The sequence below is a fragment of the Bubalus kerabau genome, chromosome X (genome assembly GCF_029407905.1).
Source record: "Bubalus kerabau isolate K-KA32 ecotype Philippines breed swamp buffalo chromosome X, PCC_UOA_SB_1v2, whole genome shotgun sequence".
Classification (NCBI taxonomy): Eukaryota; Metazoa; Chordata; class Mammalia; order Artiodactyla; family Bovidae; genus Bubalus; species Bubalus kerabau.
The window spans coordinates 130,342,398-130,630,755 of record NC_073647.1 but is presented as its reverse complement, the minus strand read 5'-3'; the positions used below and the strand labels follow the sequence as shown (position 1 = coordinate 130,630,755).

The following is a 288,358-nucleotide window of genomic DNA, read 5'->3' as shown; positions in this document are numbered from 1 at the left end:
GCAAACTTCCTTTGCCATCAACATTTCCCTCACAAACAGGTCTCAGATAACAATCCTTCCCATGGCCTCAAGCTGTGGCCTATGTGCTCACCCTGGGACATTCTTTGTAAAAATCCTTGAACAAATGCCAGTGGTTACTTTATAGATTATTTTCTGGGCACAACTGCAGAAGGCTTTGTGCTTTCTCATAGTTCTCTGAAGAACAATAAGCACCTTAACGTTCTTTCCAGCCAACTCAACCGAAGAAAGAACAAGTCAGAATCACAAAACCTAACCCTTTCATCCCGGGACCGTGCCTGCGGGATGAGGAGAGGGGGTTGGGGCCATGCCTCCATTTTGTCAGTAATGCCTAATGCGGCTCCCAACACAGGTTACCATGTTTGTTTCTCTCACGGGTCTCTACCTGGGCCCGCTTACTTATGCCATGGATTTCCCATCTCTCCTCACTCCTAGGACAGGGTCTCCTTCTCTGCAACACTTGCAGTAGGGAAACTGCTTGGGGCTTTTCAGGGATGTGACATTTCCCAAGAAGCCATTTATCAAAGGAGCAAGGGCCTATAGGAAGATAGCCATGCATCTGGACTGAGGAAAGCAACACCCCCAGAATATTAGGTATAAGAAGGCTCCAGGCAGAGCTCTCAAGCTGAACATCTCACTCACAGTACAATTGTCAGGGGCTTGAGACCTTTGGTCTAAGGAAGGCGATCTCAGGTCAGAGAAGGAATTGTCAGATATATATGTAAAGCCCCTTCAAAAGAAGTGAAAGAAATAGCCACCCAGAACCACGGGGGTTCTGTAGAGTCCATTTATGATATCAGCCCTGGGAGGTCCTGAATTCCATCATAGGATGAGGAAGAGAGAGGCCTTGAGAGCTGAGAAAGACAGAGCACTACTGCCATGGGCAGGGCACGTTCCAGAACCAAGTCCTCCAGCTCCTCCCACATAGTGACATCCAGGGCAGATCCTTCATCTTGTGATTGAAAACAGGAGTAAGTATTCCAAGTAACTGAGTGCCAAGATGAGCTGAAAGGAACATATTTCATGTCTTCTTTTGTTCTTACTTGACCTCAGTAACTGGGAGATGTATCTTTTTCTGTTTAGGGCTTTCTTTTTCTTTTTTCGTACTCTTAAAATACTTTTCCTTGTAATTGAAAGTTTATTTGACTTCCATATCTGTGTTTATGAACAAAGTATATCCCACTTATTGCTGTATTTCAGTGTAAGTATAAAGGTTTTGGTATTTTGTATAATGAATCAAGTCCTTGAATCTCCCTTTGTGGTTCAGAACAAGATAACATGCCAAGAGAACTGGCATTTGCTTGCCAATGTGAATGAACACAGAAAAATTGTTGGTATCAGGAAATAAAGAAAACGGTCCTGACTGAGTGGCATCTGTAATACAGAGGAATGGGAATTCCCAGCCCCTGTATCCCCTCAGGAGCCCAGATTTTAACATTGTATAAGTAACAAAATACCTTTATAGAAGGTCCAGAATGCAATTAAGAAATTGCATTACCACAGGTAAGAATATAGCTTAGATCAGCTGTACTTGAAATGGGTAAGAACAGCAATTTGACTTTATTGGCATTAGCCCTTGTCTCAGGCTGACACAGTTCAGTACCAAGAGAGATTGTGACCTTTCTTGGTGGGGGAAAGTGAGAGTGGGGTGAATGTTCCGAGTGTCCAGGAAAATGTTAGAACTAAGAAATGAATTCAACGAAGCTGCAGGACACAAAATAACACGCAAAAATCAGTTGTGTTTGTAAACATTTACAACAAACTATCTGGAAAAAAAACCAAGAAAACAGTTCTATTTCAAAAACGTCAAAAAGAATAAAATACTTAGAAATAAATTTAACCAAGGAAGTAAAAGATCTATACACTGAAAACAAGGAAACATTGATTGAAGAAAGTGGAAAAGACACAAATAAAATGATGTCCCAAGTATACGGATTGGAACAATTCACATTGTTAAAATAGTCATACTGTCCAAAGTGATTTACAGATTTAATATAATGTGTGTCATAATTCCAGTGTAATTTTCCAGAGTAATAGGCTAAAATTCATATGACACCTCAAAAGACCTTGAATAGATAAAGTAATCTTGACAAAGAGGAGCAAAGGTGTAAGTACGGTGCTTCTTGATTTTGAACTATAGTACAAGAAGACAGTGTGATACCAGGATAAACATAGACACACAGATCAACGGAACAGAATACAGCCATGTATAAACCCATGCATATATAGGCAAGTAATCCTTAACAACGGCACTAAGAATACAAAAGGAAAAAAAAATGTATCCTCAATCAACAAATAGTGTTGAAAAAACGGAAAATCTGCCTGCAAAGAGTAAAACTAGAGTCTTATCTTACATCATACTCAAAAAAATGGATTCAAGACTTTAAAATGAGGCCAGAAATCATAAAATTCTTAGAAGAAAACATAGGGGAAAGCTCCTTGTCATTGGTCATGGCAGTGTTTTGTGTTTTTTTGTTTTTAATTTGACAACAGAAACACAGACAAGAAAAAGAAAAATCAGTGGGGCCACATCAAATTAAAAAGATTCTGTAAAGCAATGGAAACAATCAACAAAATGAAAAGGTGAAATAGAAAAACTTTGCAAGCCATATATCTGATAAGTTAATATCTAAATTATAAAAGGAACTCATACAACTCAATTACAGACTAATTAATTAAAAATAACTAAAAAACGGGCAAAGAACCTAAATATTTTCTAAGGAAGACATAGAAATGGCCAACAGCTATGTGAACAGGGGCTCAGCATCACTAATCATCAGTGAGATGGTAATCCAGACCACAATAACATGTCACCTCATACCTGTTGGGAGAGCTATTATCAAAAAGCCAAGTGATAAGAAGTGTTGGCAAGGGTGTTGAGAAAAGGGAACCTTTGCACACAGTTGCTGGGAATATAAATTGGCACAGCCACTATGGAAAACAGTGTGGAGGTTCCTCAGAAAATCACAACTGTAACTATTGTATGACTCAGCATTTCTACTTCTGAGTATGCAGTTGACCCTTGAACAACACAAGATTGAACTGTGCAGGTCCACTTATAGATGAATTTTTTTTCAATAAATACATTGGAAAACTATTCCGAGATTTGAGATAACCTGAAAAAACTCACAGGTGGCACGCATAGCCTAGAAATATAAAAAATTAAGGGAAAAGTGTCATGAATGCATAAAATTTATATAGATACTAGTCTATTTTATCACTTACTGCCATAAAATATGCACAAATATGAAAAGGTTAAATTTATCAAAAGTTGTGCACACACAGACACACACACACACACTTATGGACCATGAATAGCACTATTCATCTCTGATGAGCAGTTTCTGTAGTAAACTGTGATCTCAAAAAAAGGGATCACCAGTGGTTCTCAGGTATTTCCCATTGTGTTTAGTACCAGACCGTAACCCTGAATAACACCGTTGAACTCATATGAAGTGCTGCTAGTGGTGCTGGAAGTGCTCTCAAGAAACAGAAGTCATGACATTGTATGAAAAAGTTGAATTACTTGTTGTGTACCACACTTTGGGTCTGCAGTCATAGTTACCACCATTCCAAGATGACATATTTCTTTCCCTATTTGGAACCAGTCTGTTGTTCCATGTCCAGTTCTAACTGTTGCTTCCTGAGCTGCATACAGATTTCTCAAGAGGCAGGTCAGGTGGTCTGGTATTCTCATCTCTTTAAGAATTTTCCACAGTTTGTGGTGATTCACACAGTCAAAGGCTTTGGCATAGTCAATAAAGCAGAAATAGATGTTTTCCTGGAACTCTCTTGCTTTTTTGATAATCCAATGGATGTTGGCAATTTGATCTCTGCTTCCTCTGCCTTTTCTAAAACCAGCTTGAACATCTGGAAGTTCATGGTTCCCGTATTGTTGAAGCCTGGCTTGGAGAATTTTGAGCATTACTTTACTAGCGTGTGAGATGAGTGCAATTGTGCGGTCGTTTGAGCATTCTTTGGCATTGCCTTTCTTTGGGATTTGGAATAAAAACTGACCTCTTCAGTCCTGTGGCTGTCTAGGTTGATCAAAGCTTTTCTTCCAAGGAGCAAGCATCTTTTAATTTCATGGCTGCAGTCACCATCTGCAGTGATTTTGGAGGCCAAAACAAATAAAGTCTCTCACTGTTTCCATCGCTTCCCCATCTATTTGTCATGATGTGATAGTATCATGTCATCTGCAAACAGTGCATTTTATTTCTTTTTCAACTTGGATTCCTTTTATATCTTCTCTACTCTGATTGCCACAGCTAGGGCTTCTAAAATCATGTTGAGTAAAAGTGGAGACAATGGACATCCTTGAGATTTTCATATTAAGTGAAGTCAGACAAAGACAGATATCACTCATATGTGGAATATAATTTTTAAAAATGATACAAAGGAACTTATTTAAAAAGTAGAAACAGACTGAACAGGTATACAAAATGAACTTATGGTTACCAAAGAGCAAATGGGGCAGGGAGCAATAAATCAGAAGCTTGAGATGAACATATATGGGTATATACACATACTGTATATAAGGTAGATGGCCAACAAGTATCTACTCTATAGAGCAGGAAACTCAATATTCTGTGATAACTTATATGACAAAATATTCTTTAAAAGAATGGATATATGTATAGGTATAACTGAATCACTTTGTAGTACACCTGAAACTTATACAACATTGTAAATCAACTGTACTCCAAGAAATTTAAAAAAAAAATCACTGAGGAGAAAACAGATCTGTCCGGACAGGTTTTAATGCAGATGAAAGTGCCCAATTCTGGGGGATTTGCCACAAAGTACATACATTGGTAAAGAAGGGAAGTGAACTCCAGGATTTGTGACAGAAAGAGGCTACTTCTGTGATTTTGTGCAAATGCTGTCAGGTTTTTGTGCAAATGATCAGGACTCCCCTAACCTATAGGGCTGCTAACCCTGAGCCTTCAAGGGAAATGATAAACACCATCTGTCAGTCTTTTGATTGTACAACGAGAAGGCCGGAAAACAGGAACCTTTGTGGGGATTGGTGTCATCAGTGCTTCATCCCTGAATTCAGGAAGTACCTTGGGGGTTATTGACTGCCTTTTAAAATTCTTTTGATATTGAACAATGCCCTTGGCCACCCAGAACCCCATGAGTTCAACACTGAAGGCGTCAAAGTGTCTCCTTTCCCCTAAACACAACATCTCTAAGTCAGCCTATAGATCAGAGGGTCAAAGGGACCTTTAAGGGTCATTACACATGGTACTGTATGAAAATGATTGTCAATACTATGGAAGAGAACCCTGATAGAATATCATGAAGTCTGGAAGGATTACACAACTGAAGATGCAACTGTTGTCAGACACACACACACACATACACACACACAAAGACCATGAAAGCCCAAACAATAAATTCTTGCTAAAGAAAACTCTCCAGGTGTTTAGCATGCCTTCATAGGATTTGTGACAGATTCAGTCAAGGAAATCAAGAAAGAGACTCTGGATAAGACATGAAAGGGTGGGAGGGGGTGCAGAGTCCCAAAATACAGATCTTGGAAAAACCCAAGAGCTAACAGACCCTACAGCAGAGGAATTAACAAAATACGACTGGATGGAGATGAATGGTTCCGAACCAGAGCTGGATGATGAGGAACAAGATGTAGAAGAAGCAGTGCCAAAAACAAATTGACATTAGACAATCTGGCAGAAGCGTTCTGAGGACTCAAGACTGCTTTTGACTCTTGTATGGCATGGACCCTTCTATGATAAAGGCACTGAAAAGAAAGCAAATGGTGGAAGGAGGACTGATAACACACAGAAACGTTTTTAGAGAAATGAAAAAGCAAAATCTTCAGACAGAAATTACAATGTATTTCCATAAAGATACACTGAGTGTGCCTGCTTCCCCTGCCTCCCCTTCCACATCCTCCGCTCTTCCATCTCTGCCACTCATCAAGGTCAACCCTCCTCTTCCTCCTGCTCTTCAGCCTACTACTCAGCAAGAAGGTGTCAGGAATGAAGACCTTCATGATGAGCCACTTCCAGTCAATGAGTAGTAAATAATCATTGTGCCGTATGGGTAATCAACTTATCTGTTGAGTATGTGTGTGAGTGTCTTTGTTCTAAGAGCTAATAACTGTAGGCAAGGATTGTATGAGATGTTTCTGTGTCATCATCTTCATCATCATCACCAGCTAAGTATTCATCATGAAGAATTTGCATGCAAGACTTGTACTGAAATGGATAGCCTACCATTGCATAGGCAGAAGTTGAGTGATATTTAATATAAAATTAATGTTTCATTTTATTATTGTTTTATAACTTTAGTTTCAAAGATTTGTATTATTGCACACTGTCCCAGCTCTCTCTTGTCAATGGATAAACTGCCTATCAGCCTGTCATCACAGGTAAGTGTTTTCTCTTAAAGTAACAATGTTTTCAGTACTGTATTTTAAGTATTGCCAAAATAGTGTATGCTATAAAAAGTTTTAGCTATTCATTCATTACTGTATATGCTCCGCTACCATGAAGCAATCCTATCGATTACACTAGGCTACTATAAAGCAGTCATATTGCTGCTTCATTATCAAAGCTTGAGTCATTATACCTGTAAATAAATATGAATTTCTTTTCATATTATTTTTTCATGTTTGATATGTAGTGTCTCATATGTATAGTCTTTTGTGTCATATAAGACAATATAGATGACTTGGAGCCAATTTTTCTTATAAATGGATGCTGTAAACTTACAATGTTGATAAATACAGTCCTGTGAATATATTTTCTCTTATAATTTTCTTAATAACACTTTTTCTCTAGCTTACTTTATCGTAAGAATACAGTAGAAAATACTTATAGCATACAAAATATGCATTGACTGTTTATCAGTAAGGCTTCCAGTCAACAGTAGGTTATTATTAGTTATGTTTGGGCAGAGTCAAAATTATACAGGGATTTTGACTGCATGGGAGTTGGTACTTCTAAACTCCACATGGTTCAAGGGTCAATTGTACATCCAAAGGAAGTGAAGTCAGTATCTCCAAGAGACATCTTTACTCCTGTGTTCATTGCACCATTATTTACAATAGCCAAGATTTGGTAACACCCCAACATCTACCAACAGATAAATGGATAAAGAACATGTGGTAGATGCAGACGATGGGATATAATTTCACCTTAAAAAGGAAAGAAATGTTGTTATATGGGACAACATGGAGAAACCCACAGGGACATTATTCTAAATGAAATAAGCCAGTCTCAGAAGGACAAATGCTGCATGGTTTCACTTATATGAGGTATCTAAAGTTTTTAAACACATTGAAACACAGAGGGGCCACGGGAGGGAGAAATGGGCAGTTGCTTTTCACTTGATATAATGTTTCAGTTATTCACTGAATAAATTCCAGAAATCTGCTGTGCACCATTGTGCCTGTATTTAACAGTACTGTATTGTGTGCCTAAAATTTTGAGAGTAGATTTGATGTTAAATGTTTTTGCAACAACAATAATTTGACAAGTTGATTGTTTTGCTCTCTCTCTAGTAGAGAGTAAGCTGAGTAAGTGCAAGCATTTAGAAAACAGAACCCTGTTTTCTAAATAATGCTGTTAATGAGAATATAATGGGTGAAACCACTGTGGAAAACAGTATTGAGGTTTCTCAAAAAATTAAAAATCGAATTATGATATGATTCAGCAAATCCACTTCTGGGTATCTATCCAAAGGAGTTAAAATTAGACTCTCCAAGAGATATCAGCATTCCCATATTTGTTGCAACATTATTCACAATAATCAATACAGGGAAACAGCCTAAATGTCCTTTGATGAATGAATGGATAAATATATGCTATATATATATATATGTAAAATGGAGTGTTGTGTGTGTGTGTCCTCAGTCACTCAGTTGTGTCTGACTCTTTTTCGACCCCATGGAAGGTAGCCTGCCAAGTTCCTCTGACCATGGGGTTTTCCAGGCAAGAATACTAGAGCGGGTTGCTATTTCCTCCTCCAGGGGATCATCCCAATCCAGGGATCGAACCTGAGTCTCCTGTGTGTCCTGCAATGGCAGGTGGATTATTTACCACTGACCTAACTGGGAAGCCCATAATGGAGTATTATTCAACCTTAAAAAGAAGGAAACTTTTTCATTTGCAATAACAGAGATGACCTAGAAGACATTGTGCTAAGTGAAATAAGCCAGACACAGAATGACAAATACATGATACCACTTAAATGAGGAATCTAAAACAGGCAAACTGATAGAAGCAGAGTAGGATGGTGATTGCCAGGGCCTGGGAGGAGGCGTAATGTGGAAGTGATTGTCAAAGGACACAGATTTTCAGTTATACACGATGAATAATTTCTAGAAATGTAATGTGTAGCATAGAGCCTATACTTAACAATTCCATATTGGATACTTAAAGTTTTGCTAAAAGGATTGTTAATTGTCCTTGCTCCTCCTCACCTCCACAAAAATAAATGAGTAAATCAATAAAGAGCATAGGAGGAAACTTTTGGAGGTAATGGACATGTTTATGGCATAGATTGTAGCGGTGGTTTGGAAGTGTATCAGATCAGATCAGATCAGATCAGATCAGTCGCTCAGTCGTGTCTGACTCTTTGCAACCCCATGAATTGCAGCACGCCAGGCCTCCCTGTCTATCACCAACTCCCGGAGTTCACTAAGACTCACGTCCATCGAGTCAGTGATGCCATCCAGCCATTTCATCCTCAGAAGTGTATATTTATTTCCAAACATCGAGTTGTATACATTAAATGAGTGCAGTTTTTTTTATTTGATAATCATATCTCAATAAAGTGTTTTTTTTAAAAAAACAGCAGATATTTGGTCTTATTTGGGGTTGTAGTCTGAGCATAATGCAAAGTGTGCTGCTGCTGCTGCTAAGTCGCTTCAGTCGTGTCCGACTCTGTGCCACCCCATGGACGGCGGCCCAGCAGGCTCCCCGTCCCTGGGATTCTCCAGGCAAGAACACTGGAGTGGGTTGCCATTTCCTTCTCCAGTGCATGAAGGTGAAAAGTGAAAGTTAATTTGCTCAGTCCTGTCTGACTCTGTGCGACCCCATGGACTGTAGCCCACTAGGCTCCTCCATCCATGGGATTTTCCAGGCAAGAGTACTGGAGTGGGGTGCCATCTGTAAAGTGTACAGTAGGCACTTTATATTTAATCAATAAAAGCAGAAAGAAAGAGTATAAATAAGGAAAAGACTGTTAATTTTTGGTTTACCTAAATCCTTCTTGTGCTTTTTCTTCTAAAAATTAAAGTTACATGCTTGTATTTGCTTATACTATTTAGGAATATAAGATAAATTCTAATGGATTAGGCTGCATGCTTATTTTCTTGTTTATTTCCCAATTATTATTTGAGAAGGATCTCTTTATTTTTTCTGTTGGCTGTGAAGCATGCTGGACCATCCCCAACCAGGGATCGAACCCACCCATGCCCCCTGCATTGGGAGCAGGGAGTCATAAACAGTGGACCAACAGAGAAGTTCTGAGAATGAACTTTTTGGTAGGCTTACTAGTACTGTGGATGCTTTTTAAAAAACTGGAACAACAGCAACCTCCAAAACAAGATCCTGTGCATTGAATTTTAGAGTCTAGGAGGTACTATTATATGAAAAGATGGTGAGATGCTCTCTATGACCAAAAGCAGGGTTCTCCAAACTTCAGGCCTCCAACCAGCACCTCCTGTGAGATCAGCAGCAGCATTTAGATTAGAAATAAAATTCACAATAAATGTAATGTGCTTGAATTATCCCAAAACCATGCCCCATTCCCAGTCTGTGGAAAAACTGTCTTCTACAAAACCAGTCCCTGGTGCCAAAAAGGTGGGGAATGCTGAAAGACCAAGTCAAAAGCAGGGGTAAGGAGGGCAGGCAGTTGGAGTTGAAAGCAAGTGTAAATGGCCTGCGGTGAGGCAGTTTGGAGCCTTGTTGTTGTTCAGTCATTAAGTCATGTCCCACTCTTTGTGACCCCATGGACTGCAGCTCACCAGGCCTCCCTGCCCTTCACTATCTCCCAGAGTTTTCTGAAACTCAAGTGCATTGTCAGAGATGCCATTGAACCATCTTGTCCTCTGCTGCCCCCTTCTCCTCCTACCCCAAATCTTTCTTTCCTAGCATCAGGGTCTTTTCCAATGAGTTGGCTCTTTGCATCAGGTGGCCAAAGTATTGGAGCTTCGACTTCAGCATCAGTCCTTCCAATGAATATTCAGGGTTGATTCCTTGAGGATGGACTGGCTTGATCTCCTTGCTGTCCAAGGGACTCTCAAGAGTCTTCTCCAAGACCACAGTCAGAAAGCATCAATTCTTCGATGCAGCTTTCTTTATAGGCCAACTCTCACATTTGTACATGACTACTGGAAAAACCATAGATATAGGTACCTTTGTCGGCAAAATGATGTCTCTATTAATTCAATGTCTAGGTTTGGAGCCTTAGGAAAATGCAGAGCCTTCAGTGAGAAGTCATATTAAGTGAAGTTGTCTCGTGGGCTAGAGAGACAGTGGGAGTGGTGGGCATAGCCAGATTCTCAGATGGAGGGCCTCAGAGAGTCCAGAGACTCCTGCACTGGTGACATTCACCCTGGGTTGAGGGAGCCAGAGACGTTTCCATTAAGAAGGTACTCGATTATTTTTATCTTGTGTGTAACTGGGCAAATTCTAGGCAAGTTCTAGATTTTTTGTTGGTACTTAGATACATGGAAATATTGGTAATTTAGATGAAAGGGGAGCTAGGAGGGAAGATACTGGTCAATGACAAAAATTCTAAGAACTTTGAGTTGTTTGCAACTGGGAAAGATTCGACCTCAAGCACATTCTATGTTAGATCCTCTGCTGTGATTATTACATGATTGTCCTTGCTAGGCAACATTTTAATTCACTGTGATGTTCTTTGTCTTGGAGTTTGGTTAATGTGCTGGAGTTCAGAAGGCTAGTGAATCAGCATGTGAAACAATTGACCAGCTTAAACTGCTTTTGCCTCCTCAAAGAGATGGTTGATTAATCACACCTTGAGTCATTTTACAAAGAAAGAACTGCATGTGTCCAAGAAGGAACCCATGACCTCAGGATGACCCTGGAGCCAAGATCCTCAATTTGGGGGAACTCAGAGAATACAAATGTTGCCCCAAGGGCCATTGCAAAATGAGAAGTCCTTCAATAAGGAAAGCCTGGCTTCCTGTATCCTGAGTAGCTGATGGACTAATTTAAAACTAGCCAATTAGCTTCCAAGTTAGAAATTCCCATGACCCCTTAGATTTCACCCAGGCTGCTGGATTGAAGAGAGATTTGATTCCTGCTTTGGTCGGCCTTGCAGTAAAGCTCTTTTCTCAAGAGCTCTTGCCATACGTATTGGCTTCTGTGCACATCTGTCAGTGAGCCCATGTTCAGTGAGTTTGGGCAGCCTAGTTGAAATTTAGGACTTGTGACCATCTGCTTGATGCACTTAGCCCCTGGTGGTTCTCAGCACCAACCCTGAGTGGCCACCTCGACTGAGTTTGTCTAGAAAGTCAGCTCTCAGGTTCCTGTTTCCTAGCCATGGCACTCTGGGCTCCTTGGGCTTCTTTGGCTCCTTTCCTTTTAAGAAAAGGAATAGCTCCTGGATCATATATCTTTGGGGTGAGTAACCTCATTACAATGATCCCATAGCTAAATGTGCTATATGTAGTTAGAATGTGCCTGTAGTCTAATAACAGAGAAGGCAATGGCACCCCACTCCAGTACTCTTGCCTGGAAAACCCCATGGATGGAGGAACCTGATGGGCTACAGTCCATGGGGTCACTAAGAGTCAGACACGACTGAGCGACTTCACTTTCACTTTTCACTTTCATGCACTGGAGAAGGAAATGGCAACCCACTCCAGTGTTCTTGCCTGGAGAATCTCAGGGATGGCAGAGCCTGGTGGGCTGCCATCTATGGGGTCGCACAGAGTCGGACACGACTGAATCGACTTAGCAGCAGCATCAGTAGTCTAATAATCTCATCAGGACTGTGGGTTAGAGAGGACTGGACTGCTGGATGGCATCACCGACTCAATGGAAAGGAGTTTGAGCAAACCCCAGGAGATAGTGAAGGACAGGGAAGCCTGGCATGTTATAGTCCATGGGGTGGCAAAGAGTCAGACACACCTGAGCAACTGAACAATGACAACAACACTGTGGGTTAGGGTCCCGCCTAGTGGAGTTTCTTCCATCTGGATAAAATCCAGAGGCTAGGATGAGGGGTTGGTTAGGGACCCTCCTGAGGGGACAGTGCAAGAAGTTAGAGCTGCTGAGGTATTCAAGGATTGGGTTAGAGCCCCGAACACTACGTTAAGGTCCCAGGTCTTTGGATTTATTTGCCTATGTTTAACTATGTCTGACTGTTATATGTGTTGCGATTGGCTAATAGGAATTTGGCTATTGGATGACTGTGACAAAATTTTATTAAACCTGTTATTAATGAGGGTCCTCTGAATCGGGAGATAAATGCCTTGCTCCTGGACTGGAAACCTTGCTTTATGGAGGTGATGGAGTTTTTTTACTCATGCTTTTGGCCACCTGATGCAAAGAGCTGACTCATTTGAAAAGACCCTGATGCTGGGAAAGATTGAGGGCAAGAGGAGAGGGGACGACAGAGGATGAGATGGTTGGATGGCATCATCGACTCAACGGACATGGGTTTGGGTGGACTCTGGCAGTTGGTGATGGACAGGGAGGCCTGGCGTGCTGTGGTTGATGGGGTCACAAAGAGTCGGACACGACTGAGTGACTGAACTGAACTGAAGGTGATTGCCTGTAGATATTGTTACAGATGGATATCCTTTTTCAAAAAAAAAATACATTTACTGGAGAATTATTGATTTACAATCTTGTGTTTCAGGTGCACAGCAAAGTGATTCAGTTACATATATATTCAATCTTTTCCAGATTCTTTCCCTACAGGTTATTATAGAATATTGAGTAGAGTTGCCTATGCTATGTTGGAGGTCCTTTTCGGCTATCTATTTTATATATTGCTGGTTTGTGTATGTTCATCCCAATTTCTAATGTATCCATCCCCCCCATGTTTCCCCTTTAGTAATCATAAGTCTGTTTTCAGAATGTGAGAGTCTGTTTCTGTATTTTAAATAAGTACATTTGTGTCATTTTTTAAAATTAGGTAGTACCTTTGAGTGATATAATATGGTATTTGTCTTTGTCTGACTTACTTCATTCATTATGAAAATCTCTTAAGTCCATCCGGTGCTGCAAATGACATTATTTCATTCTTTTTTATGGCTGAGTATGATTCCATTGTATTTACGTATCACATTTTTATTCATGGACCTGTAGGTAGTTTCCATGTCTTGGCTATTGTAAACAGTGCTGCAGTGACCATGGGTGTGCTTGTACCTACTCGAATTATGGTTTTCTTCAGATATATGCCCAGGTAGTCTATTTTTTTAAATGTTATTGGAGTACAGTTGATTTACAATATTGTGTTAATTTCAGGTATATGGCAACGTGATTCAGTTATACATATATGTACATTCATTAATTTTCAGTTTCTTTTTTCATATAGGTTATCACAGAATATTGATTAGAGTTTCCTGTGCTACGTAGGAGGTCCTTGTTGGTTATCTATTTCATATATAATGGTGTGTGTATGTTCATCCCAAGCTGCTGATTTCTCCCTCCCTCACTACGTTTCCCCTTTAGTAACCATAAGTTTGTTTTCATCATCTGTCTTTCTGTTTTGTAAATAAGTTCATTTTATCATTTTTTAAAATTAGATTGCACATATAAGGGATATATTTGTCTTTGTCTGACTGATTCGCTTAGTGTTACAATCCCTAGGGACACCCATGTTGCTGCAGATGGCATTCTTTCATTCTTTGTTATGGCTGAGTAATACTCCTTTGTATTTACAGACCACGTCTTTATCTACTCCTCTGTTGATGGACATTTAGGTTGCTTCCATGTCATAGGTATTGTAAATAATGCTGCAATGAACATTGGGTGCTGTACCTGTTTCGAATTATGATTTTCTCTGGATATATTCCCGGGAGTGGGATTGCTGAATATTATGGTGGTATTATTTTTTTGTCTTATTTTCCTGGAGTATAAGTGATTTACAGTGTTGTGTTAGTTTCAGGTGTATAACAAAGTGACTCAGTTATACATACACATGTATTCCTTCATTTTCAGATTCTTTTCTCATACAGTTTATTACAGAATATTGAGTAGAGCTCTCTCTGCTATACAGTAGGTCCTTTTTGGATATCTCTAGTATATATTGTTGTGTATGTGGACTTCCCGGGTGGTGCAATGGTAAAGAATCCACCTGCCAATGGAGGAGACACAAGAGAAGCATGTTCCCTGATCGGGAAGATCCCCTAGAGTAGGAAATGGAAACTCACTCCAGTATTCTGGCCTGGAAATTCCATGGACAGAGGAGCCTGTTGGACTACAGTCCATGGAATCACAAAGAGTCCAACACGACAGTTGTATATGTTTATCTCAAGCTCCTAATGTATCCCTCCCTCAACATTTCTCCAATGGTAACCATAAGCTTGTTTTAGGTATCCAAAAGTCTTTTTCTATGTTGTAAATAAGTTCATTTGTGTCATTTTTAAAAATTGGATTCTACATATGAGTGTTGTCATATGATATTTTTGTTTCTGTGTCTTACTTAGTATGACATTCCCTAGGTCCATCCATGTTGCTGCACATGGAATTATTTCTTTTTTTATGGCTGAGTAATGTTCCATTGTACCACATCTGCATTATTCATTTCTCTGTAGATGGACATTTAAGTTACTTCCATGTCTTGGCTAATGTAAACAGTGTTATAATGAAGATTGGGTACATGTGTATTTATGAATCATAGGTTTCTCTGGATATGTGCCAGGAGTGGGATTGCTGGATCATATGGTAACTCTATTTTTAGTTTTTCATGGAACTTTCATAATGTTCTCCATAGTGACTGTTCTCTACACTCCATCATTTATTGTTTTCAGATTTGGGGATGATGACCATCCTGGCTGGTGTACTTATCATTTGCATTTCTCTGATAATTAGTGATGTTGAGCATCTTTTCATATGTTTTTTGGTCATATGTATGTCTTCTTTGAAGGAATGTTTGTTTATACACTCTGCCTACTTTTTTATGGGATTGTTTATTTGACAAAGAGGTGCATGAGCTATTGGGAAGGCGAGGGCTCTGTTTGGGAGCTGGAAGACTCGGGTTCATAGGAGGGGGCATCCTGGGCTCTGATACCAGACAAGGAGGACCCAAGGAGGAATGAATATTGAGCTACCGGGGTTCCCATGGCACACTGCCCCTGCCGTCATCCCTGGGAGACCCCACGTAGGACGTTACGCAGCTCCCCTCCACTTCCACTTTGAGAACCAGCGGATCCACCGGTAGCTGCGGCGACCATATGGCAGACACTTAGTGTTCAGGACTCGTCCGGAACCAAGGTGAGGCCGTAAATGTAGCTCATGGGTCTTTCCCAACCCTCCCAGTAATAAAAGTGACCCGTCCACATCCCACCCCTGTGATATGGCTCTTATGAGTCCCTCAGAGCTATCGGCTGAAGGTGGTCTAGAGTGTCTCAGGCTAAGGCGTTGGTCTGTGGGGGTAGGCCCGGATTCTACCCCCGGAGGAGGTCTAGGTCCTAGATGAGGGACCTGAGGGCTGATGAGCAGACTTCGACACCGCCCAGGGGACAACACTGAGCGGCCCCCCTGTACTGGGCTGTAGGAGGCCCCGGGTAGAGCTGGCCAACTGTGGTGCCCACTGGTGTCCACTGGAGGTGGTTTGGGGGACGTGAGAGCCTTGCTGTAATGGAATAAACTCAGCTCCACAAAGGGACCTAGTCCGCAACAATATTAATGGCTCTGACGCTGAGTGAGGATGGGGCTCCTCCCATAAGAAATGGAGTCACATAAGGCGCCAGTCCTATTTTGAGGACTGGGAAAATCGGGCGTTTTGACATGACACTTCCTGGGACATCTCAGGGAAGTGAGAGACCAGGTCAGTGGGGGCAGCCTCAGGTTGACAAGGGAAGGTTTCAGGTGTCCTGGTGGATGGTGAGAACCTTGGGGGCTGTGGATGTTCGACACCACGTCATTCAGACCACATCTCCCTGTCGTCATCCCTGGGAGACCTCAAGGATACATGTCGGTCCCCACTGTGGGCTAATGGGGACATAAGGGTCTTGGTCTGAATGGAGTGGTCAGCAGAGGAAGAAACCTTAGACCCTGTCATGAGTCAAATGTAGAGCTTGGTTGCTTCTGTGTCATGGCTATTGTAAATAGTGCTGCAGTGAAGACGAGTACAAGTGTCTTTTTCCGTTACCATTTCCTCAGGATATATGACCACTAGTGGGATTGTTGGCTCATGTGGTAGTTTTATTCCTAGTTTTTGTAAGCAGAGTGTATTAAGTCAGAAAGAGGAAAGCCAATATCATATATTAATGCATATATATGGAATCCAGAAAGATGGTACTGATGAACCTATTTGCAGGGCAGCCGGGAGATGCTGACATAGAGAACACACTTGTGGACCCAGTGGGGGAAGGAGAGGGAGGGGCAGATTGAGAGAGTAACATTGAAAACGTACACAATATCATATGAAAAATAGATAACCAGTAGGAAGTAGTTTTATGACCAGGGAGTTCAAAGCCAGTGCTTTGTGATAACTTACAAGGGGTGTGACGTGGGAGGGAGTTTCAAGATGGAGGAGACCTAAGATATACCTATGGCCGATTCATATTGATGTGTGGCAGAAACTGGTACACTATTATAAATTAATATTGTAAAAAAAAAATTTTATTTTCAAAAAGACATATAGGAGAAACCAGAAGCAAAAAAATATTTTAGACCTTGAATTGGGATCTTGTGTGGGTCCACAGGGACATCAACCTGCCTGCACCAGATTTTGTTCTCAGGAGACCGTGTTTGGTAAAATAAGGTCATCTTCACTTCCTGCTTTTGGGACACGGAGTGATTGGCTTTTACTATCAAGCAGCCATCACTTCAGGAGAAAGTTGAGCTTCTCTACCGGGAGCCCAATTGAGGAACCTGAGTGAGGACTCATTGCATCCATCCCAACCCTCAGATTTCAGCCCAGGAAATCTCAGGGAAGGGCTGTGAGGCTGAGCACCTTCTTTTCTGTTTTATACAAAGTCTACGGGAGGGGAAATGTCTTGTCTGAAGGTGAAGACACCAGTCCGCAAATGGATGATGGTGCCCAACGTTTTAAGGAGCCAAGGTAAGGACCTTGAATGATGATCCCAGTGAACTCAGGATAGAAAAGACCCTAATGAGCTCTCAGAACTGGTTATCTATCTCCTGGCAGGGAGGTGGACTGAGGCATCCCTTCACTTGCCTCTGGATCATGGGGAGGTCTAAAGTGTCTACATCAGAGTAGCAGAGGGAAGGGTGCCAAGGCTCCGCCAGGACTTGACATGATAATACTGAAGTAGAACTTAGAAAACCCCACTGCTGGCACCTGCTGGCACCTGAGTAGATCCAAAGCAGGGCTGAGAGGACGCAGAGGAAAAGTAAGGCCTCTGTTCTTCCTCTGTGGGATTCTGTGGGAACATGGGAGGGAGTTTAAAGATGGAGGAGACATAAGATATACCTATGGCTGATTCATATTGATGTGTGGCAGAAACTGGTACACTATTATAAATTAATATTGTAATATTTCAAAAAATAATTTTATTTTCAAAAAGACATATAGGAGAAACCAGAAGCAAAAAAATATTTTAGACCTTGAATTGGGATCTTGTGAGGGTCCACAGGGACATCAACCTGCCTGCACCAGATTTTGTTCTGAGGAGACCATGTTTGGTCTGAGCAGGAAAACAGGAGCCTTATGGGTTCCTAGAGCAGTGTCCTCAAGGACACCTGCAGAGGCAGCCTTTGATTAAGCCAAGGTGGAGTGTCCCTGTTTTAAGGTGCTCATGTCATCTCATTCTCCATCCTCTAGGTGCCCCAATCTCCTGTGTATTGGCCCAGACTCCTGCCTGCGGTCTCAGACCACAGCCATCATGCCTCGTGGGCAGAAGAGTAAGCACCGTGCTCGTGAGAAACGTCGCCAGGCCCAAACTGAGACCCAGGGTCTTCATGATCAGGCTACCACATCTGGGGGAGAAGAGACCACCTCCTCCTCCCCTCCTGATTCAGAGAGTGCGCCCTCAAGCTCGTCTGCTGCTGGCACCTCCAAGGGGCCTCAGGGAGCCCAAGGCAGCACCAGTGCTGCTGCAGGTGCTATACGCAAAAGATCTGGTGTCGGTGGCGCAGCACGCTCAAGATATGGTATAGGTAGCGCAGCACGCTCAAGATCTGGTGTAGGTGCTGAGGGCCAAGTTCAGGAAGGTGAAAATTCCTCCCAGGCTTCAGCTGCTGCTGCGAGCTCTCACACAGATCTTCTGACCTGGAAGGCAGAGCTATTGGTGCAGTACATGCTATATAAGTATAAGATGAGGGAGCTCATTAAGGGGTCCGAAATGCTGCAGGAAATCAAGAGAAGGTACAAGGAACAATTCCCTGAGATCCTTAGCAGGGCTTCCGAGTGCATAGAAATGTTGTTTGGCCTGGTGCTGAAGGAAGTCAGGCCCAACAGTCACTGCTATACCCTGGTGAGCAACCTAGATCTCAGCGACAGTGAGTCTATGAGAGGTGACTTGGGGCTGCCGAAGAATGGTCTTCTGATGCCTCTGCTGGGTGTCATCTACCTGAATGGCAACCACGCCCCTGAGGAGAAGATCTGGAAGTTCCTGAATATGCTGGGCATCTATGATGGAAGAAGTCACTTCATCTTTGGAGAGCCCAGGAAGCTCATCACAGAAGATCTGGTGCGGGAAGGGTACCTGGAGTACCGGCAGGTGCCCGGCAGCGATCCCCCTCGCTATGAGTTCCTGTGCGGTCCTAAAGCGCTCACAGAAACCAGCAAGACGAAAGTCCTTCAGGTTTTGGCCAAGGTCAAGGATTCGGTCCATCCTGCCTTGCAGCCGCTATATGAAGAGGCTTGGAGAGAGGAAGTAGAGAGCACCGGAGCCAGAGGTGCAGCCAGGGCTGGCACTTCTGCCTCAACCAGGCCTGGCACTGCTGCCTCAGCCGCTGCTGCCCGTTCTGCTTCGGCCAGGCCTGGCATTGCTGCCTCAGCCAGCTCTGGCCTTTCTTCTTCGTCCAGGCCTGGCACTTCTGCCTCAGCCGCTGCTGGCAGTTCTGCCTCAACCAGGCCTGGCATTGCTGCCTCAGCCGCTGCTGGCCGTTCTGCTTCGGCCAGGCCTGGCACTGCTGCCTCAGCCAGCTCTGGCCTTTCTTCTTCGTCCAGGCCTGGCACTTCTGCCTCAGCCGCTGCTGGCAGTTCTGCCTCAACCAGGCCTGGCACTGCTGCCTCAGCCGCTGCTGGCACTTCTGCCTCAACCAGGCTGACACTGCTGCCTCAGCCAGCGCTGGCACTTCTGCCTCAACCAGGCCTGGCACTGCTGCCTCAGCCAGCGCTGGCCCTTCTGCTTCAGCCACTGCACACCCCAGGGCCGAGTCCAGCCGCTCATCTCGGCCCTAGTGTGATCTGAAGCCCGTTGTTCACTTTGTGGCTAGAGAAGCCGGTCAACCTGTGTTCCTGATATGCATCAATAACTTGTTGACTTTATTTCCCCCAATTTTCAATTGTTAAAATTTTTCAACAGAAAGGTCATTTAGAGTCATGATATAAGTATATGAATAACATGGGTCACATACACTTTGCTGTTTGTAAAATTTAGGAGTAAGAATTTTGTTTTCTCCAATAAATATTGGAAATCCTCACATCACTTTTGTGATCCAGGATGAGAATAACATCACTTTAGGATGAGAGTGTCCTTAGAAATGTGAAAGACACCACACTAATAGAGGCTCAGAACATTGATACATTGTTAGGGAGAGAGCTGAAATTTCTTCAGATTTTGGCTGGCTTTACTCTGCTTAGTCTCCTTTTTTGTAAATGTAAAAGACACATACTTGCCTCTGCTTATGGTTTATGGTTTTCAAGAATGTTTGAGTTGAACTTAAATAATAAAAATTAAAATAAATAAAAAATAAAAAAAAGAATGAGAATATAAATTATAGCAAATGATTTATTCATGGCTCTTCTTTTACACAAACATTGAGAATCTGCTCTTAAGAAGTCTTCATGCTTGTACTGGTGATGTTTAGTCAGAAAAAGTTTAGCTCCTGTCCACTCATTACAGTTTCTCAGAGATGATGTCATTCTATGGAAGAGGCTGAGATACTCTGTACTTCAGGAAGAACAAGAAAGAAGCAGGGTAAAGAGGGGTTGGAGAGAACCTATTACTTTGGTTTCATTCCTAAGCGGAATTTTGGCTGATTTGGGAGGTTGGGTCTTTTTTTTCCCCACTTGGAACACTGCATAGTTTCTGACATCTGATAGATTGAAAAAAAAATCCAGCTGATGTAACATCTGAGGTCAAGATAATCATAGTAATAACTGCCGTTGCTCCTAATGTCTCAGTAGAGACAGGCGCCGTGACAGAAGCTTTCCATAAATACTTACATTCCACCAATCTGCCAAGAAAGGGCTTATCAAACTTACTTCACAGGGGAGAGCCCAAGGCTCATAGAGTTAGGGTTTGGTTTTGTGCTGAAATACATGAGGCTGGTAAATGACAGCTGGCAATAGACTCCTGCTCTACACTACTTATCACTCATACTGTTGTTCTCCCCCCAACCTGAGACATACTCTTGTCTTTGTTCTTTAACAAGTCCTTTTAACATTTGGCAATTCCTTGTTTATTTATTATTTATTTTTTTATTTGGCTGTGCTGGATCTTAGTTGCTGCACGTGTGGTCTAGTTCCCTGACCAGGGATCGAACCTGGGCCCCCTGCACCAGGAGCCTGGAGTCCTAGCAATTGGACCACCAGGAAAGTCCCCACCCTGTATCTTTTATTTCAGTGTTTTTCTCAGCACTTCAAAATTTGTCCTAGGTGATAGGGAAAAATGCCCTCATGCTCAAGCTACTGGATTGAAATGTGTAGCCAGAGCAGTAAGAATACCAGATGTACTTAACCAACGATATGTATCCCTTATTCATTACTCATAGATAAGTGAAAGAAACAATATTCAGGGACAGTACAAGCATGTACATTGGCCATGTTAGATAACCTCTGAAGACCAAGGAGTCTCCATATCATCCTTACAGTCTCTTCCCTGTGGAGAGTAAACCTATCAGAACAGAAATGACATGAGAATCTTCACCTGGCTGATGAGATAGATTGATCTACTTTTTTTCTCTCTAAAGGACTGCCACCTGTCCTGGGACTCCCACCTTGGACTATAGCTTCTCCACCTCCGGTCACTCCTGGGACAGGGACCCATTCTCTGTAGCACTGCAGAGCAAACATAGCTCAGGAGTTTGTAGAGACGTGGAATTTCCCCAAAGGCCTTTAATCCAGGACACAGAAAGCAAGATGAGGGCCCCAGGTAGGAGGATTGAGGAGAACAAGACCCAAGAATATGGCGGATGGTGGTCACTAGGACAGCACTCCCTTCTGATCTCAGACGCAGAGAAATTCAGAACGGGTGGGCTTAGCCTATTAGCCTTAGCATAGCCTCACTTATTCTTCAGGCTTCTCAGAGACCTAAGAAACTTGGTCTTGGCGCAGAGTTCTGACGTTGGTAGAGAGAATCAGTCTCACAGAAGTGATGGTGATTAACCTGAATGAGGGTGATGGAAAGACCCATCCAGAACAGAAGGCTCCTGTAAAGACCCGTCCTCATTGGCAAGCCCATGAAGTCCAGAACTCTCTGGGCTGCTGTGGTTAACACTTTGAACTCAGGTCCGTGGGAGGTGGGGACATTGGGAATCTGCAGAGAATAGAGCCCCAGGAAGGGTGCAGAGTCAAAGTGAGGACCCAGAGTGTGGACATGAAGCCCCTCAATCCACAGCCGACAGGGCTACACTAAATGTAGCCTCTCCACTAAGACACTAAGTCCCTCCTCTCCAGTTAGCCCTGGGAGGCATAGGTAAGTGCTGGCAAGCTCAAGAGCCCCGTGACTTCTGCCTGGAGGGTTTCAAGGAGATGACCTTGGTTTATAGGCTGGCTCTTCATCAGAGAGTGGAAATCCCAGGCATGACATGTGTACAGTCCTGTATGAGGAGTGTGTCAGCCAACTACCCCATTACAGATAAATTCTTAGAAAGTCCTGCAACTGTAATGGGCCCTGGGAGGGAACAAGCAGGGCTTTCAGACTAGGTTTATCCCTTATTTTCTGAAGGCGAATGGCTTCAGGACCTTAAAGTCCTTGGGCTAATGGAGGGAGCCTCTATCAGCTGAGGAAGGGTACGCCGTTCCTATCAGGAATCAACTGATGATACTGAACGACAGCGAAGGATCCCTCCCAGAAAGAAGGCGGCTATACAGAAGGCACTGTCCCTGTTGTCAGGCCTGAGAGTGTGCCACTTAGGCCTGGTGACATGGTGAGTCCTACTCACTTCCTCCCAGAGGATCACATGGAGGTAAGGAACCTCATCCTGATCAAAGGGAGCAGCTGAAGCTCAGCAGAAGGATGATTTCCACGTTGTGCCAGAAGTCAAGGTAAGAACCCTGAATTCTTGAAAAGACCACTCACCTCAAAACAGTGGGGGCAGAACATATTCCTTCCACTCCTGTTAGCCTCAGAAGACCATGGCCTGTGGTGGCCCTATGAGGCAAACTCCTCTTCTTCCTCAGGGATCAGGGAACTAGTGGCCTGGGTGGAGAAGCTTTAAGGCAAGTCAGGGAATGTTTCCAGTTGGGGAATATTTCCAGGTTCTTTCCAAGACGGTGAGGACAGCAAAGAACGTGGGAACACAAATACCAGGATGGCCACACAGTATGTTCCCTACTCTCAGCCTAGAAGGCCTCAGGCAGATTTACCAGGCCAAGGGGCCCTTCAGCTCTGACCGAGGAGTATCAGGAAAGTTAGGGTTTGATCTGATGGTGGTGTCAACAGAAGGGGGACTCTTGGGCTTGGATGAGAGTCACATTTGGGACCCCGATTTGGGCCCCTGAGAGGAACCATCTGTCATTCCCAAGGAGCTTGCCACAGCTTTCATTCTTGTGAGACTATGGGTAGGCTTGGCTAGATAAGGCCACCCTTATTTCCTCCTGCAGGCTCACAGTGAGGTATCTGTCTTATTATGAGGAGATAGGCCTCAGGTCAAGAAGGAGGGGATTCCCCAGGCTCCAAAAGAAGTCAAATTGTGAAGCCCGAGTGGAGACTGAGGGGTATACTCATCCCTGAATAGAGGGAGCAAAGGAGAGTCATGCCCTCCCCTTTGATGTCAATTCTAGAAAGCTCAGGGGAAGACTGTCAGGCTAGGCTCTCCCTCACTTCTTTATACCAGGCCTTCTTCTTCATCATCTTCTTCTTCTTCTTCTTGAATTGCTAAGTCATGTCTGACTCTTTTGTGACTCCATGGACTGCAGCCCACCAGGCTCCTTTGTCCATGGGATATTCCAAGGAAGAATTCTAGGCTGGGTTGCCATTTCCTCCTCAAGGGGATCTTCCTACCCAGGGACTGAGTCTGCGTCTCCTGCAGCTCCTGTATCACAGGCAGATCCTTTCCTGCTGAGCCATCAGGGAAGCCCTATATCAGGCCTAAGGGAGGTGAGATCTTCGTTGGAAAGTATAGCCACCAGTCCTGAGAAGGGAGGGGTATGGTAGGTGCCTGCCAGGCACTGTGGCAGATGCTTTACAGTTACCACCACATGCCAGCAGTCCTTCCAGACAGGGCTTGTCAAACTCCCTTCACGGTTAAAGAGCCCGAGGCGCTTTCAGAGAGTTGAATGATGTGACAAACTTCTCCATGGCTGTTTAAGTGACAGGGATGGCCATAGGCCCTTGATCTGAGTTAGTCTAAAGCTCACCCTCTCACTCCTGCAAGCCTGGTCTGACCTTGTGCCCTTAATTCCCTTTTTATTCTCATTACTGTGAAATGTATGAGGCATTAAGAAGAGGGACTCTCGGGTCCAACTATTAGATTGTAATACATAGCCAGAGCAATAATAATAATAATTATGCCAAAATAAATGTGACATATGAAGAGAGGAAAAAAGAGATAGTATTTGCTGACAATAGGGTCATCTGTCCATACATATGAGGATTCAGACATCTTAAAAGATCTGAACGTTTTAACTTGCAGATAAGCTTATAAGATCAGTAAGGGACTCAAAAACATCATCTCACAGCCATTCCTTTGTATAAAAAATATCTATTAGATCTAAAATATAAAGTTTATTTATTAGAACAGAGGTTGCCTGAGAAGTCTGGCTGAAGGAGAGAAGGGACAGGTTACCACGTTTTGTTTCCCTCACAGGTCTCTGCCTGGGCCCCCTTACTTATGCCATGGATTTCCTATCTCTTATCACTCCTAGGACAGGGATTCCTTCTCTGCAAGGTCCGCAGTAGAGAAAGTACTCAGGGCCTTTCAGGAATGTGACATTTCCCAAGAAGGCTTTAATCAGAGGGGCAAGGGCCTTTAGGAAGACACCCATGCAACTGGACTGAGGAATGCAACGCCGCAGAATATTAGGTGTAAGAAGGCTTCAGGCAGAGCTCTCAAGCTGAACATCTCTTTTCTCTGTTGTCTCAGTACAGTTGTCAGGGACGTGAGACCTTTGGTCTAAGGAGGGCAATCTCAGGTCAGAGTAGGAATTGTCAAATATATATGTGAAGCCCCTTAAAAAGAAGGGAAAGAAATAGCCACCCAGAACCACTGGGGTTCTATAGTGTCCACTTGCTGCTGTCAGCCCTCAGAGGTCCTGAATTCCATCATGGGATGAGGTAGAGAGAGGCCTTGAGAGCTGAGAAAGACAGAGCACTGCTGCCATGGGCAGGGCACGTTCCAGAACCAAGTCTGCCAGCTCCTCCCACATAGTGACATCCAGGGAAGATCCTTCATCTTGTGGTTGAAAAGAGAAGTAAGTATTCCAAGTAATTGAGTGCCAAGGTGGATCTGAAGGGAACACATTTTATGTCTTGTTTTGTTCTTGCTTGACCTCAGTAACTGGACGATGTAACTTTTTCTATTTAGGACTTTCTTTGTGGCACTATTGAAATACCCTTCTTGTAATTGAAAGTTAATTTGACTTCCGTATTTGTGTTTATGAACAAAGTATATCCCATTTATTGCTGTATTTCAGTATTAGTTCAAAGGTTTTTATATTTTGTATAATGAGTCAGAAATCCTTGAATCTCCTTTTGTGGTTCAGAACAAGATGACAGGACAAGAGAATTGGGAATTTCTTGCCAATGATAATGGACAGTGAGTGAAATTGTTCATATCAGGAAATAAAAAAAATGGTCTTGTCCGTGTGGCATCTGCAATACAGTGGAACAGGAATTCCCAGCCCCTGTTTCCCCTCAGCAACCCAGATCTTAAAAGTATATAAGTAGCAAAATAACCTTTCTAGAAGGTCCAGAGTCCAATTCAGAAATTGCAGTACCACAGGTAAGCATACAACTTAGATCAGCTGCACTTGAAATGGGTAAGAACAACACACACACACACACACACACACACACACACACACTCTTATGGATCATGAATAGCACTATTCATCTATGATGAACAGTTTGTGGACTAAACTGTTATCTCCAAAAATGTGATCACCGATGGTTCACAGCTATTTCTTACTCGGTTTAGTACGATACTCTCAACTTTGAGAAACACAATAGGACTCATGTTAAGTGCCCCTAATGATGCTGGAAGTGCTCTCATGAAGGAGAGAGAAGTCATGACATTATACAAAAAAGTTGAGTTGCTCCTTGTATACTGGTTTGATTCTGCAGTCATGGTTGCCAACATTTCAAGATGAATGAATCCAGCATAAGAACTACTGTAAGAAAAAGAAAAGGGACTTTATGAAGCCATCACTGCAGCTACACCAGCAGGTGTGAAACTCTTGTGCTTTTTGTGAAGTATGTTTTTATCTTTTTTTTCGAGCTTATTTAAATATTCTTTTTGTTTGTTTTTGTTTTTTAACTTTATTTTTTATTTTTTAACTTTACAATATTCTATTGGTTTTGCCATATATCAACATGAATCCACCACAGGTATTCACGTGTTCCCCATCCTGAACCTTCCTCCCTCCTCCCTCCCCGTACCATAGCTTGTATGTGGGTGCAGGATTGCTATAAGCAAGGCATATCTATAGACTCAAACATGACTGAAGAAAAAGCAAAGTCGTTATGACATCCTAAAGCAAAAGTGGGTGAAGGATCTAAAGCTGGAAAATTTAATGCCAGCAAAGGATGATCTGATAATTTCAGAAAGAGGTTTGACTTCAAAATATCTAAATAATAGGGGAAGCAGCTTTTGCAAACAAGAGGCAACAGGTGGTTTCCCATATGTCATCAAGAAACTCACTGGGTATTAATTTTGTATCCTGCAACTTTACCAATTCATTGATGGGCTCTAGTAGTTTTCTCACAGCAACTTGAGGCTTTTCTATGTCTAGTATCATGTCATCTGCAAACAGTGCCAGTTTCACTTCTTTTCCAACTTGGATTCCTTTTATTTCTTCTGTTCTCTGATTGCCACGGCTAGGACTCTGAAATCATGTTGAGTAAAAGTGGAGAAACTGGACATCTTTGAAATTTTCATATTAAGTGAAGTCTGCTGCTGCTGCTAAGTCGCTTCAGTCATGTCCGACTCTCTGTGACCCCATAGACAGCAGCCCACCAGGCTCCCCCGTCCCTGGGATTCTCCAGGCAAGAACCCTGGAGTGGGTTGCCATTTCCTTCTCCAATGCATGAAAGTGAAAACTGAAAGGGAAGTCGCTTAGTCCTGTCTGACTCTTCCCGACCCCATTGACTGCAGCGTACCAGGCTCCTCCATCCATGGGATTTTCCAGGCAAGAGTACTGGAGTGGGGTGCCATCGCCTTCTCCTTAAGTGAAGTCACACAAAGACAAATATCACATCAGTCAAATGTGGAAATATAATTTGAAAAAATGATAGAAATAAACTTATTTACAAAATAGAAAAAGAGTGAACAGATGTCAAAAATGAACCTATGGTTACCAAGGAGGAAACGTGGCAGGGAGGGTTAAATCAGAAGCTTGGGATGAACATATAAACAGTACTGTATTTAAGATAGACAGCCAACAAGGATCTATTGTATAGAACAGGAAAGTCAATGGTCTGTGATAACTTATATGAGGGAAGATTCTCTAAAAGGATGCATATATATATATATGAATAACTGAATCACTTTGCAGTACACCTGAAACTAACACAACATTGTAAATCAAATATACTCCAATAAAATTTAAAAAAGAAAATCCCTGAGGAGAAAGGAGATCTGTCTGGACAGGTTTTAAGGTAAACAAAAGTGCCCTATTCTGGACGAAATACCACAAAGTACATTCATTGGTAAGGAAGGGAAATGAGCTCCAGGATTTGAGACCGAATGAGATAGGCTAATTCTATGATTTTGTGTAAATGCCGTCAGGTTTTTGTGCAAATGATCAGGACTCCCCTAACCTATAGAGCTGCTCTGCCAGTGTTTCAGTTGTACAGCAAGAAGGCTGGACAGCAGGAACCCTTTGGGGGATTGGTTTCATCAGTGCTTCGTCCCTGGATGCAGAAAGTACCTTGCCAGTAAGGGACTGCCTTTTAAAATTCTTTTGATACTGGACAATGCTTTGGCCACCCAGAACCCTATGAGTTCAACACTGAAGGCGTCAAAGTGTCTCCTTTCCCCTGAACACAGCATCTTTAAGTCAGCCTATAGATCAGAGGGTCAAAGGGACCTTTAAAACTCATTACACAGTGTACTCTATGGAAATGATTGCCAATGCTATGGAAGAGAACTCTGATAGAACATCATGAAGTTTGGAAGGATTACACGACTGAAGATCCGATTCTTGTTACAAAAAAAAAAAAAAAAAAAAAACCCATGGAAGTCCCAAACAATAAATTCCTGCTAAAAAAAACCCAAATAACAAAAAACAACTGTTCAGGTGTTGTGCATGCCTTCACAGGATTTGTGACAGTGTCAGTTAAGAAAATCATGACAGAAACTGTGGATATAGCATGAAAAGGTGGGAGGGGGTGAAGAGTCCCAAAATATGGATCTTGCAAATATCCAAGAGCTAGCATACCCTACAGCAGAGGAATTAACAGAATATGACTTGATGGAGATGAGTGGTGCTGAACCAGAGCTGGATGATGAGGAAGAAGACATAGAAGAAGCAGTGCCAGAAATCAAATTGAGATTAGACAATCTGGCAGAAGCGTTCTGAGGACTCAAGACTGCTTTTGACTCTTGTATGGCATGGATCCTTCTATGATATGGGCACTGAAAAGAAAGCAAATGGTGGAAGGAGGACTGATAACACAGAGAAACATTTTTAGAGAAATGAAAAAGCAAAATCTTCAGACAGAAATTACAATGCATTTCCATACACTGAGTGTGCCTGCTTCCCCCTGCGTCCCCTTCCACCTCCTCTGCTCTTCCACCTCTGCCACTCATCAAGGTCAACCCCTCCTCTTCCTCCTCCTCTTCAGCCTACTCAGCAAGAAGGTGTCGGGAAGAAGACCTACATGATGATCCACTTCCCCTCAATGAGCATTAAATAATCTTTGTGCCATGCCGGTAATAATCTTATCTGTTGAGTATGTATGTGAGTGTCTTTGTGCTAAGAGCTCATAACTGTAGGCAAGGACTGTATGAGATGTTTCTGTGTCATCATCTTCATCATCACCACCAGCTAAGTAAGTATACATCATGTAGAACATAGCGTGCAAGACGTGTATTGAAGTGGATAGCCTACCATTGCATAGGCAGAAGGTGAGTTACATTTAATATAAAATTAATAATGTTTATATTCTCTGTTTTATAATTTTGCTTTCAAAGAATTCTATTACTATACACTGTCCCATCTCTCTCTTGTGAATGGATAAATGGCACATCAGCCTGTCTTCACAGGTAAGTCTTTTCTCTTAAAGTAACAATGTTTTCAGTACTTTATTATAAATATGACTGAAATAGCATAGGATATAAAAATTTTAGTGATCCATTCATTACTATAGATGCTTGGCTACCATGAAGCAATCCTATCAGCTACACTAGTCTACTATAAAGCAATCATATTGCTGCTTCTTCATTATCGATGCTTGAATCATTATACCTGTAACTAACTACGAATTGCTTTTCACATTATTTTTTCATTGTTGATATTTAGTGTTTTGCATCTATAGTCTTTTTGTCATATAAGGCAATATAGATGTATGTACTGACAGACAATTCTTGCAAATGCATGCTGTAAAATTACAATATTGATAAATACAGTCCTGTGAATATATTTTCTCTTAAGATTTTCTTAATAACATTTTGTTTTCTCTAGCTTACATTATTGTAAGAATACAATAGCTAATACTTATAGCTACGTCAACTAGAAAGAAAGGAATACATTAAGGTTGTATATTGTCACCCTGCTGATTTAACTTATATGCAGAGTACGTCTTGCAAAATGCTTGGCTGGATGAAGCACAAGCTGGAATCAAGATTGCAGGGAGAAATATCAATAACCTCGGATTCGCAGATGATACCATCCTTATGGCAGAAAGCAAAGAAGAACTAAAGAGCCTCGATGAAAGTGAAAGAGAAGAGAAAAAGCTGGCTTAAAACTCAACATTCAAAAACCAAAGATCATGGCATCCGGTCCCATCACTTCATGGCGAATAGATGGAAAAACAATGGAAACAGTGAGAGACTTCATTTTGGGGGGCTCCAAGATCACTGCACAAGGTGACTGCATGTGCATGTGGATGTGCAGTTGCTTTTCACTTGGTATAACGTTTCAGTTATGCAAGATGAAGCAATTCCAGAGATCTGCTGGGTAACATTGTGCCTATGTTTAACATTACTGTATTGTGTGCCTAAATATTTAAGTGAGTAGATCTGATGTTAAGTGGTTTTACCACAACAATCATTTGAAAAGTTGATTGTCTTGCTCCCTCTCCAGGACAGAGTAAGATGATTAAGTGCAAGCATTTAGAGAACTCTTTTATAATGTTAATGAAAATGTCAATGGGTGCAACTATTGTGGAAAACAGTATTGAGGTTCCTCAAAAAATTAAAAATTAAATTACCATATGATTCAGCAAGCCCACTTCTCGGTTTTAATCCAAAAAAATTAAAATTAGACTCTCCAAGAGATATTTTCATTCCTGTATTTGTTGTAGCATTATTCGCAATAACCTATACAGGGAAGCAGCCTAAATGTCCGTTGATGTATCAATGGATAGATATATGCTATATACGTATCATGGAGTGTTGTGTGTGTGTGTGTGTGTGCATCCTCAGTCACTCAGTTGTGTCTGATGCTTTGAGACCCCATGGACTGCAGCTCACCAGGCCTCCCTGCCCTTCACTCTCTCCAAGAGTTTTCTCAAACTCATGTCCATTGAATCAGTGATTCCATCCTACCATCTCGCCCTCTGTTGCCCCCTTCTCCTCCTGCCCTCAATCTTTCATTCCTAGTGTTAGGGTCTTTTCCAATGAGCCAGCTCCTCGCATCAGGTGGCCAGGGCATTGGACTCAGATTCAGCATCAGTCCTTCCAATAAATATTCAGGGTTGATTTCCTTTAGGATGGACTGGCTTGATCTCCTTGCTCTCCAAGAGACTCTCACGAGTCTTCTCCAAGACCACAGTTTGAAAGCATCAGTTCTTCAGCACTCAGTCTTCTTTATGGTCCAACTCTCACATCCATACATGACTACTGGGAAAACCATAGCTTTGACTACAGGGACCTTTGTCGGCAAACTGATGTCCCCGTTTTTAATACACTGTCTCGCTTTGGAGCCTTAGGAAAATGCAGAGCCTTCAGCAAGAGGACATTTCAAGGGACGTTGCCTGGTGGGCTACTCCTAGACAGTGGGAGCGGTGAGCACGGCCAGATCCTCAGATGGAGGGCCTGAGAGAATCCACAGTCTCCTGGACTGGTGACCTTTATTTACCCTGGGTTGAGGGAGCCAGAGACCTCTCCTTAAGGACCTACTCGATTATTTTATCTTGTGTGTAATTGGGCAAATTCTAGGCAACTTCTAGATTTTTTGTTGGTACTTAAATGCGTGGAAATATTTGTTAATTAGAAGAAAGGATATCTGGGAGGGAAGATACTGGTCAATGACAAAAATTCTAAGAACTCTGAGTTGTTTCCAACTGGGAAAGATTCTACCTCAAGCACATTCTATGTTACATCCTGTGGTGGGAATGTTACATGATTGTCCTTGCTAGGCAACATTTAGTTCACTGTGATTTTCTTTGTCTTGGAGTTTGGGTAATGTGCTAGAGTTCAGGGGACTCTTGAACAGCATGTGAAACAATTGACCAGCTTAAACTGGTTAGACCTTTTCAAATAGATTTTTGATTAATCACACCTTGAGTCATTTTACAGAGAAAGAACTGCATGTGTCCAAGAAGGAACACATGACCTCAGGATGACCCCGGAGCCAAGCTCTTCAGTCTGCAAAACTCAGAGAAGAGAAATATTGCCCTGGGCCATTTACAAAGTGAGACCTCCTTCAGTGAGGAAAACCTGGCTTCCTGTAACCTGAGTAGCTGAAATGGAGTAATTGAAGACTAGCCAATTAGCTTCCAAGTTAGAAATTCCCCTGATCCCTTAGATTGCACCCAGGCTCCTGGATTGAAGAGAGATTTGATACCTTGCCCCCTTCATTGGTTGGCCTTGCAGTGAAGCTCTTTTCTCTAAAGCTCTTGCCATAAGCGTTGACTTCTCTGAGCATCGGGCAGTGAGCCCATGTTCCTTGAGTTTGGGCAGCCTTGTTGAGATTTAGGACTTGTGACCATCTGCTTGATGCACTGTAGCCCCTGGTGGGCCCTCAACACCAACCCTGAGTGGCCACCTATACTGAGTTTGTCTAGAGAGTTGGCTCTTGGGTTCCTGTTTCCTAGCCATGGCACTCTGGGCTCCTCTGGCTTCTGGGGCTCCTTTCACTTTTAAGGAAGGAAACAGCTCCTGGATCAGACATCTTTGGGGTGAGTAAACTCCTTAATATATGCCTGTAACTAAATGTGCTATATGAAGTTAGAATGTGCCTGTAGTCTAATAATCTCATCAGGACTGCTTGTTAGAGAGGATGAGACGGTTGGGATGGCATCACTGACTCAATGGGCATGAGTTTGAGCAAACCCGAGGAGAAAGTGAAGGACAGGAAAGCCTGGTATGCTGCAGTGCATTGGGTTGCACAGAGTCAGACGTGACGAATTGATTGAAGAACGACAACACCACCCTGGGTTAGAGTCCCACCTAGGAGAGTTTCTTCTGTCTGATTAGAATCCTAAGGCTACAGTCTTGGGTTAAAGACCCACCCTAAGAGGACAATGTCAGAGGTTAGAGCTACTGAGGTGCTCAAATGATTGGGTTAGAGCTCTGAACAGTGGCTTAAGGTTCCAGGCCTTTGGATTTAATTGCCTATGTTTGTCTGTGTCTGACTGTTTTATGTGTTGGGATTGGCTAGTAGGAGTTGGCTATGGGATGAATGTGGTGAGACTTTATTCAACCTGTAATTAATGAGGGTCCTCTGAATCGGGAGATAAAGCACCTTGCTCCTGGACTGGAAACCTTGCTGTATGGAGGTGATGGGGGTTTTCCCCTTTGCCTAAGGTGACAGCACAGAGGTATTGTTACAGATGAATATTCTTTTAAAAAAATTTTATTGGAGGTTTCTTGATTTACAATCTTGTGTTATTTTCAGGTGTACAGCAAAGTGATTCAGTTACACATATATTCAATCTTTTCCAGATTCTTTTCCCATATAGGCTATTACAGAATATTGAGTATAGGAGGTCCTATTCAGTTATCTATTTTCTATATTGGTTGTATGGGTATGTTCATCTCAAGCTTCTAATGTATCCCTGCCCACAAAGTTCTCCTTTGGTAACCATAAATCTGTTTCAAATTGTGCGAGTCTTTTTCTATTTTGTAAATAAGTCCATTTGTGTCATTTTAAAAAATTAGATTGTACCCATGAGCAATACACTATGGTATTTGTCTTTGACTTACTCAATCTCTACGTCCATCCATGTTGCTGAAAATAGCATTCTTTCATTCTTTTTTATGGCTGAGTATTCTTCCATTGTATTTATGTATCACATCTTTTTCATCTGTTGATGGACCTGTAGGTTGTTTCCATGTCTTGGCTCTTGTAAACAGTGCTGCAAGGAACATGGGGGTGCTTGTTCCTATTCAAATTATGGTTTTCTTCAGATATATTCTCAGGTAGTCTATTTTTAAAAATTTATTGGAGTATAGTTGTTTTACAATGTTGTGTTAGTTTTAGACATATAGCAAAGTAATGCTCTTACACACACACACACACACACACACGTATAAATTCATTTTCAGTTTCTATTCTCATATAGGTTATCTCAGAATATTGATTAGAGTTCCCTGTGCTATGCAGGAGGTCCTTATTGGTTATATATTTTATATATAGGGGTGTGTGTACATTGATCCCAAGCTCCTGATTTTTCCCTCCCTCACTACATTTCCCCTTTAGTACCCATAAGTTTGTTTTCAGGATCAGTAAGTTTTCTGTTTTGTATTAAGTTCATTTTATCAGTTTTTAAAATTAGATTCCACATATGAAGGATATATTTGTCTTTGACTTACTTCACTTAGTATGACAATCCCTAGGTCCATCCATGTTGCTGCAAATGGCATTCTTTCCTATGGCTGAGTAATATTCCTTTGTATTTCTGGAACACATGTTTATCTACTCCTCTGTTGATGGACATTTATGTTGCTCCCATGTCTTGGTTATTGTAAATATTGCTGCAATTTACATTGGGGTGATTGTTCCATTTTCGAATTATGATTTTCTCAGGATATATGCTCAGGAGTCAGATTGCTGGATATTATGGTAGTATGATTTTTCTATCGCGTTTTACTGAGTATAATTAATTTAAAATGTTGCGTTAGTTTCAGGTGATTCAGTTATACATTCACATATTCACTCATTTTCAGAGTCTTTTGTCATACAGATTACTACAGATTATTGAGTAGAGTTCCCTGTGTTATACAGTAGGCACTTTGGGGTTATTGCTATTATATATATTAGTTGTAGATGTGGGATTTCCAAGTGGCACAGTGGTAAAGAATCACCTGCCAATGCAGGAGACACAAGAGAAGTGGGTTCAGTCCCTGGGTCAGGAAGATCCCCTAGAGCAGGAAATCGAAACTCACTGCAGTATTCTGACCTGGAAAATTCCATGGATGGAGGGTCCTGGTGGACTACAGTCCATGGAGTCATGAAGAGTCAGACACAACAGTCATGTATGTTTATCTCAGGCTCCTAAAGTATCCCTCCCCTAGCATGTCTCCAGTGGGAATCATAAGCTTGTTTTTGATATCCATAAGTTGGTTTCTATTTTGTAAATGAGTTTATTTGTGAAGTGAAATGAAAGTCGCTGTCTTATCTGACTCTTTGCGACCCCATGGCCTATAGAATTCTCCAGGCCAGGATACTGGAGTGGGTGGCCATTCCCTTCTCCAGGGGGTCTTCCCAACCCCGGGATCAAAGCCAGGTCTCCCACATTGCAGGTAGATTCTTTACTAGCTGAGCCACCAGGGAAGCCAGTTCATTTGTGTCATTTTTTAAAAATTAGATTCCACTTACGAGTGATAACATATGATATTTGTCTTTCTCTGTCTTACTTTACTTAGTATGACATTCCCTATGTCCATCCATGTTGCTGCACATGTCATTAATTAATTCTTTTTATGGCTGAATAATATTCCATTGTATATATTTACGACATTTGCTTTATTCATTCCTCTGTTGATAGACATTTAGGTTACTTCCATATCTTCGCTGATATATATAGCTCTGCAATGAAGATTGGAGTGCATGTATATTTATGAATCATGGTTTTCTCTGGATATGTACCAGGAGTGGGATTGGTAAATCATATGGTAACTCTATTTTTCATTTTTCAAGGAACTTCCATAATATTCCCCATAGTGACTGTGTCAATTTGCGTTCCCAATGAGAGTGCAAGAGTGTTCCCTTTTTTCCACACTCCATCATTTGTTGTTTGCAGATCTGGGGATGATGACCATTCTGGCTGGTGTGAGGTGATACCTCATTGTACTTTTCATTTTCATGTTTCTGATAATTAGTGATGTTGAGCATCTTTGCATATGCTTTTTGGTCATCTGCATGTCTTCTTTGAAGGAATGTTTGTTTATACACTCTGCCTACTTTTTATGGGATTGTTTATTTGACACAGAGGTGCATGAGCTATTTATATATTTTGGAGATTATTGCGCTGTTGTTTGCTTTGTTTGCAAATATTTCCTCTCATTCTGTGAGTTGTCTTTTTGTTTTTGGTTTCTTTTGCTGTGTGGAAGCTTTTGACTTTCATTAAGGGTCACCTGTTTGTTTTTGTTTTTATTTTCATTACTCCAGGAGGTGGTTCAAAAACCATTTTATTAAAACAAAAAAATACTGCTGCAACTTATGTCAAACAGTGTTCTGCCTAGGTTTTCCTCTGAGGGTTTTATAAAATCTGGGTTTACATTTCGGTCTTTGATCCATTTTGAGTTTATTTTTTGTATGGTGTTAGAGAATGTTCTACATTCATTATTTTACATGTAACTGTCCAGTTTTTAAGGCACCACTTATTGAAGAGACTGTCTTTTTTGGTTCGCTAGTATTTTGTTCAGGATTTTTCCATCTGTGTTCTTCAGTGACATTGGCCTGTCATTTTCTTTTTTTTGTTTTCGTGTGTGTGCTTCTGTGTCTGGTTTTGCTCTCAGGGTGATGGTGGCCTCATAGAATGAGCTTGGGAGTGTTCCTCCCTCTGTAATTCTTTGTGGAAGAGGTTGATAGAATCTCTAAGTTTTGGATAGAATTATCCGAGAAGCTACCTGGTCCTGGACATTTTATTGGAAAATTTTAAATCACTGTTTCAGTACTTGTGATCTGTCTACTCACGTTCTCTATTTCTTTCTTGTTTAGTCTTGAAAGGCTGTACCTCTCTAAGAATCTGTGCATTTCTTCTAGATTGTCCATTTTATTTGCATATAGTTGTTTGCAGTAGTCTCTTATGATACTTGGAGTTCGACACGAGTGTATTCTTAATGAAACCAGCCCTGATTACCTTGTTGTGGTGTGAGCATAAATGTAAGATGAGGGAATATAAAGCAGGAAAAGTCTCCCTTCCACACACAGAAGAATACACCCTAATCCAGCTAAGGAATTTTTTTTTTCTCCTTCCAGTTTTATTGCAATATAATGGACTTAGAGCACTGGGTAAGTTTAAGGTGTACAGCACAATGATTTGACTTACACACACAATGAAATGATTGCCACAGTAAGTTTAGGGAACATCCGTCATCTCATATAGATATAAAAGAAAAGAAAAAAAATTTTCCTTGTTTCGATGCACGATATAGGATGCTTGGGGCTGGTGCACTGGGATGACCCAGAGGGATGGTACGGGGAGGAAGGAGGGAGGAGGGTTCAGGAAGGGAAACACGTGTATACCTGTGGCAGATTCATGTTGATATATGGCAAAACCAATACAATATTGTAAAGTTAAAAAATAAAATAAAATAAAAATAAAGAGAAAAAATCAGATGAAGGAAGTAAAAACGTCACACTTCCAGTTATAAGATAAATCAGTACTAGGGATGCAATGTCTTTGGGCTTCCCCCATTGGTTCAGATGGTAAAGAACCTGCCGGCTAAGGAATTTCATACAATAGGGCACATTCTGGTGTTTCCTCACTAAAAAGTCCAGTCCTATTGTATATCAGCCAGAATAGCAGGGAGGTGGTACTGAACTACTTTTATATATTTGTGCATGTGTGATGTTAAAAATGAAATTTTACCAGGAAAAATAGCCATTGGTTATGGTCTTAAAGGCCATGGGCTACGTAGAGGCCTTGGAGTGAATGTATTTCCCCTGGAAATTGCCCAGACATCTAGATTTGCTTGTCGGTGATCTCTGCTGGAGGGGTAAAGTATTTTGGTCATCTACCAGACAGATTAAACCCCAGCATGCTCAGAAAGGAAGTGAGGAAATCGGTGTTTGAATGTGTGCGCTCCTGAATTGCTCTCTGAATTGCTGCCTGAGTCTAAGACAGCTTCCTCTTTCACTTTCTTCAATGTGATGCAATCACTCTCTCAGCCTCCTACTCACTAGGTAACTTTTTCTACATGGAGACTGAGACAGAGCCTGAACTTCTATAGGACCCTCCTCAGTAGACAAGCATGCCCTCAGCACATGGCAGGGCAGAAATATTAGGAGCCTGTGACCAAATGGGCTGCGGTCTTGGAACTGGTGGGACAGATTCCTTGGAAGCTGGGTAGCACGTGTGCCTTTCAAGCTACAGTTTGACAACCACATATAATAATGGAAAACTTTTCAGGGTTCTTTAAGTGAACCCTCAGATCCAAGCTGGTCACCTTGAGACTGTCCATTCTTCTCAGTGGTTTCTCCAGGGAACTCATACAGCCAACACTTTCCAGAAACCAAACTAGGAGATGGAATTAGGTCCTAAATTAAGGGGCGGTGCCTCAATTTTGCCAATTTTCTTCCTAGAGAGGAACAAAGTGCTCTGAGCCACAGATAGAGAAGCCCTGAAGGCTTTCCTACAGCTCCCACGAATGCAAGGGCTTTCCAGGGAGACAGCAAGTTCCTGATAAGAGTGCTGGTTGACATCAACTTCTATCCATGAAGGCTGGGAAGAGGCAGCAAGCATTGGTTAAAGACAGTTGGTCTAGGCTCTGTTTGCTGGGCAAAAGGTAAACTATTTTCAGCACTACAGTGGGAGAAATTGGTCAGTCAACTGCAGAGCTCAGTTTGGGCTGAGGAGTGGCCAGGAAGAGCCAAGACAGATGACCGAATAGTAATAAATTCCATCCAGGCACCAAAACGCCAAACTTCAAGCAGTAGCCTGAAAAGAGACATGTGAAGGAAACAAAGCCTCTGATAATCACCTTTCTTAAATACCAATTAATCCAATCTTGTCAGTGCTTATGTAACACTCCAGTCCTGGTGGTAGAAAACTCTGGGACCTGGGATTATCATTTTCTACAGAATTTGAGACTCATTAACCAAATTGAGGATGATTTCCCACAAGCTTGAAGAATGTACAGAGAGAAATGGTGGGATTGACGCATAAAGCATTGACCAGTTTAAAGTGGTTTTGCCTTCTTAAAACAGGTTGTTGATTAATCAAACCTTGAGTTATTTTTAGAGGCAGCACTATGCATGTGGCAAGAAGGAGCCTATGTTTCCAGGATGACTGCAGAACCAAGAGGGTTCAGTCTGTGGAACTCTCAGAGTGGGAATGTTGCCAGGGGAGAACTGTATGAAGTCCTTCAATATGGAAAATCAGGCTTCTAGCAGCATAAATAGCTTACATGAACTAATTCAAGACTAGCCAATTAGCTTCTAAGTTTGCAGTTCCCCTAAACCCTTTCATTTTACCTCAAACTCTGGATTGAGGAGACAGATATGAGAGCCCCACTTCCTGTCTTCTTGCTAGTCCACCTTGGATTAAAGTTTGTCTCTCAAAAGCCCGTTCCATAGTATTGGCTTCTAGGTGCATCAGGCAGTAAGCCCTTGCTGGGGAACACTAGTGACTGATAGGCCTGGAATTAGATTCCTCTCTGAATTCCTCTAGATCTGACGCTGTTATACTCCTCTTGCCCTAAAGCAGAACTTGTGCTCCTTAACACTCAAATGTATCTTGGGATAAAAGCAAGGACTGTGGATATATTCCAATACACTTCTTCAGGCACAAAGCCTTGAAGGCTACATCAATAAATGACAGGAATAAAGAAGAGAAACAGATGATAGGGACAGTAAGTTCGTCTCTCTGTGCAGTGTCCAATAACCTCAATCAGAATAGCACAAAACCATCTTGGATCGCTTTTTTCCTTTAGAATTATACTCATGTCTCAGATATGGTGACTTGGGTTCTAGATCACTGCAGTAAAGTGAACATGGAAATAGAGTAAATCATTAGGAATTTGGTGGATTCCCAGTGCTTATAAAAGTTGTTAATCCTATTGTACACTTACTAGAAGATGTCTAAAAAATGCACATAGCTTAATTTACAAATGTAAGACAGTTACAATAGTAACAAAGACCACTGATCAGAGCACCATAAGAAATAAAATAAGGAAAGAGTTTAAAATATTTAAAGAATTAACACTATGTGGAACAGGGACCCCAAGTGAATACATGATGTTGGGAAATGATGCCATAGACATGTTCAATGCATGGTTACCATAAACTTTCAGTTTGCAATGAAACACAGTATTTGTGACGCATGATTACATGCAATAGAATGTTTGAAAAGTATGCCTGTCAATCAATTAAAACCAGTCATGAAAAGAGACTGACTCTGGCTTTTGAAAAGGATGGAAGCAGCATTTTTCTCTGGGAGCACAGCCCATTCTACCCCGTGCCTTCTGTGTTATTTTCTCCATCTCAGGTCCAGTCTGGGACATGAAACTGTAAGGTTTGCATTAGGGACACTGCTCAAGAGTTTACTGGGATGTGGTGTTCCCCAGGAATCCTTTAATCCAAGAGATAGAGAAAATTTGGGCCCCCGTAAGTGGGGACTGGAGAGCAACCACCATAAAATACAGGTCATTGAGAGACCTGCCCAAACTTGCTCTCAGGCTTAGAATGCCCAGACAGGACATGCCCTCTTATAAGCCTTGTAGTTCTCTGTGAGGTCAAAGTCTCAGTCTAAGAAGAATGGCCTCAGTTCAGTAGAGGGAGAATCTCAGGTTGGAGGGTCAGGTCCCAGGACTGGCCAGGACCATGGTGAGGTCCCTGAGTGAAGAAAGAAGTATCACTAGACCCACAAATGAGGAGGCTTTACAGACCCCTGCCCCTATTCCTAACCCCAGAGGCTGCAGGCAGAGCTATAGGGATGAGAAGCATCTTCATTTCTGTCTGATCTCAGCGAGGAATGGATGGAAGGAACCCCAGTTCTGAGGAGGGTGGCATCTTGACCCTCACCACTGGGAAGATGAGGACCATCAGTGCTTATGAGAGGGTCTCTCCCACCATGGAGGAAGGCTAATGGAGTGGCACTGCTCCTGTCAAGGAGATGCACAGAGAAGTGCCCTGATTCCCCACTAGGAACTCGGAGAGGTGAGGGCTTCGTTTGGGGGCAGGACTCAAGTTTGTAGTGCAAATGGTTCCGGGCTCTGACAGACGGCATGGTGAGGACCCTAAGGGATGACCCAGGGACCGCTGAACACTGAACGACGGGGTCCCCACACAGCCCCGCCCCTTCCATCATCCCTCAGAGATCATGCACAGGGCAGCCATAGCCAAAAGTGTCTCTGCAAAACTTCCGTGCTATTGGCGAAGAGCTTGGACTGATGTTCAGCACGTTCGTGTGGCTAAGAGTGGATTCCCAGGACTGATCTGAAAGCAAGGTGAGGACCTGAATGTGGACTCAAGGGACCATTCCCCCGTCCTGTAAGAAAGATAACTCCCAAAGTCTCATCTCTGTGATCAGCAGGGGACGGTTCCTACAACTCTCTTAGGCCGATTTCTTCGGTATATCTTGATCTAAGACATTCTGCAAGATAAGCGATTACTTGATTCTGTAAATGAAGGAAACCTAGGCCCTAACTCCAGTCACCGGGAGAGCGCCGAGTGCGAACGAGGCATGGGGCATTAAAGATGGCGACACAAAGCGGCACCCATGCGCTCAATTCCCGGACTTCTCCCCTGCTGAACTCTATGAGGTGAAACTTTGGAGGCTTGTGGACATAGTTCGGGAAAGGGAGGAGTGTCAGACTCTGAGAGATATGAAGATGGGGACTCTGAATGAGGACTGTAGAGAACCCCGCCAGGGTTCTTCCCCCTCCCCCAACCCCACCCCTTCTGTCAGCTATCAGAGAACTTGGGTATCACAGCTTTGAGAGGTGAGGAAGAGAGGGTCCAAGCCAGCAGCTATCCCAGTGGTCCTCCAGCAGTTCATCCCACACCTAATGAAGCTGAGCCAAATTCTGCACTTTGTGGCTGAAGATAGCATTCAGTGTTCTATATGTAGTATAGAACTGGGCATCCCAGAGGGTGCACAGTGTATGATTCCTTGGGGTTTGTGTTCTGTATGAGGAATTTAGAGATAAATCTGTGTTTTTATGTTCTTGCTACTTTTCAAAGGTTGCTCCTCAATGAAAGCTTATATTCTAAGTGTACGAATGACATCAGTCAGACTTATTGTTGTTTATCGGTCTTAAGGATAAGAGTTTTTCTGTTGTGTAAAACAAATGGGAAAGCTTCCATCTTATTTAGTCAGCTGGTGCAAGGTAACAAGGCATTAAAATATGTTATTTCCTTGACAATATGAAAAAACTAAGCAGTGCAATACATGGGGTTCAGAAATAGAGGGAAAGTAAGATGGATGGTATTTTGTTTCCTCATCTTTTGTAGTCTGTGTTTTACAAAATTATAAGTGACCATGTATGCTTCATTAATTCAAAAATGTAAAATTAAATTCTAAGAAATTCATCCTCATGCTCACAGGCTCATTTATTCCCTAAACAGTAATTGAGCCTCTGCTCGTAGAAGACTCCATGCTAGTACTTGGAGAGCTGAGAAAAAGATCTAGGCACTGACCATAAAATTATAGAGTCGAGAAGCAGCTGTCATGTAAAGGAAATGGTGACATGACAGCAGTCAAATGTGAATTCCCTGATGCAAGGTAGCCGTGGGCCTCGGGAAAGTGTAAGTCTTTCGGTGGGAAGTAATTATAACTTGTGTGCATGGTGGGCTGGATGAGGCTGTGGCAATCGTGACCAGGGACCAGGTTCTTCATGGTGGGCCGCATAGTTTAAAGACAAAGCCTGGGATGGGAAACTGCCTTTAACAGTTACAGGCACACTTCACTCTGTTGCACGTTGCTTTATTGTATTTCACAGGTACTACTTTTCTTTTCTTTGTTCTTTTTCTTTACCAAATTAAAAGTGTGTTAGTCAACCTTGCTTCCAGCAAGTCTTTCGGCTCCATGTTTCCATCACCGTTTGCTCACTTCATGTCTGTGTGTCACGTTTTGATACCTCTTGCAATGTTCACACCCTCAGCAGCAAAAATGATGGACTCAGTGAAGGCTCACATAATGGTTGGCATCTTTTTTCTTTTAGCAAAGAGGTATTTCTATTTAAGATATCTATATTGTTCTGAGGCATAATGCTATTGCCCACTTAATAACCTGTAGTACTGTATAAACATAAATTTTATGAAAGCACTGGGAAACCAAAAAATTTGTATGACTCAATTGTGATATGGAATTTCCTTTGGGGGTTGAGACCCAAACCTGCAATATTTTCTGAATCTCCCTGTGCTTTGGGATTGTGAGTAAATCAGAGAGACATCATGTGAAGCTGGCATGGAATGTGTCCTGTGCTCCTATTCCAGTACAGGGAAACCCTGTGCAGATTAGATAGTTTATTCATGTTGTCTTCTGTCTGTGGAGTTTCCCAGAAATCTGGGTGACACTCCCCTGAGGTGAGATGATGCCTTGAAGCCGCTGGACTGGCGCACTCTGCCCTCTGGGTGGGGGTGCCAGAGCCCACGCCACTAAAAATATAAGAATAATTGAAATCAAGTTATCTTGAGTGTAATTTGGCAAACAATAAGGAAGGAATAGATACTTGTGGGTGGTTAAATAAATGAAAGTAAGAGTGGTTTATGAAAAAGGACAAGTTAGAGATAGGTAAGTTTGGGGCCCTTGAAACATTTTGGAGCTTTCTGTTACATTCACTGAGGATGTCTACCTCATGGTGACCTTCAGTGGCATACTCTTAACTGGGATATGCTAGGTTTCCTTGCTAACCAGTATTTTTCTGATTTATTTATTGATGAGTTTGGAGAAAAGTCTACTCCTGTGAAATGACCACCACAGTTTATGCCATAAACATATCCATTACCTCCAAAATTTCCCTCTCATCCTTTTTTAAGTTGATTTTTAATCGGAGTTTAGTTGCTTTACAGTATTGTGTTGGTTTCTGCAATACATGAACATGACTCGGCCATAGGTATACATATGTCCCCTCCCCCTTGAACATCCCCCCACCTCCCACTCCTCCCCACCCATCTAGGTTATCACAGAGCACCATTTTGAGCTCCCTGCATCACACAGCAAATCCCCATTTGCTGTCGATGTTCCATATGGTAATGTGTATGTTTCAGTATTACTCTCGGTTTGTCCCTCCCTCTCGTCCACCCCTGTGTCACCAAGTCTGTTCTCTACGTCTGCATCTCCATCCTGCCCTGCAAATACATTCATCAATGCTGTCTCCTAGATTCCATGTATATGTGTCAGGATACGATGTTTATATTTCTCTTTCTGACTTTCTTCACCCTAGGTTCACCCACTACATTGGAACTCACTCAAATATGGTCTTTTTTATGGCTGAGTAGTATTTCATTGTATACTTGAACCAGAGCTGCTTTATCCATTCGGCGATGGACATCTAGGTTGCTTCTCTGTCCTATCTGTTGTAAATAGTGCTGCATTGAACACTGGAGTACATGTGTCTTATTCAGTTATGGTTTCCTAAGGTTTTATGCCCAGTAGTGGGATGGTTGGGTCACGTGGTAGTTTTAGTCCTAATTTTTAGGTAAACTTCATACTCTTCTCCATAGAGGCTATATCAATTTACATTCCCACCAACAATGCAAGAGAGTTCCCTTTTCTCCACACCCTCTCCATAATTTATTGTTTATAGACTTTTTGATGATGGCCATTTTGACAGATGCCTTCTCACCCTTTATGTTTTATGTCTGGGATAAGAACACTTACCATAAGATTTGACCTCTTAGAGAGTATACAATATAGTATTTTTAGCTATAAGCTCTATATTATGTAGTAGATCCCTAGAACTTATCCATTTTGTATAATTAAACTTTGTAACTTTTGATTAATACTGAAAATTGGAATACTGCCTGCTGTATCAGTGAATAAACACTGTCAGTTATCGACAGTTGCAGCCACCACGGATGGTGAACCCTGAGGGAACACAGGATGTAAAAATACAGGATACGGGCCCCAGATATGTGAAGTTCATATCAAAGGAATGATTTCAGTGAGCCCCGATTCTTGCATCTTTCCATATATGGAAAAGGGCTAAATTCCTTAACCAGGGTTATCTGGTTTTCCTTCATTTATCATAATCTTTTGATATTCAGACTACCTGCCCTTTGTTGCAAAACTTCTATGTAACCTGGCTCCTCCCCTCCCTTCTTTGGAGCAGTTCTCTCAGGGTTACTCGAACGCTGCCTCCTGGGTTGAAGTCCTAAACGTTTGTACCAAAGAGAACATACCTGTCAGCTTTTAGGCCGTGAATGTTTTTTTTTTTTTTTTAATTTATTTAATTGGAGGCTAATTACTTTACAGTATTATAGTGGCTTTTGCCATACATTGACATGAATCAGCCATGGGTGTACATTGTTCCCTTTCCTGACCCCCCCTCCCGCCTCCCTCCCCATCCCATCTCTCAGGGTCATCCCAGTGCACCAGCCATGAGCACCCTGTTTCATGCATAGACTGTGAATGTTTTTTAAGTCTACAATTCCTTCTCATTCACCCTCCCATAGACCATGGCTACCACCACTCTACTCTGTTTTTGTGACTGACCATTTTAGATTCCTCATATAAATGACATGCAGTATTTGTCCTTCTGTGTCTGGCTTATTTCACTGTAGCAGAAGGTCCTCTAGGTTTATGCACACTGTCATAACTGGAGAGGTTAGCTTCTTTTTAAGGGTGAATGGTGTTCCATTATATGTATATTTTGCATCTTCTTTATCCATTCATCTGTCACTGGACACCTAGGCTGCTTCCCTTTCTTGGCCATTGTGAGTAGTGCTGCAATGAACATGGGAGTGCAGAGCTCTCTTCGAGGTCCTGATTTCATTTCCTTTGGATAGTAGTGGCATGTGGAAAGTATTATGAGTTATTTTTGATTTTTTGAGGAACTGCTATACTGTTTTCCCTGCAAATTGGCTGTACCAATTTATATTCCTACCAGCAGTGTTGAATATGTATAGTTTACTAAGAAACTTGCAAACTGTCTTCCAAAGTCGCTCTACCATTTTGCGTCACCACCACCACCGAGGAATGAGAGTTCTTGTCAATTCACATCCTTACCAGCATTTGGTGTTGTCAGTCCTTTGAATGCTGGCCATTCTGAAAGGGATGTCGTGGTATCTGCTTGTTTTTTTTTAATTTGCAGTTCCCTAATGGTATATGATGTGGAGCATCTTTCCATATGCTTGTTTGCCATCTCTGTATCTTCCTGGGTGAGGTATCTATTCCTATCTTTTGTCCATTTTTTTATTACATGTTTTCTTCTTATTAATATTAAGAGTTCTTTGTATATTTTAGATTAGAGCCTTCATCAGATATGTCTTTTGCAAATATTTTCTCCCAGACTATGGCTCATCTTCTTGTTCTCTTGGTGTATTTTTATAGAGCAGAAGTTTAAGGGAATGAAATCTAGCTTATCAATTATTTCTTTCATGGATCCCCATCACTTTTTTCTGTGATGATATTTTGTTGATTGGTTTGCTATGTGGCACATGGGATCTTAATTCCCCAACCAGGGTTTGAACTCACAGCCCTTGCACTGCAGGCACAGTGTTTGTAAAATTTTAGCTTTTTTATTTTGTGTTGGGGTATAGCAAATTAACAATATTGTGACAGTTTTCAGGTGAACAGTGAAGGGACTCAGCCATACATATACACGTATCCACTCTCCCCCAAACCTCCATCAATACTGCCACATAATACTAAGCAGAGTTCCCTGTGTTACACGGTACATCCCTGTTGCTTATCCATTTTAAATATAGCAGTGTGTACCTGTCCATTGGAAATCCCCTATCTCTGTCCCACATCCTTCCCCAGCGGCAACCATAGATTTGTTCTCTGAAACTGTAAGTCTTTCTATTTTGTAGTTCAATTCATTTGTATCATCTCTTCTTAAATTATACATCTAAGATACGTCATATAATATTTCTCCTTCTCTGTCTGAGTCACTTCAGTCAGAATGATGATCTCTAGGTCCATCATGTTGCAGATTGGCGGTTGCCACAAGAAGGGGTTGGAGGATGGATGAAATGGGTGTAAATGACCAAATGGCATAAACATGCACAACTTTCACTTACAAAATAATAAGCCCTAGTGTCCTTTCCTGGAGAATCCCAGGGACGGGGGAGCCTGGTGGGCTGCCGTCTATGGGGTCACACAGAGTCAGACACGACTGAAGCGACGTAGCAGCAGCAACAGCAGCAGGGATATAATGTATAGCATCGTGACTGTAGTTAATCATTGCTGTTTTTAAGTCGCCAGGTGGTTTCCTACTCTCTGCAACCCCATGGATTGTAGCTTGTCAGCCTCCTCTGTCTTTGGAATTTTCCATGCAAGAATACTGGATTGGGTTGCCGTGTCCTCCTCCAAGGCATCTTCCCGACCCAGGAATTGAACCCGCATCTCCTGCATCAACAGGCAGATTCTTTACCACTGAGCCACCAGGGAAGCACATAGTTAATAATATTGTATTGTATATGTGAAAGTTCCTGAGAGAATATATATGTTTTTAAAGCGAGCTATAGTTGTTGTGGGCTTCCCTGGTGGCTCAGATGGCAAAGAATCTGCCTGCAATGTAGGAGACCTGGGTTTGATCACTTAGGCAGGAAGATCCCCTGTCGAAGGGAATGGTTACCCACTCCAGTGGGTAATTCTCACTTGGAGAACTCCATCGATAGAGGAGCCTGGAGGGCTACCCTCCTTAGGGTCAAAAAGAGTTGAACAAGACTGAGCAACTAACACTTTCACTTCATTTTCATAGTTGATGTACAATATTTTATGTTTCAGGGACACAACAAAGTGATTCGTAATTTGTAAATGTTATGTTCCATTTATAGTTGTTATACAATATTGGCTATATCCCCTTTGTTTTGCAATATATCCTTATAGATTATCTATTTTATACATATGAGTTTGCACCTCTTAATCTTCTATCCGTGCCCTTACCCTCCCCCTTGCTGCTTTCCCTTGTAACCACAACTAGCTTGTTCTCTGTATCTGTCAGTCTGCTTCATCTCCCTAGTCTGTTTTATTTTTTAATTCTTCATATAAATGGTATTATACAGCATTTGTCTTCCTCTCTCTCTCACATATTTCAGTTAACGCCTTCCAATCAATCCATGTTCTTGAAAATGGCAAAAGTTCATTCTTTTTTATGACTGAGTAATATTCCATTGTGTTTGTGTGGATCTTTTCAAATTAATGGATTACTTTTTTCATTTTTAGCAGTAATTTAAAGTAAGTTGAGCGCTGAAGAATTGATGCTTTTGAACTGTGGTGTTGGAGAAGACTCTTGAGAGTCCCTTGGACTGCAAGGAGATCCAACCAGTCCATTCTAAAGGAGATCAGCCCTGGGATTTCTTTGGAAGGAGTGATGCTAAAGCTGAAACTCCAATACTTTGGCCACCTCATGCGAAGAGTTGACTCATTAGAAAAAACTCTGATGTTGGGAGGGATTGGGGGCAGGAGGAGAAGCGGAGGACAGAGGATGAGATGGCTGGATGGCATCACCAACTCGATGGATGTGAGTTTGAGTGAACTGCAGGAGTTGGTGATGGACAGGGAGGCCTGGCGTGCTACAATTCATGGGGTCGCAAAGAGTTGGACATAACTTAGCAGCTGAACTGAACTGAAAGTTTATTCAAGCTTTAATGCAGGTTATTCTGACTTTAAGGTAACATCACATGGCATACTTCTGAGTACATTTCTGAAAAATTCTTTTGTACGTATTTCTGTTTTATAGATCTATGCAACCTCTGGCACTGGGGAGGCTATCATCTGGGTTCTGATCACATAGCAGTGAATAAATGGATACGGAAATTTAGAAATCATGAAAGCAAGAGACCACAGTGATCTTAGAGTAGTGAACTGAGTGTTGCCATTAGTGTTCATGTCAGGATGATAAATTCTGTTGCAAAAGCACCCTTAGGTAGCGTGAACTGGTAGTTTTTAGGGAAATGAATTGTAAGAGAGAATACACTGCCTCAACAGGGTCTGCCACTCTTTTTCATACTTGTGGTTTGCCAATGAAATGTATCATCCCCAACTGGACCTGTAGAATATTGTGCTGGAGGGTCCCTGGCCACCTCACTAAGTTCCTTATTAATCCATTTCAGGGCCACAGTCTGTGCATTTTGTCTGACTCCTCACTGTCTCAGTGTGTGCTCAAAGGTCCAGCCAAAACTCCTGATTATCTGGTGGCTGGGAAATACTATCTCTTCATCTCACACTGGCTCTGCCAGTCACAGGTGCCTTCTTAATAAACAGGAAGGTTGGACTGGGGTGGGGTCACTGGCAGAGAGTAGATGAGGCTGGAAGGGAAGGGGAGATGAGTAATGGAAACCCTTAGACTCAGAAAAGCATCAGGTACCTTACGGAGACCATCCAAATTAGTGGGTTATTTTTTTTTTTTTTTTCAGATATACACCCGGGAGTGCGAATGCTGGGTCATGTGTTAGTTCTGGTTTTAGATTTTGAGGACCCTCTTTACTGTTATCCATGGTGGCTGCACCAATTGACATTCCCAACAACAGTGTACAAATCATGTCCACATGCTCACCAACATTTGTTACTTCTGTTCCTTTTGGCTTATAGCCCTTCTGATAGGCATAAGATAATACCTCATTGTGGTTTCAATTTGCATTCATTTGACGATTAACGATGTTGAACATCTTTTCATGTGCCTCTTACCAGCTGTTTGTCTTCTTTAGAAAAATGTGTATTTAAGTCTTCTGCCCATCTTTTTCTTGATTTTTTTTAACCTGTTATATCAACTGTTTATATATTTTGGATATTAACCCCTTATTGGTTATATCTTTGGCAAATATTTTCTCCCATATAGTAGGTTGACTTTTCATATTGTTGATGGTTTTCTTTGCTGTGCAAAAGCTTTTAACTTTAATTTGCTTTTATTTTCCTAGCTTTAGGAGACAGATCCAAAAAACTATTGCTATGATTTATATCAAAGGGTGTTCTGCTCATATTATCTTCAAAAGTTTTATGGTTTCCACTCTTAAAGCTAGGTCTTTAATTCCTTTTCAGTTTACTTTTGTATATAGTGTTAGAGAATATACTGATCTCATTCTTTGAGAGCTACATGTCAAAGAATGAGATTAGAGCATAAATACAGTTTGGTAATGTCAGAAAATTAAATGTGCTTTTACATTTGAGCCAGTAATTCAGTGTTTTCAGAAATTAACTCTGAAGAGACATCTGCAAACACATGAAAATATGTAAATGCCTATGTCCATGTTAATTGAGGGAACATGATATATCCACAGAGTGGAGGACTACGAAGCTATAAAAAGGAATGAGTACAATTTTGTAAAGTAATATGAAGTGCTTCCATGATAGATATAGATATATAAAAGAATGTGGGAGTTTGGGGCTAATGTCGATGATACCAAGTCCAGTGCCTTCCCATTCTGGTATGAGGAGGCTTTGAGAGCTGAAGAAGAGAGAGCCAGAGCCAGAGCTGCAGCCAGGGCTCCTATGGTGCCAGGGCCAGTGCACTTTCTGGAGCATGTCCAAATTTCCTCCTACTCCTAGTGAAGTCTGAGCAGATACTTCACATTGCATTTCAAGAAAGCAGGCAGTCTTCCCGCTAGCGGAGGGCCATGGTGGGGCTCATGGAAATTCAGCATATAAGGTATCTGTGTTCCTATACAATATGCACAAATTGGAGGTTTTTCTTTTCTCTGTTTTTAAATGTTGTTCCCTTTAATTAAAGTTGTGTTTAGCTTCAGAGTCCAAGCGTACTAATGGCACCGCTCCCACATGTACTACAGATTATCAAGTTGAAAAATAAGAAATTTCGTATTACATAGCACAGACTGAAATCCTTGAATCATTTCTTGTCATTTGGAACAAGATAACATGATATTGCAATATGGAATTTTTGGGAAAATGGAAATTTTTCCACAGTGAAGTCTGTGTGATTATCAGATACAGAAAATTTTTAAGAAGTATTCACTTCTTCATTTGTTTTAGTCTTTCTTTGTACTATTGAAGTTTATTTACCTGGATTGGCTTCAGTTATTTCAGAATGTGGGAGAAGTGAAATCCCAGTAAATTGCTTTCTTGCACACTTGCACTGTAATTGTTCAGATATCAATTTAGCATCTGCTCTTTGGAAGGCTTCTGGGTGGTTTGGGGGATGCTAAGAAATATAAACTCAACCCCTTCTTATAGAATTCTAGAGTCTAAGAGCAACATTCATATAAAGTAGCTGGTGAACTGAGATCTAGGGGCCCAATAAAAATGAGGTATAAGGAGGTGAGGGGATTGAGGGCTTCCTCATGAGGAGTCTAGTGTAAATACACTGAGGCAAGGCACTTGGAGACTTTAGGACAATAAAAGTCTGGCAGCGGAAGGTAGTTTTAAGTTAGGCTACAGGGCGAGCCCACCAGGGAGGCTGTGGAAACACTGAATAGGGGTCAGACCCTCAGATGGCGGGTCTCAAAGTTGAGAGGCTTAAGCCTGGAATGGAAAACTACCCTGAACAATTGCTTTGGAATTATGGGGCTTCCCAGGTGGCTCAGTGGTAAAGAACCCGCCCACCAATGCAGGAGACATGGGTTTAATCCCTGGGTCAGGAAGCTGCCCCTGGAGGAGGAAATGGCTACCCAATGCAGTATTTTTGCCTGGAGAATCCCATGGACAGAGCAATCTGTCCAGTCCATGGGGTAGAAAAGGGTCAGACACGACCGAGTGACTAAACAGGAACAGGAGTAGACCAGAGAGAAATCCCCCCTGGGGTGGGGATGGAATGTGCCCTGTGCTCCTGCCCCAGTGCCTGTGAACACAGTGCACAACCTAGATGTTTCATGCACATGATCTCCAAGGAGGTTCTGTGAAATAAAAGTAGTAGTAGAATGAAACCGAAAACTCAGAAGCTAGTGGGCTGACACTGTTTGCTGTGAGTCGTGGAAACAGAGCTCATTTTATTGAAAGGGCATTCCATTCAGCGTTTTTGGCTATGTTGATAATTCCACCAAAGTCTGTGAGGTGAGTCTATTTTAGGTGATGGTGAAATTGATGAAGGTAGGGGTTTATTTTATTTGGTTACTTATTAATTTGGCTATGCTTGGTCTTACCTTTGGCACACAGGATCCTTGATCTTCCTTTCAGCCTGAGAGTTCTTTAGTTGCAGCATGAGGAACCTTTCAGTTGTGGCATATAGGATCTTTAGTTGTGGCATGTGAACTGTTAGTTGTGGCGAAGCTGTGGCATGTGGGACATAGTTCCCTGATCAGCAGTGGAACCCAGGCCTCCTGCATTGGGAGTGCAGAGTTCTAACCCCTGGACCACTAAGGAAGTCTCTAGGAGTCATTCAGATGAAAGAGCAGCCAGGAAGGAAGACAGAATTAGTCTCGGAATCAAATTTAGATTCTTTGAATTTCATTCAGTTAAAAATAGTACCCCCACACTCAAAATACGACCTAGTAGTGGAAATGAAAGTTTCTTTCTAAACAGCATTTTGGACTGATTTGGTGTTCCATGTGCTAGAATGCCACAGATTCTCTGACATCTCCTAGATTTAAAAGATTCCTCACGGTCGGTGGTATCCTCCAGGATGAAACTAATCATACTCATAGTAAAAACAGATATTGTGTAAAGTCTCAGTGTGGTCCAGGCACTGTGCCAGGTGCTTTAGCTACATGCCACTAGCCCTACAACAGCCACTTCACCTGAGGCTCCCCGAGTTTGGGATGGACCCAAGTCAACACAACTGAGAAGAGACAGAGCTGGGACTAGAGCGCTGGTCTGAATTTGTCCACAGCATGTACCCTTCCACTTGTCCCGGCCTGAGGTGCTCATTAGTCAGTTAATTCACTGTCTTCTAGCACTCCAACATGTATCTTGAGTGACAGAAAGAAGGACTCTGTGACCAAAACACTGGAATGGAATACATAGCCAATGCAATACAAACACCAAAATAATTAAGAGGTGTGAATAAAGGAGAGAAGGAGATAATGCTCAGTAAGCATATTAACACCTGCATGTGCAAATTCAGACACCCTCAAGTGATAGAGGGCTTACAAGATTATCTGGCACTATCCTTCTATGTAGAAAGTAATTTTATTTGTTTTAATTAAAAATATTTATTTCTATTTATTTTTTGACTGCTCTGAGTCTTAGTTGTGACACTTGGAATCTTTGTTGCCACATGCAGGGTCTTTAGTTGTGGAATGTGAGATTTAATTGTGGCACAAGAACTCTTAGTTGTTGGATGTGAGATTTTTAGTTGTGGCATGTGGAATCAAGTTACCTGACTAGGGATCAAACCGAGGACCCCTGCATTGGGAGCGCAAAACCACTGGACCAACAGGGAGGTGCCAAGAGTAAATATTTTAGAACTACCCTAAATCTGGTGACTCAGATGGTACAGAATGCGCCTACAATGCGGGAGACCTAGGTTCGATCTCTGGATTGGGCACAATCCTTGGTGGAGGGCACGTAACACACTTCAGTATTCTTGCCTGGAGAATCTGCATGGACAGAGGAGCCTGGCAGGCTATAGTACATGGGGTCACAAAGAGTGGGACATGACTGAGCGATTAAGCACACACCCTAAATCTGGCTGAAGAGCAGGAATATATCACCTCTATCTCTTTGACATCATAACATCTGTCCTGAGTTCCTTAATTTCTGCTGCATTTTCCTAATCTTACATCACCTTTGGGACTGAGACCCATTTTCGCCAAGATTTGCTAGAGGGTAACTGCTCAATGTTTGTAGATATATGCATTCCCCAAGAAGCCTTTAATCGAGGGACAGAAGCTGATATGGGAACCTCCATGAAGGAGGACTGAGGAGACAATCACCCCTGAAAATAGTGGTCACCCAAAGACTAAGAAGAGGAATCTTAGCTCAGTAGAAGGAGTAGTCCCAGGCTGTGGTAGATGTAGTGAAGATGCAAGAGGAATTGGAAGGACTCAAGTTGCATCCCCACTGTCTATTCTCAGAGGCCCTGATGGACTAGGTTCACATGAAGATCATCCTGACTTCCAACTTGGAATTCTCAGGAGACTAGGACCTTGCTGTAAGACAAGAAGCTTCATAAAACAGAGAGTGGAGTTACAGGATTCGTCATGTGTCAATGTGAGGACCTGAAAGTGGACTCACAGTAGCATACCCTATAAAAGGGGGCCCTGGAAAATAACTGATGCTGTGGTCCCCAGGAAGCTCTGGGCACAGATGTCAGGTTGATTTCTCTCTAGAAAGTCTTAGCGAGGTGAGACCTCTGTCTAATATAATCAGCTGCATTTTCACAGAGGGAGGGACCTGAATCCAAGGAGGACCTCACATGCGATGCTGAGTGTTACTGAGGACCACTACAGAGGGAGCCACTCATTCAACCTGTGTGATCTTAGGGAGGGCTGAGTCTCCTCTAGCCAGATCAGAACCCAGATCTGCAGATGGGGGTGTTTTGACTATAACCAGCCTTAAGCTTAGGATCATCAGTGCTAGTGAGAGGATCTCTTCCCCAGCGAAGGAGGCTCACAGAGTGGCAACTCACCTGACAAGCAGAGATACTCAGGGCAGAGCTGGCCTCCCACCACAAGGGACTTGGGAAGGCGAGGGCTCTGTTTGGGAGCTGGAAGACTCGGGTTCATAGGAGGGGGCATCCTGGGCTCCGATACACTGCACAAGGAGGACCCAAGGACGGATGAATATTGAGCTACCTGGGTTCCCGTAGCATGCTGCCCCTGCCGTCATCCCTGGAGGACCCCAAGTAGGACCTTACCCAGCTCCCTCCACTTCCGCTTTGAAAGCCAGCAGAACAACCGGTAGCCGCGGGGACTGTATGGCAGAGACTTAGTGTTCAGGACTTGTCTGGAACCAAGGTGAGGACCTGAATGTAGCTCATGGGACTTTTCCAACCCTCCCAGTAATAAAAGTGACCCATCCACATTCCAGCCCTCTGATATGGCTCTTATGAGTCCCTCAGAGCTATCGGCTGAATGTGTCTAGAGTGTCGCAGGCTATGGCATTGGTCTGTGGGGGTAGGCCTGGATTCTACCCCCGGAGGAGGTCTAGAACCTAGATGAGGGCCCTGAGGGCTGATGTGCAGACTTCGACACCACAAGGGGGCCACACTCAGGGGCTCCCCTATACTGGACTGTAGGAGGCCCTGGGTAGAGCTGGCCAACTGTGGTGCTCCCTGGTGTCCACTGGAGGTGGTTTTGGGAAAGTGAGAGCCTTGCTGTAATGGAATAAACCCAGTTCAACAAAGGCACCTAGTCTGCAACAATATTAATGGCTGTGACGCTGAGTGAGGATGGGGTTCTTCCCATAAGAAATGGAGTCACAGAAAGCGCCAGTCCTATTTTGAGGACTGGGAGAATCGGGCGTTTTGACATGACACTTCCTGGGACATCTCAGGGAAGTAAGAGACCAGGTCAGTGGGGGCAGCCTCAGGTTGGAAAGGGAGGGTTTCAGGTGTCCTGGTGGATGGTGAGAACCTTGGGGGCTGTGGATGTTCCACACCACATTATTCGGACCACATCTCCCTGTCGTCATCCCTGGGAGACCTCAAGGTTACATGTCGGTCCCCACTGTGGGCTAATGGGGACATAAGGGTCTTGGTCTGAATGGAGTGGTCAGCAGAGAGAGAAACCTTAGACCTTATCATGAGTCAAATGTAGAGCTTGGTTGCTTCTGTGTCCTGGATATTGAAAATAGTGCTGCAGTGAAGACGAGTACAAGTGTCTTTTTCCATTACCGTTTCCTTAAGGTATATGCCTAAGTGGGATTGTTGGCTCATGTGGTAGTTTTATTCCTAGTTTTTGTAAGCAGAGTGAATTAAGTCAGAAAGAGGAAAGCCAATATCATATATTAATGCATATATATGGAATCCAGAAAGATGGTACTGATGAACCTATTTGCAGGGTAGCCTGGAGATGCCGGCATAGAGAACAGACTCGTGGACACAGTGGGGGGAGAGGGAGGGGCAGACTGAGAGAGTAACTTTGAAAATGTACACATTATCATATGGAAAATAGATAACTAGTGGGAATTAGTTTTATGACCAGGGAGCTCAAAGCCAGTGCTCTGACAGCTTAAGAGGGGTGTGACGTGGGAGGGAGTTTCAAGATGGAGGAGACATAAGATATACCTATGGCTGATTCATATTGATTTGTGGCAGAAACTGGTATACTATTATAAATTGTAAAAAATAAATTTATTTTCAAAAAGACATATAGGAGAAAACAGAATAAAAAAATATTTTAGACCTTGGGATCTTGTAAGGGTCCACAGGGACATCAACCTGCCTGCACCAGATGTTGTTCTCAGGATACCATGTTTGGCAAGATAAGGTCATCTTCACTTCCTGATTTTGGGACACAGAGTGATTGGCTTTTACTATCAAGCAGTCATTACTTCAGGAGAAAGTTGAGCTTCTCTTCTGGGAGCCCAGTTGATGAACCTGAGTGAGGACTCAGTGCATCCATCCCAACCCCCAGATTTCAGCCCAGGAAATCTCAGGGAAGGGCTGTGAGGCTGAGCACCTTCTTTACTGTTTTATACGAAGTCTACGGGAGGGGAAATGTCTAATCTGAAAGTGCAGACAGCAGTCCGCAAATGGATAATGGTGCCCAACATTTTAAGGAGCCAATGTAAGGACCCTGAATGATGATCCCAGTGCACTCAGGATAGAAAAGACCTAATTAGCTCTCAGCACTGGTTATCTATCTCTTGGCAGGGAGGTGGACTGAGGCATCCCTTCACTTATCTCTGGATCATGGGGTGGTCTAAAGTGTCTACATCAGAGTAGCAGAGGGAAAGGTGTCAAGGCTCCGTCAGAACTTGACATGAGAATATTGAAGTAGAACTTAGAAAACCCCACTGCTGGCACCTGCTGTCATCTGAGTAAATCCAAAGCAGGGCTGAGAGGACTCAGAGGAAAAGTAAGGCCTCTGTTCTTCCTCTGTGGGATTCTGTGGGAACAGGCTGAGCAGGAAAACAGGAGGCTTGTGGGTTCCTAGGGCAGTGTCCTCAAGGACACCTGCAGAGGCGGCCTTTGATTAAGCCAAGGTAGAGTCTCCCTGTTTTAAGGTGCTCATGTCACCTCATTCTCCATCCTCCAGGTGCCCCAATCTCCTGTCTGTTGGCCCAGACTCCCGCCTGCGGTCCCTGTCACTGCCATCATGCCCCGTGGGCAGAAGAGTAAGCACCGTGCTCATGAGAAACGTCGCCAGGCCCAAACTGAGATCCAGGGTCTTCACGATCAGGCTACCACATCTTGGGGAGAAGAGACCACCTCCTCCTCCCCTCCTGATTCAGAGAGCGCTCCCTCAAGCTCGTCTGCTGCTGGCACCTCCAAGGGGCCTCAGGGAGCCCAAGGCACCACCAGTGCTGCTGCAGGTGCTATACCCAAAAGATCTGGTGGTGGTGGCGCAGCACGCTCGAGATCTGGTGTAGGTGGCACAGCATGCTCAATATCTGGTGTAGGTGCCAAGGGCCAAGTTCAGGAAGGTGAAAATTCCTCCCAGGCTTCAGCTGCTGCTGCGAGCTCTCACACAGATCTTCTGACCTGGAAGGCAGAGCTATTGGTGCAGTACATGCTGTTTAAGTATAAGATGAGGGAGCTCATTAAGAGGTCCGAAATGCTGCAGGAAATCAAGAGAAGGTACAAGGAACAATTCCCTGAGATCCTTAGCAGGGCCTCCGAGCGCATGGAGCTGGTGTTTGGCCTGGTGCTGAAGGAAGTCAGGCCCAACAGTCACTGCTATACCCTGGTGAGCAACCTAGATCTCAGCGACAGTGAGTCTATGAGAGGTGGCTGGGGGCTGCCGAAGAATGGTCTTCTGATGCCTCTGCTGGGTGTCATCTACCTGAATGGCAACCACGCCCCTGAGAAGAAGATCTAGAAGTTCCTGAATACGCTGTGCATCTATGATGGAAAAAGTCACTTCATCTTTGGAGAGCCCAGGAAGCTCATCACAGAAGATCTGGTGCAGGAAGAGTACCTGGAGTACCGGCAGGTGCCCGGCAGCGATCCCCCTCACTATGAGTTCCTGTGCGGTCCTAAAGCGCTGACAGAAACCAGCAAGACGAAAGTCCTGCAGTTTTTGGCCAAGGTCAAGGATTCGGTCAATCCTGCCTTACTGCCGCAATATGAGGAGGCTTGGAGAGAGGAAGTAGAGAGCACCGGAGCCAGAGATGCAGCCAGGGCTGGCACTTCTGCCTCAACCAGGCCTGGCACTGCTGCCTCAGCCTCTCTGGCCCTTCTGCTTCAGCCACTGTGCACCCCAGGGCCGCATCCAACAGCTCATCTCGCCCCTAGTGTGGTCTGAAGCCTGTTGTTCACTTTGTGGCTAGAGAAGCCGGTCAACCTTTGTTCCTGATATGCATCAATAACTTTTGATTTTATTTCCCCCAATTTTCAGTTATTAAAACTTTTCAACAGAAAGGTCATTTAGAGTCATGATATAAGTATATGAATAACATGAATCACACATACTTTGCTGTTTGTCAAATTTAGGAGTCAGAATTTTGTTTTCTCAAATAAATATTGGAAATCCTTACATCACTTTTGTGATCGAAGATGAGAATAACATCACTTTAGGATGAGAGTGTCCTTAGAAATGTGAAAGAAACCACACTAATAGACGCTCAGAACATTGATACATTGTTAGGGAGATAGCGGAAATGTCTTCAGATTTTGGCTGGCTTTACTGTCTGCTTAGTTTCTCTTTTTGTAAATGTAAAAGACACATAGTTGCCTCTGCTTATGGTTTATGGTTTTCAAGAATGTTTGAGAATATAAATTATAGCAAATGATTTATTCGTGGCTCTTCTTTTACACAGTCATTGAGAATCTGCTCTTAAGAAGTCTTCATGCTTGTACTGGTGATGTTTAGTCAAAAAAAGTCCTAGCCTCTGTCCACTCATTATAGTTTCTCAGAGATGCTGTCATTCTACGGAAGAGGCTGAGATACTCTCTACTTTAGGAAGAACAAGAAAGAAGCAGGTAAAGAGGGGTTGGAGAGAACATATTACTTTGGTTTCATTCCTAAGCGGAATTTTGGCTGATTTGGGAGGTTGGGTCTCTTTTTTCCCGACTTGGAACACTGCATAGTTGCTGACATCTGATAGATTGAAAAAAAATCCAGCTGATGTAACATCTGAGGTCAAGATAATCATAGTAATAACTGCCGTTGCTCCTAATGTCTCAATAGAGGCAGGCGCCAAGACATAAGCTTTCCATAAATACTTATATACCACCAAACTGACAAGAAAGGGCTTATAACTTACTTCACAGGGGAGAGCCCAAGGCTCATAGAGTTTGGTTTTGTGCTGAAATACATAAGGCTGGTAAATGACAGCTGGCAATAGACTCCTGCTCTACACTACTTTACCCACTCCAGTGTTCTTGGCTGGAGAATCCTAGGCGCAGGGGAGCCTGGTGGGCTGCCATCTATGGGATCGCACAGAGTCGGACACGCCTCAAGGGACTTAGCAGCAGCAGCAGGCTTACCCTATTAGCTTTTTCTTAAGGCTTATTCTTCAGGCTTCTCAGAGACCTAAGAAACTTGGTCTCAGCGCAGAGTTCTGAGGTTGATAGAGTGAATCAATCTCGCAGAAATGATGGTGATTTCCCTGAATGAGGGTGATGGAAAGACCCATCCAGAACAGAAGGATCCTGTAAAGACCCGTCCTCATTGGCAAGCCCATGAAGTCCTGAACTATCTGGGCTGCTGTGGTTAACACTTTCAACTCAGGTCCTGGGGAGGTGGGGACATTGGGAATCTGCAGAGAATAGAGCCCCAGGAAGGGTGCAGAGTCAAAGTGAGGACCCAGAGTGTGGACATGAAGCCCCTCAATCCACAGCCGACAGGGCTACACTAAATGTAGCCTCTCCACTAAGACACTAAGTCCCTCCTCTCCAGTTAGCCCTGGGAGGCATAGGTAAGTGCTGGCCAGCTCAAGGGCCCTGTGACTTCTGCCTGGAGGGTTTCAAGGAGATGACCTTGGTTTATAGGCTGGCTCTTCATCAGAGAGTGGAAATCCCAGGCATGACATGTGTACAGTCCTGTATGAAGAGTGTGTCAGCCATCTACCCCATTACAGATAAATTCTTAGAAAGTCCTGCAAATGTAATGGGCCCTGGGAGGGAACAAGCAGGGCTTTCAGACTAGGTTTATCCCTTATTTTCTGAAGGCGAATGGCTTCAGGACCTTAAAGTCCTTGGGCTAATGGAGGGAGCCTCTATCAGCTGAGGAAGGGTACCCCGTTCCTAACAGGAGTCAACTGATGATACTGACGGACAGTGAAGGATCCCTCCCAGAAGGAAGGGGGCTACAGAGGGCACTGTCCCTGTTGTCAGGCCTGAGACTGTGCCACTTATGCCTGGTGACATGGTGAGTCCTACTCACTTCCTCCCAGAGGATCACATGGAGGTAAGGAACCTCATCCTGATCAAAGGGAGCAGCAGAAGCTCAGCAGAAGGATGATTTCCACGTTGTGCCAGAAGTCAAGGTAAGAACCCTGAATTCTTGAAAAGACCACTCGCCTCAAAACAGTGGGGGCAGAACGTATTCCTTCCACTCCTGTTAACCTCAGAAGACCATGGCCTGTGGTGGGCCTATGAGGCAAACTCCTCTTCTTCCTCAGGGATCAAGGAACTATTGGCCTGGGTGGAGAAGCTTTAAGGCAAGTCAGGGAATGTTTCCAGTTGGGGAATATTTCCAGGTTCTTTCCAAGACAGTGAGGACAGCAAAGAACATGGGAACACAAATGCCAGGATGGCCACACAGTATGTTCCCTACTCTCAGCCTAGAAGGCCTCAGGCAGATTTACCAGGCCGAGGGGCCCTTCAGCTCTGACCGAGGAGTAGCAGGAAAGTTAGGGTTTGGTCTGATGGTGGTGTTCCCATGTCAACAGAAGGGGGAGTCTTGGGCTTGGCTGAGAGTAAAATTTGGTACCCTGATTTGGGACCCTGAGAGGAACCATCTGTCATTCTCAAGGAGCTTGCCACAGCTATTATTCTTGTGAGACTATGGGAAGGGGTGGCTAGATAAGCCACCCTTACTTCCTCCTCTAGGCTCACAGGGAGGTATCGGTCTTATTATGAGGAGATAGGCCTCAGGTCAAGAAGGAGGGGATTCCCCAGGCTCCACCAGACGTCAAATTGTGACACCTGAGTGGAGACTGAGGGGTCTACTCATCCCTGAATAGAGGGGACAAAGGAGAGTCATGCCCTCCCCTTTGATGTCAGTTCTAGAAAGCTCAGGGGAAGACTGTCAGGCAAAGCTCTCCCTCACTTCTTTATACCAGGCCTTCTTCTTCTTCTTCTTGAATTGGTAAGTCATATCTGACTCTTTTGTGACTCCATGGACTGTAGCCCGCCAGGCTCCTTTGTCCATGGGATATTCCAAGGAAGAATTCTAGACTGGGTTGCCATTTCCTCCTGCAGGGGATCTTCCTGACCCAGAGACTGAGTCTGCATCTCCTGCAGCTCCTGTATCACAGGCGGATCCTTTCCTGCTGAGCCATCAGGGAAGCCCTATATCAGGCCCAAGGGAGGTGAGATCTTCGTTGCAAAGTATAGCCACCAGTCCTGAGAAGGGAGGGGTATGGTGCCTGCCAGGCACTGTGGCAGATGGTTTACAGTTACCACCACATGCCAGCAGTCCTTCCAGACAGGGCGTGTCAAACTCCCTTCAAAGTTAACGAGCGCTAGGCACTCTCAGGGAGTTTAATGATGTGACAAACTTTTCCATGGCTGTTTAAGTGACAGGGATGGCCATAGGCCCTTGATTTGAGTTAGTCTAAAGCTGACCGTCTCACTCCTGGAAGCCTCATCCGACCTTGTGCCCTTAATTCTCTTTTTATTCTCATTACTGTGAAATGTATGAAGCATTAAGAGGGACTCTCAGGTCCAAATATTATATTGTAATACATAGCCAGAGCAATAATAATAATGCCAAAATAAGTGTGACATATGAAGAGAGGAAAAAAGAGATATTTAAGTGAGTAGATCTGATGTTAAGTGGTTTTACCACATCATTTGAAAAGTTGATTGTCTTGCTCCCTCTCCAGGACAGAGTAAGATGATTAAGTGCAAGCATTTAGAGTACTCTTTTATAATGTTAGTGAGAATGTCAATGTGTGCAACCATCGTGGAAAACAGTATTGAGGTTCCTCAAAAAATTAAAAATTGAATTACCATATGATTCAGCAAGCCCACTTCTGGGTTTTAATCCAAAGGAATTAAAATTAGACTCTCCAAGAGGTATTTTCATTCCCATATTTGTTGCAGTATTATTCACAATAACTGATACAGGGAAGCAGCCCAAATGTCTGTTGATGTATCAATGGATAGATATATGATATACACATATCATGGAGTGTTTTGTGTGTGTGTGTGTGTGTGTGTGTGTGCGTCCTCAGTCACTCAGTTGTGTCTGATTCTTTGCGACCCCATGGACTGCAGCTCACCAGGCCTCCCTGCCCTTCACTGTCTCCAAGAGTTTTCTCAAACTCATGTCCATTGAGTCAGTGATGCCATCCAACCATCTCACCCTCTGCTGCCCCCTTCTACTCCTGCCCTCAATCTTTCATTCCTAGTGTCAGGGTCTTTTCCAACGAGCCAGCTCTTTGCATCAGGTGGCCAGGGTATTGGAGTCAGATTGAGCATCAGTCCTTCCAATAAATATTCAGGGTTGATTTCCTTTAGGATGGACTGGCTTGATCTCCTTGCTGTCCAAGAGACTCTCAAGAGTCTTCTCCAAGACCACAGTTTGAAAACATCAGTTCTTCAGCACTCAGTCTTCTTTATGGTCCAACTCTCACATCCAAACATGACTACTGGGAAAACCATAGCTTTGACTACAGGGACCTTTGTCGGCAAACAGATGTCTCCGTTTTTTAATACACTGTCTCGCTTTGGAGCCTTAGGAAAATGCAGAGCCTTCAGTGAGAGGTCATTTCAAGGAAAGTTGCCTGGTGGTTAGAGAGACAGTGGGAGTGGTGAGCACAGCCAGATCCTTAGATGGAGGACCTCAGAGAATCCACAGTCTCCTGGACTTGTGATCTTTACCCTGGGTTGAGGGAGCCAGAGACCTCTCCATAAGGACCTACTTGATTATTTTATCTTGTGTGTAATTGGGCAAATTCTAGGCAAGTTCTAGATTTCTTGTTGGTACTTTAACACGTGGAAATATTCGTTATTTAGATGAACGGGTATCTGGGAGGGAAGATACTGGTCAATGACAAAAATTCTAAGAACTCTGAGTTGTTTCCAACTGGGAAAGAATCTACCTCAAGCACATTCTATGTCACATCCTCTGGTGTGAATGTTACATGATTGTCCTTGCTAGGCAACATTTAGTTCACTGTGATTTTCTTTGTCTTGGAGTTTGGGTAATGTGCTGGAGTTCGGGGGGCCTAGTGAAACAGCATGTGAAACAATTGACCAGCTTAAACTGGTTTGACGTCAAATAGATTGTTGATTAATCACACCTTGAGTCATTTTACAAAGAAGGAACTGCATGTATCCAAGAAGGAACACATGAACTCAGGATGACCCTGGAGCCAAGATCTTCAGTTTGCAAAACTGAGAAGAGAAATGATGCCCCGAGGGCCATTTACAAAGTGAGAAATCCTTCAATAAGGAAAACCTGGCTTCCTGTAACCTGAGTAGCTGAAAGGGACTAATTGAAGACTAGCCAATTAGCTTCCAAGTTAGAAATTCCCGTGACCCCTTAAATTGCACCCAGGCTCCTGGATTGAAGAGAGATTTGATACCTTGCCTCCTTCATTGGTTGGCCTTGCAGTAAAGCTCTTTTCTCTAAGGCTCTTGCCATAAGTATTGGCTTCTGTGCGCATCTGTCAGTGAGCCCATGTTCAGTGAGTTACAACAGCCCAGTTGAGATTTAGGACTTGTGACCATCTTTCTGAGGCACTGTAGCCCCTGGCAGAGTGTGGGTTCTCAGCACCCATCCTGAATGGCCACCTCGATTGAGTTTTGTCTAGAGAGTCACCTTCCGGGTTCCTGCTTCCTCACCATGGCACACCAGGATCCTCAGGATACTTTTACTTTTAAGAAACAGCTCCTAGAGCAGACATTGTTGGGGTGAGTAAACTCATTATAATGTCCCGGTAGCTAAATGTAGTTAAAATGTGTCTGTGGTCTAATAATCTCATCAGGACTGTGGGTTAGACAGGATGAGATGGTTGGATCGCATCACCGACTCAGTGGACATGAATTTGAGCAAACCCCAGAAGATAGTGAAGGACAGGGAAGCCTGGCACGCTGCAGTCCATGGGGTGGCACAGAGTCAGACATGAGAGAGCGACTGAGGAACGACAACAACACTGTGGGTTAAAGCCCCACCTAGGGGATTGTCTTCTGTATGGTTAGAATCCAAGGCTACAACTGTGGGTTAGAGACCCACCCCAAGAGGACAATGCAAAAGGTTAAATCTGCTGAGGTACTCAAAGGATTGGTTTAGAGTTCTGAACGCTGGGTTAAGGTCTCAGGCCTTTTGATTTGCTTGCCTATGTTGTCTATGTCTGACTGTTATGTGTTGGGATTGCCTAATAGGCTGTGGCTATTGGATCACTGTGGCAAAACTTTATGAAACCTTGTATTAGTGGGATTTTGATTGTGTCCAGATGATAGGATAATCTTTACTACCAGAACTATACCCCACGAGTATCTCTACCTTGTTGTTGTTGTTGAGTCACTCAGTCATGTCTAACTCTTTGCATCCCCATGGACTGCAACATGCCAGGCTTTCCTGTCCTTCACTGTCTCCCAGAGTTTACTCAGACTCACGTCCATTGAGTTGATAATGCCATCCAACCAACTCATCCTCTGTCACCCCCTTCTTATTTCTGTCTTGCTGAATAATAAATTCAGTCATGCTAATAATAAAATTATGCACTTTTCTTAACTATTTTCTCTACCTTATGTCCAATTTCCAATGAATCACCTAGTCTGTTGACTATACATTGTAAATGTCTTTTTAAATCTTTCTTTTCTCAATATTTACTACCCAGAAGAAACCAACCACTTCTCATGAGTTGACTACTCTTGACCAGATTCAAACTGAGATTAAAATCTCTTCTTGAAAATTTTCTTCGTGTTTGCCTTAGATTGCTCTCCTCTTTTCTTAAGCACCACAGACATTTGTATATAGTTATAATGTATTGCACTGAATGGCAAATATTTACTTATTCATATTCCCCAGTAGATTATAAACTTTGTGAATGACTGAATCTTTCTTGCTAATCATTGAAAAGCTAGCAACTAGCAAAAAAGGCAATATAGTGCACTCAATATAATAGCTCAAGTTAATTAAAGAAAACATCATAGGTGATTTATTAGGTGTTGTCATTTCCAGTGATTATCATAGTCCAAAAGAGACAGAACATATTAGACTTCCTTAAAAATATTCTCCTGGGGAGAAAAACACAAAAGATGATTAGCAGAAATTTTTAATATTATTGGGAAGTCTATTGGCCAATATATCTTTAAATATTATTTCATTATGTGTTTTTTAGTTAAGGAAAATGTAATATCAATGTGATCTTTTTTACCAACTTATTGCTGGGAGTTAAAAGGAGAGCGTACTCACCTTCAGTTTTGACAAACTGAGATACTGAGTTTCCTTATATCTACAATTGGATGGGAAGAAATCCAGATTATTCCACAAGTGCCATCTTTAGGAATAGACAAGTACTGATTGCCTTTACTGAAGATTAAGTGTACCACTTATGTTTATTTTTTATTCATATTTCAGACTATGCATAAGTGATTGATTACATTAATGTCCTGATCCCTCTCATCTGCCTATATCCATGCATTTTGCAGTGTTATTTGTAGCCTCACCTGCTCGTCGCTTGTATTGTCCTAAATGATGTTAGCATACGTGATGTAAGTAGAGATTTGACATGAGCTTGCACATCAGATGATGCATTCTCTTGTGCCTCTGTTATTACCATGAAAACATTCCTGACCTAGTCTGCTGGAGGATGAGAGACATTTGGGTACAGCCAGGTTACCCAGTTCACCCCAGCCAAAGTGAGCCTAGATCAGGTGACCACCAGATCACCTCAAAACATGTAAGAGAGGCCAGTCAAGATAGGCAGAACTGTGTAGCTGACTTCTAGCAGAGTGTGTGTGCATTGAGTGTTTACTGCTGCATGCCACTAAGGTTTTGTAGTTGTTTGCTATGCAGAGAAAGATAACTGGTACATTACAATCCTTTCTGTATTCAAAGTCCATTCAAAGTAGTTTCTGAAGAAGCATTAAAAAGTACTCTCATGTAAGTGGTAAACTTGAAATGAATTTTTTAAAATAATTGAGCAAAGTGATAAAAAATATTCTATCAATAAACCATAAAAAATAGAAATTCAAGGAGTATTTAATAGTGTAGAATCTCTCTTTGAACATACTGAACATCCCTCTTTCACTACTTTGGCTCTAAAAGCAGGAGCCAGGTGGCACAGACAATGTTACCTGTAAAATATTTCTTCTTCCAGATCCAGGTGACTTCATACCTACCTCCTTTGCATTTTGACTAGAGTTGTGTACTTGAGTTTTTACCTATTAGAATATGAGAGAAGTGATGTGTTTTTTATGGTTCAAGGCCGTTAAAGGATGGGCTTCCCTGGTGGCTCAAATGGTAATCCCTGGGTAGGGAAGATCCCCTGGAGAAGGAAATGACAACCCACGCCAGTGTTCCTGCCTGGAGAATTCCATGGGTAGAAGAGCCTGGTGGGCTACAGTCCATCTGGTCACAGTCGGACACAACTGAACGACTAACACATGGATTCTCCATGTTCATTCTTTCCTTCATGTATAGCTGAAAGTGAATTAATTGTAGTAGCTGTTTTGTTTTGTTTTGTTTTTAAAGAAATCCAGATCCACAGTGCACTTTTGAAGGAAAATCACCAGGTAGAATCTATAGGTTTGAATTGGAATGTGACATGAGCCAGGAAATAGACTTTGGTCTATTTGTACGGTGTTCTATTTGGCCACTAACTTTAGTTAGCCTAAATAATACAAAGTTAAATTCTCAGAATCCTTTAAATACTATGCAAGTGAATAATCTAGGTGTAACATTGTACTCATTATCTACTGCTGCTTAACATATTCACCCCAAAACATAGTAACTTGAAGCAGCTGTATGAATCATTTCATAGTTTCTGTGGGTCAGGAATTCAGAAGTGGCCTCAGTAGGTGGTTTTGTCTTAGGCTCTGTCATGAGGTTGCATTCATGAGGTTGTTTGGGGCTACAGTCATTTGAAGCTGAAATATCTGCATCCAGACTCACTCATGTGGTTATTGGCAGACTCCACTTCCTTGCTGTGTGTGTTATTCCATAGGCTTCTATAAGAGTATTCATGACAAAGCAGCTAGATTCTTCCATAGCAAATGATTCAAGAGATAAAATGCCACTGTCCTTTGTAGTCAAATCTCAGAAATGATGTACCATTACTTCTGCTGTATTCTGTTTGTCACACAAAGCAACTCAGATACAGTGTGGGCATGAATACAGAGGGAAGGGGATCCTTGGAGAATATCTGAGCATCCCTCTAGCTACTACAAACACAGTAGAGAATGGGGAGGCCTGAGATGAACTGGTGAGTGCATGCCCTACTCGAGTAATTCTGTTTATCTTTTTAGAACACTGTGTGGGTCAAAAAACCAAGTCTCATTACAACTGGAAGGAAACACTCTTTTAAAAACACTGTATATATCAGTGGAAAAGGTGGGTAGCAGGATGTTTCAGTGAAAGAGAAAATGATATACTATAGGAATATGTGTCATTTTCAAGTTATGTCAAAAGAGAAAATGTCCTTTCTGTATATCTTTGATTTGAAATGGTAAGATCTTCTTTTATTTCAGTCAGTGTTGAGGGGCAGGTGGTATAATTGTCTGATTCAAGCTGGAATAATTAGTAGCTATCATTATATGTACATTAAGGTAATGTAAAAATGTAATTTGCATAAAATGTCATCATAATAATCTTTAAGTCATTTTGCCCACTATAAAGAGGACCCAAAAGAAAGCCATATGGCTAAAATTTTAGTTCTTACTACTTGTTAAAAAAACATAAAAATTGTGGTCATACCTTGATTCTCATAAATGTAGGTCTCCCAATTTTAGCTGTCTATTCAATATTTGCCAAAAAAAAATGTGTTAGAGGATCATAACTATAAAAATAATTCCCATGTAGGTGGCTCCTCAATTGAGAAAAGAAGAGGTGGGTTGAATACTAGGAATATAAAAGGAAAACTGTATATATCATAATTTCTGGAACTTGGATAAAATAGAGGTACATTTCTAACATTAAGTTAATGGTATCAGGTAGTGGCATCTGTAATTGATAGAAGCAGAAAGAAGAATTCAGAATCTGAGGAGAGAAAGGCAAGAAAATTGGATAATAGATTTTGTTCTGTTTTAAATGTCATAATTTTTTCTCATCTTACATACAGGTCTCATATCCTTGTTATTATGGATGCATGGTGTTTGTGTGTATGATTTTTAAACCACACAGTTTAACAGTAAAACATATATATATATATATATATATATATATGTATATATATGCTTATCTTTGTGTTGTGATAGAGTTCATTTTCATGTTATCTAGAGTAGTTACCAAACCTCTGTATTAGGAAAATTCACATGGCAGATGAAGAAAATGAATTATAGTTCATGATTATATTCCCTCAAAGGGAGTTCTCTTAAAATGAAAATGACTGTTGAAGACGTCCAGATTAGGTAAAAATACTGGATGATAAAAAGGGCAGCATCATTTTTTTTTAAATTTGGTATGATGAATAACCGCTTCAAATTTCTGTAATGATATCTTGGCTGTCGATAATGGCAGAAGAGCTATTCAATAAAACAAATTTTAAGATACAGTTTTAAGATACATACCCATTTAGGTGGAAATCAGCACAGATCATTTTAGAAATCAGTATATAGTGTTGATTTTATGCTCTATAAGCATATAACATTGACTCTACTTTTAGTTTTCCATGACAACTTTTGAGTCATCGTTAGGGTATGAGGGGCAGAATACTGGGCTTGGACTTGACCTAGACCTGGATCTCCTATTTTCGATTGTGCGATATCTGGTGATTTGAGGCTCAAATCAACAGTAATGAAATGAAGGTAATGACACTTACCTCAAAGGACACTTGGGATATTATTTGTTTATCTTGGGCTTTGTTTTGTTTTAGATATTTTGTTTATTTATTTGGTTGTGCCCCCAGGTCTTAGTTGTGGCATGCAGGATTTTTTAGTTTCAGCATGAGAACTCTTGCTGTGGCGTGTGGGATCCAGTTCCCTGACCAGGGATCGAACCCGGGCCCCTTGTATTGGGAGTGCAGAGTCTAAGCTACTGGAACACCAGGGGAAGTCCCTCAGTGGGCATTTGTGAGAAGTTAATGAGCAGCACATTTGCAAATAATTTGGAACTTGAAAAGTGCTATGCAAATGTAGATTATGAATAGTTACCTCCAATTTATGCTGGAAAACAGGTGTTTTCTTTTCCTTTTCTCGTTTATTTTCCTTCCTTTCTAACCATTTTATACCTCTGTCACTGCTCCTGCTGTCACAGAACTCGTCTCTAAACAGTTCCTGTCTTATAGCCTCCTTACAGACTGCTGTTTCTGATACGCTGGGCACTAAAAATCAAAATGGAACAAAAAACAAGCTATTTGGATAGCTTATTTGAAGTTTTGCATTAAATAAATATGACTGTAATTTAAAGGCTCTGGTTTAAAACAGGAGGCAATAATTGTTCAGTAAACTGGTAGCCTTGTTTGGAATGATCAGGATCATCTACTATTTATTTACTTCCTGGTTCCTGTTGAGTTCCAGAAAGATGAAATCTGAGAAGTGTGAAACAAAAATAAATGAAATGTTATAGATTGTGGATATGTGGATAGAATATATGAACATATAAATATATTTGGGATATATAAAAGGGCACAGCTCTTCGCTAGATAATAATATGTCCACATGGAGATTACTTCAGTTCAGTTCAGTTCAGTCCCTCAGTCATATCCAACTCTGTGACCCCGTGGACTGCAGCATGCCAGGCTTCCCTGTCCATCGCCAACTCCCGGAGCTTACTCAAACTCATGTCCATTGAGTTGGTGATATCATCCAACCATCTCATCCTCTGTTGTCCCCTTCTCCTCCCACCTTCAATCTTTCCCAGCATCAGGGTCTTTTCCAGTAAGTCAGTTCTTCGTATCAGGTGGCCAAAGTATTGGCACTTCAGCTTCAGCATCAGTCCTTCCATTGAATATTCAGGACTGATTTCCTTGAGGATGGACTGGTTGGATCTCCTTGCTGTCCAAGAGACTCTCAAGAGTCTTCTCCAACACCATAGTTCAAAAGCATCAATTATTCGGCACTCAGCTTTCTTTATAGTCCAACTCTCATATCCTTACATGACTACTGGAAAAATCATAGCTTTGACTAGGTGGACATTTGTTGGCAAAGTAATGTCTCTGCTTTTTAATATGCTGTCTAGGTTGGTCATAGCTTTTCTTCCAAGGAGCTGGTGTTTTTTAATTTCATGTCTGCAGTCACCGTGATCTGCAGTGATTTTGGAGACCCAAAAAATAAAGTCTCTTACTGTTTCCATTATTTCCCCATGTATTTGCCATGAAGTGATAGGACTGGATGCCATGATCTTAGTTTTCTGAATGTTGAGTTTTAAGCCAACATTTACACTCCCCTCTTTGAGTTTTATCAAGAGGCTCTTTAGTTCTTCTTCACTTTCTGCTATAAGGGTGGTGTCATCTGTATATCTGAGGTTATTGGTATTTCTCCTGGGAATCTTGATTCTAGCTTGTGCTTCATCCAGCCTGGCCTTTCTCATGATGTACTCTACATATAAGTTAAATAAACAGGGTGACAATATACGGCCTTGACGTACTTCTTTCCCTATTTGGAACCAATTTGTTGTTCCATGTCCAGTTCTAACTGTTGCTTCTTGACCTGCATACAGATTTCTCAAGAGGCAGGTCAGGTGGTCTGGTATTCCCATCTCTTTCAGAATTTTCCACAGTTTGTTTTGATCTACACAGTCAAAGGCTTTGGCATAGTCAATAAAACATAAGTAGATGTTTTTCTGGAATTCTCATGCTTTTTCCATGTTTACTTACTATTTCTCAAATCTAATGCCTTATCTCATGTCATTCTCATATCTGACTGATCTCAAAAAAAATAAAGCAATTTTATCTCTAAAATAATTCCCATGCACTGCCACACTAAAGTTCCAGTAATATTAGTGTTATCAGTAATAGCCTGTATAAGGTATTAAATAAATAGAAATGTACAAAATTTTTAAGAAATATACAACCAGGTAAATATCATAATAAAGATATTTCTGAAAACCCCTTCACTTGTCTTCCTTAGCTCCTGTGCATAGCAGCGTCAGAGAATTTAACACAGTGCTCTGTACAGGCTGATTTTCTTGAGTGTCTCCCAGACTCGTCTGTAAACGCTGTTAGAGAGCAAATCACATCTTACTCTCCTTGCATTAAAACTACTAAGACTTGGTAAGACTGATATTTAGTAGTTCTCAATAAGTGTTTTTGAATGGATGAGTAAAAGATGAGAGCAAAGAGGAGAGATGACTGATACAAGCAAAGATAGAGAAAAATTCACACATAGTATTAGCATTTTAAAAATTATATATTTATTTATTTTTGGCTGTGCTGGGTCTTTGTTGCTGTGTGGGCTTTTCTCTAGTTGCTGGGAGTGGGGGCTACTCTCTAGTTATGGTGCGGTGGCTTCTCTTATTGTGGAGCACAGGCTCTAGGGCATGCGCAGGCTTCAGTAGTTGTGGCTCCCGGGCTCTAGAGCACAGACTCAGTAGTTGTGGCACATGGCCTTAGTTGCCACATGCTCCATGGCGTGTGGGATCTTCCCAGATCAGGAATCAAACCCATGTCTCCTGCACTAACAGGTGGATTCTTTACCACTGAGCCACCAGGGCAACCCTAGTATTAACATGTAATCTGTCTTTCTGTCTCTCATTTTGATTTTTTGTTTTTTGAGTTTTATTTTCTATTTTTTTAAGTTCATTTATGAGTAATTGCCATATCATTGTCATTTTTGGTAAATCTGTGCAGTTGTGAATCTGTCACTACAATCCACTTTCAAATGTATTCCATTGTATGGATATATCTCGTTTTGTTCATCCATTCATCTTTGTTTTACAGACCTACCCTTTTTTCAGTTTAATCTTTCTTTGGGCTCTGCTAGTTTTATGGGGTAATTTCTGAGCCTGGCTTCCCCCCAGTGGCTGGAAGAAGCCTTTTTAGTTTTCCCAGAGTCTTTCTGGTTTTCACTCTCAACTTTTGTCAGTTAATCACTATATGCCTCTTTTAAAAGCTTTTCCCCAATGTCAATTATTATATTTAACATTATCTGTTTCCACTGTCATTTTTAAAAATTATTTACTTGGCTGTCCCAGGTCTTAGTTGTGACATGCAGGATCTTTTTAGTTGTAGCATGCAAAATCTTTAGGAATGGCATGTGGGATTTAGGTCCCCAACCAGGGATTGAACCTAGGCCCCCTTCCTTGGGAGCTCAGAGTCTTAACTACTGGACGACCAAGGAAGTCCCTGCACTGTCTCTATAGAAACTATTCCCTTCATTTTTCTCAAATGCCTGATTCTCATTCATTTTCTTTCACTAGAATACTATCCCAGTTAACCACAGTAAACAATTATTTTTTTTAATTTTACCGTTGCCTGTTTCAGGGAATACGGGGAATATGTGTGTTCTACCTATGATTAGTGATGGAGTTCTCATTGCCAGCTGAACTTTTGAAGATCCTATTTTAGTGTTTGCTCTTTGACCACTCCTGGCCCAACTATCAGTGGTGGAGTTCTCCAAGAAGCAGACTCTAAGATGAAGATTAGCATGCAAAAATTGTATTATGGAGTGCTCTTGGCATCAGCATCTGTTGGAAAGAAAGAAGGAAGCAGGATTTGTAAAGAGGGAAGGTTGGGCTGTGAGTGCAGCGTCCGTGAAAGCTTCATACAACTGAATGAAGCTCTGAAGCTGGGAAGGATGGCCCTGCAAAGTAGTCCAGAGTTGAGGCAAGGGAAGCATACCTTTGTATTGGTTAGTAAAAGTGACTTTGAGCAAGACAACTCCATCAGTGGAGACAATTCTTAAGGAGGGCTTCTCTTTAAGAGATTAGGGCTGTCTGTCAACACTTCTCATTACAGCTGAGAAAATAAATCCTTCTGTCTTTAAGGGGAATCCAGATTGTATATCTAGCATCATGGAATCAGAAGGATTTTTCTCACTGATGACATGAAAGGCAAAGGGTTAGTCGAGGCATAAAGGATGGATCCAAGGTTTTTAGCCTGTGCAACTAGAAGGATGGGAGTTGCTATTAACTGAGATGGCACAGGCAATAAATGAAGTTCTTTGAGAGGGATTTCAGAAATTATATTTGGGCCATATTGTGTGTGAGATATCGATTAAACATCCAAAAAGGTATGTCAAGTTGACAGTTGAATATATGTCTAAGACCCAAGATGATTTTATTAATAACTGCCAGTATTTTTGCGTTGTTATTTTCTTTTTGTTTTCTGGTAACTTTTAAATATATTTTCAGTCAACTTCCTTAGTACAAATCCCTGGTTGTTCCATTTACTGAAATCTTGGAAGTCTAATAATAATTTTTTTATATATTTCCACACTTGAATGGCAACTTGAGTACATATCTATTCCTGTGGAATTGTCCTTATTACTTTTTTCAAGCATTTCAGGTATTTATGAGTATTTCTAGACTGTTTCTCTTCATCTAGTCTGTAGTGGTAGGCTCAGTGGTAAAGAATCCACCTGCAAGGCAGGAAATACAGGTTCGATCCCTAGGTTGGGAAAATCCCCTGGAGAAGAAAATGGCAGCCCACTCCAGTATTCTTGTGTGAGAAATCCCATGGACAGAGGAGCCTGGCGAGCTATGGTCTATGGGGTTGCAAAAAGAGTTGTGCATGACTTAGTGACTAAAAAGCAACAATATTGTCATAGAACCCATGCTTAAGTTATTGTTTGTAGATATATCCTTGAACATAATCAACAGCAAAAATCTACCTACATCCAGTGTTTTAAGACACTCAAATTTGTTGATTGATTTTGGCTTTTTCTCAATCACTGAGGCCAATGAAGACTTATTATTCATAAGATGGGGCATCTGCTGATATTTAAAAAGCTCAGTATTATTTTTGATTAATATTTTGTCCCAATTATGCAGATTTATTTTGGATGGTTAATATCAAATCATCTGTTAATATTTTTGTCTTATCTCTGTTGTTATAGAAGTCATATAAAATACTTCTGGTCTTAGAATATGTTCATTTCTTATTTTTTGGTTTCAAACCCTCCTCTGGTTGAGCAGTTAGAAATGAGTAATAAATCTTTTAGTCACTCAGATATCTTAATATCAATTTAGAATTTTTGATTTATATATTAAAGATGAATAGAGGTTTATCTCATAGGTAGTGGTATGGAGTACAAGTAACAAAGAAGAGTAAGTCCTAAATAATAATGTCACAGGTTATATACAAGGAAATGTGTAGTCAGAGTGAGTATATGGGCAGAAATAGTGGCCTATTTTTATATTGAATTCCATATATCTGTGTGTGTGTGTGTATGTATATCAGATCAGTTGCTCAGTCGTGTCTGACTCTTTGCGACCCCATGAAATCACAGCATGCCAGGCCTCCCTGTCCATCACTAACTCCCGGAGTTCACACAGACTCATGTCCATCGAGTCAGTGATGCCATCCAGCCATCTCATCCTCTGTCGTCCCCTTCTCCTTCTGCCCCCAATCCCTCCCAGCATCAGAGTCTTTTCCAATGAGTCAACTCTTCGCATGAGGTGGCCAAAGTATTAGAGTTTCAGCTTTAGCATCATTCCTTCCAAAGAAATCCCAGGGCTGATCTCCTTCAGAATGGACTGGTTGGATCTCCTTGCAGTCCAAGGGACTCTCAAGAGTCTTCTCCAACACCACAGTTCAAAAGCATCAATTCTTCGGCGCTCAGCCTTCTTCACAGTCCAACTCTCACATCCAGGCATGACCACAGGAAAAACCATAGCCTTGACTAGACGAACCTTTGTTGGCAAAGTAATGTCTCTGCTTTTGAATATGCTATCTAGGTTGGTCATAACTTTCCTTCCAAGGAGTAAGTGTCTTTTAATTTCATGGCTGCAGTCACCATCTGTAGTGATTTTGGAGCCCAGAAAAATAAAGTCTGACACTGTTTCCACTGTTTCCCCATCTATTTCCCATGAAGTGATGGGGCCAGATGCCATGATCTTAGTTTTCTGAATGTTGAGCTTTAAGCCAACTTTTTCACTCTCCACTTTCACTTTCATCAAGAGGCTTTTTAGTTCCTCTTTACTTTCTGCCATAAGAGTGGTGTCATCTGCATATCTGAGGTTATTGATATTTCTCCCGGCAATCTTGATTCCAGCTTGTGCTTCTTCCAGTCCAGTGTTTCTCATGATGTACTGTGCATATAAGTTAAATAAGCAGGGTGACAATATACAGCCTTGACGAACTCCTTTTCCTATTTGGAACCAGTCTGTTGTTCCATGTCCAGTTCTAACTGTTGCTTCCTGACCTGCATACAGATTTCTCAAGAGGCAGATCAGGTGGTCTGGTATTCCCATCTCTATGTATGTATGTATATACATATTTCATATGTATGTATGTATATACATACATATGAAATATATTATTGAAATATATAGCTGGCTTCAGGTTCACAGAAATTCTTTACTCTTAAACTAGCCAGGTAATAAGGAGTTTTATATGCTGCCTGTGTTTTCATGAATATTTCTATTGTTGAGTTTAGCATCAATAACAAAATCCCACAGCCTAGTAGACAGATCTAGGACTTTGAAAGATTACAGACAATAATTATGGTGAATCTGTTCCTACAGGTTAAATCCTGTGGTCCTCTATTAAAAACATGCTCATTTAGTGACACTTTAGTAAAAATACCATGAATTAAATTAGGAAGAGAAACCAAATCTTTTAAAAAGATGGTACTTTTTCAAAGTCAGTGATAGTGACTCTTTGGAATAGAACCCTAGCATCATTTCCAGTATTCCTCATGACCACAAAATCCAAGGCTTCAATTTGACATTTAGTTTGTATTGTGGATATTGATTTCCTAGGGAAAAACAAAATGTGCTACTGTGGTCCTGTGTGCTTTATTGACCAAATAAATGCTGATTAAGAAGGCTTATGTACTATCCTTTAGTTTGTGTATTACTGCAAATTTATTTCAACGAAGCTTCTTTAATGATGGCTGATTGCAACTACATATATTAATAAACAGTACTACTAATTTACAAACTGATTATAGATTTATTTGTTTTGTAGGCCTGCCTTAGCCCAGATAAAACCTTCAGTGTATTTTACAGTATTTTGTGAGGAGCTTTATAATTAAGTTTATGTTTAAGTGGGAAGAGGCATGACAATACAATGCAGTTCCTCAAATCCTTTGATTTTTGCTGACTGCACTGAAAAGTACAAAAGCCAAAGAAGGCTACCAGATATTTTTATGACTAAGTTATAAATGATGTCTTTTGTTAAATATTTTTTCTAAAAATATAGTATCTTGGTTAAGTTAAAAGTGTTTTGCATCCCACCCAAGATACTGAAGACTCAAAAGCTATGACATTTCTCGTCAATATTTCCTACCCCCACATTCATTTAATATTACCTTAGTTAATTTTTCCTATATATTGATTATTATGAGAAATCTGGGTATAATTCAGCTTTATTAGATATACTAAATTAACCATTCTTCAGTTAAGTCGCTCAGTCATGTCTGATTCTTTGCGACCCCATGGACTGCAGCATGCCAGGCTTCCCTGTCCATCGCCAACTCCTGGAGCTTGCTCAAACTCATGTCCATTGAGTCAGTGATGCCATCCATCCATCTCATCCTCTGTCATCCCCTTATCCTCCTGCCTTCAGTCTTTCCCAGAATCAGGGTCTTTTCCAATGAGTTAGTTCTTCACATCGGGTGCCCACAGTATTGGAGCTTCAGCTTCAGCATCAGTCTTTCCAGTGAATATTTAGAACTGATTTCCTTTGGGATTGACTGGTTCGATCTCCTTGCAGTCCGAGGGACTCTCAAGAGTCTTCTCCAACACCACAGTTCAAAAGCATCACACTAGGGCTCGAACCTGCAACTGATGCAGTGGAGGCACAGTGTCTTAACCACTAGACCACCAGGGAAATCCCCAAATAAACCTTCTTAATGCAGTCATTCTGCATTGCTAGCACTCTTACTGAATGGCATGGTTCAGGTCTATTTCATTGAACACTACCACTAAACAAGAGAATATAATCAATGTTTTTAGAACACCTTCACACACAACAGAATACACATTTTTTCCCCAAGTCCACAGGAACACACTCCAAGACAGGCCATGTGCTAAGCCTCAGTACTAACCTCAAAAAATGTACAGGAATTGAAATATAATGTATACTCTTTGACCATAATGGAATCAAACTAGGAATCAGTAATGGAAAAAAATAGAAGAATCTTCAAACACTTACAAATTAAATAACACATTTCTAAGTGTTTTGTGGGTCAAAGAGGAAAGCTCAAGAGAAGTAAAAAATACATCAAACTGAATCAAAATGAAAATACAAGATATCAAAATTTGTGGGACACAGCTAAAGTAGTTCTGAGAGTGAAGTTTATAACACTATGTGTTTTCATTACAAAAGAGGAAAAGTCTTAAATTGATAATCCATGCACCCATTTCAGCAATTAAAAATAACAAAATATATCCAAAGCAAGCAGAAAGTGATAATAAAGATAAGACCAGAAATCAGTTAAATTGAAAACATAAAACAGTAGAGGAAAATAGCAAAATCAATTGCTGGTTCTTTGGAAAGATCCATAAAATTGATAACAACTGTAAAATAGAAAGGAAAAAACTTCACTAATATCAGCAATCAAACAGTAGCTGTCATTACGTATGCATAAGGGGGTGTTATATACAACTAACAAAATCTTGCAGAATCTGTATGTAGGAAACTACAAAATCCTAATGATATAAATCAAAGAGAATCTGAGTAAATGGAGAAATATCCATGTTTATGAATTGGAAGACTGACCATAGTAAAGATGTCAGTTCTCCTCAGATGGATCTATAGACTGAACACAAATGAGTCTGTTGTTACTGAAAAACAAACTCACAGAAATTGTTTATCATTGCTCTCCATATTGCCAGTTGGTTCCCTGGTGCCTGGTGTCTCAGGCAGTAAAGAATCTCCCTGCAATGCAAAAGACTTGAGTTTAATCCCTCGGTGGGGAAGATCCCCTGGAAAAGGACATGGCAACCCACTCCAGTATTGTTACCTGTAGGATCCCATGGACAGAGAAGCCTGGCAGACTACAGTCATGTCCGACTCTTTGCAACCTCATGGACTGCAGCATGTCAGGCCTCTCTGGCCCTCACCATCTCCTAAAGTTTGCCCAAGTTCATGTCCATTACATTGGTGTTGCCATCCTCTGATGCCCTCTTCTTCTGCCCTCAATCTTTCCCAGCATCAGGGACTTTTCCAATGAGTCCGCTGTTCACATCACATAACCAAAATACTGGAATTTCAGCTTCAGCAACAGTCCTTCCAATGAGTATTCAGGGTTGATTTCCCTTAAGATTGATTGATTTAATCTCCTTGCAGTCCAAAGGACTCGAAGGAGTCTTCTCCAGCACCATAATTCGAAGGCATCAATTCTTTGGTGCTCTGCATTCTTTACGGTTTAGCTCTCACAACTGTACGCAACCATTGGTAAGCCCATAGCCTTCATTATACAGGCCTTTGTTGGCAGAGTAGTGTCTCTGCTTTTCAACATACTCTCTAGGTTTGTCATAGCTTTCCTGCCAAGAAGCAAACGCCTTCTGATTTCATGGCTGCAGTCACCATCCACAGTGATTTTAGAGCCCAAGAAAAGGAAATCTGACACGACTTCCACCTTTCCCCCCCTCTATTTGCTATGAAGTAATGAGACCAGATTGGCTAGTTGTCTGTGAACTTCCAAATTTTCAAGCTGGTTTTATTTTTTTTATTTTTTTTTCTTTCTTTTTTTTTGGTCTTTTTTATTATTTATTTTAATTGGAGGTTAATTACTTTACAATATTGTATTGGTTTTGCCATATATCAACTTGAATCCTCCACGGGTGTACACGTGTTCCCCATCCTGAACCCCCCTCGCATCACCCTCCCCATACCATCCCTCTGGGTCATAGAAAAGGCAGAGGAACCTGAGTTCAAAAAACATTCGCTGGATCATTGAAAAAGTAAGAGAGTTCCAGAAAAGCATCTACTTCTGCTTTATTGACTATGCCAAAGCCTTTGACTGTGTGGATCACAATAAACTGTGGAAAATTCTGAAAGAGAAGGGAATACCAGACCACCTGACCTGCCTCTTGAGAAACCTGTATGCAGGTCAGGAAGCAACAGTTAGAACTGGACATGGAACAACAGACTGGTTCCAAATAGGAAAAGGAGTACATCAAGGCTGTATATTGTCACCCTGCTTATTTAACTTATATGCAGAGCACATCATGAGAAACACTGGGCTGGATGAAGCACAAGCTGGAATCTAGATTGCCAGGAGAGGTATCAATAACCTCAGATATGCAGATGACACCACCCTTATGGCAGAAAATGAAGAAGAACTAAAGAGCCTCTTGATGAAAGTGAAAGAGGAGACTGAAAAAGTTGGCTTAAAGCTCAACATTCAGAAAACGAAGATCATGGCATCTGGCCCCATCACTTCATGGCAAATAGATGGGGAAACTGTGGAGACAGTGGCTGACTTTATTGTTTTAGGCTCCAAAATCACTGCAGATGGCAACTGCAGCCATGAGATTAAAAGACACTTACTCCTTGGAAGGAAAGTTATGACCAACTTAGACAGCATATTAAAAAGCAGAGACATTACTTTGTCAACCAAGGTCCGTCTAGTCAAAGCTATGCTTTTTCCAGTGGTCATGTATGGATGTGAGAGTTGGACTATAAAGAACACTGTGTGCCGAAGAATTGATGCTTTTCAACTTTGATGTTGGAGAAGATTCTTGGGAGTCCCTTGGACCGCAAGGAAATCCAACCAGTCCATCTTAAAGGAGATCAGTCCTGAATGTTCAATGGAAAGACTGATGTTGAAGCTGAAACTCCAATATTTTGGCCACCTGATGCAAAGAGCTGACTCATTTGAAAAGACCCTAATGTTGGGAAAGACTGAAGGCAGAAGGAGGAGGGGATGACAGAGGGTAAGATGGTTAGATGGCATCACCGACTCAATGGACATGAGTTTGGGTAAACTCTGGGAGTTGGTGATGGACAGGAAGGCCTCACATGCTGTGGTTCATGGGGTCGCAAAGAGTTGGACACGACTCAGCAACTGAACTGAACTGAACTGAATGAAGCCAGATGCCATGATCTTAGTTTTTTTTAATATTTAGTCTTAAGCCTTAACCTTAAGTCTTAAGCTTTCATTCTCCTCCTTCACTCTCATCAAGAGGCTGTTTAGTTCATCTTCATTTTGTGCCATTAGAGTGGTATCATATGCATATGTGAGGCTGTTGTTTCTCCTGCTTGTCTTGCTTCCAGCTTGTAACTCATCCAGCCCAGCATTTCTCATGATGTGCTCAGTGTATAGATTAAACAAACATGGTGACAGTATGACACCCTGTCATATTCCTTTCTCAGTCTTGAGCCAATCACTTGTTCCATACAGGGTCCTAGCTGTTGCTTCCTGACCTGCATGCAGGTTTCTCAGGAGACAGGTAAGATGGTCTGGTATTCCCATCTCTTTATGAGCTTTCCACAGTTTATTATGGTCCACACAGTCAAAGGCTTTGGCGTAGCTGTTGAAACCCAGATAGATGTTTTTCTGGAATTCCCTAGTTTTCACATAATCAAGGCCAGTATGATATGAAAGTAATTGACAAATATATGTAACTCAATCCAATGTTCAACAAATATGCATTGAAAAAACACTTATCCATTTTGTGTTCTCATGGAGGTTAAGATATGATACTGACCAGCTTTTCAGGACATTTTTTTTGTCTTTGGTGGGCACAAAAATATTATATGAAGAATTCTTTAAACATTTTTATATCTGGACAAAAATAGTTTTAATAATACAGCTATCTCCCAAGGTCATGTTGTGCCTCAAATGACTTCATTTGTGTAAAAAATTTGAATGAAAAGTATGCTTACATTATTTTATATTATTTTTCATCATCAGTTCAGTTCAGTTCAGTTGCTCAATTGTGTCCAAATCTTTGCAACCCCATGGACTGCAGCACGCCAGGCTTCCCTGTCCATCACCAACTCCCAGAGCTTGCTCAGACTTACGTCCATCTAGTCAGTGATGCCATCCAACCATCTCATCCTCTGTTGTCCCCTTCTCCTGCCTTCAATCTTTCCCAGCATCAAGGTCTTTTCTAATGAGTCAGCTCTTTGTATCAGGTGACCAAAGTATTAGAGCTTCAGCTTCAGCATCAGTCCTTCCAATGAATATTCAGACTGATTTCCTTTAGTGAGAATTGACTGGTTTGATCTCCTTGCAGTCCAAGGGACTCTCAAGTCTTCTCCAACACCACAGTTCAAAAGCATCAATTCTTCAGAGCTCAGCTTTCTTTATGGTCCAACTCACATCCATATATGACTACTGGACAAACCATAGCTTTGACTAGATGGATCTGTGTTGGCAAAGTAATGCATGGTGAATATTTTAAAAATGTGGACTTATGTTTATTATAGAAAATAATTTTGAACCTTATATATTTTGCAGTTCTTTAATGTGATTTCTAAACTTTTGAATTTTAAGATTCTTGAGAATATTTTAATCAATCATAGCAGAGAAGATTGACAAAACCATAAAATGGTTTTATCTATAGCTAGAATTATTCTCTAAAGTGGAAGACTCATCAAAAATATGCTGATGTCTTAGTATTACTTATCATTTTTACTACACAGGGCTATTTGCATTGAGCAGAGAGCAGAATCCTTTTCAAATCAACCTCTTAAATTTACTGCATAGAAATACTTACAGGAGACAAAATACCATAATACTGTCCAACTAGTTCTTTGTATTATTAGATATTAGAAATACATTCCTTTTTTTCCCTTCTGGCCTAGTATCCAAGTTTTGCTGTAATTATATTAGTTTTGTTTTGCATTTTGCCTATCTGCAGTTTACTTAGAACTATATGTTTTAAGGTATAGAGCCAAAATTCATATTTCGTACTTTCTTGGATGTATCGTTTAATTCTTCTTTAAGGTCTCACTCAGTTCTACATCTCACTGGTTTTGTTCATAAGTGGCAAATGCTTACTTTGAACATTTTGTCTGAGGGCACAGATTCCAGTTATTGTTTTTAGCTATAGTTAGATGAAGCTACTTAGCAATATTTTAAGGGCAGATAAGGAGGCACTAGTGGTAAAGAACACTTATATACATTATACTTAGACAATGTTACATGTCAATTATATTTCAGTCAGAAAACCAAGCCTGAATATTATTTATGTGTGATTTTTAATACCACATGGTAATCATACACATAAATTTTTCCTCTGATTTATTTAAAATATATATACACATACATAAATGGCTATTTTGAACCACCTTTGTATTCTTATCCTAATCATTATTCATTCATACTGTCTGTATTTAGTGTGTGCCTAAAATGTGGCAGGCATTTTCCAAGAAGGTGGAGATTCAGAACTAAACAAAACATGTCAGATCCTTGCCCTAAAGGTATATAGTTATTTTGTCCGTGTCTTCTCTTTTCTAATACTTTATTTCTTACCTGGGTATTGATATTAATAAATTATATACTGATTTGAATTTTATTGTCAATGTTATCCTGACATGGGCTTCCCTGATGTCAAAACAATATTTTTAAGCATTACCTTAATTACTTCCCTGGTAGCTCAGTTGGTAAAGAATCCGCCTGCAGTGCAGGAGACCCCTGTTCAATCCCTGAGTCGGGAAGATCCCCTGGAGAAGGGAACGGCTACCCACTCCAATATTCTGGCCTGGAGAATTCCATGGACTATACAGTCCATGGAGTTGAAGAGTCAGACATGACTGAGCAACTTTCACTTTCGCCTTAATTACTGCCCTGGAAATTTTTAAATAGCATTGGGACTAACTTCTTGATTTGAAATCATTACAAAACCATCTGTGCCTCTTAATTTTTAGTGAGATATGTTAGCAATATTTTAAAATTAATTTTCATTCAATAATTGCCTGGTTTAGATTTTCCATCTCTTCTGGAGTTAATTTTGATAATCAATGTTACTTATTTAATTAGATTTTTTAAAAAACTATACAAATGATTCTATGATTTTGATGTATATATGTTTTATTTTCTATCTTTTTTCCTTTCCTCATTTCTCATTTTGCTATCATAGCATTTTATCCTTTTTCATATATTAATCTAGTGTCATTATAGTATTATTAAAATGTATATAACTAGTTTAGGATTTTGAATAATATTATTGATTAATCCTTTAAAATTTTTCTTTTTCAATGGATTATTTTTTAAAGCATAACATGGAAAAATGTAACAACTTAAAAAATATTCATTCTTATTTAGGGATATATGAGTCAAAGAGCATAAATTGTTTCTCAGTTAAAATAGCTTTATAATATCATTATCTATTTTTTATACTTTAATTTTTTTAATTAGAGGATAATACATTACAATATTGTTACGATTTTTGCCATACATCAACATGAATCTGCATTAGGTGTACATATATCCCCTCCCTGTTGAACTCCTTTGCACCTCTCTCCCCATCCCACCCCTCTAGCTTGTCACAGAGCACCGGCTTTGAGTTCCCTGCATCATACATCAAACTCCCACTGGCTGTCTGTTTTATATATGGTGATGTATATGTTTCAGTGCTATTCTCTCATATCTTTTTTTAAAACATGTGTATCCTTACTCATGATTGGTTTAGTCTTTAAGAGCTTTATAGCAGTGCTTTCTTTGTAATTTAAAAATATTTTGAGACTTCAGATTTTCTTTCCTCTTTAATTTTAAATATTAACACCATGGTGGCCAGAAAAATATGGCTCTTTCTTTTTTTACTTTCTTAAATGTATTGTGACTTTCCTTGTGGTCTAATATATGCTCAATTTTAGTAGTTGCCTCATCTTTACATAAAGTTTTGTGTTATCAGGTTATAGAGAATACTATATGGCCATAGCAGATAGTAGTAGTTCCCTGCCCATATCTCTCAGGCTCTATCATTTTCAGGGTGTGCCTTTGAACTTCCAGCTGCCATTTTCTGTATCCCTCTGCCACAAGGCTGTTTTTGAACTCTTGGTAAGCAATTCTGTTCCCATGTAGCAGGTCAGAAGTTCTGGTGAGTTAATACATGCCCTGCAACTCCCAATCCATGATTGCTGTGATATGTTATATAAATAGCCTACTTGCCTCCCCAATTGGGTGTGAAAATGTGGTCATATTTTATGCTGTTTCTCAGAGTTTTCCCCTATGATTATCTGTGGTAGGTAGTTTAATTATGCACCTCTGCTGGCCACTTTTCCTCACCTAAATAGTTTCTCTCTTCCTTACTTGTGTAGGTCTTCCCTAATAAACATATTTCATTGGTATTCTTATCTTACGATCTGCTTCTGGAGGAATTCAAAATAAGGAAATACCAATGCTAATGTTATTGTCCCTGATAGATTACATGGTTAACTGTTCAAAAAGATTATGTGACTTATCCGTTAAGTATTCGTGGTGGTTTAAAGTCAGTTTATCATTCATTGTTTCCCTTAATTTTGTTCTTGCAGTCTGTGTTTTATATTTTTGAACATTTTGTTTTTCAGTATCTAAATATTAATCACAAAGTTTTATTATTGATATGGACCATATTCTTTATTATTGTAACATGCCTTTTTCTTCTTTAATAAGTCTCCCCCATTGTCTATAATTAATATCATGACACAAATTGTTTCATACTTTCACTTTTAAATCATTTTAGATACATCTATTAGACACAGTATATATTTGTTACTGTTATTTTATCTGCTTAGTCTTTTACTTCTAGTGTGTAAACTGATCTTGTTTATAATTATTGATATACAAATATTTGATCTGAGATATTTTATGTTATTTTATATTCAGTGCTTCCTTTGTTTTCTCTCATCTGCTGTGGGAATTGTATGAGTGGGTTTCTTTGTTCTAGTGTTTAGCTTTATAACCTTAGATGACATGATGAATTCTGAAGGATGGAAAGAACCTCTCCTCTTTAGGCTGACAAGGGGTGAAAGACCTTCCGTGAAGAGAGATTAATATGTGCCCTTGCACAGAAGGCGAATGTTGTTCTAGAGAGAATGAGAGTAGGTATAGCCTTAATGAAACACTAATGCTTTCTCTTCTATCATCTCTAAGTGGGGAAAAGAATTACTTAAAAGAAAAACACTGTAATGCGGTCCTTATAGTTCAGGCATTTAAAGTCTTCATGATTTGAAGTACCTTAAGATATCAGATTTCCCAGTTTTCCAACCCTTTAAAACAGCACATTAAATTAGTTCAAATTCAAGTGACTGTCGTCCAGTTTTAATACATCTGTTAAAGCTTTCCTTTTTCATGATTCTTGCTTTCACTTTGGGATAGGGGTGTGGGTGTGGAGCATTAATAATCATTGACATGGTAGTTGTAAAGTTACTTGTCAGCAGTTTTCAAAAAAATTATAATAAAAATTATATAATTATATCTAATGCATAGTATTTGTGTGTGCTTGCATGCTAAGTCGCTTTAGTTGTGTTCGACTCTTTGGGACCCAGTGGACATAGTATTTACTGTGTGACAAACATTGGTCCATATTTTTTATGTAGTAATCATTGATTTCCTCATGAGTTAAATGTGGATTATACTGCATGCAACTATGAGTTGTATATTAATACTACTATAAATGTACATCTGAAAAAATTGGCTAGTAGGAGTTTATATATCCTGTCCAGGGCTTCACATGCTTTGAGTAGTATAGCCATCAGTCGAATTCATAATTCATGATAGTTGGCTTCTGAACTCTTAACCACTCTTAACCATGTTACTACACATTCTCAGATAGGAGTCATCCTTTAAGAATGTATACCTGGAAAGATAAGAAATTTCACTCGTCTTCCCATTTGTTATACCTAAAACCTGGATAAGACAAATGAAAACAAAGAGCAGAAGTTTATGAAAGGTAGCGAAAAGAAGGCAGATCCAGCTAGGAACACTGGGATTCAAGAAAAGACTCAAGAGTTGAGTCTTCTACTGTTATTTTTTTCACCTCTTCATTCATGTCTCGAACTTGAGTACGGGAGAAGTTCTCAACCCTGAAAAGCAAACGTGTGTTGAAAAAGACCTAAAGAACAAGGAAAAGAATCAGATTAAGTCTGCTGTCTTTGACCAGGAGACTGCAAGGGCAATGTTTGTCAACCAGGAATAATATTGTTCCTCAGGGGATGTTTGGGAGTCTGAAGACATTTGTGGTGGTCACTTTCAGAGTGGGAGAATTCTGGGTCAATGGAAAGAATCATTAAGCAGTCTATAATAGAAATAGAAAAGGGTTTTATTCAAGCCAAACTGAGGACCATAGCCCCAGTAGAGCCTCTCAGATAGCTCTGAGTATTCCAGAGAAGCATGATTTTCAGCACAGTTTTATATCTTGTCAGAACAAAGAACATCAAACACGACAGGGGTACATTCTTTCAAGGTTTCAAAAAGACAGATCAACACATACACAGCAAGTCAGTATGGCCTTGGTGCTTGGGAATGAAGCCTTTCTCATTGAAAGAGTACTAACACTGACATCTCAGGAAGGGAGGCATTTAATCTTTATCTTTGAAACTGACGTGTTTTTTCTAAACTTCTGATCAGTGTACCCTTTTCTTTAATGGTTAAAGCAGATAGGCAAAATATGCTTAATAGACCACAAAGCAGGGTGCATAACATTTTAAGTTAAATCATGTATAAGCCACAATGACCTGCCCATACCTCAGTATGTGACTTTTCTCCCATCAACTGGCATCTAGTGTATGGAGGCAGGAATTTTGCTCAGCATTCTACAGTGCACAGAGTAGCTTGCATGACAGTTGTCTGGCCTCAAAAGTGCCAGGGTTGAGAAATCTTGCTAAGCTGTCCAGTCAGTAAACTATGGCCCCTCCCTTGCCAAATGCAGCCCACTCTGTCTTTGTTGATAACACTTCACTGGAACTTTGCTTATGTGTAGTATATATGACCTGCCTCTTGAGAAACCTGTAAGCAGGTCAGGAAGCAACAGTTAGAACTGGACATGGAACAACAGACTGGTTCCAAATAGGAAAAGGAGTACATCAAGGCTGTATACTGTCACCCTGCTTATTTAACTTATATGCAGAGTACATCATGAGAAATGCTGGGCTGGAAGAAGCACAAGCTGGAATCAAGATAGCCAGGAGAAATATCAATAACCTCAGACATGCAGATGATACCACCCTTATGGCAGAAAGTGAAGAGGAACTAAAAAGCCTCTTGATGAAAGTGAAAGTGGAGAGTGAAAACATTGGCTTAAAGCTCAACATTCAGAAAACGAAGATCATGGCATCTGGTCCCATCACTTCATGGGAAATAGATGGGGAAACAGTGGAAACAATGTCAGACTTTCATTTTTTGGGCTCCAAAATCACTGCAGATAGTGACTGTAGCAATGAAATTAAAAGACGCTTACTCCTTGGAAGAAAATTTATGACCAACCTAGATAGCATATTCAAAAGCATAGACATTACTTTGCCAACAAAGGTCCGTCTAGTCAAGGCTATGGTTTTTCCAGTGGTCATGTATGGATGTGAGAGTTGGACTGTGAAGAAAGCTGAACGCAGAAGAATTGATGCTTTTGAACTGCGGTATTGGAGAAGACTCTTGAGAGTCCCTTGGCCTGCAAGGAGATCCAACAAGTCCATTCTAAAGGAGATCAGTTCTGGGATTTCTTTGGAAGGACTGATGCTAAAGCTGAAACTCCAATACTTTGGCCACCTCATGCAAAGAGTTGACTCACTGGAAAAGACTCTGATGCTGGGAGGGATTGGAGGCAGGAGGAGAAGGGGATGACAGAGAATGAGATGGCTGGATGGCATCACTGTCTCGATGGACGTGAGTTTGAGTGAACTTCGGGAGTTGGTGATGGACAGGGAGGCCTGGCGTGCTGTGATTCATGGGGTCGCAAAGCGTCGGACATGACTGAGTGACTGAACTGAATATATAGCATGTGGGAATGGATAGGAGAGGCACATGTTATGGACACTTTTAATAGGGATTGTTTTTGTTCAAAGTAACAAGGAAAAGGATAGCTTTAAAGCAGAATCTTCTTAAAATATACAGAAGTCTGAAAAGAGGGCTATGCCTATACTTTGTTTTTTTGCTGCACTGTTTCCCTGGGATCTGGTGGTGGTGTTTCCCTGAGCAGCATACTCGGGGGGAAAGATATTTTGCTATAGGCCATGTGAGTTCTGTTATACTTCTCTTCTCAGCTTGAATTCTCTTTGAATTTGCAGATGTACTAATAAAGTATGCAAGAAATAGCAACAGACTAAAAGTGAATATTACCAAGGATAATATTCTGTTGGCAGGAAAATGAAATTGTATTTTAAAGTTATTATTTGCAATCGAATTTATTACTTCCTCATCATGCTTTTACTGTAATTTCTACATAAAATAATAATTTCATAATACTTAACATATATATGAACTGGGTAACACACTGTAAAGTAAAAGACATTTGTACAGTTTTATAGCTATTCTCTCTTCAAGATACATATTGATTACCAAGGAGAAAATAGGAAAATAGTAACTCTACAGCAGAGAAACCTGACAGACACCACCTTAACCAAGTGATAAAGGCCAATATCATCAGTAATAAGAAATGTTGACATTATGAATCCCTTCATATGATGCACTGAGAACTCACTGTCACTTCCTTGGTATTCTTGTCAAAAAATGTATAACTGAAATTAATTATGAGGAAACATCACAAAAACCCAAACTGAGGACCATTCAGCAAAATAACTGGCTAGTTCTCTTAAAAAGTGTCAAGGTCATGACACTTCCTCAGGTTGGAAGACATGACAACTAATTGCAGTATGCCATTCTGGATACAAATAGCTGAGACAAGAAGAGAAGCTATAGGCAAAGGAGAAAAGGAGATATATCTATTTGAATGCAATATTCCAAAGAATAGGAAGGAGCGATAAGAAAGACTTCCTCAGTGATCAATGCAAAGAAATAGAGGAAAACAACAGAATGGGAAAGACTAGAGATCTCTTCAAGAAAATTAGAGATACCAAGGGAACATTTCATGCAAAGATGGGCACAATAAGGGGCAGAAATGGTATGGACCTAACAGAAGCAGAAGATATTAAGAGGTGGCAAGAATACACAGAAGAACTATACGAAAAAGATCTTCATGACTCAGATAACCATGATGGTGTGATCACTCACCTAGAGCCAGACATCCTGGAACGTGAAGTCAAGTGGGCCTTAGGAAGCCTCAATACAAAAAGCTAGTGGAGGCAATGGAATGCCAGTTGAGCTATTTCAAATCCTAAAAGATGATGCTGTGAAAGTGCTGCACTCGATATGCCAGCAAATTTGGAAAACTCAAGAGGTGGCCACAGGCCTGAAAAATGTCCATTTTCATTCCAATCCTAAAGAAAGGAAGTGCCAAAGAATGGTCAAAGTATCGCACAGTTGTACTTATCACACACGCTAGCAAAGTAATGGTCAAAATTCTCCAAGGCAGGCTTCAACAGTATTTGAACTATGAACTTCCAGATGTTCGTTCAAGCTGGATTTAGAAAAGGCAGAGGAACCAGAGATCAGATTGCCAGCATCAGTTGGATCATCAAAAAAGCAAGAGAGTTCCAGAAAAACATCTACTTCTGCTTTATTGACTATGACAAAGCCTTTGACTGTGTGGATCACAATAAACTGTGGAAAATTCTTCAAGAGATGGGAATACCAGACTACCTCACCTGCTTCCTGAGAAATCTGTATGCAGGTCAAGTAGTAACAGTTAGAATTGGACATGGAACAGACTGGTTCCAAATCAAGAAAGGAATACATCAAGGCTGTATATCGTCACCCTGCTTATTTAACTTATATGCAGAGTACATCATGCGAAATGCCAGGCTGGATGAAGCACAAGCTGGAATCAAAATTGACGGGAAATATCAATAACCTTAGATATGCAGATGACACCACCCTCATGGCAGAAAGTGAAGAAGAACTAAAGAGCCTCTTAATGAAAGTGAAAGAAGAGAGTGAAAAAGTTGGGTTAAAACTCAACATTCAGAAAACTAAGATCATGGCATCTGGTCCCATCACTTCATGGCAAATAGATGGGGAAACAATGGAAACAGTGAGAGACTATTTTTTGAGGGGAGGGGGGCTCCAAAATCACTGCAGATGGTGACTGCAGCCATGAAATTAAAAGATGCTTGCTCCTTGGAAGAAAAGCTATGGCCAACCTAGATGACGTATTAAAAAGTAGAGACATTAATTGCTGACAAAGGTTCATCTAGTCAAATCTTTGGTTTTTCCAGTAGTCATGTATGGATGTGAGTTGGACTATAAAGAAAGCTGAGTGCCGAAGATTTGATGCTTTTGAACGGTGGTGTTGGAGAAGACTTTTGAGAGTCTTTTGGACTGCAAGGATCTCCAACCAGTCCATTCTAAAGCAAATCAGTCCTGAATATTCATTGGAAGGACTGATGCTGAAGCTGAAACTCCAATGTTTTGGCCACCTAATGCGAAGAACTGACTCATTGGAAAAGACCCTTCTGCTGGGAAAGAGTGAAGGTTGGAGGAGAAGGGGATGACAGAGGATGAGATGGTTGGATGGCATCACCGACTCGATAGACATGAGTTTGAGTAAGCTCCGGGAGTTGGTGATGGACAGGGATGCCTGGTGTGCTGCAGGCCATGGGGTTGCAAAGAGTTGGACACGACTGAGCGACTGAACTGAACTTCTGCATTCAGTTCTGGAACAGTAAAAGGACATTATTGTGATAATTCGTAATATTTGATTAAGTATTAGTATAAGTATTTTGTAGATTAGCTAGTAGTGTTCTATCAGTGATAATTTCCTGGTTCTTATGTACTATGATTTTATAGGGTGATAATTGGGGTGAGGAGTTGTATGAAGGTAAAGGAACTGGATACTATTTTTGCAGTGTCTTTTGGTTATATATATGGATTTTTGCTCCACCAGGCCTAGCACAAATTAGCAGCTCCAGAAAAGCTCAAATTTATAAATATTCATCCATTAGTTTAATATTAAATTTTATTTGTCTATACTTTCTTTTAACTGTTTGTTTCCTGAAACTAGATCTTATGTTCATCTCCAGAGAAGCCAATTATTTTCTCTTTTTATGTAGAAGCCTGCAAAATTCCAGTGCTCAAATGTGTCCACATTTATTTTCAAAGACTAATGAAACCTCACATCTTCTACTGGAAGACATTGCATTAGTAGCCTCTCTAGAACAGTAAGAAAATCACTATTGGTACAGATAACACGAGCAGAATCCTAAGGGCCTGATTTGAAATGTTAGCATATAATTTATATTTAGCATTAAATTTGTGAACCTGTGTTAATAACTTAAATATACATTTATATGTGGTTGGATGGCATCATCAACTCAATGGACATGAATTTGAGCAAACTCCAAGAGATAGTGAAGGACAGGGAAGCCTGGTATACTGCAGTTCATGGGGTCTAAAAGAGTAGGACATGACTCAGCAACTGAACAACAACAATTTTTTTGAAATCTTTTAATTAAAAAATATTGTTGTTGTAATTCATTTGTATTGAAATCTTTTGAATTTAGCACTCAGACAAGCCATTATGAATTCTTTATAGCTGTCAGTGTCTTATCTTTACACATTTCCTCTCACTTAAAAGTTACTTATAGCAGGTGTATAAGATAAAAGTAATTCCACAAGCCTCACATGAAAATCTCTGCTTGTATGCATTCATATGTTTAACAGTTAGAAAGAATAAAATTTATTTTGTTTTTATGATCTTGATAAGTATCATGACTATTCTAAAAATATTTGGTGGCATCATTGTTTGAAGCTTCTGGTTGAAACTAATTGTAACTTGGTCATCCTTTGCATTAAAACAAAATATAAATCTGAAAATCTTGTTCCTTGGAAGCAGCTAAACCTGTTAATATATGAGTATTGATATCTGTGACTCCACATTTACAGAAAAGTTAACTTAAAATTGAAATCTAGTATTTTATTGTCAAGATAAGAACAAAACTTGGCATCAGCTTCCTGGAATCAATAACTCTTATATAGCTAGATTTATTATACAAAAAAGAGGTTAATAAAGCTAAAATATTATAAGTGAATGGGCTTCCACTCCGGAATTGCTTTGAAATGAAAGGAAGCTGCAAAAGTTAATTATATTAGAGTTATAATGAAGAGTGCGCTTGACTATCTCATTGTGGTTATAATAATGGATTTGGTCTGCTGACATATAAAAATTCTTAAGTGAAATAAGTTTACTTGCATCAAGATAAATGGCCTCATAGTCCAGTATTTGCAATATGGTGCATATACAAGAAGTAGGAAACCCACTTTAAAGATTGTCATCCTGTAAATGGTCCTGTAGTGAAAACTGATTTCAGTATTACACTCTTGGGAGCCATCTGTACGGAGAAGGCAATGACAACCCACTCCAGTACTCTTGCCTGGAAAATCCCATGGACGGAGGAGCCTGGTAGGCTGCAGTCCATGGGGTCACTAAGAGTCGGGCACGACTGAGCAACTTCACTTTCACTTTTCACTTTCATGCACTGGAGAAGGAAATGGCAACCCACTCCAGTGTTCTTGCCTGGAGAATCCCAGGGACTGGGGAGCCTGGTGGGCTGCCTTCTATGGGGTTGCACAGAGTCGGACACGACCGAAGCGACTTAGCTGCAGCAGCAGCAGCAGCAGCAGCCATCTGTAATTAATCTGCAAGGAGAATTTTAAATATTTATTTTACTAATTAAAGTAACTTGTGACATAAAATTGAAAAGAAATATTTTTTTTAATTTAAGTATAATTGACTTACAATATTATATTAGCTTCAGGATATTTTTGTAGATAATATGCCATATAGTAAGTATAAAATATTGACTATATTACTTGGGTACATTATACTCTGTATATCACACCCTGTGACTTATTTATTTTATAACTGGTAGATTATAACCTTTATTCCTCTTCACCTATTTTGCCCCTCTCCTTCCGTCCCTTCTCCCTTTTTCTCTGTGTCTGTGAGTTTGTTTCCATTTTGTTACACTTATTTGTTTTGTTTTTAAAATTTCATGTATAAGTGAAAACATACAGTCTTTGTCTTTATCTGTCAGACTTATTTCACTAAGCATAATACTCTCCAGGGACATCCATGCTGTGGCAAATGGCAAGATTTCATTTTTTTATGGCTGAGTAATGTTCCATTGTGTAAGTATGCACACACATAGATACATATCATATCTTCTTCATCCATTCATCTCTTGATAGTAATTTAGGTTGCTGTCATATCTTTGCTATTATATTAACAGACAATGCTGCTGTGAACACTGGGATGCATATGTCTTTTCAAATTAGTGTTATTGTTTTCTTCAGATAAATATCTAAGAATAGGAGTGTTGGATCATATGGTAGTTGTATTTTTAAATTTTTTGAGGAACGTACATACAGCTTTTCATAGTGGCTGTACCAGTTTATATTCCCACCACACAGTGTATTAGGGGGTCCCTTTTTTCACATCCTTGCTAAAACTTGTTATTTTTTGTCTTTTTGATCATAGCCATTCTGACAGGTGTGAAGTGATACCTCATTATGATTTTGATTTGTATTTCCCTAGTAATGATGTTGAGCACCTTTTCATATGACTGTTAGCAGTCTGTCTGTATGTGTTCTTTGGAAAAATGCCTATTCTGGTCCCCTGCCCGTATCTTAATTGGATTATTTGGAGGTTTTGGTGTTGAGTTGTATGAGGTTTTTTAAAATATATTTTGGAAATGAACCCCTTATCTGACATATGATTTGCATATATCTTCTCTCATTCAGTAGGTTGCTTTTCATTTGTTGATGGTTTCCATCCCTGTGCAAAAACTTTTTAGGTGGATTCATTCGTTTACTTTTTTGCTTCTGTTTTCATTGCTTGAAGAGACATATCCAAAAAAATATCACTAAGACCCATGTCAAAGAGTACTACTTATATTTTCTTCTTGAAGTTTTATGGTTTCAGTCTTACATTTAGGTCTTGAATCCATTTTGAATTTATTTTTTATATGGTGTGAGAATATGTTCTAATCTCATGGTTTTACATATAGCTGTCTACTTTTCCCAACACCACTTATTAAGGAGACCATCTTTTCTCTATTGTATATTCTTGCCTGTTACATTTGTCTAATGATTCTTCAGATGATTTCTCAAATTCAAGGATTTTTTCTTACACTTTATGATAGTATGCCAAAGTTTTAAGTTTAATATTAAATTCTGACACAGTTTTATTGTTGTTGTTCTTGTTTCTGTTGTTTTCTACTAAGCATATCTTATATTATTATGCTAAAGAACAAACAGAAGGAATGATAGTATGGAAGATTCAAATCTACACATATCAGATATTAAGTTATATATCAATAGACAAAATACCCCATTTTGCAAGTTAGGAAATGTCAGAAAGCATATATATATATCTATATCTATCTATATATATATATATATAATCTTAATGAATTCTGTGTCCTGAAAAAAAGAACGAGAATAATATATAATGTGACAGTTAACCAAAGAAAGTTGGTGGTTTTACTCTTATATCAGACAAATCAGATTGAAGGATGGAAATTATTACTAAGAAAAAAATAAGCTTATTTTAATATAATAAGAGCCTGAATCCAAGAAGAGGATAGAAACATCCTAACCTTCTATTTAGATAATAATATAGCCAAATTGTACAAAACAAGAGAAGTCCAATTTACAAAAGGAGATACAAGTAATCACGGTCTAAGAGTTTAACTCACCTATCTCTGAAACTAAAAGAAAAACAAGGGGAAAAAAATCACAAGAAAGAATAACATTTAGACAATATTTTCCTAATTGACACACAGAATAGACTCAACAATTGCAGAATACATATTCTCTTCAAGTACACATGAAATTATCTACACAATTTGATCAGATACTGAGTCTGATTATGCAAAATGTGACAAAAGCCATGTATATACTAACACACAGTATATTCCATATCCAGAGTGGATTTAAGCTACAAATTAGTTAGAAATTTAGTTACTCTCAAAATGTTTTCAAATCAGTTTTTCATATTTTGTGTATATGATGTTTTGGTTTTGATTTCCTGTATACATACATGTATATAGCTGTTCAGTCACTAAGTCATATCCGAGTCTTTGAGACCCCATGGACTGCAGCACACCAGGCTTCCATGTCCTTCACCATCTCCTGGAGTTTGCTCACACTCATGTCCATTGAGGCAGTGATGCCATCCAACCACCTCATCCTTGGTCACCCTCTTCTTCTCCTGCCTTCAATCAGGGTCTTTTCTAATGAGTCAACTCTTTCCGTCAGGTGGCCAAAGTATTGGAGCTATATATATATACATATACATATATACATATATATATTTATTTATTTATATATGTAAACTGAATCATTTTGCTATACACCTGAAACTAACACAACTTCATGAGTCAGCTATACTTCAAAAGAAAAAAAAAAAAGAAAACTGAACTAACCAAGGTAAAAGAAGTAATTAGAGAGATTCTGGGTGATTTTGTCTTCTTCCAGGGAATACTTGCTTTTACTTCAAGAGGTGGGGGCAATTCATGTAATAGCTATCAGATATATGCAGTTTAAAATGCCTAATATATACAAAGAATAAAATTCAAAATTAACAATTTAGCAGAGAACTATAAATTTACACAAACAAAACAAGTTTTGTGTATTTGAAGTTCTATTTTTAGGTATCTAAATATTTAAGTTTAGTATATGCCTACTAAGTGAAAGTGAAGTCGCTCAGTCATGTCCGACTCTTTGTGACCCCATGGACTGTAGCTACCACGCTCCTCTGTCCATGTACTGGAGTGGGCTGCCATTTCCTTCTCCAGAGAATCTTCCCGACCCAGGGATTGAACCTGGGTCTCCCGCATTGTAGGCAGACACTTTGCTGTCTGAGCTACCAGGGAAGTCCTTTAATTATAATGACACATCCCTTTTTATCTTAATACTCATTTTCTTAAATTTTGTTTTGTCTAATATTAATATACCCATTCCAGTTTTCTTATGTTTACTTTTTTTGGTATTTTTTTCACACTGTTATTTTATACCTTACTGTATCTTTATATGTTGTGTCATATAACTGGGATTTAGTTGTTGTTGTTTTTATCTCATCTGATAGTCTCTACTTTTAATTGGAATGTTTAGGCCTTTTGAAGTTTAGTTGTTATAAATATAGTTTGTTTTAAAGTTGACCATCTTGCCTTTCATTTTCTGTTTTCCAATCTCTTTATTTCTCTGTTCCTGCTCTTGTGCCTACTTTTGTGTTTATTAAACATTTTATTATGAAAATTAAGTTTTTTATTGCATTTTTATCGGAGGCATTTTAAACACACTTCCATACATTCTAAAAGTAACTAATTCCACACAAAAGTACCAGGAGCAAAGTATAGTAGCACAACTGAACACAGCAAGCTGAGGTTCTGTGATTCTTTATAGGATGATACTTTACCTAGTGTTGTTTTTCCTGGCTTGATGTGGATATGCCCTTTGGTCTTCTTGCTGTGGTACTCCCAGACTGTGTCTTTTGCTCCTTATAGCTTAGTAGGCTCAATAGGTCCTTACCTCTGTTTGCATCAAGTGGGCTTCAGTTTTCTTGAAAGTTAAAACCCTGTATTTATTGAAGTATTTGCTTACTTATTAGAAACTGATACATTTTTAACTGTTAGTATGCTATCACAGTTATTGCTTTGTTCTCTAATCAAATTATATAGGTTTGAGTGGTGTGATATAACCCATTATCCTATAACCCTTCTTGTTTTTAATGCATGCTTTTGGAAACAAGATATTTTCTTCAGGAATGCATATTTTGCATTTTATTTGCAGAGTGTCAGGCTTGCAATGTCTATTCAGCTGTTAGATGTTCACATTTAATGAGGCATATTGGCACTGATGGTGGAGGTGACCCCAAATGTTATGGTTTAGAGGAGGCATTGGAATTGAGTTAGGTGAGGTTAGAGGACCCCAGCCCCACAAAACCCCTCAAACCACACTGTCCCTCAGCTAGTTCTGGTTGGGAAAGCCCTGAGCTTTGGGGAAAGCTCTCATGACTTTTTAATTGACAGATGTCAGCACTTGTGATGCTGCATAAATTCCTAGGCTGATGTTACAGTCAACTGCCACCACCAACTGTCATCAATAGGGGAGGTCATCTTGACCCACCTCCCAATATTCTTTCCTCGTATTTGAGTGGTTCTCAGTTCTCATTACGTGTCACTTCCCTTCCCCTAGTAGAACTTCCCGGTAGCTTGGTGAATTACGAACCATTAAGATAAATTATCTCAGATTCGTTTATGTGGATTATTTTGGTCGCAGTTCGGAAGGATTATCTTGCTGAGTGTAGAATTCCACCTCGAGGGTTTTATATCTTCTTTCACCCTGGCGATAGTTCTCCGTGAATGCTATTGAGAAGACAGCCATCTTTTAAAAGCCCGTGACATCACCCCCACTGAAAGCAGCTTTAGTTTTTAACTGGAGGTTAGTCATTTATATTATTGCTCATTTCGTGGTACTGTGTCCTTATTTCTCTGGCAATTGGTGGAAATACATTTGATCACTTCATATTTCATGTATATGATGAATATAAAATATGGTAAAACATTTGACAAATTTTTAGTTGTTTTTAATCAAAATAATTTCTATTAATTTATATAATTTATAATTTATATTAATTTATATAAATTAACTAATTTGACTGGTAGTAACAATAAACTAAAGCAAAAAAGAAAAAAGTTAGCATAAAAATAACAAAAGCCATAAAATTTAAATTTGCTTTTTTTTCTTGATAAAATGTTTGTTTCAATAATTCATAGACAAAGTAATTTAGACATATTTCTAAGCAAAGTTGCCAAAAATTAAAGCTCTTTCCATTATAACTGGTGATCTGATGCTAATGTTGACCTGGAAAAACTATGTAAGAACAGCTAAAGCTCTTAATAAAGAAAGTGAAGTGACACTTGTATTACCTATGGCAAAACGTTTTATATGTACAGTAATTAAATAACATTCAGTTTTCACAGAACACCTTATATGCATTCATTTATATACAAGTGTTCAAGTCAGAATCAATGCAGTAACAAATGGAACATAAATGAAAGTAAAACAAAAATATGCATTATATGTATGCTTAATAGGTAATAATTTTGGTATTTCAGATAATAATGAAATGATAGCCTATTTAAACAAAGTTTTAAACAAATAGTAATTGTTAAAAAAAAGAAAAAATATGAAAAAATATAGAAGACCAGTAAGTGTACTAAGGGATTTGATTTAGGTCATACCTGAATGGTCTAGTGGTTTTCCCTACTTTCTTCAATTTAAGTCTCAATTTGGCAATAAGGAATTCATGGTCTGAGCCACAGTCAGCCCTTGGTCTTGTTTTTGCTGACTGTATAGAGCTTCTCCATCTTTGGCTGCAAAGAATATAATCAATCTGATTTCGGTGTTGACCATCTGGTGAGGTCCATGTATAGAGTCTTCTCCTGTGTTGTTGGAAGAGGGTGTTTGTTATGACCAGTGCATTTTCTTGGCAAAACTCTATTAGTCTTTGCCCTGCTTCATTCCATATTCCAAGGCCAAATTTGCCTGTTACTCCAGGTGTTTCTTGACTTCCTACTTTTGCATTCCAGTCCCCTATAATGAAAAGGACATCTTTTTTGGGTGTTAGTTCTAAAAGGTCTTGTAGGTCTTCATAGAACTGTTCAACTTCAGCTTCTTCAGCATTACTTTGACTATGTGGATCACAATAAACTGTGGAAAATTCTGAAAGAGATGGGAATACCAGACCACCTGATCTGCCTCTTGAGAAATTTGTATGCAGGTCAGGAAGCAACAGTTAGAACTGGACATGGAACAACAGACTGGTTCCAAATAGGAAAAGGTGTACGTCAGGGCTGTATATTGTCCCCCTGTTTATTTAACCTATATGCAGAGTACATCATGAGAAACGCTGGACTGGAAGAAACACAAGCTGGAATCAAGATTGCCGGGAGAAATATCAATAACCTGAGATATGCAGATGACACCACCCTTATGGCAGAAAGTGAAGAGGAACTAAAAAGCCTCTTGATGAAAGTGAAAGTGGAGAGTGAAAAAGTTGGCTTAAAGCTCAACATTCAGAAAACGAAGATCATGGCATCTGGTCCCATCACTTCATGGGAAATAGATGGGGAAACAGTGGAAACAGTGTCAGACTTTATTGTTTTGGGCTCCAAAATCACTGCAGATGGTGACTGCAGCCATGAAATTAAAAGACGCTTACTCCTTGGAAGGAAAGTTATGACCAACCTAGATAGCATATTGAAAAGCAGAGACATTACTTTGCCAACAAAGGTCCGTCTAGTCAAGGCTATGGTTTTTCCAGTGGTCATGTATGGATGTGCGAGTTGGACTGTGAAGAAGGCTGAGCGCCGAAGAATTGATGCTTTTGAACTGTGGTGTTGTAGAAGACTCTTGAGAGTCCCTTGGACTGCAAGGAGATCCAACCAGTCTATTCTGAAGGAGATCAGCCCTGGGATTTCTTTGGAAGGAATGATGCTAAAGCTGAAACTCCAGTACTTTGGCCACCTCATGCGAAGAGTTGACTCACTGGAAAAGACTCTGATGCTGGGAGGGATTGGGGGCAAGAGGAGAAGGGGACGACAGAGGATGAGATGGCTGGATGGCATCACTGACCCGATGGACGTGAGTCTGTGTGAACTCCGGGAGTTGGTGATGGACAGGGAGGCCTGGCGTGCTGCAATTCATGGGGTCGCAAAGAGTCGGACACGACTGAGCGACTGATCTGATCTGAAGTGTACTAAATATACTTAGTATTTAATATAAATTAAATGATAAGATAACTTTTATATTTCTACCCTAATATTAGATTATGAAGGAGTTTAAAATGTTGCACTTCTTTTGGAAATAAATTTGACACTGTTCTGCAAAATTTTTTTTGCGTTACCTTGCACAGTAATTCCATTTCTAGAACTGTATCGGGTACAGCTACTTAAACTTGCATATGAGTGTCTGGGTGCAGGGTTCTGGGGTTGCTGCTCCCTGTCTCCCCCAGTTGGGGCTGCCCTTGCTAGATTCCCCTTCTGCTTTAAGAATTTACCTCAGTTGGGCAGCCTGGGTGAGGGGAATGGGGATGTTGCCAGTGCAGGGAGGGCAGGGGGATGGTTTCCCAGACCCAGGGAGCGGAGGTGACCTGTCCAAGAGAAGGCCTACTAAGCTGGGACCTCTGAGTTTCCCTCCAGGTTCAGGATGGGGCCAGGAGGGCCTTAATTTGTTTCTGTGTATGCCAGGCTCCTCTATTCATTTGCAAAAGCAAATGCTCCATGTGGGACCCAGGCTGCCTGCTGTGAGGCCATACAGCTGTCATAATCAATCTGGTAAATCTATATACACTTACAGAAAACATCTCCAATACACACTGCCAATAAAAAAGTTAAATTGTGGATTTTCAGAGAAGTTTACAAATATATAAATGTATTATTTATGTAGATGTGTATGTGTGTTTGCATTTGCTAATATACAAGTTTGATGGATAGTCATGATTTCTTTCTACAAATGGGTATGCGTTTGTATTGTTTTGGAAGTTCTACATTGAATGCATGCTATATTTATAATTAATAGTATGAAAGTTAAAGAAATAGTTATATGATGGCATATTACTAAAAGTTACTTTAAAATGTCCGTGATCCTGCTTTTTGGTCTCTATAAAATTGCCTTTTTGGGTAATTTCACATTGATGTGGTTTGATTTATCTCGGTTTCTTCACTTGGCATAATGTTTTTGAGGTTCATCCATGTGCTAACACACATCAGAAAGCAGGTTCTTTTCATTACTGAATCAGAATTCCTTTATCTGGTTATACCACTTATTGTTTACCTGTTTATGAGTTGATGGAGATTGCAGTTCTTTTCATATTTTAGCTATTATGAATAAAGTGGCTATGAGCATTTTTTGTGGAAGTTTTTGGACAGAAGGTTCCAGTTCTCCTGGGCAGATACCTAAGAGTAGCAAGGTTGGATCATATGGTGTTGTATTGTTAAGTCTTAAAGAAACTGCCTACATGGTTTTCAAAGTTGCTGTAGCTTTTTGAGTCCCACTGTCAGTGTAAGAAGTTCCAGTTTTTCCACATCCACATCAACTTTCGGTTTTGTGACACTTTTAAAATTTAGCCATTATAGAAGGTAGGAATTGGTATCTGATTGTGGATTTTATTTTTATTTCCCTGAGGACCAAGGATGTTGCAAATTTATTCATGTGCTTGTTGGATATTCATTTCATTCACATTTAATATTCATTCATTCATGAAGTATTTACTAAAGACAATTGTGCATATATTTAAAGTTGTATACTTAAATTTTATATATTTAATGAAATTGTACATATATTTAAAGTTGAGTTTATATTTTTTATTTATTTTTTTAAATTGGAGTATAATTGCTTTGCAATGTTGTGTTAGTTTCTGCTGTACAACAGCATGAACCAGCTATATGTATACATATATCCTCTCCCTTTTGAGCCTCTCCCCCACCCCCTGTGTATATATTTAAAGTTTATATATTTGATGCATTCGTTTATTTTTGGTGTAGTGTCTAAGAAATTTTTTTCTGTGGCAAGCAAAGATTGAAAGACTTTTTTTTTCTGTATGTTTTACAGTTTGTACTTTTATATTAAGTTCTAAGATCTATTTTAGGTTCATTTGCGTAGTAGTGTGAAATTCACATCCAAATATATTTTCCATGTGATTATTCAGTTGTTACAGTATTTATTGAAACAACTCTTCTTTATTCCATTAGATTAGCTTGGCACCCTTGTCAAAAATTGACTGTTTCTAGACTCTCTAGTTGGTTCCATTTGCTCCTTATACCAATACTATACTTACTCTCTTAAATACTGGAGGTTTGTAGGAAGTCCTGAAATCAGGTATTAAAGATCCTTTAACTCATTGTTGTTGTTTTAAATAGATTCCTCATATTTACATATTAATCTTAAAATAGTTCTGTAAATTTTTACATGAAAAACCTGCTGACATTTTTATTGAGGGTAAATCTGTAGATCAATTTGGAAAGAACTGATAATTTAACACTTGGAGTTTTCCAATCCAAGAAAATTAGGGTATCAGAGTTCTTTATTTCTTTTGTTTTTCTCAGCAGTATGTAATTTTCACTTACAGGTTTTGCATATATTTTGCTAATGTATCTCTAGGTATTTCATGTTTCTTGATGCTACTGTACATGGTAATATTTGAATTTGGTTTTAGATGTTTATTTGCCAATAGATAAGCAATTGATTTTTTCATGTACTGATCTTGTATCCCACAAACTTGATAAATTCACTTACTCATTCTGTTTACTTTTTTGTATATTCTTTAATGTTTTATATATATATATATATATATATATATATGACAATTCCATTTCTGAAAAAAAGGCAATTATAAGTAATATTTTCCAATCTGTGTATATTTTATTTCCTTTTATTTTCTGATTAAGCTAGCTAGGACCTCCATTTCAAGTTTGATTAGAAATGATACAAATCAATACCCTTGTTTCCAAACCTGTGGAAAATCATGTAGGTTTTATTTGTATATGTGCATAAAGGTTTTTATTTTCTTAGGATACATTACCAGAATTACTAGGTTAAAGGGTAAGTTTTTTTTTTTTTTAACTTGAGATATAGTTGACTTATAATATTATGTTTCAGATGTGCCATATGGTGAAGCAGTTTTTATAGATTATATTCCATTTATAGTTGTTATTAAATCTTAGCTACATTCCCTGTGCTGTACAAAGTTATCATTGTAGTACCTCTTAATCTCCTACCCCTATCTTGCTCCGCCCCCCCCATAACCACTGGTTTGTTTCTGTATCTGTGAGTCTGTTTCTTTTTATTATATTTACTAGTTTGCCATATTTTCTTAGATTCCACATGTAACTGATAGCATTCAGTATTTGTCTTTCTCTACCAGACCTATTTCACTAAGCATAACACCCTCCAGGTTCACCCATGTTATTGCAGATGGTAAAATTTCATATTTTTATGGCTGAGTTATCTATCTATCTATCTGTCTATCTATATATATATATTATTCAGATACATTACCAGAATTACTGAGTTAAAGGGTATGCTTTATCTGGCATATCACACACACATATACATAGGACTTTCCTGGTGGCTCAGATGGTAAAGCGTCTGCCTAAAATACGGAAGACCCAGGTTCAGTCCCTGGGTCAGGAAGATCTCCTGGAGAAGGAAATGGCAACCCACTCCAGTATTCTTGCCTGGAAAATCCCATCAACAGAGGAGCCTGGGGGGCTACAGTCCATGGGGTCACAAAGAGTCGGACATGACTGAGCGACTTCACTTTCACTTTTTCACTTTCATACATACATGACACATCCTCTCTTCTTTATCCGTTCTTCTCATGATGGACACTTAGGTTGTTTCTGTATCTTGGATACTGTAAATAATGCTGTTGTGAATGTTGGAATGTATGTGTCTTTTCAAATTAGTGTTTTAATTTTCTTTGGATATATACCCAGGACTGGAGTTTCTGGATCATATGGTAGCTCTATTTTTAGCTTTTTGAGGAACCTCCATACTGTTTTCCACAGTTGCTGCACCAATTTATATCCCCCTAACAGTGTACAGGGGTTTCCTTTTTGCCCACATTTGTTGTTTGTTGCCTTTTGCAGTCATTCTGACAGGTGTGAGTTGTTATCTCATTGTGGTTTTGATATGCATTTCTCTCACGATAAGTAGTGTTGAGCATCTTTTCATGTAAGTGTTGGCCGTCTGTATGTCCTCTTTGGAAGAATGTTGGTTTAGGTCTTCTGCCCACTTGTTGTTAATCAGATTTTTTTTTTTGATGTTGAGTTATATGAGCTGTTTATATATTAAAACCTTGTCAGTCATATTATTTGCAAATATTTTCTCTCATTCAGTTGGTCGTCTTTTCATTTTGTTAATGGTTTCCTTTGCTCTGCAGAAGCTTTTCAGTTTAATTAGGTCCCATTTGTTTATTTTTGCTTTTATCTCTTTAGGAGATGGGTCATATATATATATATATATATATATATATATATCACTGTAATTTATCTCAAAGAGTGTTCCGCCTGTGTTTTCCTCTAGGAGTTTTATAGTATTTGATCTTATATTTAGGCCTTTAATCCATTTTGAGTTTATTTGCATATGGTGTTTGAAAATGTTCTAATTTCATTCTTTTACATATGGTGGTAGTTTAGTCGCTAAGTTGTGACCCCATAGACTATAGCCCAACAGGCTTCTCTGTCCATAGGATTTCCCAGGCAAGAATGCTGGAGTGGGTTGCCAGATCAAGGGGGAAAAATGCCATTATATAGTATCCATCCATAGAATGCCATTATATAGTATCTGAGCTCAGAAACAAAGTATTATTTCCTTCAGAAGCTTCAACAATATGTTTTATTGCCGGGGACCAGCCCCGGCTGATCCAGGGTATTCGAAGGAGAGACGGCTAGGCGAGGGTCAGGGAATAACTGCTTAATTACACTTTAATTAAGGATACAAAGAGTAATAGAACAAGGATAGCTCAGTGAGGAAATTCAGTGGAGAAAAGCAGCTGAAATAAGGATAGCTCAGTAGGAAAATTCAGTGGAGAAAAGAAGCTGAGTGGCTTGGTTTACGCGGAAAATCAATATAACCTGTGACACCAGGTTAGCTCTGACCACGGAGGCCGCAGGCGCCCTCTCGAATAGCGGAAGGTGCCCCACCTTAGACACCTTCTCGAGTGGGTCTTAGAAGCCCAGGCAAATAAATGGTCGCAGAGGACATCCGCGCTCCAGATGGACACTCAGCTGGAATTTGGGAGAGAGAGTGACATGGGGAGACCAAGTTTTGGTGAACAAGGCCCGCACTTTATTTTCCAAAGTAGTTTTTATACCTTAAGTTATGCATAGAGGATAATGGGGGAAGGGGTAGAGTCATGCAGCAAGCCAGGCTTTCTTCCTGCAAACTTATCATATGCAAAAGTTCAGGTGATTGACATCATCTTCTGGCCCGGAGACCTGTTAACATTTTAAGAAACTTATCTTTCTCTAAAGGTGATTATTCCAAAGTCAGGCGCCAGCCTTCCAAAAAGCATTGGACAAAGCTGCATTTTACATTTCTATACACCCATTATATCAATCAATACACTGCCAAGGACACAGTAGGTAAGGAGTATGGAGACTTAGCAGCAAACATTGGCCCAACAAGTGAAAAACCCTTCACCAATACAATTTCTAATCAATCTTTTAACTACTCAAAGGAATCTGTGTTTAGGCAGTTTAGAACATCTCCTGCCTCTCACAGTTGGGAGGCTCTGAACAATCACATGTGGCCGGAAAAACCCATTCAGGCAGGCTAGAGGATTTCCAAAGGAGTTTGTAGGTTGAAACACTGTCACATCCAAGAATTATTAACTGGAGCTGTAAGCTAACTCTTTTTTCAGAGAGAGGTAGTGGGAGACAGCCCCCCGTAAAGTCAGAGGTGTAGGTGAAAGCACAAAGCAGAAAGTAGGCAGACTCTGGTTTTGGGGGTAGATGCTCGAGAATTTCCAGGGGGACTCCTGAGGCTCGATCCCGCCTTTGCGTATGCCGAGCCTCCTTCCTCATGACCTTTGTCATGGGCGGAGTGCCTCACGCTGGCTCCCGGCAGTGATAGAATTCCAGTTGAGCTATTACAGATCCTCACTCAATATGCAATATGCCGGCTCCCGGCATTTTATCCTCTTTAAATTTTACCTGTCTCTACTAGTTAGCAGTTATTTCCTGGACATTCATCCTAGATTGTTGCTAAGCAAAGACTACAACCTTGTGTCTCCTCAGTTTACCATTTGCTACACAGACTGTCTTGAATAGTTCATTGCCAAAATATTGTTTTTGTTCTAAAAATTGATGAAGTATGCTTATCTTGTGTAGAATTTAATGTAATTTTTCTGTATAATACAATCTTTCAGGTGACAGAATTAAATCTATTGAGTCGTTGACTCTTTACATAATTTGTTCAGATTTATGATCACCTTTTCAGCACACATACACTCATACACACACACACACAAAACTGAACAGAGTCTATAAAGAAAAGCAGACCATATCACTACTATGACATATGGTTCCTCTGATTTGATTCAGCTCATTTCCCTGGTAGAGATGCCTACTGGGAACTGAATCTTTTCTATTTGTTTTGAATGCACTAAAAGACCAATTATGAACACTGGTACAGCATTTTATAATCTTATTTGTAGTTTCATTTTCTATTTTATAAGCTTGTTGTAGTTTATTTTTCTGTGAAATCAGATAAACCATCCAGAGTGGTTGGGGTAGTGGTAATGATACCTGCAGTCACAGTCGGTCAGTTCAGTTGCTCAGTCGTGTCCGACTCTTCGCGACCCCATGAATTGCAGCACGCCAGGCCTCCCAGTCCATCACCAAGTCCAGGAGTTCACTCAAACTCATGTCCATTGAGTCGGAGATGCCATCCAGCCATCTCATCCTCTGTCATCCCCTTCTCCTCCTGCCCCCAATCCCTCCTAGCATCAGAGTCTTTTCCAGTGAGTCAACTCTTCACATGAGGTGGCCAAAGTACTGGAGTTTCAGCTTTAGCATCATTCCTTCCAAAGAACACCCAGGACTGATCTCCTTTAGAATGGACTGGCTGGATGTTCTTGCAGTCCAAGGGACTCTCAAGAGTCTTCTCCAACACCACAGTTCAAAAACATCAATTCTTCGGCGCTCAGCTTTCTTCACAGTCCAACTCTCACATCCATACATAACCACTGGAAAAACCATAGCCTTGACTAGATGAACCTTTGTTGGCAAAGTAATGTCTCTGCTTTTGAATATGCTATCTAGGTTGGTCATAACTTTCCTTCCAAGGAGTAAGTGTCTTTTAATTTCATGGCTGCAGTCACCATCTGCAGTGATTTTGGAGCCCAAAAAAATAAAGTCTGACACTGTTTCTACTGTTTCCCCATCTATTTCCCGTGAAGTAAGGGGACCGGATGCCATGATCTTAGTTTTCTGAATGTTGAGCTTTAAGCTAACCTTTTCACTCTCCTCTTAATGAGCCCTTAAGTAAATTATAAAATTTCTGCACACCCAGGCTAACTTTATTGGCAAAGTGAAAATAATGATTATTTCCTCATAAACCAGAAAAAATATAAAAATATAATGCAGTCCTCCAAAACAATTTGTTGTCATATCATCAGCCAAAATAGTATGATCAATTCAAGGTCTCCTTCCTACAGGGGAGAAGACAGCCTTTCACTTTCCCCCTTCTTTAAATGTTTCTAAAAATATTTTTCTGTGCTGCTCTCAAGTCTTATATAGTCATAACTTTCATGATAGGAAAATATTTCACTTCCCTCTGTATTTAACTTTTTTTTTTATTAAGTAAGAACTGAAGTACATATTTTAAAGTTATCCTTCAGTAGATGTTACCATGCTCTCCTTGCATCATACATCCAGTCACTCTGTTTCTATCTTTGTTATTTGCCCAATGAAAGTCTTTTATACCTAAAACAAATTTAGAGTTTTAGGAGTAGAAAATTTATTTTGGTACATTCAGGTGATTATCATTTTCTCCTGTGACCTGTTGCTCAGATACATAAAATATGATAAACTGCCATGTTTAAATTTTTACATTTATCTTTTAAGTTACTCACAGTTATGTTATCTTGCGTTTAGAGTGGATAGTTGTGTTGTTGTTTTTTTTTTTCCTGGTAGTCAGTTCTTTGTCCTAGCACTATTTAATAATTAATATTTTTGAGGACATGCTTTAGTCCATGGAGTCACAAAGAGTTAAACATGACTTAATGACTGAACAAAAAAAAATTTTTAACCAACTAAATATGTGTATCTTAAAACTTTATATATTCTAGAGTTTAGTTCTGGGCTAATTCATTTCATTAATCTATTTACCTGTAATTTTCATACTTTTATGTGTATTAGATAGTAATTTGAGTATCTGTTAGCCAAGGTCCCTTGCAGACTCAGTTTCCAAAGTTCTGTTATGTTTGCTTTGCTCTTTATTCTTCCCCAGTTGTTTTGGATTATTTACGTAAATGAAAAAGTAACCTTTTGGGGACTAAATTGCACACTTTTCTTTTCTTTTTTTTTTTTTTTTAGCTTTGGCTTGATTTTTCTTTTTCTTTTTTTTTTAATTTAATTTTATTTTTTAAACTTTACATAATTGTATTAGTTCTGCCAAATATCAAAATGAATCCGCCACAGGTATACACGTGTTCCCCATCCTGAACCCTCCTCCCTCCTCCCTCCCCATTCCATCCCTCTGGGTCATCCCAGTGCACCAGCCCCAAGCATCCAGTATCGTGCATCGAACCTGGACTGGCAACTCGTTTCATACATGATATTTTACATGTTTCAATGCCATTCTCCCAAATCTTCCCACCCTCTCCCTCTCCCACAGAGTCCGTAAGACTGTTCTATACATCAGTGTCTCTTTTGCTGTCTAGTACACAGGGTTATTGTTACCATCTTTCTAAATGCCATATATATGTGTTAGTATACTGTATTGGTGTTTTTCTTTCTGGCTTACTTCACTCTGTATAATAGGCTCCAGTTTCATCCACCTCACTAGAACTGATTCAAATGTATTCTTTTTAATGGCTGAGTAATACTCCATTGTGTATATGTACCACAGCTTTCTTATCCATTCATCTGCTGATGGACATCTAGGTTGCTTCCATGTCCTGGCTATTATAAACAGTGCTGCGATGAACATTGGGGTACACGTGTCTCTTTCCCTTCTGGTTTCCTCAGTGTGTATGCCCAGCAGTGGGATTGCTGGATCATAAGGCAGTTCTATTTCCAGTTTTTTAAGGAATCTCCACACTGTTCTCCATAGTGGCTGTACTAGTTTGCATTCCCACCCACAGTGTAAGAGGGTTCCCTTTTCTCCACACCCTCTCCAGCATTTATTGCTTGTAGACTTTTGGATCGCAGCCATTCTGACTGGTGTGAAATGGTACCTCATAGTGGTTTTGATTTGCATTTCTCTGATAATGAGTGACGTTGAGCATCTTTTCATGTGTTTGTTAGCCATCTGTATGTCTTCTTTGGAGAAATGTCTATTTAGTTCTTTGGCCCATTTTTTGATTGGGTCATTTATTTTTCTGGAGTTGAGCTGTAGGAGTTGCTTGTATATTCTCGAGATTAGTTGTTCAGGCTCTACTACAAAGCCACAGTTATCAAGACAGTATGGTACTGGCACAAAGACAGAAATATAGATCAATGGAACAAAATAGAAAGCCCAGAGATTAATCCACGCACCTATTGGCACCTTATCTTTGACAAAGGAGGCAAGAATATACAATGGATTAAAGACAATCTCTTTAACAAGTGGTGCTGGGAAAACTGGTCAACCACTTGTGAAAGAATGAAACTAGAACACTTTCTAACACCATACACAAAAATAAACTCAAAATGGATTAAAGATCTAAACGTAAGACCAGAAACTATAAAACTCCTAGAGGAGAACATAGGCAAAACACTCTCTGACATACATCACAGCAGGATCCTCTATGACCCACCTCCCAGAATATTGGAAATAAAAGCAAAAATAAACAAATGGGACCTAATTAACCTTAAAAGCTTCTGCACATCAAAGGAAACTATTAGCAAGGTGAAAAGACAGCCTTCAGAATGGGAGAAGATAATAGCAAATGAAGCAACTGACAAACAACTAATCTCGAGAATATACAAGCACACTTTTCAAAAGAGAGATTTGTAGAGCAAATTGGGGAGCAGGAGTAGGAAAGGAAGAATGGATCACTACTTAAAAATTTTATTCCTCACTTGGTACTGGGCCCTTTTCCATTGGGGGTAAAAATGTACAACTTAAACAATACAGGTTTTTTCCCTCAAAAACATGAATGACTGAAATATAACATTCTAAGCATAATATTGAATACTTTCTTTACTTAGATCATTATAATGTGTTCCTTTAAGTGTTTTTATTTTAAGAATAAGAATAAAGAATTAAACTGTGATCTTATTTTTGAAAATTAAACTGTAGCTCATAACAGCTTAACCATTCTGTGACTGGTGCATAAAGATTTCTGGCTATGTAAGTGTCATATTTTTATATTCAGCCAAGTAACACACTAATTAAAATGAAAAGAAATCAGTCGGTGATAGTTCGCTTCGAGTGTTCACATGAATGTCACCTTTTCTCTCTTTTAGTGAGACAATTATTCACTCAATAAATATTCACTAAGGCAATATTAATCGGAAAGAAAAGAAAAATCAAGAGAGGGTTCTGCTTAAAGAATACATTGTAAGATACCTGCATAAGTACTTTAATACATACTAGAATGTGGTGAGTATGTCCCTGGGTATGATGGAACTTTAGAAAAGGGAGAAATTACTGTCACATATAGCAATCTGGTGTGACTTGATGGTTGACTTGGCATCTGAGCTACACCTTGACAGATGGTTTAGTTTGGGATTGATGAGATGGCGTCACTGCAAGAGTTGAGATAAAGCCACTGAGGTGCAGAGACTGAGTATATATTCAGGGAAAACTAGGTAATTTATTTTGATTAGAACATAAGTGTTTGAGAAAAAAACAATGGGAGATAATTTTGAAAAGACATTATGAAGATGGCATAATATCTTGAATGCTGGCTATTGCATTGTGATTTTATTTTGTTGGTTATTTGTGATTCATGGAGTATTTTTTTTAAAGACATTGTTATGAGCAGTGCTATGCTTTACAAAGTTTACAAAATAGATTATCTAGATAAGCACTAAGGCTGGTTTGCTGGGGGTTTTTGGATTTTTTTTTGGCCATGTGGCATGTGGGATCTTAGTTGCTTGACCAGGGATTGAACCCACATGTCAAGCATTAGAAGCATGGAATCGTAACCACTGGAGCACCAGGAAAGTCCCTAGGCTGAGTATTTCTAGTACCAGTGAGAGTCTAAGATTCTAAAATCTTAGATCGCTGGGCTCAGGAAGATTTAGATAGTCTTACTTAATGACTGATCGAGAAAGTTCATCCACCAAGCTATTTCTACTTTTGTGCTGTAATATTTGATGTGAAATTAATATTTTTTTCTTGTTTTACTTTATTTAAAGAAAGGTTTTAATATGTTTTGTAAGGAGTTAACTGAAATATATAATTATTGCCTTCTAGGTTACTAGAATAAACTGCAGTGTGAAATATTAAAGCTTTCTAGTGCATTACAATAATTATAAAATATATCATTTGAACATAAATTTGTGTTAAATTTGCTTCAGATATAACATTTTTCCTCAGTATAGTTACAAGTCAGTACACCTTCAGGATATCTCTGCTAATCTCAGATTAAGGAATTGGAATCACACTATAGACTAATTTAGTGTTTCATATGAGACTATTGAGACTATTAGTTTTATTTCATTTTTAAACAAAGCCATACTCATAAAGAGCTTCATTTTATTTATCATATGCATTATTTATTGAATTAATTGAGTTATGCAGTTGATACTAATTTAGATAAATACTAAAAATGCAAACTAAGTAAACTTAATAATTTGCCACACGAGTGCTCATGCACTAAAAAATGACTAAAGAAGTAGCAAAATCTGGTTGTAAGTGGTAGTCCATTCAGTTCAGTTCAGTTGCTCAGTCATATCTGACCCTTTGCGATTCATTCATGCTGCATGAATCGCAGCATGCCAGGCCTCCCTGTCCATCACCAACTCCCAAAGTTTACCCAAACTCATGTCGAGTTGGTGTTGCCATCCAGCCATCTCATTAGTGGGAACCAAATCAGTTCTTAGTGACATGTAATCTTGTTATATTGCAATAGCTAGTGGATACTTTTTATTAAAAGCCAAAAGTCGGTAACATCTTAATTATGCATTTTATTTAGGAAATAGCATTAAACCTGTATAAAAACCTGTAGCATAGAAATTTTGGAACCTGAGAGTGATCAGGCTTTGTAATTCTTAGGAAGTGATGAGATTTTCCATTTTAATGGTTAGCAGTTTTGCATCTGTGAAGTTGCAGCTACTATGGTATACTTCACCTTTGGTATCTTTTCAGTTGAGATGTTAATATTTGGGAGCAATACAGGACTGGATAATGGATTTGATACAAGAGGTTAAAAAAATAGAGTTAAACTGACTTTCTCAATTTTGGCTAGTATAACAGAATGGCTTAGCGGCTGATGTCTTAGTCAGCTAAGGCTGTTAATCAAAGTACCATAGACTAGGTGGCTTATAAAAAAATGGAAATTTAGTTCTCACAGTTCTGGAGCCTGAAAGTCTAAGATCAAAGTGCTGGCATGATCAGGTTATGATGAGGGTCCTCATCTAGATTGCAAACTGCTGCTGTCTTCTTGTATCCTCATATGGCAGAAAAAGGACAAAAGAGCTCTCTGGGGTCTCTATTATAATGGCATTAATCCTGTTCATGATCCAGTTATCTGCCAAAGGCCCCACCTCTGTTAAGGTAGGATTTCAGCATATGAGATTGGGGAGGATACCACATTCAGTCCCTAACAGCTGCCATTTACAGAGATAGTGGAGTGTATAAGAAAAAACAGGGCTGAGAGATACAAATCTCAGTTTGGCCTTATACGGTTTTGAAATACCATTTATCCAACTAGGTAGAGATGGCAAGATCTCTCTAAAGGAGATCAGCCCTGGGATTTCTTTGGAAGGAATGATGCTAAAGCTGAAACTCCAGTACTTTGGCCACCTCATGCGAAGAGTTGACTCATTGGAAAAGACTCTGATGCTGGGAGGGATTGGGGGCAAGAGGAGAAGGGGACGACAGAGGATGAGATGGCTGCATGGCATCACTGACTCGATGGACGTGAGTCTCAGTGAACTCCGGGAGTTGGTGATGGACAGGGAGGCCTGGCGTGCTGCGATTCATGGGGTCGCAAAGAGTCGGACACGACTGAGCGACTGATCTGATCTGATCTGAGAGATGGCAAGAGTGCCATTGTATGTTGAGATGTGTAAATCTGTGAAGGGGAAATGTATTTTGGGAGTTATTAGTATACACATTGCCAGTTGAAAACATAGAATTAAACTGGAGTTCTCAAGAAGACTGTGAAAAGAGGGGAAATGGGTGTCCTAGGATTAAGGTATGGGGTATTTAATCACTTATTGGCCTGGTAAGGGAGGTTGATCTTAGAAACAAGATTAAGGAAAGGCATCCAAAAAGTGTAAAAATGTTCAGAAGAGGGACTATCATAGTAACTAAGGGAGCTACTGAGATTAAAAGTGCTACTGAGATTTAGATGAGAATTAGTTAATGATAATAATGTTTAACATTTATTGAATGAATATTGTTTGCCTGGTACTAAGTACTTTACCTGGATTGATTCATTAGTTTTCATTAATACCATGAGATGAATAGTACTGTCTTCATTTACAGATGAGGAAAACGAGGCTGAGAGAAAGTAAGAAACATACTCAAATTAAGACTGTTAGTAAGTGGTGCATATGGGATTAGAACCCAGGTGATGTGAATCCAGAGATTGGATACTTAGCCCGTATGCCCTGTTCTATCCAAAGGGTCTGAAAAAATATCCACTGATTTTTTCTTTATTATGAAGAACAAACCGGGATTTATCAATCCAGAAAAGACTGAAGGCTGTTGAAGATGTGCTTTCTTCTACATACGTGTTTGAGGTTCTTTTGAGTGATAGAATGAAGTAATATTGACTTCACTAGAGCCTACAAGTTTGAGGAGTCATGTAAAGGTCCTGAGTGACAGGAGAGCAAAATAAGTGATAATGTACATGGAATTTTGGTTGGTTTTGACATTGCGGTAAAAAAAAAAAAAAATGACATTCCAGTTTTGCTTTAAGAAGATTAAGTCCAATCTCTAGCTTAGGCTAAAGTTGCATAAGCAAATCATATCAAAGAGTGTCATTTTCAGCTGCCCCATAGATTGATTGATATTGGCTTCTTTGATATAAAACTCAGTTTTTAAAAATTTGGAACTTTAACTCTATGAAAATGGTAGAAAAATCTCTTCTAAATCTGCTGCCTAGCTTTCTTCTGGAAGCTTAATTCTTTTCCACTGCCCTGATCTGTAGAAATTATTGTGTTATTGAAGGGGACCTCTGGCCTTCTTACCTGTTACCCTCTCATTCTTCTGGAATACTATGACATGTTGAAACAGGAGCATGTGCTCAAGTGTACCACGGCAGATTTAGTTGTGGATTCTGCCTGGAGAGTTTTAGTGAGGACTACTCCACACACAGTTAGGAATTTCCCTCTTATTTGAATTAAGCAAAGTGTGTTCACATTTGGACATCATTTATTCCTTCTTGTACTAGATATCTCTAAGACCACCTTCAAGATAGATGATTTCTTAGAAGAATTCCCAGAAACCAGAAAAGCTATTCAACTCACAAATATGGTTTATTGTGGCAAAGCATAGAGATTAAAATCAGGAAAGGGAAAAGGTGCTTAGGGAGAAGTTCAGGAGACACCAGGCATAAACTTCCAGCTATTTCCATTCCTGAGGAGTTCCACAGTCAGTTCTTGATTCTTCAAGCAATGATATGTGACAGCACATACCAAATGTTAACAATCTTGATCTGTTGGCGTGGAGCAACTCATCTCCATCACTGACCTTAGCTACTCAGTCTTTAAGCCTCCATGGAGATCAAACTGAGACAGTACACCTCAGAGCTCCAGGCATACACAGACATACACCACAAACAACCACTGTTGGAGTCAATATCTGGTATGGCCCCATGCATCAAACGTACAAAGACACTCTCACCAGGCAGGATAGTCCAGAGGCTCGGAGGCTACATCCCAGGAGCTGGACAAGGACCAGTCTGAAAGACCATAGGCAAGTGAAGGTTTGGGCAGTCTGGGTCTTGCAGTTAACCATGACTGCACAGTATATGCATATATGTCTAGTATTTTTGTCCTATATAGTTTCTTAGTGTTTTTTTAATATATGAAAATGATTTCCAACTATGTGTTTATTTTTCTATTTTATAAAACACTTGTTTCAATTCTAATAACTTTGTTGTCCCACTTCGCCTATAAATATCTGTAATCATAACTATTTACACATCAATGAAATAATTATCTTGGAGTACTTTCTGATATTGTTAGGCCTTATTTCTTATTTTTGTCTGGTTAAATTGATTTGAACCTCTGGGAAGGCTTTTAGATCACTGGGGTGATAATTTTCTCATTGATTACTAAACATGAGAAAACAGACAACCCTTTAGCATATGCAAAAATTTAACATGAGAGAACACAGAATATACATTTTTATGAGTTAAATAGTTATTGTGATCAGTTATATATAAGAGATTGAAAAATGTGACAAGTTCTTATGTAGTTCTATTTCACTAATTCAGAAAATAAAAAAATAATATATTCTAGGAAAAAATTATAAAGTGCTTCAGAAATGAGAAGAAAAAATAATGCAACATGATAAGTACTGAGTAATATAAGACAGTAGACAATCTAGAAAACACTAACAAAGACATGACAATAAAAATTGAGTGCAAATAATTGATTAATTATGCATTTGTGTTTTGCTTTTCTCACTGTTCAGTCAGCAATTTTTTTGTGCCCCTTTAAGAAACAACCCCAAATATCAGTCCAAGTTAAAACTGACACTTCTCTACACTCCAAGGGAGAAAATACAACTCCATCAATCATTTATCCATCCTCCTGGCCAAAGTGCTTGGTCTAGGGGTGAGTCCATAATCCCCATTAGGTTGTTTTCTTGACATTGATGGAAAGACATGTTTTTTTCCTGTTGCATTTGGTAAAGTTGGACAGTATACGCCAAGAGCAGAGGCTCACAAGCCTACTGCACAATAAATCCCAAGGGGATTATTGTTACCATCTTTCTAAATTCCATATATATGCGTTAGTATACTGTATTGGTGTTTTTCTTTCTGGCTTACTTCACTCTGTATAATAGACTCCAGTTTCATCCACCTCATTAGAACTGATTCAAATGTATTCTTTTTAATGGCTGAATAATACTCCATTGTGTATATGTACCACTGCTTTCTTATCCATTCATCTCTGTGGGAGAGGGAGAGGGTGGGAAGATTTGGGAGAATGGCATTGAAACATGTAAAATATCATGTATGAAATGACTTGCCAGTCCAGGTTCGATGCACGATACTGGATGCTTGGGGCTGGTGCACTGGGAGGACCCAGAGGGATGGAATGGGGAGGGAGGAGGGAGGAGGGTTCAGGATGGGGAACACATGTATACTTGTGGTGGATTCATTTTGATATTTGGCAAATCTAATACAGTTATGTAAAGTTTAAAAATAAAATAAAATTAAAAAAAAAATCCCAAGGGGAATTTTTAATACACCTGTTACCCAGGTCACAACCTATATCAAGTAAATCAGAGTTTCTGGTTTATAAACTCTGTGCTTCAGGTGTGTTTACAGACTCGCTAGAGAATTCTAATTGGCAGTCAGTGTTAGAAAACCTGTGGTCCAGAGAGTAGTGGTTCTCTACCTTTGGTGTGGATCTGAATCCTGGTGTCCTGAATAAAATCCAGATTGTTTGGCCCAAGTACACCATTTGAGTTTCTTTTTCATTAGGTGGGCTGGGTGGGACTGGGAATTTGTAGTTCTCTTAATTGCCTAGGTGATGCTGATTCTAGGACCAGACAGTGAGAATGATGCTTTGCTTCTGAAGAGAGAAAAAAATTGAAAGTTAAAAAAAGGACAGAAATCTCAGGTAATTGAAATGCACAGGTAGATCTGGATGGCGGACCTCATGAGAACTTGCGTTTCTTAGAAGGTTACAGTTTATGTCACTGTGGCTTTTTACTGATCACATTTTGAGACTGACATTTGGTCATTATAACTAGTCATGGTATCTCCTGTGTTGTATACTAAAGCTTAGAAGTTTCATCTCAAGGTATTCAAATATTTCTAGTCTAACAATAAAGAAATAGGATGAGAATTAAACAGTTTACTTGAAGCCCCTGGGAAAGTAAGTGGCAATCACTGCTGCTTTGTGGTACCTTCAGGCATCTCTGCACACCTCTTGGGGAAGATGGAAAAATGCACCAGGTGTGCCAACAATTAAAGTGTGGGGAGTGAAGGTACCGTGAGTCAGATAGCTTGAATACCTGCATGGCTCTGGATGTTGAAAGCCATAACTCCAGATTCCCAAGGCCAAAACCATTCATGCCAGGCAGCCTTCTGTTCTAAAGTGAGGTGCTCCTTTATCTTGCCAGGGACCTGACCAAAAGTGGTCCTACAGTCGTTTGCTTACTTCTCAACCCAGAGACATATAAGAGATGAGGTGGAAAAAGTGGAAAGAGTATTGCTAGGGGCTTGTTCAAGATAGCAATGTTCTCTATCCACATGGTGAAGGGAGAGAGTCTGCTTTCCCCTTGTTTCACACCAAGTGCAAGTGGCTTCAGAAAGTCCACCCCCAGGGAAGCCAGCTTGGTAGTAAACTCTGAAGATACAATGAGTGACCTTTGACTTTTTACAGTAAAGAGACTCCAAGAGAAAATCCACTAATTCAAAGATCCCTCCATGGTGGCTCAGAGGTTAAAGCATCTCTGCCTGCAATGCGGGAGACTCGGGTTTGATCCCTGGGTTGGGAAGATCCTCTGGAGAAGGAAATGGAAACCCAGTCCAGTATTCTTATCTGGAGAATCCCGTGGAGGGAGGAGCCTGGTAGGCTACAATCCACAGGGTCACAAAGAGTTGGACACGACTGAGCGACTTCACTTTACTTGAATTTTAGATTTTTATTTGAATTATTAAACTTTTCTCTGAGTACAAGCAGAAGGTTACCACCCCAAAAACCGCTGAAGGAAGTCATACATGTGCTGTTTTCTGTATGCACACTTAAGGCTCATGGAGTGGTGGGACGAAGTAATATTGGCTGTTCTGCAGTGTTCAAAATGTCAGCAATCAAGACAGGTTTCTCTCAGGTGAAAAGAGCACAGTACTTTTCGATTGGACTTTCGATTTGGACTTTCAATTGGACTTTCGATTGGACTTTCGATTAGTTCTCAAACATCATGATATGATATGTCAGGAGAGTGTGTAATTTCCTTGGTTCTGTCTTGCCACAACAAATATTTGAAATGGTGGACCAGTGTTACAGCTCTGTTACAGCTCAGAGTTTCATTCAACAAACAAAGGATAGTACACCCTTCAGGCATGAGGGTGGGCCAACCATAGAAGAGAAGCCTCAATCTTGGCTTCCTCTTTTTTGTCTCCTCCCCCCGAGCCTGACCTGTGCAAATTGGGCTAGCCAAGAAGGGGGTGTGTTTGTTTCACCTGAAGTTTTTACTCCAATACATGGATTTTCCTTTTGTTCCATTTTTGTGGGCTTTTCACTTTCTTTGTCTTTTAGCCACTGCCATTTTGGACTCCTTTTTCCTATTCTAACTACCTAACAATGATAATCATGATCAAACAAAAGGGTGTTATCACATAGAAGGCTGTTGAAAACCTCAGATAGCTGGACACCCCTCCCCACACCTTCTACCATCCAGTTCAGTTCAGTTACTCAGTCTTGTCCGACTCTTTGTGACCCCATGGACTGCAGCACGCCAGGCCTCCCTGTCCATCACCAACTCCCAGAGTTTACTCAAACTCATGTCCATTGAGTTAGTGATGCCATCCAACATCTCAATCTCTGTCGTCCCCTTCTCCTCCCGCCATCAGTCTTTCCCAGTATCAGGGTCTTTTCAAATGAGTCAGTTCTTCTCATCAGGTGGCCAAAGTATTAGAGTTCCTACTTTCTACGCTTAGAATTTCTGATTGAAAAGATCTGAAGTTGAGGCTGAGGATTTTCACTTCTAAAGACTGCATAGATAATGGTGATGCTGTTGGTCTGGAGCCCACACTCTGAGAACCACTAGCTGAACATTAAGGGCTACTATTTGAAGTGAGATCATCTGAGAATAAAACCAACAGAGATAATACGGGAATTTAGAGAGTCCTGGTGATAGAATCTGAGCACTTAGATCAGGAATGCTAGAATAGCAAGGATTCTCACCATATGTTTACTTTTAATTTAAATTAAATTGCATAATTGAATTTTAAGTGAAAGCATCCAAAGCAAAACAGAATTCTAAATTAAAGCTGCATTAGAGGTTGCATTACTACTGAGTCTCCAGCCCCATACAGAGGTCAAACTGTCACAGCAAGACCCAAAGCCTCAGGCAAACAAAAGCAGACATTCCCATTGTTATCATAAGCTATCTGGTATGACCCAAAGCCTCAGGTGTATGCAGGCACTCTTATTAGGCAGGAGAATCAGAGGACTCCGAGTTTTTCTACAAGGAACTGGACAAAGGCTAGTCCTAAACAGCTTTGGTATGTGGGGACTTTAGGCAAACCAAGCATGCTGGGTTGGGACCTGTTACAGCCCAGTTTATAAATTCTTGTTATTTTATGTATGGTGTCCTTTATCCTGTATACTTTATTCAACAGTTTTGTTATGAATGAAAATGTTTTATAAAACTGTAAAGTATTAATTTGCTTCCTTATAAAATATTTATACTAATTATACTGAAGTTTGGTTGTCTGGTTGTGTTCACAAATAATTAAAATCATAATTATTTACATGTATACAAAAATCTGTCCAGATTACCTTCTAATATTGCTAAGCTTTAATTCTTAGTCTGCTGGAATCCATTTGTATTTGTGAGAAAGCTTTTAAATATTAGGGGTGTTAATATATTTGCATTGTGAACTTAAATGAGAAAATAGGGAAGCCTTCAGCCTGTTCAACAAACTTAACATGAGAGAAAGAGAATAAGCATTTTTATAAATTTAAAAAGTAGAATAGCAGTAATATTCAAGATATTTGAAAGTGTAACTTTTTGCAATTCTGTATCATTAATTAAAAAAATAATATTTTTCTAGAAAAACAGGAACTTAGATTTTGCTTCATGATTCACAACTAAAGGTGAATGTAGCCATGATGAGTCAGGTTTATCCTCTGAAAACACAAACAAAATAAAAACAAGTAGGCAAGCTAGAAAATACTAACAAAAACAGGACAATAAACATTCTTATCAAGTTGTTATTTAATGAGAAACTTACTGTTTATTCCCTTCCCCCACCCTGGTGCAGTTTATATTAATAAATCCACTTTGAGAACCATTCAGCCTGAATTTCAGGACAGGTTGTTTAGGAGTTGACACTACCCCATATGCTATAAATGAGAATGCAGAGGGGTCCATCAAGCAAACTTCTGTCCCCCAAGCCAAAGACCTTTGAGTTTGGCTGAGCAAATAGCCATGTTAGGGCAGTAAGAGGTCTTTTCCTGAGATTCCTAGGAAGATAAAGTCTCTTCCCATGTTACTTAGTCAAGTTTTACAGGATAGGCCTAAGGTTGTGGTTCCCAAACTAACTGCACATGTTAATGTCCAGGTAAAAGATTAAAACACCTGTCAATTAGGGCATACCACACCTCAAATTCATGAGAAATTCCAATTGTAAAAACCATGCATCAGTTGTTCCAAAAGAATCCACAGAGGATTCATGTTTATACATTATATTGAAAACAAGTCGTCAGGGAAATAGGTTTCTCAAAATTTGGCATGCATTGAAATTAATGGAGTGCTTATTATTAATAAAATCCACATTGATTGACCATACTCTCCCCTCAGACTCACTACCTGTATAGGTGTGGTGAGTAGGGTTGAGAATTGAAGTATTTACCACGTGCCCAGATATTACTGCTCTGAGGGCCATATTTTGAGAAGCACTGCTCCACTCTTAAGGGAAAGATTGAATATGCCACTTAAAAAATTGCACTGCTAATGATGAGAGTGTGTAGCATAAGAGGTTTTTTACTTTGATTTCAAAGAATAGAATTTTAGGCTACTGAGGTCTTCCAGACAGGCTTGCACATATGGGCCACCTGGAAATTAGATTCCAAAGACTATGGCAGGTTATGCCAACGCTGATGTTTTGTGGAACACATTTTTTGAACTACTCATGAAAATTAAATACTCTCCTTTGAATATTTTTCTTTATTTAAAATTTATTTTATTTATTTTGGCTGCAACTGATGTTCATTGCTGTGCTCAGACTTGCTCTAGTTGTGACGATTGGGGGACTTTTCCTTGCAGTGCACAGTCTTCTCACTGAGGTGGCTTCTCTTTCTTGCGAAGCACAGTCTCTAGGGCTCACGGGCTATAATAACTGAGGAACAGAGGCTCAGGAGTTCTGGCTCTTGGGCCCTAGAACTGGGGCTGAGTACTTGTGACTCAGAGGTTGAGCTGCTTTCAATCATGTGGTATCTTCCTAGATCAGGGATGGAACTCATGTCTCATGATTGGCAGGCTGATTGTTTCCCACTCAGCCTTTTTGAAACAATATATGAGGGATTACTATTTCCTGATCATAGTAAAAACTTTTGATTCTGGAGAATACTTTAAAAAACCTTGGCACTCAGGGGAGGCCCTGGTGTGCTGATGGAAATGCCTGTGGGTGTACCAGGCCCCCTGAGAATTTCTGAGGCGGTAGTCTGCGTATCATGGGTGAGAATGTGCATGACTATGAGGTGGCCACCTCTTGCTGAGGAGGAGATAATGCAATTTGAGAACACATCCTCAACTCTAGAGTCAGGGTCTACATTTGCCAGAGGAAAAAGTTCCTGGTTTTCTGATCAGAAGGTAATGAAAAATCTTCTTCAAAGAAACAAAAGTGGTCAGCTATTACTGTGCATTTACACATATGTGAGTGTGTGTGTATGTATATGTGGACCCTCTGGAAATTTGTAATGTGAAGGATTTCTGTTAATGTTACTCCTCTTTAGAGAGGATACATTTGAGAGTATCAACAGTGTTTCCTCACCCTCCGTTGAATGTCGCACACTAAGTCTGACATTTGTTTAAAGAAGTCATGAAGAAAACTACCTGTTATTTTCCAGGAGTTATAGTATGGTTGTTGTTGTTTCGTCATATGATTTCAGTTTCGATGCCTGAGGACAGTACGGAGATCACACCCATCGAGCAATAGAGAAGAAGCAGGGATGCCTGGCATGCTGCAGTCCAGGGGTTTCTCACAGAGTCGGACACGACTGGGCGACTGAACTGCAGAAGACGTATAGAAGCTGATGATCAGATGGAGTGACTGTCTCAAGACCCCAGATAAAGACTTTGAAGGCTTTGCATTGCACTCAGACATGCTGGAGCCCAAGCGTGGCTGAGAGTCCTGATGCGGAGAGAGTTTGCCGCTGTTGGGCATCCTGGCCTATGCCCGTCTGGGCAGCTCTATGTCTTCTCTGTGGCCAGCCTGACCCAGGGCAGTACGCAGCCACTACTGCCCAGTGGCCAGTGGAGGTATGCTTCTTTGCCTCTTGGGAAGACGATAACCGCACAGAGCGTGCCAGCCATGATGAGTGTGGCCAGAGCAGTTGCCGAAGGGGTGACATGGCCCGCAATATTTGCAAGGTTTGGAACACTGCAAGCAAGAGCTCCGCTGCCTCATCACAGAGGTGGACTGCAGACTCTCCCTCCTGTTCTAAAGCCAGGTGCTCCTTTCTGTTGCCTAGGACCAGCCTTTGAAGGGTTCTTAGGTTGTGGATACAGCTTGTCGCGGGCAGCCATGTTCTATAGCCGCCTGGGAGGGGGAGACCACCTGCCTTTTCCTGGTTGCGAGTCCAGCACAAGAAGCTTCTGAAAGTTTGCCCGAAAGAGGCCAGCTCAGCCATCCCCTCGCTGCAGACACACTTGAGTGGCCTTGGGAACTTCAGAGGCTGTGAAACTCCCCCAGGTCATTCACTGGTCCCAGGATCCCTGGTTCACCTGTGGGCTCTATTCGCCCTAGGGATAATCCTTCCTTCAGAGTTTCTCTCTGAGAAACTGTGACTTGCAGAATTCAGGGACAGAGATCCTGGCGTACCAGAGCCCTAGGTTATTGCCAGGAGTCAGAGACGACTTGGCAACTAGGCAAGCAGTGCCCACCCTTGCTTGCTTTGGAAACCTAGCTCAGTGATTAGAGCCCCTGAAATCCCCAGGCAGTGTGGGCAATCTTCTTCCAAGTAGACACAGGGAGTATCCTTTCAACCTGTGTGACAAGTTGCTCTTCGAGAAAGAAGACGAGTCCGAAGGCTTCTTTAGAATGGTGGCCTCATCCGTGGCCCTGGCGAGTTAGCTTTTTTCAGTTGCTCAGTCATGTCCGACTCTCTGCATCCCGGCTCCTGTGTCCATGGAATTTTCCTGGCAGGAATCCTGGAGTGGCTTGCCATTTCTTTCTCCAGGGAATCTTACCCAACCCAGGGATGGAACCTGTGTCTCCTGCATTGCTGGAGGATTCTTTACCGTCTGAGTCGCAAGAGTCCTTCGGGAAGGTTTTCTCTGAGAATAAGCAGAGGTGGCAATCCTGGAGGCAGCTGAAGGAGGCCCCAGGCTTGACAGAGTCTGCCCGCCCAGGCGAGGCTCACCGAGTTCTTTGAAGGTGTGCTGTCAGTTGCCCAAGCGTCTGAGAAGACACACCACTGTGAATGACCCTCTGGATTTCCTCACACCCCAGTAAGTGTTCCCTGACGTGGAGTGTGGCTGCCTTTGCCCCGAGAGCATGCTTTGTAAGGGCAGACAGAGGAGTGTGGGACCCGGCTGTCCACCCTGAGTCGGAGAGGCCGTGTGTCCCAGGTGGGGTGTGGTTGTCTGTGTTCCCTCGGGCAGAGGTGATGCTAGAGCTGCTCCTTGGAGGACAAGTGGGGAAAAGCAGGGAGGCAGACTGGAATTCCGCCACCGAAAGGGGCACCTATGAGGAGCATGTCCGCCTAGGTGCATGCTCGGTCAGCTTACTGGGCTGGGCTTGCCTTTTCACAGTATCCCCGTACACTGCAGCGGTATCTTGTACACGTTCGACGTAAACAGTGCTTACCTGATTTCACCTCTGTAAACGTGGATTTGCCAGTGACCCGCTGGGAAACTAGAGAGTCAAGAACCAAGAGTCTGCTGTCTAGTTACCCCAGTCGGACCCATCTCACCCATTTTCAAACACTGAAATGAAATGACTTCCAGTTGCATTCTAGATGTGAGCAATAGTATTTCAGCATCAATTTCCTTCTTACGTACATGTGGATGACAAGGTGTGTCATGTCCATAGTAATCTGAATCATTTGTGGATAGCCCGCCTAACCAACAGCATGGGTGAGATGGGAAGGCTCCGGAAATCGTTCCTCCATCATCCAATCCACTGGGCGTTGAGACAGGCCGAGGACACAGTCAGGTTATTTTTCCCTGATGTCGATTTCTGAGAATCTGGGAAGTCAAGGTTTCCTCATGCCCTCTGCTCAAGATGGTGGGACGATGTTCTTGAGCCGGATCTGCTGCTTTCCCACACGTCATCCCCAGTGGTTTAGAAACCCCCTTGGTCTCCCTGTATCATATTGCCTTGTATGAATCGATTCTCCTGGATTTAACAGGTGTGTTCCTGTGCTATTTGCAAGATGTCCCAAGGTTTCCTGTTTCCTGATAGTATTATAGACAAGGCGTGAAGGCAGTCCTTTCCTCAAACCTTGGCTCTCAGGGTAAGCCCAGGTGTGCTTGTGGCAGTATAGCTTGGGTGCCCCGGGACCTCGTAAGAGTTTCTGAGGAGGAAGTCTACGTATCATGGGTGAGAATGTGCACGACTACGACGTGGCCACCTCTTGCCGAGGAAGAGACCACACGCATTGAAAACACCTCCTCGGCTTAAAGTCAAGGTCTACATTTGCCGGAGGAAGACGTTGCTGTTTTTCTGATCAGAAGGTAATGAAAAAGTTTATTGAAAGAAGCAAAAGTGGTCAGCTTTTACTGTGCCTTTACAGATACGTGTGTGTGCGCGTGTGTGTATGTGAGTGGAGGCGGGGGCGGGGGGGACCCTCTGGGAATTCGTAACATGAAGGATTTCTGTTAATGTGACTCCTTTTTGGAGAGGATATGTTCGAGAGTATCAACAATGTTTCCTCACCCTCCGTTGAATGTTGCACACTGAGTCTGACATTTGTTTAAAGAAGTCATGAAGAAAACTACCTGTTATTTTCAAGAAGTTATAGTATGGCTGTTGTTGTTTCGTCATATGATTTCAGTTTCGATGCCTGAGGACAGTACGGAAATCACACCCATCGAGCAATAGAGAAGAAGCAGGGATGCCTGGCGTGCTGCAGTCCAGGGGTTTCTCACAGAGTCGGACACGACTGAGTGACTGAACGGCAGAAGACGTATAGAAGCTGATGATCAGATGGAAGTGATTGTCTCAAGACCCCAGATAAAGACTTTGAAGGCTTTGCATTGCACTCGGACATGCTGGAGCCCAAGCATGGCTGGGAGTCCCGATGCAGAGAGAGTTTGCCACTGTTGGGCATCCTGGCCTATGCCCGTCTGGGCAGCTCTACATCTTCTCTGTGGCCAGCCTGAGCCAGGGCAGTATGCAGCCACTACTGCTCCATGGCAGGTGGAGGTATACTTCTGTGCCTCTTGGGAAAATGATAACTGCACCGAGCGTGCCAGCCATGAAGAATGAGGTGAGAGCAGTTGCCGAAGGGGCGATACACCCCTCAATATTTGCAGGGTTTGGAACACTAAAAGCAAGAGCTCTGCTGCCTCATCACAGAGGTGGACCCCAGACTCCATCCTGTTCTAAAGCCAGGTGCTCCTTTCTGTTGCCTAGGACCAGCCTGTGAAGGGTTCTTAGGTTTTGGATATGGCTTGTAGCGGACAGCCGTGTTCTTTGGCCGCCTGGGAGGGAGAGACTGCCTGTATTTTCCCAGGTTGCGAGTCTAGCGCAAGAGGCTTCTGAAAGTTTGCCCGAAAGAGGCCAGCTCAGCCATCCTCTCGCTGCAGACACACTTGAGTGGCCTTGGGAACTTTGGAGGCTGCAAAACTCCCCCAGGTCATTCGCTGGTCCCAGGATCCCTGGTTCACCTGTGGGCTCTATTCGCCCTAAGAATAATCCTTCCTTCAGAGTTTCTCTCTGAGAAACTGTGACTTGCAGAATTCAGGGACAGAGGATCCTGGTGCACCAGAGCCGTAGGTTATTGCCAGGAGTCAGAGACGACTTGGCAACTAGGCAAGCAGTGCCCACCCTTGCTTGCTTTGGAAACCTAGCTCAGTGATTAGAGCCCCTGAAATTCCCAGGCAATGTGGGCAATCTTCTTCCAAGTAGACATAGGGAGTGTCCTTTCAACCTGTGCGGACAAGTTGCTCTTCGAGAAAGAACACTAGTCTGAAGGCTTCTTTAGAATGGTGGCCTCATCCGTGGCCCTGGCGAGTTAGCTTTTTTCAGTTGCTCAGTCATGTCCGACTCTCTGCATACCGGCTCCTGTGTCCATGGAATTTTCCTGGCAGGAATCCCGGAGTGGGTTTCCATTTCCTTCTCCAGGGGATCTTTCCCAACCCAGGGATGGAACCTGTGTCTCCTGCATTGCTGGAGGATTCTTTACCGTCTGAGTCGCAAGAGTCCTTTGGGAAGGTTTTCTCTGAGAACAAGCAGAGGTGGAAGCCCCGGAGGCAGCTGAAGGAGGCCCCAGGCTTGGCAGAGTCTGCCCGCCCAGACGAGGCTCACCGAGTTCTTTGAAGGTGTGCTGTCGGTTGCCTGAGCGTCTGAGAAGACACACCACTGTGAATGACCCTCTGGATTTCCTCACACCCTAGTAAGTGTTCTCTGTCATGGCGTGTGACTGTTTTTGATCCAAGAGTGAGCATACTGTCTTTCTGGACACGGATTTTTCGCACTCTGCTGTCCTCTTGAGTCGTAGAGGCCATGTGTCCCAAGTAGGGCTTGGTTTTGTGTATTCCCTCTGGCAGAGGTGATGCTAGAGCTGTTCCTTGGAGGACAAGGGGCAGAAGCAGGGAGGCAGGCTGGAATTCCGCCACCAAAAGGGGCCCCTATTGGAGCATGTCCGCCTTGGCTCATTTTCAGTCAGCTTATTGGGCTGGTCTTGTCTTTTCACAGTATCCCCATAGACCAGTGGTATCTTGTACATGTTCAATGTAGACAGTGCTTAACTGATTTCACCTCTGTAAATGTGGATTTGCCAAAGACCCGTTGGGAAACTAGAGAGTCAGAAACCGTAAGCCTGCTGTGTAGTTACCAGAGTCACACCCACCTCACCCATTTTCAAACAATGAACAGAAATGAATTCCAGTTGCATTATAGAAGTGTAGCATCAATTTCATTCATACGTATGTATCAACGACAAGCTGTGTCACGTCCATAGCCATGTGATTACTTTCGTGGATGTCCCACCTTACAAAACAGCATGGGTGAAATGGAGAGTCTCCCAAAATCATTCCCCCATCATGTAAGCCAACGTCCCTTGAGAAGGACCAAGGACACTGTCTGGTTGCATTTATGTGAGGTCAGTCTCTGAGAATCTCGGAAGCCATGCTTTTGCTCATGCCTTCTGCTAAAGATGGGCTGACGATGTTTGAGTCATGATCCCCTGATTTTCGACATGTCATCTCCAACGTTTAAGAAACCCTGTGGTCACACTGTATCACCTTCAAATGAACCACTTCTCCAGGACTAACAGGCATGTCCCCTTGGTATTTGTAACATGTGTCTCAGTTTATTTTCTGATAGTATTTCAGACAAGGCATCGAGGCAATATTTCCTCAAACCCTGGCACTCAGAAGAAGGCCTGGTGTGCTTGTGAGAAAGCAGGTAGGTGCCCCAGGCTCCCCTCAGAGTTTCTGAGGAAGTGGTCTGCATGGTGTGTGTGAGAATGTGCACAACTACGAGGTGCCCAACTCTTGCTAAGTTGGAGACCACGTACTTTGTGAACAACTGCTCTGCTCTAGGAGTCAGAGTCTGCATTTCCAGTGAAAAGGTTGCTTGTTTTGTAAATGGAGGGAAGAAAGCAATTTTGTTACGTGAAAGTAAAAAACAAAATACCATAAGATGTTTCGCTTACTGTGGCCTTGCAAATAAGCCTGTGTCTTATGCCATGGTCCACAAGGTATCCTGAGACGTTTGTTTCTCATTGTATTTCCGTTGGCTGCCTAAGCAACATGTCAAAGCATGTGCAGTCCTACAGGACAAAAGTTGAGGACTGGACAGAAGTCAGTTGTCTGAGGCCCTTGGTGCAAGGTGGGAGAGCTCCAGTGGCCACCTGGAAATGCAGGAGCCAAGACCTGGGCTGGAGGCCACGATGGGGAGCAGGTTTGCAACTGCTGGAGGTCCTGGCCTGTGCCCCTCTAGGCCTCTCATCATCTTCTCCATACCCAACATGGGCCACAGTAGTATGCAGCAAGAGCTGCTCCATGGCGTTTCTGATGTGTATCCTTACCCTACAGGGGAAGATGGTGAGTGCACCGTGCGTGGCCACAGGAAAAAAATGTATGGCGAGTGAATGTGGGTGAGATGCACCCTAAATATCTGCATGGCATTGAGCACTGAAAGCAGTCGCTCTACTGGCTCATCACAGAGTCTGACCCCAGACTCCTAAGTACCCCCCATTGGAAAACGACCGGCCCCTCTGTCTAACCAAGGACGTGATTGAAACGGTCCTTCGATTTGGGGAATGGCTTCCTCAAGGCAGCTGTATTACCAGCCTCTCGGGAGGGGGAAGAGAGTCTGCTTTTCCTTTGTGTCAAGTCAAGAGCAGGAAACTTGGCTCAGCGGGGCCCTCACTGCAGACCCAGGGGTTTGCCTTTAGCCTTTGCAGACAGGACGCTCTACAGAAGTGTTCAGTAGTCCAAAGACTGCTTTCTGGAAGGTTGGCCTCATCGGTGGCATGAGCAGTAGTCCTTCATGAGTGTTTCCTCTGAGAACAAGCAATAGGTGGCAACCCCGGAGGCAGCTGAAGGAGGCCCCGGGCTTGGCCATGTCTGCCCACCCAGGCGAGGCTCACCAAGTGCTTTGAAGAAGTGCTGTCAGCTGGTCGGGGGTCTGAGAAGACACACCACTGTGAAAGACCCTCTGGATTTCTGCACACCCCAGTAAGTGTTCCCTGGCATGGAGTGTGGCTGCTTTTGTCCCAAGAGTGTACTTTGTGATTGGGGACATGGGATTGTGGGACCCAGCTGTCCTCTGTGAGTCGGAAAGTCCGTGTGTCCCAGGTGGGGCTTGCTTGTGCGTGTTCCCTCGGGCAGAGGTGATGCTAGTGCTGCTCCTTGGAGGAGCACGTGGCGGGAAGCAGGGAGGTGGGCTGGAAAGCCGCCACCAGAAGGGGCATCTATGAGGAACACGTCTGCTTGGGCATGTGGTCGGTCAGCTTACTGGGCTGCCCTTGACTTTTCACAGTATCCTTGTACACCACAGCGGTATCTTGTGCACATTCAGTGTCGACAATGCTTAACCGAAAGCTTCTTTGGGAAACTACAGAGTCAGGAACCATGAGTCTGCTGTCTAGTTACCCCAGTCGGACCCATCTCATCCATTTTCAAACACTGAATGGATAGTATTAAAGTTGAATTCGTGAAGAATAGTATTTTAGCATCAATGTAGTTCATATGTACATAGTGACTACAATGTGTGTCAAGTCCGTAGCTATCTGATTACTTTGTTGACAGCCCAGCCTGCCTTACCATACAGTTTCCGTGAGATGGGAAGGCTCCCAAAATTGTTCCCCCATCATGCAGGTCAGTGTCCAGTGAGAAAGACCTAGGATGCAGTCAGGTTATGTTTCTGTGAATTTTATTTCTGAGAGTCTCAAAAGCAATGTTTCACTCCTGCCTTCTGCTAAAGATAGATGAATAATGTTTTTGAGTCACAATCCCCTGATTTACCACAGATCACCCCCCAAAATTAAGAATCCCCTTTGTTCTGGCTATTTCACCTTGAAATGAATCCGTTCTCCTGCAGTAACCGACATGTTAGCATTTTGTTTATAAATTGTCCCAAGATTTCTTATTTTCTGATAGTATTACAGACAGGGTGTCAATGCAATAATTTCCTCAAACCTTGGCACTCAGGGGAAGCCCTGATGTGCTTGTGGCAATGCAGCATGTGTGCCCCACGCCCCCCGTAGAGTTTCTGAGGAGGTAATCTGTGTCATATGGGTGAGAATGTGCATGACTATGCAGTGCCCAGCTCTTGCTCAGGAGAATAGCATGCACTTTGAGAACAGCTGCTCTGCTGTAGTAGTCAAGGTCTCCATTTCTAGCAAAAGTGTTGCTTTTCTTGTAAATGGAGAAGATAAAGCAATTTTTTATGTAAAATAAAAAATAAAATATGATAGGATGTTTAGTTTACTGTGTCCTTGCAAATTAGCCTGTGTCTTATGCTGTGGTCCACAAGTTATCCTCAGACTTTTGTTTCTCATTGTATTTCAATCTGGCTGCAAGAGGAATGTGTTAAAGCATGCCCTGTCCTACAGGACAGAAGTTGAGAACTGGACAGAAATCAATTGGCTCAGGCTTCTGGTGAAAAGATGGGAGGTTCCTCTGTGTACATGAAAAATGCAGGAGCCAAATCTTGGGCTTAATTTCACGATAGGGAGTAGTTTTCCACCTGTTGGAAGTCCTGGCTTGTGGCCATCGGGGCCGGTCATTGTGTTCGTGGCCAACAAGGGCTGTGGTAGTATACAGGCAGAGCCGCTCCTTGGCATTTCTGGTGTGTCTCCTTGCCTCTTGTGGAAGATGGTGAATACACCGAGTGTGCCCACAGGAAAAAAAATATGGTGAGTGAAGGTGCTGTGTGTGAGACATACCACAAATACCTGCGTGGCTTTGAGCACTGACAGCAACAATTCTGCTGGCTCACATCAGGCCTGACCCCAGACTCCATCCTGTTCTAAAGCCAGGTGCTCCTTTCTCTTTCTGAGGCCTGCCTGCAAAGGGTTCTTAGAGTTTGACAATGGCTTGTTCAAGGCTGCCATGTTTTCTGGCCACATGGGCTGGGGAGATAGTCTGCTTTTTCCTTGTTTCAAGCCCAGTGCCGGAAGCTTCAGGTAGTTTGCCCCAAAAAGGCCAGTTGAGCAGTTGCCTCACTGCAGATATGGTGAGTGACCTTGGGCACTTGGAGACCAAGAACCTCCCCCAGGACGTTCACTCGTCCAGGATCCCTGCTCCCCTGTGAACTCTACCTTCCCCCAGGCAGTAACCCTTTCTTCAGAGTTTCTCTCGGAGAATAATCAAGAGTTGACAAAGTCAGAGAGCCTGCAATGATGTTGCTTCTTGGCTGTTTCTGCCTGCGCACTGGAGCTTCCTAGTGTTCTGGAAAGAAGTGGTGCCGCCCGCTCTAAAGAACATAGCCTGCTACAGCCAGAGGAGAGCCGGTGGATTCCAGAGAAAACAGTGAGTCTCTCTCATGTGGAATCTGGTTGCTCGTCCTCTGGTGACATGCTTCATCCTGTGAAAAGAGCATTGCTGTGCCCTCTTGTTCTCACACATTAAATGTGTTAGTAGTTGCATCCTTTGTGCAGGTAATTTTAAAGGGGTGGCTTGAGTGACAGATTTCAATAATCTGTGATGCCACATTTTAGTCTACCATTTTTATGGATTATACATGTGCATAAAGGAAGAGAGATAAATCAAAACACTGATGTATTAAGACATGGGCCATTGCTTAATTTCAGAAATGTCAGATTAGTGGAAATGTTGCTATATATATATATATCATCTTTACATTTTTTAACCTTATTTATATAATTTATTTTTTATTCCAACTCTGAAAAATGGAATTTTAGTTTAATTTTTAAAGACGTAAATTTTTATTTAAATGTATATCCACCTAAAGTTAAATTTGCAGTTTGATAAAGAAAATCTCATAGTATCACAAACTTTACAGTATTCTGTCATAGAGAAAATATAAAAGTTTTAGGATTTTTTTAAGAAGAGGTGATTTACCTGCTTTTATTAAATAGGTCATGAAAGGTATATTCCAAAATTTTCAAAAGATAAATATATTTGTCTTTTTCAGATGTCTGCCTCAGTTGTAGGTTTAGTGCCTATATAGTGTATTTGTTTAAATTGCAAATGAGATTATGATAGTATAACAGGATGTCAGTTAAATAAAAAATACTACAATTTGGATGATAGGCTTACAAAACTGTCAGAAATAGATTTTTTTTATTGTTAAAATTGACTCATCCATATGTAAAATGCTCAAATATTTGTCATGGTGAAATGCATTTTTAAAAATATGTTTAATATTTATAAAATGGTTTTCTTTCCCAGACTGTCATATTGGATATTAACAAAGTATTATGCCCATTTAGGTATGTCTTTTATGTGGGGAATTACTCTGTAAAATATTGATAGTTTGTCATATTGGCCACTTAGTGAATTACTCATTTGAAAAATTAAATTGAAGAACCTTTCCTTCAAGTAAGTTGAGCTAAAGATGGACTCTGCTGCTGCTAAGTTGCTTCAGTCGCGACCCCATAGATGGCAGCCCACCAGGCTCCCCCATCCCTGGGATTCTCCAGGCAATAACACTGGAGTGGGTTGCCATTTCCTTCTCCAATTCATGAAAGTGAAAAGTGAAAGTGAAGTCGCTCAGTTGTGTCCAACTCTTAGCGACCCCATGGACTGCAGCCTACCAGGCTCCTCCGTCCATGGGATTTTCCAGGCAAGAGTACTGGAGTGGGGTGCCATTGCCTTCTCCAGATGGACTCCAGTGGACATCATTAGCTTTGCTTGTGCAGAAAATTACCAGTGTGTTGAAAAATCATGTTGCAGGTTTACTTTGGGCAAGTGTACTTCATAAAATCCCCATTTATGAGATTTAAGAAGAACCAGTGTCATCCGTGGTGCTGTGGAAACCAAAGTGATCCAACTGGGCCCAGTTCCACTGTCCGCTGGATTGATGTTAGATACCCTGATACTTGACTTAGCATGCATGCACGTTCTCTGATACTACATAAACATCTGTTTGTCAAAATTTGGCATCATAGCTTAATGTACATTGTAGAATTATGTCATCTGAATCTGCTACTCTCCTTCTTTCTGGAGTGTTGACTCCTAAGTCCTGTCGGATCTGTGGGAATTCCAGTGCTCTCCTTCAAGATGAAGTCCTGTTGAATCAGAAGCATGGAATCCAGTCTCCTTCAGCATACCTTTCTTCAGAATTTAGGCAACAGCCAGAAGGATGTCAGTGAGGATAACTTCACTTCAAACTGGTTGCTGCTGCTGCTGCTAAGTCGCTGCATTCATGTCTGACTCTGCGACCCCATAGACAGCAGCCCACCAGGCTCCCCCGTCCCTGGAATTCTCCAGGCGGGAACACTGGAGTGGGTTTCCATTTCCTTCTCCAATGCATGAAAGTAAAAAGTGAAAGTGAAGTCGTTCAGTCGTGTCCGACTCTTAACGACCCCATGGACTGCAGCCCACCAGGCTCCTCCATCCATGGGATTTTCCAGGCAAGAGTACTGGAGTGGGGTGCCATTGCCTTCTCTGTTCAAACTGGTTATTCTCATATAATTAGAGTTGGGGATCATTTAACACTGTTCAGTGGTAAAAAAGCCACCTGCAATGCAGGAGAAATGGGTCCAGTCCCTGGCCTGGGAAGATCCCCTGGAGATGGAAATGGCAACCCACTCCAGTATTCTTGCCTGGAGAATCCCCATGGATGGAGGAGCCTGGTGGGCTAGAGTCCATGGGATCCCAAAGAGTCAGACATGACTTGGTGACTAAAGGACAACAACTAGACCTTGTTTTCTTTGGAATCCTAAGTCTATAATTACAGCCACTAAAATCCCCCTGCAGTGCAGTAGTCTCAGGTCCAATCCCTGGGTGGAGAACATCTCCTGGGCAAGGAAATGGAAACCCTCTTTCATATTCTTGCCTGGGAAATCCCATGGAAAGAGGATCCTGGTGAAATGCAGTCCATGAGGTCACAAGGAGTCGGACATGACTTAGTGACTAATCAACAACAGCATATCATTTCCTCATCATACTGTCTGGGATCCACTAGACTACCCTCAGGTTCCATGTTTCTTTAGAAGGACCCAAAACTCATAAAAAGCTGTTAAAGCCTTGCTTCTGTTTCATGGCAGCACAAGAAGACTCATTAAAAGGAGCAACATGAAATAGGGTGGAAGGAGGAATCTAGGAGCAACTGGGTGCAACTGTGCCATCGTCCTGTTCACTGGCATCCCATTCACTGAACTGAACTCTGTCAACACTGACCTTTTTACTGGGTGTTGCCAACCAGGTAAGATCTCCCTAATTTTGGTCCATTAATCTGGAGAGTCCCTATGACTGATTTTATTAGCCCCTCCTTCTCCAGCACCAGTGTGATGAAGATCAAACTGATACAGGTGAAAGTCTCAGGTCTAAACCAACAGACACGCCCCCACAGTTACAATGATAATATCAACTATGTGGTGTGGCCCAAACCTTCAAGTTTTCAAAGATTCCTATCCTCGTGGACTTCTAAGGGCTCAGTGGAGCAGATCCATCCTCATTACTGGAGACCTCTGCCAGATACAGGTTTTCAGCCACTCAGGCCCACCAATATAGAATTTTTACAGCAGAGTTTATAAATTCATATTCTTATATATGGTACTTTTTATCATATGTAATTTATATTTTGAAATAAATGGTTGTATAACTATTGATAGTTTCTTTTTTTAATTCTAAGAATATTTTAATATTATAATGATACGAAAACATAGCAACAGAATACAAATAGAATTTAATATCTTATAATAATTTCCTTTGTCCTGGAGTAACATTCATTCTAACAATGTACTTTTCATATTCATTTGTTTTTTTCTCTTTTTTAATACTTCAATTAAAAATATTTATTTTATTTTTTATTTATTTTAATTGGAGGCTAATTACTTTACAATATTGTAGTGGTTTTGCCATACATTGACATGATTCAGCCATGGGTGTACATGTGTTCCCCATCCTGAGCCCCACTCCCACCTCCCACCCCATCCCATCCCTCTGGGTCATCCCAGTGTACCAGCTCTGAGCACCATGTCTCATGCATTGAACCTGGACTGGTGATCTGTTTCACATATGATAATGTACATGCTTCAGTGATATTCTCTCAAATCACCACCCCCCCCCGACAGCACAGAGTCCAAAAGACTGTTCTATACATCTGTGTCTCTTTTGCTGTCTCGAATATAGGGTTATTGTTACCATCTTTCTAAATTCCATATATATGCATTAGTATACTGTATTGGTGTTTTTCTTTCTGGCTTACTTCACTCTGTATAATAGGCTCCAGTTTCATCTACCTCATTAGAACTGATTCAAATGTATTCTTTTTAATGGCTGAGTAATATTCCATTGTGTATATGTACCACAGCTTTCTTATCCATTCGTCTGCTGATGGACATCTAGGTTGCTTCCATGTCCTGGCTATTATAAGTGCTGCAGTGAACATTGGGGTACACGTGTCTCTTTCAGTTCTGGTTTCCTCAGTGTGTATGCCCAGCAGTGGGATTGCTGGGTCATATGGCAGTTCTATTTCCAGTTTTTTAAGGAATCTCCACACTGTTCTCCATAGTGGCTGTAGTAGTTTGCATTCCCACCAACAATGTAAGAGGGTTCCCTTTTCTCAACACCCTCTCCAGCATTTATTACTTGTAGACTTTTGGATAGCAGCCATTCTGACTGGTGTGAGATGGTACCTCATTGTGGTTTTGATTTGCATTTCTCTGATAATGAGTGATGTTGAGCATCTTTTCATGTGTTTTTTAGCCATCTGTATGTCTTCTTTTACCATTGTAGCAATTCTTTGTATTCTAACGTTTCAGTCATTTTGCAGTGCCTACTGATATATAGTCATGATTATCAACATACCCACAAAATAATTTTGAGTATTTTCTAGTGTTTATATGCCTCAGTACCTATTTTTGTCTACTTCAGTTTATTTCAACTTTTAAGAATACTATTAAATATTTAGCGATAATTTTTATATTGGTAACATATATGAGAATATACTCGAGACTTCAGCAGGTATAACAAATTTATTAACCTGACAGAAAATGGAATAAGTGTTTGTATGAATTACAAAATTATTGTGAGAAGAATATATGATAAGTGGAAAAAACTATGACAAGTCCTTATGCATTTCTATATTAATAATTCAGAAAACAAGTATTTTTCTAGAAAAACTTTGGATTTTACTTTGCAAACGAGAAGAAAAGATGAATTCAACAGGATAATCTTTGAAAGAACAAACTGAACAAAGTAGAAAATACTAAGAAGACCTTTGTCAATAAAAATTCCTCCCAAACATTTATTTAGTTTCATATTTGTTGTTTGCTATTAACACTACCCTGTCCCCAAATTTTCGATTCTACTTTTAGGAACCACTCACCATTAATTTCATTCTAAGTTATTTTAGTGGAGTTCACCCTTCCCCACACACTAAGGGTAAGAATGCAAAGGCTCCATTGATCAATCCTTTATCCCCCTTCCCAAAATATTTGAAGTAGAGGTGAGCACATAGCCCATCTGGAATCAGTGTGAGGAGGTTTTTTTCTTGAGATTTCTGAAGAGATGAGGTCCTCTTCTGCTCCCTTTGCTAAAGTCAGGCCACATCGACTAGAATGGAGTTTCTCATACTTGCTCTGTATTAGAATTGTCAAGGTAGCTTTGAAAATTTTTGTTTCCCAGTTCCTCCCTCATTTCAAAGTGATCACAGTCACTGGTTGTAAAACCAGTGCTTCAGGTTTTTTCAAAGAATCACCTGGGGATTCCACTTATTAGAAAATTTAGAAAACCAGTGATCCAGGGAAGAGTGTTCTCAAACTTGGGCAGACATTCTTTGGCTTGGTTGGCCCAATCTCACCCTGTGAATTTATTTAGGTAGGCTTTCTCTAGGTTAGATTGAGAATTTGCATCTCTACCTACCATTTAGCTGAGGCTGATCAAGGACCACAGCTTGAGAATAACTACTCTATGGCAAGATTTGGGTATGCCGTTGAGAAGGGTGCTCTACTTTTGAAAAGAGAGAAGTATGAAAAAATATGTTTTTAGGCTAGAATTTTCAGGCTACTGATCCCTACTGGATTGTCTGATTGGGTGGAACACCTGAGAATCTGCTTTCTAAGAAGATTCCAGGCCATGGTACTGATGGTTTCAGGAATCACTTCTTGAGAACTACTGCTCTTACGCAACATCTTGAGGCTGAAATTTGTTTAGTATAGCTAATAAGAACTACTATGTTATATGCCAAGAGTTATACTAAGGCTTTGTGTATGGTATCTCATTTCAGTTCACTTGCATGGAGAGCATTGAAGTATCTCGTCATCAAAAATATAGTGGCGATCAGAATTAAACTACCTTTTGAAGCCTCCAGGCCAAGAGGCGGCAGAACTCAGATTGGAACCTAGAAAAGCAGGACCCCAAATCTGTGCTCTTACGCACAAGGAGGAGGAGGTTTCACACCAGATGAAGGTGCCTACCCCGTGTCCTTCTTGGCAGGTAAACTCTTTCTTGATGGTAAGTTGCAGGCCACAGCAGTGTGTAGCCACAACTGCTTTGTGGTTTCCCTAGGCCCACTTCCTCACCTCTTATTAGAGAGGATGTATCTACCCATATTGCCTATAGGTAAAGGTGGTATGAGTGAAGATATTGGCGGCTAAACATACCCCTGAAATCCTGCATTGAACTGAATAATGAAAGCAGCAGTTTTTCTTCCTTGAGAATTTGTTGGAGATGCTAAAGTCTGAATCCATACCTCCAAAATACCCCTATATTTAAAGTTAGTGGCAGGTGATCTTACAAAAGAACTGGGCCAAAACTGATTCTGCAGGCATTAACCTGTCACTCAACTAAGCAGTATAAAAGAGTTGAGGTGAAAGACGGTGCAAAGACTTGCCACCCTGACAAGGCATTTTCTCCACACACATTAGAGGAGAAAGATAGCTTTCCCAATGTTTCAGGCCAAGTGCAGGGGACCTCAGAAATTTTGCCCCCATCCAGGCCAGCTCAGCAGTAAACTCATTACAGACACAGTGAGTGGTCTTCAAACCTCTAAAAGAAAAGAGGCTCCCCGAGAAAGTCTGCTCATCCCAAAATAGCCATTTGGTTGCTTGGTTCAAGATATGACCAGAGATGATCTATTGTTAAAAGTATTCTCTGAAAATAACAAGGCAAAAGAAAGCTGGAGTAACTAACAGTTGTGGCTCTTTCTGCATGCACATTTTAGGCTCCCAGAATGACAGGACAAAGCGATACTGGCTGCTCTGGAGGCTCTGAAACTTCAGTGGTGAACAGAGGATCCTCTGGTGTCAAAAAGCACAGCAAGTGTTATCCCACATGCAGTCACTGGGGCTCTCAAGTGTTAAGCATGCAATATAATCACCGGGGACGTTGTTCAAACTTAGCTGCTGGACACCTCCTCTGTCCCCAGAGTTTCTGACTTAGTCCATGTGGAGTGGCGTCTTGGATTTTGTATTTCTAACAAGTAGCATAGGTGATGTTGGTGCTGTGGTTTGGGGAACCACTGTTTAACATCTAGGGCTACTATTCGAAGGAAGGTATTCTGAGAATTAAGCCAACATGGATAAATTGGGACCCTAGATATTCTTGATGATGTGGTCTGAGTGCCTACTGTCAAGAATGCCAGAATAGCAGGAATCTCACCATTTTTCTTTTAATTTAAATGAAATAAAATAATTCCATTTCAATGAAAGCATCCAAAGCAAAGTAGAATTTTAAATGATAACTTGTTTAAATGTGTATATTCATTTAGCTTAATTAAATTTGTCATTTAGTTAATAAATTGATCCTGTAACCAAAAGAATACCCCCCAAATCTGTAATTACAGAGTCCCTTAGGAACTGCTGTAATTTTGTTTCATGAAAAAAAAAAAATGTTGGAAATACGGCAGACTACTGCAAGAGTAAGTTTCAAAATTTTGCAGAAGAGAAATGACTTTGCCTATTCAAAATGATTCTTACTGAATCATATAATTAATTCCTCAAAGCCAATATTTATCAGTGATACATACATTAATTTGCAAGGAAGAGTTCAAGTAAATTGATTTAATTAAAGTACTATATTTGAAGGCTAAAATATTTAACGATTTTTAAAATATGAACTAGCATTTTATTTTATTTTATTTTAATTTTATTTAGGAGTAAAAAGGTTGACTCCATCCCTCACAAAAGAATGAAGACTTGTTCTCCCTAGATTCATAACTTCAACAAGTTGCTCTTAATGAATACATTTTTTTTTCAATTCCTATATTCCCATTTTAGTGTTTTGACATTTCTTTCACTTATTTTTGCCTTTAATTAAAGTTATGCTTCTCTTTCCTCAGATAATAACCCCTGGGTGAGTGAGACTGTTGGTGTTCAGTTGCTCAATCATGTCTGACTCTGTGACCCCATGGACGGCAGCACGCCAGGCTTCCCTGTCCTTCACTATCTCCTGGAGTTTGCTCAAAAGCATGTCCATCGAGTCGGTGATGCCATCAAACCATCTCATCCTCCGATGTCTCCTCCTCCTGCCCTCAATCTTTCCCAGCATCAGAGTTCTTTCCAATGAGCTGGCTCTTCACGTCAGGTGACCAGAGTATTGGAGCTCCAGCTTCAGCATCAGTCCTTCCAGTGAATATTCAGGGTTGATTTCCTTGAGGATTGACTGGTATGATATCCTTGCTGTCCAAGGGACTCTCAAAAGTCATTTTCTTGCACCACAGTTTGAAAGCATCAGTTCTTTGGCTCAGCCTTTTTTATGGTCCAACTCTCACATCTACACACGACTACTGGAAAAACCATAGCTTTGACTATATAGACCGTTGTCAGCAAAGTGATATCTCTGCTTTTTAGTATGCTGTCTAGGTTTGTCATAGCTTTTCTTCCAAGGAGCAAGCATCTTTTAATTTCATGTCTGCAGTCACCATCTGCAGTGATTTTGGAGTCTAGGAAAGGGTGGGTGGGACTAGTGGGATGTAATCTCTTCCTTTAGAGTTCCACACTTAATAGATGGTTATTGCATGTTTACTGAATAAAAATCACAGTGACATTTTTTGACCATTTGTATTACATCACAAGTAAAGATTTATGTTTCAGTCACCATGGACATGGTTTTTGTGAAATGGTCTAACATGATTTTTACCATGTCTAAAACAGACAAGTGATTAGTATCTAAATTATTTAAGAAAGAGCTACAAATATAAACATATAATCTCTAATAGATAAGTAAACAATTTACAAAACAGGAAATCCAAAATGCGAAAATAGCATTGGTAGAGTTGCTCAAAGTATACTATTCATTCCCAGAATGTTAATTGAAACAACAGTGAGTCAATCAGAATTTGTAATAATAACAAATTGGCAGCATTTAAACAGCTATAAAATGCCAGGTTTGAGTGAGGATGAGGATGTATTGTCCTATTAGTACACATTCTGTGGAGCAATCATGCAGTACATTATCAAGCTAAATGTATGTGACCTATGATCTAGCCATTCTACTATGCATGTTTCCCAGGGAAGTCCTCCTGTAGGTCCATGAGGAAAAAGGCAGGATGATGTAAATCACTTCATTAGACCTTGCCTGGACTGCTCTTCTGAAGATATCCCCATGGTTTATCCTGTCTTCTTTTAGGTTTTAAGTCAAATGAGATCTTCTCAGTGAGAGTTTGTTTGACCAGTTTATTAATTTGGGGATCTTTGTCTCATTCCTCAAAAATCCTTATCCATCTCCCTTGCCTTGTTTTACTCCATATATTTTCCAACACATGGAATATGCTTTGCTTATTTACTTTTTATATAGCCTTATTATAATCTAAGCAACATTTGTTGTTGCTAGATCTCCAGTGGTGCAAGGAGTGCCTGACACGTAATAGGTGCTCAATAATTTTTTGTTGACCAAATGAATTCAGTCCTAAGAATCTTAAGACTTCAAATACAGATGTGATGTTGCACCTTTCCCAAAAGATGCAGTTTCTCTGGGTCTTGAGGTAAACAGATCAAAGTATGAGCTTATCCTGACTTTATTTTCCCCTGTGCCCTATAACAGAGATAAAGGGAAATGGAAAGCTACTCCAGATTGGTTGTAAAGATTCAGAAGAAAAGTTTTTGTTCACATTCAGGTCTCATAGCCTATGAAATCTCTTTCAATTATTACCATTTAAGAGAGTACCTAAACTGAAGTGTTTTTAAAAAAGCACATTTTAGTTTTCACTGGTTGCTTTTTTTTTGCCAGAGAAAGCCAACATCTGGCAAACAGGGTTCTGTAATTAACTACCATAGTGATTATTCTATCTGTAGTCCATACTCACGTGCCACTCTCTGAGGCACACTCACAAAGAGAAGTGGACAAGAAAAATTCCCTCAGTGGGCATAAGAGGGTGTGTACTAAAAATTCTCTCCACTTCCAACCATTACCATTCTTATTCATAAAGAAATGATACATGCTTGGAGCCAGTAACCACTATATGTTAATTCCTCTTTACTGTTTTTCTAAATAAAATATACTTTAAAAAATTACTGTTATCCCATTTTTTTCCCTGCAATAATATTTCAGGTGTGTTGAGGTGGTTAAATTGGTTATTTTTCACATAGGCTTTATCTCATTGCTAAACTGTATTTATAGAATGATCTAATTATTAGAGTCTAGTACAGCAACGACTCTTTTAAGAACTTTCTATTTCAATAGATCTCTAGACTTCTCTTGTAAAGAAAGGAGCAGTTTTGGTCACCTCTTATCACATTGGCATTAGGCAGGGTTACCTCAAAATAGGTTAAAGCTAACCTATTTAAAGCTATTAAAAGGTCTGATTGAATTTACTGAAGGGTTTATATAAGAGGTAAGGACAGGGTTAAGAGGACCAAACAGAAGTGCTGGAACCCTGAGAAAACCACAAGCCACAGTGGGAATCCTTTTACTTCCCCAAATACTGGGAGGCAGGGGGAGGAAAAGGTGATTCAGGAGCCTTTCATAGTGTCAGGAAGGAATATATGCAGGAAGATAGGGTTTTAGAGGAATAAAAGTAGCTAAAACCCAATAAAACTGCAATAGCATGTACTACCAAAACTGCCTGTAACTCACTGCAGACACACAAGCTCTCTTCCTAAACAAATAGAGGACAGAGTGAACTGCAGGTTCTGCCCCGGGAATTCCCTTCCCCATGGTTTAGCAAGGCTCTCCCTCAGTGAGGCTGTGATGTAGGAACCTTGTGCTTCTAGCTGCCTCCAGCATGCAGGCAAACTCATTCACGAGTCAGATCCATGCTTTATCTGACTCCTGTCTGCAGGAATGCCCCCCTGGAAGCCAGAGATGTGGGTTGGAGGGAGAGGTCGCTAAGCCAGAGTAGTGGGGACATTAAGAGCCCGTGCTCCTCTTAGTTACTTCTGCTATTGAAGCTGCTTGGATCCGGTATCCTGTTTCATTTTCCTTTAAAGAAATGGAATACTCATAAATTCAAATGTATGAGAATATGGGTCAGATAGCATGTAAATCTGCAATGGGAAGCTGAGCCCACCTGGGCACTTGATTGTCCATACTCGGATGTTCATTCTCGATTGAGGTCTAGAGCCAATTAAGGGTTGATGGTCAACTGCTGCTGGAGGAGGTCAAGAGGATGTGACCTCTGATTGACTCTCCAGGTGTAGCCTGGCAGTCGGAGGCTCCACCCCTTCTGGTGGTGGTGGTGGTGGGAGGTGTGTTCCGCATGCTGCTCCCAACAGCCGGAGCCATTGCAAGGCGCAGCCCTGAGAGAGTCGGCTATGTTGAGACCATCTGGATTTGCGGCTGAACCCCGTTGATGCGGCCACAGAAGCTTCTAGGATGCTGGAGGGCCGGCATGGAGATCTCATTATGCGGCACCCAAGACAAGCCTCGGGGGTAAGTTCCTTTGCTACTTTGACCTGCCACCTACCAATCTGGAGTGGCCGTCTCTTTCTTCAGTCTCCCTGGCCTCCTGGTACGGGACTGTGTTGCAAACCAACAAACATGGACAAGTTTTTGGCAGAATATAGCATAGCCCTCCTCCAACAGACGGGGTGTCTGACTTTTGTTGTGGTTTGCCTACATGCCACAGACACTTGGAAGCATCCTGAGGTCATGTGCCAAGGCGTTCTGAATGCCAGCCTGAGCTGACTGTGAACTCTCTCTTATTTTTAGCCTTACTCAAAAGCAGCTAGCTTCTGAGTTACCTAAATTCTTCAGAAAAGCAGTCATAAATGTGGAATGTATGACTGCAGAGTTCTAAGAACTACACTGCTTGCTTCATTGTGGAAAAGTTGAGTTGCTGGAACTTGTTTCTCACTTTAGAGGGACTATCCCCATGTGCCATAGATTAATGGATGCCTAGTAACTTCAGTGATGTGGCCGATAGGCCTATATTTTGGCATCTAGGGAGCTGGCTACCTCTTTGTGAAAAGATTCAGTTAGCAAGATCAGTGTAATGGGCCAGAGGGATGCGAGTAAAACCCCAGCAGCAGAGCATTGTATTTTAAACAAGGCAGCGATGCTGTCCTTAGAGAAAACAAGGAACTCAGACTGCTGCCCTTGGCAGGGGAAAGCAAACTTCTGATTTGCTGTACTGATATGTATCGAGAAGAGTGTTTGTTGGGTTAGCTCTGTATTAGGTGTCAGTGTTGAGATGCCCCAGCACTGTGAAACAGGCCAGTTAAATGAGATTCCTGATGCTGCACCTTTTAAGTTTTTGCAGGGGGCACCAGTCTCTAAGGGGCTTCCCAGATGGCTCAGTGGTAAAGAATCCACCTGCAATGCAGCAGACACAGGAGATGCAGTTTCAGTCCCTAGGTGGGGATGATCCCCTGGAGTAGGAAATGGCAACCCACTTCAGTATACTTGCCTGGAGGATCCCATGGACAAAGGAGCCTGGTGGGCTACCATCCATAGGGTCGCAAAAAGTTGGACATGCCTGAGCACATGACACACACAAGTGGCACTAATCTTTGAAATCCTCTGATGTGGTAACGTGTTGGCTGACTATTTTGGAAGACAGACACAGTTCCGCAGTCGTCAAATTGGCTCTTCTTTTCTTAATAGTTCTTACTCCACGCATCCAGGAAGCAATGTGAGATTTCTCCTAGATACTTCATAAATCTTTGCCAATATCTCTTCAGTAACTAAGGAAATAAGCACAGACTAAGTCTGTGGTCTGTCTGAACCCACTGTTAGGTGGATGTAGCCCGAGATTCATTCTGTATGTGATTTCCCTGAGTCTACACTTTGATCAGCGGATCAAGGTGGCATTACAACTCCCCAGGAATTAGCGACAGTTCATACCTAACATCTAATAGTTTGCCAAAGTTTAGAGTTTTATTTTCCCCAGCGCCCATACATCCAAGTAAATGGCTGTCATTCCCTCTAGGAAGAGGCTTGAAGGAGTCACTGCAGTCAATCCTGGCTGCATGGCACAGTCACCATTCAATATGACTTGGGCTCCCAATCAGTCAAGGCACTCTGGGTCTTTGAACTTGACTTGAATGTAGGATCTGGGTAAATTTACCCACTAGGGTGATGCATCAGGCTTCCACTTGCTCTACCAAGAATTTGAAATATTACTAGAAGGTTAGCCTAAAACAACGTTCCACTAACCATTCCACTGGAATTTAGGATCTGGTAGTGTTTTATCTTTGTTTAGGAAACCTGAAATTGTCCTTACTTCTTAAATCTACTGAATTACTAAATATCTTTCAGTTGTATGAAGTACTGCTTTACTTTTATGATTCAGTTCCATCATTTCAGTGGGAAGGAGGGAGAAGGACCACCATATGATAATTTTATTGATGACTATTTATTCATTTGCCAACAAATATTTATTGAATATCTACTACCTGCCAGACAGTGTTCTAGGTACTGGAAGTGAAGCAGTGAGTAAATCAGGAAAAATACTCCTGCCTTCATATACAGCTTGCATACTGGTGTGTGAAGACCAACAGTAACCAAGATAAATAGGTCAAAATATATTGTATGTTAGATGATAACAATACAAAGTAAAACAAACTACAGAAGGGGAATAGAAGTGGTGAGAGAGAAGAGTTTGTACACTTGAAATTTTGAATGGGTTGGCCAGATATGTCCTACCTGTGAAGGTGACATTTCATTGAAGACCTGAAGGAGGTATGAGAGTGGGCTCTGTAGGCATCTGGGGTCAGAATAGTAAGGACAGAAAAGAGCAAGTGTGCCTACACCTCAAGGAGGGAACATGCCAGGCACGTTTCAGAAACAGGGAAGACTAGTAAGTGATGCATAAATAATTGAAGAAATATCTATTTAAGTATTAGTAATGGTTAACATGAACACTAGTAGAATTCAAAACCATTTGTACTTTTTCATCATTAGGCAAGATGAAATCAAAATCAAACAAGTTTCTCATAACTGAAAGCAACAAGGGAACGTTGAATGATACAAAGGAATGCTTACAAAGTAGGCCAAACGTAACTGTACTTTGTGACCCCTGATCTGTAACACGATATGACTGTGTGTGTGCTCAGTCGTGTCCGACCCTTTGCAACCTCATGGACTCTACGCTGCCAGGCTCCTCTGTCCGTGGCATTTTACAGGCAAGAATACTGGGGTGGGTTGCCATTTCCTAGTCCAGGGGATCTTTCCAACCCAGGGATCGAAACTGCATCTCCTGCATTGACAGGCAGCATCTTTACCACTAGTGCCACCTGGGAAGCCCTATAACACAATATATCATTTTGAAATAAAATGTAAAGCAGCAAGGAAAGTCACCAAAAGGAAGCCCTATAACACAATATATCATTTTGAAATAAAATGTAAAGCAGCAAGGAAAGTCACCAAAAGGTTTTCTCTGAGTTTTGGGCCTTGAGTTAGAAAGATCTTCCTCCTTTTCCTTTTCTGTACTGTCTAGTGTCTACAGTTTTGCTTTGCTTTCTCTAAAGGAACTAAATACAGGCCTACCTCATTTAATTGTGCTTTGCTTTGTTTTGCTTCACAGATACTGCCTTAAAAAAAAAAGTTTAAGATATGAGGCAGCTCTGCATGGAGTGTCTTTTGGTACCGTTTTTCTAACAGCATTTGCTCCCTTTGTGTCTCTGTATCACATTTTAGTAATTCATTTTTTTTCATTAGTATTATGTTTGTTATGGTGATCTGTGATCATTGATTTGATGTTACTGTGACTTTGTTAAGATTCAGATGACGGCCCACACTTTTTAGCAATAAAGCATTTCTTAAGGTGTGTACATTTTTAAAGATATATTGCTACTGCACATTTAGTACAATACAGTATAGTGTAAGCATAATAACTTTTATATGTGTTGGGAAACCAAAACATTCATGTAACTTTATTGCAACACTCGATTTACTGTAGTGGTTTGGAACCACAGTATTTCCAGGATCTGCCTCTATAACAGTTAAGGGCTAAGGATTTGAATCAGACCTGAGTTGAAATCCTGGAGCTACTTGATCTACTGTTACCTTGGCTAACTGTTCATATCATAAATGGAGATAAGGATAACGACTTTATAGGATTGTTTTAATACTAAAGGTGGTACTGTTTTTAAAGGTGTTAATATAGTGCCTGATTGTCACAAATACTCAATGGTAACATCATTATCAATCAAAAGTATGGCTCTTGAAATCAAATACTTTTTAAAAAGTTATTGGTTTAACTCAAACAATAACTCAGACATGTTAAATGACACCTCTCATCACTCAACTTAAAACAGAGATCTCAGAGTAATTTCTACTCAAAACTCCCTTCATGGATATCACTTTTTTGTTGTTATTGGTTTGTTTTTTTTTTTTTTTCATCTGTGGTGAGAACACTGAGGATCTATTAATACTTTCTTTGCAAATTTTGAGTATATGATACAGTATGATTAACTCTAGTCACCATGTTGGGCATTCAATCCCCAGGACTTACACATCTTACAGGTAACTGAAAGTTTGTTCTCTTTGACCAGTTTCTTTAACAGTTCAAACAAAATCCACCTTCTGGTTGATAAGTGTATAGATAAGAAAAGATGTTTATTATATTTACAAAAAATAGTTTTTCTTACTTTAGGAGTGCTACATGACTTTTATAGACTCTTTGGAACAGGTGGGACATCTGAGGAAAAATATGTCAAAGATAACCACTATAATATGTATATGTTTCTGTCCAGTATTTTATAGTATGTATTTAAAAATTTTTTTCTTAATCTGAAAGATGTTTAAATTATGTAGTTTGATTAATGCAAAATAACACTTTTGAAATGTCTTAGTTTTTCATAACTTAAGCCAAATGTTCATGTTATTTTTTTAACTAAAAGAAGCATTTAAAACATTAAATAATAGATACTTAGATTTAGGTTCCAATAAAATTGGAATCACATTTTATAATATGACCAGTTCTTCAAAAATTGCTCTTGTATAATACCAGACAAATAATATTTCAAGATAAAGTTTAATTAAATGTGTTTTGTTAGAATTTTAATCTAATTTCTTTCATTTTCTTCTATAAGATTTTAAAATGTAAACATAAAAATGACACACTAACCAAGAGAAACTGTAATCCTTCCCATTGTTTTCAAGTGCTTATTCCTAGCTCATGCAAGTCTGTCAGCATGTTTTCAATCTAATCTACCAAGGCCAGATGCACTCTGGAGGTATTTCTTAATGGAATTTTCAGGGGAGTCAATGCTGTTGTACAGTAGACTAAACAATTTGATGACCAGCACATTCAGAATATATATTATGTAACTTCAGAGAACTTGGGAAATGCAGAGGCTCCTTTCTAATGCTAAGCAGTATCTTTGGCCATCCTTTCTGAAGAAATAGAAAAAAGAATTTTGATGACTTATTTCCAGTTAGACAAACTGCAGATGAATGGTGAGTGTAAATTTATTTCTTTCAGCTATTACATCAGTAGGCTAAAAGCCTGTACAAAAAATATTCAGATGGACAGTAAGGAAGGCAAGATACAGCAGCTCGAAGCACTTGGCTGTCATTAATTTGTTAACAATTGTTCATGCATCAATATTATTAGATGATGTTATGGAAGATAGATCAGGTCTCCATCCATTAACCAACTTATGAATATGACATTAAATTAGAAGAACTTTATTTTATGTTATTAAGTATGTATTAAAGCAGGTTAAGCTATGAACTATATGTTAAATAATGCCATATTTTAAATAATGTCCTGATTCATTTAAATGTTATGGCAAGAATAATATGTATCAGAATAAAATTTGATGTTGAACAGAGTTATTCTATTGTTGAAATAATTTTCTTTCTTTTATTTGATCATATTTACTATGTTTCTCATATTTCTCCATTGTTTGGTCTAGTGTGTCTTTTCTTACCTCATTTTTAATTCCTCTTGCTTTCCTAACACATTAATGGTGGTTTTAAAAGCAATCTCTCTATAGTCCCAAAGTCTCTCCCTTGAATATCTTCAGCTACTTATTTTATTATTTTATTATTATATATATATATAGCTGGTATATATATAGTATATACCAGCTATATATAGATAATAACCAAATATTAGACTTTTATTCTAGACTTTCCAGTGGCCAATTTCTAAGTCCCCTCTCTTTCTTTCCCTTTCCACTTAGTTTACTATTGAGTTTCAAAATATCATCTGAAGTATCTCATCAGTTTCTTCTCTCCCCTTCAGTATCCGTTGCTGTAGCCATAAACAAGATTGGTAAGAGCTATAGCTCTCCCCAGTGATAGCCAATAGAACTTTCTGCAGTATCTTTGTTGTCAGATATGGTAGCCATTAGGGGAGCTATTGAACACTTGAACTGTGGCTTATGCAATTGAGGAAGTGAAACTTTATTTAATTTTAATTGACATTAAATCTGTGCACATAAGGCTAGAAGCTACTGTATTGAACAGCACAGGTATAGATTGGTGTCAGAAGTTCCAAGATAAAGACTTCTGGATTTATCTTAAATCCAAGAAAGTATATATATCACTCTGCTGCTTAAAGACTTTCCATGTTTCCTCCTATGTTATTACATAGTTGGATTCCAAAGGCTCACATATAAGGTCCACGTTGATCTCATTCTATAACACTTTTCTAGTCAAGTTTACATTAAACTTGTCCTTCTATGCTGTAATCCATCCAAATTGAAATATTTTTGTTCTGAGTCCATGGCTTATGCCTTCTCCACACTCATAATTTGACTCATATTGTATTCTCCTCTAGAAATTCTTTGCCAAAACTGTGTTTCCAAATCATCTTAATTGTTTTTAAGAGAATTTCAAATGTATTTGGAATTTTAACAGCAGAATACATTTTGTGAAATTGTGTATAATGAAACCATTTCTCCACCAGTTACATCAGTGGACCAGAGCCAGTTTATTTCAGAAGCCCCAGGGTGCCTTAAGACTATTTGTCTCATTATCCCTGTTATTTTCCCCTTCAGGGAACTGTCCTTAATAAACATTATGTTTCTTCTGCTGGTTAGTTTTTTAAAAAATTATTATTCAATTTACTTAAACTAAAAGAAAAAAATAAGTTCACCCATTTATCTGATCACACCTGCTACCTCTCTACTCCCAACCCTCACCTCTAGCTACCAGAGGCTGTTCTGTCTACGAGCTTGGTTTTTTGTTTTATTTTTAGATGCTGTATATAAGAGAGATCATATGGTATTTGTCTTTCTCTGTCTGACTCATTTCACTTAGCATAATGCCCTCAAGGTCTATGCATGTTGTTGCAAATGGCAAGATTTCATTCTTTTTTATGGCCGAGTAATATTCCACTGTGTACCTATACCACAATTTTTTCATTCATTTATTGATGGACACTTAGTTTTTTTCCATACCTTGGCTGTTATAAATAATACTGCAGTGAACGTAGGGGTGCATATCTTTTTGAGTTAGTGTTTTCATTTTCTTCAGATAAAGACCCAGAAGTGGAATTGCTAGATTGTATTATAGTTCTATTTTTATTTTTTTGAGGAAACTTCATACTGTTTCCCATAGTGTTGCATCAATTTACATTCTTACCAACAGTGTACAAGAGTACCCTTTTCTCTAATTTCTCTCCAACACTTGTTAATTCCTTTTTTTTTTCTTTTTGAATAACTTCCGTTCTGACAGGTATGAGGTGATATCTCATTATGTGGTTTTGATTTGCATTTCTCTGATTAGTGATATTGAGCATCTTTTCATGTACCCTTGGCTATTTCTATATCTTCTTTGGAAAACTGTCTATTTGGATCTTTTCCTCATGTTATAATGGAATTAACTGTTCAGTTTCAGCTGAAGCTGCCACTTATTTTATGAAGCTTTTCCCAATTTCCCCTGTTAAGAAAGCTCTCCCTCCACTGAATCAGTCTAGTTATCTGTCTTTATTTCCTCCTGCTGCTGCTGCTGCTAAGTTGCGTCAGTCGTGTCCGACTCTGTGCGACCCCATAGATGGCAGCCCACCAGGCTCACCCATTCCTGGGATTCTCCAGGCAAGAACACTGGAGTGGGTTGCCATTTCCTTCTCCAGTGCAAGAAAGTGAAAATGAAGTCGCTCAGTCGTGCCTGACTCTTAGTGACCCCATGGACTGCAGCCTACCAGGCTCCTCCGTCCATGGGATTTTCCAGGCAAGAGTACTGGAGTGGGTCACCAGTGCCTTCTCCACTATATCTGATTTGTTCCATAATCTTTAGTCTCTGGTCTACTGTCTAGTATATAGAAACATGCAAAATAATGGATTATCAAATGATTGGTTAACAATAACTGAATTAATGTGGAGTTTTGAATGTGCTACTCTTACTATCATCAGAGCATTTCAAATGCAAGTAATTACCTCATTAGATACATAAGAATTTATAAATGTATTTCATATATGGAAATGTGTTTTATTTTTATTTATATATATTCTCTCAAATATGGAAGTAGTCTCTTACAGCTAAAGGGTTTGCATATTTTATACAAATTGTTTTCTTTTTATGTGCATACATAGCACATATTTTTGTCTGATATGTCCTGAAAAAAGCAATTTTAATTTTTTAGTCTTCTGGATAATTGGCTCTGTTCTCCATTTTATTTTTCACATGTAGAGCAGTCTCAAACATCATAATTATATGCTACAAAGCAAAACATCATGTGAAAATATTTATTTGGAACCAGAATATTATGTTGAGAGAATTTTCCCACCATGAACATTTGTGTGCCATCTGTATTCAGTCCAAGCAAGTTGCTCATTACTATTAAGGAAACTTGGATAGTAGACCCTCTAACTCCTTGGAACTATTAAACTATAGCAGTTACCAATATAGTAAAACTAAGACGCTTTGATGCACTGTTTAATGTTTTGTGAACTTTCTCTGGAATATCCTGAGATGTTCACTTATTCCCTAAGAAACAGTCTCAGATAGTAAATAGGTATATTCATATTGGGCTTCCCTCATAGTTCTGTTGGTAAATCATCTGCTTGCAATGCAGGAGACTTGGGTTTGATTCCTGGGTCAGGAAGATCCCCTGGAGAAGGAAATGGCAACCCACTCCAGTATTCTTGCCTGGGGAATCCCATGGACACAGGAGCCTGGTGGGCACAGTCCATGAGATCGCAAGAGTCAGACACGACTTAGTGACTAAAGCACCACCATATTCATATTGTAAATACAAACCAAACAGTCTTTAATGCTTTTATTTCAGTGGTAAACTTTATATTTGTATGACTACAGAAATGAATGATTCTTGGGACTTTCCTGATGGTCCCATGGTTAAGATTCTGCATTTTTGCTGCAGAGGGTGTAGGTTCAATCCCTGGTCAGGAAACTAAGATCCCACATGCTGTATGAGTCTTCCAATAAAACAAAACAAACTCAAAATCTGTTGTAAACAGTATTAAATGACAGGCTGTACTAAGGATTAGACATTAGGCATTAGACAAGGTTCAGTTGCTAAAGAAGACTCATAGCACCAACATGTTATGACTTAAAAATGTGTCAGTTCCTTGCATGGAAAGGCCCCAACAAGGCACCAGCATTAAAGTCCAGATACACATGTTCCCCATCCTTTAGGCTTTCTATTTTGTTCCACTAATCTATATTTCTGTCTTTGTGCCAGTAACATACCGTCTTGATGACTGTGGCTCTGTGGCGGATTCATGTTGATGTATGGCAAAACCAATACAATATTGTAAAGTAATTAACCTCCAATTAAAATAAATAAATTTACATTAAAAAAATAAAATTAAGCACATATTCTCTTAAAAAAAATAAATAAAGTACAGATACAGGTCACAGCCAGAGGCTTGCTCAGAGTAAGGGTGTGAGGAAACCAAGCTACTGGCCTCCCTCTGCAAAGGCCGTTACTAGGGCACACATTTTCTTTTAGACCAAGAACACAGTTTTCTCTTAAATTGAAAACCACTTACATGGGCACATAAAACCACAGAACCCAGGAACCCAAAATGGAGTCTCAACCAGAATTTCTTACGTCCCAGGGGTCCCGTAGGCATCTTCCTGATGCACAACCTGCCCCTATGGCCCTTTCCAGGTCCCTCACCAAGACCAGGTGCAAATCATCAGTCTTGCTTGTCAGTAAATATTGCTGACATGGTGATATATCACCCCAGATCTCCTCAGAACTACAGTTACAAAGCAACACTAGTAGTCCGTGCAGTTTGTACCCTGGCCAGGCTCAGGGCTGGGTGGGTATTTTTCTTATTGCAGGGCATTTTCAAACCTGGCAGGGGGGATTGACTCTCACAGTTCAGACACCTAATAACAGGAACCATTTCTTTCAATGTGTAAAAGTGACAAAGGATTAGTATTCAGAATATATGAGTCACTTGTAAACTAGAGGGAGAGAAACTCCAAACATATTTTTAAACACACACACATAAAAACTTACTAATGGTTTAGGAATGATGAAAAATACCAACAAAAAAACTTAGCAGATTGCAAAATTTTCAGAAGTCTGCTAGATACATTTCAATAAGAATCTGGGAAAACAAAGGCCTTCACAAGCTGCCATTAGTAGTGGAAAATGGTCCAGTCACTTAAAAGAGCAATTTGACAACCTTTACCACAGGGAAGGATGTTTCTACCTTAAGATTATTCATCTCCTAGGAATATACTTTATAAAAATTAGAAAACATAACATGGGAAACATTTGCATGATTATTTATTACAGCATTGCTTTTAATCATGAAAAATTAGAAACAATATAACCTATAAATAGAAAGTATAGATACATTAGTTACCTATTTTTAAATGGACTACTTAGTAGAGGTTAAAATGAATGAACATTCTTGTATCATGAGTCAGTGATGTAATATCATACAAACCCTGAATCGTGAATATGCTATTAATTCTAAAATTTTAAAACATAAAGCTGAGTGGAAATCAAATTACAGAAAGACACAAATTTTATTGCATCACTTATACGCAATTAAAAACCAGATAAAATCTCATAATGCATTATTTGTGGGACCATTCAGATGTCATGAAATATAAAATTTAGGAAAGATGAACACCACCTTTTTTTTTGGATAGTAGTACTTCTATGGAGAAACTTAAATATTCTTAGTGAGGGGTCCAAAATGATTTATTTCTTTGAAAATAAGAACTTATGATAAATATGGCAGAAAGTTAACTACAGCATTTGGAAAATTAAAACTGTGCCTCCTAGAATTTAGGCAGTAGAGAGACAAGTGACAGACTTGCATCTGAAAAAAAGAAATCTATCAAATAGATATGGAGGCCACAGAGGTCACACTGCCTCCCCATCAAAAGTAAAAGAAAATAATAACTTTTAAAGTAGCCTAAAATGTGATAAAAATGGACTTCATGTGAAGAAACCTCTCTGGGCTTACCTTGGATTTTTCCTAAAATTACTGCCTGATTGGTTGTAGAATACAGCCCCAGCTTATGAATAGAAACTAAGTGAAGTGTCCTCAGCTCCCAGCGATAGTAGAGACATTTTCAAAGTCAAGAGTGATGAACTTCAATGGCTCCATTTGGAGTGCTTCTAAATAATTCTCACAGACACTAAAGAAACATTCCATGGAATAATAACTGGCATGAGGACTCTGCCATATTCAGAGGAAGTCATCAAGGAAATAGGTCTGTCATTCAAGTCAGTCTTTTCTTGATCCTGTAGGCTGCTTGTTTGGAGTGAGAATGAAGCAAAGGAAGTGAAATATGAGAAGGGGTAGAGATGACAAAGATGAAGAACCAGATAATACCCCAGGAGTGATGGAGGACTGGACTAGGTAAGAGACTCAGCTCTGAACTGAATGAGACTATGGAATTGATCATTACAATACAATGGGCATTTTAATTGTAAACTTGAGACTGTACCTTATGACTAAATGTGGCCAGATCCCTTTTCATTATTTAACAGTGATCGTAAAAGTTATGGGACCTGTTTGCAATTTCATCCTATGTGGGGGAAGAATTGGTCCTACAGAGTTGGTCTAAAGGGTCAGTGAGAGGAACAAATGTTTTATATTTATGCCTTAAGAGACACTAGTACAATAAGTGGATCTTGTGGTTATTTTGTGAAAGACAAATACAGGACACAAAGGAACATGTGTCTTCTATAGAGCAGTTGTAATATAGACCTTAATCTGCTTGTCGATGATTTGTGAGCATCATTATAATAACCTAGAAGAGAAAGGTAGAATTTGGTGAATATATATATTATAAACTACTTCACAATTCTGATCTAACTAAAACTTGTAGCATTTTTCAGTTTTTTTGTGATAATCACTAATGTTACACATTGCAGTCCTATATATTTGTTTTGAGATGCCACATGTGGTATTGTCAGAAAATACCACAATGGAAACATGAAGGAGAATTGGGGAATCATTCATTTAACACAGGGACAAAGAATGTGTTGGTTGAGTCTAATTTTTACCTGAATCATTTAGATAAATTCCTCTATCTCCAGTGTTTGAGGCTTAAGTAAGAAGTTTGATTACTTTTGTGGGGGTGGGGAAGGGGATTGTTTCAAAGTTTTTGATTTTCTTATTTTCACTTGTCACAGTGTTTTTGTTTTCTAATGTGCAAATTCTCTGAAAGCCTATAATTTCCTCTACACAATTACAGTGAAGTATGACTGAGCAATTCAAGTGACCATTTGAGGTAATGGATTTGAGTTGCTACAAACTAGTTGAGTTAGAAGCTGTAATATTTAATGCAGCAATGCTCAGGGTGAACTTCTGTGTCACACAACTTTAAAGCCAGATGATGCTTATCTGAATAATTTGGATGATGTGATCTTTACTGCAAAGTGCCTACTATATGCAACATAACATTACATGACATCTAAGGGATCTTGACAAAGTTTGGAAAGATGAAACCTGTGAGGTCATAGTCTTTAACTACTAGCAAGATATGACATACCAGCTGCTGAGTAAAGCCAGAATGTATGTTCTTTCTATAGGGTTGGATGATTAGCAGTAGAGTGATTTATATCAAAATGTCAACATGAGTTCCCAAACTTGTGTCTACTAAGCACTCTCTATCCCATATTGCTACATATAATATCCTGTTTCTCTCCCTCTAGAGACATGACCAGTGCCCCAGGAGGCATTTGATGGTTTAACCAGAACGTTAAGTGACTTTTGAATTCCTTAGAATTGACTGATCACGTACTCTAATCAGTAACACTTTTCTAAGTGTGCATCACACACACCCATGTTCTTTTAATTTATAATTTATACTTATACTAATGTTCTAGTACATTATGTTCATTACTCAACATAAACCAATACTAGAAATGTAAGATTTTTGAGTAAAGATTAAATAACCATTATTTCTGCAAAGATATTTTACAAGAGTCTTCAGCCTTAGATTCCAGCTTTGAAATTCTTAATTGCTGTTTTTTTTTTCCTCTTTTTTTCTTTTTTCTTTTTTTTAAATTTTATTTTATTTTTAAACTTTACATAATTGTATTAGTTTGAAGGGGAAAAAATTAATAAGATGCCATAAGTGCTTCAGTGTGTGTTGCCCCAATGTGATTTCATTCTGGAAGTCCACTGAAAGTGGAATTCAGTAACCAGGGGAATGTTATGTGACAGAAATTAGGCAGTCTTCAAAAACAATCCATGTAGCTGATGTAAATGTATGCATGCTATGCTATGCTAAGTCACTTCAGTCGTGTCCGCTCTGTGTGACCCCATAGACGGCAGCCACCAGGCTCCCCCGTCCCTGGGATTCTCCAGGCAAGAACACTGGAGTGGGTTGCCATTTCCTTCTCCATTGCATGAAAGTGAAAAGTGAAAGGGAAGTCACTCAGTCATGTCCGACTCTTAGCGACCCCATGGACTGCAGCCCACCAGGCTCCTCCATCCATGGGATTTTCCAGGCAAAAGTACTGGAGTGGGGTGCCATTGCCTTCTCCGAATGTATGCATAGATCAAGCAAATTTTGAGAACAAATGTCTGGTGCCATAGGGTTGTGTTCATGAAATGCATTGCAAAAGAAAATATTAAAACACTTTCCTGGCTCAAAGATGTAGAAATGAACACTGTCATAGAGCATTTGTGGGACAAACACAGAGGGGATTTTCCATTACACCACAATTGTTGTGGCTTCCCTGATGGTGTTGGTGATAAAGAACCTGCCTGTCAATGCAGGAGGCATAAGAGATGCGGGTTCGATCTCTAGGTCAGGAAGATCCCCTGGAGGAGGCATGGCAACCCACTCCAGCATTGTTGCCTGGAGAATCCCCATAGACAGAGGAGCCTGGTGGGCTATAGTTCATGGGGTTGCAAAGAGTCGGACACAACTGAAGTGACTTAGCACACATGGAGCTTTGTTGTAATTAACTTGCAAGAGGCAACAAAGGTAAAGTCAATGATTTCAACATAAAGAGAGCTTTTCTGTCTTGTAAAGGGCTTCCTGGTAGCTCACTCAGTCAAGAATTTGCCTGCAATGCAAGAGACAAGGGTCTGATCCCTGGGTCACGAAGATCCCCTGGAGAAGGAAATTGCAAGCCACTCCAGTATTCTTGCTTGGAAAATCCTATATAGAGAGGAACCTGGCAGGCTACAGTCCATGGGGTGGGGGTGGGGGGTGGGTGGGTCACAAGAGTCGGACATGACTTAGCAACTAAACCACCACCACCACTTATCCTCTAAAGGTAGGATGAAAATCCAGCAACTAAACCACCACCACCACTTATCCTCTAAAGGTAGGATGAAAATCCACTTTAATGATCCCTTGCTCAGACGAATACTTAGGGCAAATGGGAGCATCTGTAACCCAGGGCTTAGGAGACAGAAACAAACATGTCCCAGTAACCAGACACATAGATTCATGTGTTGGATCATAACCATGTTGGATCATTCAAGCGTTTGCAAAGGTATACAGTGGCTTTTAAGGACAACCATAGCTGTTCAATTCTTTATTAAGTGTAGAGACTGGAAACTCCTTTAACTTACTAGAAAGATCATGACAAAAGGTAGCCTTTTCCATGCAAAGTTGCAAGGGATGGTGGAAAAAAGGAAAATAATAAAAGGAATCATTTCTCTTGGTTATTCCTTGAGGAAGGTCTCAACTCTTTGTTGAAGAGGGAATGGAAGTTAAAATAGGAATACTGCTGCAGCTCTGCACAGTACTGCTGGAACCCGAGTTCCAAAAGAAATAAATGTGTACCAGGGAGAAAGAATTTTATGTGAAAATATAATCTGGGGTAAGCATTCACAAACTATATGGTCTGTGGGTCAAATCTGATCCTTGCACCAGTTTGTGTTAACAAAATTCTATTGAAACACCCATTTATCTCCGTATTGTCTGTGACACATTTCACAGTATAATAGCAGAGTTGACTAGCTACAACAGAAACAATGTTTCTTACAGAGCCTAAAATATTTATCCTCTGACCCTTTACAGAAAAAGTTTTCTGATATATAGGCACTGGGGTTTGATATATACCATTAAAGTTTCTGAAAAGACTTGTAATTAATATAAACATTTAATGAGTAAATATTCATTTATTTTATAGGAAAAATAAGTTGCATATATGTAAGTATTTCCCTGGGTATTTTATCCTGAAGGTCTGTGTTATATATGTGTGTATAAAACCATTTAGTAGACAACACATAGTACATTCTAGAATGTAAATTCAGCCATTCTTCATCAGTCACTGGGACTCTATTCTCAGTTTACTTTTTTAAAAATTAACTAATGTATTTTAATTGGAGGCTAATCACTTTACAATATGGTACTGGTTTTTGCCGTACACTGACATGAATCAACCGTGGGTGTACATGTGTTCCCCATCCTGAACCCCCCTCCCACCTTCCGCCCCATCCCATCCCTCAGGGTTGTCCCAGTGCACCGGCCCCGAGTGCCCTGTCTCATGCATCAAACCTGGACTGGTGATCTATTTCACATATGGTAATATACATGTTTCAATGCTATTCTCTCAGGTCATTCCACCCTCGCTTTTTCCCACAGAGTCCAAAAGTCTGTTCTTTACATCTGTGTCTCCTTTGCTGTCTATCATATAGGGTCATTGTTACCATCTTTCTAAATTCTATATATATATATGCATTAATATACTGTATTGGTGTTTTTCTTTCTGGCTTACTTCACTCTGTATAATAGGCTCCAGTTTCATCTACCTCATTAGAATTAATTCAAATGCATTTTAATAGCTGAGTAATATTCCATTGTGTATATGTACCACAGCTTTCTTATCCATTCGTCTGCTGATGTACATCTAGGTTGCTTCCATGTCCTAGCTATTATAAACAGTGCTGCAACGAACATTGGGGTACACGTGTCTCTTTCCATTCTGGTATCCTCGGTGTGTATGCCCAGCAGTGGGATTGCTGGGTCATATGGCTGTTCTATTTCCAGCTTTTAAGGAATCTCCATACTGTTCTCCATAGTGGATGTACTAGTTTGCATTCCCACCATCAGTGTAAGAGGGTTCCCTTTTCTCCACACCCTCTCCAGCATTTATTGTTTGTAGACTTTTGAATAACAGCCATTCTGACTGGTGTGAGATGGTACCTCATTGTGGTTTTGATTTGCATATCTCTGATAATGAGTGATGTTGAGCATCTTGTCATGTGTTTGTTAGCCATCTGTATGTCTTCTTTGGAGAAATGTCTGTTTAGTTCTTTGGCCCATTTTTTGATTGGGTCATTTATTTTTCTGGAGTTGAGCTGTAGGAGTTGCTTGTATATTCTCGAGATTAATTCTTTGTCAGTTGCTTCATTTGCTATTATTTTCTCTCATTCTGAAGGCTGTCTTTTCACCTTGCTTATAGTTTCCTTCATTGTGCAAAAGCTTTTAAGTTTAATTAGGTCCCATTGGTTTATTTTTGCTTTTATTTCCTTTACTCCAAGAGGTGGGTCATAGAGGATCCTGCTATAATGTATGTCGGAGAGTGTTTTGCCTATGTTTTCCTCTTGGAATTTTATAGTTTCTGGCCTTACATTTAGATCTTTAATCCATTTTGAGTTTATTTTTCTGTATGGTGTTAGAAAGTGTTCTAGTTTCATTCCTTTCCAAGTGGTTGACCAGTTTTCCCAGCACCACTTGTTAAAGAGATTGTCTTTTCTCCATTGTTTATTCTTGCCTCCTTTGTCAAAGATAAGGTGCCAATAGGTGTGTGGATTTATCTCTGGGCTTTCTATTTTGTTCCATTGATCTATATTTCTGTCTTGGTTCCAGTACCATACTGTCTTGATGACTGTAGCTTTGTAGTATAGCCTGAAGTCAGGCAGGTTGATTCCTCCAGTTTCATTCTTCTTTCTCAAGATTGCTTTGGCTATTCGAGGTTTTTTGTATTTGCATAAAAATTGTGATGTTGTTTGTCCTAGTTCTGTGAAAAATACCGTTGGTAGCTTGATAGGGATTGCATTGAATCTATAGATTGCTTTGGGTAGTATACTCATTTTCAATATATTGATTCTTCCAATCCATAAACATGGTATATTTCTCCATCAATTTGTGTCCTCTTTGATTTCTTTCATAGTGTTTTATAGTTTTCTATATATAGGTCTTTTGTTTCTCCAGGTAGATTTATTCCTAAGTATTTTATTCTTTTTGTTGCAATGGTGAATGAAATTGTTTCCTTAATTTCTCTTACTATTTTCTCATTGTTAGTGTATAGGAATGCAAGGGATTTCTGTGTTAATTTTATATCCTGCAGCTTTACTATATTCATTGATTAGCTCTAGTAATTTTCTGGTGGAGTCTTTAGGGTTTCCTATGTATAGGATCATGTCATCTGCAAACAGTGAGAGTTTTACTTCTTCTTTTCCAATCTGGATTCCTTTTATTTCTTTTTCTTCTCTGACTCCTGTGGCTAAAACTTCCAAAACTATGTTGAATAGTAGTAGTGAGAGTGGGCACCCTTGTCTTGTTCCTGACTTGAGGGGAAATGCTTTCAATTTTTCACCATTGAGGTTAATGTTTGCTGTGGGTTTATCATATATGGCTTTTATTATGTTGAGGTATGTTCCTTCTATTCCTACTTTCTGGAGGGTTTTTTTCATAAATGGATGTTGAATTTTGTCAAAGGCTTTCTCTGCATCTATTGAGATAATCATATGGTTTTTATCTTTCAATCTGTTAATGTGGTATATCACGTTGATTGATTTGCAAATATTGAAGAATCCTTGCATCCCTGGGATACAGCCCACTTGGTCATGATGTATGATCTTTTTAATATGTTGTTGGATTCCATTTGCTAGAATTTTGTTAAGGATTTTTGCATCTATGTTTATCAGTGATATTGGCCTGTAGTTTTCTTTTTTTATGGCATCTTTGTCTGGTTTTTGTATTAGGGTGATGGTGGCCTCATAGAATGAGTTTGGCAGTTTACCTTCCTCTGTAATTTTCTGGAAGTGTTGAGCAGAATAGGTGTTAGCTCTTCTCTAAATTTTTAGTAGAATTCACCAGTAAAGCCATCTGGTCCTGGGCTTTTGTTTGTTGGAAAATTTTTGATTACAGTTTCAATTTCCATGCTTGTAATGGGTCTGTTAAGATTTTCCATTTCTTCCTGGTTCAGTTTTGGAAGGTTATACTTTTCTAAGAATTCATCCATTTTTTCCAAGTTGTCCATTTTATTCACATATAGTTGCTGATAGTAGTCTCTTATGATCCTCTGTATTTCTGTGTTGTCTGTTGTGATCTCTCCATTTTCATTTCTAATTTTGTTGATTTGATTCTTCTTCCTTTGTTTCTTGATGAGTCTGGCTAATATTTTGTGTTTGAAAACTTCTTCTTCACGACTCCCTCCCCGGAATGGATCTCCATCCCTAACTCCTTTGTCTCTCTATTTGTCTTTTATATTTTGTCCTACCTCCTTTTGAAGAGAATGGGCTGCATTTCTGGGTGCATAGTGTCCTCCACCAGCATTCAGAAGTTGTTTTGTGGAAGTTGCTCACCATTCAAATGATCTTTTGATGAATTTGTGGGGGAGAAAGCGTTCCCCCTATCCTATTCCTCTGCCATCTTAGGACCGCCCCTGGATTCAGTCTTAAATTGCCAAAAGAAGAAGTGGAGTTGTTTTGTGGTTTAAGAAATTATCCAGTTGGAGACTGCTGTATTTTGAATGAGGCATTCACGAAGCTTTAGAATCTCTCCTTTCACATGAATGGACAATTCTCCAAAAAGGGACTCCAAATGGGTGCTAAACTATCACATTAGTGTGTTCACAGTGCCTCCTCAGGATTCTAGGCCTATGCTTCTGAGGAGAGCAGGATCTGTGAGACACCAGACTCTCCTCAGTTTACTTTTATGTGGTAGTATTTTAATTTTAACTTCTCTAATAAATGACAGTGTTGATACTCTTTCACATGCTTATTTGATACATAAATATCTTTACTGATAGTGTCTGTTAAATGTTTCATTCACTTTTAATTGGATTGCTTTATTTAAAAAATGTTTTGAAATATAGTTGATTTATAATGTTGTGTTAGATTCAGATGTACAGCAAACTGAGTCAGTTATACATACACATATATCCAGTCTTTTTTAGATTCTATTCCCATAGGTCATTATAGAGTATTGAGTAGGGTTCCCTGTGCTATATAGTAGGTACTTATTACTTACCTATTCTATATATGAGTATGTATATGTCAATCCCAATCTCTCAATTTATCACTCCCCCGCCCATTTTTCCCCCCTGGTAACCACAGGTTTGTTTTCTGTGTCTGTGACTCAACTTCTGTTTTATAAATAGGTTCATTTGTATTGTTTCTTTAGATTCCACACATAAGTGATCTCATATGATCTTTGTCTTTGTCTGAGTTACTTCCTCAGTATGACAGTCCCTAGGTATTCTCAGTTTTAAATTGAATTTCCTCTCCAGTGGTACACCATTTGGGTATTTCTTCAGACACAAGGAGCTTAGAATATTATCCAGTTAAAAAGACCTATTAAGATTTTTGCAGACAGAGAAGCAAATAAAGTAAGAAACCAGTTTCCCCAAAAGGTTGTATTAACTGTTTTTGTCCTGAAAACTTTTGTGTTACTTTTCATATATATATATATCACCTGTCCAGGGCACAGAAGATCATAAGCCATTCAGCCCAGCTTTTATTTCACTTTAGAGTTTATCTCTCTCAGAAGTCCATTCCAAATAATTTACCTGGACATGTATTTTTGCAGTTGGAATATAATACTTCTTTGCATCTCTTTCCATCTCAAAATATCATTGTCTTGCCCTTTTTCTTTTCTTTTTTTTTTTAATAATATTTCATGTCAGTAAACAAGAATGATCTTTTTCACATTGATTTTCTCTCCACTAGCTACTTTTACTATCAGAGATAGAGTTTTGAGGAGATAACCTTCCTGTATTGTGTGATTAAGGAAATAGATATACAGTGTTCACAGTAAACAACTTGATAAGAAATTTGATCCAACTTTTCTGTCCCAATCTGCATCATTTCTTGTTTCAGTTCAGCTTTAAAAAGTTTATTCCTTTGAATCATTGTCTTAAATAGGTTGTCTAAAGATTAATGTGCCACTAGTGGGGCTGACTCCATAATATCTTGCTATGAGTTAACAAAAATGAGAGAGAGCCTGAGGAACTAGTGGGTGTTGGAGCAGAAGTTTCAACAAAAATGAGGAAGGTGGCAGGATAAAGCCCAGGATATGGTGGGTAGCAAGCAGGTGATGGGTACAGGGATGAACGGATAGCACGGAAAAACTGACGATGTCAGTAGAAATAACATACAATCTTCTCCCACTTTACAATCTTACCTAGGGCCAGATCTGCCCATAAATTCAGTATACTGACTATTATTTTCATCAGAGAGAAAGAGAGTATGGGAGAGAAACAATAGATAGGAGAAGGAAGAAGAGGAGGAATAATGGAAGGAAGGAGGATAAGAGAAGAGAAAGAAGAAACCCTGCCTATGTGTAGTTGCTAGATGTCTTAGGAATTTCTAACAGATGGGTCTAAATGACTATTTCCTATCCTGGGACTTTATGGTTTTGCTTTTCTGGATCCCCTTTTAGGTGGCTCAGATGGTAAAGAATCTGCCTGCAATGCAGCAAGCCCGGGTTCAATCCCTGGGTTTGGGAAGATCCCCTGGAGGAGGGTATGGCAACCCACTCCAGTATTCTTGCCTGAGAAACTACCCTCGTGGCTCAGATGGTAAAGAGTCCACCTGCAATGCAGCAGGCCCAGATTCCATCCCTGAGTTGGAAGATTCCCTGGAGGAGAGCATGGCAACCCACTCTAATATTCTTGTCTGGAGAATCCCATGGATAGAGGAGCGTTGTGGGCTGCATTCTATGGGTGGCAAAGAGTCAGCCACGACTAAGTGACTCTGTTCACTTTATCAGTTCAGTCACTCAGTTGTGACTAAATCATTATTTATGTAGTTTCTTCAGAAGGGTATTGTCCTAAGTGAGATAACTTTGGCAGAGTGATAGAACTGTTACATTTCTTAGCATTCTTGGGTTATGGCTGAAAAATTTCCCATAAACATATACTAAATGTAGGGTAAAATAGAACGCTCTGGGCCCTTGGAAGTATCTCATTGCACAAAGAATAAATGAAAGGGGGAGTTATCTGACACGGTAACAAAAAGCATAGCATCAGGGAAACAGTGAACCATTAGCTACACCTTTCTTTGTTTTTTATTTTTAGTCTAAAAACTTATTTGACAGTCTATACTCAGGAAAATCTTGATGTTCACTCTTGCCATCTCCTGTTTGACCACTTCCAATTTGCCTTGATTGGAAAAGACAATTTGCCTTGATTGGAAAACTCAGCAGTGGTCACAGGACTGGAAAAGGTCAGTTTTCATTCCAATGCCAAAGAAAGGCAATGCCAAAGAATGCTCAAACTACCGTACAATTGTACTCATCTCACATGCTAGTAAAATAATGCTCAAAATTCTCCAAGCCAGGCTTCAACAGTATGTGAACCGTGAATTTCCAGATGTTCACACTGGATTTAGAAAAGGCAGAGGAACCAGAGATCAAATTGCCAACATCCATTGGATCATCTAAAAAGCAAGAGAGTTCCAGAAAAACATCTATTTCTGCTTTATTGACAATGTCAAAGCCTTTGACTATGTGAACCACAACAAACCGTGGAAAATTCTTAAAGATATGGGAATACCAGACCACCTGACCTGCCTCTGGAGAAATCTATATGCAGGTCAGGAAACAATAGTTAGTACTGGGCATGGAACAACAGACTGGTTCCAAATAGGGAAAGGAGTACATCAAGGCTGTATATTGTCACCTTGTTTATTTAACTTATATGCAGAGTACATCATGAGAAATGCTGGTCTGGATGAAGCACAAGCTAGAATCAAGATTGCCAGGAGAAATATCAATAAACCTCAGATATGCAGATGACACCACTCTTATGGCAGAAAGCGAAGAAGAGCTAGAGTCTCTTGATGAAAGAGGAGAGTGAAAAAGTTGGGTTAAAACTCAACATTCAGAAAACTAAGATAATGGCATCCAGTCCCACCACTTCTTGGCAAATAGATGGGGAAGCAGTAGAATCAGTGAGAGACTTTATTTTGTGGGGCTCCTTGGAAGAAAAATTATGACCAACCTAAAGAGCATATTAAAAAGCAGAGACATGGCCAACAAAAGTCCGCCTAGTCAAGGCTATGGTTTTTCCAGTGGTCATGTATGGAATTTGGCAAAACTAGTACAATTTTGTAAAGTTTAAAAATAAAATAAAATTTAAAAAAAAATAAATAAAAAATAAAAATAAAGAAAGCTGAGCACCGAAGAACTGATGCTTTTGAACTGTGGTATTGGAGAAGACTCTTGAGAGTCCCTTGGACTGCAAGGCGATCCAACCAGTCCATCCTAAAGGAAATCAGTCCTGAATGTTCATTGGAAGGACTGATGCTGAAGCTGAAACACCAGTACTTTGGCTACCTGATGCAAAAAACTGACTCATTGGAAAAACCCTGATGCTGGGAAAGATTGAAGACAGGAGGAGAAGGGGATGACAGAGGATGAGATGATTTTGTGGCATCACCAACTCAATGGACATGAGTTTGAGTAAACTTTGGGAGTTGGTGATGGACAGGGATGCCTGACAAGCTGCAGTCCATGGGGTCACAGAGTTGGATGTGACTGAGTGACTGAACTGAACTGACTCAGGAAAATAATCTCACCCCTCAAATAACCATTAAATATTTATATCAAGTTAGATTGCATTTATAGAAAAGTATCATGAAATGAAAGGTAGCAGCTTTAATGAGAGGAATATTTTATTGATTTACTTGTGCATATCTGTCACAGCCTTGTGTCACAGAGGTTCAGTGCTACCTTGTGGCTATTCATTGACCCAGAGTAGTACATTTGTCCCTCAGTGGATCATCAGCTAGGAATGGTTCTTAGAGTATAGAATGACTATAGTGGTAGAAAAGGAGATAAAGTAAGTGTTGTGAAACCCTCAGAGAGGATGTACTTGACTATAAGCATGTTAATGTAAATTATCCTATTATATTCTATTCTCTGTTGTCCCAATGAAAATTGTGCTATTTCAGTCCACCAATCAGTGCTTAGCTGTGCTTTTAGATATTCTACTTTATCTGAATATTCTTTTCTTCTTTTCTCCCATTTTTTTAATGAAGCCTTAGGGGAAAAAAATTACATTATTAACTTACTGTGCCTTGGTAGCAGTTACTGTGAATTCAAATGCACATTTAACTTAAAATAAAAATTAAAAATATATAAAATGATTATATTTCTTTATGCAAATTTATTTTCTTTCTTGCTAAAAAGGTTTAGTTATTGCTTTTGCTTTAGATGGAACACAAATGAGGCATGAGAGCTCCCGTTTCTTTTTCACGGTTGAAAACAACGTTGAGTATTAGCACAGTCATTAATATTATATAAAATCTCTAGTTCAGTAGGTTATTGATTTGTGTGATACCACACAACAAAGAAAGTGACTATTTGAAAGAGCCTACAGCTGAACTGTGATAATAGTCATTATAGATTCTTGGCTTGAACTAATAAACAGGTATTAAGTTATGTTTTTAGGACTTTGAGCTGCTTTTTATGTTGCTACATGGATGATTAGTGAAACAATTCAATGCACACAGTTTCATTATTCTCTTTATCTGGTAAAACTGATTATGAAGTCAAATAAATTTGGCAAAACTAATACAATTATGTACAGTTTAAAAATAAAATAAAATTAAAAAAAATAAACTTTAATTTTATATTGGAAAAATTTTTAAGCCATCACTCTTCAGATGTGATCCAAAGCCATAACCAGGGAATTCATAGGAAGAGTGTATTCACATTAATAATCTATTATTTATGTAAAGTTGAACTGATACTGTCATTTAGAGCAAATATTTGTTAGTATGAAAAATGACTCAATGTCATTGAAACGATGATCTTTTAAAAAACAGTTACATATTGAAATTTTAATTTTATTTTTTGTAAACAGTCTAAGGAAATACATGTTGAATTCATAGTTTTATGAACATATTCTCAGTCACAGTGAAATAATGGTTCCAGTAGAAAACAGTATTTTGAAAAGTAATTCTCATGCTAAGCATATCAAATCAGCAAATGCAGTGCATTTCAGTGTCTGGTATCTGTGTTTTTCCTTTCTCAGATTTGGTATTTCCAACTTGTCTTGGTATAGTAATATGAGACCAGTTTGGATACTACAGACCAAAGGGAAGCAATTTTTCCCCCGGAGGATATTTGACTATATCTGGAGACTTTTGGGTAGTCACAATTTCTAAAATACTTCTAGAAAGCCTATTATACACTTAATACATCTGAAACCAGACTAACCACATTTCAGATGTTCAATAGCCACTTGTAATTGGTGACTACTTGTAGTGATCAGAATAGCTTGCCTGTATTCTCACCTTTATTCACCCATATCTTATGTACAGAAAAAAACTAATAAGGATCTGTTCTGAGTTGTGCCACCAAGTGTGACCAGTATGTTCTTCTATTTAGCAAAGGAATTTGTTCATCCAAGGATTCTATTAAGATTAAAACTTTCATATTAATGTTATATCCCATCTTGAAAATTACCACTTTTTATGATTTTTAGTCACAAAATCTGAAGGATTATCAGGAGGATGTGGTACAACCTCCATTTTAGTCCATCAGTTCTTGTACTTACAGTGTCAAGCCCATTGAGCTGTATCACCTGTATCTCTATCACAGCCTAAAGTCAGTTTAATAATATTAAAAGGGGAGGTACTTTTCTGAGAGGAATCTTAAATAGTATTTTTCATTTACTTGAAGGAATTCTTGTATATAAAAACAGACAAAATATTTAAGTAGACTTCTCTCATTTAAAATTAAATAGACTATTCTTGCGATTTACTCCCATTTAATGTGACACTGGAGTGCTCATTTGTATTTTCATGAGGATGATGAATCTGTGATTAATGACTTATAAATGATATTATGTCAAAATTTAAAGGACAAGTATTATGGAATTAACTTTACTCTGGGCAAATAAGCAATAAATTAGGGTTATTGTCTGAGTAGCCAGACAGTGCTAACCAGAATCTTGGTATTTTTTGGAGAAAGTTGAAAATGCATCTCTCCTTAGCTTTTATTCTCCTGTAAAATATAGGGCTGTCATAAATATAACATAAACATAACAAGTATCATTTTAATTGCTACTTTGAAAGAGTAAAGCAACCTCAAAATATTAATAAAATAGTGTACTCTCCCACAGAAAGCGTAAACAAATTGTTTAGATGATTTAATCTACTGTTGAAAACTCCCGTACTACTATATATGGCACCTGCGATGAATTTGAAGAACACATATTTTGGTCGAAGTAACTTAATTTTGGTGCCTTTCTTCCCATGGAATCTCTCTCAAATGGCCAGGAACTTGGGGGAATTTCTGTTTCTGGTTCAAAGAGGTGGCTTCACACTTGGCAATTTGAGGTGTGGTTGATACAATAGCAAAGTCTTTGAATTTCTCTAAAACACATTAAGAAATTTCTCCACTCACAAATGATGGGAATCTTAGAATTGAAGAGAACAGATTGTCAAATGAAACATGATGGTAGGTGATAGAATTTGTTGAAATAGAGTTATCCTTCATTAATTGTTGCTGAAATGCACCATCTGCTTTAAAAGAATAATCATTTGTGGCATATCATCTTGATATGCCATTCATATGGCGTATGTGTCATTCATGACACATTCATGAGAAAATTAGTTTATGTTTGAACATCCACTTCAGTTCAGTTCAATTCAGTTCAGTTGCTCAATCATGTCTGACTCTTTGTGACCCCATGAATCACAGCACGCCAGGCCTCCCTGTCCATCACCAACTCCCAGAGTCCACCTGAACCCATGTCCATTGTGTCAGTGATGCCATCCAACCATCTCATCCTCTGTCGTCCCCTTCTCCTCCTGCCTTCAATCTTTCCCAGCATCAGAGTCTTTTCCAATGATTCAGCTCTCCGCATCAGGTGGCCAAAGTATTGGAGTTTCAGCTTCAACATCAATCCCTCCAATGAACACCCAGGACTAATCTCCTTTAGGATGGACTGGTTGGATTTCCTTTCAGTCCAAGGGACTCTCAAGAGTCTTTTCCACCACCACAATTCAAAAGCATCAATTCTTCAGTGCTCAGCTTTCTTTATATAGTCTGACTCTCACATCCATACATGTCCACTGGAAAAACCGTAGCCTTGATTAGACGGACCTTTGTTGGCAAAGTAATGTCTCTGCTTTTTAATATGCTGTCTAGGTTGCTCATAACTTTCCTTACAAGCAGTAAGCATCTTTTAATTTAATGGCTGCAATGATAATTCCTCAATGATTTTGGAGCCCAGAAAAATAAAGTCAGCCACTGTTTCAACTGCTTCCCCATCTATTTGCCATGAAGTGATGGGACCAGATGCCATGATCTTCGTTTTCTGAATGTTGAGCTTTAAGCCAACTTTTTCACTCTCTTCTTTCACTTTCATCAAGAGGCTCTTTAGTTCTTCGCTTTCTGCAATAAGGGTGGTGTCATCTGCATATCTGAGGTTATTGATATTTCTCCTGGCAATCTTGATTCCAGCTTGTGTTTCTTCCAGCCCAGTGTTTCTCATGATGTTCTCTGCATATAAGTTAAATAAGCAGGGTGACATTATACAGCCTTGACATACTCCTTTTCCTATTTGGAACCAGTCTGTTGTTCCATGAACATCCACTTACTAGAGTCATTAATTTTGTATATTTGGCCAGTATGCTAGGGCAATAATACAGTGGGTGATCTACCTTTCAGCCAGATAATCTGTTCGATCTGGTAGGGAATGACTCCTTCAGTTCTTTCAGATTTCTTGGGTAAAGAGAATGAAGATATGTCTTGCCAGTGAAGTTATATCAGAGGTATAGTACTGGTCAAATTGATATCTAAATGCTTGAAATATTTGGGGGAAGCTAAGTTTCTTAAATGTCCATTGTAAGCCTTTGACAGTTATCTTTCAAGTAGGCTGCTATGTGCATAAATAGTATTCTTGCCCAAAAAATATAAAATGGTTTGTGTTTTATAAGCAGGTAATCAAGAACAGTGTGATAGGTAATATTAGTGACTCAGTATTTTACCTTAGATGTAATACATTCATTTCTTCATAGCATGTGAAACGAAATATGTTCTAGGCAAATGATAATAGTAGACAATATACTAAATATTTGAGTCTGTTCCTTTAAGGGTCACCTAAAACATCTTCGTATCTTTTTCAATTCCTTCTCAATAATCTAATGATTGATTCTCATTCTGTAATGTGGAAGTTATTCATTTTAGCTTGAATATCTTTGGCAGGTGTTTCTATCTAATTCCCCCTTAACTATTCCCTTCCTTTTAGAAGACAAGCATGCTTAAGGGAAATGACTATCTTTGATTCTTCTAAATAATTTTTCTCAAATCTAGCACTCTTAATCAGTATTGGTTTTAATGAAACTGAATACTATATACTATTCCCCATTTTGAGATTAATTGCCTGTTACACATTAAGGAAAGAGTTTAATACACAACACATTTTTCAAAGAGAAATCAGCCAGATGGATTTTTTTTCCATTTCAGTGGTTGACACACTTTTATATTTATTCCACGTGGCATGTGCTCTTTCTGTCACATCTCTCACTTTAATGAGTTGATAATGTCACCAAATGGTTTTTGGCTATATCAGAACCAGTATGTGTAGGAAGTAACTAGAATTCCCTTATGAATACCTGCAAATGTCAAAAGAGTTTCTATGGCGGCATTAAGGGAAAAGAGAACATCTGAGTTAGTGAAAAAAGGGAAGACACACTTTCTGGTAGATCTGTGATAGAAAGTACTTTGGATGGTGCAGTCTCTTCTTCAGAAACACAGGAAGCAGAGCTGACTCTGTGTGTGTGTGTGTGTGTGTGTGTGTGTGTGTGTGTGTGTGTGTAACTGTGACTCACCTTGATTCTTTGTTCACCTAAAAAGGTATCTAGTATACTAGATACTAGTGTATTTACTAGTATATTTATTTACATCCATGGAGTTGGTTTAGGTTTACTACTGAACACTGAAGAGTTTGACAAAAGCACATGTATTATTTAAGCTACCTATAAGAAATACAGAGAAGGGAATGGCAAAGCACTTCAGCATTCCTGCCTTGAGAACCCCATGAATATGAAAAGGCAAAAAGGTAGGACACTGAAAGATGAACTCCCTAGGTCAGTAGGTGCCCAATATGTTACTGGAGATCAGTGGAGAAATAACTCCAGAAAGAATGAAGAGACAGGGCCAGAGCAAAAACAACACCCAGCTGTGGATGTGACTAGTGATGGAAGCAAGGTCCGATGCTGTAAAGAGCAATATTGCACAGGAACCTGGAATGTTAGCTCCATGAATCAAGGCAAATTGGAAGTGATCAAACAGGAGATGGCAAGAGTGAACATCAACATTTTAGGGGTCAGTGAACTAAAATGGACTGGAATGGGTGAATTTAACTCAGATGACCATTATATCTACTACTGTGGGCAAGAATCCCTTAGACAAAATGGAGTAGCCATCATAGTCAACAAAAGAGTCTGAAATGCAGTATTTGGATGCAATCTCAAAAACAACAGAATGATCTGTGTTCCTTTCCAAGGCAAAGCATTCAATATCACAGTAATCCACATCTATGCCTTGACCAGTAATGCTGAAGAAGCTGAAGTTGAACAGTTCTATGAAGACCTACAAGACCTTCTAGAACTAACACCCCCAAAATTTGTCTTTTTCATTATAGGTGACTGGAATGCAAAAGTAGGAAGTCAGGAAACACCTGGAGTAATGGACAAATTTGGCCTTGGAGTACAGAATGAAGCAGAGCAGAGGATAATAGAGTTCTGCCAAGAGAATTCACTGGTCATAGCCCACACCCTCTTCAAACAACACAAGAGAAGACTCTACACATGGACATCACCAGATGGTCAACACCAAAATCAGATTGATTATATTCTTTGCAGCCAAAGATGGAGAAGCTCTATACACTCAGCAAAAATAAGACCAGGAGCTGACTGTGGCTCAGATCATGAACTCCTTATTGGAAAATTCAGACTTAAATTGAAGAAAGTAGGGAAAACCACTAGACCATTCAGGTATGATCTAAATCAATCCCTAACAATTATACAGTGTAAGTGAGAAATAGATTTAAGGTACTAGATCTGATAGAGTGCCTGACGAACTATGGACAGAGGTTCGTGATGTTGTACAGGAGACAGGGATCAAGACCATCCCCAAGAAAAAGAAATGCAAAAAGCAAAATGGCTGTCTGAAGAGGCCTTACAAATAGCTGTGAAAAGAAGAGAAGCCAAAAGCAAAGGAGACAAGGAAAGATATACCCATTTGAATGCAGAGTTCCAAAGAATAGCAAGGAGAGATAATAAAGGCTTCCTCAGTGATCAGTGCAAATAGAGGAAAACATAGAATGGGAAAGACTAGAGATCTCTTCAAGAAAATTAGAGATACCAAGGGAACATTTCATGCAAAGATGGGCACAATAAAGGACAGAAATGGTATGGACCTAACAGAAGCAGAAGATATTAAGGAGAGGTGGCAAGAATACACAGAAGAACTGTACAAAAAAGATATTCATGACCCAGATAATCATGATGGTATGATCACTCACCTGGAGCCAGACATCCTGGAATGTGAAGTCAAGTGGGCCTTAGGAAACATCACTACGAACAAAGCTAGTGGAGGTGATGGAATTCCAGTTGAGCTATTTCAAATCCTAAAAGATGATGCTGTGAAAGTGCTGCACTCAATACAGAAGCAAATTTGGAAAACTCAGCAGTGGCCATGGAACTGGAAAAGGTCAGTTTTCATTCCAATCCCTAATAAGTGAAAGTGAAGTGAAAGTGAAGTCGCTCAGTCGTGTCCGACTCTTTGCGACCCCATGGACTGTAGTCTACCAGGCTGCACCATCCATGGGATTTTCCAGGCAAGAATACTGGAGTGGGTTGCCATTTCCTTCTCCCTAATAAAGGCAATGCCAAATAATGTTCAAAGTACAGCACAATTGCACTCATCTCACACGCTAGTAAACTACCACACGATTGCACTCATCTCACATGCTAGTAAAGTAATGCTTAAAATTCTCCAAGCCAGGCCTCAACAATACATGAACCATGAACTTCCAGATGTTCAAGCTGGATTTAGAAAAGGCAGAGGAACCAGAGATCAAATTGCCAACATCTGCTGGATCATGGAGAAAGCAAGAGAGTTCCAGAAAAACATCTATTTCTGCTTTATTGACTATGCCAAAGCCTTTGACTGTGTGGATCACAATAATCTGTGGAAAATTCTGAAAGAGATGGGAATACCAGACCACCTGACCTGCCTCTTGAGAAACCTATATGCAGGTCTGGAAGCAATAGTTAGAACTGGGCATGGAACAACAGACTGGTTCCAAATAGGGAAAGGAGTATGTCAAGGCTGTGTATTGTCACCCTGGTTATTTAACTTATATGCAGAGCACATCATGAAAAACGCTGGGCTGGGTGAAGCACAAGCTGGAATCAAGATTTCCAGGAGAAATATCAATAACCTCAGATATGCAGATGACACCACTCTTATGGCAGAAAGCAAGGAAGAGCTAAAGAGTCTTTTGATGAAAGAGGAGAGTGAAAAAGTTGGGTTAAAACTCAACATTCAGAAAACTAAGGTCATGGCATCTAGTCCCATCACTTTGTGGCAAACAGATGGAGAAACAGTGGCAAAAGTTGCAGACTTTATTTTTTGGGGCTCCAAAATCACTGCAGATGGTGACTGCAGCCATGAAATTAAAAGATGCTTACTGCTTGGAAGAAAAGTTATGACCAACCTAGACAGCATATTAAAAAGCAGAGACATTGCCAACAAAGGTCCTTCTAGACAAGTCTATGGTTTTTCCAGTAGTCATGTATGGATGTGAGAGTTGGACTATACAGAAAGCTGAGCGCCGAAGAATTGATGCTTTTGAACTCTGGTGTTGAAGAAGACTCTTGAGTGTCCCTTGGACTTCAGGAGATCCAACCAGTCCATCCTAAAGGAAATCAGTCCTGAATGTTCATTGGAAGGACTGATGTTGAAGCTGAAACTCCAATACTTCGGCCACCTGATGGGAAGAGCTGACTCATTTGAAAAGACCCTGATGCTGGGGAAGATTGAAGGTGAGAAGAGAAGGGGACGACAGAGGATGAGATGGCTGGATGGCATCACCAACTCGATGGACATGAGTTTGAGCAATCTCGAGGAGTTGGTGATGGATAGGGAAGCCTGGCGTGTTGCAGTCCATGGGGTTGCAAAGAGTCGGACATGACTGAGCAACTGAACTGAGTGGAACTGATTGCAAATAAAACTAGCCTCCAGGCATTAACTCCAAGACTCACATCTGCCTACTGAAATGAAGCATGCAGAGAGCCAGGAGCTTCCTAGTCTCATCTTTGTTGTGCACTTAGTATTTGTATGACTATGGCAAGACGTTTAACCTGTGAGTCAGTTTCTACATCTGTAAAAGCAGAGACTTAGATGTCACATACTTTAGTGACATCACTTTAGTGAGTGTTTACCCTGAAGGTTTGCATGTGGTTGTGTGTGAATAAGACAGCCTTCATTTAATTCCCTCCTATATCACTTAGCTAGTGCCTAAGATTGTCTCATCGTTTTCAAAAGGGATATAAATAAGCATGTGTTAGGAAGATTAAACACAAACAGGGATGTAAAATGCTTATGATATATAGAATCTTATGAGTTTTTAAGCCATCAAAATGCCTTAAATATTTTTGTTTAATTTTAGTATAAAGCCTTCTATTTGCAATATGAATAGCAGTATGAATTTGCAATATGAATAAACTCTTCTGGTTCAGCCTTTTAAATTATGTTCCAAGTTTGATCATAAGTACTAAAGAAAAACATAGTATATTTTATTACATATGCTTTATTGTATGGAAAAGTATTTCTGAAGATACGGAGTGTCAAGAGCTAAACTAATTAGTCAATGAAAGATGTAATGTAAACCTCTTTAGTGAGTAAGTCAGTGCTGTGCTGTGCTTAGTCACTCGGTCCTGTCCAACTCTTTGCGACCCCATGGACTGTAGCCCTCCAGGCTCCTCTGTCCGTGGGATTCTCCAGGCAGGGATAGTGGAATGGGTTGCCATGCCCATCTGCAGGGAATCTTTCCACCCCAGGGATCAAACACAGGTCTCCCCCATTGCAGATGGATTCTTTACAGTCTGAGCCACAAGGGAAGCAGTGTAAATTAATATAAAATGCTTATTTCTATATGGATTTTGGCGTATTTCAAATCTTTGCTCTTAAAAAGAATTTATAATCTAGATATCAAAGTAAGAAGTAAACAGTAAAAGTAGTATAATTCGTAGTTGTTAAGAACAAATATTAATTACTGGACTTTGAACAAGTCAGATTAGCATATGATTTGGTGATGAGAAAAATCCTGAGTTAGGAAACAGACAGTCATTCAACTGAATGTTGATAAAGGGCTAGACTGCAATGAACAAAGAGGGATGCACATGAAGTGGAAGAACAGCATGAGTATTAGGGCAGGAGTGGGAAAGACCGTGATGTGTTTTGGAGACAGTGGCTGGAGACACTTGGAGACAGTGGAGATAGGGCTGGAGATGTTAAGGAGATAAGGCTAAAATGATGAAACGGAGATCCTTAAATGCCTGTTTAAGGACTAGAATTTTTCCTTCCAAGACAGAAAGAGGAAAGTGTAATTTTAACACAGGACAAGTAATTTGCAGGGGTGTACCTAGCCTTTCCTGATAGCTCAGCTGGTAAAGAATCCGCCTGCAATGCAGGAGACCCTGGTTCGATTCTTGGGTCAGGAAGACCCCCTGGAGAAGGGATAGGCTATTCACTCCAGTATTCTTGGGCTTCCCTGGTGGCCCAGATGGTAAAGAATTTGCCTGCAATTCAGGAGACCTGGGCTGGGAAGACCCCCTGGAGGAGGGCATGGAAAGCTTACATGCTGATGTTATTGGCTAAGTCTAGCCTTTACATTGATCTGATTTGTTGTCATATAGCAGGTACTTTGCTCTGACTGGCTGACTTCTACCTCACTTTGCTCTGATTGGCAGACTCTTGGTCTGTACATTGCTCTGATTGGCTGACTTCTAACCTGACCCATTTGGCTTACCTGAAGCCTGTGCATTGCTCTGACACATTGCTCTGATTGGCTGACTCCTAGCCTGAACCTTGCTCTGATTGCCTGACCTCAGGCCTGTACTTTGTCCTGATTGGTGGAATCCTAGCCCATACTTTGCTCTGATTGGCTGAGTCCTGGCCTGTACTTTGTTCTGACGGACTACTTCTTAGACCGTCCGTATCTATGATTGGCTGAATACTAGCTCATACTTTGCTGTGATTGCCTGAATCCTTGTTCTGATTGGCTGACTCTTAGGCTGCTTCTCTGGTTGACTGGCTGACACCTAGACTATGATTGGCTGATTGTAGCTTGTACTTTTCCCTGATTGCCTGACTCAAAGACTATAAATTACTCTGATTGGTGGGCTTCTAACCTGTATTTTGAGCTGACTGGCTAACTACTAGCCAGTACTTTACTCTGATTGGCTGACAGTAGCCTGTAATTTGCCCTTATCATCTGACTCCCAATTTGTATATTGCTCTGATTGGCTGGCTCCTAACCTGTGCATTGCTCAGAGTGGCTAACTCCTATCATGTATATTGCTCTATTAAAGACTCTTAGCATTTCCCTGCACTGATTGGCTGACTTGAAATTGCACACTGCTCTGATTGTCTGACTCTGGATGGTGCATTGTTCTGATTTGCTTATTCCTAGACTGTGCCTTACTGAGATTGGCTGACTCGAGCCTGTACACTGCCCTGATTGGCTGCCTCCTTTCCTGTACTTTCTCTGATTGGCTGACTCCTGCCCTGTCTTGTTCTGATTATCAGAGTCCTAGTCCTATGGTCTGATTGGGTACTACGGAGTCTGTTCACTGCTATAATTGGCTGAATCCGAGCCCACAGTGTGCTGAGATTGCCTGACTCCTGGCCTGTACGTGGCTCAAATTGGGTAACGCCAAGTGTTCTTTGCTCTGATTGGCTGACTTTTAGCCTACACCTTGTTCTGATTGGTGAAAACTAGCCTACCCTGATTGGCTGACTTCTGTCCAGTACTTTGTTCTGATTGACTGACTCCTAGCTAGGTCTTGGCCCTGATTGGCTGACTCTGAACCTGATCTTTACCCTGATTGGCCGAATCTGAGCATGTACATTTAACTGTTTGGCTGACCTCAAGCCTGTAATTTGTCCTAATTGGCAGACACCTAGCCTGTATTTTGCCTGATTGGCTAACTCCTATCCAGTAGTTTGCTCTGATTGGATAACGTCTGGCCTGTACTTTGCACTGATTGGCTGACTCAAAGCTTGCATGCTGATGGTATTGGTTAAGCCTAGTCTTTACATTGATTTTATTTGCTATCTTATTGTATTATGGTCTGACTAGATGACTACTTGGAGAAGGTAATGGCACCCCACTCCAGTACTCTTGCCTGGAAAATCCCATGGGCGGAGGAGCCTGGTAGGCTGCAGTCCATGGGGTCGCTAAGAGTCGGACACGACTGAGCGACTTCCCTTTCACTTTTCACTTTCATCATTGGAGAAGGAAATGGCAACCTACTCCACTGTTCTTGCCTGGAGAATCCCAGGGACGGGGGAGCCTGGTGGGCTGCCATCTATGGGGTCTCACAGAGTCCGACACGACTGAAGTGATTTAGCAGCAGCAGCAGATGACTGATTGGCTGAACTCTATCCTATTCTTTGCTCTGATTGGCTGAATCTGAGTCTTTACTTGGCGCTGATAAGCTGAGTCCTAGCCTGTACATTTCTCTGATTGGCTGAACTCTAGCATACGTTTTGCCCTGATTGGCTGACTCCTATCTTGTATTTTTCTCTGATTGGCTAATTCCCATCAGGTAGTTTGATTGTCTGACTACTGGCATGTACATTGCTCTGATTGGCTGACTTCTAGCCAATACCTTGTTCTGATGGGCTAAACGCTAGGCTATACTTTGCTCTGATTGGCTGACTCCTAACCTGTGCTTTTCTCTTATTGGCTGAGTCCAAGCCTGTACTTTGCCCTAATTGGCTGAGTAATAACCTGTACATTTGTTTCTCTGATTGGCTAAAGTCTAACCTGTACTTTGCTGTGATTGGCTGACTCCTAGCCTGTTCCTTGCTCTGATTGGCTGAATTCAAGCCTTTACTTTGCTCTTAGTGGCTGAGTACTATCCTGTATTTTTCTCTGATTGGCTAACTCCCATGAGGTAGTTTGCTCTGATTGGCTGTCTCCTAGCCAGTTCCTTATACTGATTGGCTGAATGCTAGCCTATACATTTCTCTGATTGGCTGACTCCTAACTTGTCCTTAGCTCTGACTGGCTGAGTTCAAATCTGTACTTTGCCATGAGTGGCTGAGTCCTAACCTGAACATTTCTCTAACTAGCTGAACTGTAGCCAGTCCTTTGGCCTGATTGGCTGACTCCTATCCTGTTCTTACTATTATTGGCTGAGTTCGAGCCTGTATTTTGCCCTGATTGGCTGAGTCCTAGCCTGTACATTTCTCTGATTGGCTAACTTCCATCACGTAGTTTGCTCTGACTGGCTGTCTCCTAGCCAGTTCCTTATACCGATTGGCTGAGTGCTAGCCTATACATTGCTCTGATCGGCTGACTCCTAAGCTGTCCTTGGTTCTGATTGGCCTTGCTGGCGCCTGTTCTTTGCCATGACTGGCTGAGTCCTGACCTGAACATTTATCTAACTGGGGGAACTCTAGCCAGTCTTTGGCCCTGACTGGCTGACTCCTCACCTGTACTTTACTCTTATTGGCTGATTCCGAGCCTGTACTTTGCGATGATTGGCTGAGTCCTAGCCTGTACATTTCTCTGATTGGCTAAACTCTAGCATGTACTTTACTTTGATTGGCTGGCTCCTAACCTGTCCTTGACTCTGATTGGTCTAGCCGGAGTCTGTACTTTGCCATTATTGGCTGAGTCCTAACCTGACTATTTCTCTGATTGGCTGAACTCTAGCCTGTCTTTTTCCCTGATTGGCTGGCTTCTGGTGTGTACATTGCTCTGATTGGCTGGCTACTAGCCAGTACCTTGTTCTGATTGGCTGACTGTAGGCTCTAGTTTGCCCTTATTCAGTTAAGTTCAGTTCAGTCGCTCAGATGTGTCCGACTCTTTGTGACCCCATGAATCGCAGCACGCCTGGGCTCCCTGTCCATCACCAACTCCCGGAGTTCACTCAGACTCATGTCCATCGAGTCAGTGATGCCATCCAGCCATCTCATCCTCTGTCTCCCCTTCTCCTCCTGCCCCCAATCCCTCCCAGCATCAGAGTCTTTTCCAATGAGTCAACTCTTCTCATGAGGTGGCCTGACTCCTAACTTGTATATTGCTCTGATTGCCTGATCCTTACCCTGTGCATTGCTCTGATTTTCTGACTCCTATCCTGTACTTTGTGCTGAGTGGCTAAGTCCTACCTGGTAGTTTTCTCTGATTGGTTGAGTCCTGGCCTTGCCTTGCACTGATTGGCTGACTTAAAATTGCTCTCTGCTCTGATTGTCGGACTTGAGCCTTTACATTGGTCTGAGTTACTGACTCCTAGTCTAAACCTTGCTCTGATTGGCTGGCTCGAGCCTGTACTTTGCCTGGATTGGCTGACTCATAGTCCCTACTTTGCTCGATTGGCTAACTCCTTGCCTGTACATTGCTCTGGTTGGCTGGCTCCTAGCCTGCACTTTGCAGTGATTGGCTGACTCAAAGCTTGCATGCTGTCCTGATTGGTTAAGTCAGGCTTTATATTGGTCTGGTTTGCTGGCTTATAATCAGTACTTTTCTTTGACTGGCTGACTCCTACCCAGTTGTTTGTTCTGATTGGCTGACTCCTTGCCTTTATTTTGTCCTGATTGGCTGATTTTAGCCTGTGCATTTCTCTGATTGGATGATTTCTAGCATGTACTTTGCTCTGATTGGCTAACTCCTATCCGTTAATTTTCTCTGATTGGCTGACTCCTGAATTGTATTTGCTCTGATTGGCTAACTCCTAGCATGTACGTTGCTCTGATTGGCATACTCCAAATCTGTACTTTGTACTGATTGGCTGACTTGAAACTGGTATTCTGCTCCGATTGTCTGACTCCATCCTTTGCTTTGGTCTATTTGCTGACTCCTAGACTGTACCTCGGAGAAGGCAATGACACCCCACTCCAGTACTCTTGCCTGGAAAATCCCATGGACGGAGGAGCCTGGTAGGCTGCAGTCCATGGGGTCGCTAAGATTCAGATACGACTGTCTTCACTTTCAATTTTCACTTTCATGCATTGGAGAAGGAAATGGCAACCCACTCCAGTGTTCTTGCCTGGAGAATCCCAGGGACGGGGAAGCCTGGTGGGCTGCCATCTATCGGGTCACACAGATTTGGACATGACTGAAGCGACTAAGCAGCAGCAGCAGACTGTACCTACTGTGATTGGCTTCCTTGAGCCGGTACTTTACGTTGGTTGGCTGACTCCTATCCCCCCTACTTACTCTTATTGGCTGACTCCTGGCCTGTAGTTTGTTCTGATTGGCTATATCCTAGCATGTATATTGCTCTGATTGGCAGACTCCATGTCTCTATCTTCCAGTGATTGGCTAACTTGAAGCCGGTATTCTGCTTTGATTCTCTGACTCTAGCCTGTGCATTTTGCCGAGTCACTGACTCCTAGACTTTACCTTACCGTGATTGGCTGATTTGAACTTGTACTTTACCCTGAATGGCTGACTCCTATCCCCTCCTTACTCTGATCGGCTGACTCCTGGCCTGTAATTGATCTGATTGGCTGACTGATAGCCCATAGTTTGCTCTGATTGGCTTACTCCTAGTCTGTACTTTGCTCTGACTGGCTGACTCCTAGCACCTCATTGCACTGGTTGCCTGCTTCTTAGCCTGTTCTTTGCTCTGATTGGTTGACTCCTAGCCTGTGCTTTAGTTACCGAAATATACGTGGCTTCCTGCTGCTTGCTGCTCAAAAGCCAAAAAACAAGCAAGGTTAATGGCTAGGAAAGATTGCTTAATTTCAGATGCTGGAAGCCATGGTGGAAGATGAATGTCTGGCCTGAGGCCAACTCCCCACCACTGGCAACTATTGTGGTAAGGGCTTTCATGGACAGCAGTGGGCTACGAGCAGAAACAGCATATTCAGCTCTGACATTCACCTTCCGATTGCTCATCGGTGATCTGATCAGAGTCATATTGGTTTTAGGTACCCTTAATCTTCAGTTCTAAGGTCCGTTTGTTCCCATTTATTTGAGGTAAGTTCTTGGAATTGTGGCAGCATATGTCGTTGGGTACAGCCTGGTCATCATGAAGCTAACTTTTTCACCCTAGTTTTTGATATCTGTACTCGTCACAGGATGTACCTCAGAATATTATCTGTAGGACTCAAGGTCCTTGACTATGCTTAATGAGTACATTATTATTATTTGGTTTCCTTTACTGTTTTCTTTTGTTTTCATATTTTCTGATGTTTCTGATTAAACTTATTCTTTGACTAAAGGTTTCCACACACAAAAGGCTGACTGAGGACATGGTGGGTGCAGGAAGGCAAGGGTCATAGGGTTCTGCTCTGTTTCAAACCTCCCTTTTCTTGATTACTCTGCAATCATGAATGGGGACAGGTACAGAAGGAAAAAAGGAATATTACTTTGTCATAGTACCTGGACAAGCATTTGAAAATTATTGGACACTACAATGAGAATAATAATCAAAATGCATCTTTGTATTTTTTCTGAATGTATTTTTCCTTAATGGTTAAAGCAGATGTACAGTGTATGTTTAATAGGCCACAAACAGGCTGTGCTTGTTAGCCTAAAATTCAAGATAAATCATGTGTAGGCCAGCATTATTTCCCCATACCTCAGTATGTGAAAATTTCTTCCATCATTTGCCTCTTTTAATTGTAACTCCTTTCAAATAAAAATAAAAAAAAATGATCATCAGTTATTTCTCTGACGTCGGTAGAGTGGCTCTTTTCCCTGCTCTGGATCCATCCATTTCTCTGGGTGCTTGGCCTTGTTTTTGTTTATATATTTGCCTAGTTGTTCATGTTGGAAAACTAATCAGATATCATGAACAGGCTCAGAGAGAGGTATGTTCACAGGGAAATGCTTTCTAGGCCATACATTTTATCATTTATATCCAATTGTCATACAGATATTGTACATGTGCTTTAAGTCATAAACTTAGAGCCAACAGTGCTACACATCACAAGTAGTTATACTCTGTGACCACGTTACTGGATAATATTTCCATCCTGAACATTGGGGTCAAAATATGATTAGAAAGAAGACCAATACTTTCCTTTAAAAGTCTGTTACCAAATTCAGATCAATATTCCACTAGAACTTTGCTCTCTTCATAGATAGAAGGAAAAAAAAATTAGATCGAGAATCAGTTTACTATCAATAAAATTAATTTACCTAATTAAATTTAGTGTAATCTTAATCCTGCCAAGGACAAAATTCATTTTTCAAAATTCCTTTTTCAGACACCTTTTTTTTTTTAATCATCTCCTGCTGCTGCTACTGCTGCTAAGTCGCTTCAGACGTGTCCAACTCTGTGCGACCCCATAGACGGCAGCCCACCAGGCCCCGCCGTCCCTGGTATTCCCCAGGCAAAAACACTGGAGTGGGTTGCCATTTCCTTCTCCAATGCATGAAAGTGAAAAGTGAAAGTGAAGTCGCTCAGTCGTGTCCGACGCTTAGCGACCTCATGGACTGCAACCCACCAGGCTCCTCCATCCATGGGATTTTCCAGGCAAAAGTACTGGAGTGGGGTGCCATTGCCTTCTCCTGTAATCTAAATCCCCACAAATTTGTCCTGCATTTCCCTATACAGAAACAAACACCTGTAGGACAGAAGTGTTATCATCATTCTTTCTCAACAAAAATATTTCCATTCTTTATACCTTCTCTTTGCTGACAACACATATCCTATTTGCCTTACACACTGAAATGGTTTCCTTATCACTTTTCACATCACAAGTTTTAACCCTGGAAAGCATAACAAATCCAAGACACAAGTGACTGAAATGTTATAGCAACGTTTCCGGATTGGCAAACAAAAGAATATATTCCATAAACTGTAAAAACATTCATTTTATCACACCATAATTTTTCTTTAATGATACAACATGCATGTTTAAAAACCCAAACATCTTTAGTTTCCTTATTTTTCTTACAAGAAGACAAAAGTAGATAGATTTGTTTTATTTGTAAGTGCTTATGTTTTTTAAGGCCAATTCAATAGAACTCCTTTAAAAGTTAACCTCGACAATACTATCCAAAATTAAAAGCCCATATTGACACATGCAGACCTCCGGACAAATGGATATCTCATGGTTTCATCGTTTTTACATTTCATGAATTAGACATTGCAGTTAAATGTATCCATTTATGAATAGCAGAATAGCCAATTTTACACACGCAATTTTAAGCCTTCTCTTTTCTTCCCTTTGGCTTGAAGTTTTACTTATTAATACAAAGATGAAGGCTCAGGCAAAGTGGACATGTTTGTAATTCAAGGACATGATGAGAGTCAACTTCCAACTTTCTTCCAAGCATATTTTTGTTTTAGCGTAGTCTGAAAAAAATGTTTTATCAAGCTAGCCTTCTCTAACTGCACATGCAAAGAGAAACGGTTTTTAGAATTGCAAGAGTTTCATCTTAACCAATTTTCTTAGGAATCTAAAGAATACTTTGCTATATATTGTCCAAAAAAAAAGTTTCTTTTTTTGTTAGTCATAATTCCATGGCTAAAATTTTTCTTAATGAATTGAACCTGAATTTCCCATTTTGCATAAGGCAACAAAATACCACTGACACAAATGGAATACACACACACGCACCAAACAACAGGTTAGTCACAAACCCTCTCCAAGGGAGACTGGTACAGATTCCCAAACACCTCCCCAACATGAAGCATTCCCAGTGGTAGCTGGCATCAGAACCAATTGGCAAAATGCCCAAATGACACTCATCAATGTGAGTGTCATGGTGCTCACCAACGGTCCTCAATGGTAGATAGATGTCAGAACCAATTGTCAATGCACCAATAGCACTGTTCACAAACAATCCTCAACATCAGACACACATCACAACCAATTTGCAAAATTCTGAAATAGCACCTCAAGCCCCAAACAGTTCTCAACATCAGAACCAACTGGCAAGAATGCCTAAATAGCACTAGCACTCACAAATGAGAAGATCGCCCATGTGCACACTGGTGGACTAACCAAGATTTGGAGCTCGTCAGCTCATCTCAAGTCTGAGTTTCCATTCCACCAAGGAAAAGCATAAGTTGGCAGCCAGTGCCAAGCAAGGGAGAAACAGGGAGGATTCTCAAAACAGATGGTTTTGGCAGCTGCTAGGAACGTCCCTGAAATCCCCTACTCTGGGCTAGCTAGCCACAAGCAGCAGGCTCATATGTTGTCATGGCCACAGGTCTCCCCTGGAAAACCCAGGAGAACCAGGTGCCATGAGAGCTCAAGAGCCAGCAGTAGGCAGCCCCAAGATGGGCACCAAAATCTGTTACCAAAAGGTGTGTGGGGTCCGGCTGCTCTCCTCTCAAAAGCCAGTAAACTGGCCAGGTTGTTGTAAAGAAAAGTTTACTTTATTTCAGAGGCCTGCAACTGAGTGGTAGGAGGGCGGATGTCTATCCAAAGATGGACCAGCACCCCCACCCCCACCACTGGCAACCACTGAAGCAAGACCTTTTTTAGATAGAAGGAGGGGACTATATGCAGAAAAAGCACAGTCAACGTTGAATCATCTTGGTTGTCTCAAGTGCAGTTAATCTTCAGTTCCAGGGTCCATTTGTTCCCATTTCTTTGAAGCCAGTTCTCAGAATTGTGGCGGCTTATGTCATGAGAACAGTCTGGTCATCATGAAGTTAACTTCTTCACCCTAGTGTTTTAGTATCTATATGACAGCTTACAGGATGTGGCTCAGAATATTATCTACAGCCCTCCAGAAAGATTTGAAGGTCTTTGACTATGCTTAATCAATACATTATTGTTATCCGGTCTCCTTTGACTGCTTTCCTTGGTTTTCACATGTTCTCATTTTTCTGATTAAGCTTATTCTTTGTCTAAAGTTTTCCACAGACCAAGGGCAGGCAGAGGACATGGTGTGTGGAGGTAAGGACCTCAGGGTTCCTCTCCATATCACTTTGCTCTGATTGACTGACTCTGATTGCCTGTACTATGCCCTGATGGTCTGACTCCTAGCCTATAACTTTCTCTAGTTGGCAGACCTCTAGCCTGTACATTGCTCTTACTGGCTGTCTCATAGCCTGTACCTAATGCGGATTGGCTAATTCTAGTCTGTATTTTGCCATGATTGGCTGACTGCTAGTCTGCACATAGCTCTTTTTGACTGATGCCTAGCCTGTATTTTGCTCTCATTGGCTGACTGCTAGCCTGAGCATTGCTCTCACTGGCTGACTCTTTGCTTGTAATTTCCCCCGATTGAAAGTGAAAGTGTTAGTCACTCAGTCCTGTCCGACTCTTGGCCACACCAGGGACTGTAGCTTGCCAGGCTCTTCCAACCATGGGATTATCCAGGCAAGAATACTGGAGTGGGTCGCCATTTCCATCTCCAGGGGACCTTCCTGACCCAGGAATCAAACCCGGGTCTCCCGCATTGCAGGCAGATGCTTTACCATCTGAGCCACCGGGAGGGATAAATTTTAGAATCCCTGTCACAGAGTTACTGTGGGAATTAAATGAGATCATATAGTTAAAACATTTAATGGTTGCTAGCACTAAAAGGTAATGGCACCCCACTCCAATACTCTTGCCTGGAAAATCCCATGGACGGAGGAGCCTGGTAGGCTGCAGTCCATGGTGTCGCTAGGAGTCAGACATGACTGAGCGACTTCACTTTCACTTTTCACTTTCATGCATTGGAGAAGGAAATGGCAACCCACTCCAATGTTCTTGCCTGGAGAATCCCAGGGACGGGGGAGCCTGGTGGGCTGTCATCTCTGGGGTCGCACAGAGTTGGACACGACTGAAGTGACTTAGCAGCAGCACTAGAAGGCAATGGCACCCCACTCCAGTACTCTTGCCTCGAAAATCCCATGGACGCCGGAGCCTGGTGGGCTGCCGTCTATGGGGTTGCACGGAGTCGGACATGTCTGAAGCGACTTAGCAGCAGCACCAGCAGACAACTGATTGGCTGAACTCTATCCTATTCTTTGCTCCGATTGGCTGAGTCCGAGTCTTTACCTTGCGCTGATCAGCTGAGTCCTAGCCTGTGCATTTCTCTGATTGGCTGAACTCTAGCATACGTTTTGCCCGGATTGGCTGACTCCTACCTTGTATTTTTCTCTGATTGGCTAACTCCCATCAGGTAGTTTGCTCTGATTGTCTGACTACTGGCCTGTACATTGCTCTGATTGGCTGACTTCTAGCCAATACCTTGTTCTGATTGGCTAAACTCTAGGCTATACTTTGCTCTAATTGGCTGACTCCTAACCTGTGCTTTTCTCTTATTGGCTAAGTCCAAGCCTGTACTTTGCCCTAATTGGCTGAGTCATAGCCTGTCCATTTATTTCTCTGATTGGCTAAACTCTAACCTGTACTTTGCTGTGATTGGCTGACTCCTAGCCTGTTCCTTGCTCTGATTGGCTGAGTTCAAGCCTTTACTTTGCCCTTAGTGGCTGAGTCCTATCCTGTATTTTCCTCTGATTGGCTAACTCCCATCAGGTAGTTTGCTCTGATTGGCTCCCTCCTAGCCAGTTCCTTATACTGATTGGCTGAACGCTAGCCTATACGTTTCTCTGATTGGCTGACTCCTAACTTGTCCTTACCTCTGATTGGCTGAGCTCAAGCCTGTACTTTGCTATGACTGGCTGAGTCCTAACCTGAACATTTCTCTAACTGGCTGAACTCTAGCCAGTCTTTTGCTCTGACTGCTGCTGCTGCTGCTAAGTCACTTAAGTCGCTTCTGACTCTGTGTGACCCCATGGACGGCAGCCCACCAGGCCCCACCATTCCTGGGATTCTCCAGGCAAGAACACTGGAGTGGGTTGCCATTTCCTTCTCCAGTGCATGAAAGTGAAAAGTGAAAGTGAAGTCGCTCAGTCGTGTCCAACTCTTAGTGACCCCATGGACTGCAGCCCACCAGGCTCCTCCATCCATGGGATTTGCCAGGAAAGGGTACTGGAGTGGGGTGCCATTGCCTTCTCCGTTTGCTCTGACAGGCTCGGACTCAGCCAATAAGAGTAAAGAACAGGTTAGGAGTCAGCCAGTCAGAGCAAACTGCCAGTCAGAGCCAGTCAGTTTGCTCTGATTGGCTGACTCCTAACCTGTTCTTTACTCTTATTGGCTGAGTCCGAGGCTGTACTTTGCCCTGATTGGCTAGCCCGTACATTTCTCTGATTGGCTAAACTCTAGCCTGCACTTTGCTCTGATTGGCTGACTTTTAGCCACTACATTGTTCTGATTGCCTGAAGTCTAGCCAACACTTTGCTTTGATTGGCCGGATCCTAACCTGTCCTTGGCTCTGATTGGCCTAGCCGGAGCCTGTACTTTGCCATGACTGGCTGAGTCCTAACCTGAACATTCATCTAACTGGCTGAACTCTAGCCTGTACTTTGCTTTGATTGGCTGACTACCAGCCACTACATTTTTCTGATTGGCTGAAGTCTAATCAACACTTGATTGGCTGACTCCTAACCTGTCCTTGGCTCTGATTGGCCTAGCCGGTGCCTGTACTTTGCCATGATTGGCTGAGTCCTAACCTGAATAGTTCTCTGATTGGCTGAACTCTAGCCTGTCTTTTCCCCCGATTGGCTGGCTACTGGCGTGTGCATTGCTCTGATTGGCTGGCTCCTAGCCAGTACCTTGTTCTGATTGGCTGACTGTAGGCTCTAGTTTGCCCTTCTTACCTGACTCCTGACTTGTATATTGCTCTGATTGGCTGATCCTTAGCCTGTGCATTGCTCTGATTTTCTGACTCCTATCCTGTACTTTGCACTGAGTGGCTATGTCCTATCTGGTAGTTTTCTCTGATTGGCTGAGTCCTGGCCTTGCCTTGCACTGATTAGCTGACTTGAAATTGTGCTCTGCTCTGATTGTCTGACTTGAGCCTTTACATTGGTCTGAGTTACTGACTCCTAGTCTAAACCTTGCTCTGATTGGCTGGCTCGAGCCTGTACTTCGCCTGGATTGGCTGACTCATAGTCCCTACTTTGCTCGATTGGCTAACTCCTTGCCTGTACATTGCTCTGGTTGGCTGGCTCCTAGCCTGCACTTTGCAGTGATTGGCTGACTCAAAGCTTGCATGCTGTCCTGATTGGTTAAGTCAGGCTTTATATTGGTCTGGTTTGCTGGCTTATAATCAGTACTTTTCTTTGACTGGCTGACTCCTACCTGGTTGTTTGTTCTGATTGGCTGACTCTGGGCCTGTCCTTTGCTCTGATTGGCTGACTCCTGGCCTTTTTATTCCATGATTGGCTGACTCCTTACCTTTATTTTGTCCTGATTGGCTGATTTTAGCCTGTGCCTTTCTCTGATTGGCTGATTTCTAGCATGTACTTTGCTCTGATTGGCTAACTCCTATCTGTTAATTTTCTCTGATTTGGCTGACTCCTGAATTGTATTTGCTCTGATTGGCTAACTCCTAGCATGTACGTTGCTCTGATTGGCATACTCCAAGTCTGTACTTTGCACTGATTGGCTGACTTGAAACTGGTATTCTACTCTGATTGTCTAACTCCATCCTTTGCTTTGGTCTATTTGCTGACTCCTAGACTGTACTTCGGAGAAGGCAATGACACCCCACTCCAGTACCCTTTCCTGGCAAATCCCATGGATGGAGGAGCCTGGTGGGCTGCAGTCCATGGGGTCACTAAGAGTTGGACACGACTGAGTGTCTTCACTTTCACTTTCATGCATTGGAGAAGGAAATGGCAACCCACTCCAGTGTTCTTGCCTGGAGAATCCCAGGGACTGGGGAGCCTGGTGGGCTGCCGTCTGTGCCGTCGCACAGATTCGGACACGACTGAAGCAACTTAGCAGCAGCAGCCTGTATGTTGTTCTTATTGGCTTGCTCCTAGACTGTACCTTACTCTGATTGGCTCATTCTAGCCTTTACTTTGTCTTGATTGGCTGACTCCTAGCCCAGTTTTCTCTGATTGGCTGACTCAAAGCTTGTTGGGGGGGGCTGAACTGATTAAGTCTGGCCTTTATATTGGTAGGATTTGCTGTCCCCTACCCAGTTGTGTGCTCTTATTGGCTGACTCCTAGCCTGTACCTTGCTCTGATGGTCTAACTCCTTTCCAGTACTTTGCTCTGATTGGCTGGCTCATGGCCTGTATTTTTCCCTGATTGACTGATTCCTAGCCCCTACTTTGCTCTACTGGCTGGCTCTTGGCCGATACGTTGCTGTAATTGGCTGACTCCAGGCCTATACTTTGTTGTGATTGGCTAACTCCTAGCCTATACATTGCTCTGATTGGCTAACTCCTTGCCTGCACTTTGCACTGATTGGCTGACTTGAAGCTTGCACTCTGCTCTGATTGTCTGACTCTAGCTTGTGCATTGGTCTGATTTGCTGACTCCTAGACTGTACCTTCAGAGAAGGCAATGGCACCCCACTCCAGTACTTTTGCCTGGAAAATCCCATGGATGGAGGAGCCTGGTAGGCTGCAGTCCATGGGCTCGCTAAGAGTCAGACACGATGGAGTGACTTCATTTTCTCTTTTCACCTTCATGCACTGGAGAAGGAAATGGCAACCCACTCCAGTGTTCTTGCCTGGAGAATCCCAGGGACAGGGAAGCCTGGTGGGCTGCTCTCTGTGGGGTCGCACAGAGTCGGATATGACTGAAGCGACTTAGCAGCAGCAGCAGCAGCAAACTGTACCTTAGGCAGTGGCACCCCACTCCAGTACTCTTGCCTGGAAAATCCCATGGACAGAGGAGCCTGATAGGCTGCAGTCCATGGGATCGTGAAGAGTTGTACATGACTGAGCGACTTCCCTTTCACTTTTCACTTTCATGCATTGGAGAAGGAAATGGCAACCCACTCCAGTGTTCCTGCCTGGAGAATCCCAGGGACAGGGGAGCCTGGTGGGCTGCCGTCTCTGGGGTCACAGAGAGTCAGACATGACTGAAGCGACTTAGCAGCAGCAGTGACAGCAGACTGTACCTTACCGTAATTGGCTGATTCAAGCCTATACTATGCCCTGATTGGCTGACTCCTAGCCCCTACTTTCCCCTGATTGGCTGACTGCTAGATTGTTCTCCACTCTCACTACTGATTCCTAGCATCTCCTTTGCTGTGATTGGCTGCTTCTTAGTCTGTACCTTGCTCTGGTTGGCTGACTCCTAGACTGTGCTATAGTTACTGAAATGTGAAAATCTCAGCATTCAGAAAACTAAGATCATGGCATCTGGTCCCATCACTTCATGGCAGATAGATGGGGAAACAGTGGAAACAGTGAATGACTTTATTTTTGGGGGCTCCAAAATCACTGCAGATGGTGATTGCAGCAATGAAATTAAAAGACACTTACTCCTTGGAAGGAAAGTTATGACTAACCTAGATAGCATATTAAAGAGCAGAGACATTACTTTGCCAACAAAGGTCCGTCTAGTCAAGGCTATGGTTTTTCCAGTGGTCATGTATGGATGTGAGAGTTGGACTGTGAAGAAAGCTGAGCGCTGAAGAATTTTGAACTGTGCTGTTGAACTGAATGCTTTTGAACTGTGGTGTTGGAGAATACTCTTGAGAGTCCCTTGGACTTCAAGGAAATCCAACCAGTCCATTCTAAAGGAGATCAGTCCTGGGTGTTCATTGGAAGGACTGATGCTAAAGCTGAAACTCCAATACTTTGGCCACCTCATGTGAAGAGTTGACTCATTGGAAAAGATCCTGATGCTGGGAGGGATTGGGGGCAGGAGGAGAAGGGGACGACAGAGGATGAGATGGCTGGATGGCATCACTGACTCGATGGACATGAGTTTGAATAAACTCTGGGAGTTGGTGATGGACAGGGAGACCTGGCGTGCTGCGATTCATGGGGTTGCAAAGAGCCGAACACGACTGAACTGAACTGAATTGAACTGATGTAGGTTCCAACTGCTTGCTTCTCAAAAGCCAACAAACAGGCCAGATTGGTGGAAAGGAAATATTGCTTAATTTAGATGCTGGCAACTGGGGTGGCATAAGGAATGTCAGGCCCAAGGCCAACTCCCCACCACTGGCAACCTTTGGGGTAAGAAAGAGCTTTTATAGACAGAAGGAGGGGGCTATATTCAGAAATAGCATAGTCAGCTCTGATAATCATCTTAGAATGGTCATCAGTGGTTTGAGTCATCTTGGTTGTTTTAGGTATCCTTAATCTTCAGTTCCAGGGTCCATTTATTCCCATTTCTTTGAGGCCAGTTCTCAGAATTGTGGCACCTTATGTCATGGGTATAGTATGGTCATCATGAAGTTAACTTCTTCACCCTAGTGTTTGGTATCTATATGACAGCTCAGAGTATTATCTCAAATGTCTCAGAGTATTATCTCAAGGCTTTGAGAAAGATTTAAAGGTCACTGTCTATGCTTGATCGGTATATTATTCTTATTTGATCTTTTTTGACTGTTTTCCTTGTTTTCCACATGTTCTCATTTTTCTAATTAAACTTATTCTTTGACTAAAGTTTTCTACACACAAAAGACTGGCTGAGGACATGTTGGAGGGTGCAGAAGAAGGATTATAGGGTTCTGTTCTGTTTCAACCCTCCCTTTTCTTGGATACTCATCAGTCTTGTATAGGGACAGGTACAGAAGAAGAAAGGGAATATTACTTAGTCATAGTACCTGGACAAACACTTAAAAATTACTAGACATGACAATGAGGATAACAATCAAAATGCATCTTTGTATTATTTTCTGAATGTATTTTTTCTTAATGGTTAAAGCATATGTACAATGTATGCTTAATAGGCCATAACCAGGCTGTATTGGTTAGCCTAAAGTTCAAGATAAATCACATGCAGGCCAGAATTATTTCCCCATACCTCAGTAGGTGAGAATTTCTTCCAGCATTTTCCCCTTTTAATTATAACTCCTTTCACAGAATGTGTCAATAATCAACATATTTTCCCCACATTGGCAGAGTGGAAATCTTTTCCCTGTTCTGGATCCATCTATGTCTCTCAGTTCTAGTCCTCACTTTGATCTGATTGGCTGACTCCCAGCCTGTGATTTTCCCTGATTGTCAGAGACCTAACTTGTACTTTGATTGGCTGACTCCTAGTCTCTACCTTGCTCTATTTGGCTTAGTACTAGCTGGTACTTTACTCTGATTGTCTGTCTCCTAGCCTGTACCTTACTCTGAATTGGCTCGATCCTAATCTTTGCTTGATTTGCTGACTTCTAGCTGGTATTCCTTAAATCCTAAGCATCAGGAGACATAAGAAGGCCTTCTTAAGTGAACAATGCCCCCTCCCCCCCAAAAAAGAAGAAGAAAACCATAGAATGGAAAAGGCTATAGATCTCTGCCAGGAAAGTGGAGATACAAATGGAACATTCCATACAAAGGTGGGCACAATAAAGAAAGAAATGACAAGGTCTTAACAGAAGCAAAGAGAAAAAGAGATGGCAAGAGTACACAGAAGAACTATGCAAAAAGGTCTTCATGACTGAGATAACCACGATGGTATAGTCACTCACCTAGAGCCAGACATCCTGGATTGAGAAGTCAAATGGGCCCTAAGAATCATTATTATGAAGAAAGCTAGTGGAGGTGATGGAATTCCAGCTGAACTGTTTCACATTCTAAAAGATGATGCTGTTAAAGTGCTACTTTCAATGTGACCACAAATTTGGAAAACTCACCAATGGCCACAGGACTGGAAAAGGTCAGGTTTTATTCCAACCCCAAAGAAAGGCAATGCCAAAGAATGCTGAAACTACTGTATAATTGCACTCATTTCATGTTCTTCAAGGTAATGCCCAAAATCCTTTGAGCTACCTTTGACATTATGAACTGAGAACTTCCAGATGTACAAGCTGGGTTTAGAAAAACCAGAGGAACCAGAGATCAAATTGCTAATGTTCATTGGATCATAGAAAAAGCATGAGAATTGCAAAGCACATCTGCTTTATTGAGTAAGCTAAAGCCTCTGATACTACACTTGATCTTAGCCAAAAGGCCAAGAAGCGATTCCAATCCCAAAGAAAGGCGATGCCAAAGAATGCTCAAACTACCGCATAATTGCACTCATCTCACACGCTAGTAAAGTAATGCTCAAAATTCTCCAAGCCAGGCTTCAGCAATACGTGAACTGTGAACTTCCAGATGTTCAAGCTGGTTTGAGAAAAGGCAGAGGAACCAGAGATCAAATTGCCCACATCCGCTGGATCATCGAAAAAGCAGGAGTTCCTGAAAAACATCTATTTCTGCTTTATTGACTATGCCAAAGCCTTTGACTGTGTGGATTACAATAAACTGTGGAAAATTCTTCAAGAGATGGGAATACCAGACCACCTGACCTGCCTCTTGAGAAACCTATATGCAGGTCAGGAAGTAACAGTTAGAACTGGACATGGACAAACAGACTGGTTCCAAATAGGAAAAGGAGTACATCAAGGCTGTATATTGTCACCCTGCTCGTTTAACTTATATACAGAGTACATCATGAGAAACGCTGGGCTGGAAGAAGTACAAGCTGGAATCAAGATTGCCGGGAGAAGTATCAATAACCTCAGATATGCAGATGACACCACCCTTATGGCAGAAAGTGAAGAGGAACTAAAAAGCCTCTTGATGAAGGTGAAAGAGGAGAGTGAAAAAGTTGGCTTAAAACTCAATGTTCAGAAAAAGATCATGGCATCTGGCCCCATCACTTCATGGGAAATAAATGGGGAAACAGTGGAAACAGTGAATGACTTTATTTTTTGGGGCTCCAAAATCACTGCAGATGGTGACTGCAGCCATGAAATAAAAAGATGCTTTCTCCTTGGAAGGAAAGTTATGACCAACCTAGATAGCATATTGAAAAGCAGAGACATGACTTTGCCAACAAAGGTCCGTCTAGTCAAGGCTATGGTTTTTCCAGTGGTCATGTGTGGATGTGAAAGTTGGACTGTGAAGAAAGCTGAGCGCTGAAGAATTGATGCTTTTGAACTGTGGTGTTGGAGAATACTCTTGAGAGTCCCTTGGACTGCGAGGAGATCCAGCCATTCCATTCTAAAGGAGATCAGTCCTGGGTATTCTTTGGAAGGAATGATGGTAAAGCTGAAACTCCAATACTTTGGCCACCTCATGCTAAGAGTTGACTCATTGGAAAAGACTCTGATGCTGGGAGGGATTGGGGGCAGGAGGAGAAGGGGACGACAGAGGATGAGATGGCTGGATGGCATCACCGACTCGATGGACGTGACTTTGAGTGAACTCCAGGGGTTGGTGATGGACAGGGAGGCCTGGCGTGCTGCGATTCATGGGGTCACAAAGAGTCAGACACGACTGAATGACTGAACTGAACTGAAAGCCTCTGATTATTTGGACCATAACAAACTTTGGAAAATTCTTCAACAGATAGGCATACCAGACACCATACCTGTCTCCTGAGAAATCTAAATGCAGGAGAAGAAGCAACGATGAGAACCAGACATGGAAAAATGAATTAGTTCAAAATTGGGAAAGGAGTATGTCAAGCTTATATATTGTCACCCTGCTTATTTAACTTATATGCAGAGTACATCATGCAAAATTCTGGGCTGGATGACTCACAAGCTGAAATCAAGGTTACTTTAAGAAATATCAACAACCTTAGATATGCTAATAATATCATTCTAATGGCAGAAAGCAAAGAGGAACTAAAGAGCCTCTTGATGGAGGTGAAAGAGGAGAGTGAAAAGCTGACTTAAAACTCAACTTTAAAAAAGCTAAGATCATGACATCTGCTCCCATCACATCATGGCAAATAGATGTGAAAAATGTGGAAAAGGTGACAGATTTTATTTTCTTGGGCTCAAAAATTACCTTGGATGGTGATTGCATGAAATTAAAAGATGCTTGCTCCTTGGAAGAAAAGCTGTGCCAAACCTTGATGGCATATTGAACCGCAGAGACATCACTTTGCCCATATAGTCAAAGCTATGGTTTTTCCTGTAGTCTTATATGGCTGTTAGAGTTGGATCATAAAGAAGACTGAGTGCCAGAGAATTGATACTTTCAAAATGTGGTGCTGGAGAAGACACTTGAGAGTCCCTTGGACAGCAAGGAGATCAAACCAGTCTATCTTAAAGGAAATTAATCCTGAATATTCCTGGAAGGACTGATGCTGAAGCTTAAGCTCCAGTACTTTGGCCACCTTATGCAAAGAGCCAACTCATTGGAAAAATCCTGATGCTGGGAAAGATTGAGGGTAAAAGGAGAAGGGGGTTACAGAGGATTAGATGGTTGGGTGGCATCATCAACTCAGTGAACATGAGTTTGAGCAAACTCCGGGAGATGGTGAAGGACACGGAAGCCTGGCATGCTGCAGTGCGTGGGGTCACAAAGAGTCAAACATGACTTAGCAACTGAACAACAAAGTATCACATATATTGTGTATACGAGTTGCCCCTGTTTGCACATGGCATGCTGGCTGTTAACAATATGTGAGTTAAACAAACTTAGTTCTTGTTTACAAACTATTTAAATGTTCTTTCATCCATCTTCTGGAGTTTTTGCATCTTTTTATTAGTGTAACTCTTTCACTTTTTATTTTAAAATATTAGCTATTTTTTTAAACTTTTTATCCTGTATTGGGGTATAGCCGATGAACAAACTATGTTGTGATAGTTTCAGGTGAATATAAACACACTGCTGTATTTAAAATGGATAAAGAACAGGGACCTACTGTATAGCACATGGAACTCAGCTTAATATTATGTGGCAGCCTGGATAGAAGGGGGGCTTTGAGGGAGAATGGATACATGTGTGTGTATGGCTGAGTCCCCTCAGTGTAACTGTTTTAGATTAATCTTTTTCATATGCCACAAGAATTCTTTTCTTTTATTAGGTTAATTTTTCTTATTTACAGTTTATTGATGTAGTCAGAAGATTTGATTTTACTCCTTTTCTCTTACTGTGTATTATCTATGTCTAATATTTCCCCCTTTCTTTTTCATAAGCATATTTTAAAATAATTCTGTTTTTATTTATGTTCAGAAGCTTGGCAGTTAATTTTTATCCTTCTGTTGACTTATTATATAAATTAAAAGATGTGTAATTAAATCACTAGAACGTATTGGCAGGAGTGCTTATGGTGAATCAGATGTATTTGCAATATTGCTGGAGTGAAAATCCAAAGTAGGCTAGTTTTAAATAATTACAGTGGTATCTTGAGAACCTATCATTGATGACTTGTAGCATTTCTGTTTATTTAATTTTTTAAAGAAATACAACGTGACAAATGATCTTGGAGGCACAGACAAAATAAAGAAGAAGAAGCAACACTGATGACTCTGAATTAAAAGTAAAATCGTGTATATCATAATGGTACACCTTAAAATCAATGACACTTGTGAACTATGATATATAATTCCTAAGACCTTTACTGAACCCTCCACCATAAAAAATGAGTATATTAGTAGATTCTGTCTTTCCATCTCTGCTGTCTAATAATTATTTTTACATTACATATAATGTAAGCTCTATAATATATACTTTTAGAGTAATAATAATCTATTTTTGACTTGTCAACTTAGTATTTTATATTTTACTTCCCTCAATGGAAAATGTTGAAATTATTATATTTATACTTTCTCACACCCCATGTCATAATTTTAATTTCTTGTTAAATGGAACCATATGAAATTGCCCATTTTCCAAGGTCAAAACTGCCAACTCTTGACAATTTCATATAGTCTAACTTAATTACTATTATTTTTATACTAAGTTTTTATCATTTTAGCTCACAAACCATAATTTACACACAGCCTAGGAGATTTATTTGTATATAGCAATTGCCTCTGTGTAGAATGTATATTTTCAAAATCAGCTTCCCTGTGGATCTCTAGGGCAAGTATTTTTCTCTCAGTAGGAAGTGTACCCAATACTTTCTCACATAACACACCAACATAAGTTTCTCTAGATCTTTTTCTACTGACCACAAATATGGAGGTCTGGGAAGTATGCTCTCAACTTTGGTGACAACTAGTAGTCTCTTATACAAATGCTGTCTAATTTTTGACACAGAGATATCTACAAAATGTACAAAACTGTGTTAACATCTTGTATGAATTTCTGAAGGTAGATTTGAGTCTGTAATTTCTAGAAAAGTAGAAAAATTTCAAAAACCAGAAAAGCAGTAGTAACCAATTTTGATAAATCAAGCTAGGAGAAAAGGAAAATAAAGGAGAAAGAAAGGTGTAAAATTCAAATCACATTAAGAAAAACAAAATAGTATGACAGAAATTAGACTAAATCAGTAATAGAAATTTGCTAATTATGCTTAACAAGATTAAAAATATGTACTATAAGGGTAAAAATAAGGATCAAGATAAAGACAATCCAGATTTTTAAAATAACAGCATAATATGATTATTAGTGATACAATCAGTCAGAGTAGAATTTAAGTTTAAAATCATTCAGTGAAACAAGCTTGGATTTTTGTGTCATCAAATGATATGGCCCATCAAGAGTATATATAACAGCTCAGTATAATTGCTTATTGAATAAGGTAAAGTCAAAATGTAAAATGAAATGTTTTCCAAAAATACTGTAAATAGATGAATCCACATAAAGGGAATCCTTCATGTATTTTCTCAGAAATTGACAAATAAAGTAGACAAAAAATAGAAAATTTAAGTAGAATTAATAAGCTTAGTCAAAAAGATGAATAGAGAAAATTGTGCACAAGGAACAATTCTTTGTTAAGTCATTCTGGAACTTTCCCCAAAACTGACTATATTAGAGCCACATAGAAAGTTATAATACAAAAAGAGTATCATATTGGCTACACTCTCTGAATTCTGTACAATGAAACAAGAATTGAAAATAAATTGAGAACTTCCCTGTTGGGCAGTAAATGGGAATCTGCCTGCCATTTCAGGGAACACGGGTTCCATCCCTGGCCTGGGAGTAGTCCACCTGTCTTGGAGCAACTAAGCCCATGCACCACAACTTCTGAGGCTCTCACGCCCAACCTTCTGAGCCCTCATGATCCAACTATGGACCTGGGGCGTCTAGAGCCTGTTGCTCTGCAACATGTGAAGCCACCACAATGAGAAGCCCACACACGGCAACAAAGATAAAGAAATAATTTTTTTAAAGGATTGCCCATAAATATTTTAAAAATTTAAAAAATAAATTGAAAACCTTATTTTGCATTTGACTTCAAAGACAGGTTATAGTTAGGATTATATATATAAAGTAGAAAATGTAATGGGAATAGTGTAATACATAATTTCTTAAAGCCTTATTTGTACAAACCTGAGAAAGTTCAGGTTCAAGATGGCAAATGGGGTACCCACATTTCTGTCACAGTTTCAGTTTCAGTGAAAATCACCCAGTTGTGTCCGACTCTTTGCAACCCCATGGACTATACAGTCCATGGAATTTTCCAGGCCAGAATACTGGAGTGGGTAGCCTTTCCCTTCTCCAGGGTTTCTTCCCAACCCAGGGATCGAACCCGGGTCTCCTGCGCTGCAGGCAGATTCTTGACCATCTGAGCCACCAGGGACACATTGACCTCTTATTTAGCAGAAGGTCCCAGAAAGAAGTATAAAATATGAAAGAATTAATTACCTTAGAAGAAACTTTGCAAATCATGTGGTTAAACAACAAGGAGATATATGGAGACCTTGTCAATTAGTATTGGTTGTCACATTAGCCCTGAAAGCAAAACTGGTTAAAGAAAACACTCATAATAGAAAAAAATGATTTTTCACTTAAGAACGTGTGTGTGTGTGTATTCCTGAAATATACATGTATCTGAAATGCAATATTGACAAACTAAATGTTGTAGATTCTTAAAAGAAAAATTTTTCATGACCTAGTAGATGTTATCCAAAGAATTCAAGGAAATTGCACAATTTAAAATATGGTAATGTAATTCTTTTGAGAGACACATTAAAAGGAAAAATAAATCATACAAGTATTTCAAAAGCTGCTGGAAAAGACTAACAACATTAACAGCAAAGTCTATTAAAAATTTTAGCTAAATATAGATTTATTTCAATCTCATCAAGTGTATTTTTCTAGAAATAGGGGGCAAATATGGTACCTAAATGTGAATTAATGAAGTAGTACTCTTAATATACTCAGTAATATGCATGGCTAAACATGGGTAAGTGAAAGTCACTCAGTTGTGTCCGACTCTTTGCAACCCCATGGACTATACAGTCCATGGAATTCTCTAGGACAGAATACTGGAGTGAATAGCCTTTCCCCTCTCCAGGGGAATCTTTCCAACCCAGGGATCGAACCCAGGTCTTCCACATTGCAGGCAGATTCTTTACCAGCTGAGCCACAAGGGAAGTCAGAAGATATTAAGAAGAGGTGGCAAGAATACACAGAAGAACTATACAAAAAAGATCTTAATGACCCAGATAACCACAATGGTGTGATCACTCACCTAGAGCCAAACATCCTGGAGTCTGAAGTCAAACAGGCCTTAGGAAGCATCACTGCAAACCATGTTAGTGGAGGTGATGGAATTTCAGTTAAGCTACTTCAAGCTTCACTCAATATGCCAGCAAATTTGGAAAACTCAGCAGTGGTCACAGGACTGGAAAAGGTGTTTTTATTCCAATGCCAAAGAAAGGCAATGCCAAACAATGTCCAAACTACCACACAATTGCACTCATCTCACATGCTAACAAAGTAACGCTCAAAATTCTCCAAGCCAGGCTTCAACAGTTCATGAACTGAGAACTTCCAGATGTTCAAGCTGGATTTAGAAAAGGCAGAGGAACCAGAGATCAAATTGCCAATATCCATTGGATCATTGAAAAAGCAAGAGAGTTCCAGAAAAACATCTACTTCTGCTTTATTGACTATGCAAAGCCTTTGACTGTGTGGATCACAACAAACTGTGGAAAATTCTGAAAGAGATGGGAATACCAGACCACCTTACCTGGCCCCTGAGAAATCTGTATGCAGGTCAGGAAGCAGCAGGTAGAACTGGGCATGGAACAACAAACAGACTGGTTCCAAATTGGGAAAGGAGTACGTCAAGGCTGCATATTGTCACTCTGTTTATTTAACTTATATGCAGAGTATATCATGTGAAATGCCAGGCTGGATGAAGCACAAGCTGGAATCAAGATTGCCAGGAGAAATATCAATAATCTCAGATATGCAGATGACACCACCCTGATGGCAGAAAGTGAAGAGGAACTGAAGAGCCTCTTGATAAAAGTGAAGGAAGAGAGTGAAAAAGCTGGCTTAAAACTCAACATTCAGAAAACTAAGATCATGGCATCTGGTCCCCTTACTTCATGGCAAATAGATGGGGAAACAATGGAAACAGTAGCAGCCTTTATTTTCTTGGTTTCCAAAATCACTGCAGATGGTGACTGCACCCATGAAATTAAAAGACATTCTTTAACAAGTGGTGCTGGGAAAACTGGTCAACCACTTGTAAAAGAATGAAACTAGAACACTTTCTAACACCATACACAAAAATAAACTCAAAATGGATTAAAGATCTAAACGTAAGACCAGAAACTATAAAACTCCTAGAGGAGAACATAGGCAAAACACTCTCCGACATATATCACAGCAGGATCCTCTATGACCCACCTCCCAGAATATTGGAAATAAAAGCAAAAATAAACAAATGGGACCTAATTAAACTTAAAAGCTTCTGCACAACAAAGGAAACTATAAGCAAGGTGAAAAGACAGCCTTCAGAATGGGAGAAAATAATAGCAAATGAAGCAACTGACAAACAACTAATCTCAAAAATATACAAGCAACTCCTATAGCTCAATTCCAGAAAAATAAATGACCCAATCAAAAAATGGGCCAAAGAACTAAATAGACATTTCTCCAAAGAAGACATACAGATGGCTAACAAACACATGAAAAGATGCTCAACATCACTCATTATCAGAGAAATGCAAATCAAAACCACAATGAGGTACCATTTCACGCCAGTCAGAATGGCTGCGATCCAAAAGTCTACAAGCAATAAATGCTAGAGAGGGTGTGGAGAAAAGGGAACCCTCTTACACTGTGGGTGGGAATGCAAACTAGTACAGCCACTATGGAGAACAGTGTGGAGATTCCTTAAAAAACTGGAAATAGAACTGCCTTATGATCCAGCAATCCCACTGCTGGGCATGCACACTGAGGAAACCATAATTGAAAGAGACACGTGTACCCCAATGTTCATCACAGCGCTTTTTATGATACTCAGGACACGGAAGCAACCTAGAGGTCCATCAGCAGATGAATGGATAAGAAAGCTATGGTACATATACACAGTGGAGTATTACTCAGCCATTGAAAAGTATACATTTGAATCAATTCTAATGAGGTGGATGCAACTGGAGCCTATTATACAGAGTGAAGTAAGCCAGAAAGAAAAACACCAATACAGTATACTAACACATATATATGGAATTTAGAAAGATGGTAACAATAACCCTGTATACGAGACAGCAAAAGAGACACTGATGTATGGAACAGTCTTTTGGACTCTGTGGGAGAGGGAGAGGGTGGGATGATTTGGGAGAATGGCATTGAAACATGTATAATATCATATATGAAACGAGTCGCCAGTCCAGGTTCAATGCACGATACTGGATGCTTGGGGCTGGTGCACTGGGACGACCCAGAGGGATGGTATGGGGAGGGAGGAGGGAGGAGGGTTCAGGATGGGGAACACATGTATACCTGTGGCGGATTCATTTTGATATATGGCAAAACCAATACAATATTGCAAAGTTAAAAAATAGAAAAAAAATTAGTAAAAAGAAAATAATAAAAAAAAAATAAAATAAAAGACACTTGCTCCTTGGAAGAAAAGCTATAACTAACCTAGTTCAGTTCAGTTCAATCGTTCAGTCATGTCTAACTCTTTGTGACCCCATGAACTGCAGCACACTAGGCCTCCCTGTCCATCACCAACTCCCCGAGTCCACCCAAACCCATGTCCCTTGAGACGATGATGCCATCCAACCATCTCATTCTCTGTCATCCCCTTCTCCTCCTGCCCTCAATCTTTCCCAGCATCAGGGCCTTTTCCAATGAGTCAACTCTTCACATGACATGTCCAAAGTATTGGAGTTTCAGCTTCAACATCAGTCCTTCCAATGAACACCCAGGACTGATCTCCTTTAGGATGGACTGCTTGGATCTCTTTGCAGTCCAAGGGACTCTCAAGAGTCTTCTCCAACACCACGGTTCAAAAGCATCAGTTCTTCTGTGCTCAGCTTTCTTTATAGTCCAACTCCCACATCCATACATGACCACTGGAAAAACCATAGCCACAGACCTTTGTTGGCAAAGTAATGTCTCTGCTTTTTAATATGCTGTCTAGGTTGGTCATAACTTTCCTTCCAAGGAGTAAGTGTCTTTTAATTTCGTTGCTTCAATCACCATCTGCAGTGATTTTGGAGCCCAGAAAAATAAAGTCAGCCACTGTTGCCACTGTTCCCCCATCTCTCTGCCATGAAATGATGGGACTGGATGCCATGATCTTAGTTTTCTGAATATTGAGCTTTAAGCCAACTTTTTCACCAACCTAGACAACATATTAAAAAGCAGAGACATTACTTTGCTGACAAAGGTCTGTCTAGTCAAAGCTATGGATTTTCCATTAGTCATATATGAATGTGAGAGTTGGACTATAAAGAAAGCTGAGTGCTGAAGAATTAATGCTTCTGAACTGTGGTGTTGGAGAAGACTCTTGAGAGTCCCTTGGACTGCAGGGAGATCCAACCAGTCCATCCTATAGGTAATCAGTCCTGAATGTTCATTGGTAGGACTGATGCTGAAGCTGAAGCTCCAACATTTTGGCCACCTGATGCATAGAATTGACTCATTTGAAAAGACCCTGATGCTGGGAAAGATTGAAGGCAGGAGGAGAAGGGAATGACAGAGGATGAGATAATTGGATAGCATCACCAACTCAATGGACATGAGTTTGGGTAAATCCCAGGAGTCGGTGATGGACAGGGAGGCCTGGTTTGCTGCAGTTCATGGGGTCGCGAAGAGTCAGATATGACTGAGTGACTGAACTGAAACATGGGTACAATCACTCAAAATTTTTCTGGATTAGAAAACATTTAAAGTGAGCAAAAAAATATAAATGTTCAAAACAAGAGTAATTTGGTTTGTGGTAGTGACATATCTACATGGCCTAATTTTGAAGTCAAACAGCCATTTAGAAGCAAAGAATTCAGTCATCTTCATACCAAATGCACATGCACACACACACACATACATACACAGACATCTATCACATTATGTACATAACTAGTAAGTGGTGAGAAAAGCATGTGGTGGTGGTTTACTCGCTAAGTCATGTTTGACTCTTGCGACACCATGGACTGTAGCCCGCCAGGCTCTTCTGTCCATGGGATTCTTCAGGCAAAAACTGGAGTGGGTTGCCATTTCCTTCTCCAAGAGAAAAGCATAAACAGATACAATTTACAATAGTAACCCAGTAAAATTTCTCCCCATCTCTAGTGCTGTCACTCTAGTCTCCTAACCTCCAATCCCTTATGTTTTAACTTATCTCTTTGTCTTCACCCTTGATTCCTTGCAGTCTTCAGTCTTTTTCAACAAAACAACTGAGCTATCTTTTTTTTTTCCCTTCAGTCAGAGCTACCACTTAAAGCTGAAGTTAGGTTTGTTCATAACCTCCAATAGCTTTGTTCTCACTCAGAGTGAAAGTCAAAGACCTTACAGGACCTTGTACAATCATGACTCCCTTTATGTCTGTGACCTCATTTTCTGAAACTATCCATTTAGTTCTCTCTGTTCCAGCCACATTGGCTTCTCTCCTTTTCTTAGAACATACCAGATATGGGTTTCATCTCATATTGTTCCTCGCATATGCTATTTCTTTGCCTGAGTACAATTCCCAGTTTTGCACAGGACTTCCTTTCTTTTCTCCTCCAGTTATTTATTTAAAGATCATTCTCTTTGTGAAGACCTTAAAAGTTCATCCTATTTAGATTTGTGTTGCCCAGCACAGGTCTCTTCTTTTCCTTAACACTCATCACTATGTTATGTGGTTTATATTTCCCTGATTTATCCTACTTATTTCTATCTTCCCATTGACAAGTATCTAAGAACATGCAGGTTAGGAACTGCACAGCTTCATTAGAAACATTCATGTAGATTACAGCATTTTTTTACTCCCCATCTTTGTGTAATGTGCCGCCTGCACAAATGTATAAGGTAGCCCTGTTCTCATGGTATATAATACATACAAAGCCTGTTAGAGCATCGATTTTTGCTGAGGTTTTTTTCCCTCTGTCATGTAAGGAGTGAGGTTAATAGTCATGGGAGATGAGGACAAAGAGGTAATGAGACCAGAGTGTGGATGGGCTTTGAAGGTCTTTGTAAGAACTTGGAATTTCTTTGGATTGAGGTTGGAAACCACTGGAGTTGTAACAACATGAGTGGTCTAATGCAGCTTTTGCTCTATAAGGATTACTCTGGCCGCTATGTTGAGAATAGAGTAGATGTGGAGGAAGATGGTGTTAATGGACATCAAATAGAAGGCTGTTATAATGAATCAGACCAGAAATGAAGGTGACTTGGGAAAAAAGGGACAGCATGTCGGAGGTGGAGAGTTGTACTCAGGTCTTGGATATATTGAAAGTAGAACCAAGAAACCAAGAATTGCTGATACATTGGATGTGGGATATGGGAGAAAAAGTAGAGTTAAGGATAACCAAAGAGGTTTTGAGCCTGAGCAACTCGAAATATGTAGCTGCCACTCACAGAGGCGGGAGAAGTACCTAGAACAGCATGTTTGTGTTGGTGGGAGATCGGTAGTTGGGCTTTGAATATATCAGGTTTCAGATTTTTATTGGACAATTGGATATATTTGGATATATGACATTGGACTTTAAGGGGAGACATACAAGCTGAGGATACACATATATGATTTATCAGTCTATCAATGGGCTTTTGTTTTGTTTTTATTTTTAATTGTGGTAAAAAAAATACATAACATTTAATGTACCATCTTAACCATTTTAAAGTGTAAAATTAAGTGATGTTAAATATTGTAGATGGTTTTTAAGCCATGACCATGAGAAAGATAAACCAGAGCAAAGATAAAATGCCTCAAGATTGATTCCTGGGGTACCCAATGTAAAAAAAGACAAAGAAGAACCAAAAAAGCATAGAAGGAAAAACCAGTGAGAAGGAAGTGGGAAAACTAGGAATATGGGGTGAGTTACAAGTCAAAGGGAAAAATAGTTTCAGCATGGAAGTAGTGATCAACTATGTCACATGCTGCTGAATATTTAAAATAGATGAGCATTTATATTTGACTATTTGATTTAGTACTGCGGGGCTTATTAGTGACAGTGGTATAGTAACATTGTTCATCTCTAGTTTTTCAGCTCTGTCTTTACCCATGTCCTTTTCCTTGTGACTTTTCAGTTCTTCCCACTAGTGGCAAAGTATGTCTCTGTCCCTGATCTTGAACTTCGAGCCATGTTACTTGTTTTGGCTGAAGGATCACAGAAAAGAGATCAGAGCTTCCCTGATAGCTCAGTTGATAAAGAATCTGCCTGCAATGCAGGACACCCAGTTCAATTCCTGGTCAGGAAAATCTGCTAGAGAAGGGATAGGCTACCCACTCCAGTATTCTTGGGCTTCTCTTGTGGCTCAGCTGGTAAAGCATCCTCCTGCAATGCATGAGATCTGGGTTTGATCCCTGGGTTGGGAAGATCCCCTGGAGAAGAGAAAGGCTGCCCACTCCAGTATTCTGGCCTGGAGAATTTCATGGAATGTATAGTCTATGGGGTTGCAAAGAGTCGGACACGACAGAGCGACTTTCACTTTTAATGCCTTCTGAGATACGTATATTTCCATTTGTCTTGCCCTTCTGTCTCACCATGAGGAGACCATGGTCTAGTTAGCCTGCTGGTCCGAGGAGGATGAGATACCCTTGGAGACCCATACCCAGTCTGTGGCTTAGAGCTGTCCAGCCTACCACATGTGCCCATCAACGGCCTCCTAGACAGTTGATTTTGATAGGCAGTTGGTGGAGAGTCTGTGCTTGTTATATAGTTGACTGATGTGGTGACCTTGACAAGAGCTGTGTCAATGGAATGATGGACAGAGAGCCTATGTGAAGCAAGTTCAAAGGAAAATGGGAAGAAAATAATTGGGTATAGGCAGTATCTCAAAACTTCTGTGCAGTTTTTATAGTTTTCTCATAAATGGTGAATAAGAAATTGGAATGTATCTGGAGAGAGATGTGGAGTAAAAAATGATTTCTTTCTGGATGGCAGAAATGACAGCATGTTTGAATGCTGATAAGAATGATCCAGTGTAATGGAAGGCAGGAGGGGGAGAATGATGATGCAAGAAAAACAGGTAGAGAATGATTCCAGTCACTCTGAAGGATACCATGTAAACAGGTGAAGATTTTTTGGCTTATGAAAATTTCAAGTTCAGATTGTCCTAACCCAAAAATCCACGCATTTTCTACTGAAATGTGCTATCAAGTTTCTCTGTCTCTCTAAAAGCAGTACATGTGGAACATGAGTGGGAAGATGTGTAGTAAAGCCAATTTAGTGGAATGATCATTTAAAGTCTGGAGATCTTCCTATGGTGTGCTTTAGATGCATGATCTCAGGCAGTCCTCTAATTATTTGGATCACTTCATTTCCTCACCTATTAAAAAGTGAATAGAGATATGACTTCTAAATTTCCTCATCTAGTTCTAAAATAGTATTATTCTTTGACCTGACAATTATGCTTCAGATGCCCCTCTGAGAGCTGTTGCCATCATTATGTAAGCACATAGCTTACTGGCATCCTCTGATATAACAGATCTCAAAATTCCTCTTTCACAGTAACATCCAAAACTCACCTAAAGTCAGATATTTTAGAATATCTGACATCTGCTTAGTCTCCCAAGACTGGTGGAATAGATTGAATAATAGTTATTTTAGGATGTAATTGCTGCACTGTTAAAAAATAAATCCCTTTGCAACTAAATAATGTCATATTTCTGAGCCACTTATGTAACCAAAATGATTTATCCAAATAAAAGAGCATAATTTTGGGAAACATTTAAAGAGTCATTGCAAATGGTTTTCATTACTAGCCTGCTGTGCTGTAAAAGTATGATTCTCCATAGTTTAGCTAGTAGCTATGTGGAACAATGGCAGTTTTCTAATATTACGTGTTAAGAAAGCTGAGCTTAATAGCAATAGAGAAAATTAGGATATAGAATACAAGAAAGGGAATATGAAAGTGCTAATAGGCCCTAAATACCATGGAACAAATAGAAGATAGTGATAAGAAATTGTGGAAAGAGATTAAAAAGCTGACAGTACTTGATAAATTTCTATACAAATAGTAGAGAAGTAGTTGACAGTCAAGAGGAGTAACATAAATGGAAATGAGAACCTGAGTAGAACAGACTGAGAAAACAAAGAGGGAAAAAAGGAAGTTTCCAGTAAACTTAACTTTGAATATTCAAGTTCAGGGTAACTAATGTCTGTAGTTTTAAATCCCACCAAGCCCAGGGATTAGGGGTATGGATAAATAATGATAGGTGAATATATACTAAATATAGATGAACACATTTTCTGAGTATGAATAATTACATTTTATTTAAAATTTGTATAATTTTAAAGGATATCAAGAAACTAAGTTCGGCATAGCATACTAACTAGAATTGGGCAATGCCCATGCATATTAAAATCCTAAGTAGTTCTCAGTTAAGAATTTCAATGGCCTGGGGTGGATGATTGGATAAAAAATAAGACCCATCTGTATGCTTCATAGCAGAGAATCACTTCAGAGCTAAAGATATGCACAAAATTAAAGTGAGGGGATGAAAAAAGATATTCCATATAAGAGTAAACAGAAAGCTGAAAGAGCAAGACACATATTAGACAAAGTGAAGTCTCTGAGTCGTGTAAAACTCTTTGCAGTCCCATGGACTGTAGCCTGCCAGGCTCCTCTGTCCATGGAATTTTCCAGGCAAGAATACTGGAGTGGGTTGTCTTTCCCTTTTCCAGGGGATCTTCCCGACCCAGGAATTGAACCTGGATCTCCTGCATTTCAGGCAGTTCTTTACTGTCTGAGCCACTAGGGAAACCCCATATTAGACCAAGTAGACTTTAAAACAAAGTCTGTAATAAAATACAAAGAAAGGCTTTATATAATGATAAAAGGATCAATACGAAAAGATGATGTAACATTCATTAGCATAAACATACCTAATATAGGAACACTTATATGAAGCAAATATTATGGACATAAATGGAGAAGTTGACAACAATAAATAAAAGTAGGGGACTTTAACCACCCACTTATATCAGTGGACAGGTCATCCAGATAGAGAGTTAGTAAGGAAACAGTGGTTTTAAATGACCCATCAGACCTGTTGCACTTAACAGATATCTATCTTTGGGACATTCCATCCAAAACCAGCTTAATGCACATTCTTTTCAAGTGCACAAGGAACTTCCTTCAGGATATATCACATTCTAGGTCACAAAAATAAATCTCAACAAATTTAAAATTTAATCAGGCACCATTTCTGACCACAATGGCATGAAACTGGAAATCACGGGAAGGAAGAGGAAAAAAACACAAATACATGGAGACTGAAGAATACACTAATAAAAAACAATGAATGAGTAGAGAAATCAAGGAGGAAATCAGAGAATACCTTGAGACGAATGAAAATAAAAACACAATTTTTCAAACTATGGGACTCAGCAAAAGCAGTTTGGTGAGTGAAGTTTATAGATACAAGCCTACTTCAAGAAACAAGAATAATCACAAACAACCTACCCTGCCATCTTAAAGAGTTAGAAAAAGAAGAACTGCCGGGGTCCAGCCCCGGCTGATCCAGGGTATTCGAAGCGGGGACGGCGTCGGTGACCTATTTAATTATTTATTCATCAAAGATATAAAGAGTAATAGAATAAGGATAGCTCAGTGAGGAAATTCAGTGGAGAAAAGAAGCTGAGTGGCTTGGTTTACGCGGAAAATCAATATAACCCGTGACACCAGGTTAGCTCTGACCACGGAGGCCGCAGGCGCCCTCTCGAATAGCGGAAGGTGCCCCACCTTAGACACCTTCTCGAGTGGGTCTTAGAAGCCCAGGCAAATAAATGGTCGCAGAGGACATCCGCGCTCCAGATGGACACTCAGCTGGAATTTAAAGGGAAGAATGACATGGGGAGACCAAGTTTCAGTGAACAAGGCCCGCACTTTATTTTCCAAAGTAGTTTTTATACCTTAAGTTATGCATAGAGGATAATGGGGGAAGGGGTAGAGTCATGCAGCAAGCCAGGCTTTTTTCCTGTAAACTTATCATATGCAAAAGTTCAGGTGATAGACATCATCTTCTGGCCAGGAGGCCTGTTAACATTTTAAGAAACTTATCTTTCTCTAAAGGTGATTATTCCAAAGTCAGGCGCCAGCCTTCCAAAAAGCATTGGACAACGCTGCATTTTACATTTCTATACACCCATTATATCAATCAATACACTGCCAAGGACACAGTAGGTAAGGAGTATGGAGACTTAGCAGCAAACATTGGCCCAACAAGTGAAAAACCCTTCACCAATACAATTTCTAATCAATCTTTTAACTACTCAAAAGAATCTGTGTTTAGGCAGTTTAGAACATCTCCTGCCTCTCACAGTTGGGAGGCTCTGAACAATCACATGTGGCCGGAAAAACCCATTCAGGCAGGCTAGAGGATTTCCAAAGGAGTTTGTAGGTTGAAACACTGTCACATCCAAGAATTATTAACTGGAGCTGTAAGCTAACTCTTTTTTCAGAGAGAGGTAGTGGGAGACAGCCCCCCGTAAAGTCAGAGGTGTAGGTAAAAGCACAAAGCAGAAAGTAGGCAGACTCTGGTTTGGGAGTAGATGCTCGAGAATTTCCAGGGGGACTCCTGAGGCTCGATCCCGCCTTTGCGTATGCCGAGCCTCCTTCCTCATGACCTTTGTCATGGGCGGAGTTCCACACGCTGGCTCCCGGCAGTGATAGGATTCCAGTTGAGCTATTCCAGATCCTGAAAGATGATGCTGTGGAAAGTGCTGCACTCAATATGCAATATGCACTCTATATGCAATATGCCGGCTCCCGGCATCTCCCCCTTTTTTATTTCTTAAAACAGCCAGATGCAGCTCAGTCGCGAGCTTCTGAATGTTCTGCCAAAGAATCCTGACAATACAAGGAAGAATGATTATGAGAAGATTAGACAGAATGTTTTTTCCAGAAATAAAAGTTAGAGAAGGTGTGAAAAAAGTCATTAGCTGCGGTAAAATCCAGTCAAGAGTGTTTCAGGGTCTGTATTTGATTATGAAGTTTCCCTAAGTCCAGGCCAATGTCAGAGCTGTTCCAAACACCTGAGATATGATTTTTGATTTTTTCCCATTCATAATCTGTCTCGTTTACCTTTAAAGATGTCATGCATATCCACCGGTAATCAGCGTGGCAAGACAGAGCCATTTTCACTTTTAAAGCCCGTAAATCAGTCCCAATATGCATTATTGCCTCTTCTAAGGCGTCTACTCTCATCTCTAATTTCCTATCTATAGCTTCCTGTGTTGCTAGTTAGTGAAACATTTTTAGACATGGTATCAACATATTGGGCAGTATGCACTTGTTGAGTCAATGATATTGCTGCCACAGTAACAGAAGTAATTGCGGTTATTAAAGCTGATATTCCTAAAATAAGTAAGCCCACAAATCGTCGCAATCGCATTAAATCCTGAAGTTGTTGTAATACAGCAAGACTATAGTTATATCAATAAGTGGTTACATTATAAGATAAGGTGGACGTTGTAACACTTACAAAGGAGCAAACATTATATTGAGGGTTTAAACAAGATGAGAGCATACATTATTCACAGGTCACTACATTGGGTCCACCAGTTTAAAGTCACATGTACATTAAGTTTTCCAGAATCGTTGGTAAAGAGAAAAACATAAGAAGAGGGTAGACAAGCCAAATCAGAATAAGTAGAATTATTTTCTGGTTGGAGTTCGCGCTGCAGCAGCCCCGTCGGTCTCGCCGGGATCTCGATGTTTATCTTGCCTCCCCTTCTGGCGGGCTCCTCTTCTGTGATCGAAGCAGTGGGGGAACTGGATGTCTGGGGGACTGCAACATGGCGAATCAGCCTGTCTAAATTGAAGAATCTGCATTCTGTGGAAAAATACACGCACATCCTCGACCGCTAGTTAATAATGGGTCAGGACCCTTCCATTGTCCTGAGAGGAGGTCCTTTCATTTGACTAATGGTTTTGCATTTAATTGCTCCAGGCACCAATGACAAAGCACTGCAGTAGTTCCGGCCGAAAGCAGTATTTAGAATATTTATTACGAAAAGAGCATGTTGCAAGATTTGATGGGGAGAACTATACTTAAACTCCCCTTCTTTTAGTTTTTGAATTTGGATTTTTAATGTTTGATGTGCTCTTTCAACAATGGCTTGTCCCTGTGGGTAATAAGGGATGCCTGTATTATGTTTAATTTGAAACTTTATACAAAATTTCTGAAAAGACTTAGAAGTGTAAGCAGGAGCATTGTCAGTTTTCAAAGCTTTTGGCAGGCCCAAATATGAAAAACAAGTAAAGAGATGTTGTATCACATCTTTAACTGCCTCTCCGGTATGAGCAGTTGCAATAATAACGTGATAAAAGGTATCTACAGTTACATGAACAAAAGACAGTTTTCCAAATGAAGAGACATGAGTTACATCCGTCTGCCAGAGTACGTTAGGTTTGAGACCATGAGGATTAACTCCCATAGGTAGACTATTATAAACAGTGGGGCAGTGTAGGCAAGAACGCACAATCTCTCGAGCAGTCTCTCTGGGAATTTGGAATTGTTATCTTAAGGCAGTAGCGTATTGATGATGAAATGAGTGAGAGGCTCTGGCCTCCTCAATCACAGCAGCCACTGTATTTCTGGTTAACAAGTCAGCCAAATCATTAAAGGCATTTAAAGGGCCAGGCAATCCGGAATGAGCCCGAATGTGTCCAATGAAAAATATTTCATTCCTTTTCTAAATTTGTTGTTGTAATTTAGTTAACAAATGAAATATGGTAGTTTTGTTCTCGGGCAGGACAGCAGTCTCAATATGTGGAAACAGCCTGACCACATACTGAGAATCAGAGTAAAGATTAAATTCCTCATCTGCAAACATAGCAAAAGCCTCTATGACTGCTGTTATTTCAGCTCTTTGAGCTGAAGTTTTTTGTGTTTTTAAAACTTTTTGGTGATTTTTAGTAACTATGAAAGCTTTACCATTTGCTGACCCATCAGTAAAAACTATTTGAACATTTGGAACAGGAGATTGTTTATATCTGACAGGAAAATTAACTGGATGTCTGGATATAAAATTCAGCAAAGCATGTGAAGGTAAATGATGCAAAAATTTTGACCAAAATAGTTTCCTATAGCAATCTGCCAATTTTTATCAAACATTAGAAGCACATCAAGTTGTTCTTTATTATATGGAATTACAATTTCTGATGGCTCTTTACCAAATAATTCAATGTTCCACTTTTTTCCTTTAATATCAAAGTAGCTATCAATCCTAGATAAGAAGCCGCTACTTTTTTAGTTTGAGCGGGAAGATGGACCCACTCTAGGGAGCCGTTTTGCCATAAAACCAATTTTTTGTCTGGCTTCCCCAATTACACCTATGGGGGTTTTATGGCAAAGGAATTGTCAAGCAGTTGTCAATTTAATTTTTTAATTTTTAAAATTTACATTTTAACAACATAAATTTAGAGATATGTTAATTTAGGTCTAATGCTTAGTTTAGGTCTCTGTATAAATTTAAATAATAAATGTATAACCTCCTTATCTCATTTTAGTATATAGATATACCTAAATGCAAAATGTATTTATATATGTATTTATATATGGCAACAAGTATAAACTTATTGACATATATATAAATCAATATACTTGAATTAATCGTTATAATTAATATATTAATTAATATATATACTACAGCAATACAACACGTACACAGCTAATACCAACCAACACAAACCAATGCACTGCAATAATACATGTCACACATATATAATATAATTATACGGTATATAGAACATATATCATCACAGCACATCAATCTATACCAATTAATATCAGCCACTCACACATTATATTACTGCAATATATATTTAATTATACAGTATATATATAATATGCATATATAGCATACATATTAATTTATATACAAATTAATTAAGTATAGATCTATAATAGAATTAGGTATACCTTTATTATATTTTATTTACACCCATACCTAATTAGGCAAACTGTAATTATGCAAATATATTTATATTATGTATTTATAACAACATATAAAGTATTGTTAATTGTACCGCCTGTTGATAACTAAGAAATTGAGAAAACCCTTCTCTGAGTATCTCCTATTTGAGACAGCACCTCCCTCCCCCATAGGGTAAAGAAGAGTATAGGAACTACATAGGGTTGGAAAGTTCCACAGGTATCCTCAAACTGCCAATCTAACATTTTTGAACTTTTAACTACTGTGGGGGCTAGAGGGCAAATGAAACAAAATTTGACCCCTGAAATCTATCAGGGCAACTTGCCAATTATCACTATTTTGTAAAAGACTTGCAGTTGATCCTTATTGAGTGAAATTATTATATTTGCTACTTGTTTTCTAAAAAGTTCTACACTTCTTTTTTCCTCATTTTATAATTAATTGTGCCACCAAGCTGGGATAAGATAAAACTATTTTTCTTGGGGTCACTGATAGATGGAACCAATGGGCCTTTTTGTCACAAGCGCCTTGTAGGTGTATGTTTTGTGGCAAGAATAATTTAATCTCATCTTTTGGTAATATTAATCCTAATTAACTGATCATTTAAAGTCTCATCTACTTTAACAAGAGCTGACTCTGTCTCATTTAGTCAACTTTCTCTTAGAACTGGAATTAGGATTGCTTTTTAAGTAATCAAAGGCTTTAAATCTGCAGTAGTCAGTTTTAAATGTGGGCGTATCCAATTAATGTCCCCTAATAATTTTTGGAAATCATTTAAAGTTAGTAAACAATCTTCAAATGGGCATTATCAATTTTCAAAACTTTTGGCACCTAAATATGAGAAGCAAGTAAAGAGGTGTTGCACAACATCTTTATAAGCTTCTCCAATTATCGTTTTGTAAACTAAATCTGGTCTATAGCTTTTTAGATGACAAGCAACCATCTAATCTTTGTTTGAATACTTCCAGCAACGGGGAACTCACTACTCTTCAAGGTTTTAAACTCTCCCTCACCTTTTTCTCTACAGCATTCCCACCCCGCATACCACTTTCTCTAATACCACCAACTCATTTTCAGTAGTATGTGTTGGCCAGGAGCTGGGTCAGTCTTTCCCAGCAATGTTAAGAGACGACTGTTCCTGTGTCTAATAGCCCTGAGATTTTACTTTCTTGAATTAAAAGATCTTTTAAAGGCCTTGGAGCTGTAATTTCCTGGCACCCAAAAGGCTAGATCACTAGATCTAAATGCTCTGTGGCTCTTAGCTTGAGAAGTCAAGTTTTTTCCTGTCTGATAAGGTAAAAGCAAAAACTGTGTTATTCTTTGACCTTTATTAATTTGCACAGTTTTGGTAGGTGGCGAGATCAAAACTTTAATTTCTCCAATATAATCAGAATCTACTACACCATGCACCACCAAAATTTTCTTTTTCTTTTTTCTTTCTTTCTTTCTTTTCTTTTCTTTTTTTTTTTTTTTTTTTTTTTTTTTAAGAAAGCGAGCTACGCCCTAGCACAAGTCCTACAATGCCCTCAGGTAGGGGGCCAGCCGTAACCAGCTCGTCAAGGGTTAATATTGTTGCTAAATCCCCCTTTTTCTCTTAGCCTGGGTGAGACCCCCCTGAGGGGGTTTTCTCCAAGGAGCACGCTCTGCATATTGTGCATGCAGTCTTGTTTTAAAAGCTCCACTGTTTAAAAACTTTTTCTCTTCCTCAGGCTTAGGCAACACTTTGAGAGGCTTTGGGGGCAAAGTGGGGAACTCTTGGGCCCTAGAAGGCGCAAACGGAGGCGGCGGCGATGGCCTTAAATCAGAAAGTGGTGGATAAGTTTTTTGTTTTTTAAAGGTTTGCGCAGAGCGGGAGGGAGCTCGCCAGGGCACCTGGTCACAGCGTCTCTTACTGTCTCTCTCTCTCTCTTCTTGCCTTTCTCACTTTTCTCTCACCCTTCTTTTTTCGCTACCCTTCTTTCTTTCGTTTCTTTCTCTTTACCCTCTTCTCTAATAATTTTTTTTATCTTTTTCTCTGTATCTCCTTTTTTAACTTCCTTTCTCTATCTTGATGCGTTTCCTGATTCCTTCCTTCTCCATTCCTCTCTTTTTCACTCTTTAGCTCTTTCTCTAGATCTTTCTCTATTTTCTTTCCTTTTTTTTTTTTTCACCTTTTTTTTTTTTTTTTTTGATTGGGTGAGGCCCCCCTGAGGGGGTTTTGTGCAAGGAGCAGGCTCTGTATATTGTGTATTTTTTAAAAAGCTCCTTTGTTTAAAAGAAATCTTTTTTATCTTTTTCAACCTTAGGCAATGCTCTGTCTGGGAGGCTTTGGATGTAAACTGGGGAATTCCTAGGCCCTGGGAGGTGCAAGCGGAGGTGGGGTAGTCTCCTTAAATCAGAAATTGTTGGATAAATTTTTAAAGGTTTGTGTAGAGGGGGAGGGGGCTCGCCAGGGCGCCCGGCCACAGCGTCCTGTAAGCCCTCTCCTTCCTCGGGAGGTAGAGCACAGTCTCCCTCCTTTCTTTTGTCAATGGCAGAAAATATGATCTGCGCAGAAGGTGGAGACCCACTACCATCTACCGCTATAGCCTCTCCCATAGGCTATCCCACAGCCTCATGACGAGGGTCTAGAACATTTTTAATCATATTTATAGGATAAGTTTTTAGTTGTTTTTTACCTTCACCCAAGTATCTAAATTAACAGTAGCCTCTTTAACAGTTTCAAGATTACTTGTATAAAGAGTTGCCATTCTTAGTTTCAGTGTTACCCATGTCAGAAAATTAAGTATAATAGAAGATAAAGCTTTTAGCTTTTAAAAGATCAGGCTTTTCTTTGGCCTTTTAACTTCAGAAACGTTTTTTCTAACTAACTCTTTAACACTTTCAACACTTGTAGAAGATAAAGCTTTTAGCTTTCAAAAGATTAGGCTTTTCTTTGGCCTTTTAACTTCAGAAACCGTTTTTTCTCTCTAACTCTTTAACACTTTCAACACTTCCCACTCCTACTCGCCCTGTCTATCCTACAGGGGGGTCCGCGGCACCCTGAGTGGGGTCCTATCCGTCCCTAAAATTCAACACTGGGGGAAAGGGTTGGGGACCTACCTTCGAATCACCTGTCTCGGGCGCCACCTGCCGGGGTCCAGCCCCGGCTGATCCAGGGTATTCGAAGCGGGGACGGCGTCGGCGACCTATTTAATTATTTATTCATCAAAGATATAAAGAGTAATAGAATAAGGATAGCTCGGTGAGGAAATTCAGTGGAGAAAAGAAGCTGAGTGGCTTGGTTTACGCGGAAAATCAATATAACCCGTGACACCAGGTTAGCTCTGACCACGGAGGCCGCAGGCGCCCTCTCGAATAGCGGAAGGTGCCCCACCTTAGACACCTTCTCGAGTGGGTCTTAGAAGCCCAGGCAAATAAATGGTCGCAGAGGACATCCGCGCTCCAGATGGACACTCAGCTGGAATTTAAAGGGAAGAATGACATGGGGAGACCAAGTTTCAGTGAACAAGGCCCGCACTTTATTTTCCAAAGTAGTTTTTATACCTTAAGTTATGCATAGAGGATAATGGGGGAAGGGGTAGAGTCATGCAGCAAGCCAGGCTTTTTTCCTGTAAACTTATCATATGCAAAAGTTCAGGTGATAGACATCATCTTCTGGCCAGGAGGCCTGTTAACATTTTAAGAAACTTATCTTTCTCTAAAGGTGATTATTCCAAAGTCAGGCGCCAGCCTTCCAAAAAGCATTGGACAAAGCTGCATTTTACATTTCTATACACCCATTATATCAATCAATACACTGCCAAGGACACAGTAGGTAAGGAGTATGGAGACTTAGCAGCAAACATTGGCCCAACAAGTGAAAAACCCTTCACCAATACAATTTCTAATCAATCTTTTAACTACTCAAAAGAATCTGTGTTTAGGCAGTTTAGAACATCTCCTGCCTCTCACAGTTGGGAGGCTCTGAACAATCACATGTGGCCGGAAAAACCCATTCAGGCAGGCTAGAGGATTTCCAAAGGAGTTTGTAGGTTGAAACACTGTCACATCCAAGAATTATTAACTGGAGCTGTAAGCTAACTCTTTTTTCAGAGAGAGGTAGTGGGAGACAGCCCCCCGTAAAGTCAGAGGTGTAGGTAAAAGCACAAAGCAGAAAGTAGGCAGACTCTGGTTTGGGGGTAGATGCTCGAGAATTTCCAGGGGGACTCCTGAGGCTTGATCCCGCCTTTGCATATTCCAAGCCTCCTTCCTCATGACCTTTGTCATGGGCGGAGTTCCTCACACTGGCTCCCGGCAGTGATAGGATTCCAGTTGAGCTATTCCAGATCCTGAAAGATGATGCTGTGGAAAGTGCTGCACTCAATATGCAATATGCACTCTATATGCAATATGCCGGCTCCCGGCAAAGAACAAATAAAGCCCAAAGACAGCAGAAGGAAGGAAATAGTAAAGATCAGAGAAAACAAATAAAATAGAGACAAAAAAGAAAGAAAAGATCAATGAAACCAAGAGCTGTTATTTTTTTAAGATAAAATTGACAAGCCTTTAGCCAGACTCATTAAGAAAAAAGAGGACCCAAATAGACAAAATAGGAAATGAAAAAGGAGATATTATAACCAATATCACAGAAATACAAATAATCAGAATATTGCAGTCATGTGCCAACAAATTGGACAACCTAGAAGAAATGTATAAACTCCTAGAAACATACACTCCTCCAAGATTGGATCAAGAAGGAACAGAGAATCTGAACACAGTGATTACTAGTACTGAAATTAAATCAGTAATCACAACACTCCTAACAAACCAAAGTCGAGGACCAGGTGGCTTCTCAGGGAAACTTTTCCAAACATATAAAAAGTTGATAGCTATCCTTCTCAAACTTTTCCAAACAACTGAAGAGAGAAGCCTCCCAAATTCATTCTCCAAGGCCGCCATTGTCCTGATACCAAAACCAGACAAGGACACTACAAAAAGAAAGAAAGAAAATTGCAGGTCAATATCTCTGATGCATATACATGCAAAAATTTGCAACAAAATATTATCAAATTATAATGAGCAATTAAAATATCATACACCATGATTAAGTAGAATTTATTCTAGGGATGCAAGCTTGTTTCAATATCTGAAAATCAATGTGACAGACCACATTAACAAAATGAAAGCACATAATCATCTCAACAGATGCAGAGAAAGTGTTTGATAAAGTTCATCACCCATTCATGACAAAAACTCTCAACTGAGTTAGTGTAGAGGGAACATACCTCAACATAATAATGACCATTTATAATGAACAAGCAACTAACATCATACTCAGTGGTGCAAAGCTGAAAGCTTTTCCTCTAAAATCAGGAACAAGACAAGAATGTCCACTCGCACCGTTTCTACTTAACATAGTATTAGAAGACCATATTGTCTTCCAAAACAGTCAGACAGGAAAAGAAATAAAAGGCATTTATGTGACATAAGGATTTTTAAAGTACAGTCCAAATGGGGTATGTAAAGTAAGTTGAAATAGAAACTGGAGCAGCAAGCAACTAAATTCTTAGACTCAAAGTCAAACTATGATTTTTAAAAATGACTCATCAGAATATTTTAACTAGTAATTCATTACAATTATATAAGCAAATAAGCTGTTAAATGATATATTCTGAAATTTGATTGAACTTCAAAATAGTTTCAGTTCTTGCATATGAACAAAGTACAAAACAATATTCTGCTTTAATGTCATCCCCCCAAAAAGACAATGAGCAGTCTCACTGAGATCCATATTGGCCCAATACTGAAATGTCAAATGCATGATATTAGTTAGCCCATCATTTCTTCAGGTTCTGTAAATAAAGGTTTAAGGAGAAAATAACTAATTCAAAGAGAAATAATCTGCATTACTATGACTGGTAAATCATTTTAAGAAAGCAAGAGCTACTAAATCTTGTTCTTTTAATGGAATTTCCTGTCACTATGCCACCTTTCTATAGGCATTGGTCCCTATAGATGCAGCCACAGTAAATCCAATAAAAATAATTAGAAGCTAAAAGTTAGATTTTTTTTCTTACTAAAAAATGGATTAAAATCAAAGAAGGAAATGGCAATCCACTCCAGTACTATTGCCTAGAAAATCCCATGGACAGAGGAGCCTGGTAGGCTACAGTCCATGGGGTTGCAAAGAGTCAGACACGACTGAATGACTTCACTTCACTTCATTTGACACCAAAGTAAGTCCATTCAGTCTCTCAGTTCTGTCTGATTCTGTGACCCCATGGACTGCAGCATGCCAGGCTTCCCTGTCCATCACCAACTCCAGGAGCTTGCTCAAACTCATATTCATTGAGTCGGTGATGCCATCCAACCATCTCATCCCCTGTTGTCCCCTTCTCCTCCTGCCTTCAGTCTTTCCCAGCATCAGGGTCTTTTCCAATGAGTTGGCTCTTCATATTAGGTGGCCAAAGTATTGGAGCTTCAGCTTCAGCATCAGCCATTCCAAAGACTATTCAGGACTGATTTCCTTTAGGATGGACTCTTTAGTTGGATCTCCTTGCAGTCCAAGGGACTCTCAAGAGTCTTCTCCAACACCACAGTTCAATAGCATCAATTCTTCAGCGCTCAGCTTTCTTTATAGTCCAACTCTCACATCCATACATGACTACTGGAAAATCCATAGCTTTGACTAGACAGACCTTTGTTGGCAAAGTAATGTCTCTGCTTTTTAATATGCTGTCAAGGTTGATCATAGCCTTTTCTTCCAAGGAGCAAGCATCTTTTAATTTCATGGCTGCAGTCACCATCTGCAGTGATTTTGGAGCCCCCAAAATAGAGTCATTGTTTCCCCATCTATTTGCCATGAAGTGTGGGGACTGGATCTTAGTTTTCTGGATGCTGAATTTTAAGCCAACTTTTTCACTCTCCTCTTTCACTTTCTTCAAAAGGCTGTTTAGTTCCTCTTTGCTTTCTGCCACAAGGATGATGTCATCTGCATATCTGAAGTTATTGATATTTCTCCCGGCAATCTTGATTCTAGCTTGTGCTTCATCCAACCCACCATTTCGCATGACATCAAAGTAGTTTATCATATCATTTGGCTTAGTTTCTGTGTTGTTATAATGACACATGACTGAATTTGACTTCATTAAAAAAACTTCATTATTACATACATACTATGCTAAATATTTGAAGTGTCATCTCATTTAACAACCTTTATTCCTGATTCAAGACAAAGATACACTAATAGATGGTAGAGTCAGGATTCAGATCTAGATCTGCTTCCTTTTAAAATTATGTTTTATTGTCACAGACTGTCTTTTAAATACCATCTGGAGACAGGGTGTGGGAAGAGGAGTGAGGATAAGTAATAAAAACTAGGCAAATGCATATATGAATATAGATCCATAGCTAGATAAATTGATGGAAAGATGTGTTACATACTATGGATGAATATTTAAACTTTATGGACAATTTGTAAAATTTTAAAGCACATCAACCACACTGATTTTGTTATAGCATACTAATTTCAGTAATTTCATCCCTCATCTCTATACAATTGTAACTATAGCATATTTACTACAAAGGTATTAAATATTACCATAGCCAGAGGGTAAACAATAGGCAGATCTGAGTTCAAATCCAAGTTCTGCTAACCTACTGGCTATGTGACCTTGGCAAGTACAACAACTCATATAAACTTCAGTTTATTCAGTTGTAAGATAGAGATTTGGAATATATTGTTCTATCCAGAATTTACCCGTGGTCAGTGGTGGTGGGTTCTGATACAGTTTGGGTCCAAGTTAGAATCAACCTTTTTTCCCCCTCACTTTCTATTGCTGAGTAACATAGAAAATAATTTAAGATGAGAGCTATCCTGGCCCTGAATTGCTTGCTTATTCCCAGAGTGTAGGTTTCAAACCTTCTCCTGGAGACCTTAGAGACAGATTACAAGATGATGGTCCTTCTTCTTCAACCGGTCTTGAATCATTACCAAGTCCTGCAGAAGTAGCCAGGCTAGTCTGTGCTGTTTTTGCGAGAAGTGTCAGCAATGGTGAAAATGATGCCTTGTTTGTTGTCCTTGAATTTGTCAGACCCAGTCTTCAGAGCATGTTTAACTTTGCAGTGGCTGAGCCTGGCTTGGGGCTCCTCTGTCCCTGGGATTCTCCAAGCAAGAATACTGAATTGGGTTGCCATGCCCTCCTCCAGGAGATCATCTCAACCCAGGGGTCGAACCTGGGTCTCCCACTTTGCAGGTAGATTCTTTACTTTCTGAGCTACCATCACTTTGTAATTTTATCATTTACCCAACTCACTTCAATGAACATACATTTTTTTGTAGATAATTTGCCAGACACTGTACTAGGCACTGAGGTTGCAATGATATATAGGGTAAAAAATTCAGAGCACTTCAGTTTTTGGCCCAGTAATGAAAAGTTAGATTAAAAAAAAAAAAACTATCTGAACCTGAAAAATTTTAAATTAAAATGACCTTTTATCACAATACCAGAAATAATGCAATCAGTTTTTAAGCTGTTGATGTACTCAACCAGTTGATGCAATTATCCATTTGATCCTGCTTCATGTAGTAGCTGAATCCAAATCATTAAAACACAGTGAAGTCAAGAACTATTCTATACTGAAGAATTGATGAAAACTTTTAGATATTAAATTATTCTGATTGTTATCTACTCCAAGCATTTGGCCTAAAGTTAATCTTCCATATTGGGTGGTATACCAGTGTCACAAGAACAATCTTATGTTAAGTCACTTCAGTCATGTCCATCTCTTTGTGACCCTATGGACTATACAGCTTGCCAGGCTCCTCTGTCCATGGGATTCTCTAGGCAAAAATACTGGAGTGGGTTGCCACTTCCTCCTCCAGGGGATCTTCCCAACACAGGGATCAAATCCATGTCTCTTATGTCTCCTGCATTGGCAGGTGGGCTCTTTACCACTAGTGTGACCTGGGAAGCCTTAATGAGAACTTGTGCACACAAAGAAAATATTTAAGTTAAAGACACACAGAATCCTATGAATACAAAATTAAAAAGGCATTTTTTTTCTAATTCTGAGGTGGAATACACTTTAACTGATGTTTTTGTTTCTATGTCTCACTGTTAACGGAACATAGAACTATGGCATTTTATGCAAAGTTACATGGAACAGCAGACTGGTTCCAAATCAGGAAAGGAGTATGTCAAAGCTGTATATTGTCACCCTGCTTACTTAGCTTATATGCAGAGTACCTCAGGAGAAACGCTGGGCTGGATGAAACACAAGCTGGAATCAAGATTGCCGGGAGAAATATCAATAACCTCAGATATGCAGATGACACCACCCTTATGGCAGAAAGCGAAGAAGTACCAATGAGCCTCTTGATGAGAGTCAAAGAGGAGAGTGAAAGCTCATCATTCAGAAAACTAAGATCATGGCATCCAGTCCCATCACTTCATGGAAAATAGATGTGGGAACAGTGGAAAGAGTGGCAGACTTTTTTGGGGGGGCTCCAAAATCACTGCAGATGGTGACTGCAGCCATGAAATTAAAAGATGCTTACTCCTTGGAAGGAAAGTTATGACCAACCTAGACAGCCTATTAAAAAGCAGAGATATTACTTTGCCAACCAAGGTCCATCTAGTCAAGGCTATGGTTTTTCCAGTAGTCATGTATGGATGTGAGAGTTGGACTATAAAGAAAGCTGAGTGCCAAAGAATTGATGCTTTTGAAGTGTGGTGTTACAGAAGACTCTTGAGAGTCCTTTGGACTGCAAGGAGATCCAACCAGTCCATCCTAAAGGAAATCAGTCCTGAATATTCATTGTAGGAAATCAGTCCTGAATATTCATTGAAAGGATGATGTTGAAGCTGAAACTCCAATACTTTGGCCACCTGATGTGGAGAACTGACTCATTTGAAAAGTTCTGATGCTAGGAAAGATTGAAGGCAGGAGGAGAAGGGGATGACAGAGGATGAGGTGGTTGGATGGCATCATGGACTCAATGGACATGAGTTTTAGCAAGCTCCAGGAGTTGGTGATGGACAGGGAGGCCTGACGTGCTATAGTCCATGGGGTTGCAAAGAGTAGGACATGACTGAGTGACTGAACTGAACTGAACATTGAAGTTAAGGAATAGGTTCTTAGGAATTTAATTTATGTTGAATAGCTTATCAATTACTCCTCAATTATAGTATCATTTTCCTTTTCACTTTGTGAATCTTTAGCCTTAAATTGCCATAATTAAATCATCAAGGGATGATTTTTACCAATTGGCCAAATCAAGGAGCAGACGTCTTTGCTATAGTTGTGGTTGTTGTTTTTTTGTGTATTTTTATGCCTTCCCTAAAAGACAGATTATGAGTAGAGACCATTTGATCAAACTGATTGTTTGTATTCTCAAACAATGGATAGTTTTTCATACAGTGCTTTTTGATACTAAATAAATGCTTTCAATGTTAGTTATAGACTTGCTTTATTAACCTGGGAAGTTCAGATATGTACCATGATAAGTAAAGTTATATCAGGTAACGTGTATGTATTTATTGGGTTGGCCAAAAAGTTCAGTTGAGTCTAACCTTATGGAAAAATTCAAAGTTTTTGGCCAACCTAGTATTTCCTATGAGAATATTCTCCTGATGTTTTCTTCACTTTTTCATCAAACTGGAAAAAGTGAGAGGTTTTTGTAATTCCTGGCCATGGTTGATAGACCATATTCTATTAGCAATTTTTTTCATGTTAATTATTCTTTGCAATTTATGTCATGTTAATAATGTTTTACAATTTATTTCTTTGTACATATGTGGAGCTAATTTTAGCTATAAATTACAAGCTATACTTTGATAATTCCACTGTCCTTTATGTAAACTATTTGGACAAATGTTAAAATTATTTTGAAAACAAATGACAATTTCATTTATTTCAGGATGAAAAATACAAACTTACTTCATGATTATATACAATAGTAAGTGTTTAGTAATTTTAGCAAGCAAGAAACAGAAATAAGGATAAAAATTATGACGGTAAAGAAAATTTGTCTCTATTTACATACATATGTAAAATCTAATCCTTAAAACAATTTCTTGCATATGAAAGTTGTTCAGTCATGTCTGACTCTTTGTGACCCCATGGACTGTATAATACTCCAGGCTAGAATACTGGAGTGGGTAGCTGTTCCCTTCTCCAGGGGATCTTCCTGACCCAGGAATCGAACCTGGGTCTCCTGCATTGCAGGCAGATTCTTTACCAACTGAGCTATCAGGGAAGCCCTCTTGTATACAAACTATATATTTTATACACACCCATGAACATATACATATAAACATATTTATTTAACATTATATAGGAAAAAAAAATCCCTCTCCCCAAATTTCCCTAAAATTGTAAAATATTATTTATGCTTAAAATACAGATACATATCCACTTTGAGTTTAACCTATAATATATATTTTTATCTTCCCCATTTTATTATTGGTATACACATTTGGTATTCATAAAATAGTCAATAATATAACTATGAATGCATTCCTTATATCACAAGCAATGCAGAGTATCAGTTGTTAGATATTATAAATTGTATTTCAAATTGAAATTACGATTGGTTCAAAAATTCCCCTACAGTTAATAGAACAAACTTTTAAATGTCTACCCATTGAAAGAGCCACACAGTGCTGTAATGACCACAAAATCACTTTCACTCTTCTAAAGCATAAAATTTCCTACATATAAGAGTTAGAAAGAGATGTGAGATAAAATACATTGAAAGAATGGTATCCAGGCACAGAGAGAAAAAATAGAATTTATGACAACATAATAAACATCCATAGTAGTTACCTGATTATGTGTTATGCAGTAACTAATGGCATCGCAGTTGAACATCAAACCTGTTATTTGAAAGAGCTATCATGGTTTCCATGATTGCAAAAAGAAGAGTGATTTCAGGAATTAGTTTTGATTACATACTAAAGGCTAAATTTCACTTCTGTTAACATCAACAAAGATTAAATATTTCCTCATTAACAAGGTGGAAGTCAAAGTAGCTTGAAGACATGGGTAGACGGGAGGGGAGGGTGAGATGTATGGAAAGTGCAACATGGAAATTTATATTACCATATGTAAAATAGACAGCCAATGAGAATTTGCTGCATGGCTCAGGAAACTCAACAGGGGCTCTGTATCAACCTAGAGGGGTGGAATGGGGAAAGAGATAGGAGGGAGGTTCAAAAGGGAGGGGATATATGTATACCTATGGCTGATTCATGTTGATGTTTGACAAAACAACAAAATTCTGTAAAGAATTTATCCTTCAATAAAAAAAATTTTTTTTAAGTACTTCTGTAACTTTTGTCAAAGAGTGTTCTGCCTAGGTTCTCCTCTGAGAGTTTTATAGTGTCTGACCTTACATTTTGAGCTTTGATCCATTTTGGGTTTATTTTTGTGTATGGTGTTAGAGATTATTCTAATTTTATTCTTTTCCATGTAGCTGTCCAGTTTCCAGAGTGCCACTTATTGAAGAGACTTTCTTTTTTGCTTTGATAGTATTTTATTCACTATTTTTGAATTTATGTTCTTCAGTGGTATTGGCCTGTCATTTTGTGTGTGTTTCTCTGCCTGGTTTTGCTATCAGGGTGATGGTGGCCGCATAGAATGACCTTTGGAGTGTTCCTTCCTCTGCAATTTTTTGGAAGAGTTTGAGATGGACAGGCATTAACTCTTCTCTAACTGTTTGATAGATTCACCTGTGAAACCATCTGGTCCTGGGCTTTTTATTGGAAAATTTTAAATCACTGTTTTACAGTACTTGTCATTGGTCTCTTCACATTCTCAGTTTCTTCCTTGTTCAATCTTGGAAGGCTGTACCTCTAAGAATCTGTCCATTTCCTCCACGTTGTCCATTTTATTTGCATATAGTTGTTTGTAGTAGTCTCCTATGATCCTTTGAATTTCACACAAGTGTATTCTTAATGAAACCAGCCCTGATTACCTTGTGGTGTGAGCATAAAGGTAAAATGAGGGAGTGTAATGCAGGAAAATTCTCCCCCCGCAGAAGAACATACCATGAGCCCATGTTAGAGGAATTTTATACAATTGGACACATTCTGGTGTTTCCTCACTAAAACGTCTAGTCCTCTTTTGTATCAGCCAGAATAGCAGGGAGTTAGAATTGAATTGCTTTTGTGTGTGTGTGTGTGTGATGTTAAAAATCAAATGTTACCAGGAGAAATAGCCATTGGTTGTGGCGCTAAAGGCCATGGGCTACATAGAGGACTTGTGGTGAATGTATTCCCCCTGGAAATTGCCCAGACATCTAGATTCGCATGTCTGTAGTCTCTGCTGGAGGGGTAAAATGATTTGGTCATCTACCAGAAAGATTAAACCTCAGCATGCTCAGAAAGGAAGTGCGGAAATCAGTGTTTTAACATGTGTTCTCCTGAGTTGCTCTCTGAAAGTCAGCTCTGCCCGAGTCTAAGTCAGCTTCCTCTTTCACTTTCTTCAATGTGATGCAATAACTCTTTCACCCTCCTCCTCACTAGGTAAGATTTTCAAGGTGGAGAGTGGGACAGAGCCTGAAATTCCACGGGCCTGTCTTCAGTAGACAAGCTCGTCCTCAGCACGTGGCGGGTGGAAATATTAGGAGCCTCAGACCAAATGGGCTCCAGTCATGGAACTGGACAAATTCCTTAGAAGTTGGGTAGCACGTGTGACTCTCAAGCTATGGTATGACAGCCACCTCTAAAGGAAAACTTTTCAGGGTTCTCTAAGTGAACCCTCAAATCCAAATTGGTCACCTTGAGACTGTCCATTCTTCTCAGTGGTTTCCAGGGAATTCATACAGCCAACTCTTCCCAGAAACCAAACTAGGAGATGGAATTGGGTCCTAAATTAAGGAGAGATGCCTCTAGTTTTCCCCTTTTTCTTCTGAAAGTAACAAAGTGCTCTGAGCCAAGATAGATAAGTCCTGATGCCTTTCCTACAGCTCCCATGAATGCAAGGGTTTTCCAGGGGAAGCCAACATTTCTGCGTCATCCAGAGACCTCAATTTCCTAATAAGAGTGCTGGTTGATGTTGGCTGCAATCCATGAAGGCTGGCAGGAGGCAGCAAGCATTGGTTAAAGACAGTTGGTCCAGGCTCTCTGCTGGTCAAGATGTAAACTATTTTGAGCACTAGGGTGGAAGAAATCGGTCAGTCAACTGCAGAGCTCAGTTAGGACTGATGAGTGGCCAGGAAGAGCCAAGACAGCTGACCTAATAGTAATAAATTCCATCCAGGCACCAAAACTCCAAATTTAAAGCAATAGCCTATAAAGAGACATGTGAAGGAAGCAAAGCCTCTGATAATCACCTTTCTTAAATACCAATTTATCCAACCTTGTCAATGCTTATATAACACTCCAGTCCTGTTGGTACAAAAATCTTGGACCTGGGATTATCATTTTTTATACAATTTGAGAACCATTAACCAAATTGAGGATGATTTCCCACAAGCTTGAAGAATGTACAAAGAGAAATGGGGGGATTGAAACATAAAACACTGAGCCGTTTAAAGTGGTTTTGCCTTCTTAAAACAGGTTGTTGATTAATCAACCCTTGAGTTATTTTTAGAGGCAGCACTATGCATGTGCAAAAAGGAGCCTATGTTTCCAGGATGACTGCAGAACCAAGAGGGTTCAGTCTGTGGAACTCTCAGAGTAGGAATGTTGCCAGGGGAGAACTGTATGAAGTCCTTCAATACGGAAAATCTGGCTTCTAGCAACATGAATAGCTTCCATGAACTAATTCAAGACTAGCCAAATAGTTTCCAAGTTTGCAGTTCCCCTAACCCCTTTCATTTTACCCCAGTTTCTGGGTTGAGGAGACAGATTTGAGAGTCCTGCCTCACGTCTTCTTGCCACTCCACCTTGAAATAAAGTTTTTCTCTCAAAAGCCTGTTCCATAGTATTGGCTTCTAGGTGCATCAGGCAGTGAGCCCTTGCTGGGGAACACTAGTGACTGATAGGCCTGGAATTAGATTCCTCTCTGAATTCCTCTAGATCCGACACTGTTATACTCCTCTTGGCCTAAAGCAGAACTTGTGTTCCTTAACACTCAAAAGTATCTTGGGATAAAAGTAAGAACTCTGGATATATTCCAATACACTTCGTCAGGCACAAAGCCTTGAAGGCTACCTCAGGAAATGACAGCAATAAGGAGGAGAAATAGATGATAGTGACAATAAGATCGTCTCTCTATGCAGTGTCAGAGAACTTTGGTCAAAATAGCAGAAAACCATATTGGACTGCTCCTTTCCTTTAGAAATGTGCGCATATCTCAGATATGGTGGGTTGGGTTCTAGGTCACTGCAATAAAGTGAATATTGCCATAGAGTAAATCATAGGAATTTGGGGGATTCCCAGTGCTTATAAAAGTTGTTAATCCTATTGTACACTTAGTAGAAGATGTCTAAAAAATGTACATAGCTTAATTTAAAATTAGAATACAGCTACAATAGTAACAGAGACCTGATCAGAGCACCATAAGGAATAAAATATGGGAAGAGTTTAAAATATTTCACAAATTTACAAAATGTGGCCCAGGGACCCCAAGTGAACACACGGTTTTGGGGAAATGATGCCATAGTTATGTTCAATGCACGGTTATTGTAAACTTTGTTTGTAATGAAACACAATGTATGTGAAGCATGGTTGAGTGAAGTACAATTTTTTAAAGGTATGCCTATAAATCAATTAAAACAATTCACATAAGAGACTAACTCTGGCTAAGTTTTTTTTTTCTTTTAAATTAATTTAATTGGAGATTAATTACTTTACAATATTGTGGGTTTTGCCATACATTGACATTAATCGGCCACAGGTGTACATGTGTCCCCCCCATCCTAAATCCCCTCCCCCTCCAGAAACAGAAAGATCAACATTTTTCTCTGGAAGCGTACCCCATCCTGCCTCCTGCCTTCTGTGACATTTTCCCCATCTCACATGAAGTCTGGAACATGAAACTGTAAGGTTTGCTTTAGGGACACTGCTCAAGATTTTGCAGGGATGTGGTGTTCCCCAGGAACCTATTATTCCAAGAGATAGACAAAATGAGGGCCCACATGAGTGAGGACTGGAGGAACAACCACCCTAAAATATAGGTCATTCAGAGACCTGCCCAAACTTGTTCTCAAACCTAGAACGCACAGACAGGATACTTGTAATTCCCTATTACAAGTCTTAGAGTTCTCTGTGAGGTCAAAGTCTCAGTCTAAGAAGAATGGCCTCAGTTCAGTAGAGGGAGAATCTCAGGTTGGAGGGTCAGGTCCCAGGACTGGCCAGGACCATGGTGAGGTCCCTGAGTGAAGAAAGAAGTATCACTAGACCCACAAATGAGGAGGCTTTACACACCCCTGCCCCTATTCCTAACCCCAGAGGCTCCAGGCAGAGTTATAAGGATGAGAAGCCTCTTTATTTCTGTGTGGTCTCAGTGAGGGAAGGGCTTTTTCTCTCAGGATCAAACCTCAGTTCTGCAGAGGCGGGCGTCTTGGCCATCACCACAGTGAGGGTGAGGCCCGTGGGTGCTAATGAGAGGGTCTCTCCCACCAAGGAGGAAGGCTCACAGAATGGCACTGCCACTGTCAAGGAGAGATGCTCAGAGACACGCCCTGACTCCCCACTAGGGATTTGGGGAGGCTAAGGCTTTGTTTGGGGGCAGGAGGACTCAAGTCCATGGAGTAAGGGGACTCGGGCTCGGACAGACGGTGCAGGGAGGACCCTAGGGGATGACCCAGGGACCGCTGAACACTGAACGATGGAGTCCCCACAAAGCCCCACCCCTGCCATCATCCCTCAGAGATCCCGCACAGGGTAGCCATCACCAGAATTGGCTCCCTCCAACTTCCGTGCTGGTGGCAATGAGCTCTGATTGTTGTTCAGGGTGTTCGTTTAAACCAGAGTGGATTCCCAGGACTGACCTGAAGGCAAGGTGAGGACCTGATGTGGACTCATGGGACCGTTGCCCCTCCTGTAACAAAGCAAAACCCACCAAGTCTCACCTCTATGGTCTGCAGGGGATGGTTCCCTCAACACTGTTAGGCTGAATTATCAGTAAATCTTGATCTAAGAGATTGTGTAAGATGAAAGAGATTACTTGATTCTATAATAGAAACCTAGGCCCCAACTCCAGCCATGGGGAGAGGCCCGAGTGCTAACTCAGCACTGGCAATAAAGATGGTGACACAAAGCAGCACCCATGCGCTCAATTCCCTGACTTCTCCTCTGCTGAACTCTAGGAGGTGAAGCTCTGTTGGAGGCTTGTGGACAGAGTTCAGGTAAGGGAGGAATGTCAGACTCTAATAGACATGAAGATGGAGACTCCGAATGAGGACCATAGGACACCCTCCCATGGCTTTCCCCCACCCCACCCCCCGCGTGCCCCCGCCCTCCCCGTGCCCCCGCGTCCCCGAGCTATATGACACCCTGTGCACCATGGCCAGAAATGAGTCATCCTGACTTCCGTTTTACAGTTTCCTGGGAGTAAGGACTTCTATCCGGCAATCAGGCCTCTGGCTGGCGGAAGGTGGATTCCCAGCGCTGGTCCAGAGTTGTGAAAACTGAGTTGGGACTGAGGCAGGGGCCACTCAGCCCATAACCAAGAGGGCCACACTAAGTTTCATTGCAGCTGTGAGCCTTGGGAAGCTCCGGCAGAGCCATCAAACTGAGTTCTGCCTGGGGAAGGCTCAGGGATGGGAGGGCTTTGGTCAGGAGTAGCCCCTGCTTGCAGATAGAGGATACCTCTGTCCTAACTGCAGTGAATTGAACACCCTAAGTACTGATTGGGGGGCCTTCCCCATTTGGGGGTGGTATCACAAAGCAGAGCACCTACGTATCTAGGGGGCTCCAGTGAAGGGTACTCATCTATGTCTTATCCTGACTTTGCCCCTCCAGGAACTCGGGGAATTCAGGACTTTGCTCTGAGGCTGAATTACCCAGGTTATCGGTGGGAGGAGTCCTGAGTTCTACCCAGACCGGAACGAGGTCTAAGGTGAACACCAACTCTAAATGTAAGTTGTCATAAATTTTGGCTCTTTTCCAAGTGGAAACCTAGCGTATCTGTGAAGCTGAATGAGTCTTCTCACTTTTGTCTGGAGAGTTCAGAGATATGAGGATGTTGGAATATGTGAATGGCCTCAATTCTGCCAAGGGAGGAGGCCCAGGGCTTCAGAGGAGTCAGCATGAGGACCCTGAAAGAACAATGTTGATTGCTCTCACCCTAGAACAGGGAAAACAATAGAGAGCACCATCCCCCACCCCCACCCACCGCACAGCACTGAGAAGCCCAGGCATGGAAGTCAGGTGTATGTGAACCCTCCTTTCTTTTTGATGGTATGGGATTGGTGAGAGCCTTTGTCTGACAGGAGGTACACCAGAGCAGCAGACACCAGTGTCCCAGGCTCTACCTAGAGCCAAGGAAAGACCCTGAAAGAGGACAGAAAACCCCAGTGAGCCCAGGACAGAGTTCCCTAGAGCTGACTGCTGTGGGTGCCCCCTGCCAGGGACACTGGGCTGAGGTACCTCTTCAGTTCTTCAGGTATCACAGGAAGATGAGGACCAGCCTCTGGGGTATAAGCTTAGAGCCGCACAGAGGAGGGGGCCCTGCGCCTGCTGAAAGTTGATATGATTGTCCTGAATATGAACCGAGAGGACCCCCACCCTCCAGAATAGAGGGGGTTATCCTCAAGGACTGGCCCACTGCTCCTCAGCCCCAGGAAGCAGGCGGCAGGGCTGGCAGGCTGCAGCCTGAGTCTCAATTATTTTGACAGAGTTCTCAAGAGGACAGGGTGATCAGATCAGGAGTCCTCTGGGTTTGTAGAGCAGTGCCCACATGGAAACCTGCAGAGTGGGCCTTCTTAAAGGCCGAGTGGTGCCTCCCTGCCGCGGGCACTCACACCCTCTCATCCTCTCTCCTCTCTGCCCAGATCACGTGCTGTTCTACCTGCACTCCTGCCTGTTGTCCTGACCACAGTCACCATGCCTCGGGGTAAGAAGGCTAAGCTCCACACCTGTGAGAAACGCCGCCAGGCTCAGCATGGCACCCAGGATCTGAGGGGTGCTCAGGTCACTGCCACCACCATGGAAGCACTCTCATCTTCCTCCAGTCCTGGTCCTGGGGTTGATGCTAAGGGAAAGTCCAGTGCTAGGTCTTGTAACCATCTCAAGAGTCCTCAGGGGCCCTTGGCCACCACCACTGTGCCTGCAGGTGTTTCTCCCACAAGATCATCCAAAAGAGCCCTTGGGGAAATTGGAAAAAAGCGAAATTCCTCTCAACCCCCTCTCTCCAATGTGCGGTCTGGAAAACACTCACTAACCAGGCAGACAAGTCTGTTGGTGCAGTTCCTGTTACGCATGTATAAGATGAAAAAGCCCATTAAGAAAGCAAATATGCTGAAGATCATTGATAAAAAGTACCAAAATTGATTCCTCAGGATCCTCAAAAGTGCTTCTGACAGGATGGAGGTGGTATTTGGTATTGACGTGAAGAAAGACAACACTGCCAAGCATTCTTATGTCCTTGTCCACAAGATGAATCTCCCTGGCAACAGGATCGTGCACCATGGCAGGGGTTTTTCCAAGACCGGTCTCCTGATGAATCTCCTGGGTGTGATCTTAATTAAGGGCAACTGCGCCACAGAGGAAGACATCTGGGATTTCGTGGGTAAGATGAATATCTATGCCGGGAAGAGGCACTCCATATTTGGGGAGCCCAAGAAGCTCATCACCCAAGATTTGGTGCAGCTGAAGCATTTGGAACATCAGCAAGCACCCGGCAGTGATCCAGCATGCTATGCGCTCCTGTGGGGTCCAAGAGCACACCCTGAAGCAAGCAAGATGAGAGTCCTGGAGTTCCTGGCCAGGATTAACCATTTGGATCCCAGTGCCTTCCACTTTGGGTATGAAGAGGCTTTGAAAGATGAGGAAGAGAGGGCCCAAGCTAGCGGATGTCCCAGTGTTCCCCCAGCAGTTCCTTCCACACCTAGTTAAGCTGAGGCAAATTCTTCACTTTGTGGCTCAAGAGAGTAGTCAGTGTTCCAAGTAGTATAGGACTGGACGTCACTGAGGATTCATAGTGTAAAATACCTTGGTGTTCCTGTTCTGTATGGGGAATTTAGAAATAAACTTGTGTTTTTAAGGTCTCTACTTTTCTAATGCTGCTCATAAATGAAAGCTTACCTAGCTTATAATCTAAGTGTATGAATGACATCAGTCACACTTTTATTGGTCTTAAGGATAAGAGTTTTTCTGTTGTGTAAAGCAAACGGGGAAGCTTCCATCTTATTTAGTAAGCCAGCTCAAGACAAAATGGCATTGCAATATGTTATTTCCTTGAAAATATGAAAAAGTTAAGCAGTAAAATATGTGGGATCAAGAAACATAGGAAAAGTAAGATGGTATTTGGATTCCTCATGCCTTGTACTCTGTGTTTTACAAAATTATAAACAACAGTATATACTTGGTTAATTCAAAATGTAGAATTAAATTCTAATAATTTCAACCTCATGCTCACAGGCTCACTTATTCCCTAAACATGAACAGAGCCTCTGCTCATAGTAGGCTCCATGCTAGTACTTGGAGAGCTGAGAAAAAGATCTAGTCACTCACCATAAAATTACAGAGTCGAGAAGCAGCTGTCAAGTAAAGGAAATGGTGACATGACAGCAGCCAAATGTGAATTCCCTGATGCAAGGTAGTGGTGGGCCTTGGGAAAATATAAGTCCTTAAGTGGGAAGTAATTATAAGTTGTGTGCATGGCTGGCTGGATGAGGCTGTGGTATTCGTGACCAGGGACCAGGTTCTCACATGGTGGGCTGCATAGTTTAAAGACAAAGCCTGGGATGGGAAACTGCCCTTAACAGTTACAGGCACACTTCACTCTGTTGCACGTTGCTTTATTGTATTTCACAGGTACTGCTTTTCTTTTCTTTGTTCTTTTTCTTTACCAAATTGAAAGTTTGTGTCAGTCAACCTTGCTTCCAGCAAGTCTTTCGGCTCCATGTTTCCAACACCGTTTGCTCACTTCATGTCTGTGTGTCATGTTTTGATACCTCTTGCAGTGTTCACACCCTCAGCAGCAAAAAAGATGGACTCAGTGAAGGCTCACATAATGGTTAGCATCTTTTTTCTTTTAGCAAAGAGGTGTTTTTATTTAAGATATCTATATTGTTCTGAGGCATAATGTTATTGCCCACTTAATAGCCTACAATATAGTGTAAACATAAGTTTTATGAAAACACTGGGAAACCAAAAATTTGTTGTGACTCAATTGTGATATTGACTGTCCTTCAGGGGTTGGGAACCAAACTTGCAGTATTTTCTGGGTCTCCCTGTGCTTTGGGATTGTGAGTAAATCAGACAGAAATCGCATGAACCTGGCGTGGAATGTATCCTGTAGCTCTTTTTCTGGTGCAGGCAAGCAATGTGCGGATTAGATGTTTTATTCACGTTGCCTTCTATCCACAGAGTTTCTGAGAAATCAGGGTGAGGTCTCCACGGCGGCTGCAGCCCTAGAGCGCCCAACGTGCACGCACGCAATCCGCCGCCGATCGCACCTCTACCCTGGCCTCGCGCCCCTGTCGCCCTTTGTGGACGCCGGCTTGGCCGGTGCAGTCGGATGCGCCGCGGCAGCCCTGGGCCCCGGCTCAGAGGCTCCCGGAGGAGAGGAGGCGGCCCGCCCAGCCAGGGACCCTGCGCGAGGCCGCGGCCGGCGGAGGGGTTGCGTAGGCCCCGCCCGGCCAGGCCCAGCCGGGCCCTGGACAGAGACAGGGCAGGGCATTGTTCATGCACTGACCGACCTCAGCAGCCCTGGCATGACCTCAGGGAACAGAAACTCTGCCTCCAGCATCACCGGCACTGCCCCCAAGAATGGTGGGACACTCGTCTCTGCTGGTGGGGAATCTCAAGAAGTATGCACAGGGGTTCTTGCCTGAGAAACTTCTGCAGCAGGACCATACCACCACCACTGACTCAGAGATGGAGGAGCCCTATCTGCAAGAATCCAAAGAGGAGGGTACTCCCCTCAAACTCAAGTGCGAGCTCTGTGGCCGGGTGGACTTTGCCTACAAGTTCAAGCGTTCCAAGCACATCTGTTCCATGGCTTGTGCAAAAAGGTACAACGTGGGGTGCACCAAACGAGTGGGGCTTTTCCACTCAGACCGGAGCAAGGTGCAGAAGGTGGGAGCCATGACCTACAACCACCGTCAGGCCAGCAAAGCCAGTCTGCCGACACTTACCAAGGATACCAAGAAGCAGCCAACAGGCACCATACCCCTTTCAGTTACCGCTGCCCTGCAGCTAACACACAGCCAGGAAGACTCCAGCCATTGCTCAGATAACTCAAGCTATGAGGAACCCTTGTCCCCCATCTCAGCCAGCTCGTCCACCTCCCGCCCGCGACAAGGCCCACGGGACCTGGAGCTCCCTGACATGCACATGCAGGACCTGGCGGGCATGGGACACCACTTCCTGTCAAGTGAGCCCACCAAGTGGAATGTGGACAATGTCTACGAATTCATCCGCTCTCTGCCAGGCTGCCAGGAAATCGCAGAGGAGTTCCGTGCCCAGGAGATCGATGGGCAAGCTCTGCTGCTGCTCAAGGAGGACCACCTGATGAGTCCCATAAACATCAAGCTGGGGCCCGCCCTCAAGATCTACGTGCATCAGCATGCTCAAGGAGCAGGGCCGGTCGAGGGAAGGGCCCTCGCTGTGGGGTGTGGCTGGGGAGGAGGTCTCAGGACCTCCTTGGTGGCTCTCAGCGGCCTTTCTTTCTGTGGGAGGGGCAGAGAGGTAGGTGGCACAGAAGCTGGGGCTTTATGCTTGTAAATATTTGATAGCACTGGCTTCCTCCAAAGTCCCACGACTCTAGCCCCGCTTCTCTTCCCCTCTTTCTGTCCCCCATTTTCCAGGGGGTATGTGGTCAGGGCTCCCAACCTGAGTTGGGTCACTTCCCAGGGCAGCCGTCGGGCCTGGAGAGAGGCCTCGGAAGCCCTCGCCTGCCTTCTTCCTCTTCTTTCTTGGGGCCCAGCTTGCTCTTCCGTTGCCAGCTTCTCCCACTTCAGCCTGTTACTGAAGCGGCCAGAAGGGTTCTCCCCCCTCACCCCTGCAGGTAGAGGGAGAGAAGCTGGGCCTGCTGTGGCCACACCTGCTAGTACAGCAGCCTTAACGCTATGTGTGTGACTGTGTGGGAGCCTGGACTGACTGACGGGCCAAGAGCCCCCCTGGCATCTCCAGGTGTTTTGTAACAAACAGCCACTTAGTGCTTTGTCCTGGACTCCACTCAGCCTTGGGATGGGGAATAGGAAAAAGGGCTGCCCCGGTGCAGAGGCAGGATCAGAAAGCTATGCAGGTTAGCAGGAGATTTTCCTTTCCAGATTGTCGTGGTGTCTCTGCAGCCCTTTCCTGCACTGTGACACCCCTCACCCCGACTGCCCTGCTGTGTCACAGACGGCATTAAGGAAGCTGCCAGTGGGCTGGGCCAAGCTGAGCCTCCTGGTCTTGCCGGTCCACCCACCCTGAGAGCCCAGTGGTGGGGCCCAGAGAACGTCCAAGGGTGGAAGAGCTGGAGTGACCGCCGAGGTGAAGAAGGCAGCCTTCGGCCTCGGCTCCCACACTTCTTTGCCTCTGGAACTTGCTGGCAGCAGTGTGAGCTGCCCATGGAGGAGGCGGGGCAAGAAGGGCAAGGGCCGGCCTCTGACCTGCCCTGCACACTGCAGGCTCCCGGGGAAGAATTGGACTCTCCCCAGGGGAGGGTGGGTGCCCTTCTCAGTTCGTTCTATTCCCCACTCACACCCCCAGGCAGGGTTGGAAATGAAGGACTTTTTAAACCTTTTTTTGTTTTTAAAAAACAAATACGTAAAATCCATTCCTTCTGTGCCTTTCTCCCCTGGGGATGCCTTTCTGTGATCCTGAAGAGCTACTTTTCACCGGCAGGGAGAGGGTAGGTCCCTGGGCTGGTAGGGGGACGACCACCTTAACTGGACAGCATATCCTCCATGCTTTGCCGTGTCATTTGAGGGCACACTCAGCCCCGGTTCATATCCCACCTGTTCTTCACGGGTATTCCTTGGGAGTGCAAGGGTCCAGGGCCCCTTCAACTCTGAGCCTCCCCGACCCACCACTGCTGCTGTGGAGACAGGACGCTGTTCGTCAGGAATACCTGGCCCACCGGAGGCAGAGCCCAGAGCTCCCCACCCTCACAGGTGCGTGTGGCTCCGTGTCCAGCACTGCCCTTGGGGTAACTCTGCCTCACTCAACAGCTGAGCATTCTTTGGATGCTGGAATAGCAAACTGTTAGGAGAGGCTCTGCCTCAGGAGGCAATTGCCTAAGCCTCGAATAAAGAAGGGGCCTTCCAAACACAGGCTGCTTGTGCACTCAATTAGTCTGTAACAGAGGGGCCCAGGGAGACTGATTAGCAGGGACCTTTTAAGAACTAATACCCACATCTTGATGACAACTGCGGAAAACCTTTAAGATGTAACTACTTCCTGGAGGAAGAGGAGAAACAAACAACTGACTAGTTGACCACCCACAGGATGGAGCTAGGACTTGGGAAGTCTGGTCTACAGAAGGTCGGGAATGGCTAGCCAGACAGGGGCCAGCATGGGACCCTGGGCTGAGGGGGCGTGGGGAGGGTCCCCCAGGAAGACCCCCATATTGCCCACCCCACTCCAGGGCAGGGGAGTGGGCCACTGTGGCCCATGCAGCTTGGCGAGTCCATGCTGGACCTTGACTTTCGCTTTCTGGAGGACAAAGCCAGGCCCAGCCGGAGTCTGTCTTTGTATGTGAGGTGGGAGAGGGAGCTGAAACTCCTGAAAGAGGATAGGGTGGATCGGCAGGGCTGACTGACACAGGTAAATACACCCCTGCTGTCTCTTCACTCTGGGTGGAAGGCCTCAGTCTGAAGGGTGCTTCCTTCAACATATATTGGCTCCTGATGTTCATGTCTTACATAGAATTTTGCAAAACTTTTGATCGTGACTGACAGTTTGTTCCCCACCCTCATATATGTACTGAGATGTATGTAACTGAAGCAAAACAGAATAATACCTACCCTGATGTATTAAAAAAAAAAAAAGAAATCAGGGTGACAGTCCTCTGACGTGGGATGATGCCCAGAATCCGCTAGAATGGCACACTCTTTCCTCGCTGGGCATAACTGTCAGCTTTTAGGTTGTGAATATTTTTTAAATCTACAGTTCCTTCTTATTCACCCTCCCATAGCCCCTGGCAACCACCACTCTACTGTCTGTTTCTTTGACTTAGACCATTTTAGATTCCTCATGTAAAGGACATGCAGTATTTGTCCTTCTGTGTCTGGCTTATTTCACTGTACCATAATGTCCTCTAGATTTATCCACGCTGTCATGACTAGAGAGGTTAGCTTCTTTTTAAGGCTGAATGATATTCCATTGTATGTATATTTTACTTATTTATCCATTCATCTGTCACTGGACAGGTAGGCAACTTCCCTGTCATGACTATTGTGAGTAGTGCTGCAATGAACATGGGAGTGCAGAGCTCTCTTCGAGGTCCTGATTTCAGTTCCTGTGGATAGTAGTGGAATTGCGGAAAGTATTATGTGTTATTTTTGATTTTTTGAGGAACCCCTATACTGTTTTCCATACTGGCTGTACCAATTTACATTCCTACCAGCAGTGTTGAATGTGTATAGTTTACTAAGAAACTTGCAAACTGTCTTCCAAAGTGGCTCTACCATTTTGCATCACCACCACCAAGGAATGAGAGTTCTTTGATTCACATCTTTACCAGCATTTGGTGTTTTCAGTCCTTTGGATGTTTGCCATTCTGAAAGGCATGTCGTGGTATCTGCTTGTTTTTTTTAATTTGCAGTTCCATGATGGTATATAATGTGGAGCATCTTTTCATATGCTTGTTTGACATCTGTGTTTCTTCCTTGGTGAGGTATCTGTTCATATCTTTTGTCCATTTTTTATTAGATGTTTTCTTCTTATGAATTTTAAGAATTCTTTGTATATTTTAGATTAGAGCTTTCATCAGATATATCTTTTGCAAATATTTTCTCCCAGACTATGGCTCATCTCGTTCTCTTGATGGTGTATTTTTACAGAGCAGAAGTTTAAAGAGAATGGAATCTAGCTTATCAGTTATTTCTTTCATGGATCCCCATCACTTTTTTCTTTGATGATCTTTTGTTGATCGATTGATTTGCTATGCGGCACATGGGATCTTAATTCCCCATCCAGGGTTTGAACTGACACCCCTTGCACTGGAAGCACAGTTTGTGTGTGTGTGTGTGTGTGTGTGTGTGTTGAGGAATAGCAAATTAACAATATTGTGACAGTTTCAGGTGGACAGTGAAAGGACTCAGCCATACATATACACATATCCACTCTCCCCCAAACTCCCCTCCCATCAATACTGCCACATAACACATAACCAAAATAATTAAGAGTGATAAATAAAGGAGACAAATAGATAATGCTCAGTAACCATATGATAATCTGCATGTGCAAAATCAGACACCCTCAAGTGATCAAGGGCTTACAAGATTATCTGGTGCTATCCTTCTATGTAGAAAGTAAATATTTTATTGTTTGTACTAAAAATATTTTTTTCAATTTATTTTTTGGCTGTGCTGGGTCTTAGCTCTGACACTCAGGACCTTTGCTGCCATGTCTGCAGGCTCTTTAGTTGTGGCATGTGAGATTTTTAGTTGTGGCACATGAACTCTTGGTTGTGACATGTGGGATCCAGTTACCTGACCAGGGATTGAACCCAGGCCCCCTGCATTGGGAGCACAGAGTCTTAACCACTCGACCAACAACAGGAGGGTACTGAAAGTAAAGATTTTTAAACTACCCTAAATCTGGTGGCTCAGATGGTAAAGAATCTGCCTGCAATGCGGGAGACCTGAGTTCAGTCACTGGGTTGGGGAGATCCCCTGGAGGAGGGCAACCCACTCCAGTATTCTTGCCTGGGGAATCCCCATGGACACAGGAGCCTGGCAGGCTGCAGTCCATGGTGTTGTGAAGTGTCAGATATGACTGAGCAAATAAGCAGACACCCTAATCTGGCTGAAGAGAAGGAATATATCAGCTCTTTTTCTCTGACAGCATAACATCTTTCCCGAGTTCCTTGATTTCTGCTGCATGTTCCTAATCTTAGATTACTTTTGGGACCAAGACCTGTTTTCTCCAACATTTGCTAGAGGTTAACTGTTCAATGTCTGTAGGAATATGCATTTCCCAAGAAGCCTTTAATCAAGTGACAGATGCTGATATGGGAACCTCCATGAAGGAGGGCTGAGGAGACAATCACCACTGAATATAGTGGTCATCCAAAGACTAAGAAGAGGAATGTTAGATGAGTAGAAGGCAGAGACCCAGGTTGTAGTAGATGTAGTATGTTGAGCAAAAGGAATCCGAAAGGACTAGAGTTGCATCCCCACTGTCTGTTCTCAGAGGCCCTGATGGACTACGATCACATGAGGATCACCCTGACTTCCCACTTGGAATTCTCAGGAGACTAGGACCTTGACGTAGGACAAGCAGCTTCATAAAGCAGAGAGTGGAGTTACAGGATTCGTCATGAGTCAATGTGAGGACCTGAAAGTGAACTCATGGTAGCACACACTATAAAAGGAGGCCCTGGAAAATCACTGATGCTATGGTCCCCAGGAAGCGCTGGGCACAGATGTCAGGTTGATTTCAGTCTGGAAAGTCTCAGCGAGGTGAGGCCTTTGTCTAATAGGATCAGCCTGTTTCGCAGAGGGACGGACCTGAACCCAAGGAGGACGTCACATGCGATGCTGAGTGTTAGACAGGACCCCTGGAGAGGGATCCAAACACATTTCTGTAAATTCTTAGCCCTGAGAGACCCAGAAGAGCTACTTCTGAGTGGTCCCCTCATTCAACCTGTGTGATCTTAGGGAGGACAGGGCCTCCTCTAGCAGAATCGGACCCCAGATCTGCAGAGGGGGGCATCTTCACCATAACCGGACTTAAGGTGAGGACCATCAGTGCTAGTGAGAGGGTCTCTCCCCCTACGAGGGAGGCTCACTGAGTGGCGCCCCCTCCTGATAAGCAGAGATGCTCAGAGCAGCACCCTGACTCCCGACACAAGGGACTTGGGAAGGCGAGGGCTTCGTTTGGGAGCTGGAGGACTCGGGTTCATAGAAGGAGGTGTCCTGGGCTCTGATACACTGCACAAGGAGGACCCAGGGACGGATGAATATTGAGCTACCGGGTTTCCGTAGCACCCCGCCCCTGCCCCCTGCCCCTGCCCCGCCCTAGGAGACCCCACGTACGAATGTATGCAGGGCCCCTCTTTTCCGCTTCCAAGGCGAGGAGCCCGACTGCTGGCTGCAGCGTCTGTTCAGTGGAGATTGTGTACTGGACTCGTCCGGAGCCAAGGTGAGGACCTGAATGTAGCTGAAGTGAATTTCCCAACCCCTCCCTGTAAGAAAAGTGACCCAACCGCATCCCACCCCTGCAATCTGTAGTGTAACATGCCCTGTCCTATGTTGCGGGCTGAGGGGCCATCTTGTTGCCACGTGGAGGGTCAGTGGCGGCTTGGGCGGCTTTGTTGAAAGAGGATGGACTCTTTATGCGTTGGAAGTGGTATTTGCCCTCAACAGGTGAAAAGATGGGGCTTTCAGCGCTCACAGGGCTATCTCCTTCCAAAGTGGTGGCTGCACAGAAGCCATTCCTGCCACCAATGCTGCAGTGCCGCGCAGTAGTGGCCCCCAATCTTTTTGGCACCGGGGGATTGGTTTCTTGGAAGACAGTTTTTGCATGGGGTGGGGTGCAGTGTGGGATGGGGTGTGATGCGGTGGACAAAGGAGGGTGGGGTGGCATGAGGGTAGAGTGGGTAGGCTAAAGGGATGGTTTCAGGATGCTTCAAGCTCATTACATTGTTTACTTTATTTCTGTTATTATTACATCCCCTCCCGCTCAGATCATTAGGCATTAGAATGGGAAGGTTTGCACCCCTACCATAGGGGTCCAAATTACCATAGAGTAATTCAGGCTGAGAGAACCCTTCATTTTTGCATGGTGTGCGGGGGCTGGCGGGGGTTGGGGATAAGGAGCGTTCAGGTAGAGAAAGGCTTTTATATAAAAGGATATGGACCTAGAGGGTATTATGTATGTTAAGAGAAATGAGTCAGAGAAAACGAAATGCTATATGATTTCACTTCTGTGAGGAATCTGAAAAACAGCAACAATTGTAGAAGCAAGAGAGAAAAAACAGGTGGTTGATGGGGGTTAGGGTTAGGGGTGTGGGGGAGAAGAGAAAGAGGTGAGAAAGGTTAAGATGTAACTACCAGTTACATAATAAAAAGCAATGGGTTTGAAAGGTAAATAAATAAAGACATAGAATGATAGATAAGGTAACCCCATGAGGCATAGGGAGGAGTCTCAGCCTTAGAAGGAGTCAAGCTAGGACCTTCAGTGCTAGTCAGCAGGCCTGGCATCCAAGCGGATTGCTGCACTGAGGAGCAGCCCCGCTCTCAAATCTGGGCATCCCCAAACAAGGTAGCTGGATATGGAGCCCCCAGCATCTCCTCTAGCCACTCAGGGAGGTGAGAGCTTTGTTCTGGGGCATGCAGACTCGGGTCAGCAGAGGGAAGACCCCAAACCCTACCCAAACTGGAGGCCAGAATCCTGAGTGAGGACTGAGGGAGCCCCTGACTCCAGAACTGGGGCAGGGGGTGGGGGTCGAGAGTGCTGCCCTTGTGGTTAGCAGCATAGCCCCAAATAATTTTTGGCGAAATGTGGCTCACTCTGTCAGCTTGGGTCCGGGAAAAGTGAAGACTTTTCACAGGGTCTTGGGCTCAGGTCTGCAGAAGGCAGAGTCCCAGGAAGGATGCGGAGTCCAGGGGAAGATCCATACACGGTAGAGAGAGCCACATCTGATGCCGCCTCAGCTGTCAGCCCTGGGGGTCCCAGGGAAGAGCTGGCCAGTTCTGGTGCCCCTGACTCTTGCTGTGGGGTCTGAGGGAGATGAGGGCCTTGGTTTCAGGTCTGCCTGCCCAGGTTAGGAGAAAACGAGGAGTCCTAGGCCATGAGAGATGTTGAAGCACCAATTCTATGTGAGGAAGGAGACAACTGACTCCCCCAGAACAGAGGAGCCCACACAGAGTGCCACCTCTGCCGTCGCCCTGGGAAGCCAGGTTAGAGCTCTCAGGCAGAGATGCCCTCTCATTTTCTCCAAGGATGGTTTCAGGGACATTCAGGTTTGACTCTGATGGGTGAGGCCTCATTCAACATAGGGAGGAAGCCCGGTTCCTAAAAGGAGTGACAGTGGTAACACTGAATGAACATGTGAGAACCCCACCCAGAAGGGAGTGAACCACATAGTCGCATCACTCCTCTCAGACCTGGGAGACCCAGGCATGGGGACCAGATGGCCCCCACTTGGTTCTGCCCAGAGCCTCGCAGGGAGGTGAGGAACCTCGATGATGGGGGTATGGGTTCAGGTCCACCACTGGAGCATTTGCAGCTAGTACCAGGAGCCCAGAAGAGGACCTAAGAATTGAGGGACCATCCAGCTACCCTGCAACAACAGAGGGCAGTGCAGAATCTCTTCCTGACTGTCTGCATCAGGAGTCCACACACAGCTGTAGCTAGAGATCGGGAAAATGTCGCTGCTTTCTAGTGGGTCTCAGGGAGATGGGGGCCTTAGTAGGAGGGGAGAGATCTCAAATCGAGACAGAGATTTCCTGGTCTTGCCAGGAGTCACAGAGTCATGATAAGGACCCAGAGAGATGACTTAGATGAGCACCTACCCAAAGCAGTGGGGGCCTGCAACATCCCAGTCCCTGTCTGCCCTGGGGCACCTCAGGCAGAGATTGCCAGATGTCACCCCTCACTTTCAACCCCAGGAACTCAGGGAGATGTGGGCCTTGATCTGAGGCCAGAAAACTCAGGGTGGACTAAGGGAGGAACATAAATCACATCCAAGTGAGGACTAAAGGGGCCAGTGATGACAGAACAGTGAAGTCCCACAGAGTCCAACTCCTGCTGCCATCCCAGAGATGTCAGGGACAGGGGTGACTAGAGGTGGCTCACACTTTCTTTCACCTTGGGAACCTCAGCGTGCTCAGGTCAGCAGAGGGAGAATTTCTAACATTTGCCAGGACTCACAGAGAAGATGCTGAGGACTGTGGGAAACTCCCAGAATTCCTCGCACTGTCACTCCTTGGTGCCCCCAGGCATACATGGCCTGAAGAAGTGCACCTCACTCACAGCTAACAGGGAAGTGAGCACCTTAGTCTAATGGGTCAGCAGAGGAAGGAATCTTAGACTCTGCCCTGAGTAAAATCTGGGGACCTTGCATGAGTAGCACCCATTACAGGGCCTCAACTTCCTGCTGCAGCTCTTCAGGCCCCAGAGACCATGGGCGGTAGGGCCAGGTAAGGCCACCCTGGCTTTCCCCATTCGATCTTAGGGAGCTGTTGGCCTTGCTGTGAAGAAAGGTCCTCAAGCCAGGAGAGAAAGGAGCCCCCTGATCCTCCCAGGAGTCAAAGTGGGGACTGCGAATGAGGACTGAAGGTAGCATGCCCCCCCTTCCAGCTAATCAAACGAACACTGGAGTCTTGCCTGATCCTCCGCTGAGGCCCCTCATTTCTTTGTGTCATTTCTAAGGGAGATGAGGTTCTTCACCTGAAGGGGCAGCACCAGAGGCAGGAGGGAGGGGCCCACACCCTTTGTGTTGACAAGATGAGGACCCTGAACGGTGGAAACTGAGTTCAGGACAGAGCAGGCCCCCAGAACTGCCAGTGCCATCCACCCCTACAGTGTCCATGACTCATCTCCTTCTCATGGGTCCCAGGGAGCTTTGAGGTGTCACCTTTCAAGCAGCACATGGCAGGGGTCCCGGCCCCACTAAGAGCTGATGTGACAGTTGTGTGTGTGAACGAAGGGACCCAGAAAGGGCCCCAGTCCCAGGATCTTCTGTCACTGGAGGCAGCCACAGGCAGGCTGTGGCCTGAGGTTGGCATGCTCTCACTTCTTACACAGGGTTCTCAGGGGATGGGCTGACCAAGAACAAGAGGCCAGCAGTTCCTGGAGTAGGGCTCTCAAGGAAACGGGCAGAGCAGCCTTATTCCCTCCATGCTGAAGGAGCTCATTCACTCATCTTCCCTTCTCCAGGTTCCAGCATCACCTACTTCCTGCCTGCTTCCCGGCCCGCTGTGCCTGCTGATAGTCATGCCTCGGGGGCAGAAGAGCAAGCGCCATGGGCGTGAGAAACGCCACCAGGCACGCATGGAGGCCAAGGATCTTGGGAATGCTCAGGCTGCTGCCACCCCCACCCCTACTTCTTAGGGTACGCCCCTGGGCTCCCCACCTGCCAGTGTGGGCCAGAAGCCTCAGGGAGCTGCAGCCACTAGCTCTCCTGTTGCAGGGGCTTCACACCCAAGATCTAAAGCACGTGGCAGGGGCCAAGTTGAGGAACGTGAAAATTCCTCCCGGGCCTCAACCTCTGCTAAGACCACTCCTCTAGATCCTCTGACGGAGAAGGCAGGAGTGTTGGTCAATTTCCTGCTTGATAAGTGTAAGATGAAAGAGCCCATTAGGAGGCTAGATATGCTGAAGCTTTTTCACAAAAGGTACAAGACACGCTTCCCCGAGATCCTCAGGAGAGCAGCTAAATGCATGGAGCTGTCATTTGGTCTTGAATTGAAGGAAGTCAAGCCGAATGGTTACTCCTATACCCTGGTCAGCAAGATAGGCCTCATCAGTGATGAGGTGCTGAACAGCAGCTGTGAGGTGCCGAAGAATGGGCTTCTGATGCCTCTGCTGAATGTGATCTACCTGAATGGCAACCGCGCCTCTGAGGCTGATGTCTGGGAGTTCCTGAATGTTCTGGGCATCTATGATGGAAAGCAGCATGTAATCTTTGGGGATCCCAGGAAGCTCATCACGGAAGAGTGGGTGCAGCAGAATTACCTGGTGTATCATCAAGATTCCCGACAGTGATCCCCTGAGCTATGAGTTCCTGTGGGGCTCAAGAGCCTACACTGAAACCAGCAAGATGAAGGTGCTGGAGTTCTTGGCCAAGATCAAGAGTACCGTCCCCAGTGCTTTCCCGTTGCATTATGCTGTAGCTTTGGGAGAAGAGAAGAGATCCCGAGGCAGATCTCTAGTTAGGTCTCGTGGTGCTGCCAGGGCCACTGCCTGCTCCAGGGTCCCACCCAGAGATCCGTCCAGTGCCCAGTGAGTTCTCAGGTGGCAGCTTCACTTTCTTGGACGAATACTGCCAACCTTTTAAGAAGTGAGAGGCTAATGTAGGGCTGGAAATGTCAATACGTATCTTCTTTGTGTTCCTGTTTTACACTATTACCTTTCAAATGTTGTTTCATTTCCTAGAATGTTTGTTTAGATTCAGAATCCAAGTTTACGAATGACATGGATCACAGATTTGTTGTTGTCTGTCAGATCTAAGAGTAAGAGTTTTGGTACTGTGTAGTGTAATTCAGAAAATCCTTCATCTTTTGGGGATCCAGAACAAGATAACACAGCTTTGGAATAGTAATTTTCTTGGAAATGTGAAAGAATGTTGTAGTTTTAAAACAGATGAAAATCAAGTAAGCTGTAGTCAAGTTTTGATTTATGTTATTCACCTTTGTCTCTATAACATTCAGTAGTACCCTTAGCGATATATTTAGATGTTGTTAGCTTATTCAAGAATGCCGATAAAAACAATGAGAAACTACATTCCTTGCTTGGTGGCTCCTTTATTCCCATCTTTACTTGAGCATCTGCTCTTCAGAAGGTTCTGTGCTGTAGGGGGTGATGCAAAGACAAAGGAGACCCTGTACCTGCCTGTAGATGTCTTGAGTATATGAGCAGTGATTCCTTAAGGAAGGTGGTGTGATGATCTAAGACAAGTGACAAAAAGCAGGGAGGATGCTGAGGAGGGAGTTGGGATGGGAGCAGTGAGGTATAAATTCTCTCAGCCTTTATTCTCTTAAACCAAAACTTTGAGGTTTGGTATTTTGGCCAAGGTCAATGGTAGCATCCCCAGTGCCTTCCCACCCGATTATGAAAAGGCTCTGAGAGAGGATGACGAGAGAGCCCGAGCTGCAGTCAGGGTTTATAGTCCTGCCAAGGCCAGTGTGTGCTCCAAAGTCACGTCTAGCAGTCCCTCCAGCCCCTAGTCAGGTCTGAGGCAACTATTTCACTGCGTTCGACCAACACTCCCAACCTTTTAAGTTGTGAGAGGCTAAGGTGGGGCTGGAAAGCTAATCATAATATACATCTTCTCTGTCTTCCTGTTCCTTCGTGGGAGGTCATTTTAAGTTGGCTGCATGGTGGGCTGGATGAACCTGTGATAATGGTGAGCCGGGCCCAGATCCCCAGATGGTGGCCCTCAAAGTTGGGAGGCTGAGACTGAAATGCGAAGCTTCCCTGAACAGTTACCCTGAGATTGTGAGTCAACCAGAGGGAATCTCCACCTGGGGGAAAGAACAGAAGGTATCCAGTGCTCCTGCCCCAGTGCAGGTGAACACAGTCCACAAACCAGGTGTTTGATGCATATTACTGTCTCCTTTGTGATGGGATGTTGAGACGTCACTGTGCTGGCACTCTGGGCCCTGAACAGAAGGAGCCCCAGCACACTCCAAACATGAGGGTATCTCGAGTGTAATCTAGTAGACCTCCTGAGCGGGGCTAGATTTTAGTGGTGGTGAAATACATGAAAATCGGGGTGTTATGTCGGGAGGGCTTTGGGAGGCAGGGGAATTACTGGTCCTTGACACAAATTCTATAAGGTTTTGCGTTGCATCCTGGTAAAACACTTGCCTCTAAATTCAATAACATATTCTCTGATAGAGTAAATTTACTTAGGATTACTTGTTTAGTTGCTAAGTCGTGTCTGACTCATTGTGGCCCCATGGACAGTAGCCTGGCAGGCTCCTCTGTCCATGGAACTTTCCAGGCAAGAATACTGGAGTGGATTGCCAATTCCTTCTTCAGGGGATCTTCACAACCCAGGGATTGAACTGACATCTGGTTGTCAGGTAGATTCTTTACCACTGAGCCACCAGGGAAGCCCTACAGTTTCTTGCTAAGCAGCAGTTTGACTTAGCTTTCTTTGTTTAGAAGACCATATAGTCTCTAGTTTCTCCTGAGTAAAGAAAAATTCCCATAGATAAAGGTAGAAATCCCCATAGATTTTCTTCTGGTATGAAAATAAGCATCATAAGACCTAAACATTGCCAGCTGCAGTGCCAGGTGCTTTACACAAGCTACATATGTTCTGATACTTCTGTAAGACAAGGCTTATCAAATTCACTTAGCAGACAAAGAACTTCCATTCTCCAGGCTGATAAAGTGACAGAACTGAGTGTAGAGCCTGGTCTGAATTGCTCTAGAGGCCATAATGTTTCACTCCTCCCAGTCTGAGGCTGACATATCGTCAGTTCATTTCTCTTGACACTGCCTGGTCACAATCCCCCTGCCTGGCCGCAAACCCCTCGCTATGGGGGGATATGAGAGCACTCCTGTGGGGTCTGAGAGCCGCTATGGAAACCAGCAAGGTAGAAGCCCTGGAGTTTTTGGCCAAGGTCAACTATACTGTCCCCACTGCATTCCTGCCCCCATTATGAGGCGACTTGGAGAGAGGACGTAGAGAGCACTGGAGCCAGAGCTGCAGCCTGGGCTGGCACTTCTACCTCGGGCAGTGATGGCCCTTCTGTGGCCAGTGCCCAGTCCATGGCCGCATCCAGCCACTCATCTCACCTCTAGTGTGGTCTGAATCTCTTCTTCACTTTGTGATCAGAAAAGCCTGTCAACCTGTGTTCCTGATATGCGTCAATAACTTTTCGACTTACCCTTTTCTTGCGGGGGGTGAGGCGGTAATTTTCAAGTGATTTTCTTTTCAGTACTAAGTTTATTTAGATTCAGATCATAAGCTTATGAATGACACGGGGTCACACACTTATTGCTGTTTACCAGATTTAGAAATAAGAATTTTGCTTTCTGAAATACAAACTGAAAAATTTTAAATCATCTGTGTGATCCAGAGCAAGATTACGTGGCATTGGAATAGGGGTATCCTTGGTCATGTGAAAAACCCCACACTAAGATAGGATAAGAAGAGGAAAAAAAATTAAAGTGGTTCAGTTATGGGTCTAGCTTACTGTATTCAGTCTCTCATTCCTAAATTTCAAAGATGTATACCTTTTAAATTTAGAAGCATTATAACTTTTGCATTTAGGATATACTTAAATTATTAAAGAAAATGTGGGTTTATGAAAATGTAAATTGATGCAGCCACTATGGAAAATAGTATAGATGCTCATAAAAAAATTGAAAATAGAACTACCATGTGATCTGGCAAGTCTACTCCTGGAAATTTAGCTGAAAGAAATGAAGCCAACACCTGGAAAAGATATCTGCACCCCCCATGTTCATTGAAACATTATTTACCATAACCAAATTATGAAAACAACATAACTGCCCATTAATGGATGAATGGATAAAGATAATGTCACATAGACACACACACACACACACTCATCCTCACTCGGATATTATTTAGCCAGTAAAAGAAAAAAAAGAAATCTGGCCATTTGCAGTAACACAGTTGCACCTTGAGGGCATTATGCTAAGTGAAATAAGTCAGACAAAGACAAATACTATATAATCTCACTTACATGTGAAGATTTTTGAAAAATAAACTCACAGAGAATAGATTAGTGGTTGCCGCGAGTGGGGGTTGGAGGATGGATGAAATGGGTTTAAGTGGCCAAACGGCATAAACTTTCACAACTTTCATGTACAAAATAAACAAGTCCTGGGGATATAATGTACAGCATGGTGACTAGTTAGTCATTGCTGTTGTTAAGTCGCCAAGTGGTTTCCTACCCTCTGCAACCCCATGGATTGTAGCTTGCCAGCCTCCTCTGTCTATGGAATTTTCCTTGCAAGCATACTGGATTCAGTTGCCATGTCCTTCTCCAGGGGATCTTCCCGACCCAGAAATCAAACCCTCATCTCCTGCATCAACAGGAAGATTCTTTACTGCTGAGCCACCAGAGAACCCCATAGTTAATAATACTGTATTGTATATGTGAAAGTTCCTGGGAGAATAGATTTTTTTAAAGTGAGGTATAGTTGATGTGGGCTTCCCTGGTGGCTCAGATGGCAAAGAATCTGCATGAAAGGCAGAAGACCTGGGTTCAATCCCTGGGTCAGGAAGATGCCCTGAAGAAGGGAATGGTTACCCACTCCAGTATTCTGGCCTGGAGAATTCCATGGACAAAGGAGCGTGGTATGCTACAGTCTATGTGGTCAAAAAGAGTTGGACAAGACTGAGCAACTAATACTTTCACTTCATTTTCATAGTTGATGTACAATATTTTATAAATTACAGATGAATAACAAAGTGCTTCACAGTTTTTAAAGGTTATGTTCCATTTACAGTTATTATAAAATACTGGCTATATCCCCTTTGTTGTACAATATATCCTTGTTGCTTATTGTATACATATTAGTTTGCACCTCTTAGTCTTCTGTCCCTGTCCTTCACCTCCTGCTTGCCACTCCCCACTGGTAACCATTAGCTTCTTCTCTATATCTGTGAGTCTGCTTCATTCCCCTAGGCTTTTATTTTTTAAATTCTCCATGTCAGTAGTATCATACAGCATTTGTCTTCCTCTATCTCACTTATTTCATTAATACCGTCCAACTATTTACTAATTAATAGCATAATACCCTCCAACTCCATACATGTTGTTGAAAAACTGCAAAAGTTCATTCTTTTTAATGACTAATATTCCATTATGCTTGCAGACGTGTGTGTGTGTGTGTGTGTGTGTGTGTAGGTTGTATACATATAGATTACTTTTGTACCTTGGCAAATGTCAGTAATGCTGCTATGAACATTGGAGTGCATGAAATTTTTGAATTAGTGAATTTTGTTTTCATTTTAAACAGTAATTTAAAGTTTATTCAAGCTTTAATGCAGGTTATTCTGACTTTAAGTTAGCATTACATGGCATACTTCTGAGTCCATTCCTGAAAAATTCTGTTGTACTTATCTCTGTCTGTTTTATAGATCTGTGCAACCTCTGGCACTGGGGAGAGGGTCATTGGGGTTCGGAACACATAGCAGGGAACAAATGGATACCAGAACTGTAGAAATCATGAAAGCAAGAGACCACAGTGATCTTAGAGTAGTGAACCTAGTGCTGCCATTAGTGTTCATGTCCGGATGATAAATTCTGTTGCAAATGCACCCTTAGGTAGCGTGAACGGGTAGTCTTTAGGGAAATGAATTGTCGCAGAGAATACACTGCCTCAATATGGGCTGCCATTCTTTTTCGTAATTGTGGTTTCCCAATGAAATGTATCATCCCCAACTGGACCTGTAGAATATTGTGCTGGAGGGTCCCTGGCCACCTCACTAAGTTCCTTATTAATCCATTTCAGCACCACAGTCTGTGCTTTTTGTCTGACTCCTCACTATCAGTGTGTGAAGGTCCGGCCAAAACTCCTGATTATCTGGTGGCTGAGAAGGACTACCTCTTCATCTCACACTGGCTCTGCCAGACAAAGGTGCCTTCTTAATAAACAGGGAGGTTGGACTGGGGTGGGGTCACTGGAAGAGAGTAGATGAGGCTGGAGGGGAAGGGGAGACGAGCAGTGGAAACCCTTAGACTCAGACAAGCATCGAGTACCTGACGGAGACCATCCAAATTAGTGGGTTCTTTTTTTTTTTCAGATATACACCCAGGAGTGGGATTGCTGGGTCATTTGGTAGTTCTCTTTTTAGATTTTGAGGACCCTCCTTACTGTTATCCATGGTGGCTGCACCAATTGACATTCCCACCAACAGTGTATAGATCATGTCCACATGCTCACCAACATTTGTTACTTCTGTTCCTTTAGGATCATAGCCCTTCTGATAGGTATAAGATAATACCTCATTGTGGTTTAAATTTGCATTCATATGATGATTAAGGATGTTGAACATCTTTTCATGTGCCTCTCGGCCATTTGTATGTCTTCTTTGCAAAAATGTGTATTTAAGTCTTCTGACCATTTTTTTAAATCTTTTTTTAAACTGTTGAGTTATATAAGCTGTTCATATATTTTGGATATTAACCCCTTATTGGTTATATTATTGGCAAATATTTTTTCCCATATAGTAGGTTGTCTTTTCATTTTGCTGATGGTTTCCTTTGCTGTGCAAAAGTTTTTACCTTTAAATACATCTCATTTATTTATTTTTGCTTTTATTTTCCTAGCTTTAGGAGACAGATCAAAAAAAATATTATTATGAATTATATCAAAGAATGTCCCACTCATAGTGCCTTCTAAGAGTTTTATAGTTTCCACTCATATTTAGGTCTCTAATCCATTTTCAGTTTATTTTTGTATATAGTATTAGACAATGTACTAATCTCATTCTTTGACAGCAACATGTCAAAGAATAAGATTAGAGCCTAAACACAACTTGGTATTATCAGAAAACTAAATATGCTTTTACATTTGAGCCAATAATTAGAGTTTTCAGAAAGGAACCCTGAAGAGACATCCACAACCCTATGAAAATAGTTACATATCCATGAACATGTTAACTGATGGAACATGATATATATCCACAGGGTGGAGTACTATACAGCTATAAAAAATAACGAGCATGATCTTTGTAAACTAATATGGAGTGCTTCCATGATAGCTATAGATATATAAAAGAACGTGGGAGTTTGGGGCTAATGTCAATGATACCAAGTGCAGTGCCTTCGCATCCTGGTATGCTCCTAATTTCTCAGTAGAACAGGTGATGTGACAGAAGCTTTCCATAAATACTTAGATTCCACCAATCTGACAAGAAAGGGCTTATCAAACTTACTTCACAGGGGAGAGCCCAAGGCTCATAGAGTTAGGGTTTGGTTTTGTGCTGAAATGCATAAGGCTGGTAAATGACAGCTGGCAATAGACTCCTGCTCTACACTACTTTACCCACTCCAGTGTTCTTGCCTGGAAAATCCCAGGGACAGGGGAGCCTGGTGGGCTGCCGTCTGTGGGGTCGCACATAGTCAGACACGACTTGAAGCGACTTAGCAGTAGCAGCTACACTACTTTAGGACTCATACTGTTGTCCTCCCAACCTGAGACATACCCTTGTCTTTTTTCTTCAACAAGTCCTTTTAACATTTGACATTTCCTTTTCCTTATTTATTTATTATTTATTTATTTATTTGGCTGTGCTGGATCTTAGTTGCTGCACGTGTGGTCTAGTTCCCTGACCAGGGATCGAACCTGGGCCCCCTGCATTGGGAGCCTGGAGTCCTAGCCATTGGATCACCAGGAAAGTCCCCATCCTGTATCTTTTATTTCAGTGCTTTTCTCAGTACTCCAAAATTTGTCCTAGGTGATAGAAAAGAATGCCCTCATGCTCAAGCTACTGGATCAAAATGTGTAGCCAGAGCAGTAAGAATACCAGATATACTTAACCAACGATATATATCCCTTATTCATTACTCATAGATAAGTGAAAGAAACAATATTCAGGGACAGTACAAGCATGTACATTGGCCATGTTAAATAACCTCTGAAGAGCAAGGAGTCTCCATATCATCCTTACAGTCTCTTCCCTGTGGAAAGTAAACCTATCAGAACAGAAATGACATGAGAATCTTCACCTGGCTGATGAGATAGATTGACCTACTTTTTTCTCCCTAAAGGACTGCCACCGGTCCTGGGACTCCCGCCTTAGACTATAGCTTCTCCACCTCCCGTCACTCCTGGGACAGGGACCCATTCTCTGTAGCACTGCAGAGCAAACATAGCTCAGAGTTTGTAGAGACGTGGAATTTCCCCAAAGGCCTTTAATCCAAGACACAGAAAGCAAGATGAGGGCCCCAGGTAGGAGGATTGAGGAGAACAAGACCCAAGAATATGGGGGATGGTGGTCACTGGGACAGCACTCCCTTCTGATCTCAGACAGAGAGGAATTCAGAACTGGTGGGCTTAGCCTATTAGCCTTAGCATAGCCTCACTTATTCTTCAGGCTTGTCAAACTCCCTTCACTGTGCCACTTAGGCCTGGTGACATGGTGAGTCCTACTCACTTCCTCCCAGAGGATCACATGGAGGTAAGAAACCTCATCCTGATCAAAGGGAGCAGCCGAAGCTCAGCAGAAGGATGATTTCCACGTTGTGCCAGAAGTCAAGGTAAGGACCCTGAATTCTTGAAAAGACCCCTCGCCTCAAACACAGTGGGGGCAGAACATATTCCTTCCACTCCTGTTAACTTCAGAAGGCCATGGCCTGTGGTGGGCCTATGAGGCAAACTCTTCTTCCTCAGGGATCAGGAAACTAGTGGCCTGGGTGGAGAAGCTTAAGGCAAGTCAGGGAATGTTTCCAGTTGGGGAATATTTCCAGGTTATTTCCAAGACAGGACAGCAAAGATCGTGGGAACACAAATACCAGGATGGCCACACAGTATGTTCCCTACTCTCAGCCTAGAAGGCCTCAGGCAGATTTACCAGGCCAAGGGACCCTTCAGCTCTGACAGACGAGTAGCAGGAAAGTTAGGGTTTGGTCTGATGGTGGTGTTCCCATGTCAACAGAAGGGGGAGTCTTGGGCTTGGCTTAGAGTCAAATTTGGGACCCTGATTTAGGCCCCTGAGAGGAACTGTCTGTCATTCCCAAGGAGCTTGCCACAGTTTTCATTCTTGTGAGACTATGGGTAGGGGTGGCTAGATAAGGCCACTCTTACTTCCTCCTCCAGGCTCACAGGGAGGTATCGGTCTTACTGTGAGGAGATAGGCCTCAGGTCAAGAAGGAAGGGATTCCCCAGGCCCCACCAGAAGTCAAATCGTGAAGCCCGAGTGGAGACTGAGGGGTATACTCATCCCTGAATAGAGGGGACAAAGGAGAGTCATGCCCTCCCCTTTGATGTCAGTTCTAGAAAGCTCAGGGGAAGACTGTCAGGCAAGGCTCTCCCTCACTTATTATACCAGGCCTTCTTCTTATACCATGCCTTCTTCTTCTTGTTGAATTGCTAAGTCATGTCTGACTCTCTTGTGACTTCATGGACTGTACCCTGCCAGGCTCCTTTGTCCATGGGATATTCCAAGGAAGAATTCTAGGCTTGGTTGCCATTTCCTCCTCCAGGGCATCTTCCTGACCCAGAGACTGAGTCTGCGTCTCCTGCAGCTCCTGTATCACAGGCGGATCCTTTCCTGCTGAGCCATCAGGGAAGCCCTATATCAGGCCTAAGGGAGGTGAGATCTTCGTTGCAAAGTATAGCCACCAGTCCTGAGAAGGGAGGGATATGGTTGGTGCCTGCCAGGCACTGTGGCAGATGCTTTACAGTTACCACCACATGCCAGCAGTCCTTCCAGACAGGGCGTGTCAAACTCCCTTCACAGTTAAAGAGCCGGAGGCGCTCTCAGAGAGTTGAATGATGTGACAAACTTCTCCATGGCTGTTTAAGTGACAGGGATGGCCATAGGCCCTTGATTTGAGTTAGTCTAAAGCTCACCCTCTCACTCCTGCAAGCCTGATCTGACCTTGTGCCCTTAATTCCCTTTTTATTCTCATTACTGTGAAATGTATGAAGCATTAAGAAGAGGGACTCTCGGGTCCAACTATTAGATTGTAATACATAGCCAGAGCAATAATAATAATAATAACGCCAAAATAATGTGACATATGAAGAGAGGAAAAAAGAGATAGTATTTTTGCTGACAATAGGGTCATCTGTCCATACATATGAGGGTTCAGAAATCAAAAGATCTGAACGTTTTAACTTGCAGATATGCTTATAAGATCAGTAAGGGACTCAAAAACATCATCTCACAGCCATTCTTTTGTATAAAAAATATCTATTAGATCTAAAATATAAAGTTTATTTATTAGAACAGAGGTTGCCTGAGAAGTCTGGCTGAAGGAGAGAAGGGACAGGTTACCACGTTTTGTTTCCCTCACAGGTCTCTGCCTGGGCTCCCTTACTTATGCCATGGATTTCCTATCTCTTATCACTCCTAGGACGGGGATTCCTTCTCTGCAAGGTCCGCAGTACACAAAGTACTCAGGGCCTTTCAGGGATGTGGCATTTCCCAAGAAGGCTTTAATCAAAGGGGCAAGGGCCTTTAGGAAGACACCCATGCAACTGGACTGAGGAATGCAACGCCCCAGAATATTAGGTGTAAGAAGGCTTCAGGCAGAGCTCTCAAGCCGAACATCTCTTTTCTCTGTTGTCTCAGTACAGTTGTCAGGGACGTGAGACCTTTGGTCTAAGGAGGGCAATCTCAGGTCAGAGTAGGAATTGTCAAATATATATGTGAAGCCCCTTAAAAAGAAGGGAAAGAAATAGCCACCCAGAACCACTGGGGTTCTGTAGTGTCCACTTGCTGCTGTCAGCCCTCGGAGGTCCTGAATTCCATCATAGGATGAAGTAGAGAGAGGCCTTGAGAGCTGAGAAAGACAGAGCGCTACCGCCATGGGCAGGGCACGTTCCAGAACCAAGTCTGCCAGCTCCTCCCACATAGTGACATCCAGGGAAGATCCTTCATCTTGTGGTTGAAAAGAGAAGTAAGTATTCCAAGTAATTGAGTGCCAAGGTGGATCTGAAGGGAACACATTTTATGTCTTGTTTTGTTCTTGCTTGACCTCAGTAACTGGACGATGTAACTTTTTCTGTTTAGGACTTTCTTTGTGGCACTATTGAAATACCCTTCTTGTAATTGAAAGTTAATTTGACTTCCGTATTTGTGTTTATGAACAAAGTATATCCCATTTGTTGCTGTATTTCAGTATAAGTTCAAAGGTTTTTATATTTTGTATAATGAGTCAGAAATCCTTGAATCTCCTTTTGTGGTTCAGAACAAGATGACAGGACAAAAGAATTGGGAGTTTTTTGCCAATGATAATGGACAGTGAGTGAAATTGTTCATATTGGGAAATAAAAAAAAAAAAGGTCTTGTCTGTGTGGCATCTGCAATACAGTGGAACGGGAATTCCCAGCCCCTGTTTCCCCTCAGCAACCCAGATGTTAAGAGTATATAAGTAGCAAAATAACCTTTATAGAAGGTCCAGAATCCAATTAAGAAATTGCAGTACCACAGGTAAGCATACAACTTAGATCAGCTGCACTTGAAATGGGTAAGAACAACACACACACACACACACAAACACACACACACACACACTTATGGATCATGAATAGCACTATTCATCTATGATGAACAGTTTCTATACTAAACTGTTATCTCAGCAAATGTGATCACCAGTGGTTCACAGCTATTTCTTACTCTGTTTAGTACGATACTGTAAACTGTGAGTAACACAATAGGACTCAGGTGAAGTGCCCCTAGTGGTGCTGGAAGTGCTCTCACGAAGCAGAGAAAGTCATGACATTATACAAAAAAGTTGAGTTGCTCCTTGTATACTGATTTGGATCTGCAGTCATGGTTGCCACCATTTCAAGATGAATGAATCCAGCATAAGGACTACTGTAAGAAAAAGAAAAGGGACTTTATGAAGCCATCACTGCAGCTACACCAGCAGGTGTGAAAAACTTGTGCTTTTTGTGAAATAAGTTTTTATCTTGTATTGAAAATATAGCTTGTATGTGGGTGCAGGATTGCTATAAGCAAGGCATATCTATAGACTCGAACATGATTGAGGAAAAAGCAAAGTCATTATGACAACCTAAAGCAAAAGTGGGTGAAGGATCTAAAGCTGGAAAATTTAAGGCCAGCAAAGGATGATGTGATAATTTCAGAAAGAGGTTTGACTTCAAAATATCTAAATAATAGAGGAAGCAGCTTTTGCAAACAAGAGGCAACAGGTGCTTTCCCATATGTCATTAAGAAAATCACTGGGTATTAATTTTGTATCCTGCAACTTGACCAATTCATTGATGAGCTCCAGTAGTTTTCTCACAGCAACATGACGCTTTTCTATGTCTAGTATCATGTCATCTGCAAACAGTGCCAGTTTCACTTCTTTTCCAACTTGGATTCCTTTTATTTCTTCTGTTCTCTGATTGCCACGGCTAGGACTCTGAAATCATGTTGAGTAAAAGTGGAGAAACTGGACATCTTTGAAATTTTCATATTAAGTGAAGTCTGCTGCTGCTGCTAAGTCGCTTCAGTCATGTCCGACTCTCTGTGACCCCATAGACGGCAGCCCACCAGGCTCCCCAATCCCTGGGATTCTCCAGGCAAGAACACTGGAGTGGGTTGCCATTTCCTTCTCTAATGCATTAAAGTGAAAAGTGAAAGTGAAGTCGCTCAGTCATGTCCGACCCTTAGCAACCCCATGGACTGCAGCCTACCAGGCTTCTCCGTCCATGGGATTTTCCAGGCAAGAGTACTGGAGTTGGGTGCCATCGCCTTCTCCTTAAGTGAAGTCAGACAAAGACAAATATCCCATCACTCAAATGTGGTGTGATAGAATTCTATTACTATACACTGTCCCATCTCTCTTTTGTGAATGGATAAACGGCACATCAGCCTGTCATCACAGGTAAGTGTTTTCTCTTAAAGTAACAATGTTTTCAGTACTTTATTATAAATATGACTGAAATAGTGTAGGATATAAAAATTTTTAGTGATCCATTCATTACTATATATGCTTTGCTTCCATGAAGCAATCCTATCAGTTACACTAGGCTACTATAAAGCAATCATATTGCTGCTTCTTCATTATAGATGCTTGAATCATTATCCCTGTAACTATGAATTGCTTTTCACATTATTTATTCATTGTTGATATTTAGTGTTTTGCATCTATAGTCTTTTTGTCATATAAGGCAATATATATATATGACAATATACATAATATTGTCAATAAGGCAGACAGTTCTTGCAAATGCATGCTGTAAACTTACAATATTGATAAATACAGTCCTGTGAATATATTTTCTCTTATGATTTTCTTAATAACATTTTGTTTTCTCTAGCTTACATTATTGTAAGAATACAATAGCTAATACTTATAGCTACCTCAACTAGAAAGAAAGGAATACATCAAGGTTGTATATTGTCACCCTGCTGATTTAACTTATATGCAGAGTACGTCTTGCAAAATGCTTGGCTGGATGAAGCACAAGCTGGAATCAAGATTGCAGGGAGAAATATCAATAACCTCAGATTCGCAGATGATACCATCCTTATGGCAGAAAGCAAAGAAGAACTAAAGAGCCTCGATGAAAGTGAAAGAGAAGAGAAAAAGCTGGCTTAAAACTCAACATTCAAAAAACAAAGAAAATGGCATCTGGTCCCATCACTTCATGGCAAATAGATGGAAAAACAAGGGAAACGGTGAGAGACTTCATTTTGGGGGGCTCCAAGATGCACATGGTGACTGCATGTGCAGTTGCTTTTCACTTGGTATAACGTTTCAGTTATGCAAGATGAAGCAATTCCAGAGATCTGCTGGGTAACATTGTGCCTATATTTAACATTACTGTATTGTGTGCTTAAATATTTAAGTGAGTAGATCTGATGTTAAGTGGTTTTACCACAACAATCATTTGAAAAGTTGATTGTCTTGCTCCCTCTCCAGGACAGAGTAAGATGATTAAGTGCAAGCATTTAGAGAACTCTTTTATAATGTTAGTGAGAATGTCAATGGGTGCAACCATTGTGGAAAACTGTATTGAGGTTCCTCACAAAATTAAAAATTGAATTACCATATGATTCAGCAAGCCCACTTCTGGGTTTTAATCCAAAAAAATTAAAATTAGACTCTCCAAGAGATATTTTCATTCCTGTATTTGTTGCAGCATTATTCACAATAACCGATACAGGGAAGCAGCCTAAATGTCCATTGATGTATCAATGGATAGATATATGATATATACATATCATGGAGTGTTGTGTATGTGTGTGTGTGTGTGCGTCCTCAGTCACTCAGTTGTGTTTGATTCTTAGAGATCCCATGGACTGCAGCTCACAAGGCCTCCCTGCCCTTCACTGTCTCCAAGAGTTTTCTCAAACTCATGTCCATTGAGTCAGTGATGCGATCCAACCATCTCGCTTTCTGCTGCCCCTTCTCTTCCGGCCCTCAATCTTTCATTCCTAGCGTCAGGGTCTTTTCCAATGAGTCGGCTCTTTGCATCAGGTGGCCAAAGTATTGGTGTCAGATTCAGCATCAGTCCTTCCAATAAATATTCAGGGTTGATTTCCTTTCTATCCAAGAGACTCTCAAGAGTCTTCTCCAAGATCACAGTTTGAAAGCATCAGTTCTTCAGCACTCAGTCTTCTTTATGGTCCGACTCTCACATCCATACATGACTACTGGGAAAACCATAGATTTGACTACAGGGACCTTTGTTGGCAAACTGATATCTCCATTTTTTAATACACTCTCTCGCTTTGGAGCCTTAGTTAAAAGCAGAGCCTTCAGTGAGAGGTCATTTCAAGTGAAGTTGCCTGGTGGGCTAGAGAGACAGTGGGAGTGGTGAGCACGGCCAGATCCTCAGATGGAGGGCCTCAGAGAATCCAGTCTCCTGGACTGGTGAACTTTACCCTGGGTTGAGGGAGCCAGAGACCTCTCCTTAAGGACCTACTCGATTATTTTATCTTGTGTGTAATTGGGCAAATTCTAGGCAAGTTCTAGATTTTTTGTTGGTACTTAAATACTTGGAAATATTCATTATTTAGATGAACGGGTATCTGGGAGGGAAGATACTGATCAATGACAAAATTTCTAAGAACTCTGAGTTGTTTCCAATGTGGAAAGATTCTACCTCAAGCACATTCTATGTCATATCCTCTGGTGTCAATGTTACATGATTGTCCTTGCTAGGCAACATTTTAATTCACTGTGATTTTCTTTGTCTTGGAGTTTGGGTAATGTGCTGGAGTTCAGGGGGCTAGTGAAACAGCATGTGAAACAATTGACCAGCTTAAACTGGTTCGACCTTTTCAAATAGATTGTTGATTAATCACACCTTGAGTCATTTTACAGATAAAGAACTGCATGTGTCCAAGAAGGAACACATGACCTCAGGATGATCCCGGAGCCAAGCTCTTCAGTCTGTAAAATTCAGAGAAGAGAAATATTGCCCTGGGCCATTTACAAAGTGAGAAGTCCTTCAATGAGGAAAACCTGGCTTCCTGTAACCTGAGTAGCTGAAACAGACTAATTGAAGACTAGCCAATTAGCTTTCAAGTTAGAAATTCCCATGACCCCTTAGATTGCACCCAGGCTCCTGGATTGAAGAGAGATTTGATACCTTGCCTCCTGCATTGGTTGGCCTTGCAGTAAAGCTCTTTTCTCTAAAGCTCTTGCCATAAGTGTTGACTTCTCTGAGCATCCGGCAGTGAGCCCATGTTCCGTGAGTTTGGGCAGCCTTGTTGAGGTTTAGGACTTGTGACCATCTGCTTGATGCACTGTAGCCCCTGGTGGGCCCTCAACACCAACCCTGAGTGGCCACATATACTGAGTTTGTCTAGAGAGTTGGCTCTCAGATTCCTGTTTGCTAGCCATGGCACTCTGGGCTCCTCTGGCTTCTGGGGCTCCTTTCACTTTTAAGGAAGGAAACAGCTCCTGGATCAGACATCTTTGGGGTGAGTAAACTCCTTAAAATATGCCTGTAACTAAATGTGCTATATGAAGTTAGAAAGTGCCTGTAGTCTAATAATCTCATCAGGACTGTGTATTAGAGAGGATGAGATGGTTGGATGGCATCACCGACTCAATGGGCATGAGTTTGAGCAAACCCGAGGAGAAAGTGAAGGACAGGGAAGCCTGGTATGCTGCAGTCCATTGGGTTGCACAGACTGAGATGTGACGAACTGATTGAAGAACACCACCACCACTGTGGGTTAGAGTCCCACCTAGGAGAGTTTCTTCTGTCTGATTAGAATCCTAAGGCTACAGTCGTGGGTTAAACCCCCCCCCCTAAGAGGACAATGTCAGAGGTTAGAGCTATTGAGGTGCTCAAATGATTGAGTTCGAGATCTGAACACTGGCTTAAGGTTCCAGGCCTTTGGATTTAATTGCTTATGTTTGTCTGCGTCTGACTGTTTTATGTACTGGGATTGGCTAACAGGAGTTGGCTATGGGATGAATGTGGCGAGACTTTATTCAAGCTGTAATTAATGAGGGTCCTCTGAATCGGGAGATAAAACACCTTGCTCCTGGACTGGAAACCTTGCTTTATGGAGGTGATGGGGGTTTTCCCCTTTGCCTAAGGTGACAGCACAGAAGTATTGTTACAGATGAATATTCTTTAAAAAAAAATTATTGGAGATATGTTGATTTACAATCTTGTGTTAGTTTCAGGTGTACAGTAAATTGATTCAATTACACATATATTCAATCTTTTCCAGATTCTTTTCCCATATAGGCTATTATAGAATATTGAGTATAGGATCCTGTTCAGTTATCTATTTTCTATATTGGTTGTATGTGTATGTTCATCTCAAGCTTCTAATGTATCCTTGCCCACAAAGTTCTCCTTTGTTAACCATAAATCTGTTTCAAATTTTGCGAGTCTGTTTCTGTTTTGTAAATAAGTCCATTTGTGTCATTTTTAAAAATTAGATTTACCTATGAGCAATATACTACGGTATTTGTCTTTGACTTACTCAGACAATCTCTAGGTCCATCCATGTTGCTGAAAATGGCATTCTTTCATTCTTTTTTATGGCTGAGTATTCTTCCAATGTATTTATGTATCACATCTTTTTCATCTGTTGATGTACCTTTAGGTTGTTTCCATGTCTTGGCTCTTGTAAACAGTGCTGCAGGGAACATGGGAGTGCTTGTTCCTATTCAAATTATGGTTTTCTTCTGATATATGCCCAGGTAGTCTATTTTTTTTAATTTATTGGTGTATAATTTTACAATGTTTTGTTAGTTTTAGGAATATAGCAAAGTAATGCTGTTACAGACATACACACACACACACACACATACACATATATATATATATATATATATATATATTCATTTTCAGTTTCTTTTCTCATATAGGTTATCCCAGAATATTGATTAGAGTTCCCTTTGCTATGTAGGAGGTCCTTATTGGTTATATATTTTATATATAGGTGTGTATGTATGTTGATCCCAAGCTCCTGATTTATCCCTCCCTCACTACATTTCCCCTTTAGTACCCATAAGTTCGTTTTCAGGATCGGTAAGTTTTCTGTTTTGTATTAAGTTCATTTTATCAGTTTTTAAAATTAGATTCCACATCTGAAGGATATATTTGTCTTTGACTTACTTCACTTAGTATGACAGTCCCTAGGTCCATCCATGTTGCTGCAAATGGCATTCTTTCCTATGGCTAAGTAATATTCCTTTGTATCTCTGGACCACGTGTTTATCTACTCCTCTGTTGATGGACATTTAGTTTTCTCCCATGTCTTGGGTATTGTAAATATTGCTGCAGTTTACATTGGGGTGATTGTTCCATTTTTGAATTATGATTTTCTCAGGATATTTGCTCAGGAGTCAGATTACTGGATATTATGGTAGTATTATTTTTCTATTGTGTTTTATTGAGTATAATTAATTTAAAATGTTGTGTTAGTTTCAGGTGTATAACAGAGTGATTCAGTTATACATACACATATTCACTCATTTTCCGATTCTTTTGTCATACAGATTACTACAGATTATTGAGTAGAGTTCCCCGTGTTATACAGTAGGCGCTTTTGGGTTATTGCTATTATATATATTAGTTGTAGATGTGGGCTTCCCAAGTAGCACAGTGGTAAAGAATCACCTGCCAATGCAGGAGACACAAGAGAAGTGGGTTCAGTCCCTGGGTCAGGAAGATCCCCTAGAGCAGGAAATCGAAACTCACTCCAGTATTCTGACCTGGAAAATTCCATGGATGGAGGGTCCTGGTGGACTACAGTCCATGGAGTCACGAAGAGTCAGACACAACAGTCGTGTATGTTTATCTCAGGCTCCTAAAGTATCCCTCCCCCAACATTTCTCCAGTGGTAATCATAAGCTTGTTTTCGATATCCATAAGTCGGTTTGTATTTTGTAAATGAGTTTATTTGTGAAGTGAAATGAAAGTTGCTGTCTTATCCGACTCTTTGTGACCCCATGGCCTATACAGTCCATGGAATTCTCCAGACCAGGATACTGGAGTGGGTAGCCATTCCCTTCTCTAGGGGGTCTTCCCAACCCCGGGATCAAAGCCAGGTCTCCCACATTGCAGGTAGATTCTTTACCAGCTGAGCCACCAGGGAAGCAAGTTCATTTGTGTCATTTTTTAAAAATTAGGTCCCACTTACGAGTGATAACATATGATATTTGTCTTTCTCTGTCTTACTTTACTTAGTATGACATTCCCTAGGTCCATCCATGTTGCTGCACATGTCATTAATTAATTTTTTATGGATGAATAATATTCTATTGTATATATGTACGACATTTGCTTTATTCATTCCTCTGTTGAGAGACATTTAGGTTACTTCCATATCTTCCCTGTGATTCATGGGGTCGAAAAGAGTCGGACACGACTGAGCAACTGAACTGAACTGTTATCTTCGCTAAGGTAAATAGTGCTGCAATGAGGATGGGAGTGCATGTATATTTATGAATCATGGTTTTCTCTGGATATGTACTAGGAGTGGGATTGGTAAATCATATGGTAACTCTATTTTTCGTTTTTCAAGAAATCTCCATAATGTTCTCCATAGTGACTGTGTCAATTTGCATTCCCACCGAGAGTGCAACAGTGTTCCCTTTTTTCCACACTGCATCATTTGTTGTTTGCAGATTTGGGGATGATGACCATTCTGGCTGGTGTGAGGTGATACCTCATTGTACTTTTCATTTGCATGTTTCTGATAATTAGTGATGTTGAGCATCTTTTCATATGCTTTTCGGTCATCTGTATGTCTTCTTTGAAGGAATGTTTGTTTATACACTCTGCCTACTTTTTACGGGATTGTTTATTTTACACAGAGGTGCATGAGCTATTTATATATTTTGGAGATTATTGCGCTGTTGTTTGCTTTGTTTGCAAATATTTCCTCTCATTCTGTGAGCTGTCTTTTTGTTTTTGGTTTCTTTTGCTGTGTGGAAGCTTTTGACTTTCATTAAAGGTCACCTGTTTGTTTTTCTTTTTATTTTCATTACTCCAGGAGGTGGATCAAAAACCATTTTACTAAAAGAAAAAAATGCTGCTGCAACTTATGTCAAACAGTGAGTGTTCTGCCTAGGTTTTCCTCTGAGGGTTTTATAGAATCTGGGTTTACATTTCAGTCTTTGATCCATTTTGAGTTTATTTTTGTGTATGGTGTTAGAGAATATTCTAAATTCATTATTTTACATGTAACTGTCCAGTTTTCAAGGCACCACTTATTGAAGAGACTGTCTTTTTTGGTTCGCTAGTATTTTGTTCAGGATTTTTCCATCTGGGTTCTTCAGTGATATTGGCCTGTCATTTTCTTTTCTTTTTGTTTTCATGCATGCTTCTCTGTCTGGTTTTGCTCTCAGGGTGATGGTGGCCTCATAGAATGAGTTTGGGAGTGTTCCTCCCTCTGCAATTCTTTTTGCAAGAGGTTGATAGAATCTCTAAGTGTTTGACTGAATTACCCGAGAAGCCCCCTGGTCCTGGATATTTTATTGGAAAATTTTAAATCACTGTTTCAGTACTTGTGATCCATCTACTCATGTTCTCTATTTCTTCCATGTTTAGTCTTGAAAGGCTGTACCTCTCTAAGAATCTGTGCATTTCTTCTAGATTGTCCATTTTATTTGCATATAGTTGTTTGTAGTAGTCTCTTATGATACTTGGAGTTCGACACGAGTGTATTCTTAATGAAACCAGCCCTGATTACCTTGTTGTTGTGTGAGTATAAATGTAAGATGAGGGAGTATAAAGCAGGAAATGTCCCCCCCACACACACACCACACAGAAAAATGCACCCTAATCTGGCTAAGGAATTTCATACAATAGAGCACATTCTGGTGTTTCCTCACTAAAAAGTCCATTCCTATTGTATATCAGCCAGAATAGCAGGGAGGTAGTACTGAACTACTTTTATATATTTGTGCACGTGTGATGTTAAAAATGAAATTTTACCAGGAAAAATAGCCATTGGTTGTGGTCTTAAGTGCCATGGGCTACATAGAGGCCTTGGAGTGAATGTATTTCCCCTGGAAATTGCCCAGACATCTAGATTTGCTTGTCGGTGATCTCTGCTGGAGGGGTAAAGTATTTTGGTCTTCTACCAGAAAGCTTAAACCCCAGCATGCTCAGAAAGGAAGTGAGGAAATTGGTGTTTGAATGTGTGTGCTCCTGAATTGCTCTCTGAAAGTCAGCTCTGCCTGAGTCTAAGACAGCTTCCTCTTTCACTTTCTTCAATGTGATGCAATCGCTCTCTCAGCCTCCTACTCACTAGGTAAGTTTTTCTACATGGAGACTGAGACAGAGCCTGATCTTCTATAGGACCCTCCTCAGTAGACAAGCATGCCCTCAGCATATGGCGGGGCAGAAATATTAGGAGCCTGTGACCAAATGGGCTGTGGTCTTGGAACTGGTGGGACAGATTCCTTGGAAGCTGGGTAGCACGTGTGCCTTTCAAGCTACAGTTTGACAACCACATATAATAATGGAAAACTTTTCAGGGTTCTTTAAGTGAACCCTCAGATCCAAGCTGGTCACCTTGAGACAGTCCATTCTTCTCAGTGGTTTCTCCAGGGAACTCATACAGCCAATGCTTTCCAGAAACCAAACTAGGAGATGGAATTGGGTCCTAAATTAAGGGGCGATTCCTCAAGTTTGCCCATTTTCTCCCTAGAGAGGAACAAGGCGCTCTGAGCCACAGACAGACAAGCCCTGAAGGCTTTCCTACAGCCTGAATGTAGGAATGAATGCAAGGGCTTTCCAGGGAGACCTCAAGTTCCTGATAAGAGTGCTGGTTGATGTCGACTTCAATCCATGAAGGCTGGGAAGAGGCAGCAAGCATTGGTTAAAGACAGTAGGTCCAAGCTCTGTTTGTTGGCCAAAATGTAAACTATTTTGAGCACTACAGTGGAAGAAATTGGTCAGTCAACTGCAGAGCTCAGTTTGGGCTGAGGAGTGGCCAGGAAGAGCCAAGACAGATGACCCAATAGTAATAAATTCCATCCAGGCACCAAAACGCCAAACTTCAAGCAGTAGCCTGAAAAGAGACATGTGAAGGAAACAAAGCCTCTGATAATCACCTTTCTTAATTACCAATTAATCCAACCTTGTCAATGCTTATGTAACACTCCAGTCCTGGTGGTACAAAACTCTGGGACCTGGGATTATCATTTTCCACAGAATTTGAGACTCATTAACCAAATCGAGGATGATTTCCCACAAGCTTGAAGAATGTACAAAGAGAAATGGGGGGATTGAAACATAAAGCATTGACCAGTTTAAACTGGTTTTGCCTTCTTAAAACAGGTTGTTGATTAATCAACCCTTGAGTTATTTTTAGAGGCAGCACTATGCATGTGCCAAAAAGGAAGCTATGTTTCCAGGATGATTGCAGAACCAAGAGGATTCAGTCTGTGGAATTCTCAGAGTAGGAATGTTGCCAGGGGAGAACTGTATGAAGTCCTTCAATATGGAAAATCTGACTTCTAGCAGCATGAATAGCTTACATGAACTAATTCAAGACTAGCCAATTAGCTTCTAAGTTTGCAGTTCCCCTAAACCCTTTCATTTTACCTCAAACTCTGGATTGAGGAGACAGATTTGAGAGCCCAACTTCCTGTCTTCTTGCTACTCCACCTTGGATTAAAGTTTTTCTCTCAAAAGCCCGTTCCATAGTATTGGCTTCTAGGTGCATCAGGCAGTGAGCCCTTGCTGGGGAACACTAGTGACTGACAGGCCTGGAATTAGATTCCTCTCTGAATTCCTCTAGATCTGACGCTGTTATACTCCTCTTGCCGTAAAGCAGAACTTGTGTTCCTTAACACTCAAATGTATCTTGGGATAAAAGCAAGGACTCTGGATATATTCCAGTACACTTCTTCAGGCACAAAGCCTTGAAGGCTACATCAATAAATGACATGAATAAAGAAGAGAAACAGATGATAGGGACAGTAAATCGTCTCTCTGTGCAGTGTCCGATAACCTCAATCAGAATAGCACAAAACCATCTTGGATGGCTTTCTTCATTTAGAAATGTACTCATATCTCAGATATGGTGACTTGGGTTCTAGATCATGGCAGTAAAGGGAAAATGGCCATAGAGTAAAGCATTAGGAATTTGGAGGGTTCCCAGTGCTTATAAAAGTTGTTAATCCTATTGTACACTTACTAGAAGATGTCTAAAAAATGCACATAGCTTAATTTACAAATGTAAGACAGTTACAATAGTAACAAAGACCACTGATCAGAGCACCATAAGAAATAAAATAAGGAAAGAGTTTAATATGTTTAAAGAATTAACAATATGTGGAACAGGGACCCCAAGTGAATACATGATGTTGGGAAAATGATGCCATAGACGTATTCAATGCATGGTTACCATAAACTTTCAGTTTATAATGAAACACAGTATTTGTGACGCATGATTACATGCAGTACAATGTTTGAAAAGTATGCCTGTCAATCAATTAAAACAAGTCATGAAAAGAGACTGACTGGCTTTTGAAAAGGATGGAGCAGCATTTGTCTGTGGGAGCACACCCCATTCTGCCCCCTGCCTTCTGTGTTATTTTCCCCATCTCAGGTCAAGTCTGGGACATGAAACTGTAAGGTTTGCATTAGGGACACTGCTCAAGAGTTTGCTTGGATGTGGTGTTCCCCAGGAATCTTTTAATCCAAGAGAGAGACAAAATTTGGGCCCCCATAAGTGGGGTCTGGAGAGAAAACCACCATAAGATACAGGTCATTCAGAGACCTGCCCAAACTTTCTCTCAGGCCTAAAATGCCCAGACAGGACATTCCCTCTTATAAGCCTTGTAGTTCTCTGTGAGGTCAAAGTCTCATTCTAAGAAGAATGGCCTCAGTTCAGTAGAGGGAGAATCTCAGGTTGGAGAGTCAGGTCCCAGGACTGGCCAGGACCATGGTGAGGTGCCTGAGTGAAGAAAGGAGTATCACTAGACCCACAAATGAGGAGGCTTTACATACCCCTGCCCCTATTCCTAACTGCAGAGGCTCCAGGCAGAATTATAGGGATGAGAAACCTCTTTCTTTCTATCTGGTCTCAGCGAGGGAATTGATGGAACCCCAGTTCTTAGGAGGGTGGCATCTTGGCCATCACCACTGGGAAGATGAGGACCATCAGTGCTGATGAGAGGGTCTCTCCCACCAAGGAGGAAGGCTCACAGAGTGGCGCTGCCCCTGTCAAGGAGAGATGCACAGAGAAGTGCCCTGATTCCCCACTAGGGACTCGGAGAGGTGAGGGCTTCGTTTGGGGGCAGGAGGACTCAAGTCCTCAGTGCGAAGGGTCCTGGGCTCTGACAGACGGCATGGTGAGGACCCTAAGTGATGACCCAGGGACTGCTGAACGCTGAACGACGGGGTCCCCACAGAGCCCCACCCCTTCCATCATCCCTCAGAGATCGTGCACAGGGCAGCCATAGCCGAAAGTGTCTCTACAAAACTTCTGTGCTGGTGGCGAAGAGCTCGGACTGATGTTCAGCGCGTTCATGTGGCTAAGAGTGGATTCCCAGGACTGATCTGTAGGCAAGGTAAGGACCTGAATGTGGACTCAAGGGACCATTCCCCCGTCCGGTAACAAAGATAATGCCCAAAGTCTCATCTCTGTGATCTGCAGGGGATGGTTCCTACAACTCTCTTAGGCCGATTTCTTCGGTATATCTTGATCTAAGACATTCTGTAAGATAAGCGATTACTTGATTCTGTAAATGAAGGAAACATAGGCCCTAACTCCAGTCACCGGGAGAGCGCTGAGTGCGGCCGAGGCATGGAGCAATAAAGATGGCAACACAAAGCAGCACCCATGCACTGAATTCCTGGACTTCTCCTCTGCCAAAACTCTTAAGAGGTGAAACTTTGTTTGGAGACTTGTGGACACAGTTGGGAAAAGGGAGGAGTGTCAGATTCTGAGAGATATGAAGATGGGGACTCTGAATGAGGACTGTAGAACACCCCGCCAGGCTTCTTCCCCCCGCCAACCCCACTCCTTCTGTCATCTATTAGAGATCCTGGGTATCACAGCTTTGAGAGGTGAGGAAGAGAGGGCCCAAGCCAGCAGATGTCCCAGTGTTCCTCCAGCAGTTCTTCCCACACCTAATGAAGCTGAGCCAAATTCTGTACTTTGTGGCTGAAGATAGCATTCAGTGTTCTGTAAGTAGTATAGAATTGGGCATCCCAGAGGGTGCACAGTGTATAATTCCTTGGGGTTTGTGTTCTGTATGAGGAATTTAGAGATAAATCTGTGTTTTTATGTTCTTGCTACTTTTCAAAGGTTGCTCCTCAAAGCTTATAATCTAAGTGTACCAATGACATGAGTCACACTTACTGTTGTTTATCGGTCTTAAGGATAAGAGTTTTTCTGTTGTGTAAAACAAATGGGAAAGCTTCCAATCTTATTTAATAAGCTGGTGCAAGATAACATGGCATTACAATATGTTATTTCCTTGACAATATGAAAACACTAAGCAGTGCAATATGTGGGATCAAGAAATAGAGGGAAAGTAAGATGGATGGTATTTTGTTTCCCCATCTTTTGTAGTCTGTGTTTTACAAAATTATAAGTGACCGTGTATGCTTCGTTAATTCAAAATGTAAAATTAAATTCTAAGAAATTCATTCTCATGCTCACAGTCTCATTTATTCCCTAAAGAGTAATTGAACCTCTGCTCATAGAAGACTCCATGCTAATACTTGGAGAGCTGAGAAAAAGATCTAGCCACTGACCGTAAAATTACAGAGTCGAGAAGCAGCTGTCATGTAAAGGAAATGGTGACATGACAGCAGTCAAATGTGAATTCCCTGATGCAAGGTAGTGGTGGGCCTCGGGAAAGCATAAGTCTTTCGGTGGGAAGTAAATATAAGTTGTGTGCATGGCGGGCTGGATGAGGCTGTGGTAATCGTGACCAGGGACCAGGTTCTCACATGGTGGGCTGCATAGTTTAAAGACAAACCTGGGATGGGAAACTGCCCTTAACAGGTACAGGCACACTTCACTCTGTTGCATGTTGCTTTATTGTATTTCACAGGTACTGCTTTTCTTTTCTTTGTTCTTTTTCTTTACCAAATTAAAAGTTTGTGTTAGTCAACCTTGCTTCCAGCAAGTCTTTCGGCTCCATGTTTCCAATACCATTTGCTCACTTCATGTCTGGGTGTCACGTTTTGATACCTCTTGCAATGTTCACACCCTCAGCAGCAAAAATGATGGACTCAATGAAGGCTCAGATAATGGTTAGCATCTTTTTTCTTTTAGCAAAGAGGTGTTTTTATTTAAGATATCTATATTGTTCTGAGGCATAATATTGCCCACTTAATAACCTATAGTATAGTATAAACATAAATTTTATGAAAGCACTGGGAAACCAAAAAATTCGTATGACTCAATTGTGATATGGACTTTCCTTTGGGGGTTGAGACCCAAGCCTGCAGTATTTTCTGAGTCTGCCTGTGCTTTGGGATTGCGAGTAAATCTGAGAGAAATCATGTGAAGCTGCCATGGAATGTGTCCTGTGCTCTTATTCCAGTACAGGGAAACCCTGTGGAGATTAGATGCTTTATTCATGTTGTCTTCTGTCTGTGGAGTTTTGCAGAAATCAGGGTGGCACTCCCCTGAGGTGGGATGATGCCTTGAAGCCGCTGGACTGGCGCACTCTGCCCTCGGTGGGGGAGCCAGAGCCCACGCCACTGAAAAATAATAATAATTGAAATCAAGTTATCTTGACTGTAATTTGGCAAACAATAGGGAAGGAATAGACACTTGTGGGTGGTTAAATGAATGAAAGAGGGAGTGCTTTATGAAAAGGGGCAAGTGAGAGATAGGTAAGTTTGGGGCCCTTGAAACATTTTGGAGCTTTGTGTTACATCCACTGAGGGTGTCTACCTCATGGTGACCTTCAGTGGCATACTCTTAACTGGGATATGATAGTTTTCCTTGCTAACCAGTATTTTTCTGATTTATTTATTGATGAGTTTGGAGATAAGTCTACTCCTGTGAAATGACCACCACAGTTTATGCCATAAACATATCCATTACCTCCAAAATTTCTCTCTCATCCTTTTTTAAGTTTATTTTTAATCGGAGTAGAGTTGCTTTGCAGTATTGTGTTGGTTTCTGCCATACATCAACATGAATCGGCCATAGGTATGCATATGTCCCCTCCCCTTTGAACATTCCCCCACCTCCCACTCCTTCCCACCTGCCTAGGTTTTCACAGAGCATCAGTTTGGGCTCCCTGCATCACACAGCAAATCCCCATTGGCTGTCGATGTTCCATATGGTAATGTGTATGTTTCAGTATTACTCTCGGTTTGTCCCTCCCTCTCGTCCACCCCTGTGTCACCAAGTCTGTCCTCTATGTCTGCGTCTCCATCCTGCCCTGCAAATACATTCATCAGTGCTATCTCCTAGATTCCATGTATATGTGTCAGGATACGATGTTTATATTTCTCTTTCTGACTTTCTTCACTCTGTATAATAGGCCCTAGGTTCACCCACTACTTTGGAACTCACTCAAATATGGTCTTTTTTATGGCTGTGTAGTACTTCATTGTATACAGAAACCAGAGCTTCTTTATCCATTCGGTGATGAACATCTAGGTTGCTTCTGTGGCCTATCTGTTGTAAATAGTGTGGCAATGAATATTGGAGTACATGTGTCTTATTCAGTTATGGTTTCCTAAGGGTTTATGCCCAGTAGTGGGATGGTTGAGTCATGTGGTAGTTAAGTCTGAATTTTTAAGGAAACATCATACCGTTCTCCATAGAGGCTGTATCAATTTACATTCCCACCAACAATGCAAGAGAGTTCCCTTTTCTCCACACCCTCTCCAGCATTTATTGTTTATAGACTTTTTGATGATGGCCATTTTGACAGATGCCGTCTCACCCTTTATGTTTTGTATCTGGGATAAGAACACTTACCATAAGATTTGACCTCTTAGTGTACAGTATAGTATTCTTAACTCTAAGCTCTATATTATATAGTAGATCCCTAGAACTTATTCATTTTATATAATTAAACTTTGTAACTTTTGATTAATACTAGAATCGGAATACTGCCTGCTGTATCAGTGAATAAACACTGTCAGTTATCAACAGTTGCAGCCACCACGGATGGTGAACCCTGAGGGAACAAAGGATGTAAAAATACAGGATACGGGCCCCAGATATGTAAACTTCATATCAAAGGAATAATTTCAGTGAGCCCCGATTCTTGCATCTTTCCATATATGGAAAAGGGCTAAATTCCTTAACCAGGGTTATCTGGTTTTCCTTCATTTATCATAATCTTTTGATATTCAGACTACCTGCCCTTTGTTGCAAAACTTCTATGTAACCTGGCTCCTCCCCTCCCTTCTTTGGAGCAGTTCTCCCAGGGTTACTCGAGACGCTGCCTCCTGGGTTGAAGTCCTAAACGTATGTACCAAAGAGAACATACCTGTCAGCTTTTAGGCTGTGAATGTTTTTTTTTTTTTTCTTTTAATTTATTTATTTTAATTGGAGGCTAATTACTTTACAATATTGTAGTGGCTTTTGCCATACATTGACATGAATCAGCCATGGGTGTACATTGTTCCCTTTCCTGACCCCCCTCCCACCTCCCTCCCCATCCCATCTCTCAGGGTCATCCCAGTGCACCAGCCCTGAGCACCCTGTCTCATGCATAGGTTGTGAATGTTTTTTAAGTCTACAATTCCTTCTCATTCATTTTCCCATAGACCATGGCAACCACCACTCTACTCTGTTTTTGTGACTTTGACCATTTTAGATTCTTCATATAAATGACATGCAGTATTTGTCCTTCTGTGTCTGGCTTATTTCACTGTAGCAGCAGGTCCTCTAGGTTTATCCATGCTGTAATAACTGGAGAGGTTAGCTTCTTTTTAAGGCTGAATGGTATTCCATTATATGTATATTTTGCATCTTCTTTATCCATTCATCTGTCACTGGACACCTAGGCTGCTTCCCTTTCTTGGCCATTGTGAGTAGTGCTGCAATGAACATGGGAGTGCAGAGCTCTCTTTGAGGTCCTGATTTCAGTTCCTTTGGATAGTAGTGGAATTGCGGAAAGTATTATGAGTTATTTTTGATTTTTTGAGGAACTGCTACACTGTTTTCCCTGTAAATTGGCTGTACCAATTTATATTCCTACCAGCAGTGTTGAATATGTATAGTTTACTAAGAAACTTGCAAACTGTCTTCCAAAGTGGCTCTACCATTTTGCATCACCACCACCGAAGAATGAGAGTTCTTGTTGATTCACGTCCTTACCAGCATTTGATGTTGTCCTTTGAATGCTGACCATTCTGAAAGGCATGTCGTGGTATCTGCTTGTTTTTTTTTTTTTTTTTTTTTTTTTTGCAGTTCCCTAATGGTATATGATGTGGAGCATCTTTCCATATGCTTGTTTGCCATCTCTGTATCTTCCTGGGCAAGGTATCTATTCCTCTCTTTTGTCCGTTTTTTATTAGATGTTAGTTTTCTTGTTAGTAATATTATGAGTTCTTTGTATATTTTAGATTAGAGCCTTCATCCGACATGTTTTTTGCAAATATTTTCTCCCAGACTATGGCTCATCTTCTTGTTCTCTTGGTGTATTTTTATAGAGCAGAAGTTTAAAGGTAATGAAATCTAGCTTATCAATTATTTCTTTCATGGATCCCCATCACTTTTTTCTGTGATGATATTTTGTTGATTGGTTTGCTATGTGGCACATGGGATCTTAATTCCCCAACCACGGTTTGAACTCACAGCCCTTGCACTGCAGGCACAGTGTTTGTAAAATTTTAGCTTTTTTATTTTGTGTTGGGGTATAGCAAATTAACAGTATTGTGACAGTTTTCAGGTGAACAGTGAAGGGACTCAGCCATACATATACACGTATCCACTCTCCCCCAAACCTCCATCAATACTGCCACATAATACTAAGCAGAGTTCCCTGTGTTACAAGGTACATTCTTGTTGCTTATCCATTTTAAATATAGCAGTGTGTACATGTCCATCAGAAATCCCCTAACTATCCCTGTCCCACATCCTTCCCCAGCGGCAACCATAAATTTGTTCTCTGAAAGTGTAAGTCTTTCTATTTTGTAGTTCAATTCATTTGTATCATCTCTTTTTAAATTATACATCTAATATATGTCATATAATATTTCTCCTTCTCTGTCTGAGTCACTTCAGTCAGTATGATGATCTCTAGGTCCATCATGTTGCAGATTGGCGGTTGCCACAAGAAGGGGTTGGAGGATGAATGAAATGGGTGTAAATGACCAAATGGCATAGACATTCACAACTTTCACTTACAAAATAAGAAGCCCTAGTGTTCTTGCCTGGAGAATCCCAGGGACGGGGGAGCCTGGTGGGCTGCCGTGTATGGGGTCGCACAGAGTCGGACACGACTGAAGCGACGTAGCAGCAGCAGCAGGGATATAATGTATAGCATGGTCACTGTAGTTAATCATTGCTGTTGTTAAGTCGCCAAGTGGTTTCCTACTCTCTGCAACCCCATGAATTGTAGCTTACCAGCCTCCTCTGTCTGGAATTTTCCATGCAAGAATAGTGGATTGCATTGCCATGTCCTCCTCCAGGGCATCTTCCCAACCCAGGAATTGAACCCGCATTTCCTGCATCAACAGGCAGATTCTTTACCACTGAGCCACCAGGGAAGCACATAGTTAATAATACTGTATTGTACATGTGAAAGTTCCTGAGAGAATATATATGTTTTTAAAGCGAGCTATAGTTGTTGTGGTCTTTCCTGGTGGCTCAGATGGCAAAGAATCTGCCTGCAATGTAGGAGACCTGGGTTTGATCACTTAGTCAGGAAGATCCCCTGGAGAAGGGAATAGTTTCCCCCTCCAGTGGGTAATTCTTACTTGGAGAATTCCATCGATAGAGGAGCCTGGCGGGCTACCGTCCTTAGGGTCAAAAAGACTTGAACAAGACTGAGCAACTAACACTTTCACTTCATTTTCATAGTTGATGTACAATATTTTATGTTTCAGGGACACAACAAAGTGATTCACAATTTGTAAATGTTATGTTCAATTTATAGTTTTTATAAAATATTGACTATATCCCCCTTGTTTTTGCAATATATCCTTGTAGCTTATCTATTTTATACGTATGAGTTTGCACCTCTTAATCTTCTATCCCTGCCCTTACCCTCCCCCTTGCTGCTCTCCCCTGGTAACCACTACTAGCTTGTTCTCTGTATCTGTCAGTCTGCTTCATCTCCCTAGTCTGTTTTTTTTTTAATTCTCCATATAAATGGTATTGTACAGCATTTGTCTTCCTCTATCTCACATATTTCAGTTAACATAATGCCTTCCAATCAATCCATGTTCTTGAAAATGACAAAAGTTCATTCTTTTTTATGACTGAGTAATATTCCATAGTGTGTGTGTGGATCTTACAAATTAGTGGGTTTTTTTTTTTTTCATTTTTAGCAGTAATTTAAAGTAAGATGAGCACCGAAGAATTGATGCTTTTGAACTGCGCTATTAGAGAAGACTCTTGAGAGTCTAACCCTTGGACTACAAGGAGATCCAACCAGTCCATTCTAAAGGAGATCAGCCCTGGGATTTCTTTGGAAGGAGTGATGCTAAAGCTGAAACTCCAATACTTTGGCCACCTCATGTGAAGAGTTGACTCATTGGAAAAGACTCTGATGCTGGGAGGGATTGGGGGAAGGAGGAGAAGGGGAGGACAGAGGATGAGATGGCTGATGGCATCACCGACTCGATGGATGTGAGTTTGAGTGAAATACAGGAGTTGGTGATGGACAGGGAGGCCTGGCGTGCTGCAATTCATGGGGTCACAAAGAGTTGAACACAACTGAGCGACTAAACTGAAATGAAACTTTATTCAAGCTTTAAATCAGGTTATCATGGCATACTTCTGAGTACATTCCTGAAAAATTCTTTTGTACTTATTTCTGTTTTATAAATCTATGCAACCTCTGGCACTGTTTAGGCTATCATCTGGGTTCGGATCACATAGCAGTGAACAAATGGATACCAGAACTTTAGAGATCATGAAAGCAAGAGACCACAGTGATCTTAGAGTAGTGAACTGAGTGTTGCCATTAGTGTTCATGTCTGGAGGATAAATTCTGTTGCAAATGCACCATTAGGTAGTGTGAAGGGGTAGTTTTTAGGGAAATGAATTGTAAGAGAGAATACACTGCCTCAATATGGGCTGCTGTTCTTTTTCATAATTGTGGTTTGCCAATGAAATGTATCATCCCCAACTGGACCTGAAGAATATTGTGCTGGAGGGTCCATGGCCACATCACTAAGTTCCTTATTAATCCATTTCGGCACCACAGTCTGTGCTTTTTGTCTGACTCCTCACTCTCTCAGTGTGTGCTCAAAGGTCCGGCCAAAACTCCTGATTATCTGGTGGCTGGGAAGGGCTATCTCTTCATCTCACACTGGTTCTGCCAGTCACAGGTGCCTTCTTAATAAACAGGAAGGTTGGACTGGGGTGGAGTCACTGGCAGAGAGTAGATGAGGCTGGAGGGGAAGGGGAGACAAGCAGTGGAAACCCTTAGACTCAGACAAGCATCGAGTACCTGACGGAGACCATCCAAATTAGTGGGTTCTTTTTTTTTTTTTCTTTTTTTCAGATATACACTCAGGAGTGGGTTTTCTGGGTCATGTGTTAGTTCTGGTTTTAGATTTTGAGGACCCTCCTTACTGTTATCCATGGTGGCTGCACCAATTGACATTCCCACCAACAGTGTACAGATCTTGTCCACATGCTCACCAACATTTGTTACTTCTGTTCCTTTTGGATGATAGCCTTTCTGATAGGTATTAGATAATACCTCATTGTGGTTTAAATTTGCATTCATATGATGATTAACGATGTTGAACATCTTTTCATGTGCCTCTTAGCCAGCTGTTTGTCTTCTTTAGAAAGATGTGTATTTAAGTCTTCTGCCCATCTTTTTCTTGATTTTTTAAAAACTGTTATATCAACTATTTATTTATTTCGGATATTAACCCCTTATTGATTATATCATTGGCAAGTATTTTCTCCAATATAGTAGGTTGGCTTTTCATATTGTTGATGGTTTCCTTTGCTGTGCAAAAGCCTTTAACTTTAATTTGCTTTTATTTCCCTAGCTTTAGGAGACAGATCCAAAAAACTATTGCTAGGAGACAGATCCAAAAAACTATTGCTATGATTTATGTCAAAAGGTGTTCTGCTCATATTATCTTCTAAGAGTTTTATGGTTTCCAGTCTTATAGCTAGGTCTTTAATCCCTTTTCAGTTTACTTTTGTATATAGTGTTAGAGAATATACTGATCTCATTAGTTGAGAGCTACATGTCAAAGAATGAGATTAGAGCATAAATACAATTTGGTAATGTCAGAAAATTAAATGTGCTTTTACATTTGAGCCAGTAATTCAGTGTTTTCAGAAATTAACTCTGAAGAGACATCCACAACCATATGAAAATACGTAAATGACTATGCCCACGTTAATTGAGGGAACATGATATATCCACAGAGTGGAGGACTACGAAGCTATAAAAAGGAATGAGTACAATTTTGTAAAGTAATCTGGAGTGCTTCCATGATAGATATAGATATATAAAAGAATGTGGGAGTTTGGGGCTAATGTCGATGATACCAAGTCCAGTGCCTTCCCATTCTGGTATGAGGAGGCTTTGAGAGCTGAAGAAGAGAGAGCCAGAGCCAGAGCTGCAGCCAGGGCTCCTATGGTGCCAGGGCCAGTGCACTTTCTGGAGCATGTCCAAGTTTCCTCCCACCCCTAGTGAAGTCTGAGCAGATACTTCACATTGCTTTTCAAGAAAGCAGGCAATCTTCCCACAAGAGGAGGGCCATGGTGGGGCTCATGGAAATTCAGCATATAACATATTTATTTGTGTTCCTATACAATATGCACAAATTGGAGGTTTTTCTTGTTTCTGTTTTTAAGTATTGTTCCTTTTAATTAAACGTGTTTAGCTTCAGAGTCCAAGTATACTAATGGCACGGCTTTGACATGTACTGCAGATTATCCAGTTGAAAACTAAGGATTTTTGTATTACATAGCACAGACTGAAATCCTTGAATCATTTCTTGTCATTCGGAACAAGATAACATGATATTGCAATATGGATTTTTTTGTGAATATGGAAATTTTTCCACAGTGAAGTCTGTGTGATTATCAGATACAGAAAAAAATTTTAAGAAGTATTCACTTCTTCGTTTGTTTTATTTGCTTTAGTCTTTCTTTGTAAAATTGAAGTTTATTTACCTGGATTGGCTTCGCTTATTTAAGACTGTGGGAGAAGTGAAATCCCAGTAAATTGCTTTCTTGCACACTTGCACTGTAATTGTTCAAATATCAATTTAGCATCTGCTCTTTGGAAGGCTTCTGGGTGGTTTTGGGGATGCTAAGAAAAATAAACTCAACCCCTTCTTATAGAATTCTAGAGTCTAAGAGCAGCATTCATATAAAGTAGCTGGTGAACTGAGATCTAGGGGCCTAATAAAAATGAGGTGTAAGGAGGTGAGGGGATTGAGGGCTTCCTCATGAGGAGTCTAGTGTAAATACACTGAGGCAAGGCACTTGGAGACTTTAGGACAATAAAAGTCTGGCAGCGGAAGGTAGTTTTAAGTTAGGCTACAGGGCGAGCCCACCAGGGAGGCTGTGGAAACACTGAATAGGGGTCAGACCCTCAGATGGCGGGTCTCAAAGTTGAGAGAATTAAGCCTGGAATGGAAAACTACCCTGAACAAATGCTTTGGAATTTATGGGGCTTCCCAGATGGCTCAGTGGTAAAGAACCCGCCCACCAATGCAGGAGACATGGGTTCAATCCCTGGGTCAGGAAGCTGCCCCTGGAGGAGGAAATGGCTACCCAATGCAGTGTTTTTGCCTGGAGAATCCCATGGACAGAGCAATCTGTTCAGTCCATGGGGTAGAAAAGGGTCATTCATGACCGAGGGACAAAACAGCAACACGAGTAGACCAGAGAGAAATCCCCCCTGGGGTGGGGATGGAATGTGCCCTGTGCTCCTGCCCCAGTGCCCGTGAACACAGTGCACAACCTAGATGTTTCGTGCACATCATCTCCAAGGAGATTCTGTGCAATAAATATAATAATGGAAAGAAACCGGAAACTCAGAAGCCAGTGGGCTGACACTGTGCTGTGACTCATGGAAACAGAGCTCATTTTATTGAAAGGGCATTCCATTCAGCATTTTTGGCTACGTTGATAATTCTACCAAAGTCTGTGAGGTGAGTCTCTTTTAGGTGATGATGAAATTGATAGGGGCTTATTTTAGTTACTTATTTATTTGGCTATGCTTGGTCTTATCTTTGGCACGCAGGATCCTTGATCTTCCTTGCAGCCTGAGAGTTCTTCAGTTGTGGCATAGAGGATCTTTAGTTGTGGCATTTGAACTATTAGTTGCAGCGAAGCTGTGGCCTGTGGGACCTAGTCCCCTGATCAGCAGTGGAACCCAGGCCTCCTACATTGGGAGTGCAGTCTTAACCCCTGGACCACTAAGAAAGTCTCTAGGAGTTGTACAGATGAAAGAGCAGCCGGGAAGGAAGACAGAATTAGTCTCAGAATCAAATTTAGATTCTTTGAATTTCGTTCAGTTAAAAAAGTACCCCCACACTCAAAATACGATCTAGTGGTGGAAATGAAAGATCTTTCTAAACAGCATTTTGGACTGATTTGGTGTTTCATGTCCGAGAATGCCACAGATTCTCTGACATCTCCTGGATTTAAAAAATTCCTCAGGGTCGGTGGTATCCTCCAGGATGAAACTAATCATACTTATAGTAAAAACAGATATTGTGTAAAGTCTCAGTGTGGTCCAGGTGCTTTAGCTACATGCCACTAGCCCTACAAAAGCCACTTCACCTGAGGCTCCCCGATTTTGGGGATGGACCCAAGTCCTCACAACTGATAAGAGGCAGAGCTGGGACTAGAGCGCTTTTCTGAATTGGTCCAGAGCATGTACCGTTCCACTTGTCCCGGCCTGAGGTGCTCATGAGTCAGTTAATTCACTGTCTTCTAGCACTCCAAGATGTATCTTGAGTGACAGAAAGGACTCTGTGATGAAAACACTGGGATGGAATACATAGCCAAGACAATACAAACACCATAATAATTAAGAGGTGTGAATAAAGGAGAGAAGAAGATAGTGCTCAGTTAGCAAATGATCACCTGCATGTGCAAATTCAGACACCCTCAAGTGATCGAGGGCTTACAAGATTATCTGGCGCTATCCTTCTATGTAGAAAGTAAACATTTTATTTGTTTTAATTAAAAATAGTTACTTCTATTTATTTTTTGACTGCTCTGGGTCTTAGTTGTGACACTTGGAATATTTGTTGCCACATGCAGGCTCTTTAGTTGTGGAATGTGAGATTTTAGTTGTGGCACGAGAACTCTTAGTTGTTGGACGTGAGATTTTTAGTTGTGGCATGTGGGATCAAGTTACCTGACGAGGGATCAAACCTAGGACCCCTGCATTGGGAGCACATAACCACTGGACCAACAGGGAGGTGCCGAGAGTAAATATTTTAGAACTACCCTAAATTTGGTGACTCAGATGGTACAGAATGCGCCTGCTATGCGGGAGACCTGGGTTCGGTCTCTGGGTTGGGCACAATCCCTGGTGGAGGGCACGTAACACACTTCAGTATTCTTGCCTGGAGATTCTGCATGGACAGAGGAGCCTGGCAGGCTACAGTACATGGGGTCCCAAAGAGTGGGACATGACTGAGCGATTAAGCAGACACCCTAAATCTGGCTGAAGAGCAGGAATATATCCCCTCTATCTCTTTGACATCATAACATATGTCCTGAGTTCCTTAATTTCTGCTGCATTTTCCTCATCTTACATCACTTTTGGGACTGAGACCCATTTTCTCCAAGATTTGCTAGAGGGTAACCGCTCACTGTTTGTAGGAATATGCATTCCCCCTGAAGTCTTTAATCGAGGGACAGAAGCTGATAAGGGAACCTCCATGAAGGAGGACTGAGGAGACAATCACCCCTGAAAATAGTGGTCACCCAAAGACTAAGAAGAGGAATCTTAGCTCAGTAGAAGGAGCAGTCCCAGGCTGTGGTAGATGTAGTGAGGATGCTAAGCAAGAGGAATCAGAAGGACTCAAGTTGCATCCCCACTGTCTATTCTCAGAGGCCCTGATGGACTAGGATCACATGAGGATCATCCTGACTTCCAACTTGGAATTCTCAGGAGACTAGGACCTTGATGTAAGACAGACAAGAAGCTTCATAAAACAGAGAGTGGAGTTACAGGATTCGTCATATGTCAATGTGAAGACCTGAAAGTGGACTCACAGTAGCACACCCTATAAAAGGAGGCCCTGGAAAATCACTGATGCTGTGGTCCCCAGGAAGCTCTGGGCACAGATGTCCAGTTGATTTCAGTCTAGAAAGTTTTAGCGAGGTGAGACCTCTGTCTAATACAATCAGCTGCAGTTTCACAGAGCGAGGGACCTGAATCCAAGGAGCACCTCACATGCCATGCTGAGTGTTAGCGGGGACCCCTGCAGAGGGAGCCAAACAGAATTCTGTAAATTCTTATCCCTGAGAAGCCCACAGGAGCTACTTCTGAGTGGTCCGCTCATTCAACCTGTGTGATCTTAGGGAGGGCTGAGTCTCCTCTAGCCAGATCAGAACCCAGATCTGCAGATGGGGATGTCTTGAACATAACCGGACATAAGGTGAAGACCATCAGTGCTAGTGAGAGGATCTCTCCCCCAACGAAGGAGGCTCACAGAGTGGCAACCCACCTGACAAGCAGAGATGCTCAGAGCAGAGCTGGCCTCCCACCTCTAGGCACTTGGGAAGGCAAGGGCTTTGTTTGGGAGCTGGAAGACTCGGGTTCATAGGAGGGGGCATCCTGGGCTTTGATACACTGCACAAGGAGGACCCAAGGACGGATGAATATTGAGCTACTGGGGTTCCCGTAGCACGCTGTCCCTGCCGTTATCCCTGAGAGACCCCACGTAGGACCTTACGCAGCTCCCCTCCACTTCCGCTTTGAAAGCCTGCGGAGGACCCAAGGACGGATGAATATTGAGCTACTGGGGTTCCCGTAGCACGCTGTCCCTGCCGTTATCCCTGAGAGACCCCACGTAGGACCTTACGCAGCTCCCCTCCACTTCCGCTTTGAAAGCCTGCGGAGGACCCAAGGACGGATGAATATTGAGCTACTGGGGTTCCCGTAACACGCTGTCCCTGCCGTTATCCCTGAGAGACCCCACGTAGGACCTTACGCAGCTCCCCTCCACTTCCGCTTTGAAAGCCTGCGGAGGACCCAAGGACGGATGAATATTGAGCTACTGGGGTTCCCGTAACACGCTGTCCCTGCCGTTATCCCTGAGAGACCCCACGTAGGACCTTACGCAGCTCCCCTCCACTTCCGCTTTGAAAGCCTGCGGATTGACTAGTAACTGCGGTGACCGTTTGGCGGAGACTTACTATCCAGGACTCGTCCAGAACCAAGGTGAGGACCTGAATGGAGCTGAAGGGACTTTCCCAACCCTCCCAGTAATAAAAGTGACCCATCCACATCCCACCCCTGTGATATGGCTCTTACAGGTCCCTCGGAGCTATCGGCTGAATGTGGTCTAGAGTGTCTCAGGCTAAGGCGTTGGTCTGTGGTGGTAGGCCCGGTTTCTACCCCCGGAGGAGCTCTAGGACTTAGAGGAGGGCCCTGAGGGCTGATGAGCGGACTTCGACCCCGCCAAGGGGGCCACACTGAGCGGCCCCCCTGTACTGGGCTCTAGGATACCCCGGGTAGAGCTGGCCAACTGTGGTGCCCCCTGGTGTCCACTGGAGGTGGTTTTGGGGAAGTGAGAGCCCTGTTGTAATGGAATAAACCCAGTTCAACAAAGGGACCTAGTCCCCAACAATATTAATGGCTGTGACGCTGAGTGAGGATGGGGGCTCCTCCCATAAGAAATAGAGTCACAGAAAGCGCCAGTCCTATTTTGAGGACTGGGAGAAGCGGGCATTTTGACATGACATTTCCCAGATCATCTCAGGGAAGTGAGAGACCAGGTTAAAGCGGGGAGCCTCAGGTTGGGAAGGGAGAGTTTCAGGTTCCCTTGTGGGATGGTGAGAACCTCAGGGGCTGTGGGGATATTCCTCACCACATCATTCAGACCACATCCTCCTTGTCATCATCCCTTTGAGACCTCAAGAATACATGGCGGTTCCCACTGCAGGCCAAAGGGGAAAAGCAACTCCCCTCAGACCACTCCACCCTGGTCCGAGGTGTGTGGTCAGCAGATTGAGAAATTTTAAACCCTGTCATAAGTCAAATGTAGGCCTTGGTTGCTTCTATGTACTGGCTATTGTAAAGAGTGCTGCAACGAACATTAGAGTACAAGTGTTTTGTAAGTTACTGTTTCCTCGGTATATGCACAGTAATGGGATTGTTGGCTGATGTGGTAATTTTAGTCCTAATTTTTTATGCAGAGTGAATTAAGTCAGAAAGAGGAAAGCCAATATTGTATATTAACACATATACATGGATTTCAGAAAGGTGGTACTGATGAACCTATTTGCAGGGCAGCAGTGGAGATGCAGATATAGAGAACACACTCGTGGACACAGTGGGGGAAAGAGAGGGAGGGACAGACTGAGAGAGTAACATTGAAAACATACGCATTACCATATATAAAATAGATAACCAGTGGGAATTAGTCATATGACACAGAGAGCTCAAACTCAGTGCTCTGTAATAGCTTAGAGGAGTGGGATGCGGTGGGAGGTGCGAGGGAGTTTCAAGAGGGAGGGGACATAAGCTATACCTATGGTTCATTCATACTGATGTGTGGCTGAAGCAAATACAATACTGTAAAGTGATCATCCTCCAATCAATAGTAAATACATTTAATTTTAAAAAGACATAGAGAAGAAAAGAGAAGCAAAAAACTACTATAGGCCTTGAATTGGGATCTGTGTCGGACCACAGGGACATCAACCTGCCTGTAACAGCAACTGTTCTTAGAAGACTGTTTGGTAAGGTAAGGTCATCTTACTTCCTCCTGTTGGGACACAGAGTGATTGGCTTTTACTATCACACAGGCATCAAGTCAGGAGAAAGTGGAGCTTCTCTGCCAGGAGCCCAGTTGAGGAACCTGAGTGAGTACTCAATGCATTTATCCCAACCCTTGGATTTCAGCCCAGAAAATCTCAGGGAAGGACTGTCAGGTTGAGCATCTACTTCACTGCTTTATAGCAAGTGTAGGGGAGGGGAAATGTCTAGTCTGAAGGTGCAGCCACCAGTCAGCAAATGGAGAATGGTGCCCGATGTTTTAAGGAGCCAAGGTAAGGACCTTGAATGATGATCCCAGTGAACTTGGGATGGAAAAAACCCTACTGAGCTCTCAGCACTGGGTATCCCCTTGGAGGGAGGTGGACTGAGGTATCCTTTCACTTGCTTCTGGATCATGTGGAGGTCTAAAGTGTCTGTATCAGAGTAGCAGAGAGAAGGGTGCCCAGGCTCCGCCAGGACTTGACATGGTAATACGAAAGATGAGCTGAGAGGACCCCACTGCCGGGACCTGCTGTCACGTCAGTAAATCCAAAGCAGGGCTGAGAGGATGCAGAGGAAAAGTCTAAGGCCTCTGTTCTTCCTCTGTGGGATTCTGTGGGGACAGGTGAGCAGGAAAACAGGAGGCTTGTGGATTCCTAGGGCAGTGTCCTCAAGGACACCTGCAGAGGTGGCCTTTGATTAGGCCAAGGTAGAGTCTCCCTGTTTTAAAGTGCTCATGTCACCTCATTCTCCATCTTCCAGGTGCCCCAATCTCCTGTCTACTGGCCCAGAATCCTGCCTGCGGTCCCTGACCACAGCCATCATGCCCCGTGGGCAGAAGAGTAAGGTCCGTGCTCGTGAGAAACGTCACCAGGCCCGGTCTGAGACCCAGGGTCTTCATGATCAGGCCACCACATCTCGGGGAGAAGAGACCACTTCCTTCTCCCCTCCTGATTCAGAGAGCGCTCCGTCAAGCTCGTCTGCTGCTGGCACCCCCAAGGGGCCTCAGGGAGCCCAAGGCACCACCAGTGCTGCTGCAGGTGCTATACCCAAAAGATCTGGTGGTGGTGGCGCAGCAGGCTCGAGATCTGGCGGTGGTGGCGCAGCAGGCTCGAGATCTGGTGGTGGTGGCGCAGCAGGCTCGAGATCTGGTGGTGGTGGCACAGCAGGCTCGAGATCTGGTGGTGGTGGCGCAGCACGCTCGAGATCTGGTGTAGGTGCCAAGGGCCAAGTTCAGGAACGTGAAAATTCCTCCCAGGCCTCAGCTGCTGCGGCGAGCTCTCACAGAGATCTTCTGACCAAGAAGGCACAGGTGTTGGTGCAGCATATGCTGTGTAAGTATAAGAAGAGGGAGCTCATTAAGAAGTCTGAAATGCTGAAGGCAATCAGTGGAAGTTACATGAAGCAATTCCCAGAGATCCTCAGCAGGGCCTCTGAGCACATGGAGGTTGTGTTTGGCCTGGTGCTGAAGGAAGTTAGACCCAACAGTCAGTGCTATACCCTGGTGAGCAACCTAGATTTCAGCGACAGTGAGTCTATGAGAGGTGACTTGGGGCTGCCGAAGAATGGTCTTCTGATGCCTCTGCTGAGTTTCATCTACCTGAATGGCCCCCGTATCTCTGAGGAGCACATCTGGAAGTTCCTGAATATTCTGGGCATCTATGATGGAAGAAGGCACTTCATCTTTGGAGACACCAGGAAGCTCATCACAGAAGATCTGGTGCGGGAAGAGTACCTGGAGTACCGCCAGGTACCCGGCAGCAATCCCCCTCGCTGTGAGTTCCTATGGGGTCCTAAAGCGCTTACAGAAACCATCAAGAATAAAGTCATGGAGTTTTTGGCCAAGGTCAATGATACGGTCACTGATGCCTTCCTGGCGCAATATGAGGAGTCTTTCAGACAGGAAGTAGAGAGCACCGGGGCCAGAGCTGCAGCCAGGGTTGGCATTTCTGCCTTGGGCATGGCTGCCACTTCTGCCTTGGGCATGGCTGCCACTTCTGCCTCGTGCATGGCTGCCACTTCTGCCTCGGGCATGGCTGCCACTTCTGCCTCGGGCATGGCTGCCACTTCTGCCTCGGGCATGGCTGCCACTTCTGCCTCGTGCATGGCTGCCACTTCTGCCTCGGGCATGGCTGCCACTTCTGCCTCGTGCATGGCTGCCACTTCTGCCTCGGGCATGGCTGCCACTTCTGCCTCGTGCATGGCTGCCACTTCTGCCTCGTGCATGGCTGCCACTTCTGCCTCGGGCATGGCTGCCACTTCTGCCTCGTGCATGGCTGCCACTTCTGCCTCGTGCATGGCTGTCACTTCTGCCTCGGGCATGGCTGCCACTTCTGCCTCGGGCATGGCTGCCACTTCTGCCTCGGGCATGGCTGCCACTTCTGCCTCGGGCATGGCTGGCATGTCTGCCTGGGTTACTGCAGGCATGTCTGCCTCGGTCTGGGATGGCCCTTCTGCTGCAGCCCAGGCTCAGTATCTTGCCTCAGCCAGGCCTGGCATTTCTACTGCAGCCAGCGCTGGCCCTTCTGCCTCAGCCAGTGCCCACGCTGGGGCCGTATCCAGCCACTCATCTCGCCCCTAGTGTGGTCTGAAGGCCGTTCTTCACTTTGTGGTCAGAAAAGCCTGTCAACTTGTGTTCCTGTTGATTTTTCCCCCCCTAGTTTTCAGTTCTTTCTTTTTTCAACAGAAAGTTTATTTAGGTTCATGATACAAGTATTTGAGTAAAATGGGTCACACACAGTTTGCTGTTTGCCACATTTATGAGTAACAATTTTGTTTTTTGAAATGCATATTGGAAATGCTCATATCACTTTTGCGATCCCGGATGAGAATAACATCACTTTAGGATAAGAATATCCTTAGAAATGTGAAAGACACCACACTAATAGAAGCTCAGAACATAGATACATAGAGAGATAGCCAAAAGTTCTTCAAGTTTTGGTTTGCTTTACTCTCTGTTTAGTCTCCCTTTTTGTAAATATAAAAGATATATGCTTGGATCTGCTTATGGTTTTCAAGAATGTTTGAGAATATAAATTAAAGCAAATGATTTATTTGTGGCTCTTTTTTTACACAAACATTAATTGAGCATCTGCTTTTAAGAAGTCTTTCATGCCTGTATTGGCGATGTTTAGTCAAAGAAACTCCCAGTTTCTGCCCATTCAATTATAGTTTCCAGGGAAGCTGTCATTCTATGGAAGAGGCTGAGAGACTCTCTACTTCAAGAAGAACAAAAAAGAAGCAGGGTAAAGAGCGGGTGGAGAGAATATATTACTTTGGTTTCATTGCTAAGCAGAATTTTGGCTGATTGGGGAGGTTGGGTCATTTTTTTTTTTCTTTCAGTTAGAATGCTGCATAGTTTCTGACATCTGATAGATGCAAAAAAAGAAAAGAAACCCAGCTGATGTAACATCTGAGGTGAAGATCATCGTAATAACTGCGATTGCCCCTAATTTCTCAATAGAGACAGGTGCTGTGACAGATGCTTTCCATAAATACATATATTCCACCAGTCTGACAAGGCAGGGTTTA

The 288,358-nt window shown here is 41.4% G+C and overlaps 2 protein-coding genes, 2 long non-coding RNA genes, 1 other non-coding gene and 6 pseudogenes across 11 annotated transcripts; 8 read left to right on the top strand and 3 right to left on the bottom strand.

The window, feature by feature from the left end:
• Positions 1 to 18,043: 18,043 nt before the first annotated feature.
• On the top strand, positions 18,044 to 19,955 carry LOC129639505 (melanoma-associated antigen B2-like). Its single transcript, XM_055564656.1, has 2 exons — positions 18,044 to 19,092; positions 19,476 to 19,955. The coding sequence occupies exons 1-2, from the start codon at positions 18,044 to 18,046 to the stop codon at positions 19,564 to 19,566; spliced, it is 1,140 nt and encodes a 379-aa protein (XP_055420631.1). The 3' UTR covers positions 19,567 to 19,955.
• Positions 19,956 to 56,249: 36,294 nt separating this feature from the next.
• On the top strand, positions 56,250 to 57,650 carry LOC129639921 (melanoma-associated antigen B2-like; annotated as a pseudogene).
• Positions 57,651 to 62,544: 4,894 nt separating this feature from the next.
• Positions 62,545 to 139,390, top strand: LOC129639924 (uncharacterized). Of its 6 annotated transcripts, none has more exons than XR_008708674.1 (11): positions 62,545 to 63,236; positions 121,490 to 123,050; positions 123,953 to 124,277; positions 124,598 to 125,032; positions 125,890 to 126,160; positions 127,093 to 127,173; positions 127,806 to 128,450; positions 130,548 to 130,748; positions 133,451 to 133,608; positions 136,636 to 136,817; positions 137,572 to 137,665. It is a non-coding gene; the product is annotated as an uncharacterized LOC129639924 (long non-coding RNA). The 6 variants fall into 6 exon arrangements; XR_008708672.1 differs by lacking the exon at positions 137,572 to 137,665 and adding an exon at positions 138,688 to 139,390 and having other exon boundaries at positions 62,546 to 63,236; positions 136,636 to 136,844; XR_008708670.1 differs by having other exon boundaries at positions 62,546 to 63,236; positions 130,569 to 130,748; positions 136,636 to 136,844; positions 137,572 to 137,670.
• Positions 139,391 to 141,193: 1,803 nt separating this feature from the next.
• On the top strand, positions 141,194 to 233,172 carry LOC129639922 (melanoma-associated antigen B3-like; annotated as a pseudogene).
• On the bottom strand, positions 192,364 to 192,470 carry LOC129640515 (uncharacterized; annotated as a pseudogene).
• On the bottom strand, positions 223,876 to 223,948 carry TRNAC-GCA (transfer RNA cysteine (anticodon GCA)). Its single transcript has one exon. It is a non-coding gene; the product is annotated as a tRNA-Cys (tRNA).
• A 904-nt stretch (positions 233,173 to 234,076) lies between the features above and the next one.
• LOC129640180 (polyhomeotic-like protein 2) lies at positions 234,077 to 235,872 on the top strand (annotated as a pseudogene).
• A 9,029-nt stretch (positions 235,873 to 244,901) lies between these two features.
• Positions 244,902 to 245,913, top strand: LOC129640319 (melanoma-associated antigen B1-like; annotated as a pseudogene).
• Positions 245,914 to 260,604: 14,691 nt separating this feature from the next.
• On the top strand, positions 260,605 to 264,444 carry LOC129639224 (uncharacterized). Of its 2 annotated transcripts, none has more exons than XR_008708273.1 (3): positions 260,605 to 261,234; positions 264,098 to 264,185; positions 264,307 to 264,444. It is a non-coding gene; the product is annotated as an uncharacterized LOC129639224 (long non-coding RNA). The 2 variants fall into 2 exon arrangements; XR_008708272.1 differs by lacking the exon at positions 260,605 to 261,234 and adding an exon at positions 261,315 to 262,477 and having other exon boundaries at positions 264,088 to 264,185.
• An 11,784-nt stretch (positions 264,445 to 276,228) lies between these two features.
• Positions 276,229 to 277,486, bottom strand: LOC129640179 (ubiquitin-conjugating enzyme E2 D3-like; annotated as a pseudogene).
• A 5,605-nt stretch (positions 277,487 to 283,091) lies between these two features.
• On the top strand, positions 283,092 to 287,880 carry LOC129638763 (melanoma-associated antigen B2-like). The gene is made up of 5 exons (XM_055563419.1): positions 283,092 to 283,288; positions 284,878 to 284,934; positions 285,590 to 285,888; positions 285,997 to 286,771; positions 287,156 to 287,880. Exons 3-5 carry the CDS (start codon positions 285,651 to 285,653, stop codon positions 287,406 to 287,408), a joined length of 1,266 nt encoding a protein of 421 aa, XP_055419394.1. The 5' UTR covers positions 283,092 to 283,288; positions 284,878 to 284,934; positions 285,590 to 285,650; the 3' UTR covers positions 287,409 to 287,880.
• Positions 287,881 to 288,358: the final 478 nt, after the last annotated feature.

Excerpts from the sequence above, each read along its gene's own strand:
- LOC129639505 (XM_055564656.1), top strand. The coding sequence starts at position 18,044 with ATGCCTCGTGGGCAGAAGAGTAAGCACCGTGCTCGTGAGAAACGTCGC. Across the intron at positions 19,093-19,475 it reads GGCACTTCTGCCTCAACCAG|GCCTGGCACTGCTGCCTCAG; the intron begins GCCTGGCACTGC and ends TGCCTCAACCAG.
- LOC129638763 (XM_055563419.1), top strand. The coding sequence starts at position 285,651 with ATGCCCCGTGGGCAGAAGAGTAAGGTCCGTGCTCGTGAGAAACGTCAC. Across the intron at positions 285,889-285,996 it reads TGCTATACCCAAAAGATCTG|GCTCGAGATCTGGTGGTGGT; the intron begins GTGGTGGTGGCG and ends GTGGCACAGCAG. Across the intron at positions 286,772-287,155 it reads AGAGCTGCAGCCAGGGTTGG|CACTTCTGCCTCGGGCATGG; the intron begins CATTTCTGCCTT and ends GGGCATGGCTGC.